The sequence below is a fragment of the Amphibalanus amphitrite genome, unplaced genomic scaffold (genome assembly GCF_019059575.1).
Source record: "Amphibalanus amphitrite isolate SeventyFive unplaced genomic scaffold, NRLGWU_Aamphi_draft 000207F_arrow, whole genome shotgun sequence".
NCBI classification, from domain to species: domain Eukaryota; kingdom Metazoa; phylum Arthropoda; class Thecostraca; order Balanomorpha; family Balanidae; genus Amphibalanus; species Amphibalanus amphitrite.
The window spans coordinates 193104-470139 of record NW_024881702.1 but is presented as its reverse complement, the minus strand read 5'-3'; the positions used below and the strand labels follow the sequence as shown (position 1 = coordinate 470139).

Genomic DNA, 277036 nt, shown 5'->3' with positions numbered 1-277036 from the left:
GAAAATCGGTATGTGATATCTCACGAGACCGTGTTGGGTCAAAATCGTGATTCGGCGTAAGTCAGCCCACATTATCCGCGCGTTTCCAGTCTTTTTGTGGTTGTACAGTCCACAGCAGAAGTAATGTGTGGTTTCAGTCATGGGTATGTTCTGCTTCTGAAGCCAAGGAACGATCAGCCAGACTGCAACGAGACTTTAAATGTAGCTTACATGTATCTTCACCCCTGCAGCTACAACTTTATCTATTGACGTCTTCTTTTCAATCAGTCCGCATTTAAAAATCGTCGGTCAAAGCCATCCGTTGAGATTGGTAAAACCACACATTTACTTTAGCGGTGGGCTGTATACGGGCTGTACGTTCGAACATGTGAAATGTTGTTGGTCCTATGCAATATGGTAGGTGTCAAGGTCACGTGAAGGGTAGGTCAAGGTCACTGGCCTTTGATGACCTTGGTTCACCCTAGGAAATAACCATAGGACATAAAGATAGGTCACAGGTGAAATTTCCCAATTAAGTTCGTCACGTTTCCCTGCCACCCGTGTCCCGTTATTTGAGTGCATTGTTACGGAGCGAGCGAAGCGAGCGTAGTCTTTACGGAGCGAGCGAAGCGAGCGTAGTCTTTCCTTAGATTAACGGAAATTTTTGAGTATGAGCGGCCGGCCGGCCGGCCGACCGTGGTCACGCTTTTGCGAGGCTTATATCTCAGCAACTAGGTACTTGACCGATTTACATGCGGTAATTTTTGTAGGGTAGCTTCATTCCTTCTACCAAGTATTGGACTATTCCCGATGCATGTGGGTGACCCCTTATGCACGTGCCACGTGCAAAACGAAGAGGTGTCACTTTTGTAATTGTTGCAATATCTCGGTAACTACTTGGCCGATTGCGCTGAAAGTTGGCATGTAGGTAAGCACCCACTAGGCAATGCATATCCATGTGCCAGAGTTGGGGTGTTGCTGCACGTGCGCACGTGCAGGGGTCGTTTCCAGATCTCGAGAACGGCTGGACCGATGGCGCTCAAATTTGGTACACGGTTAGGGACCAGTTAGTAGGGTGCCGTGCACAAGTCAGTTGGGACCCATTTTGCACGTGCGCACGTGCAGGGTGCCGCTTCCAGATCTCGAGAACGGCTGGGCCGATTGTGCTCAAATTTGGCACAGCGCGACCGGTTAGTAGGGTGCCATGCACAAGTCAGCTGGAGGTACCCCCTCGAAAGTTCGCACGTGCAAGGCCCACCCTCTCGCTCGCTCCGTTAGTCGCCCCAAAAGGCGTTACACTGGTTCCTTAGATTAACGGAAATTTCTGAGTATGAGCGGCCGGCCGTGGTCACGCTTTTGCGAGGCTTATATCTCAGCAACCACTTGACCGATTTACATGCGGTAATTTTTGTAGGGTAGCTTCATTCCTTCTACCAAGTATTGGACTATTCCCGATGCATGCGGGTGACCCCTTATGCACGTGCCACGTGCAAAACGAAGAGGTGTCACTTTTGTAATTGTTGCAATATCTCGGCAACTACTTGGCCGATTGCGCTGAAAGTTGGTATGTAGGTAGGCACCCACTAGGCAATGCATATCCATGTGCCAGAGTTGGGGTGCTGCTGCACGTCCGCACGTGCAGGGGTCGATTCCAGATCTTGAGAACGGCTGGACCGATGGCGCTCAAATTTGGTACATGGTTAGGGACCGGTTAGTAGGGAGCCGTGCAAAAGTCAGTTGGGACCCATTTTGCACGTGCGCACGTGCAGGGTGCCGCTTCCAGATCTCGAGAACGGTTGGGCCGATTGTGCTCAAATTTGGCACATCGCTAGAGACCGGTTAGTAGGGTGCCGTGCACAACTCAGTTGGAGGTACCCCCTCGCAATTTCGCACGTGCAAGGCTCACCCTCTCGCTCGCTCCGTTAGTCGCCCCAAAAGGCGTTAAACTGGTTTAGTATGTTTATATGAGTTTCGTGCACAAAAGCGCAGTTTAATTGTCTCCCATTGACTTAACTGTAATAGAAAAATCGCGAAATCAACAGAACCCTAGGTCAGTGATATTGAAGTTCCGAGATAGAGCTACTATACGTATATACTGTTGCTCTTATCAATCGCTGCGCGTTTTAACCCGATTGTTCAGTCTGTGTAGCTATGACGGGCACTATAACTTTTCTTAACCCTATTAGTGGCAGGCTCCTGGCTACCCCATATTAGTGGCAGGGGGGCTGTTTACGACCCCCCTTGATATCTCGAGATCTAACAGTCCGATTTTCAAAATTCAAACGGCATTCTATTTCAGTGGCGGCGGAAGGTATTCTAGGATAGGGGTGCAAACGATATTGAAGCGCCCCTTCCCGCTGGGCGCCCCTTGCCATATACACGGTTGTAGTAACACAAACAGTGAAGAGACGTTTGACAATGTGCTGTACCTGTTAACACGTTCAGAATTACAGTTTTTATGTAACGAGAAATAGTTAGGTACATTCCATAGCGTAAATGTAACCTTCAGAATGTTCGTTTAGAAACAACCTCATCACCATATCATAAGATTCTCCGAATAAGGCATATCGAAAAGAGTTCCACGGTTCCAATACCTTCGTGTGGACTAGTGAAAAACCCGCGCCCCAGTGGCGGTCTCAGCCAACTTCGCCCTAGTGGGGGGGGGGGGGAGCATATGTTACCACCCACCTCTAACTCAAAAACTAAGAGGGATAGAAAGACGCGGTAAAAAGCAGTCGATAGCTCTTAATGCGTACGTTTGAAAGTATTTCGATCATTTTTCATCTTAGAGCAATATTGGGGTCACTAGAGGTCATCAAAGGTCAAAATTTGCCAATGGTCATTATATTTTTCAGAAAACATGCCATTATCTCAGGAACTATGGTAGCTAGAAAAACGCATGGAAAAGCAACCGATAGCTTTTGAACTGTTCACACACACAGCTTTTGAACTGAACACACACAGGCGCCCCTCTTTCGCATGCAGGCGCCCCTCTTCCGCATGGCGCGCTTCTCGAGTGGCTGCGCCCTCCTAGCCTTTATCGCCTGGCAAGATTATATTCGACAGGGTCGGCAGCATCTGCCTTTGTTTCAGATAAGGATGCCCTCCACTCTTCAGCATATCAAAAGATACTTTTCCCACGTCATTGCCACCCTCTTCGTGTCACAAGTGCCTTTATCAGTTGCGGTGTCACACTGCTCAGCTTTATGGCTGCCGCACCTCTTAACTTCCTGCCTCCTCTACAGATTTTCGAGGCGCCCCTTTCCATAGCTTTAGGGTGCAGCTGCCCCCCTTGCCCCCCTGCTTCCGCCGCCACTGTTCTATTTGGCTCAACGAGATCTACATTTCTAAAAAAAAAATTAAAAAATGTCAATAGAGGGGGGTAAAAACGGGCAAATTGCAGATACATTTTAGACTGTTTATCACGGCCAGGTTTCTGAACCAATCTTAACGCAACTTTTGCCGATCGATAGAGAATGAACCAGGAATTCACATGGATCCTAAAAATATGCATTTTCAAAAATCATAGGCGGATACAGATCATTGAGATTGGGGGTACACAAAAAGTATAGTAAATAAGGTTTTTGTTGGTACTGTTTCTCAAAAGGGTGGCAATGGTCTTGTTATGTTACAATTTTCTTATGAGAGCACGACTAAAATTGTATTGGTCATGCATAGGCGGTGTCAGGGCACCTATGTTGGGAGGTAAAAAATAACCCCCCTTTTTGGACGCCTGGATCCGCCTATTATAGCAAACACGTGTCAAAAGAGGATGCACAATAACTTTGTATATGTTATCACATGATACCTTTCATTCACTGTTCGTAAAACCGGTGCAGCATCGTGATATTCGCCCAAATGACTCGCTTCACGAATAGGACCCCCCCAATTCCCAGTGCTCTGGAGCCGCCCCTGGTAAAGTTATGAACTTGAAATTTTCAGGGAATGTGCCCAATTTAGTTTTAGGAAAAGTCAGAAAATTTCAGCATCGTAGCTTCAGCGGTTTCGGAGATATTCCCGAAAAACCTGAGGGGTGGATAAAAACAACCCCCCCCCCTGCCACTAATAGGGTTAAGTTGAGGTCACTTGGACGTAACCTGATGACCTAACCTTGAGTGACCTAAGTCTGAATGTTACGCAGCATGTGTGAAAAAGATGTATGAAAAGGTGTGCCAAAAAACGGCGGCGCTACACAACGCCGTTTTCGAGATATTTATATAAATCAACATGGGGTGTCCAAGCATCCCCATCGTCCGGCGCGGACAATTTTTTGCACGTGCAGAGCGCACCTTTGGGGTCCACCAGGAGATGGATATGCTCAATGACTATGCTGGAATGCATTCTGGGTGGCCTGTGTAAATTTGGCACTTAAAGCTAACCAGCGCTACCCGCCCTACCCGCACCTATCACCTGACACGCTTGGGTGCCCGGGGGCGGGGTCGCGAACCTCCCTAACCGGTTTGGCGGGAGCACGTGCGAGATACGTGAATATGGACAGTGCGCAATCAATTTCCGGACACCCTGTACAATGGTGAAGTCTGTATTTCGCCACATATTATACTTTAACCCCTAGAGGCATTCAAAGTTTTTTTGAGGAGCAAGGGGACCCCTTTATATTAAAAAAAAACTGGTCAATGTGTACAGTTTTTGACGCTGTGTTGAGTCTTTCTACTTATTTGTGCCTTAAATTAATGTTTCAATTCAACTTCAGCTTGGTAAATTACGTTAATGTCATTTTTGCCCAATGTACTAGGTCATGCTGTGTCTAGCAACTCAAATTACTCAAATTAATATCGAAATCAAAGTCTACGATTCAACAATATCAGTTCTATTTTCTCTCTCTCCCCAGCTACTTTCCATTCTCAATTTCTTGTGACACACATTCTCTGCACGTACACTTTTGACAAACATACTCTTTTTTCTGTAGAGCTTAAATAAATGTGCACCTCCCGTTAGCAATCACAATCATCTTTGGATAATCTACATTCTCCCCCGGGGTGGAATTCATTCCTCAGGTGGAGAGGCCGCCTCCAGCAGGTACAGCTTCTGAATAGGACGCCGCACGTCCCCCCGGAGGGTGTGGACGGTCGCGGCCCGGGACCGCCCGGCCCGTCCCGGCCAGGGTGCAGGGTCTTCACTATGCCCGTGGTCCAGGCGAGCCGGTTGGATGACCTCTCCCCCTCGATCAGCACAACATCGCCCGGTGCCGGCTCGAGGTCCACTCTGGAGGAGTTGCGACGGAAGTCTCGCAGGTTCCGAAGGGACTCGCGCTGCCACAGAGTCCACAGGCTGGTGACGACCCTCTGCTGGTAGCGGCGCCTCCGCGTCAGCTGTTCCGATTGCCTCCCGGCAGCCTCGCTCCGTTCGAAGGCACAGTGCAGAAAGTCGGCGGGTCGCAGCGGTTGAACATCATCGGGATCATTGCTGACGGGCGTTAGGGGTCGTAAACCATCCTTGCAGTTGCGAGACTTCTTTCGACATGACTTCTGCCTGCTTCTTCCAAGCAGCCTCCTTCAGGTCAGGTCTTCTGTAGTGCGTGGCCTTCTTATTCCACAGCATTTCGTTCGCCTCCAGGAAGGTGACCATCAACTCCTCCTCCTCATCAGACAGCTTATAGTCCCCCTTTTGCCTCTTGTTTTTGACCATTGTCGACGACTGAGATGCCTGCGATGAAGTCGATTCTGTCCGTGAGTGCGTGGGGGAGCCCAGGGCACTAAAGAGTCCTTCCGCGAAGAGGGTGGTGAATGAGATGGGTCCACTTCCAGGCTGGGGAGCTTGTCTTTGAGCTGACGACCTGCACGACCACGGCCGCGGGCGCCAGGATCAGCAATTGCTTTACGTCCCTGTGCCTTGGGAGGCATCTTGACAGCAACTCAAGAGGACCAATGAGGATGTGCCCTCCTTTGCGTACAACGCGTCCAACTCTGATATGACAGCAGGCAAGACGGGCCACTGCGCCGCTGCCAATTGCCGCCAATTTTTGCGTTGCTGAGAAAAGGAATTTCGAATTTGTACTCGTTGTAATCTGTTACTAAGGTAAGATTTTAGCCAGTGGAGAAGTGTTCCTGAAATTCCGAATTTATTTTCGCATTTATATAGTAATCCTTTATGCCAGATCTTGTCAAAATATTTCGAGATGTCTAGGTATATTGCCGTGAAGTCTTGTCCGGTATCTAAAGCTTTATATAGGTTGTGTGTTAAAGGGACTATCCCACCTTTAGGTACATTAGGTTTGAGTTGAGGTAGCCAAGTTTGCGGCGAGGTCCAGAAACCACTATCTATCTTGGTTGCAACCCCCGCGGCCTCGTGGTGTTGAAGAAATTCGTTCCCTTCATTTGAAAATAAGCCCTGCGCAAGGCCAAATCTCTTAACCATTAACGGTAATCTGATGACGTCATTTGCCATTTGAACGCCTGTTCAAGTGAAGTATCACTTGATTTACGAATAAGCCAATCAGAGACACTTTTGTTATTGTATGAGCCGAGTCATATCTGAGAGCAAATACCTATATTTGCTGCCAAATTTCCCCCACACTGATATGAAGTAAATCCTTCATTACGTCACAGATCCGATCTAAATGACGTCACGATGAAATATAAAAGTCGCAATATCTCAAAAAGTATACGATGAAAACGCGTAAAAACTTGCAGAATTCGTCACAATATCATGAGTAACATTTCCGAATCCTAAACGGGACTTTTTTGAAGGTGGGATAGTCCCTTTAAGTAATGAAGTTGAAGTTCGGTGCCATGTTTTTTTTTGCGGTAGCCACATTGTTTATAGTCAAAAGGTCGTGTTCTGTAATGTGTCCGTAAATTCCTCTATACATTTTTTTTTTCGAAAATTTTAGAAATGGCCGATAATATACTTATGGCCGGTAGCAAGTTGGATCAGAAGGGGACCCTTTATTTTTGAAAATTGGTTTGATGTTCGCCTTTTTTAGCTCGTCTGGATAAATGCCTATTGATAATGATTTGTTAAATAGTTGAGACAGTGGTTTTGCAATTAGGAATGCTGTTAGTATTAAGAACTTTACGGGAAGGCCGTCTGGTCCGGTAGATTTGTTGGTGTCTAGAGAGTTAAGTATTTGAAGTACTTCATGTTCGGGGTATTCCATGTCAACCGGGACAGCCAAAATCGGCCGCCTCTGCGATTTTGTTCAAACTTGGTATACTTATTGGCTATTGGGTGAAACCTCTGAGGGTGAAAGGTGTTGTGTAATGTGTATGTGGTGGCCAAGGGTTGAAACGTTCTTAAGCTGTTAAGAGGGAAACAAATCAGAGGTATCTCGGACCGGTATTATTCGTGCTTATCTCTCGAGCTATTATTTTTCCGAATACGGGCTTGGGGGAACTGTGACAAAAGAAGAGACCGAAGAGACTAGACTGAAGGAATTTTGTGAAACGCCTGAAACGTGTACCTATGGACTTTCGAAAACGAATAAATAACTTTGGAAGTGACATATAATTTTGGAACTTATTTGGGAACATTTGGCGATCCTGCCAGGATACTAATGGAAGAATATCTGGAATTGGCGCAGAGATATGGACTGACGGGACCAGACGTGCTGAAATATGCAACGGAACAGAAGGAGAAGGCCGAGGAAAGAGCGGAAAGAGCTGCAGCGAGAGAAAGAGAAAGAGAAGCACTGGAAAGAGAAAGAGAAGCAAAGGAAAGGGAAAGAATAGAGAAAGAAAAAGAGCGAAATGAGAGAGAAAAGGAGAGACAACATGAACTTGAGCTCGAACGCCTCAGGGCAGACAGAGAACACTCGGCGGAACACTCGCCGACAGTGACGGCCAAGAAACCGAAGTTACCATCCTTCGTCGACGGCCGTGACGATTTGGATGCCTACTTAGCGCGCTTTGAGAGGACGGCTTCTGCTAATGGTTGGGCAAGAGAGGAATGGGCCACTAACTTGTGTGCCCTTCTGACGGGGCGGGCTCTAAATGTATATTCGCGTCTAAGTGAGCGCGACGCGAACGATTACGGCCGGCTAAAAGAAGCCCTACTGCAGCGCTACGGGCTGACGGCGGAGGGTTATCGCCGAAAGCTCCGAGAGAGCGGACCCGAGCCGGACGAAAGTCCCGCTCAGTACCTGGAGCGACTGGCTGGTTATTTACGCCACTGGGTCAAATTAGCGAGGACCGACGTCGAAGACCTGATTTTATACGAGCAGTTCATGACGGTGTGTCCAAAACCACTGGAAACTCACCTGAGGGAGCGAGTCGACTATGATTTGAAGGAGCTGGGTGAGCAAGCAGCGAAATTATTAGAAGCCCATGGCCGCTCGCTGTACAGTTGGGCCAGACGCTCTGGTCCCGGCGGTGATTCATCGCCATCGCGTGACAACCGATCTCACGCCTCTGCTTCAGCGCTGCCGGTAGCCATCCAAGAGGGATGTATGTTCTGTGGATTTCCTCATCCGTCTGAAGAGTGCAGAAAGGTGAGGGACCTCACACCAGCCGAGAGACGAGAGCGCGTGATGCGCCGGGGTGGATGTTTCTGGTGTCTGAAGCCGGCCTCCCACCGGGCAGCGGACTGCCGCCAGGGTAAGCCGCGCTGTTCGGTCTGTAGCGGCAGACATCACCCGCTGCTGTGTGACCCGTCGCCTGCCGGGACAGCCGCCAGCGGCAGCAGGTCAGATGATGGCGTGCCAACCCGCCAGTCTGTCGCGGTAACAGCCGCGAGCTGCGAAGCCAGCGAGCACCACAATGTGGTCCTCATGCAGACGGCAAGGGTGGAGGCATCAGGTCTGAACGGCACGCGCCGCGTGCGCGTCATGTGTGACTCAGGGAGCAACACGACCTTCATCCGTTCCGACACCGCGCAGAAGCTGGGTTGTCGAGTTCTTGCTGTGGAACCACTTAGGGTGAGCACGTTCGGAGGAGGCCAGTCAGTAGATCAAACGAGTGCAAAGGTACAGGTGGGGCTTAAGATACAGGACGGATCTTTGCTCCAAGTAACGGCATACAAAATCCCCAAAATCTGCAGTCCGCCTCCTGTCATCAGCCGTGACGAAGTGCAGCAGCACGAGCATCTCGGGGGCTTAACACTCGCTGAAGAACAGAGTGGTGCAGCAGTCGAAGGCGATGAAATAGAAATCCTTACCGGACAGGATTTATTGCGGGGTGTCTTTGACGGTGAGACGCGTCTGGGTCGGTCTGGACCAATGGCAATCAGTTCGAAGCTAGGGTGGATCTTGTGCGGCCGCTTGAGCGGAGCTTCTGGGACACAGCAGCCGATGATGACCAACTTCGTGCGCACGGAGTCGGTGAAGACGACGCTGGAGGGAATTGGCATAAGCAGTGTGGGTGCAGACGACGCTAACTCGAAGGAATTGCTGGAGATAGCGGCTGTGAAGCAGTTCAACGAGACTTGCACTCGTCTCCCTACCAAACAAGGCCACTATCAAAACCGCTGGCCGTGGCGGGACCTTCCCTCGAACGAGTCCACATCTCTCTCTCTCTCTCCTGAAGACCTGCGAAGTTGCCTCTGGTCGGGCGCATGCGCTTTCTCACCACGCGGTCTTCAAGAACGACTCAGTGTGTGACGAGGGCACCGGTGATGAGGAGGTGAAGGAGCACCACTCGGAGGGCGGCAGCAGCTGTCTGACCGTGCTCGTCCTTCTGGTCCTGCTGGCCGGCGTCGGTGTCCTTCTGGCGCTCTTCTACGTCCAGTCACAGGGCATCCCCCACGTGGACACGCCTGCCCCTCAACCGGCAGCAGCGCCGCGCGTGAAGACTATCGTGGTCGAAAGCGTCAACTCACCACCACCTGCCATCGACCGGGGAGAAGGCGCACCAGCCGGCCAGCAGGAGCAGGATTCCGATGAACCAACAATTGATCAGGCAGCTTTGAGCCGGACCAGCAGCAGGCTGAAGAGGTGACCCCGGTGGCGGACGCTGACGAGCGCGTGGACGTGACGGAACCGGCAGTCGAAGAGCCGCGCGAGGTCGCAGAGGAGGCAAAGACCGTGGAACACGCCGAAGTAGTAGAAGAAGTCGAAGTAGCGAAGGGAGCAGTAGTAGCGGAAGAAGTTGGGGTAGTTGATGAGGTGGAATTCGCGGTGGAGGACGATCATCAGGAGGAAGTGCCAGAGGTTGCGCTTGAAGCGGAGGAGACAGAGGAGGTGGTACCCAAGGTCGCCTTAGAGGAGCAGCAGGAAGAACAGGTAGCTACACCGTCCAAGGAGCCGGCCCTTAACACTTTTCCGTCCCCTGACAGTGCGCCAGCAGAAACTAATACACCGCCCATGCCAGTCCAGGGCCGCGGAGTCAGTAAAGCAGCCTGGGATAGAGACTCCCAAGGAAGCTGTGAGACAGAGAAGCCCGTTGGAAAGGCGGCAGAAAAGGTTTGAACCAAACCGACAAAATATCCTGTAGCAAAAGAAACGTGACTGACTTGAACATGATCCAAGAAGGGTGGGCTGAGCTCCACCCCGGGGGAGAATGTTGTGTAATGTGTATGTGGTGGCCAAGGGTTGAAACGTTCTTAAGCTGTTAAGAAGGAAACAAATCAGAGGTATCTCGGACCGGTATTATTCGTGCTTATCTCTCGAGCTATTATTTTTCCGAATACGGGCTTGGGGGAACTGTGACAAAAGAAGAGACCGAAGAGACTAGACTGAAGGAATTTTGTGAAACGCGTGAAACGTGTACCTATGGACTTTCGAAAACGAATAGATAACTTTGGAAGTGACATATAATTTTGGAACTTATTTGGGAACAAAAGGATTTTGTCATATGCCCTCGGGCTACAGAGATACAAGTCGCTAAACTTCTGCTTTTTTAGCAGAATTGGACGTGTATTGCAATCTTGAAAGATCTATAGCTTCAACATTTTTGAAGCTATTAATTTCAAACAAACTGAAACGTGTACATAAGGAGTTATGCTAGTACAATTTGACAATTTTACATTTTTTGGTGATTTTGAATTTATTTTATTTTGAATTTATTTCTTAAAATGTAATTTGTGAAAAATGGGTACCCTTCGATTTTGCTCAAATTTAGATATTGTCTTCCACTACACGTAAGGCACACGTGCTGAGAAAATTAGAGAGGGCCAACGATAACTTTGGATGATGTAGCAACAAGTAGTGCAACGTAGCACGGGCGGTGGAAGGGGCCGATTTCGCTAACTCCACCTGTTTATCGCCAATAACTCACGCCATAATCATTATATTAACGTCAAACTTTCAGTATCTGTCCAGAATCGAATTGCAAATCCTCCCGTGCAAGAAATAGGTAAATCGGTCCACACCTTTTCTAGTTATAGCGGTGTAAAGTCAAACATTCCTGCCGGAGCAGCTCGGCAGCCGGCGCCGGCCGTTGCCGCCTGAATGGTAGACTGTGCCGGCACGGGACGGTGCCATCTTTCCACCGCGCTTCTTACCGCTGATTATGGTGCAAACATAATATGTGACTATGACGTTTCCCGCGTCGGCCGATCCCCGCCTCTGCCGGCGACATCTTACTCTTAGCAAGCCACTAACTGCCAAATTTATGGTAGGATTAACTAGAGATTCTCATAACACCACAAATGTCGTATAAAGGAAGAAATAGGAAAATCGGCCAGTATCTCTTGGAGCTATGGGCGTATAAACGCAAAATAGTCACTATAGCAAATTTGATCACGTTTAACCTCATTTGATCTGGAATATATTGATCTAGGGCCATGAAATTCGCACACGATAAAGTTCCCACCTTTCTCATTAATAGAGTCGGTCAAATAGAGTCGTTCCACTGTGCTGTGCGATAGGGTGGTCAGGATAAATGTTTCCCGCGTTAAAGTCTCCCAATGAAATTATTGCCGTCGGTGTATGTGTTTGTGCCTTACATATAGTTTCAGAAAAATTGTCTAAGAAGGTTTGTAGTCGGTCGCTGGGAAGGTTAGGTGGGAGATAAATACTACTGACTATGAGTGTGAATTTGTGTGTTTTAATTTTGGCCCAGACCCATTCCTCGTTCCCAGACTCGATATTTGACAGCCGCCGACCGGCCGCTGCCGCCGTCTTGGACTGCTGCTGCTGCATTACCTACCGACTTGTACCCAACCAGACCAAGACCAGTCCTATCCTTACCAAATGTGCACACAACCAGACATGACCTACCTTGCCCTATTTTGACTAACTCACAGTGGTCACTACTCGGCTCCTACATGAACATACTAATGTTGCTCACCATGCACGGCATTGAACTCAATCCAGACCCTACCGAGACGAAACAGATCACGATTGCGCATATCAACATCAATAGCATTACCTCAGAAAACAAAATCGCTGAACTTGAACAATTCATACAAACAAATGACATACAGATTCTAGCACTAACAGAAACAAAACTTGACAATTCGGTGGCTGACAACCAGTATACACTAGATGACTTTCACCCGCCCATTACAAAACACAGAACGCGACATGGAGGAGGCGTAGCACTACATAAATGTACACAAATCTTTTCCGGCTCAAAAATTGTCAAATATCGAGCCCTGATTTGTGCTCGTCTTAGCTCAAGCTACAAAACTGCTATTCCAGTTCAAAAGCTCATCTTAAAAGTGGTATGTTTCCTTTAAACATGGAACAATCTCTTATCTCATATCATCGCCACGGCACGTCAATGAAAAACTTAAGTATGCAAAAATAGCTGCGCGAATCTCTACAGCGACGATAGATGATCGAGCTCTCAATCTTACCACAGATTGAAACCGGCTCAATCCAAACAGCGACACATCAAAGGCACCTGATTCAATCTGCACGCGGATCCACGATCATTTGATCCCAGAACACACTCGTACTGACAAGGCTGGATGGGGCACATAAGCACAGCAGATGGAGTCTCGTTTGGAGGCCAGACACGGGGCATAAAATGATCTGATCATTCCACGCCAGAAATGGCTTAGTAGCCACCTGCGGTTAGACAGAGCTATTAGTTTACAGATCAATCGATCGGTGTGTGAGAAAATCTTACTAATACGAGTATGTACGAGTATGTACATATAATGTCGTGCATCACGGCATGGCGGCACTCCGTACTGTCCGGAAAACGACGGAGACACACCAGTTGTTCGCCACAATCACAGTCGCAGCGGCACAAGTCACTGGACATTAGCAATTACAGTGGTTTGTGGATTATGGGCCTCTCGTCTTAACCAAGTCGAAGTCCATGTAGCGTCTTACCATAGCACCCTATGGACCGTTCGGGACCCTAGGATGCTATGGCCGGGACGCCACCTCGGTGGCCAGCTAGCGCCGGGTCAGAGCCGTGTTATCCAGGGTGGCCGAGGCGGCGCCGGCGCGCTGGCGGCGCCACGCGGGCGCATCGCTGAGCGCCAGCCAGCGCACCAGCTGCCTCAGGTGGTGGAGCGTGCCGCCCATGACGCGCACCATGTGTAGGTGGCGGCCATAGGAGCCGCTCCGCGGCCGCAGCTGCTCCCGGCGCGCCACCACCGCCTCGGACAGGTAGTCGCGCGCCGCGCGCAGCTCGCCCACGCTGCGGGCCTTTAAAAACGGTACCAGCGCGTCCAGCGTGTGTACGATCGGGCCGCCAGCGTAGCCGGCGCGATCAGACCACGTGCCGAACAGGTCACAGTAGCTGGTGCCGGGCGCGCAGCCGCGCACCAGCACGTGCGCGTTGGTGATGAGCGTGCGGCCGCCGCGCCGCGCCGAGACCAGAGGCCGGGTGCTGAAATGGAGCGGCAGCGCGCGCTCCAGCGCGGCGAAGAAGAGCCGCTCCAGCTCCCCAGAGGTGGGTGGCGGCGCGGCGCAGGGTGCCCAGGCCGACTCGGCCGCTGGCGGAGGTCCGCCGCCGGGGCAGGGGGAGAGAGCTAGGTCGGCGGATTGGTGGCGGATGGAGCTGTCCGGACGGGTATAAGGATGGCTGCGCCGGGACGACTGCGGTGGGTCGGCCCCGCCGGACTGGCTGACCACCGTCCGGGGCATGGAAAGGATAATAGGATATTCAGGATCGCAGAGCGCTACACTTCACGGAAACACTGAAACACAGAAGGAGGTCAGTGCTACCAACAACTCTGGTACAGGTCACCACTGAAGTAATGAGCGCATATACTGTAATCAGACGAAACCTAGCACCAATCATTAATGGAACTATACCACCTTCTAAAATGTTGTTAAAACCAGTTAAATTGTGCCCGACTTTATAGATTGGATGACCAGGAACACGGTTCTGGCATTTACTTTTCATTAAACATATTCCATATTCCATATTCCAAACACAAACTTTCAAATATGTGACGTCACAGCCCAAAGTTACCTCCTTCCCCAGGCCACATTACTGGCATAAAGCTGATTCTTTTTACTCTGTAGGCACCACAACAAAGTTCAGACCAAGTTTTAAGCGATTTTTCAACGAACAAACCCATTTAAATCAGAATGACTAAATGAGGTGACGTCACACTAACGGTCGCTCCATGTTGAAGATAGGGCCTTGCGCAAGGCCCATTTTCAAATGAAGGGAACGAATTTCTTCAACACCAAGAGGCCGCGGGGGTTGCAACCTAGATAGATAGTGGTTTCTGAACCTCGCCGCAAACTTGGCTATCTCAACTCAAACCCCATGTTGAAGGTGGGATAGTCCCTTTAAGGGTGAGGTCTATCATCAAAAGTGAGTATCGCACATATTCGTGTTCCAGTTGGACAACTTTCTCTAAAGCGTCACAGTTCCACCTGCCACGGAATGCTCGCTGTAATCGTAAACGGGAATATTTATTCCATTCGGGCACCCCGGAGTCCAATTTCTGTGACCGCCACTGAACAGAGAGTTGTAAACCTATGCACGTGCGTACTACGCCGTAGTAAAGTGCCATTGCTGGACCCCTGGACCCTCCAGTAGAGTGTAGCCATTGATGATCGCGGGACACCAGCATCGACCAATAGGGGCTCTCTCTGCCACAGGCGAGAAGCGGGAGGGTGGGGAGGGTCAGCGGTGGGGAGGGGGTGACCGCGGGGCTACTGGCCGGCGCAGTGAGAGACGACCCCCCTCCTACACATGCACCTTCCTTCACGCATTGGTGCGTTTGTGCGGGCTGCAGCCCGTCCGACCAACTGCCAAGGCGGGACGGAGCTCACGGGCCAAACGTCCCGGCCCGGGAGAGCTGGGGGATACCTCCGGCCGGGGAAATCTGGGTTGCATTGTTCACCCATTCACCCCTTGTGTTGCATTGTTCACGCTAACATATTGCTCATTCTTGTCAGTTCAACTATGAAAGCAGTTCAATGAGCAGCTCAAAGATTAAAGAATACACATGCGAATTAGAAATAATACGTACTGTAAAAAATGCTTATAATAGGGGAAGGTGGGGTAAGGCCCAGTGGAGCAAAACGGGCAGCCATTGCATCCCGGCTGAACCGCTGCTGTTATCTGCTGCTTTATGCACTTGTAGCGAGTTCGATATATTCGGAGACGGACAATAGCCGTTTTCACGGCGGCCATCTGGTACACATTTGATGCACATCTGGTGCAGATTAGGTGCAGATTTCAAATCTGCACCAGTGGTCAAATTGACCAGTGGTCAAATTAGTTTCAGTGTGTCTCTTAGTAGCTATCAGCTAGGGTTACGTACTAATTGCTTATATGGCTGCTTTGTCATATTATCAGAGAGCATCATCGATTAAAACACTGAAATAAATTCATAAAATAAAGATATTTGCTGTAAAAGAGATAAGGTGCAGATGTGGTCAAATTAGGTGCACGCGCCGGATAGCCCGTCGTGAAAACGGTTTATATGTAGGACGCGTGGACGGCATGTGAAAAATGAATGGAAAGAACGAGAGAAAATGACAGAAAAAGGGGGTTGTGGAAAAAATGCAGTGAACATTATGTGAAACATGGTTATATTTAAGTTTGAGATTAAGTATTAAAAGCGAACCTATTAAAGTGGTGGCAGCGGTGTGATTGTCAGAATGGCGGACCATCTGACAATTGAGCGATTCATTGTGGGTACGGTGCATAATTGGAAATTGTGGCTAGAAGATTACTGCATCTACGGCCAACTAAAGAAATGGAAATCAGATAAGCTGGTCGCCAACCTGCGTTTCTTTGTATCCGGTGACATCAAGAACTGCGTCAGACAGATATGTTCAGAGTCACCCACAGCAAAGTTTGAAACTGTGTCTGCAGCCGTCGTGAAGCTGCTCGGTGGGACGCCGGATCCGATCATTGCCATCCGACAGCTGGACTCCGTGTGCTACAACGGCAATGTCGGACAAACACTGCTGTCCATCGGTGACCTCATCCAGCTGGCGTACCCAACTAGTTATCACGGATAAGGTCCACAGGGATCAGATGACCTGGATCCACCTTCAGAAGCTTTTACCTGCCGAGTACCAGCGAGACCTCATCAGGGCAGGAGTAGACCAGCTAGACCCCGCGGTAGAGCGCATCCGGGTCTTTGAGCGAGCCGATGCCACTGTCCGGCTCCCACCCTCGGGCCTGAACAGGACCCAGAGCAGCACTTCCACCGCCCATCAACCGACGCAGCCGCAAACTACGGATGTAACGGAAGTTAGCCCACATTCAGCCCACATTCGGCCCAGCCCAGATTGGGGCTGCCAAATCTAGGGAAAAATCTAGAAATCTAGGGAAAAATCTAAAAACCGTTTTACGCCTAAACGGCTGGACGAAACTGAAAAATAAGACCACCATTTGAAAGATCTCTTCACCCCGGACCTAATGATATGGTTAAATACCGGATCAATTTAACCAAAAGCATGATTTAACCAGGATGAAAATTTTCGGTCAACGGGGCGGCCCCTACGATTTTCTTCAAAATCGGCATGGTGATACTACAGGCCGAGATGATCAATCTGGCTGAAGAAACCCCTATGGGCATTGAAATCTATGGGGTAAAAACGCCCTTGGAAAGTTTTACCCACGCATTTCTGGCAAGTGTATCGCACGCATCCCCCCAATATGGGTATCATATGAAAGCCCATGAAAACCCAAACAAAATGGTGGGGTAAAATTTACCCATTACCCCATCCAGGGTAAAGTTTACCTAAGATGAAAATTTTCGGTCAATGGGGCGGCCCCTACGATTTTCTTCAAAATCGGCATGGTGATACTACAGGCCGAGATGATCAATCTGGCTGAAGAAACCCTTATGGGCATTGAAATCTATGGGGTAAAAACGCCCTTGGAAAGTTTTACCCACGCATTTCTGGCAAGTGTATCGCACGCATCCCCCCAATATGGGTATCATATGAAAGCCCATGAAAACCCAAACAAAATGGTGGGGTAAAATTTACCATTACCCCATCCAGGGTAAAGTTTACCCAAGATGAAAATTTTCGGTCAATGGGGCGGCCCCTACGATTTTCTTCCAAATCGGCATGGTGATACTACAGGCCGAGCTGATCAATCTGGCTGAAGAAACTCCTATGGGCATTGAAATCTATGGGGTAAAAACGCCCTTGGAAATTTTTACCCACGCATTTCTGGCAAGTGTATCGCACGCATCCCCCCAATATGGGTATCATATGAAAGCCCATGAAGACCCAAACAAAATGGTGGGGTAAAATTTACCCATTACTCCATCCAGGGTAAAGTTTACCCAAGATGAAAATTTTTGGTCAATGGGGCGGCCCCTACGATTTTCTTCAAAATCGGCATGGTGATACTACAGGCCGAGATGATCAATCTGGCTGAAGAAACCCCTATGGGCATTGAAATCTATGGGGTAAAAACGCCCTTGGAAAGTTTTACCCACGCATTTCTGGCAAGTGTATCGCACGCATCCCCCCAATATGGGTATCATATGAAAGCCCATGAAACCCCAAACAAAATGGTGGGGTAAAATTTACCCATTACCCCATCCAGGGTAAAGTTTACCCAAAATGAGAATTTTCGGTCAATGGGGCGGCCCCTACGATTTTCTTCAAAATCGGCATGGTGATACTACAGGCCGAGATGATCAATCTGGCTGAAGAAACCCCCCTATGGGTATTGAAATCTATGGGGTAAAAACGCCCTTGGAATGTTTTGCCCACGCATTTCTGGCAAGTGTATCGCACGCATCTCCCCAATATAGGTATCATATGAAAGCCCATGAAAACCTAAACAAAATGGTGGGGTAAAATTTACCCATTACCCCATTCAAGGTGAAGTTTACCCAAGATGAAAATTTTCGGTCAATGGGCATTGAACGATTTTCTTCAAAATCGGCATGGTGATACTACAGGCCGAGATGATCAATCTGGCTGAAGAAACCCCTATGGGCATAGAAACCCCTATGGGCATTGAAATCTATGGGGACAAACGCCCTTGGAAAGTTTTACCCACGCATTTCTGGCAAGTGTATCGCACGCATCCCCCCAATATGGGTATCATATGAAAGCCCATGAAAACCCAAACAAAATGGAGGGGTTAAATTTACCCATTACCCCATCCAGGGTAAAGTTTACCCAAGATGAAAATTTTCGGTCAATGGGGCGGCCCCTACGATTTTCTTCAAAATCAGCATGGTGATACTACAGGCCAAGATGATCAATCTGGCTGAAGAAACCCCTATGGGCATTGAAATCTATGGGGTAAAAACGCCCTTGGAAAGTTTTACCCACGCATTTCTGGCAAGTGTATCGCACGCATCCCCCCAATATGGAAATCATATGAAAGCCCATGAAAACCCAAACAAAATGGTGGGGTAAAATTTACCCATTACCCCATCCAGGGTAAAGTTTACCCAAGATGAAAACTTTCGGTCAATGGGGCGGCCCCTACGATTTTATTCAAAATCGGCATGGTGATACTACAGGCCGAGATGATCAATCTGGCTGAAGAAACCCCTATGGGCATTGAAATCTATGGGGTAAAAACGCCCTTGGAAAGTTTTACCCACGCATTTCTGGCAAGTGTATCGCACGCATCCCCCCAATATGGGTATCATATGAAAGCCCATGAAAACCCAAACAAAATGGTGGGGTAAAATTTACCCATTACCCCATCCAGGGTGAAGTTTACCCAAGATGAAAATTTTCGGTCAATGGGGCGGCCCCTACGATTTTCTTCAAAATCGGCATGGTGATACTACAGGCCGAGGTGATCAATCTGGCTGAAGAAACCCCTATGGGCATTGAAATCTATGGGGTAAAAACGCCCTTGGAAAGTTTTACCCACGCATTTCTGGCAAGTGTATCGCACGCATCCCCCCAATATGGGTATCATATAAAAGCCCATGAAAACCCAAACAAAATGGTGGGGTAAAATTTACCCATTACCCCATCCAGGGTAAAGTTTACCCAAGATGAATCTCGGCCTGATATCACCATGCCGATTTTGAAGAAAATCGTAGGGCCGCCCCATTGACCGAAAATTTTCATCTTGGGTAAACTTTACCCTGGATGGGGTAATTTTCACCCCACCATTTTGTTTGGGTTTTCATGGGCTTTAATATGATACCCATATTGGGGGGATGCGTGCGATACACTTGCCAGAAATGCGTGGGTAAAACTTTCCAAGGGCGTTTTTACCCCATAGATTTCAATGCCCATAGGGGTTTCTTCAGCCAGATTGATCATCTCGGCCTGTAGTATCACCATGCCGATTTTGAAGAAAATCGCAGGGGCCTTGACCGAAAATTTTCATCCTGGGTAAACTTTACCCTGGATGGGGTAATGGGTAAATTTCACCCCACCATTTTGTTTGGGTTTTCATGGGCTTTCATATGATACCCATATTGGGGGAATGCGTGCGATACACTTGCTAGAAATGCGTGGGTAAAACTTTCCAAGGGCGTTTTTACCCCATAGATTTCAATGCCCATAGGGGTTTCTTCAGCCAGATTGATCATCTCGGCCTGTAGTATCACCATGCCGATTTTGAAGAAAATCGTAGGGGCCGCCCCATTGACCAAAAATTTTCATCTTGGGTAAACTTTACCCTCGATGGGGTAATGGGTAAATTTTATCCCACCATTTTGTTTGGGTTTTCATGGGCTTTCATATGATACCCATATTGGGGGGATGCGTGCGATACACTTGCCAGAAATGCGTGGGTAAAACTTTCCAAGGGCGTTTTTACCCCATAGATTTCAATGCCCATAGGGGTTTCTTCAGCCAGATTGATCATCTCGGCCTGTAGTATCACCATGCCGATTTTGAAGAAAATCGTAGGGGCCGCCCCATTGACCGAAAATTTTCATCCTGGTTAAATCATGCTTTTGGTTAAATTGATCCGGTATTTAACCATATCATTAGGTCCGGGGTGAAGAGATCTTTCAAATGGTGGTCTTATTTTTCAGTTTCGTCCAGCCGTTTAGGCGTAAAACGGTTTTTAGATTTTTCCCTAGATTTCTAGATTTTCCCTAGCTTTGGCAGCCCCAATCTGGGCTGGGCCGAATGTGGGCTGAATGTGGGCTAACTTCCGTTACATAAACTACGGCACCTTCAAGAGCCTTCTATGTCTGCGGCCTGCCCGATCACGTCCGAAGCACCTGTCCATTTCAAAACGACATATGTGCTCAGTGCAAAAACGGGGACACATCTATATTACTATTTGAGGTGACGTAGTTTCTGTCTGTTACAGAGGTCGCGACATGGTGCTACGTAGCGCGGGATACAGGTCACACCGTTGCACCCAGCACGCTAAAATTTGCGCAACTCATTGAGCAAGGATGGACAACGTGCCTTTGAGCGGTCTCGGCTCGATCGGATCGATAGCGAGCGCGTGGCGCGTGCCCGAAAAGTGCAAATTCGCGTCATAGACTTTACATGTATTAATCGGCTTGCAAAAACGGGCGAAAATGGCTAAATTTGCCCGACACGGGTCCGGTTTCTGTGCAATATCTCGGTAACCGTGGGCCCGATTGGCACGGGGAAAACACCATCGTGTAGAGAATCGAACGGGCTATCGAATGGTGTGCGGTGCGGAGGATGGCACGCGCCACGTGCATACGTGAGGGCAATTTTATTTCAAAAAGTGCCGTTTTAAATGGATTTTGGATTTGATTTTATTTTCACGTGACCGTCAGAATGAGTGAGTCTAAACAACGCCTATTTGCAGGAGAAATGTACCGCCTCTCATGATAAAATTGTGAAAAGCTAATTGATCAAAAACAAGGTGGAACAAATCGCTGGAGAAAATGGCATTTGCCCATATTGTGGCACTAAATAATTACACGGGGTTTGCTGCTTAACCTGATACGTTTGACAATTGAAAATGCTATCATTAGAAAGAGCATTCAATTCTCTCCAAGATCCAATCATCACGTTTGCATGACAAGCAACAGTATTCTTAAAAATATAAATGTTTCAAGCCTCTGCAAAACCATTTTTAGCGAAAATTATCTACGCCTTTCATTTGTCATTAAACTACGCACCTCAATTATAAAACACATTTGACAGGTTCACTGAACTTTAATGCAGTTTCTGAAGTAGAAAGCATGCTTATCAGACACGGGCACCTCGATGCGATGGATATTCTTTCCAAACCAAATCGTTTAGCCGCCAAAAAGCAATCGACCAAAATGGATAGATAACCCAACCGACACAAGAAAACCAAATACCCGCCGATCGAAAATACCCCTTTTCGCGTTGCGGAGCACGCGGGTCACCCTAGTCAGCACTATGTGTCGGGGAAGGCCTCGGCAGTCGCTTGGACGCGGATCGGTTCCAGAGAGAAGCTGGGGAAACGATCGACAGTCTGCCCCACGGGGCCCGAGGCAGACTGTCTTCAACGGCAGTGCAGTACCGTGGCCCCTCTGACGTGGACCGGAGAGGACCAACTGACGACACCAACACAGCACCAGCAGGAGCCGCTGTTGCAGTCAGCGATACCGTGGATACCACTGCAACAGCCTGAGCCGCCGCCTCCCGAGTCGCAGCACGGGCCGGGGCGCATATTCGCCAAGTGTATTACACGAATCGGCCGACCAATAGCGTGCCTCTTTAGTGACGTCAACGTGGCGTCATACGTTCGGTCCTCGCCCTTGGTGGCGTCTTTTGAAGCTAGGTTTTACCTTAACGATATTTGAGCTGCCTTAAATGTAGTGTCGCCGTGGGGGAGTGGTTAGAGTATTGAACTGGTGATACGGGGCTTGGTGGTTCGGATCCACTCGGCGACTTCAATTTTCGTGTCATCTGTCATTAGGCGTTTTTTTTATACATTTGCAACGGTGTGCACCTAAGAAATCAGAGGTAAGCATTCTTCTAATGAACATGTTGCGTAACGTAAGAGAAATATTTGCAGTCCAACCGATTGCTTCGGTTTCGGCATTTTCCAATGACTTTGGTTTGTATTTGGTTTGGTATCGGTGTTCTGATTTTCTGTGATTGACATCACTAATGCATAGTGCATACTATGCGAACGTAGCCAATGAAAAGACAAGTGGTGCTGGGCGATGGCCATTGATCAATATTTCTCACTGCCAATGGGTGATAGCACGCATCTCCTGCTGGATATGACAGGGGCGGCGCTGACCTTTTGAAAGTAGGTGGGCACTTGACAAGGTAAAGTACCTAAAAGCAGCGAAAACTAAGATGAAAAGTAAAAAAATCGCACGCTGGTTAGCAGGCTATTAGATAATTTTTCGTGAAAGAATCACCATGTACCAAAAAAAAAAAAACATTTCGGCATAGCTGTTAGCGTATCACGGGACGAAATTCTCAATTTCCAGCCGTCAATGAGCGTCATCTATAGGAGCAATGCTCTGACTATAGCTTCTGCTTTTACCCACCTGCCGCCAGGGAGATAAATCCCTTAGTTGGAATCTAGTTAAAGTAAAAAATATTTATATTAGACGTATATGAAGATAACTCGGGACCTGATTGTTAAGTTGCATGCTCACGGCGGGCTGTCATCGATTTATCTCTATACCTACATGTCTTATCTGATCGATGAAATAAAACAGGAATCCGTTGTCATTCGAGTGTGTTTCACAATAGCTCTTCCGACTGACGAATATCGACAGTGCCGTAACAAAATTGGTAGTTGGGGTACAGACTGCAATCAAACTGCACCCAGTTCTTTTGCAACTTATTCCTTAATCAGATGAATACTTGTCATAGATTTATTGGGCGTACGACATTGGCGTGCGAACGTAGGGGCCAAAAATGCGTGTCTACCACAGACTTCTTTTTAACCCGCGCGGGGCTGGGGTCTCCAGCCGAACGCGCGGGGCTGGGGGGGGGGGTAAATTTTACCCCCCCTGTTATCTCCCAAACTAATGGTCCGATTTGGAAAATTCAAACGCCAATCGAAAGCTCTCATCACGAACTACTATAAACATGTACTTAATTTAAAGTTTGAGGTCAAGGTCAAGGTCAGGTCAAGGGTACAAATTGCAAGTTTCTACAGTATCGGCCTTGCACCGTAGTTGCCGAAGAATGGAGTCATGGACTGAGACTGATCGCCCAAAACGTGTTCTTAGGCTACCAAGACAATATTCGTTGCATACAATATCATTCAGAGGTCAAGGTCAAGGTCAGGTCAGGTCAGGTCAGGTCACCAAAAAACAAAATATAGAAAAGGGCATGTGCGACACATGTTTTATGGGTCATTTTACTCATAGAATTCAATAGGCACACTCAATAAGTGATATGGACCACCTCTGGATGAATTTCAGGTCGAGGTCAGGTCAAGGTCAGGTCAAGTGAGGTCAAATTTTGAAGTTGGTTGTTAAGGCCTAAAAAGGTGTCTATCTGATGCAGTTTTTCACGGCGAATCGAATGGTGCTATTTTTGTTTCCGTACGAGGTCTAGAACTTCCAAAAAAGTCATTTTTCAAAAATTTTGTGTGTCGTGACGTCATAAAATTTTGAATAACTCCCACATTTTTGAACAGATTCTTCTAAAATTTGGTATGTGGGTGCACATAGACCACTTCTCTGACATATATTCCGGTTTTTTTTCGATAGACTCAAAATTTTGGATTTTATAATGATTTTCCCAAAAAAGTCAGTTTTTTGAAAAAATTTAGGCCAAAATCCAAAATTTTCAAAAAACCGAGATAGCCATTTGATAGACAAAGTAAAATTACGTATAACCTTTTTTGTTACGTCTTGATTCCTTTAAAAATGAAGATGTTAGCGGCGTTTGAACTTTTGCCGTTTTTGAGGCGAAAATGGCGAACATGACGTCACTAAAACGTCAATTTCTCAAAAATTTTCCGACGGATTTCGCTCAAATTTTCAGGGAACGTGTCAAATTGATGTAAGAAAAGGTACTGAAAGTTTGGCGGCGCTGCGCGCCGCCGTTTTTGAGATATCGCAAAAATTCGCGAGGGGGGGTAAAATTTACCCCCCCCAGCCCCGCGCGGGTTAAGAGAAAAGAACCGCTAAAGCAGGATCCGATCCACCGACCTTTTGTTTACCAGACCGAGACTCTAACCACTCGGCTACGACAGATAAAATGATAACTAGCCATATACATTTGAAAAAGTCTCAACTCAAATCTAGCCTCAATGCATGCATTGTCGCGTCGGATGGCTATGACGTCGCACTAGAGATGTCGCTAGTTGGTGGGCCGATTCGTGTAATACACTATGCGGCCGGGGCCGCTACAGCAGCAGACCGCGCAGTAAGGTTGTTAAAAAGAAAACGAATTTTGGAAAAGTATACGGGCTCATGGCTTATGTGGGGCGGTATTCTTTTCTAAGTCCAATAATGCCCTTTTTCTAGAAAGTATTAACTGTTAGGGGCTCCTCAAATGGTTTAAAGAGAACCATGTTACGCTGGCCGACCGCGCGGTGTCAATAAGGGCGAGAATTCGACGCCGCGCACGGGCGGCAGCGCCTTATCGGCACCGCGCGGCGCGCGCCACGACATTTGCCGGGCGGCCGGCCGGGCGGTTGAAAGTTATAAGTGCGTGGTCTTTATCACGCGATCGGGGTGCGCTATCCCATGTTTTCGGGGCGGAAAGTTTCAGTGCAGCATCGGTGCGTCTGCCGCGGTGATCTATGTTAATGGTACAGAAAATAAGGCAAACAGAGCAAAGAAAAGACTGAACGATTCCGGGTAGTTGCCTCGAAACAATCCGTTTTAAGAATACATATGCCTTCCTAACGTACCGTATCACTTTTCGATTCTTCAAAAAGCAAAATCTGAGCAATAACACCTCTTTGCATTACTGTTGACAATTTACGTTACTTTTGGACGGTGGCTCGTCGCCCCAATATGCTGCCGCGCAACTTTAATCTAACGGCGAATGGCAACTTTGCGAGAATCGAAAATTCCCGATTTACGTACCTACAGCAGGAGCTGGCAATGCTCAAGGACAGAATATGGAGACCCGACAGAAGGGTTGTTGAAAAAAGTTTTTTTTTGCATTACGGGCTCACAACTCATGTGGTGCGATTCTCTTTTCTGAATTCAATGATACCCAATTCAACGAAAACAAATAACCCTTAGGGGTTCCTCAACCGGCTTAAAGGGAAGCCTACAGCCCCCGGCTGTTGGCCGGTGTCAATAAGGGCGATAAGCAAACAACATAGGACAGACAAGCGATTTTATTGACATCGTGACGAGGCTGATTTTCACGCAGCAGGGTAGAGCGGTGGGAAGGGTGTGGAGGCGGCCACGGCCACCTCACAGACTGTCGAGGGCGCTCTTTTTGAAGGAAGGCAGGCGCTTCCGGTGGTCCTCTACAGCTTGGAGAAGCCACTGAAGCTGGTCTTCGTCGTGGGTGACCGTGTTGGCGAAGCTCTCTATCATAGCAGCACCTCTCTCGGCGACATCGTTCGTCACATTTAGCTCACGCACGAATGTTTTGAACCTTCGTGTAGCCGCTGTCGTCCTCCCATGCACATGCTGGCTGTCGCAGCCAGGATCGTGGGTCCAGCTTCAGAAGCTGGAACAGCTGCCAGCTGGCGTCGGTTACGAGGTCGGCCAGCTGCGTGTGTCTCTCAAGACACAGCGCGGCGTCCTCTGGGTCGGCGCTCTCCGGCTGGGTGAGCAGAGCCTCTGCCAGGGCCTGGCGCTCGCCCTCGCCGACGGCGTCTGACGCCAGGCTCAGCACCACCGTCTGCGGCTGGAGGTAGGCTGTGTGGCGTCGCAGCACCGCGGCAGCGCGGCTGATCAGCCGTCGGCTGGTTCACGTCCCGCAACCTCTGCAGGTCCCGGCAGAGCTGCAGGTCACGCACGGGCGCGTCAGCGGCCAGTGGAGCCGTCAGCCACGCCCGCGCGTAGATGAGGGCAATGAAGGTCACCATCCGGCGCAGCCGCTCCTGCTCTTGCGCATCGTAGCCGAGCTGTCCAGCGAACAGGTACATCTTGATGTAGTACAACACCTTTGCCATCCAGCGGGCGTGGTGACACGCGCCGGGGCGGCGAAACCGTGGTCGGGACGGTCCCACATCAAGCACCAGCAGCACGAGCCGCGCCAGCTCCCTGTAGTCCTCTCTCAAGAAGTGGTCCTTACCGGGGCGCGCCAGCATCGCCTGCAGCTGCTCTATAATGGCATCCCGTAGTTCCTGCAGCCACGAGTCTTCGATGAAAAGGAACCTCATTTCACTCGTATCCAGCTGCGGCCATCTGCGTTTCAAGTCTTGAAACTTGGTGTCCACGGGCCCGCTGGTGGGGCCAAACAACGCAGTAGAGACGGCTCCCAGCACGAGCTCGAGCACGTGGTGACGACATTCGAGCCGAAGCAGCTTTTTTCCAGCATCGCCTCCAGCTTCACCACTGCGCCCTTCAGCCGGCCGGTGTTGCTTGAGGTGGTGTCGTGTAACACAGGCCGACGACGCTGTCGCTGACGCCCCAGTCGTCCAGAGCTGTGGCAGTCGCCTCGGCCTGAGCGAGCCCGGTGCCATCGGCAATGGTCGGCACCGCCAGCAGCTTCCCGCCCGTGTGGTCGGGCCCACCGGAGACGAGGATGGCCAAACGATGTTCGCTGGTGCCCAGTGAATCCTTGATCATCTTGCCGTCCCAATGGACGACAGCGTGTTGCGGCGGAGTGAATGAAGCTCGGAGGGCTCCCGCTGCCTGGTGCCGGCGATGCAGCCACCGCTGGCGCCGTGACGTTGCCATTGACAAATTGAAGTCGCCGAGGTTGGCAGGGGGCTGCGCTGATTTTAAACGGCAGCCACTGTCGCCGTAATCTGAGAAAACTATAATGTTCGGTTACCATTTTGTACGTAAAAATGGTTATATGGTACTGAATGCACAGTGCGGTGACAAAGTGGTGCCTTAATGGGCTGGACCTCTGCTGGCATATGCTGGTACGGAGCACCCATTCCAGTGCGTTCTGCCAAATAGCATATACAGCATATGTAGGCATGCTGTATACGCGCCGCGCCTACATATGCTACATATGTAGCATATGTAGGTACTGTTGCTATGAATCGGCACCGGGTACCGACAAAAGCGTTGGTTCGGATACGAGTCAGACAATCATACGGACATACATATATAAAACATACAATATCCAAGACATCGTTTAATAAATCACAGATATTTGTAAAATGCAAAATTAGTTATACGATGTAATCGATAGACGCTGATACCTATATTGTACCTATATTATTGAAACTTACCTGGCATGTAGACAGACGGAATCGGTCAGCCACGTCCAGTATAGGCGCAGCCGGCATAATGCGCCGGGGAAACGTCAGCGTTACCTCGGTATCACGGCGAGATTTCTTCGCCGGTCCCGGGTGTAATTCTTGACCCGTGTCACTGTCGGCAGACTCGGCTTGGCTGTCGGACCCGATGCCGCTGCTGTTGAGGACCGACGGCCCCTCAGAGCCCGGCTCCATGCGCTTCCGCCGCTTCCTCTGCTCGATTCGCTCAGCATTTTTTTCAAATACCTTATCCTTTCCGGACATGCATCCTCTTCTTTCGTCCTTTTGGTCAGAGTAAAACTGTATGTCCAATTCCATCTCCTTCTTTTCTTAACATTCTATTTGTCCTTATTTGTTCGATGGCGTCGTCGGCAGCGATGTCCCAAAGAGAGTCGAGAGTCCTCTTGAACTGGGCCCTGCGGCCGCCGGGATCGCCTTCCCTTGCCTGGTTCTTTGCTACTGCATGCCATTCTTCGTAAAGAGTTTTCAACTTTCGCATACAGTTGCGCGGCAGCATTGTAGGGATTCCTGCCATCGTCCAAAAACGAAGCACGTTATCGACCACAATGCGAAAAACGGTGCTACTCTCCGGTGTCTGTTTCTTTAGGTGAAATACATTCTTCAACACTGATCTTGCAGTAGGCAATTTCGATCCAGAAATGTCAGGCTCAGGGCGACCCACCATAAAATAATAAGTGTCTTTGCGTAGTTCTTTCCGATTCATTTTATCATAGGTGTAGGAACAGGGGGGACGGGGGGCCGGTGGCCCCCCCACTTTTCATAGTGGGGGGGGGGCAGTAATGTTAACTAGTGATGTCATTTTCCAAAAAATGTCTGACCGATACCGACCGAAACCAAAATTTGGGAAAAACTTCCGACCGAATACCGACCGATAAATCCCAAGCCAAAATTTGACCGAAATTTGACCGAAATTCTATTTGCTATTACCCTACCCCAAAATTAAAATATTTGGTAAATTCTGATGGAAAATAATGGGAAATGGCATTTCAGTCCAAGTTCAGTCAATTCTTAGCCACTGCAAAATATATTTTGTGGTAGAAGTTACAACTGCTGAGGGTAGCAACACATGGACCTCAGCATTTCACAGATTTGGTTAATTAGAATTGTCAAGAATCTACTGTGGACTATGTAAGGAAGAATGCTCATTCATGTTGCAAAAGCACGATCAATTAGTAAGTCAAATGGTTGGTAATAGGTACCTATGTTCATGACAACATTCCCCAGGAGAAAAGGCGGAATCAACACACCACAAAACACATCAAAACTGCTTGGAAACTTGCGTTGAGTCTTGAGATGTAGTCTGAGATACTATACAAAGAACTTGACACTGAAAATCCAGCTGAAAAGGCAGGTATTAGGTAGCTCTGAGCTTGAATTTTGTCCCAAAAATGAAATGAAAATTCATTAAACAGGCACTTTGTCTTATCTCTTGTTTTTCTTATCTTTACAAGAAAACAAAATATGCAGACAAAATTAATACAAAGTGGCGCCAAAGTGGCGCAAAAAGTAATAGAAGAACCAAGGATTGACTTTTAAGATCCTCTCTTCCCTAACGAAAGGATGTATGATGATGACGTAATATGTATTTATATGCCCTTTTGGTCGAATTATTGGAGGGAAATTAATTTTCTTGTAGTGAATTACACTCACAATGTTGATTTCATTAGAATTAAATATCGTGTTGGATCATTTACATCAAAAAAATAATTCACGAGGCAGCATGTAACAATCCAAAACTTTTTTTGCAGCAACTTAATCAGCTGGTTTAAAATCTCTGTTATGGCGCATCTGTTTCGAAATCCTTCCTTGTGTTTGGAATGTGGAAGATTCCAGAAATCGGACATGGGCCGAATCTGTAGTTTTTGTCAAGATTCCTATGTTTTTATGTTGAAGTCATCTAGATTTCAAACATTTGGTTGGTACCTGCAATATTTAGGGAAAATGTGGAATAGTAGAACACCTGTGAAATGTAAATGTGATCACTGCTAAGTGCTAACTGCTAACTGTCCGATCTTCAGGAACACATTTCAGTAATTCAAGTTATTTTTGTCCTTGCATTTTTGTGACTGTATAATGATTTTTGTAGGCAATACTTCTTTGATTACAGGTGAAATTTAACAGCTAGACTGGAATAGAGTTTCAAAATTGTGTGTACTTGTGGGGCCAACTGAGTCAAAATCAGCCTGCTTGTAGTTGTGGTTGGACAATGGGTGGCTGCTGCCTGCTGGGTGGGATGGCTAATGAAGTTGCCAAAATGTGGCATTTTGCATTTGGGGGAAATTTTGCAACTCTATCATTAACATCCCAATAAATTTCATTTTAACTAGGCAAAAATGGAATACTTTCTCTTTTTGAAAATGGTTTCACTGGCAGGGTGACCGAAAGTGTCCGATTTTGGGGGGGGCCTGACCGACCGATTACCAAATCGGTCAGCATATATTTTCGGTAACCGAAATTCTCGGTAACCGATTGACACCACTAATGTTAACTGCCCCCCCCCCACACTTTTTGCCGAACTTTTTAATGTATTTGTAAGTCATCCCGACGAACAAACTTGACGGTTCTCCGGCCTGCCCTTCCATGAAGATTTCCATTTGTGCTTCATCGTTATTGAGTGCAATTTCCTCCACCCAATGAAAGGTAACTTTGTCAGAAGCAATAAGTGGCAGCTTAGGGGCAGCGCGCGCTGCAAAGAGAGACAATACTGGCTCAGCAGAATGCGTAAACGGTGTAAACTAACAATTTATGTTAGGCGGCCTTGCATTAGTTGATCGGTTACTGGCATAGGCGTAGGAACAGGGGGGCAGGGGGCAATGGTCCTCCACTTTCGAATGGGGGCCAGCAATGTTAACTGCCCCCCCCCCACACACACACCTTTTGCTGACTTTTCACTTCTCACGTTTCACGCTCGCTCGTAAAAAATGTTTTTGGATGCTTCTGGAATTCGCATGGGTGCCAACCAGTGGCGGATCCAAGGTGGGGTCACATGGGTCATGCCCCCTTGGGGCCCGGGGGCACCACAAGCCTACCAGGGGCACCACTGACCTATCAGGGGCACCACAGACCTGACAGGGGCACCACCGGCCTGTCGGGAGCACCATCGGCCTAGCAAGAGCACCACTGGTCTGCCAGGGGCACCAAAGGCCTTCCAGGGGCACCACCGGCCTCGCAGGGGCACCTTGGGCCTGTCAAGGGCACCACGGACCTGTCAGGGGCACATCAGGCTTGTCAGGGCCCAGGGGCACCACAGTCCTTTCAGGAGCACCACAGGCCTGTCAGGGGCACCAGAAGCCTAGCAGGGGCACCACAGGTCTGCCAGGGACACCACAGACCTGCCAGGGGCACCACAGGCTTGCCAGGGGCACTCTGGGACTGTCAGGGGCATCACGTGGCTGTCGGGGACACTTCAGGCTTGTCAGGAGCACCACAGTCCTGTCAGCGCGGCCTCTGCTGTGACTCGGGAGGGGACCTCCCGAGTCACAGCAGAGGCCGGGGCTGCAGACAACACCGCAGCAGACGCAGCGGCAACACTGAGCGCCCGCCAGACTGGACATCCGGCAGTAAGGACGACTACCCCAGGCCGGTAGGTACCGCTGATCAAGGCCCTAAATACAAGGTTGCACGGACTAATTTCTACTAAATCTACCAGAATATAATTTCACGGTTGGGTATTTTAATAACTATTCAATCAAAACTTCTTTATTATTTTCTCGTTATCATTTATAAGCAATTTTATAAATTGACTTTCAATTAGCATGCCTTTTACTGGCAAAATAACTTTCAAGTATTGGGTCAACATAGTTGTGTAGCAGTAGGAACCATATCTGGCAAAACCCCAATGCCTACATACAGCAGAAAAGCAGCCACCAGGTGTCGCCACAGTCGCCACTTGGTCGCCACACAGATGTCGCGCGCGTCGCCAATCGCCACACTACCGATTTCCATAAGGACGCATATGTACGGATATGTATTGGAAAGTCGCCCTTAAGGATTACGCTTACATCCTTTGCTTATGAGGTCGGTGGTTGGAAATTGGGAGGGGCTCAGCTATTTTCGACCACGGATATGGCTTTATCACATGATGAGGAACATGCTGATAAGCGTTTTATGTGTCATAACAGCACATAAGTATTTTTAATCATTTTTCAAAAATAGCCGTTCTGCCGTATCTTTCAGTGCAAGGTGCCGTCGGTCATCCCCGACGTGACGTCACGCCGGGGATTTCCAGATTTTCCTACTAGACTTCGACGCCCCCTGCCGCTGATCAATGATCAAGACCTTACCGTATCGTATCCAAACGCCGTAACTGGACTTGTCATAGCGCGTGAGGGAGAAGTCGTGGAAACCACAGCCCATCACACCCGTCTAAAACCCTGTCATTCAAATCTGACCAGTTCGCACACGCCTACACAGGGCCACCCCACCCGCATATGGCGACGCAGTAGGCCTCCTGTCAACAAGCGGAACCATCCAGTTCTTCCAGCTCCCCTCCATTCCACCTGCTCCAGTCGGGCTTCCCAGCCAGGGAACGGTGCACCCCCATTACAGGGGACCAGCTCTCCAGGCCAAACGGTGCCCCGTGAACCCTCTAGGCAGAAGCGGACGGCCTCCTCGAGAGGTGGTACTCGTACAAACGCGGTTAGGTCGTGCGGTTCGGCCGCCAGTTAGGTATAAGACAGATCATCAGGGCAAACTATCTTGTTTAAAGGTAGTGTGCCACCTTCCAATGATTTCCCATTTTATTTTTCCTAGGATAAGAAGCTTCTGATTATTGATATTACTGTTCATTGCTCTGGTAAAGATTAACAAAAAGACGTATATTGAGGCACAGAGCAGCATATTTTAATAAATCCAACCGGTTTCAAAGACCTCTCGTCTTCGTCATCAGGGATTGAAATATACAGAAAGGAGAAAGGTTACATATTTGAGCGCTGAAGAGAATAGCTATAATCATGCTTTTCTGTTAGAAAACGCGTGGAGAGCGTGCTTAAAAATAAAGGTCACTAAAGGTCGTCATTCACTATTTCTTGTTGACGTCTTTCTTGAGGCGGTCAATCCATCCCTGGTAAATTGTATATTTCCCAACGTTTCTGTTCATCTTTTCTTCGGTTGAAGCTTGGATATATATCGCTTCTTTTATTTCTCTTTGCTTCCTTTTAGCCTCAAATCCAATCACTGATGTGTTCTCCCATTTAATTGTATGTCCTGTGTCGTAGCTGTGTTCTGCCGTTGCTTCCGATGTTTGTGGGTCTATGTTGCCCGAATTTTTATTCGCCCGATTTTTAACACTTTTTTGGTGTTCTTGTTGTCTAACTTTCACATTTCTTTTGCTTTCTCCAATATATACTTTAGGACATCCGTCACATTGCATTTTGTAAATGGGTCCCGGTTTTTCTACAGCGTTGATGGTGTCTTTGGGTCTCACGAGCAGTTGTTTCAAAGTCTTGTGCGGTTTGAAGTATTAGAGGTCTTTGAAACCGGTTGGATTTATTAACCTTCGCCCCAGTGGGGGGGGGGGCATATGTTACCACCCTGTCGCGTTTTTTTGCGTATAAATAAAAAACCGCGGCGCGCATCGCCGCGACGCTTGGCATAGCTTTTTGTACATCAATTTTGGACAATGTGTGAAATTTTTGACCCCAGGTCATGTCAGGTCAGGTCACCAGGTCAAGTTAACTGACCAGGCCTAAAAAAGTTTGCAATCATGTCCAGCCTGCAGTGTTTGTCAGAAAGGTTTTAAACTTGGTGGATTGCATGATGTTATGGGCGCCTACAATTTGTTTATCTCGGATTTTTTATATCCGTGACCTAAGGTCATTTCAGTGGCGTGACCTTACCATTATAAGTCAATGGAGAAAAATGAAAATGCCTCTAGATACGTGTGTACGCTTGGGAACAGTCCAAATATTTCAGAATCACAATGATTTGGACCACCCGTGATGACCAAGGTGTCATTTTTGCTGATAGCCTCTACAAAGGTCATCCGAGGTCATTTGAGGCTACACACAGATTTTTGCCAATAACTCGCGATTGGAAAGAGATAGAACGCTGGGGATGGCTTCATTGTGTTTGTCTTGTTGAGACGCATCGAATGATATGCAATATGACCTTTTCCGGTCAGGTCATGACCTTGACCTGAGGTCAAATTTTCAAGTTGACCTTTCAAGGTCAAAATATAGTTCATTCGACGCGTCTCGTCGAGAGGAACACGATTCTGGCAATAGAAATGTCGTGGCTTTTTCTAGTCAAAAGTTATTGTCGAAAAACACTTTGCGAAAAAACAGCTATTTTTTAGTTTTTGCCCTCTGGAGGCTAAACCGTTGACCTGAGGTCAATTTTGATGTTGACCTTATCGAAAGAATAGTTCAAAAGCTATCGATTGCTTTTCAATGCGTTTTTCTAGCTATCATAGTTCCTGAGATATAAGCATGTTTTCTGAAAAAGATAATGACATTTGGCAAATTTTGACCTTTGATGACCTCCAGTGACCCCAATATTGCTCCAAGATGAAAAATGACCGAAATACTTTCAAACGTACGCATTGAGAGCTATCGACTGCTTTTTACCGCGTCTTTCTAGCCCTCTTAGTTTTTGAGTTAGAGGTGGGTGGTAACATATGCCCCCCCCCCACTAGGGCGAAGTTGGCTGAGACCGCCACTGGGGCGCGGGTTAAAATATGCTGCTCTGTGCCTCAATATACGTCTTTTTGTTAAGAAGCTTCTGTTTTTACAAAAATCAAAAATGGGCCTAAAATAGTGCTTTTTCACCTAAAAGTTTATCGGTTTTTCGATATGTATAACAACTGTAGTGGGGTGACCTGCAAACAGGCGTCGGCAACAATCGCGAATGCGGCGCACATGTGACAATAAGCAAAGGTCATTATAGAGTTACGACGTACGGGAATGAGTTATCAGCTGTCTAATCGTAGACAACACAATGTCGAATTTAAACTGTAAGCCTGTACCTATTGGTATTGTTTCTTTAATTTGGCTGTCGAACATTAATTAATGGTTTGAAATATTATTTTATGTAAAATAATTGATATGAAACAGCCGTCTCTAAAGTTATGACCCCATCTCACCACATGAAAGTGGCAGAAATGACAATGATCAGCTGACGCATTTTTCTTGGCCGAAGTCAGAGCGCGCGGCCCGACGCACCACCACCGCACCACAAAGTATGAGCAAAAGCCACCTGCGGCAAGGCCCTATATACCACCTGCGGTAGACCGCGCCCAAAGCCAGGGCCCCGGTAACGTGAGGTAGCCGAGTCGGGGCAGCGTGCGCTGACCCAAGCCGGGGCCGCGGCTTTGGGCGCGGTCTACCGCATCCCCGGGCAGCCCCGGGCTATCACATGACACCGGGAGGACGCGCGGCCCCGGCTTGGGTCAGCGCACGCTGCCCCGACTCGGCTACCTCACGTTACCGGGGCCCTGGCTTTGGGCGCGGTCTACCGCACCACCTAACAGGCGTGTTCGAAACCGCAGGAGATGATGATGAACGGGTTTATCGAAACTTGATTGGATGAGCCTATCGGTAATAGCGATTTCAGTGTGTGCATTTATTGTTCATAGTGGTGTAAAATGTGGTTGGGGTACGACCGACAACCCGTTGGGGCGAATTTCGCACTGGGGTACTCAAAATTTGAAGAATTTAAGACTTTTCCATGAGTTTTGAAGGTATGGATAAGTTCTAAAAATCCGGTTCTCCTTATCTGGGCCATTAACTCCATACGGTCCAGGAAAGCTGGCACACTACCTTTAACCCGGCCGGGCCCGGGGGGTAATCCCAACCATCGCAGCCCGGGGGGGGCGTTTTTCGCCCCCCCTGTCTAACTCCGTAAATAAGGGAGCTACGGAAACAAAAGCGATACCAAACGAAAGGTCCTTACGAGACGATTCTAAAGCACCTAAAATTTTTGACCTCAGGTCAATTTTCAAGGTCAGAGGTCAAGGTCAAAGGCAAAAACCGGCACATGTGTAGTGATCTCAAAGTAAGCCTTCTAGAGAACGGCAGGCTGCATCAAACCGGCAAAATTGGGTGTCAAACGAAAGAAGAGAATTTGAGGATTCCGAAACTGTGCTCAAAATCAAAGGTCAAGGTCAAGGTCACGCTCAAAATTGACCTCAAACTTGGCACTTTTTCGCACATCTTGCGTGCTAACTTCCAAGATGTTTTGAAATGTTTTGAGGCTTATCAGTTCCCTATTTGTGGTTCATCTTACGATACAAGGCTGCTCAAAGGTCAAGGTCACAGAAGAGTATCCCTGCTAGAGGCTATTTCACTAATTCATGTTAGTTATAATAAATAAGACAATTTTGCCATCCGGAAGCTCTAAATGAAGGCTGAGAGGAAAGTAGATGCCAGATTCGTGATCAGCGGATACAAATCCATCATAAACGACCTTTCATGTGTCAAGGTCAACCAGAGGTCATTCGAGGTCACATGAGGTCAACATAAAATTTGACCTTTTCCGAACAAAATATATATCATTCGACGCGGCTTGACAAGGCGAATGCGATGGTACCACTGCCGTAGCTCTAGGACCATTTTTGTCGAAGTTATTTGCGAAAAACTAAAACCACATTTCGGGGTCGTTGACCTGACCTCTGACCTCAGGTCACCAAAACTATTTTTCTATTTTTCTCTAGGTCAAACGCTACACAACCGTGTTCGTAATTTGTCTTTATCTCTAAAACTCTATTTTTAGTAGCTATTTGAAGTTTGCGTTTGTGACGCCGAAGTTTGCCGTGCAGGGGTCTAGAAAAATGGACCTTGTGACGTCATCGAGGGGGCTAGGTCCAAATTTTTTACTTCAGAAGATGTCAAATTGATGGGAAAAAAGGTACTGAAAGTTTCGCCTTCCTATCCCTAAGCGTTCAGGAGCTATCGCAAATATTCGCCAGGGGGGGGGGGGGGGGCGAAAAACGCCCCCCCCCCGGGCCCGCGAGGGTTAAAGTGTATTCTTCAATGTATATGGGAACGGCGTTATTGCATATGAAAGGTGTATCATATAGACTATGTTTTGGGTAGACATGCCCATGTGTAATGCGTATTGTTGTGGTGTTGGGATCGTAGTCAGAACCTTTCAGTTGTTAGGTTCCGGGGCGGAACCTCGGTCACGTGGGGTTGTATTATAAGCGATATTTAAATCCGTCTGTTTTTTTCGGTAACTCCCGGTACTACAACACTTCGAAAACTCGCATCCCGGCTATGACAGACATGGGACAAATTGGACCAATGGACCTGCCTCCCGGGTATGACAGATACGGGGCAGAATGGATCTATGTCCTGGGTATTGCAGACACGGACACAAAATGAACCAGTGTCCCTGGTATGGCAGACACGGGGCAGAATGTAAGTACATACCAGTGTCCCTGGTATGGCAGACACTGACTTAGAATATAGATCCTGTCTATGATCCTTATCATATCCAGAATCCAGAAAACAGAATGAACCCATGTCCCGGGTATGACAGACATGGACACAGAATGGACCCGTAGGCCGTATCCCGGGTATCCCAGACATGGACACAGCTCGTCACCAGCTCCCGGGCATAACAGACATGCACACAGAATGGAACCGTATCCTGGGTATCACAGACATGGACACAGAATGGAACCGTATCCTGGGTATCACAGACATGGACACAGAATGGACCCGTATCCCGGGTATCACAGACATGGACACGGAATGGACCCGTATCCCGGGTATCACAGACATGGACACAGAATGGACCCGTATCCCGGGTATCACAGACATGGACACGGAATGGACCCGTATCCCGGGTATCACAGACATGGACACGGAATGGACCCGTATCCCGGGTATCACAGACATGGACACAGAATGGACCCGTATCCCGGGTATCACAGACATGGACACGGAATGGACCCGTATCCCGGGTATCACAGACATGGACACGGAATGGACCCGTATCCCGGGTATCACAGACATGGACACGGAATGGACCCGTATCCCGGGTATCACAGACATGGACACGGAATGGACCCGTATCCCGGGTATCACAGACATGGACACAGAATGGACCCGTATCCCGGGTATCACAGACATGGACACAGAATGGACCCGTATCCCGGGTATCACAGACATGGACACAGAATGGACCCGTATCCCGGGTATCACAGACATGGACACAGAATGGACCCGTATCCCGGGTATCACAGACATGGACACAGAATGGACCCGTATCCCGGGTATCACAGACATGGACACAGAATGGACCCGTATCCCGGGTATCACAGACATGGACACGGAATGGACCCGTATCCCGGGTATCACAGACATGGACACGGAATGGACCCGTATCCCGGGTATCACAGACATGGACACAGAATGGACCCGTATCCCGGGTATCACAGACATGGACACAGAATGGACCCGTATCCCGGGTATCACAGACATGGACACAGAATGGACCCGTATCCCGGGTAGGTATCACAGACATGGACACAGAATGGACCCGTATCCCGGGTATCACAGACATTGACACGGAATGGACCCGTATCCCGGGTATCACAGACATGGACACAGAATGGACCCGTATCCCGGGTATCACAGACATGGACACAGAATGGACCCGTATCCCGGGTATCACAGACATGGACACAGAATGGACCCGTATCCCGGGTATCACAGACATGGACACGGAATGGACCCGTTTCCCGGGTATCACAGACATGGACACGGAATGGACCCGTATCCCAGGTATCACAGACATGGACACAGAATGGCCCCGTATCCCGGGTATCACAGACATGGACACAGAATGGACCCGTATCCCGGGTATCACAGACATGGACACAGAATGGACCCGTATCCCGGGTATCACAGACATGGACACAGAATGGACCCGTATCCCGGGTATCACAGACATGGACACGGAATGGACCCGTATCCCGGGTATCACAGACATGGACACGGAATGGACCCGTATCCCGGGTATCACAGACATGGACACAGAATGGACCCGTATCCCGGGTATCACAGACATGGACACAGAATGGACCCGTATCCCGGGTATCACAGACATGGACACAGAATGGACCCGTATCCCGGGTAGGTATCACAGACATGGACACAGAATGGACCCGTATCCCGGGTATCACAGACATGGACACGGAATGGACCCGTATCCCGGGTATCACAGACATGGACACAGAATGGACCCGTATCCCGGGTATCACAGACATGGACACAGAATGGACCCGTATCCCGGGTATCACAGACATGGACACAGAATGGACCCGTATCCCGGGTATCACAGACATGGACACAGAATGGACCCGTATCCCGGGTATCACAGACATGGACACGGAATGGACCCGTTTCCCGGGTATCACAGACATGGACACGGAATGGACCCGTATCCCGGGTATCACAGACATGGACACAGAATGGCCCCGTATCCCGGGTATCACAGACATGGACACAGAATGGACCCGTATCCCGGGTATCACAGACATGGACACAGAATGGACCCGTATCCCGGGTATCACAGACATGGACACGGAATGGACCCGTATCCCGGGTATCACAGACATGGACACAGAATGGACCCGTATCCCGGGTATCACAGACATGGACACGGAATGGACCCGTATCCCGGGTATCACAGACATGGACACAGAATGGCCCCGTATCCCGGGTATCACAGACATGGACACAGAATGGCCCCGTATCCCGGGTATCACAGACATGGACACAGAATGGCCCCGTATCCCGGGTATCACAGACATGGACACGGAATGGACCCGTATCCCGGGTATCACAGACATGGACACAGAATGGACCCGTATCCCGGGTATCACAGATATGGACACAGAATGGACCCGTATCCCGGGTATCACAGACATGGACACAGAATGGACCCGTATCCCGGGTATCACAGACATGGACACAGAATGGACCCGTATCCCGGGTATCACAGACATGGACACAGAATGGCCCCGTATCCCGGGTATCACAGACATGGACACAGAATGGCCCCGTATCCCGGGTATCACAGACATGGACACAGAATGGCCCCGTATCCCGGGTATCACAGACATGGACACAGAATGGCCCCGTATCCCGGGTATCACAGACATGGACACAGAATGGACCCGTATCCCGGGTATCACAGACATGGACACAGAATGGACCCGTATCCCGGGTATCACAGACATGGACACAGAATGGACCCGTATCCCGGGTATCACAGACATGGACACGGAATGGACCCGTTTCCCGGGTATCACAGACATGGACACGGAATGGACCCGTATCCCGGGTATCACAGACATGGACACAGAATGGCCCCGTATCCCGGGTATCACAGACATGGACACAGAATGGACCCGTATCCCGGGTATCACAGACATGGACACAGAATGGACCCGTATCCCGGGTATCACAGACATGGACACGGAATGGACCCGTATCCCGGGTATCACAGACATGGACACAGAATGGACCCGTATCCCGGGTATCACAGACATGGACACGGAATGGACCCGTATCCCGGGTATCACAGACATGGACACAGAATGGCCCCGTATCCCGGGTATCACAGACATGGACACAGAATGGCCCCGTATCCCGGGTATCACAGACATGGACACAGAATGGACCCGTATCCCGGGTATCACAGACATGGACACAGAATGGACCCGTATCCCGGGTATCACAGACATGGACACAGAATGGCCCCGTATCCCGGGTATCACAGACATGGACACAGAATGGACCCGTATCCCGGGTATCACAGACATGGACACAGAATGGCCCCGTATCCCGGGTATCACAGACATGGACACAGAATGGACCCGTATCCCGGGTATCACAGACATGGACACAGAATGGCCCCGTATCCCGGGTATCACAGACATGGACACAGAATGGCCCCGTATCCCGGGTATCACAGACATGGACACGGAATGGACCCGTATCCCGGGTATCACAGACATGGACACAGAATGGACCCGTATCCCGGGTATCACAGATATGGACACAGAATGGACCCGTATCCCGGGTATCACAGACATGGACACAGAATGGACCCGTATCCCGGGTATCACAGATATGGACACAGAATGGACCCGTATCCCGGGTATCACAGACATGGACACAGAATGGACCCGTATCCCGGGTATCACAGACATGGACACAGAATGGACCCGTATCCCGGGTATCACAGACATGGACACAGAATGGACCCGTATCCCGGGTATCACAGACATGGACACGGAATGGACCCGTATCCCGGGTATCACAGACATGGACACAGAATGGACCCGTATCCCGGGTATCACAGACATGGACACAGAATGGCCCCGTATCCCGGGTATCACAGACATGGACACGGAATGGACCCGTATCCCGGGTATCACAGACATGGACACGGAATGGACCCGTATCCCGGGTATCACAGACAGACTCACCGCGGGCGTGCTGCCTGCTCGACCTTCAGTGGCCAAAGCAGCCCCTTGCAGACCATCATTGGCATAAATAGGCGGCCCCCGCCGAGTTGTCATGCTCAATTCATGCTACGTGGCGTGTGCGCTGTGGCCACATCCAAACGGCATAATTTAGCCAGGACGCTCATGTGGCGTCTGTCTGGCGGCTAGCGCACAGTGGGCGATTCGGCCTGTGTAGACTCGCGAAACATATCGATGCTCCTATTTTGCATGTTTTCTAGGCTGGAACTCTAATATTTCATTGCAACAATCGTGAATATCTAATGGGCAAGTGTTGCAAGTAAGGATTATCCTTTTCAGCATGTGTGCCCTGGGGCAAGCTTGCGATTTGCTTCATTGCCTCTCGAAAAACGCTTCGATACCTTTGAAAGTGTGCCAAAATGTCTAACTGAATGAGCTGGGTGAAACATTGCAATGATATGTTGTACCCTCATAAAAAAGGTTTCAAAGCCAAGTTTGTGCCCAAGCCACCCACCCAAGTTCATACTCGCGCACATTAACTCGCGCCCCAGCGGCGTCTCAGACAACTTCGCCACAGTGGGGGGTGAGGGCATATGTTACCACCCACCTCTATCTAAAAAAACTAAGAGGGCTAGAAAGACACGGTAAAAGCAGTCGATAACTTTCAATACGTATGTTTGAAAGTATTTAAGTCATTTTTCATCTTAGAGCAATATTGGGGTCACCAGAGGTCATCAAAGGTCAAAATTTGCCAAATGTCATGATATTTTTCAGAAAACATGCCGTTATCTCAGGAACTATGATATAGCTAGAAAAACGCATGGAAAAGCAATCGATAGCTTTTGAACTCTTCTTTTGATAAGGCCATCATCAAAATTGACCTCAGGTCAACGGTTAAGCCTCCTCAGGTCAAACATTGTGAAAATAGCTGTTTTTGGATAACACTTTTTCACGAATAACTTTTGAACCAGCAAAGATACATAATTGGCAATAACACTATCGTGTTTCTTTCCTACAGTCGCTTCGAAAAATATATATTTTTACCTGGAAAGGTCAAGGTCAAACTTCAACCTCAGGTCAAAGTCACGTGGTGACCCAAATAAGTCATGTTGCATACCTATCATTTGATGCGTCTCGACAAGACAAACACAATGAAGCCATCCCCAGCGTTCCATCTCTTTCCAATCGAGAGTTATTGGCAAAAATCTGTTTGTAGCCTCACATGACCTCGGATGACCTTTCTAGTGGCTAGCAGCAAAAAGACACCTTGGTCGTCACGAGTGGTCCAAATCATTGTGATTCTGAAATATTTGGACTGTTCCTATTCGTACACACGGATCTAGAGGCATTTTCATTTTTCTCCATTGACTTGTAATGGAAAGGTCACGCCAATGGCCTGACCTTAGGTCACGGATATACAAAATCCGAGATATGCAAATTATAGATGCCCATAACATCAGGCAATCCACCAAGTTTAAAACCCGCTCTGATAAACACTGCAGGCTGGCCATGATTGCAAACTTTTAAGGCTTGGTCAGGTAACTTGACCTGATGACCTTTCTGACATGACCTGGGGTTAAAAATTTCACACATTGACCAAAATTGCTGTACAGCAAGCTGCTCCAAGCGGCGCGGCGCTACCCGCCGCGGTTTTTTATTCACACGCAAAAAGCGCGACAGGGTGTTTTTTTGTTTTTTTTTTTTTAGTGGCCTCAACTTTCGTTTTTCGCCTCGCGAGGAGGTGACCCCTATACCCGGCTCATGAAGTGAGACCGGTGGCCACTTTATTAATAGCAAAATAGGGAAACCCACGCACATGTAACTTTTCAAAAGGTAATGAGGGGCCAATTGCAAAATAACTCTGCTGATTTGGGGGGGATGCTTCGGATTACATGTGCGTGGGGAAAACCCTATTATTTACGTTAGGGTTTACCTGCTGGTTGTCCTCATCCCGAAGTTGGAGATGCTAAAGCAGCTGAGGAGGCCAGGAACGTTGCAGCGCCGCTTCGCAGCTCGAAGGCGTGTGTATGGGGCGAGGTGGACTCCGGTCGCCTTTTCAGGCAACTGTGTCGTGTCTGTTTGCGATCCCCGACCCGGCCACATCGCTCCCGATCGTTGAGCTCAGGGCCTGGGGTCAAGGATCTTTTGGAGTTTTCGGGCACAGTATCAACGACATACTCCCGTCTCTGAGTCCGGCCGCTGTTCCAGGCTCAGGGGGAGGTGCGGGTCTGCAAAAACCTTTAAGTCGTCATCGCGCTAGAGTTCTTCTACTACATAGTTTAGAGTTTATTATGAAGTCGAGTACCAAGTCTGTTAGTGTGGGGTCATCACCAAGAATGGTCGGCATGTCAAAATTTAGACGATGTAAAGCGAGGTACCTTGTGATGTGCCGGCGTTCGTTTCGGAATGATTGGCATCCGATTAGTAGATGTTCGACGGTCAGCCGTATGTTACAATTTTGACATACACTGTAAAAAAAGATTAGCACCCTTTGGGTCATAAGTCAGAGTTCAATTTTCAGTACCCTGTTGGTGCTTAATGTACCTATGCCCCAAATGGTGCTTACTCAAGAGCCCTAGATGCTAGCATTAGCACCATCTTGGTGCTCAACTTACACTCCAAAGAGTGCTCAGTTCAGAGCCATAGGTGCTAAATAGGTGCTAGCACTAGCACCGTTTTGGTGCTTTGGTGCTAAATTCACGCACCCAAAGGGTGCTTCATTAAGAGCTATAGGTGCTAAATAGGTGCTAGCACTAGCACCGTTTTGGTGCTTTGGTGCTAAATTCACGCACCCAAAGGGTGCTTCAGTAAGAGCCATAGGTGCTAAATAGGTGCTAGCACTAGCACCGTTTTGGTGCTTTGGTGCTAAATTCACGCACCCAAAGGGTGCTTCATTAAGAGCTCGGGTGCTAACATTGGCACCGAAGCACCCTAGCATGCGTCTAGCACCCAAAAATGTGCCGAGTTCAATTTTCAGCTCCTAGTGGGTGCTTACTGCCGTATGGTGCTACAGCGTAAGCACGTGCTAAGCACATGGGTACTTGACACCGACCTTCTCGAGCCTCTGGCGGAGGCCGGGACTTTTATTCGGAGCGGAGAAAACTTAGACGCATTTTGAAGAGTGGCGGCGAGGGACGTAGCCGCCGGCCGGGAGCCGAGCTAAATCGAAAGGAACATTGCGATTCTTAATGCCTACCTCATGCTGCAAACACGTTTAGTTGTTTAGTTGTTTGTCGTTTATTTATGGTAATGGACATGACGTATGACAGTTATTAGAGTTAGATTTAAGCACAAGCGTAAACTTCTTAATCACAAAGCACCTTTTTACAAATGAAAAAAACAACAACAGAATATCAGCACGTCCATGCGAACAGTGCCACAGGGCCGCTCCCCTGGCATTATAACATAAGCTGATAAATCACAACATATCGGCGCCGCTATACAGGCTGCGGCCGCCGCCCTAAACAGCCACGTCTGCCGTCAACCATGCCCGTAATAGATAAATGGAAAAATATGCCATCTGCATTCTGCAGTCTGCACTGTCTCTTTCACTGTAAAGATTATAATTCATTTCATTAGCCATCAGTTATCTGTCGCCTATCTGGTAAAATGTCGATAAAACTTTGCCTTATCAACCCTAAAAAGGTGTGGAATTACATCCATTATTATTCATAGCACGACAGCAGGTCAGTGCAAGCCCACCTTAGCACTCCGACAAGGCTGGAAAGTTCCCACGCAGCTCCTCCATTGATGCTCCGTTTCAGACTTCAGACTCGGTCTTGATTTCAGTTAAGACGACACCCACTTCAGTATTGTCACTCACGAATACCCGTATTCGCCTACAAACGACCAACACCATCACTGTTTCTATCACTGACCGCACGCACATGGACCAACCAACCCGGCCGAGCGCTCCCGCACAACTGACTTGACAAATGCAAATGGCGTCGCGAATCCCGCGCGCTTTCTGAATTCGCTGTTTTTTTTTCGTACGACGTAAGCACCCAGATGCTGAACAAGCAAACCAATTAGCACCGAACGGATGCGATGTTCCCGCCAAAATCGATGAAGCATATTTTGGGTGCTTTCATCAGAGGCCTCTTGCACCAAACTACCTAACTTATAGGTAAAATCGAAAAACCGGTTTCAGAATAAGCTAATCTAACGGTGGTATATTTGTTTGCAATAGCCCAATACATACTCCTACATGTGCTTGCTAAATTTTGCACGCAAATTGTTACAATTGAGGCTTGGACTGGGTATACGTTGCAAAATAATCCAAGCATTGGTGCAAGAGGATTTTGGTGCAAGAGGCCTCAGCTCTGAAGTTTGATCATGGTCCTTAAAACTGATGCTTAGATTAGCACCATCCGTGCGTTGGTGCTATTCCAAGCACCCTTGAAGCAGGGAAGTGCTTCAAGTGCTGGCAAATTGTCAATTTCGGAGCTTAGACAAGTACCTACCTAAGAGTCTTAGACTGCTAAATGTAGAACATTTTAAGTGCAGGTTAAGCACCCAGGGCTCTTGTTCCAGAACCGCAGCATCCGACTAGCACACCGGGGTGCTAATCTTTTTTTTTACAGTGTACAGGCGGGCCTGCTCTGTCAAAAAGGTGACTGTGGGTGAGGCGGGTGTGACCGCATCTCAGCCTAGTTAGGATAACTTCTCTTATCCTGTTCGGCTGATTGCAAGTGTGCCAAATTCCGAGCCTTGGTTTGATCGCGTAGATATGTGGCGCGTGAGTTTGATTCCATTTTCGTTGCAAATACTCCGCAAACTTAATTTTGACTATGTGCAATACATCTCCATGCGCCATAGGTTCTATTACCGACTCAGGGAGCAGTGTAGCTTCCTTCGCAAGGGCGTCCGCTCGTTCATTAGGGGAAGTTGGGGCAATGCCGGAGTTGGGGCAAAGCCGAAATTCGAGATATTTCGAAAACCGTACGACATGGATGCCACCTGTCAGTGATGCTCTGAATCTTAACTGACTACAGTTATCGCATGTTTGTTACGAGTCGTCATTCGGAATGCTTCGGCTGTGAGGGCGCCAAGAGCGTTTTCAAGGTACGTTTCCCTTGTACTACTTGCGCCTTTGAAGCTGCATTTCTCACTCATTATGCTACCGTTTGTCTGGCCAATTCGGTCAAATAATCTTCAGCATGTCTTTGCATAAGTGTGCTGCCTATTTGAAATTTATACAGCACGTTGGAAAGTAATAGGCCTGCAAATGAAAGTATGGCTGGCTGGGGTAACGCCGAAAACGTGCAATTACGCACGTTAATTAAAGCACGCTACGTGGACTTTACTGCTGTAGAATAGCCACGCGTATTCTTAGTCACACAAATTACACTTTCAACCGACACAACGGCCTGTTACCTATAAGGAATGATGTACCTGGCATTTTCTTATTTTATCACACAATTATAACTTCCAGTGTGCACCAAGCATCCTCAAGATCTTAAACGCGTGTAAACTTTGAGGAATTCTGGATAAAGTTTGAGATAAAATGGCAAAACATCAATGTCAGCATTCCCCGTAGATCCTTTCTCCCATTTTCGGCTTTCCCCGCAGTCCGGGGCAACGCCGAAAAAGTCACTTCTTTGATATTTTTAGTTTTTGCGCTTAACGGTATGCGAATTCATCGAATGCGCCTGGTATGTTTGAAAGGCAAAAGACTGGCCTCTCGAATGACGCCAACAAGAATAGCTTATGTTGTCTTCCTTGCGTGCTACGGGCGTCAGAAAAAAAAGTATTCGGCGTTCCCCCAACTTCCCCTACCAGCAATGCCGTGATGGCTGGGTATCCATAGGAAAGTAACATGCTGTGCTGCCGTCAGTTCCAGAAGTATTTCGTGGATATTATGGATGCCGTGATGGGTAACGTTTTCTCTCCGTTTGAGGGCCTGAAGCAGGCCCATGTCACTCCACTTTTGATGACATCATCTGGGGGCCTCAGGACAATTATGGCGCGGCGCGCCACAATCGCTTCAAAGCTACTTGCCAACAGTTGCCATTTTTGAAAATATTATTTTGAAATAAAGTTCCAAGTAATAAAAATATTGTAATAAAGTTGTTGTATAAATCGATACCATATCTAAAAACTTACTGAAAAATGATTTATTCATAGTAAAAATATAAGCTTGATGCGTTTTTACGTTGCTTTCCTGCAACTGCAGAGGGTTTTTAAATCGTCTATATCTTCAAAACCGGCCATTTCTTAGCATATTGCTGCTCTTTTTTATCGCTAGAAAATTAGTTGGACTTTCCAATGACATCAATGGTTGAGCGATATGTCTAGAGTGTCACCAACAATCTTGAAATGAAGTTAGTCATTTTTACGTTGTAAAGGAATGGAGTACCCCTTTTGAGCATCAGGGGTGACGTCACTCAGGATCTGTCTCTGATTGGTCGGCGGGGGAGTGACTGTACCTTCTATAGATGGCCTTGGCCTGAAGTGTCGATTTAGAGTCAGTGCATATCGTAGCACGTTCGATATTTTCCGATTTGATGTATGCGAGGACTTTTCTTATCGCATATACCTCTGCAGTAAAGATGGTGCTGTAATCAGGGAGGCGAGCTTTGAATTCGAATCCTTGTCCCACGGCTGCAGAACCAGCCTTATTGTCTGTGCACGAGCCATCGGTGTAGAAAAAGGCTGAATCGTCGTTTTGTTCCATGTAGCTTTGAAGAAGCATAACACTCTCTAATGGTGATATATACTCCTTGCAGTCGTCGAAAAGAAATTCTATTGTTGGGTTTCTACGGGAATGTAGGAGGGCTCCTCCTGTGCCGCCGCCTACTGTTCGGGCGGCTACATCAGTGATGCCATCCACATTTTTGCTCCATCCCAAGATCTCGACCAGAATTTCCCAAGATTCTCGTCTCGAATCCCAAGACTACCCATCGCATATCCTTAGGAGTACCCCAAGTAAATCCATAGCTTATTTTGGACATATTAGTGTGTTAAGTATTCAACTTTCTCTTCTTCAGGTCCACCCTTGTCCTTATTGGCGTCTTTACAGCAGCTAATGTACCTATAGAGGCCGCGGGGAGGGGAGGGGGAGGGGGTCGATCGGACTCCTACCTACAGTTGATCGGTACGTTACGCTTTGATTATTTTTGGTCCAGCAGAGCCCAGAGGTCAGGTGACCAGACACTTTTCCGAGGTCAAGGACAAATTGCCCTTATTTTGGTTCGTGGTCAACGGATAAACCTCCATAGAGCAAAACCGTAAAATTAAACGCTTTGTTCGGGAGCCGCTTTCTGAAATATTTTCTAGGCATAATGTTTGTAAAAGCTTTTCATAGCCATCCAACATCATGCCGCCAAACCACCCATCCCCGTTGATCGGTAGTTGAAAATTAAAACCCTCGCCCGCACATGCCATTTTCCCATCCTAGAACGCGCATGGGGGGGGGTGGTGGTGGTTGCCACCCCCCTCCCGCGCCATTTCGTTCCTGTTAGAGATAGAGCTTAGCAGTAAGGACCAAAAAGATTTTTTGGTAAGAGACGAATCCAATGATACCCAGTTTTACCTTCTCAGGTCAGTCATTGACCTTCCAGGTCAGGTCAAACTAAAAAATGTTGCTGTTTTGGGTCACCGTTGGATATCAAGTGCGCTGCTTATCAAATACCGATGACGATGCTGTTTTCTGGTGCCAAGCCAGCTAGAACCTCTTTGTCACACTATCCGACCAGAATTTTGCTGCTGAGGTCATTTCAGGTCAAATTAGGTCAAGGTCAATTATATGTGTTTGTATGTCTGTGTGTGTCTGTGTGTATACTGATGTGTGCACCGATTGTTTTTGGGTCCATATCACATGAAATCATGATCTGAGAAGCTTTTACCAAAAATGCAGTCAAAAAACTTCACAAAAAGTAAATTCAGCTTGCCTAAAACGCAATTATCTTAGATGACCTAGGTTGACCTTGACCCTGACCTTGACCCCTGTACATCGTCGAACAACATGTTCCATGATAGGTGGGAGGTAAGACTGGCAAAAAAGGCCGAAATCAGGGTGTCAAAAGCTCACAAGGCCCATGGCAAACGCAAGATGTTGAGAATTGGCCATTTGGGTCATGACATGACCTGAAAAACAAGGTCATATCTCCGAAACCAAAAATCACAGAAACTTGAAATTTTCAGTGGACATCAAGAAAGGATAGACGAGCAGCTATACGAAAAATCAGCCTTCTAGCTCTAAAAATGTTGAGTGCAGAGCAGAAAGACTGCCTGGGGGGTGGCAACCCCCCCCCATGTGCGGGCGAGGGTTAAACAAATGAGCGCCAGTTGCGAACAGCGACTGAAAGCTGCTACTATACCCATAACAAGTAATGGTACAAAAATAATCCTGCGACCTCGGGAAGATAATGCCTGCAGGAAACATCGCAAGCTTCGTCCGTTACTTCAATATGTTTGAATGCTATTAACCGTCCGTGAGGCAAATCCATCCTAAATCTATTATCGACCAAGGAAAAAGCATTCGACAGCATGAGAAGACAAAGTGAAATCAGCTTCTGCCAGATCACAAGAGATGCAGCGCAAATCACAAGATCCCAATGTTAATGTTCAAATCCCAAGATCTTGGAACAAATCCCAAGGAGTTTTTATTTTAGGCAAAATAAATATCTAAAACAGTAAAACAAGCTTTCGGCATTACGCCATCATCAAGTTTGAATAAATTAACATGTTTTTGATTTTCAAAAGCTAGAGCACAATCATATTGTTCCAGGCATCCTCATAGCAGCTCACCTCAAGCCTCGTTATATTAATAATAATCATGTCATCCATCCTCGCCCACATAAAAATCCCAAGGAATGGCATCGCTGGGCTACATGTTGGCGCTGGACTGCCGCTCCAAGACTTGAGTCGTACTCGGGACTCTGCCGCTGAGAGCGCCCGCGGCCGCAGGTCACGCGCCGTGGGCTATATGGCGAGCTTGCGGCAACTGCTGGTGTGCAGAGTGATGGCGGCTGCTGATTGGCTGGCGCTGCAACGCCAGGGCAGCCGCCGATTGGTTTCCCCTCGGGAACCTTCTGTGCTAAAGGTCGTCTCAAGGTCATGTTCGAGACGGGCAAGGCTATAGAACTCCAGGTAAGGACACCAGCCGTTTGACCTTGAACGCCGCCGGCCGGCCGATGACGTCATTGGAGGCAAGCCCGCTCGGCGGATACATAAGGCGAATGCATAACGGAGGGGCGTTGGAACGCTGCGGGAGCGGGAGAGATATTGTAATGTGGTTGCATACCACCATTGTTGTGTTGATTGATCTACAGACTGCATTCAACCCGGCATCGCCTGGGCTATTTCCGTACCCACGACAGCCTGGGGGGGGGGGGTCGGATCCGACCCCCCTGTTATCTCGAGAACCAATGGTCGTATCGAGCCCAACTATGGTGGCTGCTACGCTGCACTTCGGTGCCCCGGTGGGCAGCCTCTGCCGCTGTTTTTAAGCAGCCGTTCCGCTAGCCCATGCGCTGGCTCGACGGAGGTGTAGGGGAGAGTGGGGATAACTGGGACGCGGGAGAAGTGGGACACCTTCAATATCTTAGTGACCGATTGGACAAACAATTTTGTTTTTGCATATTTTCTCATGAATTTAGTCGGGGCACGTCACAGCCAAGCGGTTTCCTTTTCCGGTTGCCTGTCTCTGAGATATTGAGTTAGGGTCTAAAATGTGATTTTTTGGCATTTTACTCTAATTCAATTTGCCGCTTATTCAGCGATGTGAAATGTTCAGGCCGTTCACCTTTGGATATCAGTGAAGTCATCTTAATTGTGCAGAAACACTTTTTTATGTATCTGCATTATACTTTTTGTGTGGGAGAGCAGCTGAAATAAAAATGACGACTTGGGGAGAACTGGGACAACGTGCCTGAACCCTGTCCCAGTTCTCCCGCATGCAAATGCATGGGAATTTTTTCCAGGATACTCAGTGCTGTCAGTGTAATTCAAAAAAGATAATCGAGGTGATTTCTTTAGGTGTCAACTTTAAAAACACCTTCTTCGTGATGGGTCATCAATTTTTTATTGTATTCCATTTAAATCACATTTCTCGACCAGTCCCAGTTCTCCCCATCATCTGTCCCACTTCTCCTGGACGTGTCCCAGTTCACCCCATTGTCAGCCTTTCCTAAAATGTAAATTTGAGAAGTAACACGTGAACAAACACGCATACCAACAGTAAAGAATGAAGAAGAAATAAACCGTTTACCAGTAAATGCAATCAATTTACTTAAATCTTAAAATTCTTTTTTTTACGATTTTTCAAAGTTGACGTCAAAATAATGTCCCACTTCTCCCCAGTCTCCCTTACTGTTGAAGTGAGTGGCCAGCTGGTCCTCTTCAGTTTCGGTGTTAGTAGCGGGCAGTGGCTGGCTTGATCTGTTGCCGCCCACCTGCTGTCGACGCTGCAGATTCCTTCAAGATTTCAACTCTTCGTTCGTCGCCGCTGTCAGTCGTGGCGACCCGTGGCGACTCAAGTGACCGTTTCAAGTCGGTTGTCGCCGCCGTCAATCGTGGCGAACCTTGTGATGGCCATGGTCGCCTCCGAGTGCGTCCGCCGTTGCCGTCGCTCGTGGCGACTGCTGTCGCTCGCCAGACGGCTGGAGCGCGCCGCCCCACACACACCTGTTGGTCTGTTGGTCTATAGTGTAACAGCTCTGTTACGTGCGTCTCGGCTTCGTTTTGGGGTATCTAATGGACATTTTGGTCTTAAGGGGTCTTTAATCTAAATGTTGCCATGTTTCCCCTCCCTGCTGAATCCTCCGAGGCCCACCTGTGACACAGCACAGACACAGTGTGACACAGTACAGACACACAGTGTGACACAGTACAGGCGGGCGCGTCACCCGTGCCCGCGCCACGCCGGCGCGGCCGGGTGACGGGGTACGAGCGCGTCCGACCGACGGCGCCTTATTGCGTCTTCGTTCAAACGGGATCGAACCGGAACGGTCCGGTTAGACGTCGCTAAACTTAACGAAAAACAGCTGTCAGCCTGTGTATATCGTAAACGATAGAGAGGACAGTGAACTGACCATGACGGACACAGCACGTGCAGTCACCGTGACAACTGACAGCGATCTACCAATGGCCTTTTGAACTTCGAAACGTATTTTTTGATATACCTACGCATTCAGCGGCGACTTCAAAGTTGCCTCAGCTTCTCAAAGACTGTCATTCGACCACGATGATAACGAATACCGGTATTGTATAAACTCGCACCCCGCAGCATAGGCGGCGGAATGGAATGGAGGGGGGGGGGGGCGAGCCCCGCCCCCTTGATTCTTGAAATGGGGTAGGGGAAGTTGAGGCAATGCCGGAGTTAGGGCAAAGCCGAAATTCAAGATATTTCGAAAACTGTACGACATGGGTGCCACCTGTCAGTGATGTTCTGAAGCTTAACCCTCGCCGGCCGAGGGGGGGGGCGCGGGTGCCGCCCCCCCATAGGGTTTTTTCGCGATAGCTCCGAACACGCTGGCGATAGAGAGCTGAAAGTTAGCATACCTGACCTTTGATCCAAGCCGGATCTTTTGACACCAACCGCATTTTTGGGTCAGGTCCGGTCACTGACCTATGACGTCATAAGTGAACCTCTGCACGGTCTTCAGATGTCGCAACTTCGCAACGCCCTCACTGCCAGAGGAGATGTCACAGGGAAATGAAACTTGCAGGATCTAGTATCCATTATGAGTCCCACAACTTGTATATCTCGGATTTTTCCTAAAGGTCATACGAGGTCAGGTCATTTTCGTGACCTCACCATTATAAGTCAATGGGGAAAAATTCAAACTGCTATTCTGGCGCCGGGAACGATCTCCAACTATCTCAAGCACACAGAATCGTGATTTGATGCACTCCTTGCAAGGTAAGATGCGTCACTTTTGCAATGTTGACCTTGCGTGACGTCATTTATGACGTCATCAAGGTCAAATTAGTTTTTCGTCAATAACTCTTGATCAAATTGAGCTAGCGAGTCGGGAAAGGCACCAATGGACTCAGGAAGGCCTACCGAATCGAATGATATGCGACATGACCTCTTTCGACCAACTTCGTGACCTGGGGGTGCTGACCTGACCTTGACCTGAGGTCAACACCCCAAGTTGACCTGACCCGAACAAAAAGTATATCATTCGACGCGCCTGAGCGAGGCGAACACGATGCTGCCAAAATCGGCGCTCTGCGGCCGTTTTTTGCGAAGTTATTCACCAAAAACTGAACCGTACCCTGGGGCACTTGACCTGACCTCAGAGGTCACCGGTTGACCTAGGACCTTAAAATCGGGTACTAATCTCTGCGTCTCGTAACGGCGCACACGCTCGTTTTTTCCGCGACGCGCTAGCTCCACCAGGGGCGAAACGGCGAGGGGGGGGGGGGGTCGTACCCGCCCCCCCCCCCCCCCCCCCCTCAGCCGGCGCGTATGTAGAAAACCAATAGGTCCGGCGAGGGTTAAGTGACTACAATTATCGCATGTTTGTTACGAGTCGTCATTCGGAACACTTCGGCTGTGAGGGTGCCAAGAGCGTTTTCAAGGTACGTTTCCCTTGTACTACATGCGCCTTTGAAGCTGCATTTCTTACTCATTGTGCTACCGTTTGTCTGGCCAATTCGGTCAAGTAATCTTCAGCATGTCTTTGCATAAGTGTGCTGCCTATTTGAGATTTATACAGCACGTTTAAAAGTTATGGGCCTGCAAATGAAAGTATGGCTGGCTGGGGTAATGCCGAAAACGTGCAATTACGCACGTTAAAGCACGCTACATGGACTTAACTGCTGTAGAATAGCAACGCGTTATTTTAGTCACACAAATTACACTTTCAACCGACACAACGGCCTGCTACCTATAAGGAATGATTTACCTGGCATTTTCTTATTATATCACACAATTATAACTTCCAGTGTGCACCAAGCGTCCTCAAGCCCTTAAAACGCGTGTCAGTTTTGATGAATTCTGGATAAAGTTTGAGATAAAGTGGCAAAACATTAATGTCGGCATTCCCCGTAGATCATTTCTCCCATTTTCGGCTTTCCCCGCAGTCCGGGGCAACGCCGAAAAAGTCACTACTTTGATATTTTTAGTTTGCGCGCTTAACGGTATGCGAATTCATCAAATGCGCCTGGTATGTTTGAAAGGCAAAAGACTGGCCTCTCGAATGACGCCAACAAGAATATCTTATGTTGTCTACCTTGCGTGCTACGGGCGTCAGAAAAAAGTATTCGGCATTCCCCCAACTTCCCCTACCAATAGCGAGGTGCCCCCCCCCCTCCTCCCCTTAAATACTGTACAATAACAGCCAGTACAATAGCATCAAAAACTGACGATTCGGATTCAGAACCTCAAGAAACACCACCAAACACAGCTCCATATCACGGAGGTCTGTGTGTGAACATGCAAGGTTATTGACCTTGGTTGACCTTAGGAAGGTCAATATACAATGTAAAGATTCATGTCCTGTCAAAATCTGACATACTCGTAAATCGCACGAAATAGTTTCGTTCTTGTCAATGAGATCACGTCCAGTTACGCGGAATGTACGATTTTGTCAAAAACGGTCGGAGGCTGTACCATAGACCTCTGTATAGACCTCATAGACCTGGTATACAGAGGTCTGTGGCTGTACCTATTAAGACGTCATAGCTCGGTGACCTGACATGCCCCGAAAATAATTTCTAACCAAAAGTTGCACAAAGGATGTCCCAGAGGCTATAGGAAATATCAGCACGATCCGACTAATAGTTCGGTGCCCATCGAAAAAACCTCAAGGGGGGTGGCATCGACCCCCCTGTCAGGGCGAGGGTTAACCCGCGCCCCGCTGGGGTCTGCCGAGCAACGCGCCCTACTGGGGGGGGGGCAATTTGCCCCCTAAGATCTCGAGAACCACGAAACATAGGGACAAGCAGCAAACGGTGTTGTATAGCCCTACCAGGGAACTACCTTGTGACACAATTTCATTGAACTAGGTCAAACCGATGACGTCACAGGTCAGGTCAAAGGTCGAGTTTTCACCGTTTACAGGCATTTCAAGAAATGCGTGGTAAAATCGATTAAAATGCATTTCATTGAAAATCATCGGTGGGGGAATGTTCGTCAAACAAATATTCTGCTATTTGAGGTCACTGATACCAGGTCAGGACACAGAGGTCAGGTCACTGAGGGTCACAATATGAAAATATGTGATGCATGTTTTATGGTCCATTATATATGCCAAATACGATTATGTGGGTCAGACAGCCTTTGGGGTCAGTTTAAATTATGTTCTTTCTGGTGAAGGTCAGGTCAAGGTCAGGTCAAGGTCAGGTCAAATTAGGTTAAATTTCAATGCTGATATTTTTGCATAAAATGGGTATCGATTCGATGCATCTCGTCACGAGGAGTTCAATGGTGGTCTTTGTTTTGCGCTACGTGGTCTAGAATTGCCAAAAATTGAGTTAAAAAATTTGACGTCATCAGTTTCGAACAGTTTTTTTTCTATAACTTGGCCATAAAAGGAGGTATTATCGATCTACAATTTTGTATGTAGATAGAAGAGGGTGAAGACTATCACATATATTCCGGTTTTTCGAGATTCGGAATTTTTTTTTGGTATTTTTTGCGTTTTTCTAAAAAAAACATCATTAGTTAATTTTTGGGGGTCAAAATCCAAAAATTTTGAACGAGATAGCAGTTTTGTAGCGCCGCATTTTGTCTACATGACCATATCAAGAACTTTGAAATTGCTTGGTAACTGTAGCTTTTGTGAGCGTTTCAAGATTTCATGTTTTTTGCTCATTTTTGCTCGAACATGACCTCAGTTTGACCTCAATAACTCCTGACCTAAGGTGACCTAAGATTTTAAATTTTGTGTGAATGTGTCAAATTGATGCTCGGGAAGGTACCAAGCAAATTTTCTGACGACTTCACAAATCTTCACTGACCACGTCTGACGCCCTGTGGTCAGTGAAGTAGCCGTCTCGCTGCTCAGCGCGCCGCCCTGTCCCACGGCCGAGCGGAGCTGGCGCGGCGCTGTAGTCGGCGCACGGCACACCAGACCAGACCCGTGACCCTCGCCCGAGCTGCCGTCTGGCCGACCCAGCTGCGCACTCTGGCGCCCTGCCACGCCGGAGCGCTGTTGTGCGACCTTGGACACTGGCGAAAATAAACACCTCGTATCAGTGTACAATGTAGATGGCTCTTCACACTGCAGCGGGAACAGCTCCGGGGGCCCTAATTCAGCGCGAGGGCCGTATATAATGCATGGACAGCGCCTGCCATCTTCTAAGTGGTGTCGACCGGCCTGCGCGTGCCCCGGCCGCAGCGATACCGCAGCGGCGGCCCGAGCGCGTCTGTCGGCTGACCTGACTCCAAAGTCCAGCGGAGGGTGGTCTGCTGCGGCCTGCCACCTCGCCATCCGGCTCCCTGCACTCCCACACTACGCCAACTGACGACTGAGCCATGGAACGCCCCGGCAACGGACAACCGAATAAAAAGGTACGTGCAAAGAACGACCGGCGGCTCCGCACGTTGAGTTCACATATAGTCCAGCTAAATGAAAAATGTCGACAGGCATATGAGCGCTATTCGTTTGCTGTCACAGCGCCGCACATGGCGCGCAACTCGTCGGCTATGGCCTGGGAGGCTCCAGACGTATGGACAAGTCGCTATTCTAATGCTTGGTGACCATGCTCCATTACCAGTTCATTACGGAGCGAGCGAAGCGAGCGTAGTCTTTCCTTAGATTAACGGAAATTTCTGAGTATGAGCGGCCGGCCGGCCGGCCGGCCGGCCGGCCGGCCGTGGTCACGCTTTTGCGAGGCTTATATCTCAGCAACCACTTGACCGATTTACACGCGGTAATTTTTGTAGGGTAGCTTCATTCCTTCTACCAAGTATTGGACTATTCCCGATGCATGTGGGTGACCCCTTATGCACGTGCCACGTGCAAAACGAAGAGGTGTCACTTTTGTAATTGTTGCAATATCTCGGTAACTACTTGGCCGATTGCGCTGAAAGTTGGCATGTAGGTAGGCACCCACTAGGTAATGCATATCCATGTGCCAGAGTTGGGGTGCTGCTGCACGTGCGCACGTGCAGGGGTCGATTCCAGATCTCGAGAACGGCTGGACCGATGGCGCTCAAATTTGGCACATGGCTAGGGACCGGTTAGTAGGGTGCCGTGCAAAAGTCAGTTGGGACCCATTTTGCACGTGCGCACGTGCAGGGTGCCGCTTCCAGATCTCGAGAACGGCTGGGCCGATTGTGCTCAAATTTGGCACATCGCTAGAGACCGGTTAGTAGGGTGCCGTGCACAAGTCAGCTGGAGGTACCCCCTCGAAATTTCGCACGTGCAAGACTGACCCCCTCGCTCGCTCCGTTAGTCGCCCCAAAAGGCGTTATACTGGTTATTATGTTTTGCTGTTCTCCAGGGCTCTATATAGGGCTGTTCTTCTCCGCTGTTAAGTTGGCGGTGACGCCCTGAATGCATTCTATGGACGTCCTGTGTTGCTATCTCCGATGGATACTGGATAGGTATACGCATGCCCAAATGTTAGTTATTTTTCTTTGACCTGACCTATGACGTCATTAGTGACCTCGATGCCAGGAAACATATGTTTTGCTTGAGATTAGTCCTAAGTTATCAAACGTCACTTGAATTTTTAAAATCAGACTGACAGCCTGTAATATAGGTATAAGAACGCCCGCCTTCCACCGACTACCACCTTGCAAAATGCATAGGTATTAGGTATTCCCCAGTCATTGCTAAATTCACCGCTCCGCAGTAGGCGATCCGGGCGGCGGGCGTTCTAGCGCTTCAGGGACCCAGGATACCAAATTAAAAAATGTAGCCGAACGATGGTTTATTTTATAGACAAGATATCCTAGCAGGTGAAGAGCAATACTATTTTTGACATTACGTAAGGCACTTCCAAACCATACCCATCTGAACGCCACCTAAGCTCGATAGGCCTATTTGTCCTTGGCCCGTGACCCGACCCTTGTTGTTGCGTGCTCCTTTACTCATTGATCAGTTGGGGGAGGTTTGGTCAACCGTTGTCATTTTTATAGCACATGCCATTTTTGGCAACCATGTGCCAAAATGACAACGCTATCAGCTATTTTTGGCAACGATGAAGCCGATTTCACTCCTCAGCGAGGAAATCGCGATTTTGGAAATACAAGAACTAATTTTGGAAAAGAAGTGCTGCCACCTGGTGCAAGAAGAATGAACCTGCTTTAATATGGCCGTTGTTTGTATGGTAGTCCAACGTTGACGTATACCCTTTTTTGTGGCCTGAAGTTGGAACTTCAATTTGCAGCATCCGAAAATGATCAATATTGATCGAAAACATAATTTTGATGAAAAAAAGAATATGTTAAGTTGAAAGAGGAGGCGATTTCATCCACATGCGGTGGTTTACTTCTTGAAATTATTTTTGTTCATGACGACCGCCATGCAATGACGGATGATGCGCGGCCGTCAATTAGCAAAAATAATTTCAAGAAGTAAACCACCGCATCTGGATAAAATGACTTCCTCTGTCAACTTAACCAGCGCCTTGGTGGGGTCTGTTTATAACGCGACCTGGTGGGGGGGGGGGGGCTATTTTTTGCCCTCCCTCGTATCTCCGAAAGTACTGGACGGATCCGCAAAATTCAAACGGCGTTCGAAAGGCCTGTCAAATTTGTCGAAGGAAACCAAATTTCATTGACCTCGGGGTCACCGATGACGTCACAGGTCAGGTCAAAGATGAAATGTTTCACCGTTCACGGGTCCTCTAGGGAATGCGCTATAACACCGAGGAAAACGCATTTTGTCGAGAATCAGCAATAGGGCGTCAGTTGCCTAGTAGATATGTTGCTATTAGATGTCACTGACAATACTAGGTCAGGTCACAGGTCAGGTCACCAAGGGTCACAGGTCAGGTCACATGAGCCCAACTTTACTAAGGTTTTGTGATGCATGTTTTATGGCCAATTTTTCATTTCCAACTCAATGGTGTTGGTTATAAGACTATCAGGTACGGCTTAGGTCACTTTCTGGTGAAGTTCAGGTCAAGGTCAGGTCAAGGTCAGGCCAAAAAAGGTCAAATTTTAAAGTTAATAGTTTTGCATAAAATGGGTACTGATTCGATGCAGCTCGTCACGGGGAGTCTAATGGTGGTTTTTGTTTTGCGCTACGGGGTCTAGAATTGCCAAAAATTGAGTTTGAAAATTTGACGTCATCAATTTTGAACAGTTTTTTCGCTATAACTTCGCCAAAAAAAGAGGTATCAATCTCAAATTTGGTATGTGGATGGAAGGCGCTAAGGACTATCACATATATTCCGGTTTTTGCGAAATTCAAAAAACTTTTTGGATTTTTCGATTATTATATCCAAAAAAAATATGTTTTGATTTTTGGGGGTCAAAATCCAAAAATTTCAAAAATCCGAGATAGCAGTTTTGTAGCCCTGTCGATTCTACAGCTTTTATGTCCTTATCATTTTTCTGTATTTGCAAAGCTATAGGCCTGACAGCTCTTCCCGCGAAACCCTTTTTTGGGTCGAAAACGGCAGAACATGACGTCACTCTGACGTCATTTTCGGTCAACCTATCATAGCCTTTGGAAAAAATTTTTGGTCACAATGTGTAAAATTGATGTCCGGGAGGGTACTGAAAGTTTGGTGACGATCGGCGAAGCGGTTCTCGAGATATATCGAAAAGTCTGGAGGGGGGGGGGGGAAATAGCCCCCCCCACCAGGTCGCGGGTTAACATATCATTTTTTCATCAACATCATGTTTTCGATCAATATCGATCATTTTCAGATCCTTCAATTTTAAGTTCCAACTTCAGGCCACCAAACAAACTACCATACAAACGACGGGCTTATTAAAGCTGGCTTCTTCTTCTTGCACCAGATGGCAGCACTTTTTTTCGAAAATCAGTGCTTTTCTTTCCAAAATCGTGATTTCCTCGCTGAGGAGTGAAATCGGCTTGATCGTTGTCAAAAATAGCAGAATCGTTGCCATTTTTGGCACGTGTGACAAAAATAGCACGTGCTAAAAATGACAACGATTGACCAAACCTCCCCCGACTGAGATATCGCAAAAATGCGCTTGAATACAGTTCATGTTTGTACTTTATACCTTCCCATGCATCAGTCATGCCAAATAAGTTTGTTTTGAAATTGGGTATTTTTTTATAAATTTAGTCCGAACCTTTTGAATAAAAGGATTCACAAGGACAGAGCCCCCGCTAAGCGAAGCTTGTTGCGCTGACCCTGCCCCCTATACCCTCCGATCGCGCAATTCCAGTTCTATGGCAGAATTTGGAGCCTCGAAAGTTAAACGTGCGCACATAGCCGCGCACGGCCGGTCCCCTCACTGACTTCGTCTGGCTACGGCCTGCCACCAACCGCAACCATACCTGTCTGGAGGCCCATAAACGTCAAGCGCCCGTTGCGCTTCGAACCCGGACCGTTGTAACCGGGAACGCGTGCTCTCACCACGCGGAGCCCAACACTCTACCAATTGAGCTACGAGACCGGCTGGTATGCATTTGCATATCATTTGCATTACACCTTTTCAATTACATCGCTCCGATTCAGTAAATTAAGCTTTGGCAATGCGCAACTTTTTTCATTAGCGGGATCCGGCATTAAAAACCCCATTACCTTATAGCACAACTCTTGTTGTCATTATCCTGAAGAAATTAGCTGCCACTTATTGCGACTCGTCGAGTTGTTAAAGGGACCCTCCCACCTTCAAAAAAGTTTATGAATCGGCATGAAAGTGATGTCGCTCGGTTCAGAAAGAGCGAAAACGAATATCTACCAAATTTTACCGAAAAATATTCACCGGTTTTCAAGATATTAGACTTTTACTTTTGTTTACTTTTTTGGGGATCCCGCTGTTTCTAACGACTTTATTTTAGAAGTGCGGCGTTTGCGGCAGATGTTGCGCGCAAATAGCATATACCACCGCGTGCTACAAAACGTTTTAGTCAAACATTTAAAAATCGTTAGATATTTGCGCTGACGTCACACATTCAGAGGGGTATTCCTAAGCATTAGCCCCTCTGAATCAAAATGCTGCAATTTTGAAATTCAATATTTCCGATTTAAGGCATTTCTCGATGTTGTGAGTGCCGAAACCGGTAATTGTGAGCCAGGGACCCCATTTTGGCTATCTCAACTCAAATCTAATGTTAAGGTGGGAGGGTCCCTTTAAACTTTTTTGTAACACATTCCTGGTCTGTTTCTGGGGTACGTCAGCTGGCGAGTAGTAAGGGAAGGCTTGGTTACACCTTGATATCTCGAGAACCACCCACCGACTACAGTGGAACAAGCAGCATCCAATTCTTCAAATCAAAAGCAACATTATTCAACCAAAAAAGTTACAAAAATTGCAAGTTTTGGCGTACAGAAAGCCAAAAATAATTGTGCAAAAGTCGCTGAGTTTTCGTATTTGTTCTGAAGTCTAGAACGTTGTTGTTTCTTGGACAATATCAACCAAATTTTCAGGCTAGCTTTCTCATGAGCAATAGTGTCACTACGTTTCAAAAATTAGAGTTTTAGAAAATCATAGGCGTGTTCAGGTAGGCAAAAAGGGAGGGGAGTATTTCATATGCTGAACTTATATCCGTTATATATTATATCCGTTATATATCCGTTGTATATCGTATGAAATGTTTTGCGATGATATTTTAACCCTCGCCCTGGCAGGTGGGGGGGGGGGGGTCGATACGACCCCCCTAAGGTTTTTCGAAGATAGCGTAATAGCGGTGACGCGCAGCGTCGCCACATTTGGCACAGCCTATGGGGCAACCTGTTTACATATGACCTGAAAATTTCAGGTCCGGATGACCTTGGGTCAGGTCACCAGGTCAGAAAAACCGGTACAAGTTCATGGTCAAATTTCAATTTTCTTTTTGCACCTGTCCAACTCACAGTTTTTGACTGATTTCCTTCAAACTTTCGGGCTGTGCTAAGTTCACCGAGTTGTATTACATATACATAGTTCGGGTTTTTTGATGTCACTGACCTGAGGTCAGTTAGAGGTCATTACGTCGTAATGTTAAGCCTATGGGAAAATACTGGAGATATGCGCTTCGTTCTACCGCTTTTATGCTTTGAAACTACAGTACTTAACAGCAGGTCACTTGGTGCTTCTTTGTTTGGTGTACTTATCCATGGGTCAGGTCAAATGAGGTCAACTGAGGTCAAATGACGTTTTTGCCAATAACTTATCACATAATAATAATAAAGCTTTCAAAATGGTACATTCTGTTCCTCTTGAAGAGCCGAGTCGAATGATATGCAAAATTAAGCATTTCGGCCATTCTTAAGACTTAAGTTGTACTTAAGATGTGCTTATTTTTCCGTACACTTAAGCAAGCAAAAAAGTATATCACTCGACGCGCCTTGACGTGCTGAGTTCACTGATGCTTTTGTTTTTGCTCTGTGTTATTTTGATCAAAAGTTAAAGTTAACTTTTGACCTTTTTTTAGCGAAATTTTACATTTATACCCCAAAAACCCCCTGAATATTGACCTAGAGCAACCAAATTTGCTCAGGGGCGAGAATTCCAGGGGGTCCACCTACCTACCAAATTTGGTGTTTCTAGGTGCCATAGGATAGGAGCCAATCGCAAGAAGGGGGTTGCATTAACCTCCCCTTGCCAGGCCGTGTCATGAAAAATGCTCTGCCAGGGCGAGTGCTAGTTCTATTAGGAGCCGAACAAATAGGGTTTCAAAGACCCCCCAGTCTCTGTTCGCTAGCAGATGGCAAAACAGCAATGCCGGCGAGGGTTAATTAATTCACAACGTAATGTCCCTTGTAGAAAGTCACGGCAATCCTTGGCGCCTTGTTTTCATTTTGTTGAACATTTGTTTAAAATCTGTTTGAAATTTTAGATTCAAAATTTTGATTTAGTACAGTACCGTGTTTAATCTGCTTACATAACTTCGCCGGCGTGTTTGTTTGGTGCGACGGGCAGACCGGCCCAAGGCTATAGAACTCCGGCCGGCCGGTAGGATGTCATGACATGACACCACTGTCTCGCCACCGTCGGCAGAGACGTACATACACAACGCCACCGCACACAGCCGCTATCGGTGTTCAGAAGTGGCCATTACCATATTTTCCGACATTTTTAAAACCAGTTATTCTTTCCTTTCCGCGTCACAAATTGATCAGACCAAACGAAACATTATTTCAAAGAAATATTTGATATTCTTATATAGCTGGGAGGGCTTTCAAAGCTAGACAAGTTGTCATGTACTGCGAGGCCAAAACTGTGAGGCTGTAGCTGGGAGGGCTATCAAAGTTATAGTCTGTTTTTATTCAAAAGGACTCTGGCTCCAAGTTTATCATCGAAATTCTCACTTCAAGTTTAGCAGCTTCAGCGTCGGGCCAAAAATTTCTTACCGCAAGAATATTACAGTTCAAATTATGCTCGGTAAATGCCTGGGAACTGCAGAGCACACTTTGATGACGTCATTCGTGTCAGCTGGCACCCATGTCCACACAATGACACAAAGTGTCAACGAATTTGAGGAAAACTTCGTTTTTACTGTTACTGAGATAAGAATCGAGTAAGCGGTTGCATCCACCGTAATTACATATATGTACATTAGGGAAGAGTGGGGCACATTCGTGCAAAAAATAGATAGCTCCATATATCTGTTCTTTGGTTGGTGCAATGACAAAATTGTTGATTGTAGTATGGAAAGCAACTATTGCAGATATGTTTCCTTTTTAAAGGTTACCTCTAAAATTATCGCTTCTATTAGAGAAAATGACTTTTAACCCTCGCCCGCACATGGGGGGGGGGTGGTTGCCACCCCCCCCCCCCCAGGTAGTCTTTCTGCTCTGCACTCAACATTTTTAGAGCTAGAAGGCTGCTTTTCGTATAGCTGCTCCTCTATCCTTTCTTGATGTCCACTGAAAATTTCAAGTTTCTGTGGTTTTTGGTTTCGGAGATATGACCTTGTTTTTCAGGTCATGTCATGACCCAAATGGCCAATTCTCAACATCTTGCGTTGGCTATGGGCCTTGTGAGCTTTGAACACCTTGATTTCGGCCTTTTATGCCAATCCTACCTCCCACCTATCATGAAACATGTTGTTCGACGATGTACAGAGGTCAAGGTCAGGGTCAAGGTCAACCTAGGTCATCTAAAATAATTGCGTTTTAGGCAAGCTGAATTTACTTTTTTTGAAATTTTTTGACTACATTTTTGGTAAAAGCTTCTCAGATCATGATTTCATGTAATATGGACACATAAACAATCGGTGCACACATCAGTATACACACAGACACACACAGACATACAAACACATATTATTGACCTTGACCTAACTTGACCTGAGATGACCTCAGCAGCAAAAACCTGGTCGGGTAGTGTGACAAAGAGGTTCTAGCTGGCTTGGCACCAGAAAACGGCATCGTCATCGGTATATGACAAGCAGCGCGCTTGATATCCAACGGTGACCTAAAACAGCAACATTTTTTAGTTTGACCTGACCTGGAAGGTCAATGACTGACCTGAGAAGGTAAAACTGGGTATCATTGGATTCGTCTCTTCCCAAAGAATCTTTTTGGTCCTTACCGCTAAGCTCTATCTCCAACAGGAACGAAACGGCGCGGGGGGGTGTGGCAACCACCCCCCCCCCCATGTGCGTTCTAGGATGGGAAAATGGCATGTGCGGGCGAGGGTTAATAACTCTGAACGTTTGCACGAACCTGCCCCAGGCATGGGGCACATTCGTGCAAGGGTGGGGCACTTTCGTGCACCCTGCGAAATTCGAGGAATTACGGGGCATTACCAGAAATTTACCAAAAGAAATTGGCAGGGGGGCATTTCACTTGATTCCTTTCGAACATAATGCATTGCACAACATATGTAGAAAGAATGGGCTGGCCAACAAGAATGTGCCAACTGCCGGCCTCCGTGACCTCGCCAAGGTCGCGTGAATTACTTGTCACGACGTCGCAAGCAGCCGAGACTAAGTCAGGCGAGCGTCATAAGTGAAACCTACTACAGATTAAGTCATAAAGCGCAAAAACAAAAATATGCACGAATGTGCCCCTAGGCAGTGCGTGCACACAACCTGCCCCCCACGTTATTTGTAATCTATTTCAAAATTTATTGTTGAAAAAATGACACTTTTTCAACAAACAGGCTTGCAGCAGTTCCGTGAATAGAGTGAGCTTCATCGCCCCCAATTTTGAAAAGTTGAACCACATTTCCGAGTCATGATCACGAAAATGGATGTTTGGAGAAAAGTTTGGAAAGCGCACGAATATTAGGCGAAGCCGGGGTAACCCCGGGCGCGGGGAAGCCCGGCTACCCCGTTTCCGCCTACCCCGTGGCAGCTGAGGTAACTCCAGCGTAAAAGTTAACGCTAACAAAAAGTGTGACGGTGACGATGAGTGTGACGGTGAGTGTGACGGTGACGGTGGGTGACGGTAACGGTGAGTGTGACGGTGACGGTGACGGTGAGTGTGAGTGTGACGGTGGGTGACGGTAACGGTGAGTGTGACGGTGACGGTGGGTGAGTGTGACGGTGAGTGTGGCGGTGACGGTGAGTGAGTGTGACGGTGAGTGTGACGGCGACGATGAGTGTGACGGTGACGGTGACGGTGAGTGTGACGGTGACGGTGACGGTGGGTGTGGCGGTACGAGTGTGACGGTGAGTGTGACGATGAGTGTGACGGTGAGTGTGACGGTGAGTGTGACGGTGACGGTGACAGTGACGGTGAGTGTGACGGTGACGGTGTGACGGTGAGTGTGGCGGTGGGTGACGGTGAGTGTGACGATGAGTGTGACGGTGACGGTGACGGTGAGTGTGAGTGTGACGGTGAAACGGTGACGGTGAGTGTGACGGTGAGTGTGACGGTGAGTGTGACGGTAAGTGTGACGGTGACGGTGACGGTGACGGTGACAGTGACGGTGAGTGTGACGGTGACGGTGAGTGTGACGATGAGTGTGACGGTGACGGTGAGTGTGACGGTGAGTGTGACGGTGGGTGACGGTGAGTGTGACGGTGACGGTGACGGTGAGTGTGACGGTGAGTGTGACGGTGACGGTGACGGTGAGTGTGACGGTGACGGTGACGGTGAGTGTGACGGTGAGGCGGTGTCGCCAGGGCCTGCTGGAGCGTCTACGGGACGGCGATACGATTATCGGCGATGGCGGCATGATCTGCGAGATGGAGAAGCGCTGCTACGTGCAGACGGGCTTCTGGACGCCGGAGGTGTGCGTCACCCACCCTCAGGCAGGTGAGAGAGCTGCACCGGCCCCCCGACCAGGTCACAGCCCGGAGGTGTGCGTCACCCACCCTCAGGCAGGTGAGAGAGCTGCACCGGCCCCCCGACCAGGTCACAGCCCGGAGGTGTGCGTCACCCACCCTCAGGCAGGTGAGAGAGCCGCACCGGCCCCCCGACCAGGTCACAGCCCGGAGGTGTGCGTCACCCACCCTCAGGCAGGTGAGAGAGCTGCACCGGCCCCCCGACCAGGTCACAGCCCGGAGGTGTGCGTCACCCACCCTCAGGCAGGTGAGAGAGCTGCACCGCCCCCCCCCGACCAGGTCACAGCCCGGAGGTGTGCGTCACCCACCCTCAGGCAGGTGAGAGAGCTGCACCCCCCCCCCGACCAGGTCACAGCCCGGAGGTGTGCGTCACCCACCCTCAGGCAGGTGAGAGAGCTGCACCGGCCTCCCCCCCGACCAGGTCACAGGCCGGAGGTGTGCGTCACCCACCCTCAGGCAGGTGAGAGAGCTGCACCGGCCCCCCGACCAGGTCACAGGCCGGAGGTGTGCGTCACCCACCCTCAGGCAGGTGAGAGAGCTGCCCCCCCCCGACCAGGTCATAGGCCGGAGGTGTGCGTCACCCACCCTCAGGCAGGTGAGAGAGCTGCACCGGCCTCCCGACCAGGTCATAGGCCGGAGGTGTGCGTCACCCACCCTCAGGCAGGTGAGAGAGCTGCACCGGCCCCCCGACCAGGTCACAGCCCGGAGGTGTGCGTCACCCACCCTCAGGCAGGTGAGAGAGCTGCACCTGCCCCCCGACCAGGTCACAGGCCGGAGGTGTGCGTCACCCACCCTCAGGCAGGTGAGAGAGCTGCACCGCCCCCCCCCCCGACCAGGTCACAGCCCGGAGGTGTGCGTCACCCACCCTCAGGCAGGTGAGAGAGCTGCACCGGCCCCCCGACCAGGTCACAGCCCGGAGGTGTGCGTCACCCACCCTCAGGCAGGTGAGAGAGCTGCACCTGCCCCCCGACCAGGTCACAGGCCGGAGGTGTGCGTCACCCACCCTCAGGCAGGTGAGAGAGCTGCACCGCCCCCCCCCCGACCAGGTCACAGCCCGGAGGTGTGCGTCACCCACCCTCAGGCAGGTGAGAGAGCTGCACCTGCCCCCCGACCAGGTCACAGGCCGGAGGTGTGCGTCACCCACCCTCAGGCAGGTGAGAGAGCTGCACTGCCCCTCCCCCCGACCAGGTCACAGCCCGGAGGTGTGCGTCACCCACCCTCAGGCAGGTGAGAGAGCTGCACCGGCCCCCCGACCAGGTCACAGCCCGGAGGTGTGCGTCACCCACCCTCAGGCAGGTGAGAGAGCTGCACCGGCCCCCCCCCGACCAGGTCACAGCCCGGAGGTGTGCGTCACCCACCCTCAGGCAGGTGAGAGAGCTGCACCGGCCCCCCGACCAGGTCACAGCCCGGAGGTGTGCGTCACCCACCCTCAGGCAGGTGAGAGAGCTGCACCTGCCCCCCGACCAGGTCACAGCCCGGAGGTGTGCGTCACCCACCCTCAGGCAGGTGAGAGAGCTGCACCGGCCCCCCGACCAGGTCACAGCCCGGAGGTGTGCGTCACCCACCCTCAGGCAGGTGAGAGAGCTGCACCGGCCTCCCGACCAGGTCACAGCCCGGAGGTGTGCGTCACCCACCCTCAGGCAGGTGAGAGAGCTGCACCGGCCCCCCGACCAGGTCACAGGCCGGAGGTGTGCGTCACCCACCCTCAGGCAGGTGAGAGAGCTGCACCGGCCCCCCGACCAGGTCACAGCCCGGAGGTGTGCGTCACCCACCCTCAGGCAGGTGAGAGAGCTGCACCGGCCCCCCGACCAGGTCACAGCCCGGAGGTGTGCGTCACCCACCCTCAGGCAGGTGAGAGAGCTGCACCGGCCTCCCGACCAGGTCATAGGCCGGAGGTGTGCGTCACCCACCCTCAGGCAGGTGAGAGAGCTGCACCGGCCCCCCGACCAGGTCACAGGCCGGAGGTGTGCGTCACCCACCCTCAGGCAGGTGAGAGAGCTGCACCGCCCCCCCCCCCCCGACCAGGTCACAGCCCGGAGGTGTGCGTCACCCACCCTCAGGCAGGTGAGAGAGCTGCACCTGCCCCCCGACCAGGTCACAGGCCGGAGGTGTGCGTCACCCACCCTCAGGCAGGTGAGAGAGCTGCACCTGCCCCCCGACCAGGTCACAGGCCGGAGGTGTGCGTCACCCACCCTCAGGCAGGTGAGAGAGCTGCACCGGCCCCCCGACCAGGTCACAGGCCGGAGGTGTGCGTCACCCACCCTCAGGCAGGTGAGAGAGCTGCACCGGCCCCCCGACCAGGTCACAGCCCGGAGGTGTGCGTCACCCACCCTCAGGCAGGTGAGAGAGCTGCACCGGCCCCCCGACCAGGTCACAGCCCGGAGGTGTGCGTCACCCACCCTCAGGCAGGTGAGAGAAGCTACACCGGCCCCCCGACCGGACCGGCCAGCTCACAGGGGTCAGGGAGGGACGGCCGGGGTCAGAGGGGGATATGATTACACCTATCTATAGATGTGCTTTTATAACTCAGTGACGGTACGGTACTCGGCACCCCGTGTTTCAGTGACGGTACGCGGTACTCGGCACCCCGTGTTTCAGTGGCGGTACGGTACTCGGTACGGGGACCCGCAGTTGCTACTGTACAGCGACCCTGAGTAAATTGTACCAATACCCTTACAGGGAACAACGATAAGCTGCCAGAGGGCACGCACAGAAAACCTCAACTGCTCTTGCACAGGGACCGGCAGTCGATAGCAATGTTATCGGTTGTTACTGGACAGGACAGACGGCTAGAGTTGGGGCTCGTGTACAGTAGCAACTGCGGGTCCCCGTACCCGTGTTTCAGTGACGGTACGCGGTACTCGGCACCCCGTGTTTCAGTGACGGTACGGTACTCGGTACCCGTGTTTCAGTGACGGTACGGTACTCGGTACCCGTGTTTCAGTGACGGTACGGTACTCGGTACCCGTGTTTCAGTGACGGTACGGTACTCGGTACCCGTGTTTCAGTGACGGTACGGTACTCGGTACCCGTGTTTCAGTGACAGAGCTGCACCGCGAGTATGCGCGGGCCGGCGCCGATGTCCTTCAGGCGCTCAACTTTTTCGCGAACGAGTCGCTGATGCAGGAGCTGGGCATCCAGCAGTCGGTCGAGGAGGTGAACAGAGCCGCCTGCCGGTGAGTTTTCCAACTACAGCTACTAGTCCGCGCCGAGCCGGCGCCGAGGCGCCACCCTGCCGGGTCGGGGGAGGCGGTGTTTGAGCACCCCCTTCCCCGTCTAACTCGGCTCCTGGGCCACGTAACGACACGGGGTTAACACTCAACAGCGTTCGAAATAACGTCAAATATTATGACGAAAGTATGCCAGACAATTTCTTGGTCAGCTCGGATGTCAAGTCACTCGAGTTCATCGGGGGCGTTACACGACAAATCGACAAGTGCCCTGGGCCCAGTTCATATGGAGCCCCTTTGCTGCTAAGTGACACTTATCCTATTAATGCCGAAATTTTTATTTTTTTGATTCTAAAGTTGTCCGTAAGAAATGTTAGCCACATGGCTCCCAGTAAGAAAACTGTGCATTGTGTGCATTGCAACTCTGACAGGACTCCCCAGGCTGTGCCTGTACCCTCTGACGGGTCGGGTGGTCCCAGGCTGTGTTCGTATATATACCCTCTGACGGGTCTCCCCAGGCTGTGTCTGTACCCTCTGACGGGTCTCCCCAGGCTGTGTCTGTACCCTCTGACGGGTCTCCCCAGGCTGTGCCTGTACCCTCTGACGGGTCTCCCCAGGCTGTGCCTGTACCCTCTGACGGGTCTCCCCAGGCTGTGTCTGTACCCTCTGACGGGTCTCGCCAGGCTGTGTCTGTACCCTCTGACGGGTCTCCCCAGGCTGTGTCTGTACCCTCTGACGGGTCTCCCCAGGCTGTGTCTGTACCCTCTGACGGGTCTCCCCAGGCTGTGCCTGTACCCTCTGACGGGTCTCCCCAGGCTTTGTCTGTACCCTCTGACGGGTCTCCCCAGGCTGTGTCTGTACCCTCTGACGGGTCTCCCCAGGCTGTGTCTGTACCCTCTGACGGGTCTCCCCAGGCTGTGTCTGTACCCTCTGACGGGTCGGGTGGCCCCAGGCTGTGTCTGTACCCTCTGACGGGTCTCCCCAGGCTGTGTCTGTACCCTCTGACGGGTCTCCCCAGGCTGTGTCTGTACCCTCTGACGGGTCTCGCCAGGCTGTGTCTGTACCCTCTGACGGGTCTCGCCAGGCTGTGTCTGTACCCTCTGACGGGTCTCCCCAGGCTGTGTCTGTACCCTCTGACGGGTCTCCCCAGGCTGTGTCTGTACCCTCTGACGGGTCTCCCCAGGCTGTGTCTGTACCCTCTGACGGGTCTCCCCAGGCTGTGCCTGTACCCTCTGACGGGTCTCCCCAGGCTGTGTCTGTACCCTCTGACGGGTCTCCCCAGGCTGTGCCTGTACCCTCTGACGGGTCTCCCCAGGCTGTGTCTGTACCCTCTGACGGGTCTCCCCAGGCTGTGTCTGTACCCTCTGACGGGTCGGGTCTCCCCAGGCTGTGCCTGTACCCTCTGACGGGTCTCCCCAGGCTGTGTCTGTACCCTCTGACGGGTCGGGTCTCCCCAGGCTGTGCCTGTACCCTCTGACGGGTCTCCCCAGGCTGTGTCTGTACCCTCTGACGGGTCGGGTCTCCCCAGGCTGTGCCTGTACCCTCTGACGGGTCTCCCCAGGCTGTGTCTGTACCCTCTGACGGGTCGGGTCTCCCCAGGCTGTGCCTGTACCCTCTGACGGGTCTCCCCAGGCTGTGTCTGTACCCTCTGACGGGTCTCCCCAGGCTGTGCCTGTACCCTCTGACGGGTCTCCCCAGGCTGTGTCTGTACCCTCTGACGGGTCGGGTCTCCCCAGGCTGTGCCTGTACCCTCTGACGGGTCTCCCCAGGCTGTGTCTGTACCCTCTGACGGGTCTCCCCAGGCTGTGCCTGTACCCTCTGACGGGTCTCCCCAGGCTGTGTCTGTACCCTCTGACGGGTCTCCCCAGGCTGTGTCTGTACCCTCTGACGGGTCTCCCCAGGCTGTGCCTGTACCCTCTGACGGGTCTCCCCAGGCTGTGTCTGTACCCTCTGACGGGTCTCCCCAGGCTGTGTCTGTACCCTCTGACGAGTCGGGTCTCCCCAGGCTGTGCCTGTACCCTCTGACGGGTCTCCCCAGGCTGTGTCTGTACCCTCTGACGGGTCTCCCCAGGCTGTGTCTGTACCCTCTGACGGGTCTCCCCAGGCTGTGTCTGTACCCTCTGACGGGTCTCCCCAGGCTGTGTCTGTACCCTCTGACGAGTCGGGTGGTCCCAGGCTGTGTCTGTACCCTCTGACGGGTCTCCCCAGGCTGTGTCTGTACCCTCTGACGAGTCGGGTGGCCCCAGGCTGTGCCTGTACCCTCTGACGGGTCTCCCCAGGCTGTGCCTGTACCCTCTGACGGGTCGGGTCTCCCCAGGCTGTGCCTGTACCCTCTGACGGGTCTCCCCAGGCTGTGTCTGTACCCTCTGACGGGTCTCCCCAGGCTGTGTCTGTACCCTCTGACGGGTCTCCCCAGGCTGTGTCTGTACCCTCTGACGAGTCGGGTCTCCCCAGGCTGTGCCTGTACCCTCTGACGGGTCTCCCCAGGCTGTGCCTGTACCCTCTGACGGGTCGGGTCTCCCCAGGCTGTGCCTGTACCCTCTGACGGGTCTCCCCAGGCTGTGTCTGTACCCTCTGACGGGTCTCCCCAGGCTGTGCCTGTACCCTCTGACGGGTCTCCCCAGGCTGTGCCTGTACCCTCTGACGGGTCGGGTCTCCCCAGGCTGTGCCTGTACCCTCTGACGGGTCTCCCCAGGCTGTGTCTGTACCCTCTGACGGGTCTCCCCAGGCTGTGCCTGTACCCTCTGACGGGTCTCCCCAGGCTGTGTCTGTACCCTCTGACGGGTCTCCCCAGGCTGTGTCTGTACCCTCTGACGAGTCGGGTCTCCCCAGGCTGTGCCTGTACCCTCTGACGGGTCTCCCCAGGCTGTGCCTGTACCCTCTGACGGGTCGGGTCTCCCCAGGCTGTGCCTGTACCCTCTGACGGGTCTCCCCAGGCTGTGTCTGTACCCTCTGACGGGTCTCCCCAGGCTGTGCCTGTACCCTCTGACGGGTCTCCCCAGGCTGTGTCTGTACCCTCTGACGGGTCTCCCCAGGCTGTGTCTGTACCCTCTGACGGGTCTCCCCAGGCTGTGCCTGTACCCTCTGACGGGTCTCCCCAGGCTGTGTCTGTACCCTCTGACGGGTCGGGTCTCCCCAGGCTGTGCCTGTACCCTCTGACGGGTCTCCCCAGGCTGTGTCTGTACCCTCTGACGGGTCTCCCCAGGCTGTGCCTGTACCCTCTGACGGGTCTCCCCAGGCTGTGTCTGTACCCTCTGACGGGTCTCCCCAGGCTGTGTCTGTACCCTCTGACGGGTCTCCCCAGGCTGTGCCTGTACCCTCTGACGGGTCTCCCCAGGCTGTGTCTGTACCCTCTGACGGGTCTCCCCAGGCTGTGTCTGTACCCTCTGACGAGTCGGGTCTCCCCAGGCTGTGCCTGTACCCTCTGACGGGTCTCCCCAGGCTGTGTCTGTACCCTCTGACGGGTCTCCCCAGGCTGTGTCTGTACCCTCTGACGGGTCTCCCCAGGCTGTGTCTGTACCCTCTGACGGGTCTCCCCAGGCTGTGTCTGTACCCTCTGACGGGTCGGGTGGCCCCAGGCTGTGTCTGTACCCTCTGACGGGTCTCCCCAGGCTGTGTCTGTACCCTCTGACGAGTCGGGTGGCCCCAGGCTGTGTCTGTACCCTCTGACGGGTCTCCCCAGGCTGTGTCTGTACCCTCTGACGGGACTCCCCAGGCTGTGCCTGTACCCTCTGACGGGTCGGGTGGTCCCAGGCTGTGTTCGTATATATACCCTCTGACGGGTCTCCCCAGGCTGTGTCTGTACCCTCTGACGGGTCTCCCCAGGCTGTGCCTGTACCCTCTGACGGGTCTCCCCAGGCTGTGTCTGTACCCTCTGACGGGTCGGGTCTCCCCAGGCTGTGCCTGTACCCTCTGACGGGTCTCCCCAGGCTGTGTCTGTACCCTCTGACGGGTCGGGTCTCCCCAGGCTGTGCCTGTACCCTCTGACGGGTCTCCCCAGGCTGTGTCTGTACCCTCTGACGGGTCTCCCCAGGCTGTGCCTGTACCCTCTGACGGGTCTCCCCAGGCTGTGTCTGTACCCTCTGACGGGTCGGGTCTCCCCAGGCTGTGCCTGTACCCTCTGACGGGTCTCCCCAGGCTGTGTCTGTACCCTCTGACGGGTCTCCCCAGGCTGTGCCTGTACCCTCTGACGGGTCTCCCCAGGCTGTGTCTGTACCCTCTGACGGGTCTCCCCAGGCTGTGTCTGTACCCTCTGACGAGTCGGGTGGCCCCAGGCTGTGTCTGTACCCTCTGACGGGTCTCCCCAGGCTGTGCCTGTACCCTCTGACGGGACTCCCCAGGCTGTGCCTGTACCCTCTGACGGGTCGGGTGGTCCCAGGCTGTGTTCGTATATATACCCTCTGACGGGTCTCCCCAGGCTGTGTCTGTACCCTCTGACGGGTCTCCCCAGGCTGTGCCTGTACCCTCTGACGGGTCTCCCCAGGCTGTGCCTGTACCCTCTGACGGGTCTCCCCAGGCTGTGCCTGTACCCTCTGACGGGTCTCCCCAGGCTGTGCCTGTACCCTCTGACGGGTCTCCCCAGGCTGTGTCTGTACCCTCTGACGGGTCTCCCCAGGCTGTGCCTGTACCCTCTGACGAGTCGGGTGGCCCCAGGCTGTGTCTGTACCCTCTGACGGGTCTCCCCAGGCTGTGTCTGTACCCTCTGACGGGTCTCCCCAGGCTGTGTCTGTACCCTCTGACGGGTCTCCCCAGGCTGTGTCTGTACCCTATGACGGGTCTCCCCAGGCTGTGTCTGTACCCTCTGACGGGTCTCCCCAGGCTGTGTCTGTACCCTCTGACGGGTCTCCCCAGGCTGTGTCTGTACCCTCTGACGGGTCTCCCCAGGCTGTGTCTGTACCCTCTGACGGGTCTCCCCAGGCTGTGTCTGTACCCTATGACGGGTCTCCCCAGGCTGTGCCTGTACCCTCTGACGGGTCTCCCCAGGCTGTGTCTGTACCCTCTGACGGGTCTCCCCAGGCTGTGCCTGTACCCTCTGACGAGTCGGGTGGCCCCAGGCTGTGTCTGTACCCTCTGACGGGTCTCCCCAGGCTGTGTCTGTACCCTCTGACGGGTCTCCCCAGGCTGTGCCTGTACCCTCTGATGGGTCTCCCCAGGCTGTGCCTGTACCCTCTGACGGGTCTCCCCAGGCTGTGCCTGTACCCTCTGACGGGTCGGGTCTCCCCAGGCTGTGCCTGTACCCTCTGACGGGTCTCCCCAGGCTGTGTCTGTACCCTCTGACGGGTCTCCCCAGGCTGTGTCTGTACCCTCTGACGGGTCTCCCCAGGCTGTGTCTGTACCCTCTGACGGGTCTCCCCAGGCTGTGTCTGTACCCTCTGACGGGTCGGGTCTCCCCAGGCTGTGTCTGTACCCTATGACGGGTCTCCCCAGGCTGTGTCTGTACCCTATGACGGGTCTCCCCAGGCTGTGCCTGTACCCTCTGACGGGTCTCCCCAGGCTGTGCCTGTACCCTCTGACGGGTCGGGTCTCCCCAGGCTGTGCCTGTACCCTCTGACGGGTCTCCCCAGGCTGTGTCTGTACCCTCTGACGGGTCGGGTCTCCCCAGGCTGTGCCTGTACCCTCTGACGGGTCTCCCCAGGCTGTGTCTGTACCCTCTGACGGGTCTCCCCAGGCTGTGCCTGTACCCTCTGACGGGACTCCCCAGGCTGTGTCTGTACCCTCTGACGAGTCGGGTGGCCCCAGGCTGTGTCTGTACCCTCTGACGGGTCTCCCCAGGCTGTGTCTGTACCCTCTGACGGGTCTCCCCAGGCTGTGTCTGTACCCTCTGACGGGTCTCCCCAGGCTGTGCCTGTACCCTCTGACGGGTCTCCCCAGGCTGTGCCTGTACCCTCTGACGGGTCTCCCCAGGCTGTGCCTGTACCCTCTGACGGGTCTCCCCAGGCTGTGTCTGTACCCTCTGACGGGTCTCCCCAGGCTGTGCCTGTACCCTCTGACGGGTCTCCCCAGGCTGTGTCTGTACCCTCTGACGGGTCGGGTGGTCCCAGGCTGTGTCTGTACCCTCTGACGGGTCTCCCCAGGCTGTGTCTGTACCCTCTGACGGGTCTCCCCAGGCTGTGTCTGTACCCTCTGACGGGTCGGGTGGCCCCAGGCTGTGTCTGTACCCTCTGACGGGTCTCCCCAGGCTGTGTCTGTACCCTCTGACGGGTCTCCCCAGGCTGTGTCTGTACCCTCTGACGAGTCGGGTGGTCCCAGGCTGTGTCTGTACCCTCTGACGGGTCTCCCCAGGCTGTGTCTGTACCCTCTGACGAGTCGGGTGGTCCCAGGCTGTGTCTGTACCCTCTGACGGGTCTCCCCAGGCTGTGTCTGTACCCTCTGACGGGTCTCCCCAGGCTGTGTCTGTACCCTCTGACGGGTCGGGTGGTCCCAGGCTGTGTCGGGAGGTGGCCGAGGAGAAGGGACTCCTGTTCACCGCCTCGCTGACGGCCACACCGGTGTTTGAGAAGGGAGGCTCCCGAGAGGAGGTGGTCGACTCCTACCGGCAGCAGCTGAAGCCGATCGTCGAGGAGCGCGTCGACTTCATCATGTGCGAGGTAACAGTGCGCAAAACCTGCAGCTCATCTCTTTTTATGATGTTTGAGGAACATATTGATTTTTTAAAGAGGTTTTAAACATGCCAGCATTACAAACAATAGGTACAGATAAGTGCAGTTTAATACGTTCAGACCTTGAGCTTCTTTACTTACGGAATTAGATAGGGGGCGAAAACGCCCCCCGCCCTCTACCCATCCATCATCCCGGGCTGCGATGTTTAGGATTAGGGGAGAGTGGGGTAAGATGCCCAGGGTGGGAAAGACGCCCCACCCCCTCTAGGGGCGAAACAAAGAATCGAACCTGGAAATTAATGTTCTTAGCGTAAAGCGGAAGCCTGCCTTGTTAACTGCACAAAAATTTGCGAAGCTCAGTTGGGCAACGGCTGCCTGGTGATTGCATGTTTTTTATTTGCTGCTTTCAAAAAATATTTTGGCGTCAAAACATTGTAAATATCAAAGAAGGAAGATGATTTTTGCGTCCCTTGCTATAGTCGTGATACATTAACATGCGTGTACTGTGTCCCAAACAGTTTGTTTCAGGGTGTAGTTTTATGGCTAACAAATTGTGCTGATTTAATGTTACTTCGGTACCTTGGGGTAAGATGCCCCATGTCCTGATGGGGAAAGACGCCCCCCTAAATCCGTAGGCTGTCCTTCAAGCAGCCCGTCAAATCATTTATTACATACTTGTGAATGTGATGAGAGACAAAAGCCGATCTGGGACTATTGAGAGTCCGGTACGGTCGGGTGCTCCCCATGCCGGTCTCTCGGCCCACACAGCGACTTTTTGGGCGGCATCTGACTCTGAGAGCCCTCACGACGGCCTCTGTGGGCCCCATTATTGGTTCCAGGGCCCCTCACGACATCCTTTGAGGGCTCCCACGTTGGCTCCGCGCTGGCATCTGAAGGCTCGAGGGCCCTCAAGCATCATGAAGACATATAAGGGCCCCACGGTGGTCTCCGAACGCCACCACGGAGGCTTGTTTGGCCGCGCTGGACTATGACGGCCCTAACGATGACCTCTGAAGCCCCTTACGACTACTTTTGAGGGCCCTTACGATGACGTTTGGTGTCTTCTGCAGGCTCGAAGGGACTACTGATTCGCTCAGGTGATTCACGTGCCCATTTATGTCACTTATAATGCAGGGGGCATCTTACCCAACGCCAGGGGGCGTCTTTCCCACCCTGTGGGGTAAGATGCCCCCTTTCACTTCTTCAGGAAAATGCTTAATAGCAAAAAAAGCTATCATATTTCAGGCACGAAAGTGTGATATTTTTGGAGAAAAATGATGTCGGCTTCCGTTGAAACTCCAAGTTTTGGCTTTCCGCTCGTCATTTTCGAATAATATATGACATAGTCAAACCCTGGGCATCTTTTCCCACTCTCCCCTACCTGCGGGCCGGGTCGGGATAAGGACTGAAATCGTTGTCAAAGGATTTTTTTTTATTCAGGCCTCCCTCCAACGGGCACTTATGTCCCATTTACAGGAGGGCTCCTCCTCCTCCTGGCCCTTGTTCCCCACCCCCCAGGCTGCGGCTGAAGTGGGAGCCTACCCCACACCTGGGGACACAGCCGGGGACGACGCCCACGGAACGGGCGGAACCGGGAATCGAACCCGAAACCCGGCACCGCCCGCACCTCGGGTCGACGCCTTTAGGGCCTTGGACGCCTTAAAGGGACTATCCCACCTTTACATTAGGTTTGAGTTGAGGTCACGTGACCTCGAGGTCACGTGACCTAAGCTCAACTTTTGACCTTTCGACCTTTCGAGGTCAACATACATATGTTTCGATGCGGATCGACGAGAGGATCACGATGGTGATATTAAGTTGTTCCTAGCTGGGATACCTTGAAAGTTATTCGAGAAAAACTTCATATATATGTAGTGCCGCAATTTTGACTTCCTTTTTGCTCCTGTGACGTCATCTTTGACCTCACCTGAAAATGACCTCAGTAAAAATTATAGACCTTATCCATTTGTACCCTGCACCGTTTACCGCTTGTCGCTATCTTGCTTTATTCTCGAGCACTCGCTGTCGCTCCCGCTCGTAATAATGGGCAGGTCATAAAAATGACCTGACCTGAGGTCAACGCAGGGCGATATCCACTTTTTTATTTTCGCACATGAATGACAATTGATAAGGCTTTAATCGTCATCAGACAAAATTGCAACTTTCAGTGGGGAAAATATCAAGGTCACTCTTCGAAAAATAGGTCAAAAGGTCACGTGATCAAAATTTTCAAAAATTGAAAATCCGAGATAGCCATAATGTTTGTTGGCTGATTGTGAGTTGAACTATATAAAGTTTTTATCGTAGAAAACCAATAGTTTCTGAGTTATAGGCCGCCAAACATAGGGCTGCAGCGCGACCTGCTGGAATTGCCCGAGGCTATATCTCGGAAACCGTTGTTCGAAGAAAAAAAATCCTTGCCACAGCTGGCTTCCCCGCCCATCACAACCCATTAGACCAATTTTAAGCACAAAAAAAATAAAATAAAATATGAGGGTGCAGGGCAATTGTCGATTTGTCGTGGAACGCCCCTAATGCAACTAGTTTCATAGGCGATTTATCCGAGCATGGGTCATATCACCATAGGCAGACCCAGCGGCCGGGGTGCCAGGGGGAGGGACAGCCATCGAGCGAGACCAGCATGGGCCCTCCCCCGGGGCCTCGGGCTATGCGTGGCGCCCTTGGAGGTTGGCTAGGTGCCATCAAGGACGAGGCCCTCCGCTATTCTGAGGGGCACCTGCCGGTCTATGGGGCCCTCGATTGACCTGACAGAGAGAGCCCTCTGTTCAGCTAAGGGACCCTCTGTTGATCTGTTGGTTTCCGACTAATGGTCTGACCCTATGTCGGTTTGAGGGATCTCAGATCGGATCCACTATCGATCTGAGGGGCCCCTATCGGTTTGAGGAGGTCCTCAAATGAACTGAACGGGGCCATAGTTTGTCTGAGAGGGCCCTGCGTCGGTCCGACAGGGCCCTCTGCAAGTGCAAGGGGGCCTTTTGTCGGTCTGAGTGGCCCTTAGACGGCTTACATGACCCTCAGACGGCTTACGAGGCTCTCATGGGCTGTAGGGACCTTTGACGGTCTGAAGGACCCTCATCCGACCTACCGCCTTCAGAACCGGTTGAGCGACTCTGTGAAGCTATTCGTGGGCTTATCTAGCAGGGGCCCATGGACTGCTTGCCCCCTGGCAGTTCTAGTTCTAACACTTTTCCAATTTTTAAATAAATATTTTCCGACTGTAAAGTCATATTTAAACCCAGGTATATTAATGATAATAAATCGTTTAGCGGACTGACTCTGGGTGTAAAGAAGTAATTTTTTCCCTGTACCTTTATTGACAGGTCTTCAAAGGGACAATGCGATTAAAAAAACAAGTAATTTTTGAATCGCATTGCCCCTTTGAAGACCTGTCAATAAAGGTCGAAGTACCCGAAGTACCTACAGGGAAAAAATAACTTCTTTACACCCAGAGTCAGTCCACTAAACGATTTATTATCAAGGGATGTTCACAAAAACTGATATATTTTATTTCCCAATAACGATAGAACACTTGCCCTCAGCACGGTGATCATGGTATGGACAAATAGATTGGACTTCTAAGTTTTTATTGAGGTATTTTTGGGACTAACCATTTTCGTTTCTAAGGAGATACAGCGTATTTTGCAGATAAGTTTTTGGAACAGTGCACGACTCAGCCCGAAACAGGAAATAATCCCCCGTTTACGGGCACGTGCCTGGAGACGTGCGACACCTCCCACCGCACTCGTCAGGAGTTTTGAGGCCCTTTGGGCCGCTGATACAGACCATGTCACTCATGTGACCTCACAGGAAAATACCACGGTGTTGAGGTAGAGAGAAATAGCCGGCTATGGGTGAGAGGTGATGCGCGAGATAATACCCCTGTTCTCGTATGAGACCGATGATCGCGGTTACTGAACGTGGGGTGGCCCCGACGACCGACGTGCCAGAACCACGGAATGGTGTAGGTGTCGGCGCATTTCCGCTGCAGCAGCTAACGGGAGCCGTTAAAAGATGGCGCGGTAACACTCTGCAGCCACTGTCAGCCTGTGGCTATGGTTTATTCCAACAGCACTTCCACACCCACCAATCTTGGCGTTCCTTAGGAATTTTCCCACAATATGCCAAAAGTATAAAAAAAATAATCCCTCGAAGAATTAATCTGCCAAATTTTAGATGAATTCGTGGACTGGTTCAGTCTTGGTGGCAGATAGTCACCGCGAAAGCTTAATTATTTTTCCGCTAAATTTCGTCGCCAAGTCAAATGTCTCTATTCTAATGTTTTCTTATATGTTTGCAAACTCCTGGTATGCTACCTTAATGATTTATGCACATACAAAATTTTTTCAACAGGCTTTCGAATGGCATACAAATTAAGTCTCTATGAGCTCTCACTTGTTCACAAAGTCGTTTAAAAATGTGTCAGTTTTTCGTGAACATCCCTGTATTTTTCCATTAATTTGGGCCCCTCAAAAAATAGTGGATGAAATCTGATGTGTTTGGATTTAGAGGACGTCTACCTTGGGCCCCTGTAAGTTTGTCCCCCCCGCCCTGGAGGAAATCCTGGCTACGTGTTTGGATTTAGAGGGGGTCTACCTTGAGCCCCTGTAAGCTCCCCCCCCCCGCCCTGTAGGAAATCCTGGCTACGCCTCTGCTCGTATATGCGAAACTACTAGGCCGATTGTTAAAATTTGAACGGCGGCTGATAGCTTGGAGAAAATGTCGAGCGAAACCTAATTTCATTGACCTTGAGGTTACCGATGACGTCACAGGCCAGGTCAAAGTAAAAATTATCAACATTTTGGCTTATTCACAATTTAGGCTCTGGCCGCCGGATAACACGTCGGATGAGACTCATTTTTTGTTTACGCACTCGTTGATATATGCCATAGATACCCTGAGGGTAACAAACTTGTACTTTGAATTTTTTAGGTCAAGGCGAGGTCATCTTAGGTCACAAAAAATTATATCATGCATCGGTCACGTCTCACATGTTTTATGTTCTATTTTACTCAGAAATTTAGAAAACAGTGTCGTCTGTATCATTTGAGGCCACTTTCAGCTAAATTTAGGTGAGGTCAGGTCACTTTCTCGTTAAAAAAGGTCAAACTTAAAAAATTAATTGTACAACTAAAAAAGTTATCAAATTTGATTGATATTATCAATCAGATGCAGTCTGTGCTCCGGAATACGATGGTGCTATTTATGTTGCTGTAGGATGTAAAAAAACGCACTAGAAAATTGATTTGAAAAATTATAATTGGGAAATTTTGACCCTAATGAATGACTTGGCCATATTAAGATATTTAGCTATAACTTTTAAGAGTAGGTCATCGTTGGGTGTTCTGTTACATAAATTCCGTTTTCTTTCGAAAAGTCATTCTTTAAAAAAAGAAAAATAAAGATTTTTTTTGGAATTGTAGGTAGGTATATGTATATTTTTCGAAATTCTCAAAATTGAGAAAATCCGAGATGACATGTTGATAGCCGCATTTAATTTAAGCCCACTCATGCAAAGAAATTAGACCTAGCTCAAAAACGGCTCTTGAGAGCGATTGCCGTAGTTCAATGTTTTGCATAAAAATCGGTTGACATGACGTCACTCTGACGTCATTTTTGGCCGGACTATGGTAGCTAGAGAGTCTAAATTTGAACACCAGGTGTCAAATTGATGCCGCTGTGCAGGCGCTGAAAGTTTCGTGTTGATACGTCAAGCGGTCTAGATTTTAGAAGACATTGCCGAAAAACGGAGGGGGCTCGGTAGAGGCCCCCCCCCAGTCATGCGCGGGTCAATCCCACTCCCAGCGTATGAGAGTGGCATGTGTTTTCTGTAATAATGAAACCTCAATCCTAATTAACAAGGAGGGTACTGCCATATCTCTTTTCACGGAACTAAGCCGTTGATTATTTTTTCTTTTGTTTGACGGTTGAAAAAGAAGCGACATGAAACCGGTGATTTGTCTGGATTTAAGGGATTTGACATAGGGTCAGACCTAGGATGATGCAAGTTCCGGGGTGCCCCCCTAAAGGTCAAATAACTCCGCCCCCCCCTCCCGACAGGAGATAGTTCCCGCGCTACTAGAGCCACGTCCTTTCTATGCAGTTCGGCTATGATGAATAAATCAGTATTGCTTGTGGTAATAAGCATGGGCTACACGTGTCGCCCAGCCGATGGTTGTTGCCCTGCGCGGTCAGCTCCACTGACCCGGCGGCCGGCGCCCCGCCACTGACCCGGCGGCCGGCGCCCCGCCACTGAACAGTGAGCGGTCAGCGCTACTGACCCGGCGGCCGGCGCCCCGCCACTGACCCGGCGCCCTGCCCGCAGTGGCTGTTCGACATTCGCGAGATGGAGCTGGCGATCGGAGCGGCCCGCGAGACCGGCCTGCCGGTGGTGGCCTGTATGACCATCGGTCCGCTCGGAGACCGGTGCGGCGTGTCGCCCGAGCAGTGCGCCCTGCGCATGGCGCGCGCAGGAGCCGACGTCGGTAAGGCCGCCATGCACCGGTCGGGACCAGACACTTAACCCGCGCCCCACTGGGGTCTGCGTATAACACGCCCTACTGGGGGGGGGCTATTCATAGCCCCCCCTCCTAACTCCGAAACTACTGGGTCGATCGTCAAAATTCAAACGGCGTCTGATAGCCCCGGAAAAACTGTCGAGCGAAACCTAATTTCATTGACCTCAAGGTCACCGATGACGTCACAGGTCAGGTCAAAGTAAAAATTATTAGCATTTTGGTTTGTTCACGTTTTGGGCTCTGGCCGCCGTCCTACAAGTCAGATCAGGCTCATTTTTGGTTCACACACTCGTGAACAGATGCTCTAGATACCCTGAGGGTGCCAAACTTGTACTTTGATTTTCAGGTCAAGGTCAGGTCATCACAGGTCACGAAAATATTATATCATGCGTCGGTCACGTGACACATGTTTTATGGTCCATTTAGGCCAAAGATTTCGAATTTGATGTCGTCTGTGTCATTCGAGGTCATTTTGAGTCAAATTTAGCTTAGGTCAGGTCACTTTCAGGTCAAAAAAGGTCAAATTTTGAAGTTATAATTTTTCAACAGAAAAGGTGTCTATTGGATGCAGTTTGAGCTCAGGAACACGATGGTGCTATTTATATTGGCGTACGATGTCAAATACGTGGTGAAAAATTGATTTGAAAAATTAATAATTGTGAATTTTTTTGCAATAATGCGTATAACTTGGCCATTTTTGAAGATATTTAGCTGAAACTTGCTAGAGTTAGTCATAATAACGCGTTCTATCACATATATTCCGGTTTTTTCGAAAAGTCAAAAACTTTTTGAAAAAAATGTAAAAATGTAAATTTTGAATTTTATTATATAAAATTTTCGAAATTTTCAAAATTTCGAAAATCCGAGATGGCAGTTTGATAGCGCAGTCAATTCTGAGTCCTCTCATGCAAAGAAATTGGATCTAGCTTAAAAACTGAGCCCTTGGGAGCGATTGCCGTGGTTCGATGTTTTGCGTCGAAATCGGCCGAACATGACGTCACTCTGACGTCATTTCCGGCCGACCTATGGTAGCTACGAAGTTCAAATTTTGACACAAGGTGTCAAATTGATGCAGCCGAAGGTACTGAAAGTTTGGCGTCGATACGTCAAGCGGTTTAGAAGTTATTGCAGAAAAACGGGAGGGGGGGCTATAAATAGCCCCCCCCCCCCAGTGGGGCGCGGGTTAAGGGACAGTATCATCGAAAAATATCAATGCATGGCGCTGCAATTTGTTTTACTAGCATTTCTCCTTTTTTACGAGCGAGCGAGCGCAGCGAGCGAAGTGAGTCTTTTTCAATATAAACGGAAAAATCCCAGTATGAGCGGCCCGGCCCGGCCCGGCCCGGCCCGGCCCGGCCCGGCCTGTAACGCTTTTGATAGGCTTATATCTCAGCAACCGCTGGACCGATTGGCCTGCGGTCTTTGTTGTTGGGTAGCCCCATCCCTTCTACCCCGTAATTGACTACTTTTGATACATCTCAGTGACCGTCGTGGCACGTGCCACGTGAAAAGTCAAGGGTGTTCAAGCTGTTTTGCAAACGTAGTGATTTTGAGAGGCTCATATCTCAGCAGCCGCTTGGGCGATTGAGTTGCGGTAAATTTTATAGGGTAGCTGCATCCCTTCTACCAAAGGTCGCATACTCTTGATCTATGTGAGTGACCCCCTGTGCACGTGCAAAATACAACAATAAGAGGTGCCAAATTTGTTCCCATTTCAGTAACTCGGTAATTACTAGGGCGATTTCGCTGAAACTTGGCATACAGGTAGGCAGCCACCAGGCAATGCATTCCCATGTGTTACGGTTAGGGTGCTACTGCACGTGCGCACGTGCAGGGGGCGTTTCCAGATCTCGAGAACGGCTGGGCCGATTGCGCTCAAATTTGGTGCACGGTTGGGGACCAGTTAGAAGGGTGCCGTGCAAAAGTCATCTTGGATCCCGTTTGCACGTGCGCACGTGCAGAATGCCGCTTCCAGATCTCAGGAACGGCTGGGCCGATTGCGTTCAAATTTGGCACACCGCTAGCGACCAGTTAGAAGGGTGCTTTACGCAAGCCCGTTGGAAGCACCCTCTCGCCCTTCTGCACGTGCAGGGCTCACTATCTCGCTCGCTCGTTCTTCGCCCAAAAGGCGTTTTACTGGTAAATAAGAAAAACACAGTTTGAGGACCGAACTCGGTGAAAAATATTGCGAACCACAATTCATTATCATGATTCATTTTCATGACCGAACCACCACTATAAAAGCACAGCACGGCCGCCAGTTTGGAGGCCTGCGAAATTACTAGGTACTGAACTGGCGCAGATATACGCATCATTGACGCTACGCTTACACGGTCGTTCTTCTGATTTTGTTGTCGTTAGGGAGAGGCAACTTTAGGTATTTCCTATGAAAATATCACGTGGCAATTGGAGGGAGTGACAATTGGACGTAACAATTGACAATTGCAGAAAACATCACGTGACAACAACGTGACAAACGTCATACATTGGACGGAGATTGTGATTCAAGTTGGAGGAATTAGGATAAATGATAACAATAACAAGTCAAATGTATATTTAGACACAAAGCTTTCGGCATGAAAATACCTTGATCACCGCGTTAAACAGAAATGAGGACAGAAATCAGAAATGGTCACCGGCAGCTTGTACACAAATATATAATAGCACTCGAAAAATAGATCAAAATCACGAGATTATCTATCGGGAGGAATTCCTTTGTTGAGCTTCTAGAATCCTAAGGGAAAGCGGGAAATGCCTATGACTATTAAATAAAGGTACCGGTGATGATAAAGTACGAAAAACATTTTGACTTTATAAAATTTGATGAAATGACCTGGGAAAAATATTTTATTACTGGCGGTCAATTCAAAACGTCGCAAAGATTTTAACAGTGAGAACAGTGGTGCGCGATTCAAAGTGCACACATTTCGCTCCTTGAGCGGCGATGACAGGAGAACAGCGTGGAGCTTCGAGGATCGGTCTTCAGTTCCTATACCAGAAAGGTGGGGCCTTTGCAACATCAAACTTCATCAAAATCATGATACTGTCCCTTTAACACTCAATTTGGTTATGGTGTCGTGCTATGCCTGCGAAATGAGCACTTTGAATGTATGTACGTACTACGTACATACCTATAGGGGAGGACCGTCCAGTCCAAGACGTCCCGGATAGTTACAACGCCCCATGCCCTTATTTATGAAACAATCGGTTATTGGATTTTCTGAATCTTACGGGTGAAACAGAACATGCTAAAGCAAATATTGACGAAGCGCCTTATCATTGGGGGAATCTATTGCCAAAAATATGGTTAAAAATATGGTTATAGTATAAGTATATAACCATTGGTTATACATACTTATATGCGATTCCTTAAATATACGTCTGTCATAGAATTACACTGAATCGCTGCTCAGTTATCACTTGGTTCTGAGTCGAGATGTTTCGGTAAACAATACTAGCTCATCAGTCATTTCTCACCAAAAGTACTGCAAAGTCAGTGCTTTTTGTTTGTCAATTGATCAGAATTCAGATATTCCGCTGTTACTACATAAAAGCACGGTAAAATTCCAAAGACATGACAAGATAAGACGGCGCCTGGTTTTTAAGATTCCAATGCCACCTTACATGCCTTACCTAAATGGCCTTAAATACATGCCTTACATTAAGAAATGGTTTTATTGAGATTGAACCATAAACTGTCGTTTGAAATTCTTAAATCATCGATGCCTCGGATAATCGAGTAGCGACCATATCTATTTTCGAAATGCCGCAACGCCAAATCTTTCTGTGATCCATCTTGTCTTGGCACCAAACAGACACGTTCGAAGCATTGGAACGCTGCACAAGCTCATTTCACATGCCTATCAGTTATCAGACCTGTTCGAAATTTAAGATAATAAGGCACGAGCATACATAGTTTGAGACGCCCTCACTACCCCCCCTCGCTGTGTGTGACGTCCCCCCCCCCCCCCCCCGGCCACCGCCGCAGTGGGCACCAACTGTGCCGTGGGGCCGCGCGTCTGTCTGCAAACGCTGCACCGCATGCGGCTAGCGCTGCAGCGGGAGGGCCTGCAGCCGTTCCTGATCGGCCAGCCGATCGGTCTGAGGACGCCCGGCGACGGGCGGACCATGATCGGCCGGCCGTACTGGCCGCTCGGTGAGGGCCGCCGGACAGCCAACGGCTAACCAACACAACCAGCTCCAACACCGGAACCTGCTTACAACTACCAATACCTGAACTCAGTTCATATGTGCTGCATGCTATAGGAGTAACCATCTGAGGGTTGGTGCATATGATTACCTTGTGCTTTGTTGTAATAATTGAATGAGGACTTTACTCCACAAGAAATCGTTCGGGTCGGAGCTTTCGAATTGTATTACAAAGCTTCGTCAGCGTATCGTAATCGGGTTCGGGACCGATACCCCCGAACCCGATTACGATACGCTGACGAAGCTTTGTAATACAATTCGAAAGCTCCGACCCGAACGATTTCTTGTGGAGTAAAGTCCTCATTCAATTATTACATTAGCAAATTCCACATCATGTCCCTTTGTGCTTTGTTGTTGTTGTTTGCTGTTGTTGCTGTTGCCGTTGTTGATTTGCCGGCTGATCGTGACACGGTGACTATGTTTCCAGCCTGTGAGCCGGTAACAATAACGCGATTCGAAGCCAACCTGTTCGCTCGCGAGGCGTACGAGGAGGGCATCCGGTACATCGGCGGCTGCTGCCACTTCCGCTCCTATCACATCAGGCAAGTACTCAGTGTGTCTGTGCCTCGGACAGCGGCCGAGGCGCGGCCGGCTTAGTCGGTCTCTGGTCCGGCCGTCCAGAGTACCTACATGTGGACGAGATATCTATGGGCAGAGCGTGGTAGCACATCAGCGGCGATCACACTTATCACACTTCTTGCGAGTTGTTGAGGGCAATGAAGAAGAGATGTCAGCACAAAAGTAGCGGAGGAAACGACCAAATCATGAAATGAACCAAACATGTAGGACGAAAGCGAAATTCGGGTATGATAAAGCTTTACTTTTTCATTGGCCCGGTGCCATTTGGGGCAAATGCTCGCTGAAAATCGATGAGAGTCTGACGGTTTTCCCAAAGAAAACTTCTTTTATGGGGAAAAGGTTGATTTAAACTGCTCGGCTGGGGATGTGGATTAAAAATCCGAGGAGTTTTTTTTTGGGGGGGAGGGGGAATTTGGAGAAAGATGTCTTAGGCTTCGCCTGCGGTGTCCGAGACTATCTTTCTCGATCCGCCTATGGCTTCTCTCAACCGATTTGTAGACTGGAAACTAACTGTAAAATGCTTTAATTTGTTTTTGCCCTGCTCTTTCCATTGATATGAGTAGTTAACCATAAATTGTCATCATTAACCCGCGCCGGGCCGGTGCTTCGAGACTTCCGCACCGGGCCGGGGGGGGGCTGAACCCCCCTTCTAACTCGGCTTCTGGGCCACGTAGCGACACGTGGTAAGCGGCAATCGAAAGAACGTCCAAAATAAGGACGAAAACACATCGGTAATTTTTTGGGTCAGGTCAAAGGTCAGGTCACCAGAGGTCACCAAAGGTAAAATGTTGGATATTTCAACATTTTGGAATAGGGGAGAGTGGGGTAAGATGCCCAGGGTGGGAAAGACGCCCCACCCCCTCTAGCGGCGAAACAAAGAATTGAACCCGGAAATTAATGTTCTTAGCGTAAAGCGGAAGCCTGCCTTGTTAACTGCACAAAAATTTGCGAAGCTCAGTTGGGCAACGGCTGGCTGGTGAATGCATGTTTTTTATTTGCTGCTTTCGAAAAATATTTTGGTGTCAAAACATTGTAAATATCAAAGAAGGTAGATAATTTTTGCGTCCCTTGCTATAGTCGTGATACATTAACATGCGAGTACTGTGTCCCAAACAGTTTGTTTCAGGGTGTAGTTTTATGGCTAACAAATTGTACTGATTTAATGTTACTTCGGTACCTTGGGGTAAGATGCCCCCTGTCCTGATGAGGAAAGACGCCCCCCCTAAATCCGTAGGCTGTCCTTCAAGCAGCCCGTCAAATCATTTATTACATGCTTGTGATGAAAGACAAAAGCCGTTCTGGGACTATTGGGAGTCCAATACGGTCGGCTGCTCCCCATGCCGGTCTCTCTGCCCACACAGCGACTTTTTGGGCGGCATCTGACTCTGAGAGCCCTCACGACGGCCTCGGTGGGCCCCATTATTGGTTCCAGGGCCCCTCACGACATCCTTTGAGGGCTCCCACGTTGGCTCCACGGGCCGCTCTGGCATCTGAGGTCCCCACGATGGGCTCGAGGGCCCTCAAGCATCATGAAGACCTATAAGGGCTCCACAGTGGTCTCCGAACGCCACCACGGAAGCTTGTTTGGCCGCGCTGGACTATGATGACCCTAACGATGACCTCTGAAGCCCCTTACGACCACTTTTGAGGGCCCTTACGATGACGTTTGGTGTCTACTGCAGGCTCGAAGGGACTACTGATTCGTTCAGGCGATTCACGTGCCCATTTATGTCACTTATAGTGCAGGGGGCATCTTCCCCAACGCCAGGGGGCGTCTTTCCCACCCTGTGGGGTAAGATGCCCCCTTTGACTTCTTCAGGAAAATGCTTAATAGCAAAAACAGTTATCATATTTCAGGCACGAAAGTGTGATATTTTTGGAGAAAAATGATGTCGGCTTCCGTTGAAACTCCAAGTTTTTGCTTTCCGATCGTCATTTTCGAATAATATATGACATAGTAAAACCATGGGCATCTTTCCCCACTCTCCCCTATGCCAACGGCTATCTCAAGAACCGATAGAGCTACAACGCCGCGGGAAAGCGCATTCGATAGCTCTTTTGACGTTCTCTCGCTACATGTCCTCAGATTTGACCTCAGGTCAACGGTTTAGCCTCCAGAGGGCACAAGCTCCAAAATAGCAGTTTTTACGAAAAGTGTTTTCTCGGCAACAACTTTTGACTCAAAAGAGCCATGACATTACTTTTGCCAGCATCGTTTACCTCTCGTCGAGACGCGTCGAATGAACTAAAATTTGACCTTGAAAGGTCAACTTGAAAATTTGACCTCAGGTCAAGGTCATGACCTGACCCGATCCGCAACGACCAACGTCGAGCCAAACACATGTAAGGCGTTTTCATCGCTCTATAGTCCGTTCCATATCAAGCTTGCTGTCGGAGTTTCTTCGGCAGATCGCTCCTCCGCTCAAGAATTTGCGTCGTAAAATGTAAGAGCTGTATGGAGTTCTATAGCCTTGAGCTGTATATACAGAAATCACGCACTGCCTTCAGCAGGGCACTTCCACTGCAAACTTGAAACGGAACAGAGTATAGCGCGCCTCTATCAGAAGTTATTAGCGAAAAAAACTGTTAGATTATGTTCGTGGCCCGAGATGACCTCGGGGACATAACGAGGGGGTCACAGTTGCCATTTTCTGGTTCAGTGTGTCAATTTTACCTGCATCTGGATGTTTGAGAGTGTCTAGAATGGCGTTCGTGCAAAAAAAGACGCTTTTCAATTTTCTCCCATTGATTTATAATGGAGAGGCCGCAAAATTGACCTGACCTTAGGTCACCGATATCAAAATTCTGAGATATGCATTTTATAGATAGGTACTGTTACTTTTATCAATCGCTGAAAGTTTAAAGGCAATCGTTCAGTCGGTGTAGCTATGACGAGCATTCTTATTTTTTTCTGACATGAGGTCACTTGGCGTAACTTGGTGACCTGACCTTAGGCACCCTGGGTCTGAAATTTTCACAATATGTGCGGAAAAGATGCACGAACAGGTGTGCGCCGCCTTTTTTTAGATATCTGCGAAAAACCGCAGGGGGAGGGTGTTCAAACAACCCCCCGGCCCGGCGCGGGTTAAGTTTGTTGATTTCGTCGTTAAAAGCTATTTAGGTATTGTCCAATCCAGCCGCCAGTGACCCGGCTTCCCGTCTCCGCTGACTCGGCCCCGGCAGATGACGGCGGGCGCTACAAAATTCGCTCTCGATACATATTGTTTCCCTGCAATGTCCATCCACCTACATTAGCCCTCGCCCTGGCAGGGCATTTTTCTTAACACGGCCTGGCAGGAGGGGGGGGGTTAATGTGACCCCCCCTCGCGGTTGGCTCCTATGACACCTAGAAACACCAAATTTGGTAGGTAGGTGGGCCCCCTAGAATTTTCGCTAAATATTCGGTCAATATTTAGGGAGATTTTTGGGGAGCTCGACTCGGCTCTTCAAGAGGAACAGAATGATACCAGTTTGAAAGCTTTATCTTTATTACGTGACAAGTTTGGCACAAACGTTATTTGACATCAGTTGACCTCATTGGACCTGACCTTATGGATAAGTACACCAAACAAAAAAGCACCAAGTGACATACTGTTAAATACCTACTAATTATGGCTTCAAAGCACAAAAGTGATAGAACGAAGCTGATATCTCCAGTATTTTCCGAATTGAATATTTTCCTGTAGGCGATTACGACGTAATGACCTCTACCTAACTGACCTCAGGTTAGTGACATAAAAAACGAACTATATGTTATACACTATACAGCTCGGTGAACTTAGCACATCCTGCAAGTTTGAAGGAAATCAGTCCACTCCAAAACAACTGTGAGTTGGACAGGTGCAAAAAGAAAATTGAAATTTGACCATGATCTTGTACCGGTTTCTCTGACCTGGTGACCTGAACCAAGGTCACCCGGACCTGATTTTTTTTGGTCATATGTAAAAAGGTTGCTCCATAGGCTGGGCCAAATTTGGCGGCGCTGCGCACCCCCGTTTTTACGCTGTTTTTGAAAAACCTTAGGGGGAGGTTGAGTCTGCCAGGGCGAGGGTTAACTAGGTGGTGTGTTCAGTGACGGTGCTCTGGACCGGCAGTGTGCTCACTGACTGTGTTCTGGACCGGCAGTGTGTTCAGTGACGGTGCTCTGGACCGGCAGTGTGTTCAGTGACGGTGCTCTGGACCGGCAGTGTGCTCAGTGACACCGGCAGTGTGCTCAATGACGGTGCTCTGGACCGGCAGGGCGATGGCCGAGGAGCTGGCGAAGGAGCGCGGCGGCCGGCAGCCGGAGGCGGCCTCCCGCCTGGGCTGCTGGGGCGGCGGCCTGGACCGTTTCTCGGAGCCGGAGGTGCAGAGCCGCGTGGGCCGCCAGCACTGGGCGCACGTGGCACCCGACCTGCACACGCTCGGCGACCAGTCGCCCGCCCAGCACTTTGCCGACTGGAAGAGCGCGCTCAAGCGCAGCGTCAGCGTGGACTACTGAGGGAGGGTGCGCCGCCGTGCCGCCGCCGTCCGGCCTGCTGCAGCGCGGCGCGGACGGACGTCAGCCGCCGCTGGCGGGCTGTGAGCCTTGGCGTGGGCACCAGGCTCGGGCATGAGCCAGCGGGCACACGCTGGGTGCATAGTTAGACGCATATGGTGCTCGGACGGGGTTCCTTCATTGCTGTGTGATTATCACGGAGGGTTTCAGACGGCAATCATAGCTGATCTTCTGTTTGTCGCCGTGCGACCTGGCTGCCGGATGGTTCAATTTTGAACGCTGTTGGCCTGCAGGCCACCCTGATATATTGTTGCTATGCAATTAGGTAGGTACCTACCCATGGTCGTCGTTCCCTGGAATAGTGGTTTATCGTTCTATGTTGCGTCTAGGTCCGCCCTGGTAACGTGTTAAGCTCAAGTACCTAGTATACGATTGTTGGTAATGAATCATATTACGCACAGATTGTGTCCGCCCCCCCCCCCCTTCCCCACGCCAACAATACACCGGCGAGGAGGAAAGGGAGCGACTTTATCGCCGCTGACGCTTATGCCGGCGGAAACGGAGACACTTCATCGTCCTCGTGTGCCGGGGGGCAGGGAGTGGCGCGACACGGCGGTGCTGGTTGGACGCCCCCTCCCGCCACCGGTGCACTCCCGGGGAGGTGTCGGCTGCACTCCCGGGGAGGTGTCAGTGCGTGGCTGGGTCCATTGCGGCGTGCCCCTGTGCAGGTTCCGCTCGCTGCAGTGACGGGTCACAGATGTCCCCACTGTTGCCGTGTGAACGAGTGGCTGACGCTCCGGGTCCAGTGTCCCCCAGCACCCCAGTCCGGATCCTCCCTACTGCCCAAGGCCCACGCAGGGTGAACCCACCAGTCTGACAAGCAGAGCGCAGTGGAGTCGATCCGAGCTTTTGTGCAGCTGTCCCAGCCGGCAGAAGGAGCTCTGCCAGCCTCTGACATACCGGTCTGTCCGGACCGCCTCTCACGAGTCTCATTTCGGGCGACAGCCGGGCGGTCAAGGTGGTGGGCTGTGAGCGGCACGTGAGCGGCGAGCGGTGAGCTGAGCTGTGGGCGGTGAGCGGTGAGCGGCAGGCTTGGCGTGTGAGCGAATCTGATCCGCCGTTTATTTCCGCCGTCACGCCGCACGAGCACGGAGAGCGCCGCGCGTACCACAAATGCCGCGTCACGACCAGCCGACCACGCACACAGAGGAGCGGCGCCGCCCTTGACGACAAGGCTGTGAGGGTGGGCGCAGCACCGGGGACCGATCATCTAGGCAATAGCCCCCCCCCCCCTACTGCCGCGCAATGCCAACGCAGCCGGGCGGCCCCGCGGTCCAGGCCTTTATAAAAGAGCATGGAAGGGAAATGTCGCAGCGGATAGAACGATCAAAATGAATGGGGAACAATACTGGCTGGGCACTGGTCAACCAAGGTATGGACGAATACGGATGTGACCGCTCCGGCCCCCGTACGTCACAATTGTGCTATGAGCGCGCACCATGAGGGGGGGGGGGCATTGCAGCCGTCCGGGACGGCGTGCCGTGTGCGCGTCTGACCTAGAGGCTCGTGCACAACATCCACAGGGGCGCGGCCGCGGCTTTTGTCATCGGCTGCGGCGCTGGGCCGCACTCTGTGTATGGATTACAGGGAAACGCGCCGGATGGTCATATTACAACTGCACAGCTGGCACGACACCCCACTGAAGTACCTGAAAAGTCACGGTCGCTACGTACAGGTACATTCGTTACGTGTGGCTTACACGCAATGTTAGAAAATACGACCGACGTGCGGGCCCAGGCGGCGGCGCCCGGGGCTCACCGGCCGACGGAAGGGCGGGCACACTTGACGAGACGGCACACCGGGTCACACACGGGCGTCGGAGCTATACCGGGTGCGTTCCACCAGCGGCCGGTAGCGCGGCCGGTCATCACAGCTGGGCTACATCTACACACCGCGGGGTCAGTAGCCAACCACGGCGACGTCCGCTGGGTGCTACACCTACCCCACAGCGGACAATACTGAAACGGACACCGGAACGGCACCCCAACCACAGCAGCGGGAGCGGAACCATCCAGTAGATAATGTTCACTAACACTAGCCCCAGCCGTATCTATTGCCAAGTGAGAGCCTGCTGAGAGTGGCCGGGCCGGGCCGTACGACGCCTGCGTCGACCGTGCCAGCGAGTCTGTCAGGACTCTGGTGGCCTGATGGACTGGCCGAGCCGCCCGCGGGTCGGGTCGGTTAGAGCTCTGATAGACTGGCGGAGCCGCCCGCGCTACAACCGCTCGGAGACTGCCGGCCATAGTTAACCACTAACGACGCCATCGAGCACGCGCCGCCGACAGCAGCGTTCATGGGCACTCATAAACGTCGGATCGGGCCGCCGGAGCGGCGCCATTTCCGCCCAAATTGGACCAGAGTGTGGAACTATTTGTAACACTGCGCGCCGCTCGCGAGAATAACAATAGGCACACTCGCTCTACACAAATAATACATCCAGTTTGAGTATTGGTACCAATGTTCTAACACTACACGGACGCGTGCCGTAGGACGAGTGTCCCTGTAATCTGCATTGATATGGGACTCCCACAACTGAGTCGCTACGGCTCGTAACTCCGCTCAGATCCTGATACCAGCGGCCAGTGAGTGGCGGCCACGACGCGACGCCAACTACAGACCTAATGCGTCCAACTCTGTCGGCCTGGCGCCGCACACAACTCCCTGCCGGCGGCGCAGCCCGGGGCGCACAGTGCAGCAGCCCGGGGCGCACAGTGCAGTCCGGGGCACACAGTGCAGTCCGGGGCACACAGTGCAGCCCCGGGCACACAGTGCAGCCCGGACAAACAGCGCAGCGTGGGCGCACGGCGCAGCGCGGGCAGGTTTTGGCCGCGGCATCAGCTCCGTTCACCGCCCGCCCGCGGTGACCGGTTGTCTGGCCGGACGGTATACCGGCCGCTCACATCTGCGTGGCCTCGATGCCGTTTTCCACCTTGATGACGTCGCCGTCGTGGGCGCCCATCTTCTCGAGCTCGCGCTTGCTCAGGTGGTTGACGATGCCCGCGCCCAGTGAGTCGCCCAGCACGTTGATGGTGGTCCGGAATCGGTCCCTGCCGGAGGACGGTGTCCCAGCCGTCAGACCCAGGCACACGGTCCGAACAGCAGCCAGACAACTCACAGTCTGTCCCCTTCTGCATCACACCATTAACTGTTGTCACTGAACACTACTATTTCATGCATGAAACGTAAAGCGAGCTCCGTTTGATAACTGCAATCGTGACATGATTCATCCTCGAAGCCGCGCACGAACATTAGTAGAACATTGGACGACTATCGAGACAGGCGGCGTCCGTCCCAACCCCCATGTGGGTCCTATACGGATATAGCGCTGAGTTAACCGTCAATGCGCTGCAAATATTGGCGTAGGAATATACCTAGTATATGCGTATATATATACCTACCTGATATAAATGGGAAAGGCAATGGGAACGTGTTGTTTTTATATTAAAATTGGTAACCAATTTTAATATAAAAACAACACGTTCCCATTGCCTTTCCCATTTATATCAATACGTCTATGTAATAATAATATACCTACCTACTTCCACAAAATGGCAGAATTATTTGAATAGCCAAGGTGTGTGCCCAAATGCATAGTTTTGCATCTTACAGGACATTGTCTAGATAGATGGCCTAAAACCGCCCTGAGACATTATGCAAATGGCTATCATTTTTCCGTCTCACTGGCGAAATATGGCGTCTTTGGCAGTGATCTGTGCGCTGGGTCGGGAGAAATCGAGGCTCGGCTCTAAAACTGATACATGGCCGCCCGGTGTCATTGTGGTCGATCGCTCATCGCGGTTCCTGGCGCCCGGCGCCCACCGCCCTCCCCCGGCGCCCACCGCCCTCCTCCCCCCCCCCAGAAAAGCGCATTCGATAGCCCTTTTACAGACGTTTCTGAATAATAGTCTCAGATTTGACCTCAGGTCAACGGTTTGGCCTCCAGAGGGAAAAACTGTAAAAATAGCAATTTCCACGAGAAATGTTTTTCGGCCATAACTTTTTATTCAAAAGAGCCACGATATTACTTTTGGCGGCATCATGTTCCTCTCGTCGGGAAGCGTCAAATGAATTATTTGTTGACCTTGAAAGGTCATTTTGAAAATTTGACCTCGGGTCAAGGTCATGACCTGACCGGAAAGTGGTATGTTGCATATCAGTCGATCCGTAACGTCAAGCTGAACACAGCTGACGTGTTTTCACCGCTCTAGCACGTCTCTATCAAAAGCTGTAGCAAAAAAAAAAAAAACTGCTGCTGACCGTTCATGACCTGAGATGACCTCCGGGGCATATGTACAGAGGGGTCACAGGTGCATTTCTTCGATTCAGTATGTCATTTTACCAATGAAACAATGTTTGAGAACGTTCTGAACGACATTTGTCCAAAAGAGGCGGATTTCAATTTTCTCCCATGGACTAATGGAGAGGTCTCAAAATTGACCTGACCTTAGGTGACAGATAAAAAAAAATTGACATAAACAGTTTATACATATTGTTACTCCTATCAATCGCTGAAAGTTTCAAAGTGATCGTTCAGTCAGTTTAGCTATAGCGGACCTTCAAACTTTTTTCTGAGGTAAGGTCACTTGACGTGACCTGGTGACTTGACCTTGAACGATCCAAGTCTGAAATTTTCACATGAGTGGAAAGGATGTATGAATAGGTGTGCCGCGCCGCCGTTTTTTTAATATTCGCGAAAAACCTTAGGGAGAGGGCGTAAAAACGCCCCCCCCCCCAGCACGGCGCGGGTTACAGTTAGGTACCCCCTTTCTCGCCGACACGCAGCCCGCCATCAGCCATCATCAGCTCGCCTGAGTATGTGTTGGAGAGCACCAACCACTCCCTGACTTGTTGGGCAGGCTGCAAAGGCTGGCCCATTTTCAGCTCTGCCAGGGATTTCCGCTGTTTCCTTGTTATCTCTGTCATGGCGACGTCCACAAACCAGTAGTCTAGGCAGGGCAGATCAGGGGATTTCGATACCCTGCTGACCCTGGTGGCGAGTCTGATTCGCTGCTTTTTTCTCCCTGGAGACTGCCTCTTCAGTGGACTGCATCCAAGCTTGATATGGGCCGGGCCGTTTGAAGGTTATGTATGGCGTTAAACTTCTTGGAGCTACATTTTACGTCTTTCTAATGTTTCTCCTCACGATCGTCATGTTTCGAACTGCCCCATACTCAGGCATCGGAAGGATTGTGATTGCAGGATTGCAAAATCCTGATTGCATTCCTTTTTGGTGGATTGCACCTGGATTTGAAATCCATTCCAAAAAACAGGATTTGATTGCGGATTGGATTGCATCATACTTCCAATTTTTGCAATCCAATCCGTATTGTGTTTGATTAGTGCTTTGAAATGGTTTGTTGCGATTGAAAATTATGAGATCGGCTTCATCGGCTTAATGTACTTTGCTATCAAGGGCTTTACATCGAAACTTGAAATAATTTAAACGCTTTTAATTTAAACGCTCAAAATAATATAGGTACGCTGATGAACTACATAGGAAGGGCAAAATTACGTATTTGAGGGCGAGTTTTAAAAATATAAAACACTGGTTGGTAGAGGTTTAAATGTGGGGGTGTTTGAGGCAAAAAATATTTCCCATAAAATACCTGTGCTTTAGATAGGAATTACTCGCAAGACTAGGTACTAGAAATGGGTGATTTGGGGATGGAGGCACGGCCCTATGCCCCCCTCCCTCCCCCAGATCCACTAGTGCACATAATAATACAACAGGATTGCAAAAAAGGATTGCGGATTTGATCACAATCCAAGTGAAAAAAGGGGATTGCGGGTAGGAATGCAATCCACTTCGGCACTAGGAATGTGGATTGGGAATGCAATCCTTTCATAAAGGATTTTACCGATGCCTGCCCATACTCCATTATCACCCACTCGTATTGTTCTTTATTGAACGGCAATGGACTGGGCGAGCCCGTTTGGTTGGGCATTTTCAGACCCCCCGTGGGGTCAAGACCGTCGGTAAAAACGGACCAGTCATGATACCATACAAAATGTTCCAGATGCATTCGACACGTGCATTGTTTTTGTCCACGCGTTTTTCGATTTTAAGACCACCATTGATGTTTACTTTTTACCAGTTGAAAAACTCACCCTGTATAGTAAGCAGATTTGGAAAACTGATTTTTGCCAGAACGATCCAAATTTAATTACAAATCAAATGGCGATGCAAAATCCTTAACATGACCGTTATTCTTCCATTTCTTTGCAGCTAAAACAATATAAAATAGCTCCACCCTAGGGGACTATTTTATAAAGGCTTCTCCTAACAAACTAACTTTCATCACTGTCACTAGCTGCACCAAAATGCGCCTACCTGAAAGGTGTTATTGCAAACAACGTTTTTGCGATTTAGGTATATGCTATAAGAAATATGAACCATTTTTGAACCCCCTTTTTTAAATAGAACTCATCAGCCATCCCTTTAACGTCTCTTCTGGACCGCAATGGACAACAAATCCTACCTAGCTGCTAGGTAGGCACATGTAAGAGAAATAAATAAAACTCAATTTCCAATGCCAGTAAGATCAGGTAGGTGAAACTCGGTTAACCTATGATGATTTTTAGAGACCTGACCTTTGACGTGGTAAAACAGGCACATTCTCACATAGTATTATCCGCATCTGTGTTGACTGATTATGCATCCTGAGCTCGGCAACACAGTTAGCAATAACGTGTTCCGATAGCTGCCAATGGCGCAGCGGCAGGGGGGGGGGGGACACGTCTGCCACCATTAGGTACTAGGCCGGATCACTGGCCGCTCGTAATCCCTGGAACACGCACCGGCAAACAGCGCGTCTCTGTCCAGCCGCTGGTCAATGCCCGATCGGCTCCGCGTCTCTGTCCAGCCGCTGGTCAATGCCCGATCGGCTCCACGTCTCTGTCCAGCCGCTGGTCAATGCCCGATCGGCTAATCAGACATTTCTCAAAATAAGGGTATTCCGCCCTCCGGTCTCTAGCCGTGGTTTCCATGGCAACACGCACAGTCACCGCCATCGAGAACGTCAAACCTTGTGGCCAGGGGCTCGGGAATTACGTTCAGACTGGGGGGGGGGGGGGGCACACCATAATAGAGATCAACCTAGGGTACCCCCAAATCTAGTTTTCTCACCGGTTTTAGGCCACTTATTTTTCATTCCTTGGCTTTTTCAACAAAAAGAAAAAAAGCAAAAAAGTGTGGCATTCCGTCTCAAAGCTGTGGGGGCATCGCCCCCACGGCCCCAGAGTTGGGTTGGGGGGGCAAGCTGCCCCCACTGCCCCCCCCCGGCTCCCGCGCCTATGCTTGTGGCGGTGCCAGCCGCGAGACAGATGCTGATTGGCGCCGCGCCGGCCGGCACGGTCCGTCCTCACCGAGACCATACATCGCTCGCCGTGTCACCGGAACACGGAGAGTCCATAGGCGCGGCTGACGGCGCCATTCACCACCCGTGCCCACCCAGCTGGCCGGTGGCGCTGGCCGCGCTGCCGGCCGACTCACAGCAGCCAGTCGACGGCCAGGATGAGCGACACGTCGCCGGCGGGCAGTCCGACCGTGTCCAGGACCATCACCATGGTGACCAGACCCGCCTGCGGGATGCCGGCCGCGCCGATACTGGCCGCCGTCGCCGTGATGCTGCAACAGAGGCACGCGTCAGCCGCCGACACACAACACCGGCACACAGTGTACGGCACACAACACCGGCACATGGTGTACGGCTCACAACACCGGCACACAGTGTACGGCTCACAACACCGGCACACAGTGTACGGCACACAACATCGGCACATGGTGTAAGGCTCACAACACCGGCACACAGTGTACGGCACACAACACCGGCACATGGTGTAAGGCTCACGTGTGTGTAAGACCAACTGTGTGTGTGGATGTCAGACAGGAAGCATTTCCAAATCGTTATAAGTTGTAATGGTCGAGTGTGCAAATCATAACTAGAGAAACTGCGGTCCAATAGATGATGGATAGAAGAGCCAAGGTAGCATAAATGATAGCTAAGCAAGGCTGCAGCTGCAGACAAATTTATAAATAATGTTAATGTAGGATGGATGGCCCGAGTGAAGGTATGCATGAAAACAACCATAAGGAGCAGTATCATGAGCAGTATCCGATGTGAGCAGTGTCTCTTGAGCATCAATGCCCAATGGAGTGTGGAGTATTGGTTACAAGTATCGATATGTAGTAACACATCGATCACAATAGGTACTGCAAAAGGGCGTCACTCCCACACCGAGTCGAGCCCCCTCTTCCCGGCGTCAGGACCTAGCAGTAGCCAGCCCGCGTGTCAGCGCCGTCACCCTCACCTGATGGCAGTAGCCAGCCCGCGTGTCAGCGCCGTCACTCTCACCTGATGGCGATGATCTGGCCGAGCCCGAGCGTGACGCCGCGCACCTGGGCGATGAAGATGGCCGCCACGGCCTCGTACAGCGCCGTGCCGTCCATGTTGATGGTGGCGCCGATGGGCAGCACGAACCGGGCGATGCGCGGGTCGACGCCGTTCTTCTCCTCCAGCGCGGCGATTGTCAGTGGCAGCGTGGCCGAGCTGGGGAGCGGGCGGGACACTATCAGAGCTGGGGAGCGGGCGGGGCACAGGTCAGGTCACAGAGCTAGGGAGCGGGCGGGACACAGGTCAGGTCACAGAGCTGGGGAGCGGGCGGGACACAGGTCAGGTCACAGAGCTGGGGAGCGGGCGGGACGCAGGTCAGGTCACAGAGCTGGGGAGCGGGTGGGACACAGGTCAGGTCACAGAGCTGGGGAGCGGGCGGGACACAGGTCAGGTCACAGAGCTGGGGAGCGGGCGGGACACAGATCAGGTCACAGAGCTGAGGAGCGGGCGGGACACAGGTCAGGTCACAGAGCTGGGGAGCGGGCGGGACACAGGTCAGGTCACAGAGCTGGGGAGCGGGCGGGACGCAAGTCAGGTCACAGAGCTGGGGAGCGGGCGGGACACAGGTCAGGTCACAGAGCTGGGGAGCGGGCGGGACGCAAGTCAGGTCACAGAGCTGGGGAGCGGGCGGGGCACAGGTCAGGTCACAGACCTGGGGAGCGGGCGGGACACAGGTCAGGTCACAGAGCTGGGGAGCGGGCGGGACACGGGTCAGGTCACAGAGCTGGGGAGCGGGCGGGACACAGGTCAGGTCACAGAGCTGGGGAGCGGGCGGGGCACAGGTCAGGTCACAGAGCTAGGGAGCGGGCGGGACACAGGTCAGGTCACAGAGCTGGGGAGCGGGCGGGACACAGGTCAGGTCACAGAGCTGGGGAGCGGGCGGGACGCAAGTCAGGTCACAGAGCTGGGGAGCGGGCGGGACACAGGTCAGGTCACAGTGCTGGGGAGCGGGCGGGACACAGGTCAGGTCACAGAGCTAGGGAGTGGGCGGGACGCAGGTCAGGTCACAGAGCTGGGGAGCGGGCGGGACGCAGGTCAGGTCACAGAGCCGGGGAGCCGTGCACAGTATAGGCCAGGTCACAGAGCTGGGGAGCCGTGCAGGGCACAGGCCAGGTCACAGAGCTGGGGAGCCGTGCAGGGCACAGGCCAGGTCACGGAGCTGGGCACAGGTCAGGCCACTGACCTGGAGGAGGTGCCGAAGGCGGTGGCCAGCGGCTGGACGATGTTGGCCACGAATCCGAACGGCAGCTTGCGCACCACGAGCGTGTAGAGCAGCAGCAGCACGACAAAGCCGTGCACGGTCAGCCCGATGAGCACGGTCAGAAAGTACATTCCCAGCTGGCCGAGCAGCACCGAGAACGACTCCAGCTCCAGAATCTTGGCCGCGATCAGGAAGCACACGCCGACAGGGGAGAGCCTGCGGCAGACGGTGGCCACAGGTCAGCAGCAGCCACAGGTCAGCAGCGGCCCGGAACAGCAGCAGCCAGAGGTCAGCAGCGGCCCGGGTCAGCAGCGGCCAGAGGTCAGCGGTCAGACGGGGTCGGGTCAGAGGTCAGACGGGGTCGGCTCAGCGGTCAGACGGGGTCGGGTCAGCGGTCAGACGGGGTCGGGGTGCGGCCTCTACAGGACATCCTTTCGACGCTACAAGAATGATCCCCGGGGATATAATGTCAATCAGACGGTTTGAGTCGCGGTCAAGCAAATTTGTCGCGGTCGCGGTCAAGCAGATTTTTGCCCCTGCAGGCTTACCCAACCTGACCTAACCTGACCTAATCTAACCCAAATTCACCTAACCTAGCCCATGAGATTATTATTATTATTATTATTATTATTATTATTTCATATTCCCACTAACCACCATTCGGTGGGCATTACAGAGGGAAACACATTGACACACATAAACAATATACATACAATACAGGCAGCGCAGTGCCCTGTCATTCATAAGCACGTACAACGAAATCAAAATGCAGAACAAAAGCGATTTTCTATAACAAAAAGTTTGATGAGACAGCGAAGCCTCATGAGTAACCGGCAATTATTACAACGAACAATGTGATATCACCGGAACAACACAACATACATATGCATAATTTTACCGCGTGATTTTCCAAAATATATTTCACAAAATCAGCTTTCGAATAGTTTCGGACATGAATGGGCAAGCTATTCCATAGTTTTGCACCACTGTAAGAGAAGGACGCTTTCTTCATTTCAGTCCTAGGTATAACTAGGTCAAGATTGCCTGATTGTCTTGTTTGTCGGTCTGACCGTCTCTCTTTAAAGGTAGTGTGCCAGCTTTCCTGGACCGTATGGAGTTAATGGCCCAGATAAGGAGAACCGGATTTTTAGAACTTATCCATTCCTTAAAAACTCATGGAAACGTCTTAAATTCTTCAAATTTTGAGTACCCCAGTGCGAAATTCGCCCCGACGGGTTGTCGGTCGTACCCCAACCACATTTCACACCACTATGAACAATAAATGCACACACTGAAATCGCTATTACCGACACGGGCGTATAGGAACGTCATGAAAAGTGGGTGGGCCACCCTGTCAAGGGGCCTCCTTTTCCAGGGGGCCTCCTATTTTCAGGGGCCTCCAACTTTTGCCTCGTCCTGCTGGCTTTCAAGTATGACCTCCAAATCTAGCTTCTGAGATCGGGCAGATGTACCCAGGGGCGTAACCGCTTAAGCGAACAGTGCAGAAAGTCCGCACCATTTTTAAAACTTATTCCCCCTCCGATTTTTTTTAGAATGTATTTGCCGCAAACGGCGCATGAACCCTGAAAACCCTTACACAAATGTCTTCCTCGTTTCCCAGGTGCCCCCATTAGCTTCATAGGCGCCCTCTTTGGCATATAAGCGCCCTATGTATAGTCATCAGAGACATCCCTATATGTCCCACAGTCGCCCCATTGTCGCATACAATGTGCGCTGATCATAGGTGTCTCTCTTTTATGGACACTTGAAGGCACCTCTCTTTGCCATGCCGGCGCCCCTGTTTCTTATGAATGCACCCCCATTGGCATTGATCAATTGCATTTTGCAGACCTCTATTGCATGTGGACGCCCATATATGTAGGCCTCAGAGGCGCCCCTCTTTCGCATTGAGGCGCCCCTATGGGCTTCATAGGCGCCCCTCTATTGCACGTAGGTGCCCTACTGTCTCAGAACCGCTCCCCTTTGGCATGGAGACGCCCATCTTTCGTACGGAGGAGCCGCTGTGGTTCTTAGAGACGGCATGGTGCTCCCAGACGCAGATGGGGCTCTCGGAGTCGACAGTGTGGGACCTTCAGTCGCTGATGGGTGCCCGCCAGATGTGGACCCTCGGAGACGCCGGTATGGGGCCCTCAGAGATGCCGATATGGGCCCTCAGAGATGCCGGTATGTGGCCCTTAGAGACACCGGTGTGGAACCCTCAGATACTTCAGTGTGAAGCCCTTACAATTGCTGGTGTGGAGCTATGAATGCGCTGGCTTAAATCCCTCAGAGGCCGGTACATGGACATAAGAGCTCAGTGAGAGCTTGTGTGGTGCCTTCAGTGGCCTTGTGGAGCCGTTAGACATCAACATGGTGCTCTCAGGAGCCGGTGAGTCCTCAGAGTCACCGGTGTGGGGCCTTCCGAGCTCCAAGATACTGGTCTGGGGCCCTCAGAGGTGTCGGGGTGGGTCCTTCAGATGTACCTATAGAGCCTTGAGATGCACAGGTGTGGTGGCCCACAGAGGCGCCGGTGTGGGGCCCCCAGAGCAACCGATATAGGGCCCTAAGAGACACTAGTATGACCCTCAAAGGCGCCGCTGTGTGGCGCTCATAAACACTGGTGTGGAGCCATCACAGGCGGGTGGAGCCGCTAGAGGCCGGAAAGGGCCCTTAGATGCCTACAAGGAGCCTTCAGAAGCCGGCGTGGCACGTGGGGATAAGCGTGTCTACTTAGGAGCCCTTGAGGTGCTCTCGTGAGCTCTGTGGGGCCCTACCGAGCCGAAATATGGCCACGGCCAGTTGCCGCCGCATGGCTCTTCGGACTATCATTCTCAGGGGCCTCATCTGCCTAGTTTGAATAGAAGGGCCTCTCAGACCATCAGCCTCATGGGCCTCCTCTGGCTAGTATAAATAGAAGGGCCTGTTAGATCATCAATCCTAGGGGCCTCCTCTGGTTAGTATAAATAGAAGAGCCTCTCAGACCATTAATCTCAGGGGGCTCCTGTGGACAGTATAAATAAAAGGGCCTCTCAGACCATCAGTCTCGGGGGCCTCCCTAGAAAAGTGTAAATGTGGATAGAGGGCCCCCTCAGATTCATTAGGAGTGGACCTCTCTGACCTCCCAGGGCTGAGGGCCCTCCCAGATCACCGGTTTCAGGGGCCACCAGTGGCCAGTTATATGAACAGAAGGGCCTCACAGCCATCAGCCTCGGGGGCCTCTTCTGACTGGTGTGAATATGAGGGCCTCTCATACCATCAGTCTCAGGGGCCTCCTCTGCCTAGTGTGATTATAAGGGCTTTCCAGGCCATCAGTCTCAGGGGACTCTTCTGACTGGTGCCGGATTGAGGGACCTCCCGGACCGAAAGTTTTGGGTGTCTCCTGTGGCCAGTATAAATAGAAGGGCCTCTCAGTCCATCAGTATCATGTGCCTCTTCTGCCTGGTGTGATTATAAGGGCCCCTCAGGTCATCAGTTTCAGGGGCCTCCTGGCTGACTACTGTGTAGATGGATAGGCCTCCCAGACCATCAGTCTCAGGGGCTTCTTATAACTATTGAGGATAGAGGGGCCTCCTCTGACTAGTGAGCAGTGGCGGCGGAATAGAGGGTGCAGGGGGTGCAGCTGCACCCCCATCGAAAAGCATGGGGGTGCAAACATATCTTTTTGCACCCCCAAAATCCGTTCAAGGAGCCCGTCGCACCATCCTATACATTTCTCCTGAAAACCAGTGATCGGGAAACGAACACTGATGTGGAATCATCCGGGATGTCCAATTATGGTCAGGAACGCCCCATGCTAGTCTTTGGGGCCCCCACACCGGCTAGAAGTGTCCCGACTCCGAGCCGCGTTTGGTGCTCCACGCGGCATCTGAGGCCCATGATGGCCTCAGAGGGCCCTTTTATGACGATCTCTGAGGGCTCCCACTTGAGGGCTTTGTCCCCTTGGGCCCTATAACGGTCACTAAGGGCCCTCATGACGACCGCTGAGGGTCCCACAGAGACTCCAGGGCCCCAAGGAGACTCCAGGGGCCACACTGGCCTCTGAGGGCCCCTATGACGGCCTCTGAGGGCCCTTACGATGATCTCTGAGGGCTCTCACGACGAACTCTGTCCCCTGGGGCCCTATAACGACCACTAAGGGCCCTCAGGACGACCGCTGAGGGTCCTACAGGACTCCAGGGGCCCCACTGGCCTCTGAGGGCCTCTACGACGGTCTCTGAGGGCCCTTGTGACGGCCCTAGACCCAAATCAAGTCTGACGGCCCATTTGACTTCAGAAGACCCATAAAGACCCTCAATATGGCCAAGGACCCTCATGACGACCTCTGGTGATCCTCTCGAAGGCATCTAAAGGCCCTCACAACAACTTCTGAGAACCCCAGGACGGTCCCTGAGGGGCTGAGGGCTCTGACGACGACCTCTCTGGGCCCTCACGATGGTCTCTAAGACCCAGCGCAAGCTCCAAAGGCCCACACTGCCTGGCGTCTGAGGGCCCCACGACGGCCTCTGAGGGCCTCGACGCAGGCAGGCTCCAGGGGCCATGCTGACCTCTGAGGGCCCTCTTGACGGCTTCTAGGGCCTAACGAAGGTTTCAAGGGCCAACGCTGGCCTCTGAAGAACCCTACGACGGCCTCGGAGGGTCTCAACTCAACGCAGGCAGGTGCCAGGAGACATACTGGCTTCTGAGGAACCCGCAGAGTTCAGATTCAGATGATCCAACGACCTTTGTGGACCTTACGAAATACGAAGGTCTCCGAGAGCTCACGCAGGCTCCTGGAATTCCACACTGATTCTCAGGCCCCATGTCGGCTTGTTGAGGCACTTTATCTGCTCTTGGTGCCCCGTCGCCGACCTCTGAGAGTCTCAATGTCAGAACTTATGGGGCCATGGGCCCTACACCGGCTTTTATGGCCCCTACATCGACTCTTGGGACTCATGACCCATGAAATGTGGGTCTAAGCGGCTTCTAAGAAGTAAGAATCCCCATGCTGGTTCTAGTGGCTGCCAGCCGAATATTAGGTTAGGGCTCACACGCGAGCTCCTGGGACCCCGTGCATACCCCAGGGGTTACCTGCCTCTAAGACCCCACACATACTTTTGGGGCTCAAACGCTTGCCCCTGAAGGCCCCACTGAGACCCCCTTCCTCTATTCAGTCCTCCATACCAGCTCTTTAGGCTAAACATCGGCTCCTGTGGCCTCCATCCAGGCTTTGGAGGGCCTCCATATACAGGCTTTTTGGGGGTCCGATGCCGGTTTCTGAGAGCCCTCAAAAGACTTTCGAGCCTATACTGCCTTCTGAAACCTTTCAGCAACTTTCAAGGGACTGACCCTGATCGGAGGGCTCATTCAGTCTGGGCCCTGGGGAGTCATGTAGTTCTCTGAAGGAGTTTCTATGTGGTCGGTTTCCAAGGGGCTTCTAAACACGGTCTTCTTGGAACGGTCTCGTAGGGCCCTCAATGGTCCACTGCGGATCCAGAAAAAGTGGTATGAGACGCTGCGGGTGGTGGCTAGACTAAAAGATTAGCCGATAAAAACTAGCTGCATTTGCTTCTTTTTGCTTTCATTATTTGAGACAGGTAGGTACACTGCAATTTCAAACCTTTTACAGAACTTGTGTGTATGTGGAGTTTTCCAAACTCTTCGTTTTTCATAAAGAGTCAATAAAAATCACTAAAAAAAACTGAAGGGGGCCCAAAACTTCCAGAGGGGCCCCTTGAGAAAACTTTGCACCCCCATCCAAAATTACCTTCCGCCGCCACTGCTAGTGAGGGTAGGGGGCCTCGGCTAGACCGCCAGTGTCAGGGGCCTAAATTTATTCTGACTAGTGTGGATGGAGGGGTCTCCCAGACCACCAGTCTCAGACCTCTGACTAGTGTGGATAGAGGGGCCTCCCCAGACCAGTGTGGATATTGGGGCCTCCTCAGATCCACTAGGGCCTCTCAGGCCATCAGTCTCAGGGGCTTCGACTGACAAGTATGAACAGAGGGCCTCCTTGGGGCTTGGATCCATCACGCCCCCTTGGAGTCCGTGCGTAGGGATTCGTGGAACTTATTTTTACCGAGTTTGTTTATTCTGGAAGGTGACGACGTCCTCTCAAATCGAGAAGAGGGGCCTCGAGTAAAAAGTGGGTGGGCCAAAACACATGGTTGGCCCCCCCCCCACCTCGAAAAGTGGGTGGGCACTTGCCCACCTGCCCCCCCCCCCTGTTCCTACAACTATGTATGCTCATCCAATCAAGTTTCGATAAACCCGTTCATCATCATCTCCTGCGGTTTCGAACACGCCTGTTAGGTGGTGCGGTAGACCGCGCCCAAAGCCAGGTCCCCGGTAACGTGAGGTAGCCGAGTCGGGGCAGCGTGCGCTGACCCAAGCCGGGGCCGCGCGTCCTCCCGGTGTCATGTGATAGCCCGGGGCTGCCCGCGGGGATGCGGTAGACCGCGCCCAAAGCTGCGGCCCCGGCTTGGGTCAGCGCACGCTGCCCCGACTCGGCTACCTCACGTTACCGGGGCCCTGGCTTTGGGCGCGGCTTCTGCTCATACTTTGTGGTGCGGTGGTGGTGCGTCGGGCCGCGCGCTCTGACTTCGGCCAAGAAAAATGCGTTAGCTGATCATTGTCATTTCTGCCACTTGTGTGTGGTGAAATGGGGTCATAACTTAACCCGCGCCCCGCTGGGCTATTCAGCCATACGCGCCCTGCTGGGAGGGGGGGGGGGGCAGATTCTGCCCCCCCCCCTGTCTAACTTCCGAACCGATGGTCGTAGAAAGACGGGGAAAACGGCAATCGAAAGCTCTCAACAAGGCGGATCTTAAGAGCCCATTTTTTTGCTTAAGTAGGTCAGAGGTCAGGTCAAGGTCAGGTCAAGTGTACAAAATGCAAGTTTCTACAGTATCGGCCTTGCACCGTAGTTGCCGAAGAATGGACTGAGACTGATTGCCCAAAACGTGTTCTTAGACTACCAAGACAATATTCGTTGCATACAATGTCATTCAAAGGTCAAGGTCAAGGTCAAGGTCAAGGTCAGGTCAGGTCAGGTCAGGTCACCAAAAACAAAATATAGTAAAGGGCATGTGCGACACATGTTTTATGGGTCATTTTACTCATAGAATTCAATAGGCACACTCAATAAGTGATATGGACCACCTCTGGATGAATTTCAGGTCGAGGTCAGGTTAAGGTCAGGTCAAGTGAGGTCAAATTTTGAAGTTGGTTTTTAAGGCCTAAAAAGGTGTCTATCTGATGCAGTTTTTCACGGCGAATCGAATGGTGCTATTTTTGTTTCCGTACGAGGTCTAGAACTTCCAAAAAAATCATTTTTCAAAATTTTTGTGTGTCGTGACGTCATAAAATTTTGAATAACTCCCACATTTTTGAACCGATTCTTCTAAAAATTGGTATGTAGGTGCACATAGACCACTTCTCTGACATATATTCCGGTTTTTTCGATACACTCAAAATTTTGAATTTTATTATTATTTTCCAAAAAAACTCAGTTTAAAAAAAAAATTGTGCCAAAATCCAAAATTTTCAAAAAACCGAGATAGCCATTTGATAGACAAAGTGGAATCACGCATAACCTTTTTTGTTACGTCTTGATTCCTTTAAAAATGAAGATGTTAGCGGCGTTTGAAATTTTGCCGTTTTTGAGGCGAAAATGGCGAACATGACGTCACTAAAACGTCAATTTCTCAAAAAATTTCCGACGGATTTCGCTCAAATTTTCAGGGAACGTGTCAAATTGATGTATGATAAGGTACCGAAAGTTTGACGTCGCTGGCGTAACGCGTTTAGAAGTTATTGGCGAAAAACGGGAGGGGGGCAGATTCTGCCTCCCCCCCCCCCCAGCGGGGCGCGGGTTAAGACTTAAGAGACGGTTTTTTCATATCAATTATTTTACATAAAATCATATTTCAAACCACAAATAATGTTCGACAGCCAAATAAAAGAAACAATACCAATACAGGCTTACAGTTTAAGGCTCGACATTATGTTGTCTACGATTAGACAGCTGATAACTCATTCCCGTACGTCGTAACTCTATAATGACCTTTGCTTATTGTCACATGTGCGCCACATTCGCGATTGTTGCCGACGCCTGTTTGCAGGTCAGCCCACTACAGTTGTTATACATATCGAAAAACCGATAAACTTTTAGGCGAAAAAGGCACTATTCCAGGCCCATTTTTGATTTTTTTGCGATATTAGGTAAAAACAGAAGCTTCTTATCCTAGGAAAAATAAAATGGGAAATCTTTCAAAGGTGGCACACTACCTTTAAAGAGAGACACAATTAGTGGCGGCATACATTCAGGGATAAGTAGACATTGACGAACTGTTTTTAACACCGCGATTTTATGCTGTAAGGCAAGATCTCCACGCTAAGCCAGTCTGTGAGCTTCGCGACCTGCGTTACGCTGTGCAAATTTAACTATTTTTCCTATTCTCTTCCCTTGTGTCACATTACAATTTCCCCAGAGAGCCATGCAAAAGCGAATATGAGGAAGAACAAGGGCATTGACTAGGTGGACAATTACTTTTAAAGGGACACTCCCACCTTAACATTAGTTTTGAGTTGAGATAGCCAAATTGGTGGCCATGGCCTGCAAATACCGGTTTGGGCACTCACAACATCAAAAAATGCTTTAATTCGAAGATATGGAATTTCAAACTTGCAGTTTTGGGATTCTAAGGGGCTAATGCATTGGAATGCCCCCTTAGAATTTGTGACGTCAGCGGAGATCTAACGATTTTTAAATCTAGACTAAAACCATCGTTAACATGTGGTGGTATACGCTGCTTTGCGCGCAACGTCTGCCGCACTTTAAGGCTGCCAAATTATTGCTTCCAAATAAAGTCGCTAGTAACAGGGGAGATCCCAAAAAGTAAACAAAAGTAAAAGCCTAATATCTTGAAAACCAGTGAATATTTTTCGGTGAAATTTGGTAGATATTCGTTTTCGCTCTTTCTGAACCAAGGGACATCACTTTCATGCCAATTCATTAACTTTTTTGAAGGTGGGAGGGTCCCTTTAAGGGCATCACGCGACGAAGTTGGCCCAATCGAAAGATCTGAAAATCACTCTGAAAGACGGCTAACATGGCCTCAAGTTCGCTTTTCTGCGGCGGTGTAGCTCTATTCACTGTCGAGTTCTACGGAGATTTGTCAAAAACGTTGAAATAGCTGAACTTTGACCTTTAATGATCCCTGGTTACCTAACATTTGATCTAACCTAAAAAATGACCGGTATAATATCGTCATTATTTTTCACGCTTTTTCGAACGCCGCCTACCGCTTGTCACTTCGTGGTCCAGGAGTCAAGTTAGAATGGGGTGTTCATTGTGCCCCCCCCCCTTCCTTCCGACAGGGCGTGAAAATCCAGTAGCCCCAGCAGGGCGCGGGTTAAAAATGCATTTTGGAAGCCGCTCGAATTTTCGTTTGATGAAGTCAAAATTTGCCGTGTCGGCTAGTAAACCGAGCTTGTAACGTCATCAGGGGGCTCGATCTTTTTTTACTACAGATGATGCCAAATTAATGATTGGGTTGCGATTGGGGTGACATTGATCATTGGTGACTGATATAATTGGTACTGAATATTTCGCGCTTCTATCTCTAAGTGCTTAAAGTGCGCCAAGTGTTCTTTTGTAATAGGTTTAACTTTTAAGGAAGCTATCACAAATAGCTATTGGTTAGAGCGTGCGAGCTAGTCTAAAATAGGTATTAGTCTTGCCGGCGCAGGGGAAGGGTAGTGTTTTTGCGATTGCTCCGAACACTCTGGCGATAGAGGACTAAAAGCTGGCACGCATGACGTTTGATTCAAGCCAGATCTTGGAACACCAACTGATTTTTCAGGTCAGGTCAGGTCACTGTCCTAGGTATGAAGTGTGAAGTCATAAGTGAACATGATTCTAAAATGTCGCAACTTTGCAACGCCCACAGACCACAATGCCAGAATAGCTTTCACAGAGAGATGAAACTTACAAGACCTAACCCGCGCCCCACTGGGGTCTGTGTATAACACGCCCCACTGGGGGGCGGGGGGGGGGGGCTATTCATAGCCCCCTCCTAGCTCCGAAACTACTGGGCCGATCGCAAAATTCAAACGGCATCTGATAGTCCCGGAAAAACTGTCGAGCGAAACCTAATTTCATTGACCTCGAGCTCACCGATGACGTCACAGGTAGGTCAGGTCAAAGTAAAAATTATCGATATTTGGCTTGTTCACTTTTGGGGCTCTGGCTGCAGTCTTACAAGTCAGATCAGGCTGATTTTTGGTTTACACACTCGTGAACAGATGCTTTAGATACCCTGAGGGAACCAAACTTGTACTTTGATTTTCAGGTCAGGGTCAGGTCATCATAGGTCACGGAAATCTTATGTCATAGGTCGGTCACGTGACACATGTTTTATGGTCCATTTAGGCCATAGATGTTGAATTCGGTGTCACCTGTGTCATTTGAGGCCATTTTCATCTGAATATAGCTAAGGTCAGGTCACTTTCAGGTCAAAAAAAGGTCAAATTTCAAAGTTGAAATTTTTCAACAAAAAACATGTCTATCGGATGCAGTTGGAGCTCAGGAACACGATGGTGCTATTTATATTGGTGGACGATGTCAAAAACGTACCGAAAATTGATTTGAAAAACTTATAATTGTGATTTTTTGCAATAATGCGTAGGTATAGGTAACTTGGCCATTTTTTAAGATACTTAACTAAAACTTGCTAGAATAAGTCATAACCATGTGTACTATCACATACATTCCGGTTTTTCGAAAAGTCAAAAAAATGAAAATATATTTTTTTTAAATTATATAATATATATGATTTTTAAAATTTCCAAAATTCTAAAATCCGAGAAAAAGTTTGATAGCGCAGTCTATTCTGAGCCCTCTCATGCAAAGAAATTGGATCTAGCTTAAAAACTGAGCTCTTGGGAGCGATTGCCGTGTTTTAATGTTTTGCGTCGAAATCGGCCGAACATGACGTCACTCTGACGTCATTTCCGACCGACCTATGGTAGTTACGAAGTTCGTATTTTGACACACGGTGTCAAATCGATGCAGCCGAAGGTACTAAAATTTTGGCGTCGATACGTCAAGCGGTTTGGAAGTTATTGCAGAAAAACGGGAGGAGGGCTATGAATAGCCCCCCCCCCCTCCAGTGGGGCGCGGGTTAAGCATCCTCCAAAGGTTCGGCGAGGGTTAAAGACTAAAATCATCAGCGCAGGCATGAGGACTGGAGACAAGAAAAAGTAGATAAATAGCAATACCTATGTCATCGCCTACATGACTATAGGCATGCAAGCTCAGGCTTAGGCAGCGATCCCAAAGATGTCAGCACATGCGGGGACGCGTTGTTCGGGCCGGGCATCAGTCGAGCCTTTTCATCATAAGACGAGCAGCAATGACGCGTATGCGAAAAAAACAATACAGCGAACACTTCCCGGTAACGGACGCCGATTTTACCGGCGATTTTATCACTTGGAATTGCGAATCTCATTCTTCACATAAAAAATATATCAGCACACCCACCCGGGCACAGAGACTGAAGTGTCGTGTATTGTCAATCGCAGAAGGAGTAGAAGGAGGATAATATTCCCCATTCGACTCACAGGGTACCTTGAGCATTCAGCATGCCCTGACGCAGTCTTTGCACGTGGGCATAAAGACTGAAATATTGCGGATTGACAATCGCAGAAGCAATACAAGAAGGATAATATAACTACCTCATTCTACCAACAGGGCAGGTAACTTGAGCATACATTCGGAATAACCTGACGCCATTCCAACGACGAGGGCGGCTGTCGGCCGGATGTGCGCGCATCGGCCCCTTACCAGATGACGATGCGGGTCAGGTACATCATCGCCTCCGACATGGCCGTGAAGAACTGCAGCAGGATCTCGCCCTGCTTCTTCATCATGCTGATGACGATGCCGAACACGATGGCGAACACCACCAGTCCGATGATGTTGGAGCCCTCGCGGTAGTTGCCTGAGATCTTGAACATCTCCTTGGGCATCTCTGAACGGGAGCATTTCGGAGCCCGGTTAATCATATACAGGAAGTTTAAAATACTGCAATTTTTAACATCTCCCGTTCCTTAATTATATGACCCTACGTCATATAAATTCATCAGATATAGTGTCAATGTGATGCTATTTTATGCTTCGGAAGTACAAGTTTCTAAGCTGAATATGTTTTTAAATCAGAAAAAAATCAAAAACTCATTTTTGTCATTTAACAATATGGTACGTAACACTCTGCTGACAACTTCACTAGGAGTTCCCTTTTTTCCGTGTTGCACCCAGCAACATGTTCAGCGATGGCATACCGCAGCTATTACAGAGATCAAAAACACCATATAGAACGGACCAAGGCCCAAAAACATAAGGTTGGTCGAAGTTTTCTACCAACAAAAATCCAAAAGGTTATCCCCAACAACAGTTTCCGCTCAATTCTACACCAACGTGCTCAAAAATGACAAGAAAATATCGAATGGTTCTCATTTTATATCGATTTAGCTAGATCGGCGCACACCGTATCAAATCGCCCCATTCGTACCTATTGGTATTTTCTAAACACTGTACATAGGTAGATATAAATGAAATAACCACACTTAGGCTTTCGAATCGATTGATCAAGTGTGCGCGAATTGTTGTCATGTGCGCGTGTCATCATTTTGAAAAAGAGCATCATCATGTCATTAATTTCGTATGCCGTGCTCTCGTTGCCTGCATTTTCTTCAAAGCTTTGATAAGGGATAGAGATAATCCGAAACTGTCAGCTTTTACAAGCGAATGCATAACGATCGATCAACTCCGAGGTGTGGCTTCAGGCTTGTGATAATTATTCAATGATTCAGGCCATTGGCACATTTTTTTATTTAACTATGTAAAACTTTTGATGAAAAACGCAAATACATAGACATTGAAAGCAAAGGGACAAAGGTTTTGAGAATAGGTCTGAAAATAACTACCAGTCAAGCTAAGCATCGGCGCTTTATTACAGGAATATCAAACAGCGAGAGCAGAGACTAAGAGGAGAACAAGAGAGTGGGAGAGAACAGGAGCAAAACCGAGTGCAAATAAAAACAAACGTAAAGCGAGGCAACGTACCAGCGGAGTCATTGCCGACCTTTTCACGGTAGGCGGCCAGCTCCTCGTCGGTGGGTCGGGTCAGCAGCGTCTGGTACTGGAACACAACGAGCGACAGTCAGCAGCGTCTGGTACACAACGAGCGACAGTCAGCAGCGTCTGGTACAACGAGCGACAGTCAGCAGCGTCTGGTACAACGAGCGACAGTCAGCAGCGTCTGGTACAACGAGCGACAGTCAGCAGCGTCTGGTACAACGAGCCAGTCAGGTGTAACGAGCATAGCAGCGTCTGGTACAACGAGCGACAGTCAGCAGCGTCTGGTACAACGAGAGACAGTCAGCAGCGTCTGGTACAACGAGCGACAGTCAGCAGCGTCTGGTACACAACGAGCGACAGTCAGCAGCGTCTGGTACAACGAGCGACAGTCAGCAGCGTCTGGTACAACGAGCGACAGTCAGCAGCGTCTGGTACAACGAGCGACAGTCAGCAGCGTCTGGTACAACGAGCCATAGTCAGCAGCGTCTGGTACAACGAGCGACAGTCAGCAGCGTCTGGTACAACGAGCGGCAGTCAGCAGCGTCTGGTACAACGAGCGACAGTCAGCAGCGTCTGGTACAACGAGCGACAGTCAGCAGCGTCTGGTACACAACGAGCGACAGTCAGCAGCGTCTGGTACAACGAGCGACAGTCAGCAGCGTCTGGTACAACGAGCGACAGTCAGCAGCGTCTGGTACAACGAGCGACAGTCAGCAGCGTCTGGTACAACAGCGACAGTCAGCAGTTTTGAGGATGGAGATGCTAGTACTGAGCATTGTGTTACATATGATGATGAAGATGATTAGCCAGATGCTCATTATTTAGGATCAAAATTGATAGAATAGTTGTATTACGTTTCACCCACGGGGCTTCTTCGGATACATATAGGTAAATTCAACAAATAGAACACAGAGATGCAGGCCAAGCTCAGACACAAATCATGCGCATGCAATAAATCGTGAAAGGATTAACAGATATCTTGAGATTTAGACGAATAATAATTTTAAGATCGACCCCTAAGTGCGTACTGCGCGCTATTATTTGTCTTTGTTAATAAATACGTATACCTATTTAACAGTCGACAACACAATACGTACTACGCGAATTACGCTATCATTCCATCTCAGAATTCGTACTACGCGCACACTAATACATACACATCATTCTAAATCACAGCTAACAATGACCTATAATACCCAATCATAATCAGTGTTCGGCGGTACAGCATATCTACAGGCGCTGCCTACTGGAGCCATCTGTTAGACACGAAAGGAACTACTGCTACTATGTAGGTATCGGTGTCATATAACGCTACCAACAGAACAAGCCAAGGAACAAGCGCTAATGTGCATATGATGATGTGTAGGGAACTGGATGGAGTAAGCGCCATGATGATGTGTTTTTGTTAAGTGCTGGTTTTTTGTTTCTTATCTCAATTGATTCAGTTATTAAAAGGTTCGCTTCGTCCTTGCATCTATGAAGAATAGAAATTTCGAAGTCAGTGTTCATCGGTTGTGCTGTGGGGTGTGCTGTCAGTATATGATCACCTAGGTCAGTACCTTTCCTTTTGTTCCTAGCGTCTCCCAAGTGTTCCATAAATCTAGTCCTCACCATGCGTTTAGTTTTACCAATGTATGTATCTCCACACATTTTACATTTAATCTCATACACAACGTTTTTGGTATGGCATCTACCTTTGAGGCCACCCTCACACGTACTGCAAGTCTTACGACACCCCCTGGGACAATCAGGGGGTTGCAGTGCAGACGAGGTCAGTTGATTTGAGAGTGTAGGTCCGCTTTTCCACGCAACTCGAATATCCAAATCTGAGGACTTCACTGCTGCGTTGACTTTACGTGTGAGGGTTTCGTCAATGTAAGGTAGAGATATGTAGGTAATATTGGGAGAAGACTTTTTCTTTTGAGATTGTTTGTTTTTATATCTGATTGCGTTTTGTATGTTACGAATCAGTTTAATCGGATAGCCGCTGGAAATGAATATGTCCGTTATTTTTTGTAGACCCCGGTCCTGTGCTGCTTTATCAGACCCCAAACGAACAGCTCTAAGCGACTGAGAGTGTATGAGGCTCCTTTTGGTCTGCATAGGGTGGCTGGAGTCAAAATGTAATATGATAGGGGCTGCTGATGGCTTAACATAAAGTTCTGTGGTGTATGCTCCTGAGGGTTCTACAGTGATTAGTGTATCAAGGAAGGGAATTTGTCTTTGTGACGAGAGATCGGTGCGTTCGAAGCTGAATTTTAGACAAGGATGGAAGCTATTAATGAACTGTATGTATTCATCTAAGTTTTGCGAGCCATGGGTCCAAATACCAAAAATATCGTCGATGTATCTAAGGTAAAGTGCAGGTTGTAGTCTATCCGATGCTAGTATGCGTGTTTCTACTGCGTTCATGAAGAGGATAGCCAGGGGAGGGGCTATACGGCTTCCCATAGCTTCCCATAGCATAAATGCAAGGGATTAGTCCTTTTGGAGAAATCAGAGTACGTACACAAGACTGAAACTATAGTGAATGATTATCAGCCCATTGACAAAAATCCAACCAAAAAACTAGACGTCGAGACTTCTGACCTCATCACCGAGACTTTGGCAGGTAAACTACCCGACAAAATCATACACGCTCTAAAACCTAACGAGTCACGCACGGCAGAACTTTATGGACTTCCGAAAACACACAAACCAGGCAACCCGATGAGACCCATAGTATCAGCATGTGGGGACCCAGTTGACAAGCTCTCGTGGTTCCTAGAGAGAATAATCACCCAGCTTCTGATCCTAGTACCAGCCCACTTAACTAACACCTATGACTATTTGCAACACCTGAGCACTCGATTCCCTTCTGGCCTCCCACCCGGTGCCATCGCATTCACAGTAGACGTGAACAATCTCTACGGTAACATCCCCACAGCAGAAGCGATAGAGGCGACTATAGCTATGCTACGTACCCACTCGTCAAAGGTGAACTTATATGGTCTCACCATCCCTGATGTGAAAAAATTACTTGAGCACTGTCTGGAAAACAACTATGTACGCTTCGGTACAAAATATTACAAGCAAACCCAGGGGATAGCTATGGGAAGCCGTATAGCCCCTCCCCTGGCTATCCTCTTCATGAACGCAGTAGAAACACGCATACTAGCATCGGATAGACTACAACCTGCACTTTACCTTAGATACATCGACGATATTTTTGGTATTTGGACCCATGGCTCGCAAAACTTAGATGAATACATACAGTTCATTAATAGCTTCCATCCTTGTCTAAAATTCAGCTTCGAACGCACCGATCTCTCGTCACAAAGACAAATTCCCTTCCTTGATACACTAATCACTGTAGAACCCTCAGGAGCATACACCACAGAACTTTATGTTAAGCCATCAGCAGCCCCTATCATATTACATTTTGACTCCAGCCACCCTATGCAGACCAAAAGGAGCCTCATACACTCTCAGTCGCTTAGAGCTGTTCGTTTGGGGTCTGATAAAGCAGCACAGGACCGGGGTCTACAAAAAATAACGGACATATTCATTTCCAGCGGCTATCCGATTAAACTGATTCGTAACATACAAAACGCAATCAGATATAAAAACAAACAATCTCAAAAGAAAAAGTCTTCTCCCAATATTACCTACATATCTCTACCTTACATTGACGAAACCCTCACACGTAAAGTCAACGCAGCAGTGAAGTCCTCAGATTTGGATATTCGAGTTGCGTGGAAAAGCGGACCTACACTCTCAAATCAACTGACCTCGTCTGCACTGCAACCCCCTGATTGTCCCAGGGGGTGTCGTAAGACTTGCAGTACGTGTGAGGGTGGCCTCAAAGGTAGATGCCATACCAAAAACGTTGTGTATGAGATTAAATGTAAAATGTGTGGAGATACATACATTGGTAAAACTAAACGCATGGTGAGGACTAGATTTATGGAACACTTGGGAGACGCTAGGAACAAAAGGAAAGGTACTGACCTAGGTGATCATATACTGACAGCACACCCCACAGCACAACCGATGAACACTGACTTCGAAATTTCTATTCTTCATAGATGCAAGGACGAAGCGAACCTTTTAATAACTGAATCAATTGAGATAAGAAACAAAAAACCAGCACTTAACAAAAACACATCATCATGGCGCTTACTCCATCCAGTTCCCTACACATCATCATATGCACATTAGCGCTTGTTCCTTGGCTTGTTCTGTTGGTAGCGTTATATGACACCGATACCTACATAGTAGCAGTAGTTCCTTTCGTGTCTAACAGATGGCTCCAGTAGGCAGCGCCTGTAGATATGCTGTACCGCCGAACACTGATTATGATTGGGTATTATAGGTCATTGTTAGCTGTGATTTAGAATGATGTGTATGTATTAGTGTGCGCGTAGTACGAATTCTGAGATGGAATGATAGCGTAATTCGCGTAGTACGTATTGTGTTGTCGACTGTTAAATAGGTATACGTATTTATTAACAAAGACAAATAATAGCGCGCAGTACGCACTTAGGGGTCGATCTTAAAATTATTATTCGTCTAAATCTCAAGATATCTGTTAATCCTTTCACGATATTTATTGCATGCGCATGATTTGTGTCTGAGCTTGGCCTGCATCTCTGTGTTCTATTTGTTGAATTTACCTATATGTATCCGAAGAAGCCCCGTGGGTGAAACGTAAGACAGTCAGCAGCGTCTGGTACTGGAACACAACGAGCGACAGTCAGCAGCGTCTGGTACAACGAGCGACAGTCAGCAGCGTCTGGTACAACGAGCGGCAGTCAGCAGCGTCTGGTACAACGAGCGACAGTCAGCAACGTCTGGTACACAACGAGCGACAGTCAGCAGCGTCTGGTACAACGAGCGACAGTCAGCAGCGTCTGGTACAACGAGCGACAGTCAGCGCGTCTGGTGCAACGAGCGACAGTCAGCGCGTCTGGTACTGGAACACAACGAGCGACAGTCAGCAGCGTCTGGTACAACGAGCGGCAGTCAGCGCGTCTGGTGCAACGAGCGACAGTCAGCAGCGTCTGGTACAACGAGCGACAGTCAGCAGCGTCTGGTACAACGAGCGACAGTCAGCAGCGTCTGGTACAACGAGCGACAGTCAGCAGCGTCTGGTACAACGAGCGACAGTCAGCAGCGTCTGGTACACAACGAGCGACAGTCAGCAACGTCTGGTACAACGAGCGGCAGTCAGCAGCGTCTGGTACAACGAGCCATAGTCAGCAGCGTCTGGTACAACGAGCCATAGTCAGCAGCGTCTGGTACAACGAGCGACAGTCAGCAGCGTCTGGTACAACGAGCGACAGTCAGCAGCGTCTGGTACACAACGAGCGACAGTCAGCAGCGTCTGGTACAACGCGCGACAGTCAGCAGCGTCTGGTACAACGAGCGACAGTCAGCAGCGTCTGGTACAACGAGCGACAGTCAGCAGCGTCTGGTACAACGAGCGACAGTCAGCAGCGTCTGGTACAACGAGCGACAGTCAGCAACGTCTGGTACACAACGAGCGACAGTCAGCAGCGTCTGGTACAACGAGCGACAGTCAGCAACGTCTGGTACAACGAGCCATAGTCAGCAGCGTCTGGTACAACGAGCCATAGTCAGCAGCGTCTGGTACAACGAGCGACAGTCAGCAGCGTCTGGTACAACGAGCGACAGTCAGCAGCGTCTGGTACAACGAGCGACAGTCAGCAGCGTCTGGTACAACGAGCGACAGTCAGCAGCGTCTGGTACAACGAGCGACAGTCAGCAGCGTCTGGTACACAACGAGCGACAGTCAGCAACGTCTGGTACAACGAGCGGCAGTCAGCAGCGTCTGGTACAACGAGCCATAGTCAGCAGCGTCTGGTACAACGAGCCATAGTCAGCAGCGTCTGGTACAACGAGCGACAGTCAGCAGCGTCTGGTACAACGAGCGACAGTCAGCAGCGTCTGGTACAACGAGCGACAGTCAGCAGCGTCTGGTACACAACGAGCGACAGTCAGCAACGTCTGGTACAACGAGCGGCAGTCAGCAGCGTCTGGTACAACGAGCCATAGTCAGCAGCGTCTGGTACAACGAGCCATAGTCAGCAGCGTCTGGTACAACGCGCGACAGTCAGCAGCGTCTGGTACAACGAGCGACAGTCAGCAGCGTCTGGTACACAACGAGCGACAGTCAGCAACGTCTGGTACAACGAGCGGCAGTCAGCAGCGTCTGGTACAACGAGCCATAGTCAGCAGCGTCTGGTACAACGAGCCATAGTCAGCAGCGTCTGGTACAACGCGCGACAGTCAGCAGCGTCTGGTACAACGAGCGACAGTCAGCAGCGTCTGGTACACAACGAGCGACAGTCAGCAACGTCTGGTACAACGAGCGGCAGTCAGCAGCGTCTGGTACAACGAGCCATAGTCAGCAGCGTCTGGTACAACGAGCCATAGTCAGCAGCGTCTGGTACAACGAGCGACAGTCAGCAGCGTCTGGTACAACGAGCGACAGTCAGCAGCGTCTGGTACAACGAGCGGCAGTCAGCAGCGTCTGGTACAACGAGCCATAGTCAGCAGCGTCTGGTACAACGAGCGACAGTCAGTAGCGTCTGGTACAACGAGCGACAGTCAGCAGCGTCTGGTACAACGAGCGACAGTCAGCAGCGTCTGGTACAACGAGCGGCAGTCAGCAGCGTCTGGTACAACGAGCCATAGTCAGCAGCGTCTGGTACAACGAGCGACAGTCAGCAGCGTCTGGTACAACGAGCGACAGTCAGCAGCGTCTGGTACAACGAGCGGCAGTCAGCAGCGTCTGGTACAACGAGCCATAGTCAGCAGCGTCTGGTACAACGAGCGACAGTCAGCAGCGTCTGGTACAACGAGCGACAGTCAGCAGCGTCTGGTACAACGAGCGACAGTCAGCAGCGTCTGGTACAACGAGCGACAGTCAGCAGCGTCTGGTACAACGAGCGACAGTCAGCAGCGTCTGGTACAACGAGCGACAGTCAGCAGCGTCTGGTACAACGAGCGACAGTCAGCAGCGTCTGGTACAACGAGCGACAGTCAGCAGCGTCTGGTACAACGAGCGACAGTCAGCAGCGTCTGGTACAACGAGCGACAGTTCAAAGGGACCCTCGGGTCTGAGAGGCCCTGCGGTGCCATTTGACCGCTGAGGGTTAACGATGGTCATATTTCGACTCAGAAGGGCCCCATGGGGCTCTAAGAACCCCACAAGAATTCTTCTGCCAGCCTAAGGGCCCCTTGCCGGTCACTGAGAACCCCCTGCCGGCTTGTAGAGGGTTCGCGTCAGCAGCTCTAAAGGCCCCACACCCAGCTCCACACCAGCGTCTATGAGAGGGCCAACAGCAACGCCTGTAAGGACCCTCACCGGCGCCTCTGAGAGAATCACACTAGTATCTCTGAGCGCCCACACCGGCACATGCATGGCGGCCCCACACCAGTGCCTCTAAAGGCCCCTTACCGGCGGCTCTGAGGGCCATACACCAGTGATTCTGAGGTGCTACCGATAACCGAAGGCACCACACAAGCCCTTAGTGTCGCTGAGCTTTAATCCCATGCGGGCCTTCCGCGAGAGGGCCACGTCAGTGCACCCATAGCTCCACACCCTCCCTCACACCCGGAGCGGGTAAACTGTGTTATACCTATAGCAACGATTTTACCACCGTTGTACGTTATGTATTTTTCAAAGTTGACTCAAAATGATCCAGTATAAAATCTGGTCTGCCAAACTTATGGCCAAGGTCAGGCCCAAACCAAAGCGGGATGACAACAGCAGATGTTGTAAGATCGATATTGTATCAGCAGAAACCATTCAGATGGCAAGGAAAATGCCGTCTGCTCATGCTGATGTTTAGATGTACAGGTCACCGCTAAAGTAATGTGGGGTTCTACTGTGATCGAACAAAACATAGCGCCATTCCTTGACGGTAAGATATATCGTCAAAAGCGAGGATCGCACAGCTTCGTATCGTATTTCAAATTGACAACTTTCTCTAATGTGTCGCCATTCTACCTGCCACAGCATGCTCGTTATCATCGAAAAGCTGAAATATCGAGCCCCTTGGAGCACCCCGGAGTCATGTTTCTGTGACCGCCACTGAACACAGAGTTGTAAACCTACGCGCGTGCGTACTACGCAATAGTAAGGAGTCATTGCTGGACCCTCCAGTAGAGAGTAGCCCTGCCATTGATGATCCGGACACCAGCATCGGCCGATAGGAGCTGCGCTCTGACAGGCGAGGAGGGGGAGGGTCTGAGGTGGGGAGGGGTTGACCGCGAGGCTACCGGCCGGTGCAGTGGGAGGGGTGGGTGGAGGTAGGGTGACAGGGACACCAGCCTCAGGGCAACAGTGAGCTTTGACCCGAGGCGTGCGAGAGCGATGCCCGGGCCCTGTTTCACCGGTGATAGCAGCAAGCTGCTATCACGTTTCGCGAGCTGACGTCATGTCGTGACGCCATACTGTTGTCGTAATGGGTAGTTCCGGCGCACGATTGCCGCGACCTTGGCCGCGGCATTAAGTGACGTATGAGCCTCTAAAAGTAAGAGTTTACGCAGTCATGATAGTATATTTATTTTTAATATATATTTTTTAATATAATGAATTTAAAATAAGTTGGGTTTAAGGAAAATTTGGACGTTAACTTCGAACATTTAGTTGATGACGTAAAACAATATTGCGGCAATCGTGCGCCAGAATTGCCCCTTACGTCAGCAGTATGACGTCATCACATTACGTCAGCTCGCGCAATTTGATAGTAGCTTGCTGCTATCACCGGTGAAACAGGGCCCGGATGCCATTTTGTGAAGCAGCCAGCGTGTCACGGATTCACGGGGGAGCTTTGACTGAAATAACTATCAAGGCTACAGTTTTGAAGATAGAAAAAACAGCATTTGAGAGAAGATGTTCGTAATGAGCAGTTGTAACTTACTACAATATCAGATTTACCATTTATTTTATTTAAAATATTTGAATGAATTGATGTTTTGCATAACAATAGCCGATTAGAATACGTTAAATTTTAACCACCTGTATAGTCTAATTCTGTAAAATATTTGTGCATTGGCTTCGGTTGTCCGCCGAACTTTTTTGTTCATTGAGGGCCTCATCGACATGACCTGTATTACAAGATTTACGCTGTAGCAAAATCCTACGCTAGCTGTATGAGTAGAAATGCTATATGACAAAGGCACGGGCGCCCGACAACTGGGTCGAGGCAGGTGGATGCCGGCCAGAGGTCATGCTCGTATCAATCACCCTTGACCCCGTCCACCGCCCCCGGCGGATACTCAACAGTGCGCTCATTGGCTCATTGGTTTGTCTCAGTGAGCGCCAATCACAGTCAGTTCAGTGTGCATGCTGCGTGAGAGATCACAGCGAAGCACGATACCGCCATAACCCTATACTTGGAAGAGGCCTTCTGGACGGCGTTGCCAGTTAATGGGGTGGGGGAGAAATTCGACATACAAATACCTAAGTTTCTAAAATAGAATGGTCAGTGGATGAATAGCGTAACATTTCTTTCAACGTTCACTCGTTTTCATAAAAAAAGACGAAGAGAGGAAATAACGTTGAAGCATATGACTATTAAGCGAGCCAATACTTTTTTTAAATTTATATTTATGGAAGGGTGCAATGTAATTGCAGTCACACTTGTATTTTTTTAGCGATTGCAATTTGAATTGGTGATCATTCCGTACACGGTCTGAAGCTATCGGGATAAATATTGAAATACCTGGGTAAATTGCGCCACCCATGTGCCGATGAGTTTGAATTTTTCCGCTTTGCGATAAAAAACAACTGTTTTGCAAGTAGAACGGCTTCCGTTGACCAAACGTTCATTGTCATCTCAAAGGGCGGCGACCACCTCCCCGTCTCTCCTCGACCCCTCCCCTTTATTTACACGACGGAGTCCCGTCCCTCACCGCCGACTGGTCACGTGATTGGCCTCGCCCGAGGCCCAGCCGACTGACCCGGAGCGCGGTAGGCGTCATGCCATGCTGCTTTAATCACTCACCACATCGCGGCTACTGTTCAGAGAGCCGTGACACCAGAAACGTCGTGGCGGAGCGGTTAAGCGTTAGGCTATGGATCGCGTGGTCGCGGGTTCCGTCCGCGCCGGGGTTGTCCGTTTTCCACAGACTGGTTCTGGCCGGCTCAGGCGAGATGGATATATCTTTTGAGGTTATGACCTCACGAGCACTATATGAATACAATCGACATTCGTTGACTCTTGTTCGGTCATAAGATATTAGCCGATTATATGTTTGTGTATGGAAATATCTCTTTTCTAATTCGCAAAAAGTAGCCGACTCACTTTATCATCATATAACTCACTTGACGACACTGCACTGGCGAGTGAGTTGCTAGAAATGTGACCTCGTCAGAACCATTTTGCAGGTTGTTAACCCTATTAGTGGCAGGGGGGTTGTTTTTATCCACCCCTCAGGTTTTTCGGGAATATCTCCGAAACCGCTGAAGCTACGATGCTGAAATTTTCTGACTTTTCCTAAAACTAAATTGGGCACATTCCCTGAAAATTTCAAGTTCATAACTTTACCAGGGGCGGCTCCAGAGCACTGGGAATTGGGGGGTCCTATTCGTGAAGCGAGTCATTTGGGCGAAGATCACGATGCTGCACCAGTTTTACGAACAGTGAATGAAAGGTATCATGTGATAACATATACAGTTATTGTGCATCCTCTTTTGACACGTTTTTGCTATAATAGGCGGATCCAGGCGTCCAAAAAGGGGGGTTATGTTTTACCTCCCAACATAGGTGCCCTGACACCGCCTATGCATGACCAATACAATTGTAGTCGTTCTCTCATAAGAAAATTGTAACATAACAAGACCATTACCAGCCCTTTTTAGAAACGGTACCAACAAAAACCTTATTTACTATACTTTTTGTGTACCCCCAATCTCAATGATCTGTATCCGCCTATGATTTTTGAAAATGCATATTTTTAGGATCCATGTGAATTCCTGGTTCATTCTCTATCGATCGGCAAAAGTTGCGTTAAGATTGGTTCAGAAACCTGGCCGTGATAAACAGTCTAAAATGCGTCTGCAATTTGCCCGTTTTTACCCCCTCTACCCCCCCCCCTATTGACATTTTTTAATTTTTATTTTTTAGAAATGTAGATCACGTTGAGCGAAATCGAATGCCGTTTGAATTTTGAAAATCGGCCCGTTAGATCTCGAGATATCAAGGGGGGTCGTAAACAGCCCCCCCCCCTGCCACTAATAGGGGTAGCCAGGAGCCTGCCACTAATAGGGTTAAAAGGACAGACAAGTCCATTGGCTGCGGTGACTTTGCAACCTGCCCTGATCATGTAAACGGCATTGTGACTAGTTCAGCCACGAACACATTCCGCATTTTCCTAGAAAGAACTATCGGCACGCTCGGTGCCGCGGAGGGTATGCCAACCTTACAGACCCGCACTGCCCAGCGCTCCGCTAGCCCGGAGGCGGTTGGCGAGGCTGACCCCACTGACCTCGCTCCGCGACCCGACTCTCGGTCACGCCAAAACCGAGAGGCGCCAGCCTCGACGCAGGGGCATCTGGCGCCATTCATGCTGCCTCCGAACACGGTGATTGGTTTGCTGCAGAGTCACGTGGTTGGGGCATCAGTGGCGTAATCAGGAATTTAGTTACCAATCTCACCAACAGATGGCTCTGACCGACGATTTTTAAATACGGAGTGATCTAAAGGTAGGTGACATAATACGAGCTTACAGCTGCAATGATGATGGCACATGTAGGCTACATTCCAAGTTTCATGATAATCTGACAAATGGTTCCCAATATACAGATGCAAACTCTAACCACTAGGTACGGATACCCCACATTACTTCAGCGGTGACCTGTACCTATAAAGGAAACAAGAAGGAAAGAAGTTCAGAAAAGAGAGGGAAGATCCTTTCTCGCTGCCTCAATGTTGATGCGGCGCCGCCCCCTCGGCTCTCAAGTTGGGGGGGGGGGGCAAGCGCTTCCGCTGCCCCCTGTTCCCGGGTCTATGAGCCGCCGTCACAGGCAATCTTGCAGGCGGGCCCGGAGCCGAGACTGTCCTGCAGGCGGGGGCCAGTCACGGGCAGGAGCCGGGGCCGGGACAGTCCTGCAGGCGGGGCCGGGCCGGCCCGCGGCAGTGCCGGCCCGGCCGCCGCCGCCAGCAATACGCGCCGATTACGACCGCTGATCTGGCTCTGGCACGCGCCGGCCTCCGGCCATATTGCGGCGATGGGCGCCGCGCCGCTGGCCGGAGACGGTGGCACCCACCGCACCCGGCCCGCACAGAGCCCATTGATTGACTGCGCGCAGGCATTCAGGGGCTTTGGCTGCATGCTTTGTGGCGCGCCTTACTAGCATCAATAATGAAAAGAGCGCCTATGCTCGTATTTTCTGTCAATAAATGCATGTCTTTTATACCACTCTGGCCACCTTTTTGGACGTTGGAAAAGACAGTTTATCGAAAACCTGCCATGAATACCGCGGATAATGCGATATCGGCGCTCGGCCCTCCCTGAGCAAAATTAACGATAAGGCGTGGACAAGCGCCCAAAGATGCATGCTCGACTAACCAGTGTAGATAGTGATTAACCCTCGCCGGCACAGGGGGGGGGGGGGGGTTGATGCAACCCCCCTAAGGTTTTTCGCGAATAACTCGCGTAAAAAGCGGCCGATCGCGACGAAACTTTCAGTACCCTCGATTTGATCAATTTTACACGTACCCTGAAAATTTCATGACCCTGACTCCAATGACCTTTGACCTGTGACCTCTTTTCCGTGACCATGTTTGGCCGAAATCGCGATTCGGCGTACATATTCGGCTCGCATTAGCCGCGCGTTTGCAAGCTTTTCGTGGTTTCAAACGTTCAAACATGTGATTTGATGTTGCTCCCATGCATTAGGGTGGGTGTTAAGGTCACCTGAAGGTCAGGTCAGGTCATTGACCTTTGGTGACCTCGGTTCACTTTGTCCGAGTTTTACATGTATCTAGGTTAGTTTTTGGAGCTGAATTCGAATTTAGCAACCATTTGAACATTTACGAAGTATTTTGGTGCCTTCGTAACATGTTACGAAGCTGTCAGAGGCGGTTGACACGTATTACAAATACCCGTCACGACCCCTACAAGATGACCTGACCTGACCTGACCTGACCCAACCTGGTCTAAACGCGCTTAACGACATCATCTGTGATCAAAACTAACACGATATTCGTGATCAGCACCCCGGAAAACCCCTTATCAGCTACGCTTTACGACTTTCTAGCAGGTCCCGGTATTCCCGATTTTTTGTCATTGACCTGACCTGGAAGGTCAACCGATGACCTAGGACCTTAAAATTGGGTATCATTGGCTTCCTCTCGTGGCGGGCAACACGCTCGTTTTTTCCGCGAAGCTCTAGCTCCATCAGGGGCCAAACGCGAGGGGGGTCGTACCCCCCCCCCTTGTGCCGTCGAAGGACTCAAAATGGCCTGTGCCGGCGAGGGTTAATACGACCGCCGGCAGAAAAGACAAAAAGGGCCGAGTGCGGGACCAGAAGGAGGTCCACTAAAGGCCTGTAAAGATGGATTATCGAGAGGTCAGAATGCTGAAAAATAGGCTGAGAATTGTCACAAGAGCCAAAACAGTGCGTGAACAGCTAGAGTAATCAATGTAACCGAATGGATCACAGAGCGTGTGAACAGCTAGAGTAATCGGCAGGGGAAACTTCGGCGATTTGAGACAGCACCTTAAAATTGGAACATTTCTTTCTTATCCATAAAAGTTAACCCGCGCAGTTAATCCTGGATTTCCACTCCCCGCTGAGGGGTGTGTGAACACCCCTCTAAAAGGTATGGTTGCGGGCTTCCTGAGTCCTGACAGGTATTGACAAGGCGAATGCGATGGTACCACTGCCGTAGCTCTAGGGCCATTTTTGTCGAAGTTATTTGCAAAAAACTAAAACTACATTTCAGGGTCGTTGACCTGACCTCTGACCTCAGGTCACCAAATATAGTTTTCTCTTTTTCTGTAGCTCAAACGCTACACAACCGTGCTCGCAAAATTTGTCTTTATCTCTAAAACTCTATTTTTAGCAGCTAACTATTTGAAGTTTGCGTCTGTGGCGCCGAAGCTTGCCGTACAGGGGTCAAGAAAAATCGACCCTGTGACGTCATCAAGGGGGCTAGGTCCAATTTTTTTTACTTCAGAATATTTCAAGTTGATGGGAGAAAAGGTACTGAAAGTTTCGCTTTCTTATCCCTAAGCGTTCGGGAGCTATCGCAAATATTTGCTAGGGGGCGAGAACCCCCCCCCCACCCCACCCCCGGCCCGCGAGGGTTAACGAGCACTCAGCATCTCCACAGGCAAGATGGCGCTATATCCAGTTGATAACTGCGAGCACAAGTTAGAATTTTTGTTGATCAATAGTCACACACGTCATTGAATTGCCGAGCGTTCTCTCCCCCTCCCCCTCCCCGCCTTCCGACCAATGACAGGCCTCTGCATCCTGTGTCTCCGCAGGCCTGTGTCTGTGTCTCCGCCGGCCTGTGTCTGTGTCTCCGCCGGCCTGTGTCTGTCTCCGCCGGCCTGTCTCCGCCGGTCTGTCTTCGCCGGCCTGTCTCCGCCGGCCTGTGCCTGTGGATCGTATTGGTGCCTGTGGCTCGTAGTGGTGCCGGGTCGGGGCGCCGTGCGCAGCCGCCGGCCTCGCTGACAGATCTGTTTGCCGGCGGCGAAAGTCGAGCCGGTATGGCCGCGGCAAACAGCGGCTGATCGGCTGCAAACAGCTGCGGCGATTGCCGATTAGTGGGACGGCTCCGTGCGACAGCGGACCGAGGCGCCCGGCGCCGCCGCGCGGCCGCCAGCAGCCCGCCGGATGGCGCCGGCTGGGCACAGACATCAATGGCCGGATTACGAACTCGATCGCTATTCCGTGTAAGTTCTCGTAAAAATCTGAATGGGGGGAGGGGTGAGCTCTATTTCGCCTCGTCCAGGTTTTTCCTGTAACTGGCCCCAAACAGACGGTCAGCGGCCTCTGTGGGACAGAGTCCCGACCGCGGCGGGTGCGGGCGCTGGCTGTACCGGTTTCAGGAGCTGCGAGCTCGTGAACGGCTGGCGCCCCGGCCCCGGCCCCGGCCCCGGCCCCGCCAGGCCGCCACAGGCAGGCGACGGCGCGGAAAATGTGTCCCGGCTCGTCGGGCCGCCGGCCGCCACGCTGTCCGCCGACGAGAGGAATTCGCACAGCTCTGTTGACGACCCCGGCGGCGGCCCGGCCGGGGCGCCTGCCTCCGTCCTTCCGGGTCGGGACGGAAGCGGCGCGGCACCGCTGGCAGTCACCCCCACTGCGGCGCTCCGAGCCGGACCAGGCCGTCCGACGGCGGCAATATCACACTCGTGGAGGGATATTGGAGCACTTGTGCGTTAACCCGCGCCCCGCTGGACTATTCAGCCATACGCGCCCTGCTGGGGGGGGGGGGGAGGGCAGATTCTGCCCCCCCCCCTCCCGTCTAACTTCCGACCCGATGGTCGTAGAATGACGGGGAAAACGGCAATCGAAAGTTAGCAACAAGGCGGATCTTAAGAGCCCAATTTTTTTTGCTTAAGTAGGTCAGAGGTCAGGTCAAGGTCAGGTCAACGGTGCAAAATGCAAGTTTCTATACAATTTCTGCCTTGCACCGTAGTTGCCGAAGAATGGACGGAGACTGATTGCCCAAAATGTGTTCTTGTAGGACGTGTGCATTTCTTTGCATTTCTTTTACCTGGATATGAGAGGTACGTTGTGTTAAATGTAGCTCATGCTTTAGGTATCACAAGATCTAGAAAATGTGAAATTAGGTCGTGACGGGGAGATGCGAACCAAGGCCTGCGAACGAACTTTTGTACCTACTACGAACATCTTTTTACGCTATCCTGATTTTAACTCATTCTTTAATACAGTTTTAGTTGTCTAGCATTTTATTCATTTTAACGTTTAAGTTTCCTGACACTTGGCCATGTCTACATTTGGTGGCAGCGGTCGCATCCCGTTTATTTTTATTTGACAATGAAAACATTAAGGATAATTTGAAATTGAAGAATGGGAGATTGCATGAAAGTTTACTTATGCTGGATATCAGAAAGAGAAGCTGAAGGCCCCTGTCGAGTTTCGAATGGGGGGGCTTTAGCCCCTGCCGCCCCCCCCCCAGATCCGCCAGTGTATGTCTATGTCTACGTGCAGGGACCGATGGCATGAGCTCGTATGAGCGAAAACAGGCCGATCGCAGAGATCTCAGACCCACGCATACCTACAAATGTTCATACATGGTTGTACCCTACGTACCTGGAAGCCAGCAGCCTGCACCAGGTTCGGTGGGAACATGTTTCTGAAACAAGCAAAAATGCCGTTTGTTACTGACGAACATATTTTTAATGGTATGTACATTGTACACTGCTCAAGGGTCTGTTAATTGATAAATCAAGCTATAAAGCATCACTGTCAAATACAGATTCTGTGTTTCAACTGCTATACGAGCGCCGATCCAAATTAGAACATCCAACTCGCTGAGACTGCATGACCATCGACAATCGAAGAATATTGAATATTCGTCGTCACTGTCAAATACATAAATACCCATAAATATACGATAAGCAAAATGCCTCTTTCCTGCCATCGATGATAAAAAAAAATAAGCGTAGGTGCTACGTAATGTGTATATGTTCTGGTTTGGCGAGCTACAGCGCGGTGGGAGCTTGTTTATATTAGGTGGAGACTGGAGGCCAATCATACGGCTAACATGATCCACGTCGCCACACGGACACCTCAGTGACGGAACAGAGCGGCCGCCGGTGCGGCGGCGACCGCTCAGCACCCAGCCGGTGCCCCCGGCGGCGTCCCCGCCCGGACCACGTACGCCGCCGCCGTGGCCGACCGGGTATATAGGGCCTTTTCCGCCCCGCACGTGGCTCGGTATTGGATTCTGGGCGGCAGCTCAGCAGTTGTGTTCCCAGGATTCTGCAGCGTGGCGCATAGGGCACATCTGACCGTGAAGTCGGATCGTGTGGTCCGCGACGGCACGACCAGACCACGCGGCCAGACCACACAGCCAGACCAGGCGGCCAGACTAGGCGGCCAGACCACGCAGCCAGACCACGCAGCCAGACCCTGCGACCGTGGACCAGACCACAATGCCACGTGATCGGATAATCGGACCACACGGCCATATCGGCACGGTCTCGACGAGCCGGTCCATGCGCGGTCACACAGCTCAGCCGGTCCATGCGCGGTCACCCAGGCCGGCCGGTCCACGCGCGGTCACACAGGCCGGCCGGTCCATGCGCGGTCACACAGGCCGGCCGCCGCGGGGCGCGGTGGGGAGGGGGCCGGGTCTAGACGGGGGGGGGGGGAGGGCTGCAGTGATGCGCTGCCACGGCAAGCCCCGCCCCGCGCCGGCACAACCGGACACGCACCGCTCCGGTCCGAGCTGCCTACAAACCTTGTCAAAACTTTCTCAGGCCGGTAATGCGTTGTTCAATTATACTGTGCAATGTCAAGTGTGTGTAGCAGAAATAGGTACCTACAAGTGCAAAAATACACACTTTAGCGTGTCATAAGGTTTGCTACTGTTAGCTGACCTAGCCTTGGGCGGCTCAGTTTCAGAAGGCGTGTACAAATTAAATCTGTTCTCATGAACCAAAACATACCTACAGAAAAATGTTTTCGACTGTCACTATTGAAAATGAATCTGCGAACACACTGAGGTTTTTTTTTTAATTCGAGAGATGATGCGTCGACGGATATGAGGAACTTTAAAGACAATTTACTGTTCATTGAGTATAGGTACAGTTTTCGTAAACTCACAGACAGTCACAGTTAAGTGTCATACCTGCATGAGGACTATTTACACGATACGACAGGAAGGTAGAGTGTTCAGACTCGTGCATATGCCGTGCAGCGCAGCAATGCCATCTTAAAGGGACCCTCCCACCTTCAAAAAAGTTAATGAATTGGCATAAAAGTGATGTAGCGTGAATCACAAAGAGCGAAAATGAACATCTACCAAATTTTACCGGAAAATATTCACCCGTTTTCGAGATATAAGACTTTTATTTTTGTTTACTTTTTGGGAACTCCGCTGTTTCTATGACGTCACATAAAGGTTTTCTTTACGTCGGCATTTGGAAGCAATAGTTTGGTATCAAAGTGCGACAAATATTGCGCGAATGATGCGTTTATCTTATCAAGGTCAATATATGATGGCCAATAAAGGATTCCAGGACAATTCTTCTTATGGCATTTCTTCGTATCGCAATTCTTCGTCTGCAAATCTTCGTCAGGGCATTTATTCGTATCGCATTACTTTGTCTCGCATCAGGGTATATGAAAATCGGCTCGCATTTCTTCTTCAACGCAAATATATGCAAAAGTAAGCATTGAGGGACAAATAAATGCACCGACGAAGATTTGTAGACGAAGAAATGCGGACGAAAAATTGTGCTACGAAGAAATGTCATGCGAGGATTCGTTCGGGTACCATGACATTTATGTGATTTCAAAGTCAAGGTTCACAGCTGATCTGCTAAATCAAGCCAAGAATCCAAACTATCAAAAAACTATAAATATTTGTTTGTCTGTCACAGAGGTCTCAAGCAATATAAGGTTGACATATGTTGAATCAAAAATCTACTGCCACAACTCACATCTCCTGCCTTAGTTTATCATTGTTGTTTTAACTTGCTTTCAAGAGAAACAGAAGCCAGTATCTGATATCACTTCAGATGATTGTTTCAAGATGAGTTCAAATGGAAATAAAAGCAAGATCAAGATGAAACAGGGATTATTGCTGTTAAAGTAGTTTGGCCATGATACAACAAGCACATAAATCATTAGCCAAATCAAATAGGTACTGGTTGGTTTGTCAAGATGTTTGTTGTCTGTCGTCTGTCGAGCTGCTATGAACACTGAACGCTCTCACTCTTACTTTAAAGAGAGTAGTTAAAGTTGAATGGTAGTGAGCTGTAATTAGACAAAGCAGCTTTTCAGTGCTCACATCAAGCCAGGCTAGGAAATGGCATCAACTGCACTGTAAACCAAATTGACAAGTCTTGTGTAATATAACCAATCATCTCTTGGTATGTTTACCAACTGATACTTTTCAAACAAGCCGTTGTCTGGTGCATTGCTTGTCAGATGACAACTACGAGTCAATAGTTACTATGCACACCAACTTCTCAGTATCCAGACCAACTCTACATTTGTTTCAACGTTTGTTTCTTAACCAGTTTTGGAAACTTGTTGCCGCATGGTTATTTAACCGGCGCCTAACTTGTACTGGTCAGCTGGTCAGCATACACATGGTCAGCTGCGCCCGTGACGTCAGACTTGGCGGACCAATCAGCGGTCGCCGTCCGGCCCCGGCGCGGCGGTTTCAAACCGTTCAAACCAGCAGTTGTCGCGCGGCCGCCGTGCAGCATGGATCAGCGACGAGGGTTGTTCCAGCATTTGTGCAGTAAAAAGTGAAATCTGTGAACTGTGGTGTTCGTGCTGTGAGTGAGGCCCGCTCTGGCCTGCGGGACGCACTAATTGTGCCTATACCCGCGGTCGAGACGCCTCCCTTCCCCTGCGCGCGCAATGTAAGTGGGCCAGACCTTTGCATGCACATGTGAGCAGATGTTTTGCGGTCGGTGTTTTTTATATATAAATACATTTATTTGCCTTTAATTCAACTCTTTGTATTTTTAACTTAACTGATGGACATATATGGGCTGTAAAAGCTAATCTGGTTGGCGATCATGCTTTATTCGAATTATCTGCGTGATCGTGCAACTGCCATGATTGTTATGGTCAATGTGGAAATATTCGTCATACGGGCATGTTATACTTCTGGCTTGATGCGATGCACAAAACCATGTTCTTCCACATACGCAGCAGTTCTTGCTTCAAAGACTTATATGCTGACGGTGCACGATAGGTATACCTTATACCTCATGCATTTACCACATCCATTCGAAAATATGCACTTGGAATTGTCTCCAGTCAATAGTAATAATTACATACTACGTGACGTAGGTACGTGACCGTAATAAATACTAATGATTCCAGAAACTTCCGAATGGATGTGGTGTATGCATTCATCGATTATATAACCCATCAGTATTTCGTTTCTTGTCAGCGCAAGCCTTTGAGCAATAACTGATGCCAGTCATGATTTTGTGCACCACTTCCAGCCAAAAAATGACCTGTCCGTATAAAAAATATTTCCTGAATCAGTATCGTGGCAATTGAAAACGAACGCGAATCGTAAGTTCTTAAGGTTATCAACGCAAACAAAGCGATTGTAAGGAAGAACAAGTTCGAACTGAGCGTTAGTACACTTACTTGTTGACAATTTGTAAACTAGCAATGCCCAGTCAAAGGCTAGTTCATCAACAAACCAGGGGTTGTTGAACCGACAAGGAAACGGCTATGCCTATCCAGAAGTTGGTAGGTTCACAAGGCCCAGACTAGTACTCAACAAGGTGACGCCTATGCGAATTGGAACCAAACTTGTAGACAAACTGTTAGTTTGTTGGCCAACACGCCTGGGGTTGGTGAATCGACAAGGTGACGCCTATGCGAATTGGAACCAAACTTGTAGACAAACTGTTAGTTTGTTGGCCAACTAGCCTGGGGCTGGTGAATCGACAAGGTGACGCCTATGCGAATTGGAACCAAACTTGTAGACAAACTGTTAGTTTGTTAGCCAACAAGCCTGGGGCTGGTGAATCGACAAGGTGACGCCTATGCGAATTGGAACCAAACTTGTAACAAGGAGCCAACTTGTAGATTTGGTTTACAGTGTGTGGTGCAGGAGGAAGCAGGGTTCGGCAGCCCTATGTTGTAAACTTCTGTTGTGTCTTGTGTTTGATCAACTGATGTTTTCTGCTCTGTTTTGTGCAGTGATAGTAGCAGGTAACTGCATGCTTGTCAAATTATGTGAATAAACGAATTCATAACATTGCATTTTTCTCTCCATGCATTATGCAAGGAACAAGTAAGATGTTGTAGAAAATCATGTAATAGAGGGCTGCATTGCTGATTTTTCACTTTATCATAGCTTTATTTAGAATTGCTTTCCTGAAAGCTACACGCAGGCCACAGCACTGAAATTCACAATGTCATAGCTTTTGGCAGATAAAAAGAAAAGACTTACCTAGGTAAAATTGGCTGAAAGTATGGCAGAGCAGGTCTTGATGCGTATGCCCATCCGTGTGCTTGCTGAAGCCGAACTGACTGCAACACATTAACTCTGACCCACCATAGTGGCTGGCATATCCTGAACTTTCACCACTCTAAACAAGACAACTTTCAGCCCTCAGCATTGTATTAAAACACTGTACATGACACTCAAAATTTGTTTCAGTGCCATCCACGGACAACATCAGTCGCCATTCACCAGGCCAGTAAAAACAGAAGAGATAATAGCTTCAAACCCATGTAGTCAGAGTTACTAGGTCTGCACCTCAAAACAAAATCCAGGTGACATTCACCACGCCAGTAAAAAACAGGAACTTACGTAACAGCTTCAAATCTGGTAACATGTTGGTCGGACGTTACACTACCATATTTACATGGAATAATATGATACCAAAGAATAGTGCAACCATTCTGGACAACAAAAGTGTATGATAAAATTAATTTAGAATACTTTGGCAGCATGATTTACGAGCACAGGCAGGTGTTACCTACCAGCCTTCTCAATGCTCGTAAAACCAACATTGTAGTTTTGATTTTACCTTAAATGATAACACACTTGGCTGCAATGGCACATTTAATTTAATACTGTGAAAAGACCAGTTATAACCACTTCACAAGCACAATTGCACCTCATGCCGACATCCTTTTCCAAAGACAATCAGCAGCGTCTTTCGTCAAAACTGGAAGATCAATCCCCTTTCAACTGTTAACATCAAAAATATTTCTTCATGGTGTGATCTCCATATGGAAACCTTGCAGGAAAAGAATTAATGTCAATTGTCAGCTCTTCAAATTTCTTTGGACTTTAACTTGCAGTACCATATCCAGTTTGCTTTGATATTTTGTTTTTTATTCCATGTTGAAGTTGAACACCAAGCTCCAGATATAGCAGGCAGCTTGATCATCTTCGGCCTTGGTATAATATCAGTCCAAGTTCCAGTGGTGGGTATCTTCTAATATTCAAATTAAAATGAAAAGCAATAGGCTTTCTCAGCGCCGACGACGGATTTCACGTTGATAAAAAAGGGAGCTCAAGGTCAGCAAAACTCGGGTTCAAGGAATGGCGGGCGTTGAAATGACTGCTGACGTCATCCAAAAAACCGCTAATGGTTAAGAGATAGGGACTAAGCTGGTCCCACCCTGCAAGTAAAGGGAAGAAATTTCTTGAACACCATAATGCTGCGGGGGTTGCGACCAGAATACCTAAATGGTGGTTTCTGAGCCTGGCCGCAAACTTGGCTATCTCAACTCAAAACTAATGTTAAGGTGGGATGGTCCCTTTAATTTCATGTAACCAAGGGCCCGTAATTGCGCACTGTTTCTGGGCAGCCGGCAGTGCGCAATTACGGCAGCGCACATACTCGTAGCAGCCTTCTGGAGAAACCTATCACACTCGACCAGCAAGTCCGTCAGTCCGTCAGTCCATTAGTTTATCAGTCTGTCAGTCTGCAGTCCGTCAGTACGTCAGTCCGTCAGTCCGTCAGTCTGTCAGTCTGTCAGTCCGTCAGCCCATCAGTGACACTCAGTTGTACGGCGGACAGACAGTCCAACACACTCAGTACGGGTGACAGGCAGTCCAACAAACTCAGTACGGCTGACAGGCAGTTCAACACACTCAGTATGGAGGACAGACAGTCCAACACACTCAGTATGGCGGACAGACAGTCTAACACACTCAGTACGGCTGACAGGCAGTCCAACACACTCAATACGGCGGACAGACAGTCCAACACACCCAGTAAAGAGGACAGACAGCCTAACACACTCAGTACGGCAACACACTCCATTGTACGGCGGACAGACAATCCAACACACTCAATTGTACGGCGGACAGACAGTCCCATTTGGCAGATGTGTGACAGTTGGCGGGGACAGACAGTCCCATTTGGCAGCTGTGTGACAGCTCGCGGGGACAGACGCGGCTGCACACAGCCGTCCCGCGTCACGGGCCAAATCAAAGGCGGCTGGCCGCTGCAGTTGTATAGTGCGGACGCTGGCGGAGCGCCGCCGCCACACACGCAGCCGTGAATGACCGTTCCGCGCCTCAATGGCCGGCCGGTAAACGAGCGCCCGGCGGCCAGACTGGCCTGTCGGTAGTGACACCCTCAGACCGGCCCGTCGGCGCCGACACCCTCAGGTGCCACTCGGCGGCGTGCGCTCCAAAGGCACAGACCGGCCGACGAGCGACACAAAGCGGCGCACATGGCCCGCGGCCAAAGGAGACATCACGGACAGACGGAGCGCCGCCCATTCAGGACACGTCAAATCGGCCTGCAACTCCGGTACAGTGGTAATTCTTTGGGACGGTTCCATCCAACGCTCCCATGCTTACGGCGTAAATGCATGGCCATGCCGCTCGGAGCACGTATTCGTGCCTACATTGTGTTGTGACGGGGCACTGAGTGCATCTGAGTGTGCAGTGAGCGGCGTATATACGCACAGGGCCGTGAGGCTGTCTGCTGCAGTTACACCGCGCCGCCGCTGCTCAAGGTCACGGGCGTGGCGCGGCGCGACCGACACGCGAGGCCCAGCGCCGGGTACAACGTGAACAGTGAGCGGAAGCGCTGCCGGCGACCGGGTGGCACCGGCTAGGGTAGGGTAGGCGACTGGGTGGGAACGGCTAGGGTAGGGTAGGCGACTGGGTGGGACCGGTTAGGGTAGGGTAGGCGACTGGGTGGGACCGGTTAGGGTAGGGTAGGCGACTGGGTGGGACCGGTTAGGGTAGGGTAGGCGATCGGCAGGGACCGGCTAGGGAAGAATAGGCGCTCGGGTGCAGGACGGGCTAGAGTGTGCGTCCGGGGCCTGGGCGTTATCGGCGTTAGGAGGGGGGGGGGGGGGCGCCACTACGCTCCCAATTGCCGTTAGCACTTTTCACGACGGAACATCACGGACACCAATTGATGACTGAATTTAAGACCTAAGAAACAAAGGCCTAAGCAATCGACAATTCATTCAAAAGGTGGAAGCCCTACTAGAAAACTATTTAAATTTGTCCGAGACCAAACGGATCAAACGGACGGGATAGGTGCCCCATGCTCCGTGGTGGAAAGGGCTGATGTCGCCCCGGCCCACCCCACGCTGCGCATGTCGCTACCCATTCAGCGTTAGAGCCCCGAGCTGTGAACTTGGTGGGTATGATCAATAGCCAGCTAGCTACTCAAACAGTCCTCAGGGCGAGAAGTGTTCACCAGCGAGTTGCCGCGGCTGGGACCCGTTTGGTTGGCTGGGGTGGCTCACTCAGGCTGGGACCCGTTTGGTTGACTGGGGTAGCTGGGACCCGTCTGGTTGGCTGCGGTGGCTAGGACCCGTCCGGGTGGCTGGGGTGGTGGCTGGGAACTGTCTGTTGGCTGGGTTGGTGGCTGGGACCCGTCTGGGTGGCTGGGGTGGCTGGGACCCGTCCGGGTGGCTGGGACCCGTCCGGGTGGCTGGGACCCGTCTGGGTGGCTGCGGTGGTGGCTGGGAACTCTAGTCTGGTTGGCTGGGACCCGTCTGGGTGGCTGCGGTGGTGGCTGGGAACTCTGTCTGGTTGGCTGGGACCCGTCCGGGTGGCTGGGGTGGTTGGCTGGAACTGTCTGGTTGGCTGGAATGCTGGATCAGTGGAGAGCCTCCGCGTCTGACCGGGCGCGCCGGGTCGGTGTCTGTTCAGGCTGTTCAGGGACTGTTCAGGGGCTGTTCAGGGACTGTTCAGTGGCTGTTCAGTGGCTGTTCAGTGGCTGTTCAGTGGCTGTTCAGTGGCTGTTCAGTGGCTGTTCAGTGGCTGCTCACGTTCAGTGACTGTTCACTGTTCAGGGGCTGTTCAGTGACTGCTCAGTGGCTGCTCACGGTCAGTGGCTGTTCACTGTTCAGGGGCTGTTCACTGTTCAGGGGCTGTTCAGTGATCAGTGACTGATCAGTGATCAGTGGCTGTTCAGTGGCTGTTCAGCGGCTGTTCAGTGGCTGTTCAGTGGCTGTTCAGCGGCTGTTCAGCGGCTCTACAAAGGCTGTTCAGTGGCTGTTCAGGGGCTGCTCAGTGGCTGTTCAGCGGCTGTTCAGTGGCTGTTCAGGGGCTGTTCAGGAGCTGTTCAGTGGCTGTTCAGCGGCTGTTCAGCGGCTCTACAATGGCTGTTCAGCGGCTGTTCAGTGGCTGCTCAGTGGCTGTTCAGCGGCTGTTCAGTGGCTGTTCAGGGGCTGTTCAGGAGCTGTTCAGTGGCTGTTCAGCGGCTGTTCAGCGGCTCTACAATGGCTGTTCAGCGGCTGTTCAGCGGCTCTACAATGGCTGTTCAGTGGCTGTTCAGGGGCTGCTCAGCGGCTGTTCAGCGGCTGTTCAGTGTCTGTTCAGCGGCTGTTCAGTGTCTGTTCAGTGGCTGCTCAGTGGCTGTTCAGTGGCTGTTCAGGGGCTGTTCAGGAGCTGTTCAGTGGCTGTTCAGGAGCTGTTCAGTGGCTGTTCAGGAGCTGTTCAGTGGCTGTTCAGCGGCTCTACAATGGCTGTTCAGTGGCTGTTCAGGAGCTGTTCACTGGCCCGCCGTCATCAGGCAGCTTGAAATATAGGTAAGACGAATGGATTTACCCAAGATTCTGTATTTGCCAGTTACCCACACAGGGACTGTGTGTTCAGTTTGGGTGTAGGGCGAGGTGCGGTGTAGGGCGGGCCTCCGGGATAGGACGCGGTGGCTGGGACCCAGACAGGGTGTGTGCTCAGCTCGGGCACAACCGGTCGATGTCGGTCAGCCCACAGCACTGGCCGTAGTAGTTCCCATAAGCAGAAAGGTGAATTGCCGGCGTTTAAATAGACGTCGCGTGCTGACGTTTATAGTTGATAGGTGCCCTGGAGCTCTTTATCAACAGCGGGCACGGAAATCCGCTGTTGACCTGAGCGTGACACGCGGCGACTGTCGGCTGCGGCAGCGCGAGCGGTCCGCGGCGGCGCCCGGCCGCCGGCTACCAACGACTTCAGCCTCTCAGAGAGCGACACACGCGCCGGCTACCAACGACTTCAGCCTCTCAGAGAGCGACACACGCGCCGGCGGGCCGGCCGGGGGAGGGCTTCCAGCGGACTGTCCGACCAGGGAGGAGGACTTCCAGCGGACTGTCCGACCAGGGAGGACTTCCAGCGGACTGTCCGACCAGGGAGGAGGACTTCCAGTGGACTGGTCGACCTGTACACAGTCAGCCGGGTTCCTCGGTCAGCTCCCTGGCGGCGTTACCAGGCAGTGACTGTCTGCGTCAGCCGTCACCCACCCGCAGCGCCCAGACGGGCGGCGCACCGTGCACACTGCGGCCAGGCCGCCGCAATAGTAGCGCGCACGGCACACACTGCGGCACCAGGGCCGTCAGACGGGCGGCCACAGGCGCGCCGGCGGCCTGCAACTGAACATGCCCACGCGTCACTTCCCCTATCAGCTACCTCGAGGAAGCGCTTCAGCTGACCTAGCCGACAGCAACACGGATCATGTAAGGATACCGGGTGTCCTATACTTCCTAATTTGTATCCACAATGTGACGCTGCCGAAAAAGGTGACCTTTTGAAGTATTGAAAATCATTCATGTCCAGTAATACCTCTCACCCCCCCCCCATCCCCCACAGGTTATGCATTTCATCAAATAGATAGCAGTGACGTGGGAGATGAGATCAAAGCCCCTCGCTGAGTCGAGGCGCCCCTGCCCGTGTCGGCGCCCCTGCCCGTGTCGGCGCCCGTGTCGGTGTCGGCGCCCGTGTCGGTGTCGGCGCCCGTGTCGGTGTGGTCCGGCCCGTCACAGACCACCGCTGAGCTCATCTGTATACGCCCAGTCGGTGCGTCCCGGCACCTCTGGACGCGTGACCACCCGGCCACGGCCACGGCCACGGCAGCTGGCACCGGGGGGGGGGGGGGGGGCAACATACCAACTATTCAGTACATACAGTCACTCGCAGCGCGTCCAGACACACACGTACTGATCAGGGATCACGTCCCCGGCGCTCCGCTCCGCCCCCCACTGAAACCGCGACCGACATAGTGACACCGACACCGAGACTGACACTGACACTGACACTGACACCAAGACCGACATCCTGACACAGACACCGAGACCGCCACAGACACTGACCATGACACTGACCCTGACACAGATACTGACACAAACACCGCGACCAACATACTGACACTGATACTGACACTGACACTGACACCAAGACCGACATCCTGACACAGACACCGAGACCGCCACCGACACTGACCATGACACTGACCCTGACACAGACACTGACACAAACACCGCGACCAGCATACTGACACTGACACTGACACTGACACAAACACCGCGACCAACATACTGACACTGACACTGACACTGACACAAACACCGCGACCGAGACATACTGACACAAAAACCGCGACCAACATACTGACACCGACACCGACACTGACACAGACACATACACCGAGAGCCATATACTGACACTGACACCGAGACCGGCATACTGACACTGACACTGACACAGACACCGGCATACTGACACAGACACCGAGAGCCATATACTGACACGGACACCGAGACCGGCATACTGACACTGACACTGACACAGACACCGGCATACTGACAAAGACACCGAGACCGGCATACTGACACGGACACTGACGTGGAGCAATGGGGCCACGCACGGACCCCGGCCCTGTAGGACCACGCACGGACCACTGCAGGACCACGCACGGACCACTGGGGGGACCACACACGGACCCCTGTAGGACCACGCACGGACCCCTGTAGGACCACGCACGGACCACTGCAGGACCACGCACGGACCACTAGGACCACGCACGGACCCCTGTAGGACCACGCACGGACCATCACTTGCACTCACCTCACGCACTCAAACATACACGTGCGGAGGACAAGTCAGATGGCGCAGGGGCTGATCAGATGTAGGTAATTGTACACTGCGTAATGGCTACAGGTATGTGAGAGAGGGTATAATCGTGTTAGGCAAGACCACGTCGCTTTTACATACATAAAATCCGTGCATATCCACACCCTAGCTCTTCTCTCCCATGGATGCCACCGCGGGAGACATTGCAATTGCTATTATGGAACTTCGAAGTTTTGCTATGATAGATTTAAATTTATTAGTATTTAGTTCACGGCATCATTAAAGAGGAATTCATATTCAAGGAACCACAATTATGAACTACTGCCGCACCATGGTTCACAATTCACACCCGTATATGCCGGCGACGCGCTGATCAGCATTCAGCACCAATAAGAGGCGTTCGGGTGCGGTGCTCCACGGCTGGGGGGTGATGGTGTAGGCCTGTAGGGTGAGCGCCGAGGAATGGTGAAGGGCCTAACAAAACCCTGCGTCCTGCAGTCGGCATAACAATTAACAACCAAACAAAGAGGATGGGAACTTTGGGTCTCAAAAAGCTGTCAGCGCTCTCATCCATGGGTGTCGATTTGTATACTTTTGGGGGTGCTGCAGCACCCCCAATGCTCAAATGAGCACCCCCAATGGTTTTCCGGGCACCCCCAAATGTTCCAGTTAGCAACCCCAATCATTTTGTCCCTCAATAACTCCCACTAACTCTGCTTGAGGAAAATAATTCGTTCCGCAGTCTTTCACTACTAAAAATAAAACAACTACGCAATTTACAATGCATGAAATAAGATGTAAAGAAAAGAAAAGTTAGTCTTAAGAACAAGGGCGAAAAAAGACGTTCAGTTGCAAAGACACTGGTGTGGGTCCGTCGTACACGAGTGTCTGATCCTTAGAGGTGATAACGCGTACCCTTTACAAGCCGGCAGGGGGCTCCAGAGACCGGCGACGGGCCCTCAGAGGCCGGCAAAGGCCATCAGAGGCCGGTGGTACCTTCAGAAACCCTGTGGGGTCGTCTTTAGAGACCGGCACGGACTCGGACGCCGATGGGGCCCTCAGAGTCGCCGGTGTGGGGCCTTCAAATGTCACCGGTGGGTGGCCGTCATGTGCACTTGTGGGGCCCTCAGAAGCGACGGTGTTGGGCCCTCAGAGCCGCCGATATAGGGCCTTAACCCTCGCCCGCACATGGGGGGGGGGTGGTTGCCACCCCCCAGGTAGTCTTTCTGCTCTGCACTCAACATTTTTAGAGCTAGAAGACTGATTTTTCGTATAGCTGCTCCTCTATCCTTTCTTGATGTCCACTGAAAATTTCAAGTTTCTGTGATTTTTGGTTTCGGAGATATGACGTTGTTTTTCAGGTCATGTCATGACCCAAATGGCCAATTCTCAACATCTTGCGTTTGCCATGGGCCTTATGAGCTTTTGACACCCTAATTTCGGCCTTTTTTGCCAGTCTTACCTCCTACCTATCATGGAACATGTTGTTCGATGATGTACAGGGGTCAAGGTCAGGGTCAAGGTCAACCTAGGTCACCTAAGATAATTGCGTTTTAGGCAAGCTGAATTTACTTTTTTTTGAAGTTTTTTGACTGCATTTTTGGTAAAAGCTTCTCAGATCATGATTTCATGTAATATGGACCCCAAAAACAATCGGTGCACACATCAGTATACACACAGACACACACAGACATACAAACACATATAATTGACCTTGACCTAACTTGACCTGAAATGACCTCAGCAGCAAAATTCTGGTCGGGTAGTGTGACAAAGAGGTTCTAGCTGGCTTGGCACCAGAAAACAGCATCGTCATCGGTATTTGATAAGCAGCACACTTGATATCCAACGGTGACCCAAAACAGCAACATTTTTTAGTTTGACCTGACCTGGAAGGTCAATGACTGACCTGAGAAGGTAAAACTGGGTATCATTGGATTCGTCTCTTCCCAAAGAATCTTTTTGGTCTTTACTGCTAAGCTCTATCTCCAACAGGAACGAAATGGCGCGGGGGGGGGTGGCAACCCCCCCCCCATGTGCGTTCTAGGATGGGAAAATGGCATGTGCGGGCGAGGGTTAAGAGGCACTAGTGCGGGGCCCTCAGATATGGCAATGTATGGCCCTCCGAGGCGCCGGTGTAGGGGCCTCACAGTTGCCGGTGATGGCCCTCACAGGCGCCGTTGTGGGGACTCTCAGAGACACTGGTTTAGGGCCATCACAGGCGCGCGTGTGGCCCTCAGAACTTCTGTTACGGAACGGACCCTTCATAGGCCGACAAGAAGATATCAAGAGGTCACCGGTGCCTTCAGGAGCCTTGTGGGGTTCTCAGAGACCGGCATGGTGCTCTCAGACGCCGCTGAGACCCTCCAAGCCACTTGTTTGGGACCGTCAGGGTCGCTGGTACCTGACGAGGGCCCTCAGAACCGCCCATGTAGGGGTTTTAAAGGCATTGGTGTAGGGCCTCAGAGACGCCGGTGTGGCGCTCAGGGGCGTCGGTGAGGGCCCTCACAGTCGCCGTTATAGGGGCCCTCAGAGAAATGGGTGTGGGGCCATTACAGGCGGGTGCGGAGCTCCTAGAGCTGGCGCCCTTACCCAGCCAGCAATTTGGTTCGGCGCAAGTCCGTTTTGCCCCGGCAACTGCGACATGCCAGACTTGGGCCGGTATAAACGGAACGCCGTCAAATCCGGGGTTTGGGTCGATACGACTCTATTCCGGCTAGCCAGTATTTGCTGTAGCGCTCCCGGGTTGGTATGGTTCCGGACCGCCAAGTCTGGCTCAAGTCAGGCTCCCTGCCATGGCTCAAGTCCGGCTCCCTACGACCAGGTCCGGCTGCACCCCATAGCTGCTCTGGCTTACTGTGGCTGAAGTACGGTGGAGGTACGGCGCGGCTGATGCGGCATAAGTCTGGCTGTGATGCGGGCGAGCTCCGGTATCGTGTGTCAGCTCCAGTAGAGCCCCAGACCTTGCCCGTACTTAAGCCGGAGCAAATGCCGGAGCTAGCCAGAGTAAAACCAGCTACGGCCAAGACCAAATTAGCTGGCTGGGAATAAGCTGGTTAAGACCCCCAGAGTCCGACATGTGGCCCTCCGAAGCCGGTAAGGGGTCCTCAGAGGCCGCCAAAGGGCCCTCAGAGACTGGCTTGGGGCCCTTATGGAGATCTTAGTGTTGATACTTGTGGGCCCATGAGGGTTTTTTACGGGCCCCGTGGATCCTTCTTTGTCCAAATATGGCCAACATTGACTCTTAGCGGCCAATGGCGCCTCAGGGCCCCTCAAGCCCGAATAACCCGAGGGGACCCTGGGCCCGAACCTGATGGGGGGGGGGGCACGTGCCTCACGGCCCACCTGGCTACGCCACTGAGGAAAATCGTAAACCCGTAAATATCCAAATGCGATCACCTGTCATTTTTCAGCGATCATTATTGGGATCGTCTGATTACCGCCAGAGCCTCGTAGCCACCGTTGCCTCCGCGCAATGTCCGCCCCTGCGGACCGCAGCGGCTGCTGCACCGGTGCTAATCGCCGTCATTGGTTTCTGTCACCTTATTACAGAGGTGTCGGGGCTGCTGCCATGCTGCCGGCAAATATACGACTTTTTTCGGAAAGATGTTTATGTACCTAATAAGGTAGCCAAGTACTAGGACGAGCAGAATGATTTTCAAGAAGAACGTTCTGCCCTTGGGAAATGTTAGTGGAAATCCCGGCATTATCAGTACCTTATGGGGATAACCAGCCCTGCCTTGTACGGTTGTGCCCCATGACAAAGCTGCAATCTTTCACCCGGTGCAGGGGTTGAGCACCCCCAACCATTTTGAAAAATCGACACCCCTGCTCTCATCGGAAGGTGGCCGGGGCACACTGTAGCAGCCACCGGCGCACTCCAGGTCGAGACTCCGAGAGGAACTGACACGCATCTGGCGACCAGCGGTGAGCGGGGCTTCCGCGCTCCGTAGCGCGGGACGCGGGACTCCCGGTCTCTGTGGCGCGGGACTCCCGGTCTCCGTGGCGCGGGACTCCCGGCGGGCTCTGTGGAGCGGGGCTCCTCAGAGACACCGCGGTCCGTTTGCGTCACACCACGACATGGTTCGATGTCCCTGCGGCGCCGCGGCCACCGGGCCGGCCGTCAAACCAGGGCCGCCACTGACCGGCAAAGAATGCTGGTGTTTGTTCCAGCATTTGCAATTGAATGGGAAATAGACACCTATCCAAGAGTCAAACAACTTCGTCCGAATAGGTATGTGTATGGGAAAAACGGCACATAAGCACCTAAACAATACTTTTGGTTGAGTTCTCCCCAGTTACATACCGACCGCCAGTTAGCCGGAGAGCATCTGGCGGACAGCTCCGATCCGCTACTGCTGGTGGATCACCAGCGGTGCGTACATTGCCGAGGACGGAGTGCAGGTCCCCGCGGCGGAGCGCTGAGGAGAGTGTATGCAGTCACGCCATCGGGTGGTGACGCGTCGCCGCGGCTGCACGCCGTGCCTCCAGAGACGGCGCACCGATGACACAGCTGACAGTGGCGTAACATCGCGACATACGAGCCCGCTGAGAACGCACCACCCACGGTTCTGGCGCAGTTAGTTCAGCTGCCGCCGAGACGCACCAGCCGCCGTCCTGCACAGCAGTTAGTTCAGCTGCCGCCGAGACGCACCAGCCGCCGGCTAAAGGCCGAGCGTTGATCGTGTCCTCCGCACGGGGACCGTCGGTCCGTGCTCCCCACACGGGGCGTGGGGTCAGTCCGTGTCCTCCGCACGGGGACCGTCGGTCCGTGCTCCCCACACGGGGCGTGGGGTCAGTCCGTGCCCTCCGCACGGGGACGGCCGGTCCGTGCTCCCCACACGGGGCGTGGGGTCAGTCCGTGTCCTCCGCACGGGGACCGTCGGTCCGTGCTCCCCACACGGGACGTGGGGTCAGTCCGTGTCCTCCGCACGGGGACCGCCGGTCCGTGCTCCCCACACGGGGCGTGGGGTCAGTCCGTGTCCTCCGCACGGGGACCGTCGGTCCGTGCTCCCCACACGGGGAGTGGGGTCAGTCCGTGTCCTCCGCACGGGGACCGCCGCGCCGGTCCGTGCTCCCCACACGGGGAGTGGGGTCAGTCCGTGTCCTCCGCACGGGGACGGCCGTTCGATGCCGGCCAGCATGGTACCTGGCCGGCGGATTAGACGGCGCGCTTCTGAGAGCGTGTCCCGTAGGAAAACCCGATCGGATCGATCGCGGACGGAAGGGATAGCCGAACAGTGCTGAGCTAGTCGGCGGCTCAGACTTGGGAGATGGCACCGGCTATCAATAATTCCTTATACTCAGAATTGGTGATTATCAGGCCCGTTGAAGAAACATGTGAAGAATAGGTAACAACTTCAAAATGATAGATGATGACTGCTTTATAAATTGGTGGCTTTGAAGAAGTTGACAACATCCAACGTTAATCAAATGCATTAATTATTGCAGGTCGTGTAGGTGACGATTTTGGATTGACATCATCAAGTTGAACGGACCAGAAACATTCTCTCTAGTGACCCCATTCACCTCTCAGATCGGTGACCAGCGCCCCCAGCTCTGGGTGTCATCCGCTGCCGGTCAGGGCAGCCACTGTCCAGACGGCAATGTGTGCAACACTTCACAGTCACATACTGTTTAGAAGTGCGGCCGGAGAGGAATGGCCCGCCGCCGCCGTCAGACGGCTTAATGAGCGTGCCCTGCTGCAGGCACCCCGCGCGGGGGCTCTCCGCGACTTGCCGAGCTGTGACAGACGGTGCAATCGGCCGTGTGTTGACATCTGAGCTCGGCCCGGCTGCAGCGGCGTGACGGAGTTGTCCAACTCGGCGGCACCCGGGTGACACCGCCGATACTCCTGAACTCCGCCGCCGGATGTTTGCAGCACAAGACGCGGCAGTATAAACATGCCATTAGCTGCTCGGCCGGCGGGCCCGTCACCGGCTGATTACGGGGTCGGGGTCACGTGCAGAGGGTGCACGGCGCAGCGCGGCGCGACCGTCGTGAGTCAGCGGCACCGCGCTGTGCAGCGACAGACGAGACCACGCCAGGCCGCTAAATCAGACGCAGTACTGCGATATTATTGAATGCGTACATTGTCCCAAACGGAGAAAACGCATTTAATATTCACATAGTTATTCATCAAATGGTTATATCATCAATGGCACTTAGATGATTTATGTGTATCACACCAAGCAGCTTCACAATATCCTGAAAATGAGCAAAAGTAAAAAACAATGCCAGTTTGTTTATCATGGTCACACTTAGGGGAAGCGGGGGGAACACCGCCACTGTGGGAAACACCGCCACCCCATCTGGCGGCGAAAGTATGAAATGGAAAGTGTAAAAATCCGTTATTTCCTATTAACCGAACGAAGGTAAGCGTCTTCTGATTTGTGTTCCGATGTTTCAGTGTAATGGAGGCTCAATGTGGGCATTTAAAGAAAAATACACATTCTCTTATAAAAATTCGATGAGTTGGGAGCACTTTTGAATGTCTTTAAGTAGAGACTCATTTTGATTTACTTGATTACATCGAAAAATGACTGATCGGCTTTGTCCAGGAAGATAGATTTGCTTGAACCTTCTAGTACATTCTTGCCGCTGTCGATTTTTGCTTGTGATCACTTATTGGGGGAACACCGCCACCCCGTGGCGGTGTTCCCCCAATTGAGGTTGCGGTGTTTTCTGTTCGCAGCGTGATAAGTGATGAAACTCCAAAGACACACGTTTATTTATGTTCGTAGATGTTCCCAATCCGGGAATAAGCAGCTTATTTGATTTTTTACTTTATATTTTTCATGGATCCCGACCAAGCACTGCTAGCTGTATAAAACTGGCAAACAGCTGGTGAACCTATACCTATTTAGGTGCCCATCACCGATTGTTTACGAAATTCGCCACTTACCGACAGGAAACTTATCGCACGCGATCTCTGAGCAATGAAAAGCTTTCATAGGGATGGGTTGGGTTAACATCAGCACCGGTGGCGGGGTTACCCACACAATTTGAAGGCGGCAAATATGCAAGGTATTTTTAAAAGTCGTGATGCATAAAAACGCTTTAGCAGCATGCAAAATAAGTACCTAAAACACGTGAGAAAATGTTGAAATATTGTAACCAAGACAAAAACTACCAAGAGACTTCACACATATTCTCTCATTTTGGCGAAAACCTTAGGGGGGCGGTGTTACCCCCGCTTCCCCTAAGTTCGCTAGCTGTAAATTTGATAAACTTCATGTTGATGAATTAATGTCGTCAAATGTCAAAACTGATGACGATAAATCATTAGCAAAAATGTATGCTTTCGCGCCATCACGAGCCGTTCGATGCTTTGAGCCCCAAACACGATAGTTTACGCAGGTGTCAGTGAGACAATGTGGCGTTCGTAGTCAGCAAGCCGAGTCTTTAGGGTACATATAAACACAGAGCTGCCTTAAAATGAGAAGCCTACAAGCCCAAGGAGATCTCGTTGGCTTGCATGGGATGATATTTGAATTGTGGATGACATAGCAAAACTGTTCAAGCCACCAAGGTCTCGGTAGGTATTCAGAGAGCAGACGCAGGGACATTTTTCACCGGCCTCAAATCCTCGGCAGCCATCTTTCATTTCTGTGGCCGTATAATGTTTATATGGCGACACATCGCACATAATTAATAGATACTTATGTACTATGTAGAAGAAAGTGGGGCAAAGCGGCCACCCGGGGCAAAGCGGCCAACCATCGTTTTAGCCCTCCACAGCTAGCGTCAGTTCCAATTTATGGTTGCCAATTATACTTCTCTTCACGGTCGTTCGAATGAGCCAGACAGGGGTTTCCGTCCCATCGCCATTGCTCTGTGAAACACGGAAAAACATTTCTTGCCAGGTTACTTACTATTTTTACGATCTTTAGGTAATTTTTGTTGTATTCCATAACCGTTTAGAATTTCAGTTAAGCGTTCTTGTTCGTGCACTGTGTGGTTATCGTTCATGCCTTCTACCAATTTCAATACTTTTTGCCTCACTTATAGCTGAGCTGGAATGTTTTTGTCTTTGCCGGTATGCGCGGGCAAAATGGACGGGGCAAAGTGGCCAGCCCCTAATTGGCCATAAGTTGTTTCCCCCTGGACAGCAAACGTTGCTGATATTGAAATGTGTCGTCTTGCATTCATTTCGGCCACTTTTCCGTTACATGAGTTACCAAATAATGCAATTAAATGTTTTTCGATGAATATCCTGTCTTTGTTTACCTACAGGTGGGAAGATGACAGATTAAACATTCATCCTCGATTAAACCTTGTCAATATCAAATACATACCCTCGACGTTAATGAGGAAACTATTCTGTTTCTCATATTGGGACTTTAGAAGTCGCCGGTGGCCGCTTTGCCACAGGGTATGGGGCAAAGTGGCCAAAATGCATAGTTTTAAAGTTTTATCAATATCTCTCATATGTGAATGCATTTGGAAATGAAACGCAGTTGAAATAAAAGGCAATCTAATTGGGATCACATTGGTATAAAACAGTGGCGGATCCAGGGGGGGGGGCAAAATGGGCATTTGCCCCTCCCAAACGGCATAATTTTAACATTACGCCTATGGACGAGGCATGGAAAGAATCGATAAATTGTTATGGTTTGCCCCCCCCCCCTAAAAAAAACTCTGAGCTGGATCCGCCTTTGGTATAAAAAGATTCTTTCCGAGGCTAACCCTCGCCCCGTTGGGGGGGGCCATTTTGGCCCCCCCCTGTGGTTTTTCCTGAATAGCAAGAAAACGGCGGCGCGCAGCGCCGCCAAATTTTCAGTACCTTCCCGGGCATCAATTTCACACCTTCACACCAAATTTCAAGTCTTAGGTCACCTTAGGTCAGGAGTTATTGAGGTCAAACTGAGGTCATGTTCGAGCAAAAATGAGCAAAAAACATGCAATCTTGAAACGCTCACCAAATCTACAGTTATCAAGCAATTTCAAAGTTCTTTATATGGTCTAGTAGACGAAAAGTGGCGCTACAAAACTGCTATCTCGGATTTTCAAAATTTTGGGTTTTTGACCCAAAAAAATTCAAAAAACTGATTTTTTTAGAAAAACTAAAAAAAAATCCGAAATTTTTCCGAATTTCGAAAAAACCGGAATATATGTGATAGTCCCTGCGCTTTTCTATATACATACCAAATTCTAGTTCGATATCTCGTTTTTTGGCCAAGTTATAGCGAAAAAACTGTTCAAAAATGATGACGTCAAATTTTTGAACTCAATTTTTAGCGATTCTAGACCTCGTACGGCAAAACAAAGACCACCATTGAACTCCCCGTGACGAGCTGCATCGATTCGATACCCATTTTATGCAAAAATATCAACTTTGAAATTTGACCTAATTTGACCTGACCTTGACCTGACCTTGACCTGACCTTGACCAAAACGTGACCTAAGCTGGCCCCAAAGGCTGTCTGACCCACATAATCGCATTTGTCATGTAAAATGGACCATAAAACATGTATCACACGACACTTTCATATTGTGACCCCCCAGTGACCTGACCTCTGTGACCTGACCTGGTATCAGTGACCTCAACTAGCAAAATATGTGTTTGAAGAACATTTCCCCATCGATGATTTTCAATGAAATGCATTTTACTCGATTTTACAGCGCATTTCTTGAAATGCCTGTAAACGGTGAAAATTGGACCTTTGACCTGACCTGTGACGTCATCGGTTTGACCTAGGTCAATAAAATTGGGTCACAAGGTAGTTCCCTGATAGGGCTATCCAACACCGTTTGCCGCTTGTCGCTACGTTGCGTGGTTCTCGAGATCTTAGGGGGGGGGCAAAATGCCCCCCCCCCCCCAACGGGGCGCGTTGCTCGGCAGAGCCCAACGGGGCGCGGGTTAAAAATCAAGCGTCAGCATCGTAAAAAGTGTTAGGGTGGCCGCTTTCCCCACTCTCCCCTGCGTTTTCTTTGGCGTCTCGATATTTTTTCCTTGGAATTTGGACACACCCACCAAAGTGTGATTCGTAAAAATCATACCAACCACCATGGATGAAAATTTTTAAAGTTGATTGCAAGGTGAAGGCTCTGGAATGATCGCAAATGTTGAATAAGGCAAGACAAAATCCGATCATATCTATTCAGCACATACGCACTTAAAAAAAAAACTAAAATTCAAATATTTCAATTACGCCCAGTCCTATCACCTACGACAAGATCGAGGACTGGGTCAGCAGCATCCAGTTGGCATTCGGGACTCGGCACTCACCTGACGAAGTCCATGCGCGTGTCGACACTCACCTGACGAAGTCAATGAGAGTGTCGGCACTCACCTGAACGAAGTCTATGAGAGTGTCGGCACTCACCTGACGAGGTCCATGAGAGTGTCGGCACTCACCTGACGAAGTCTATGAGAGTGTCGGCACTCACCTGACGAGGTCCATGAGAGTGTCGGCACTCACCTGACGAAGTCTATGAGAGTGTCGGCACTCACCTGACGAGGTCCATGAGAGTGTCGGCGGTGGTGGTGTCTCGCGAGGACGCCTCGTCCTTGTGGATGCCCTCGTCGTTGCCCTGGCCCGGGTGGATGCTCACCACCAGGATGATGCCGATGATGACCGCTATCACCGTGGTCACCATGTAGTAGGCGATGGCCCGCGCGCCGATCTTGCCCGACAGGCTGAGGTCGAGGTTTCCGACGGCCGAGATCAGGCTGGAGACGATGAGCGGCAGGATGAGCGCCTTCAGCATGCGCAGGAACAGCTCGCCCAGGAAGCCGACGTACATGGCGTCGCGCTGCGCCCACTTCTCCGAGCCCGGCGGGCGCAGCGCGATCCCCAGGATGACGCCGCCGAACACGCCGGCCAGCGTCAGCAGCGTCAGCACGTTCGTCTTCAGGCAGCCCTTGATGTTGGTCACCACGCGGCCCGACATCCTGGCGGGCGACTCTGCGGGCGGGAGGCGCCGTCAGACGGCCGCGTCTCGGCAACTGGGGGGGGGGGGCTGAGCCCCAGTGACTGGGGCGGGGGGAAGGGGCTGTCAGAGGCCGCGTCCCGGCAAGTGAGGGGGCTGAGCCCCAGTGACTGGGGCGGGGGGGGGGGCTGTCAGAGGCCGCGTCCCGGTAACTGAGCGGGCCGCGTCCCGGCAGCTGGGGGGGGGGGGGGGGGAGGCGCTGTCGTGGCCCGCGACTCTCAACTGATGGCCGCGAATAATGCTCAGTCATGAACAATTGGCAAAAGCCTGGTTTGTTCTGAGAGGGCAGTGGTTGTGCATTGCATCAGCTGATAAGCTCCATTCTAATAAATCAACTAAAACTACGCTATTTATAGAACGCGATTCAGAAACTCAGAAAAGTTGAAATCTGATGTCATGTTCTACATTACAGACGACAGAGCCAGCGTGACATTTACAGATTGAATACAATTTCTCTACCCCACAAGCATCCTCACAATGTCGTGTAGGGTAGACCGGGCAAGTCGCCCCGCCGAGGTAAACGCCCCACCGATGTTTCTCGAAACAGGCTAGGTTCTGAAGAAACATCCTCTGTTCAATAAGAAGTACACTGTATGATCATTATCCCACGCCCCACTGGGGGGGGGGGGCTATTCATAGCACCCCTCTTGTTTTTCTGCAATAACGTCTAAACCGCTTGACGCATCGACGCAAAACTTTCAGTACCTTCGGCTGCATTAATTTGACACCTTCACTGAAAACAAATCTACTCTCCTCTCGTGAGTAAACTCACGGAAGAGCGGTTATATGGACACCACCTATTTGACGGCCCCAGCGACCGGTTAATCAACTCACCACTTGCCGGTCAACTTTCCGATGAAACGTGCGTTTACTCATGCATATTTACCCACGCTCGATGAGTTAACTCATTGTGAAAACTCATGTATCGTTGGTTACTGGTTTCCGTTACTCTCATACTGTGAGTTAATTTACTCATGGATGGGCGGTTTTATGGACACCACCTATTTGACTGCGCCAGCGACCGGTCAATCTACTCACCTTACTCATTGTGAAAACTCATGTATCGCTGGTTATTCACTTCCGTTACTCTCATTCTGTGAGTTAATTTACTAATGGATGGGCGGTTTTATGGACACCACCTATTTGACTGCGCCAGCGACCGGTCAATCTACTCACCTCTTACCAGTCAACCTACTCATCAGTCGTAGGTAAGGTTGACCGGCAGGAGATGAGTGGATTTTCCGCTGTTAATATTACGGATAACGCGACTTATCAGATTTTCATTCCCATCTTGCGTGTTATTTCGTGTGCGAAATAGCATGCAAGACAAGGAAGAACATCCAACAAGACCATATACTATCCGTAATACTAACACCGAGCAATGACACCGAACACAGAAACGTGGTCGTGTTATAGGAACAATCAACAAGATATCGATTGTTCTGTTCAACAAGTGCGTGGATACCTATTGTCATGCCATGGGCGACATAAAATTAACAAAATGATAACCCTGCGCTCATTTTGTACTGTTTAAATTTCAAAACGAATGACAAGTCAAGAGAACAGCAAAGTTAACCTGTATTTCATGCACATAAGAACAAGCACTGGACAACCTATTACGGGCGTAACGCTCAATGATCACAGCTGGTTGCAAGACCAGACCTGCTATAGGAACCCATCATAAGGAGCAGACGGACCTATTGTACAAGCAGCTTTCTATTTCACAGCTTTGTGTGCGATTATATTATTTCGTATCCTATCTCGTATCTCATTCATTAGCGTCCAACGTTTCACGTCTCTTTACGGTTAAGGGCGGGACACCCTGCAACAAAATATAAACGAACTGCAACAAGCTACTTAAACTGCAACTAGTTATAATGACAAAAACTTGCGGAACAGAAAACAGAAACAAACAGAGAAAAGTATGAGGCACCAACAGAACTCTGCCGGTCAGTCTCTGTCCCGGCAGCTGGTCACTTAAGTCGACCGCCGAGGTTAGCTCTTTGAACTCGACAACCGCCTCATTCTCCACGTAGAGCAGCTCCGTGCTCGCCAGCGCGGTGCAGCAGGTGGTCGACTGCATTGTCTGCAACGAGAACAAATATTTCCGATATTATTAATGGTTATATCCCGAGCAAGCTGCCTCGGGTCGATTAACGCATATTTTTCTCTCGAGTGATGTAACGGTTTTATCCCGAGCCGTCAGGTGAAAAAAAAAAAAACAGGAACTTGCAGCAAAGAAAATATACATACCCGGGGCTGGGACAATTTAATTATGTCACTGAGTTTTTGCCAAAGTTCCGAGGGTCATTAGACCCGAGGTATTTCGATAAAATACGAGGTTTGCTAATTAAATTGTCAGCCCTAGGGCAAGTTTATTTCCAAACATGCAACGCTCACAAATGGTCACAAAGTCCACAAATGCTGCTAAATAAATTAAATTTAGCAGAGGGCCGGACAACGTCCTTGACGACGGGCAGGGCAACATATTATTCAGACGGAGGCTGAGCGGAGCGAGGCCGTAGTCATTCAAATGAACATTCACTCTCTATACTCACCGATAACGAGCCAGCTCTCCTCAATGTCCATCGCCGGCGGCCCGCTCGCGCTGGTGCCCTCGCCGGGGTCGACGGTGGCGGCCGTGACCTCCGCATCGACAGAGGTGCTGGGACCCTGAATAACAAACCAATGGATGTTATTAATGTACGCCACAACAATACACAGTTACGGTCAGCCAGTCTATTTTGAACAGAGTTTCCTAGACACAGAGGGGATGCTAAAGATAGTGGCTCGTGACCAGGAATTGGTCCTGAGGAAGTGAGCAAAGGGAGAGCAATGTCATGAGCAGCAACAGTGGGGATTTCAGGTAGTTACTAAGATGCATGAGAAAAGTGGAGCTGATCTTGTAGCTGTGAAAACTTCAAAAGTACAGGTAGCTCAGGAAGGGGTGTGGAAACACGTAGGAGGGTGTCTGTTTTGGCAACTCAACACCACTGCTGTCTCGGTAAATACAGAGGAAAGGGATGATGGATTTTGGGTGATTAGCATGGTAGGATCTGGAGGAGAAGGACTGTAGGAAACCAGAGACTGGGGGCGTGGAAAACGCATGGTGGTATTAGACAGAACGGCACTGCAGGTGGTATGATATGACATGTTTATTTCTATTTGTTCTTCACTATTAACACCTTAACAATCACCTTAACAGCATAACGTCATGGGAAACTGCAGTGTGGCATGGACACTGCCTGGCCAGCCTGTGAGTCATGTGCACAAGGAATATTTGTGGTAAAGTTTCATCTGAGAACAGCTCAAAGCAGTTTCAAAATCATTTTTCACCAGACACCAAGCACAGCATTCCAACCTACCCACCTTCGACCTAAATCAATTTTTTATTATAGCTGGGCACCTGTGAACTTGCATATGCTGCCATTTGTTTGCATTTACATTTTGGTATTCCTCTGATAGGCATGTCACAGGTAGCTTTTGGATGGTACTGGTATTTTTTTTTTTTGTCTTCAGCAGTGCTCAGCAAAATAGGTCAACATTTTTTTTTAACCCTGAACTTTAAGGGAACGAAAACCTGATGCATTTTCGAACTCACCGCATGTGATGTTACGCTGGACATGCACTGAAGCTTTTGGCATGCAATTTTGCCACTACAAGCATGATCCTGGATATGTGCATATTAAAAATATAAGCTATTCTGCCTGTTACCCTGGATCTGGATGTACAGAGGTCTATAAATTCATTGTACGCTGCTTGAAAGGCAGTCTGATACCTAAACTGCAGTATGACGTGGACGCGGGGTCACACATGTGAACTTCCTGGCCCCTTTACTGTATATTAATGTCCCAGGCATGCATGTAGGCTAGCAAAGAGAGCTGTCGTTTAATTCTCCGGTATTTTCCACGCACAATACACTTAATCAAGCAAAATATCTGGTATTTTACTCACCTTATTAGCAGCACGCGACTCCCCCTGCACACACGGATCCGGCCGGAACGAAAATGGCGGCGAGGCGGCCTATGATCCATCGGTAAAGAAACACGTCAAAAACGAGTTTGATAACCGGTCGGCTGTGAGTACGCTTTTTACGCACGATTTGTGATTTTACTTACTCATAACTCACTTCCAGAACTCGCTTTCTACAGATTTAGTGAATGCATAATTCGTGAGTACGATAATTACGCGCAATACATGAGTCAAGGAACTCTTATTTCATGCGTTCGGGGCCGCCTTACTCATGGATGGCAGGTCATTGATTTCTTTGCATGAGTTTTTGTAATGAGTAAACCAGAACTCAGGGCTTGGAATGCTTCATACACGAGTAAACCAGCGATTGAAACTCATTAGCGACTGGTAAAATGACCTTTACTCTCCATATACGAGTAGATTTGTTTTCAGTGTTGTGTCAAAACATGAACTTCGTAGCTATCATAGGTCGGCCGGAAATGACGTCAGAAGGACGTCATGTTCAGCCGATTTCCACGTAAAACATTGAGCTACGTCATACTACGGCAATCGCTTTCAACAGCTCAGTTTTAAGCTAGATCCAATTCCTTTGCATGAGAGGATTCAGAATAGACTGCGATATCAAACTACTACCTCGGATTTTCAAAATTTTGAGGAAAATTTAGGTATATCTAATATATATATATATATATATATATATATATATATATATATATATATATATATATATATATATATATGTTACAGGGAGTTTGAGAAATCCGTGAGTTTGCAAACTCCCTAGTGAGTTTGCAAACTCCCTGACCCATCAGTGACTTTGCAAACTCACTAGGGAGTTTGCAAATTCACTAGGGAGTTTGCAAACTCACTGACCGGTCAGGGAGTTTGAGAAATTCCAGAGCGATTGGGCCAAATAAAATCAAATGTGTAAGATGAGGGTGGCATACGTGCCGTCCGTGATGTTAAAACAAAAGCGACTAGTGGTACGGCCTATATAACCGTCGCACGCTGACAAAAAGCTCACAGATCCTTCATTCTTTTACCGAAAAAAATGCTACTCGCGGCTATGTTAAGGGGAGGTTCGGATCAACGTGCTCCTCCGTTCCGTCGTTTCCATCCTCAGGAATCAGGATACTTAAATCCTTCTCGTCCACGCCGAAACCCCCACTCCGGGCTGGACAGGCACCTTTATCTCATGCGGGCTGCTCCCTTGGAGCGGCACCGCTGCTCCCGAGGGAGCGCACCCCGTAGCCGGGTGCAAAGAGTGCTTGGGGGGCTGGTCGGTCTGTCAATTCGGACGGGCTCAGCCCCGGCGACTCTGCATATAGGGTGTCTGCCCAGACCAATGTCTCCCCTATAAGTCCTATCATTCGTCCGACTCTGAAATGGTCTTGTCAGACCGAAAGGGCCTAACCCAACAAAACAAAAACAAACAAGCAGCGTGCGCCAGTCGCAGCTGGGCTGGCTGCCAGCAGCGCCGGGTCTCGATGACACATCTATGGCGGAGTGGGAATGGGCGTGAATTGATGCGTGTGCCTGTACTTTAGCATAAGTGACCAACAGTCAGCTGTTTCTACTTTGATATATTTAGCCTGACTCTGGAATAGCCGCACTTGAGTGGAACGGGTCTACTTGGGACGTGAGCTAAATAAATGTATAACTAAATAAAGCGGCGGTACATGCATGGGTAAGTCACTGAACAGATTCAAATAAAAAAGGTATTTATGGTGTGCATATGATCTATAAGCTTTTTGTCAGCGTGCGAGGCCTTAGAGCTAGCCTCCTTTGTTTTAACATCACGGACGGCACGTATGTCACCCACATGCTGCACACTTGTTTTTATTTGGCCCAATCACTCTGAAATTTCTCAAACTCCCTGACCGGTCAGTCAGTTTGCAAACTCCCTAGTGAATTTGTAAACTCCCTAGTGAGTTTGCAAACTCACTGATGGGTCAGGGAGTTTGCAAACTCACTAGGGAGTTTGCAAACTCACGGATTTCTCAAACTCCCTGTAACATATATATATATATATATATATATATATATATATATATATATATATATATATATATATATATATATATATATATATATATATATATATATATATATATTTATATATATCAGGGTATCTAAAGCATCTGTTCAGGAGCGTGTAAACCAAAAATGAGCCTGATCTGACTTGTAAGACGGCGGCTGGAGCCCAAAATGTGAACAAACCAAACATCGATAACTTTTATTTTGACTTGATCTTTGACGTCATCGGTGACCCCGAGGTCATTGAAATTAGGTTTCGTTCGACAGTTTTTAAGGAGCTATCAGACACCGTTTGAAATTTGTCGATCGGCCCATGAGTATAGTTTCGGAGTTAGGAGGGGGGCTATGAATAGCTCCCCTCCCCCTCCCCCTATTAAGGCGCGTTATACCCAGATCCCAGTGGGGCGCGGGTTATAGGTATGAGCAGACTGGAAAGAAATTGTGACAGCTCTTTATGGAGATATAGCCGAAGGTGTGTTTTGGGGAGGATTTGTATGCTTTGTTGTCAAAGTATGCATCATGACGTTCTTTTATGGGGCATATCGGGCTAACAACTTTGTGTTTTGAGCAATTATTGTCTAAAGCTATTAATGCCGGGTTGATTCATGAACGCCCCAGTAGGTCGACTCGAGGGACAAAAAGCCAAATGGGTCGTTTTACCACATGTGTTGTTCGGACCACCCACTAACCACTTCCTAATATTCGGCAGCTGGCGATCAGTAATTTTCTATGCAATATGTATTTCTATCAGTAGGTAACTGGATGGCAATTGAAGTATTTTGTTCACATTTGCATTTATATAATTCATTATTTGGCCTTATAAGGCAGGTGAAAAACCTGGTCATACAATAGTGTCACAGCTAAACACCGGATAGGATAGAAGGTGCTAACTTCAGCGACGTGCCTCCAGAGGTCTAATGGACCTCTCATATAAGATTTAGCCAAGTACCATGCTCAATTTTTAATCTAGAGTATGGGGCTTCTTGCCCCAGGCCGTGGGGTGTTTTGCCCTGGGGTTGGGGCAAAATGCCCCATTTGCAGTTGCTTCACAAATCACTCCCTAGCTGGAACTCCGATCAGAAGTGAAGGAATTTGAGGGAGGGAATTTAAAGTAAGATGTCCAAAGAACGCACCGAGCACAAATTTGTGCTCATTTAGGTTCATATTCCACATTCAGGTGATGTGGGATAAAAGTTATTTATCAAAATAAATTATCTGAGGAGTCTTGCCCCAGGCTATCCTACTTATGTAACCTATGTACCTATGTAGTTATATGTAGGGTGGTATGGGTGTTTATGTTTGTCAGTGTCAGTTGGTGTAATGTCAGTAAATGCCTGTAGGATACATTGGACGTTATTCTACATATATAAGACAGTAGCAGCAACCCCAACGTCAGCTCAAAGCTCAGCGCCTCGCAGAACCAACACCGGTGCTGTGACCTCGCAGTATGACACCCGCTGATCACAAATGTAGCGCCAGCAGTTTCCAGCGGAGCGGAGCGCACTGCTGATAGAGGCTGACGACGCACCATTCACATGCATGGTGATTAGTGATTGGAACTCAAGAGACCATCCACAGAGGCCTTCATCAACAAACAATGACGAAATGGCCATGCCACTGGCCGTCTCCGGGTGCGCTGACGGGTATCATTTTGCGCCAACTCATTGTACATTTGCCGCCTCGCAGCCTACGCCATCCAGTGACGAGGACATGGCCGCATTCAGTTGTGCGTCACGCACCATCGGCCGTTCAGCGCTGACAGCGGGCCGCCTGTAATAGGTACCTGACGGCACAAAGAAGACGCGCGTCGCAGCTGTTTGCTGAAGGCGCCGCGCCGCCATTGGACACCGTGACGCGGCTCTTCCTCCCAGGGTTCTTCACGCGGACGTGTTTCCCGGTCGGGGAGCGAGACTCTGACAGCCGCCAGATCTCCGGTGAGCTGCACTTTTCAATGAAGGCCAAAGAGATGCCCACATTAAGGTAGTGAGTCTGGCATTTTGACTTTGACTTAAAGCGACGATGTACCATTTTTTTGTGATATGACGACCTGACTTGGGCCAATGAGATCTGAAAGTTGCAGGAAGTGCTTATGGCTTATGGAAATGCAAACTCAATTTTGGAGTAGTTTTTGTAGTTACGTAGTGGGGCAGTTTGGTAGTTTACCCCAAATTGAGTTTACCGCACTTGGTGAAATTGGGTCCTGGGTCAAGATTAGCTGAAGCAGCTATACACCAACGATTATTCGCGAAAGATGTAAGGAAGAAAATGCAACACATACCGACAGCAAATTTGGCATACCCAATGGCACCATTTCCATAAGCCATAAGCACTTCCTGCAACTTTCAGATCTCGTTGGCCCAAGTCAGGTCGTCATATCACAAAAAATGGTACATCGTCGCTTTAACCCTATTAGTGGCAGGGGGGGGTTGTTTTTATCCACCCCTCAGGTTTTTCGGGAATATCTCCGAAACCGCTGAAGCTACGATGCTGAAATTTTCTGACTTTTCCTAAAACTAAATTGGGCACATTCCCTGAAAATTTCAAGTTCATAACTTTACCAGGGGCGGCTCCAGAGCACTGGGAATTGGGGGGTCCTATTCGTGAAGCGAGTCATTTGGGCGAAGATCACGATGCTGCACCTGTTTTACGAACAGTGAATAAAAGGTATCATGTGATAACATATACAGTTATTGTGCATCCTCTTTTGACACGTTTTTGCTATAATAGGCGGATCCAGGCGTCCAAAAAGGGGGGTTATGTTTTACCTCCCAACATAGGTGCCCTGACACCGCCTATGCATTACCAATACAATTTTAGTCGTTCTCTCATAAGAAAATTATAACATAACAAGACCATTACCACCCTTTTTAGAAACAGTACCAACAAAAACCTTATTTACTATATTTTTTGTGTACCCCCAATCTCAATGATCTGTATCCGCCTATGATTTTTGAAAATGCATATTTTTAGGATCCATGTGAATTCCTGGTTCATTCTCTATCGATCGGCAAAAGTTGCGTTAAGATTGGTTCAGAAACCTGGCCGTGATAAACAGTCTAAAATGTATCTGCAATTTGCCCGTTTTTACCCCCCTCTACCCCCCCTGTTGACATTTTTTAATTTTTATTTTTTAGAAATGTAGATCACGTTGAGCGAAATCGAATGCCGTTTGAATTTTGAAAATCGGCCCGTTAGATCTCGAGATATCAAGGGGGGGTCGTAAACAGCCCCCCCTGCCACTAATAGGGGGTAGCCAGGAGCCTGCCACTAATAGGGTTAAGTCAAAGTCAACTTTAATTTTGCGCACTGCAATATGTTTCGCCCTTTCCCATCGTTACGCTGGGGACGCGATGCATCTATTTTTCGATTTTTTTTTCTCTTAATCCTGCAGCGCATACCGATTTCCGTCACCAAAGGTGTGCAGCGAGAGTCCGAAGGACCGTCCGACGGTCCCCGCCACAGTTGTCGGACTGCGACAGTTCGTCGGTCACGTTTGACGCCCAGACCCTGTCAGACTCACGCCTCAATTTATATTTCCACACCGACGACTCGGCTTCCGAACACCTCGATGGGAATTGCTTTTCGAATCTCTCGCCTTCAGCTGGGGGAGGGGTGCTGAGTCGCCGCCCGGCGCCGGCCCCGTCGGACGGCGATTACATTTAGCGGGAGCAGCGGCGGCGCTGCGGCGCCGGCTCCAGCTCAGCTCGGGGGTCGGTCACCCGGCACTGGACACTGGAGGGTCGGACTGAGCCCGGGGCACCCGGCACTGGACACTGGAGGGTCGGACTGTGCCCGGGACACCCGGCACTGGACACTGGAGGGTCGGACTGAGCCCTGGACACCCGGCGCTGGGCTCTGGAGGGTCGGACTGAGCCCGCACATTGGAATGGACGGGGGAACTGGGCCCGGGCCCGGAGTGAGGACGGGAGCCGGCGTCCACGGGACGGGACCGAGCCGTCTCGGCGGCGGACCCGGGGTTTCCCCCGCAGTCCCTGCTGTCCGGCCGGCCGGCCGCTGAATCATATACAGCTGCACAGGCGGCCAAACCGGTCTCAGGCACCGAGTCTCCGGCTGATGGCGCGATGCGGCCGTACCTACCTAGTTACGCACGTGATGACAGACATCACAGGGATTACGGCCGGCAACAAGGGATTAGCTGACCACATTAAAGCCATTTAATGGCTGTTAACTGCCAGGAATGACATAATAAAGCCAACAGCCAAATATCAACTACCAACGGAATTAGGCCGTAAGGTGAAGGAACCAGCATAAATGGTGTGAAAACTGCGTCACACATAACCAGATACAGTCGTTCGAATCAATAACCCGCAAACAACAGTTATTGAGTATGCTATCATTATCGGTGCAATTCATACGGCACGTGCAACTTGCAATAATTAAAGTGACCATCCCACCTTAACCCTAAGTGGCAGGGGGTGGGGGTTGTTTTCATCCACCCCTCAGGTTTTTCGGGAATATCTCCGAAACCGCTGAAGCTACGATGCTGAAATTTTCTGACTTGTCCTAAAACTCAATTGGGCACATTCCCTGAAAAATTCAAGTTCATAACTTTACCAGAGGCGGCTCCAGAGCACTGGGAATTGGGGGGTCCTATTCGTGAAGCGAGTCATTTGGGCGAAGATCACGATGCTGATGTATTATCCCTCGCATGTGTGCGGCGTTTTCCAGCTTCTAATGTGTAGGGGGGGGGGTCGGTTGGACCCCCCCCCCCTTGCCGTTTGGCCCCTGATCGAGCTAGAGCTTCGCGGAAAAAACGAGCGTGTTGCCCGTGACGAGAGGAAGCCGATGATACCCAATTTTAAGGTCCTAGGTCATTGGTTGACCTTCCAGGTCAGGTCAATGACCCAAAGTCGGGAAAATCGGGACCTGTTAGAAAGTCGTAAAGTGTGGCTGCTAAGGGGTTTTTCGGGGTGCTGATCACGAATATCGTGTTAGTTTTGATCACAGATGATGTCTTGAAGCATTTAGACCAGGTCGGGTCAGGTCAGGTCAGGTCAACCAGTAGGCGTCGTGACGGGTATTCGTAGTACGTGTCAACCGCCTCTGACAGCTTCGTAACATGTTACGAAGTCACCAAAACTACTTCGTAAATGTTCAAATGGTTGCTAAATTCGAATTCAGCTCCAAAAACTAGCCTAGAAACATGTAAAACTCGAAAAAGTGACCCGAGGTCACCCGAGGTCACCAAAGGTCAATGACCTGACCTGACCTTCAGGTGACCTTGACACACACGGGAGTAACATCAAATCATATGTTTGAACGTTTGAAACCACGAAAAGCTTGCAAACACGCGGCTAGTGCGAGCCGACATACGCGAAATCGCGATTACGGCCAAACATGGTCTCGGTAAAGAGGTCACAGGTCAAAGGTCATTTGGGTCAGGGTCATGAAATTTTCAGGGTAGGTGTAAAATTGATCAATGCGAGGGTACTGAAAGTTTCGTCGCGATCGGCCGCTTTTTACGCGAGTTATTCGCGAAAAACCATGGGGGGGGGTCCATCCGACCCCCCCCCCTACACATGCGAGGGTTATAACTGTATGCACCAGTTTTACGAACAGTGAATGAAAGGTATCATGTGATAACATATACACAGTGGCGCAGCCAGAACTCTGGCGACGGGGGTGAGAGACGTTCGCGTTGGGCCCCCCAGCAAAGTGGGCCCCCCTCAACCGGGCCCCTTACCAACAACGAAAGGTCAGATCATTGTCCTGATCTCGAGTGTCGAAATAGGCGAAACTTTTCCTTGGATGAACATGATGACGTGGGCTTTGGTCTGAACTGCAACATGACTGAAGTAATTTCCCCATAATTTTCGACGCTCTTTAGAAAGCCGCCTACCGCCGCACTTGTCGCTACGTGACCCTGGAGCCAGGTTAGAAGGGAATATTCAAACACCCCTCAGGGGCGTAAAACTGGAAAGCCTGGGGCTCTGCTCTGCGGGGCGCGGTCGAGCTAGGCTAGAGCCAGTTCGGGATGTTTACAAGCCCACGTAAAGCCCTCAAGAAACTGCATAGAGCACAGGCCTTCCAAGACTTGGGGGTTTAGATATCAACAATCGACATGGTCTTTTGAGACCTGCGTGGTGGCTATATCGTACTGCGGGGCATCCATGAGCCTCAAAAACCTCTATGAGCCCCCTCACGCTTGGGGTAGGCTTCCTGAAGCATAAAATCTCTGAGTCTTGAGATGGGCCCATTAGACATGAACTGGGCCATCAATATACATGTGGTGAGTTGACCTCTATATCAAACATGATATCGGCTCAATCAGGATTGGGATAGGCCCTCTCAGACCCAGACCAGGCACGGATTACGGACCCTCCCACACATAGGATGATCCTTTCATTCCTGGGATGAGTCTTCTCAGGCCTGAACTGGGCCCTCTCAGACCTGAAATGGGCCCCTCTCAGGCCTGAAGTGGACCCTCCCAGGCCTCAAATAGGTCCTCTAGGGCCTGAAATGGGCCCTCTCAGGCCTGACATTAGTCCTTTCAGACCTGAAATGGGCCCCTCTCAGGCCTCAAATAGGACCTCAAGGGCCTGAAATGGGCCCTCTCAGGCCTGAAATGGGCCCTCTTAGACCTGAAATGGGCCCCCTCAGCCCGGAAATGGTCCCTATCATGTCAAAAAGGGCCCCCTCATACCGTAACTGGACCCTCTCAGGTCTGAAATGGTGCCTCTTATGCCTGAAATGGGCCCCTCTCAGGCCTCAAATCGGCCCTCTCTGGCCTCAAACGGGCCCTCTTTGGCCTCAAACGGACCCTCTCTGGCCTCAAACAGGCCCTCTAGGGCATGAAATGGGCCCTGTCAAGCTTGAAATGGGCCCCCTCAGGCCTGAAATGGGCCCCTCTCAGGCCTGAAATGGGCCCTATCAGGCCTCAAGCATGCCCTCTAGGGCCTGAAATGGACCCCTTCAGGCCTGAAATGGACCCCTTCAGGCCTGAAATGGGCCCTCACAGGCATCAAATGGGCCCTCTCAGGCCTGAAATGGGCCCCTCTCAAGCCTCAAACAGGCCCTCTAGGGCCTGAAATGGGCCCTCTCAAGCTTCAGCTGGGCCCCTTCAGGCCTGAAATGGGCCATCACAGACCTGAAATGGACCCTCTCAGGCCTGAAATGGCCCTCTCATGCCATGGAACGGGCCCTCCTAGGCCTTGGATTAGTTCAATCGGGCCTTGGATGTACCCCCTTAAATCATAAAATGGGACTATAAATCCTAAAGGGCCTGAAAACTGTTTTTCAGTCCTATGACGGACCTTGACATTAGTGACAAAAAAAAATTGTCAGGCTGAATAACGTTACAGTTCGAATCGACGGTGGGCCCCTAGGATAAGAGACGGGGGTGAGATCTCACCCCTTTCACCCCCCCTGGCTGCGCCACTGCATATACAAAGTTATTGTGCATCCTCTTTTGACACGTTTTTGCTATAATAGGCGGATCCCGGCGTCCAAAAAGGGGGGGTTTCATACTGCAATGTACAGTACCATTTGATGAGCGGTTTCGTAGTAGTTACATTGCCAGAAAGCGATCAAATGCACCATACCATGTATTTATGAACACTTACAAGCGATGTTTTCCCCTAAAATCATAGGCACGTCCAGGTGCTGAATATTGGGGAATAATTAGTAATTACATCTGTATCCGCCTATGATTTTTGAAAATGCATATTTTTAGGATACATGTGAATTCCTGGTTCATTCTCTATCGATCGGCAAAAGTTGTGTTAAGATTGGTTCAGAAACCTGGCCGTGATAAACAGTCTAAAATGTATCTGCAATTTGCCCGTTTTTACCCCCCTCTACCCCCCTATTGACACTTTTTAATTTTTATTTTTTAGAAATGTAGATCACGTTGAGCGAAATCGAATGCCGTTTGAATTTTGAAAATCGGCCCGTTAGATCTCGAGATATCAGGGGGGGGTCGTAAACAGCCCCCCCCCCTGCCACTAAAAGGGGTAGCCAGGAGCCTGCCACTAATAGGGTTAACATTAGTTTTAAGTTTAGATAGCCAAATTGGTGGCCATGGCCTGCAAATACCGGTTTGGGCACTCACAACATCGGAAAATGCTTTAATTCGGAGATATGAAACTTCAAACTTGCAGTTTTCGGATTCTAATGGGCTAATGCATTGGAATGCCCTCTTAGAATTTGTGACGTCAGCGGAGATCTAACAATTTTCAAATCTTAGACTAAAACCATCGTTAACACGAAGTGGTATACACTGCTTTGTGCGCAACGTCTGCCGCACTTCGAGGCTGCCAAATTATTGCTTCCAAAGAAGTCGCTAGGAACAGCGGAGATCCCGAAAAGTAAACAAAAGTAAAAGCCTAATATATTGAAAACCAGTGAATATTTTTCGGTGAAATTTGGTAGATATTCATTTTTGATCTTTCCGAAGCAAGGGACATCACTTTTATGCCAATTCAATAACTTTTTTTAAAGGTGGGAGGGTCCCTTTAACCCACGCCCTGATGGGGTCTGCCGAGCAACGCGGTCTGATGGGGGGCATTTTGCCCCCCCCCTAAGATCTCGAGAACCACGCAACATAGCGACAAGCGGCAAATGGCGTTGGATAGCCCCAACGGGGAACTACCTTGTGACCCAATTTCATAGACCTCGGTCAAACCGATGACGTCACAGGTCAGGTCAAAGGTCAAATTTTCACCGTTTACAGGCATTTCAAGAAATGCGTTGTAAAATCGAGTAAAATGCATTTCATTGAAAATCATTGATGGGTAAATGTTCGCCAAACACATATTTTGCTATTTGAGGTCACTGATACCAGGTCAGGTCACAGAGGTCAGGTCACTAAGGGTCACAATATAAAAATATCATGTGATGCATGTTTTATGGTCCATTTTATATGCTAAATGCGAGTATGTGGGACAGGCAGCCCTTGGGGTCAGTTGAAATTATGTTTTGGTGAAGTTCAGGTCAAGGTCAGGTCAACGTCAGGTCAAATGAGGTCAAATTTCAAAGTTGATATTTTTGCATAAAATGGGTATCGTTTCGATGCAGCTCGTCACGGGGAGTTCAATGGTGGTCTTTGTTTTGCGCTACGTGGTCTAGAATTGCTAAAAAAAAATTGAGTTAAAAATTTGACGTCATCAATTTTGAAGTTTTTTCGCTATAACTTGGCCAAAAAAGGAAGTATCCATCTAAAATTTGGTATGTATATCGAAAATCGCAGGGACTATCACATATATTCCGGTTTTTTCGAAATTCGATTATTTTGGAAACTTCGAGTTTTTCTTTAAAAAAAAATCTTTTTTTGGGGGGGGGTCAAAAACCCAAAATGTTGAAAATCCGAGATAGCAGTTTTGTAGCGCCGTCTTTTCTCTACACAACCACATGAAGAACTTTAAAATTGCTTGTAAACTGTAGATTTGGTGAGCGTTTCAAGATGTCATGTTTTTTGCTCATTTTTACTCGAACATGACCTAAGTTTGGCCTCAATAACGCCTGATCCAAGGTGACCTGTGACTTAAAATTTTGTGTGAAGGTGTCAAATTGATGCCCGGGAAGGTACCCAAAATTTGGCGGCGCTGCGGCCGTTTTTTCACCATTAAAAAAAAACAACAGGGGGGTCAAAATGGCCCCCCTTCAGGGCGCGGGTTAACCTGCGATCAGAGCTGTGTTGCAGAGCTGGGCGGTCACCGCTGGGTGTGCGTCCGCCGTCGGCGGCCGTCGCCGGCCGGCCGCAGGCCCTGTGTGACGGACGCCGGCCCTGTGTGACGGCCGGACGCCGGCCCTGTGTGACGGCCGGACGCCGGTCCTGTGTGACGGCCGCAGGCCCTGTGTGACGGCCGCCGGCCCTGTGTGACGGCCGCCGGCCCTGTGTGACGGCTGCAGGCCCTGTGTGACGGACGCCGGCCCTGTGTGACGGCCGGACGCCGGCCCTGTGTGACGGCTGGACGCCGGCCCTGTGTGACGGATGCCGGCCCCGTGTGACGGCCGGACGCCGGCCCTGTGTGACGGCCGAACGCCGGCCCTGTGTGACGGCTGCAGGCCCTGTGTGACGGCTGCAGGCCCTGTGTGACGGACGCCGGCCCTGTGTGACGGACGCCGGCCCTGTGTGACGGACGCCGGCCCTGTGTGACGGCCGGACGCAGGCCCTGTGTGACGGACGCCGGCCCTGTGTGACGGCTGCAGGCCCTGTGTGACGGCCGGACGCCGGCCCTGTGTGACGGACGCCGGCCCTGTGTGACGGACGCCGGCCCTGTGTGACGGACGCCGGCCCTGTGTGACGGCCGGACGCCGACCCTGTGTGACGGACGCAGGCCCTGTGACAGCGCGGGGTCACCACAGCCGGCACCCGGCCCGATGCGGCTGCCCTGTTTTACAGCTGACTGCGTGTTCACCCCCCCCCCCCCCCCGAGCACGCCACCCCCGTCCCATCGCCGGAGGCAGAGGGAGACGTCAGCCCAGCTCGGCGACAGGCCAAACAAACCGATCATCCCACGCGGGTCGTTTTCAGCGGAAAGGCCCGTCGGCGACAGGCGCGGCGGCCGCGGTCGGCCCGTTTTTTCGGCGGCCGTGAGCCGCTCTGTCAGACAGGCTGCGGCTGAGCGCCGGCTGTGATATGGGGCGGGCCAGTGGACGCCTCCGGCCCCGGTCAGCGGCCGTGCGTCCGACACCTCGAGAGCTGCCGACCGGCCGACAGGACCGCGCGTCAGCCGCGCCACCGAACCGCAGCACAGGACCGCGCGTCAGCCGCACCACCGAACCGCACGTCAGCCGCACCACCGAACCAGCCGCGCCACAGGACCGCGCGTCAGCCGCGCCACCAAACCACAGCACAGGACCGCGCGTCAGCCGCGCCACCGAACCGCACCACAGGACCGCGCGTCAGCCGCACCACCGACCCGGCCGCGGCACAGGACCGCGCGTCAGCCGCAGCACAGGACCGCGCGTCAGCCGCAGCACAGGACCGCGCGTCAGCCGCGCCACCGAACCGCGGCACAGGACCGCGCGTCAGCCGCACGGTCGCACCAACGAACCGCAGTGAGAACTAACAGCCGAGCTGACCTTGAATGATCTGACAACAGAAATGACCTGACCTGGTAGCAGTGACCTTATTTAGCAAAATATGTATTAGGAAAAACGATGTTTTGTCAATGATTTTTATAACATGCCTCCTACTTGATGAAGTCACATTTCATAAGTCTGTAAACGGTAAATACCTAATGCGATATTTGACCTGATCTGATCGGTTGCACCAAGGTCAATGAAATTGTGTCATATGCTTGTTGTTATGTGGGGCTATCGAGCGTCGCTTGAATTTTGAAAAGCAGTCGGTAGCATTCCGAGATCTTGGGGGAGAAATGTCCCTCCTCCCCCTACGGGTGGCAGCCGGCAGGGTCCGGGAATAGCCCAATGGAGCGCGGTTTAAGAACATATGCGAACGACCAGGGACTCAAAAATTATGACGGCTACATGACGGCGCGCTGTCAGCGCGCTGTCCTCAGGGCGCTGTCCTCAGGGCGCTGTCCTCAGAGCGCTGTCCTCAGAGCGCTGTCCTCAGGGCGCCGCTGTCAGGGCGCCGTCCTCAGAGCGCTGTCCTCAGGGCGCCGCTGTCAGGGCGCCGTCCTCAGAGCGCTGTCCTCAGGGCGCTGTCCTCAGGGCGCTGTCCTCAGGGCGCTGTCCTCAGGGCGCTGTCCTCAGGGCGCTGTCCTCAGGGCGCTGTCCTCAGGGCGCTGTCCTCATGAGGGCGCCGCTGTCGGGAGCTGTCCTCAGGGCGCCCTCCTCAGGGCGCTGTCCTCAGGGCGCCGCTGTCGGGAGCTGTCCTCAGGGCGCCGTCCTCAGGGCGCTATGCTCAGGGCGCCGTCCTAAGGGCGCCGTCCTCAGGGCGCCTCGCCTCCCGGTCATCCATCGGCTCTCCACGCAGTCTGGCTCGACTGAAAGGGCGTCGGTTCGCTTTGGCCGCCTCAAAACCAGGGAATGAGCGACTCTGTGCATCCGTGAGTGGGTGTATGCATCCATGAGTGTCTATGATGAGTGTATGCGTGTGCATTATTGACAGTACGTGTAACCGGAATCGATGGGCCGTCACCCGTCCAGTGCCCAATACGACAAGAGTCTAATAACACGCACGGTGACACGGGGCACTCGGGGTCAGTCGACGGACGGACTACAGTGACATGGGACAGCAGACAGTGACAGTAGACAGTGACTGCAGTGACATAGGACAGTAGACAGTGACTGCAGTGATATGGGACAGTAGACAGTGACTGCAGTGACATGGGACAGTAGACAGTGACAGTTGACAGTGACTGCAGTGACATGGGACAGTAGACAGTGACAGTTGACAGTGACTGCAGTGACATGGGACAGTAGACAGTGACTGCAGTGACATGGGACAGTAGACAGTGACAGTAGACAGTGACAGTAGACAGTGACAGTAGACAGTGACAGTAGACAGTGACTGCAGTGACATAGGACAGTAGACAGTGACAGTAGACAGTGACTGCAGTAACATAGGACAGTAGACAGTGACAGTAGACAGTGACAGTAGACAGTGACAGTAGACAGTGACAGTAGACAGTGACAGTAGACAGTGACTGCAGTGACATAGGACAGTAGACAGTGACATGGGACAGTAGACAGTGACAGTAGACAGTGACAGTAGACAGTGACTGCAATGACATGGGACAGCAGACAGTGACTGCAGTGACATGGGACAGAAGACAGTGACACTAGACAGTGACTGCAGTGACATGGGACAGTAGACAGTGACTGCAGTGACATGGGACAGTAGACAGTGACAGTAGACAGTGACTGCAGTCACATGGGACAGAAGACAGTGACAGTAGACAGTGACTGCAGTGCCATGGGACAGCAGACAGTGACTGCAGTGACATAGGACAGTAGACAGTCGACGGACGTATTGCAGTGACATGGGACAGTAGACAGTAGACAGTGACTGCAGTGACATGGGACAGTAGACACTAGACAGTGACTACAGTGACATGGGACAGAAGACAGCCGAAGGAAGGTAGCCTGGTGTAGATCCCTACAACCTACCCAAAGACCTTGTAGATGCCTTACACTATAGATACCTAGATACCTGAATCCTGGTTATAAGATACCTACTTAAAAGCGTCCTCCCGTACGCACATTCCAGATCCATCCAGTAGTGCAGAGACCAGGGGCACCCAGCGCTATTTCAGATCCATCCAGCGGCAAGGAGACCAGAGGCACCCAGCGCCAGTGCTGTGGTAGAAACCGGACTGGTGCCACTCAATAAACAGTTCCGTCACGGAGCAAAAACGCCCGATCGGGCTCTGCTGAATGAATACACTGTCCGGGAATGACAGCTGAATGGTAAAGATATCGCTTTAGAAGAGTCGAGATGGCGACTCAATTGGATCGTCCTCCTTCGATATGCTCGCACAGCCGTTGCCACGGGCACAACGTTCTACGACACGATGCTGACCTCGGCAATGGAGCCGTAAGGCACCGACGGGCGACGGGCGCGGCGAAACGCCGGCTCAGCGGCGGCGGGCTCCAGTTCGCAGCACGGGTACCTGAGCACACCACCTGACTGAAAACACAGCCACCCGCATGGCGAACAAGTCTTTGCAATATGCTTAAAAAGATTATGCCTTAACCGACTGATCTTGAATGCAGCGCATGCCGCATAAGACACCTAGCGACAGTGAATTCTAGTACACCTTTGCCACAAATAGGTAGCCTGCAGTAAAATTAGCATCCAAGCTAAACTAGCTTGACCTTAGTCAACAACACGTAAGATGGAGCGCATCTTATAAGCAGGTAATGCTGACAGGCGAGGTCATTGGTTTTTAGGGTCGAGGTCATTTGTTCCATTAATCGCTGAGGGTCAATAGCATTGGTAAGGACCAATAGCCGATTTCTATGATCGCGGGAAACTATGCGACGCCCCACATTTTAAGATAGAACAAGCGGGAACATCAGAACACACAAGTAAAGTCATCAAAATGTGATGTTGACTTCACCAAAGCTTGACAGCTTCCAAATGCATTGTAGTATACGTAGTCAGTTGCGACTTGTGCCATTAGGAATAAAGATGGTGCAAAAGATGCAAACGTGCATTTGCGCACATATTCTACGCAATTACATGTACAGTCCACAGCAGAAGTAATGTGGGGTTTCAGTCATGGGTATGTTCTGCTTCTGAAGCCTAGGAACGATTAGCCAGACTGCAACGAGACTTTGAATGTAGCTTATATGTATCGTCACCCTTGCAGCTGCAACTTTAGCTATTTACATCTTCTTTTCGATCACTCCGCATTAAACAATCGCCAGTCAAACCCAACCGTTGAGATTGGTAAAACCCTACATTACTTTAGCGGTGGGCTGTACATATGTACAAGCAATTGCGCCAATTACAGAGGCTCACCAGGAGAGCCAGCACCTGCCCTACCCGGCCCTGTCCAGTGTCCAGTCTGGTCCTACCCTGCAGCCTACCCTGCCCTGCCATGCCCTGGTCCGGACTCCGGAGCGCCGCGGCGGCCCGGACCGGCCCTACCCTATATATGCCCGGCCTGGTCCTACCCTCCCCGGCCCGGCGGTGCCGTGCAGGACGGTCCAGACAGAGTGTCGGCAAAGTGATCTCCAGAGTGGCGGCGTGCGACCGCATTGATCACCGACTCGTGTTCCACAGGCCCTACCTGCCTGCGGCCGGCGCGCAGCACCAGCCCCGGAGAGGGCCAGCTCCGCACCCCTGGCTATAGGTGCCGCGCCCTCCGGCTGCACCGGCATCTCCTGCAGGGCCGAGCCGGGAGCTGCCTGCCAGGCTCCGGCCCGCAGACCGACTTTGTGAGAGTCTCCCCTGGGATCACAGCGGCAACAGAGCACCGATCGTCAGCAGCGGACCGGCCGCACAAGCTCGGCAGTACACCGAGCGGACCGGACCCGAGCGGACCAGCGGTATAGTCGACTACAGAACGATGTTCCACTCCTCAGAAGCTATCAGTTGACCCGAGCGCTAAGTTGTGCCGTTTATCACGCAATCAAGCGTGTCGATTGTGAGCATTGGCCATTGGGACAAAGCTATCATTTGTGAACTCAGCACGTGTGATGCGGCACAGCCTACCACTCCAGGCAAATACTTGCCTGTGAAAAGTGGAACATCATTCTGTAGTCGACTATACACCAGGAGGACCGGCGCGACACGGGGGGGGGGGGACTCAAGCAGCGGCGGCCAAAAACCGAAAACGAGCGGCGCCTGAACTGTGCGCGGTCATACACCGGACCCGAGCAGCATTTCAGCTGAGTGTGGCCACCTCGACGCGCCGCCCGCTGCCCGCTGACACCGCCCGCTGACCGCTGATACCGCCGTCCACCCGCTGATGTCGCCGCCCGCTGACCGCTGACACCGCCGCCGCCCGCTGACACCGCCGCCGCCCGCTGATGCCGCCGCCCGCTGACCGCTGATGCCGCCGCCCGCTGCCCGCTGACGCCGCCCGCTGATGTCGCCGCCCGCTGACCGCTGACGCCGGCGGCGGCTGTCCTGTCGCCGCCGCCGGCCGCTGACGCTGCTCGGAGCCGCGGGCGCCGTGACGCGGCGCCGGCCGCTGACGCTGCTCGGAGCTGCACGGGCGCCGTGACGCGGCGCCGGCCGGCCGGCCGGTGAGAGTTGGGCTGGCTGCCAGTTGTGGCGCAGGTGTCCCGTGCGGCGAGCAGCGGCGCAGAGTCACCGCGTCCCCGCCGCGCGCCGGTCAGCTGCGGCCCGTCACCAGCGAACGGCGGAGAGTCGGCAGCCATGCAGCCCATCTCCGCGACTCCTAGCATTCAGTTCACACGTCCTGCTTACGATTCCAAACCAAAAACTGCCCTCCGTCGCGCCAGCCCCTTTGGCGATTAAATATGCCCCATCGCAGTGCCGTACCAGCACCTCTGACCGGCTGCTTATTAATCCGTCGTTATGGCACCGAACGCCTCGGCATGTCCGCATGGTGCCGGCCGAAACGCCTGCAGAGAATGACCATCACATGCAGGGCGCACCGCGTCGGGCGCGGTGCAATATAGCAAACAGGTCCGTGACTGGACTGGCAGAGGGCAGCGCCAGAGGCCCACAGAGTGGCAGAGGGGCTGCGGCAGAGGCCCACAGAGTGGCAGAGGGGCTGCGGCACAGGCCCAGAGGGTGGCAGAGGGCTGCGGCAGAGACACACAGAGGGGCAGAGGGACAGCGCCAGAGGCCCACAGAGTGACAGAGGGGCTGTGGCAGAGACACAGAGAGTGGTAAGGTCGCACAGCGCACCAGCGGAGGCAAAGAGCGGCAAATATAGCTGTACCCTGCCGACGCACCCGAACAGTAAAGTGTTTGATTAGGCAGCGATAATGCCATGAGCCGAACCGTCAAAGTTCCCGAGAAAACGTGTCGGCGTTGTTTCAGCCGACTGAATATGATTAATGTTAGGTCGACTTGGCCCGTCAATGTCGGCTGCAGAGCTCCAACTCGACGAGACTGATAGGCCGCAAGTTACATGGTCGAAATCACGGTTGTCTCGCATTGCTAATAGGCTTACTCTATGCATATTGCATCGGTAATGATGCAATTACTGCAGTCAATGTAAAAGGAAACAATAAAAACATTGGTATGGAAAAGTAGAGTACGATATTTCAGAAAGCAGACGTGCGTATTGCATGCTGGGACTGCGCGCTGCCGTAGCCGCGCTGGTCGGCTACGGCAGCGCGGCACCTCAGTCGAAGCCAGTTGGAAGTCAAGCTCATTGCTGCTCCAGTTCTCATACCTGTAGAAACTCCTTATAATTATCGTCATCCCCCTCCATGAAATGACTGCATAAGTCTTCTTAACACTTGCAGAGAAAACCAAGCATTAGGTACGAAACCTAATTTAATATGCCCTGGTACGAAATACCTACCAATGATGGATGCGGTATATCTATAAGGATATTTTGTTTAATTGTAGATAACTTAACCTACTTTTATTGCAGCAATGGCTGCGTTTAATTGTACCTAATGCATTTAATTCGCCCTAGATTATGGACTGATCTTGAGAGGTGAATAATACAACGTGGTTCGTTCGCACAAGTTATATCTGATGAGGTATCGTTATCAGCACAGCAGCTATGCAGTGGTTTGGCCATAATTTGCTCCACAAAGTTTTGCCCAGCCACTCGGCCTGTTGAGGCATATACAGCGGTGAGGGACGGGTGTGTCTCAACTCTCAATGGTTTCGCTCACAGTCAACACTGAGGTCTTTTTCGAATGCAATCTCTAGTCGGTCTGAGGCATCCAAATCAGGACTTGGTTCCTGGTGCACCATAATCAGAACAGCCAAGCAGGAGTTAGGCCTTCGTAAATGGTCGTTCGCGTTGAACATAAGTGGTTTGTTGAATACGCTTATCACTCAATTAGTTTTGACAGTCTGAGATTTGTTTCACAGTAATATTGCGAAACAAAAATCACGGATTGATTACGAATTTTTACCTATAGCAAGAAAATTTGACATTTTTATCTCCTCGAGGAATGAGGTTCTGTTTAGCATTTTGCGGAGTTTCAGCCTGCAGCGGAATTCTGCGGGGGTGAGAGGTCCGGACTCCGGATCCCGGCGGGGTTTGAGAGGTCCGGACTCCGGATCCCGGCGCGCCTGCTAAAGGCCTGGCTACACTATGCGTTTTCTGCGTGCGTTTTTTGCGTGTTTGCGGGTTTTGCGTAATATCGTTCTAGAAAAAAAGGTTATTATTAATTAAACTTCTTTAATATTTATATAATAGTTAATAAAACGTTTATGTTAATTAAAAGTTTATATGAAAAACATATAACAAAAACGTAATAACGTTTCTTTCTAGAAAGATATTCCGCAAATCACGCAAACTCGCAAAAAACGCACGCAGAAAACGCATAGTGTAGCCAGGCCTTAAGGCAGGATTCTATGAGGCCCACTTAAAAGTGGCCATCCCGCCCAAGGCTATACAAGGCTTTTGAACTCCATCCCACCTTAACGTTAGTTTTGAGTTGAGATAGCCAAATTTGGGTCACTGGCTTGCACTTACCGGTCTGAGCACTCACAACATCGAAAAATGCTTTAATTCCGAGATATTTAATTTCAAAGTCTGCAGTTTTCGGATTCTCAAGGGGCTAATGCATTTGAATGCCCCCTTAGAATTTGTGAGGTGAGCGCAAATCTAACGATTTTTAAATCCATAGATAACATGAATCTATCGATTCATGTTATCTATGTTAAATCGTATACTAAACCCTTTGGTAAAACGTGGTGGTATATGCTGCTTTGCGCGCAACATCTGCCGCACTTTTAGGATGTCAAATTATTGCTTTCAAATGACGTCACAGGAACAGCGTAGGTCCAAACAAGTAAACAAATGTTAAATGTAATATCTTGAAAACCAGTGAATATGTTTCAGTGAAATTTGGTAGATATTCGTTATTGCTCATGCTGAACCGAGAGATATCATTTGAATGCCAGTTCATTAACTTTTCTGAAGGTGGGAGTCGGGAGGGTCCCTTTAATCCGCGCCCCGGAGGGCTATTGGCGGAGCCTGTCATACGTAAAGGGGGGGAGCATCTCGGAAAGTTACCGACCGATTTTCAAAATTCAGACGGCGTTGGATAGCCCCACCAAGGAACTACCAGGATGTGACCTAGGTTTGAAACGGGAAGAGCGGAACGCAAAACTTTTTCTGGTCGCAAATGGCAGAACATGACGTCATTCTGACGTCATTTGTGGCCAACCGATCATAGCCTCTGGAAAGTTTTTGGCCCTAAGGTGTAAAATTGATGCCCAGAGCGGTCCTGCGAGTTTGGTGACGATACCCGCTGCACTTAAGGAGATATCGACAGAAAAGGAGAGGGGGCGCCCCCCCCCCCCGGAGCGCGGGCCGGGACGACCGAGTCCTCCAAACGAAAGACCGAAACAGGCCAAGACTTCCACCGAGTCGGGACGAGACGGCGGCCTTACGTCGATTCCGCTGTGCCACCACACTCGCCGTCAAATGGCCCATTCGATTCACAGAATAACGAAATGAATGTCAAGCCAATGCGAGTTTCAATAGAGTGTTCATAATTCATATACATAGATATCAAAATACGTATAGGTATACCACAAGCACGTATCAGTGACCAATCACCTTTTCCATTTGGGGAACATGGATCGCGAGAGCTTCCACAATCTGGAAGGCTCTGTAATTAAGTCGGCATGGTGCGGGCGGGGCCGGTGAAGGGGCAGGGCGGGGCCGGTGAAGGGGCAGGGCGGGTCGCCGACTGCCATCCGACACAGAGCGCGGCCACAGCCAGCCTCTGATGAGGTCCGGCCGAGGCTGGCGGCCGCGGCCGCGCTCCTTAGCACAGACATCGGCCTCATCTGAACCCTACACAGAGATCGGCCTCAGCTGAACCCTACACAGGGATCGGCCTCAGCTGAACCCTACACAGACATCGGCCTCAGCTGAACCCTACACGGAGATCGGAATTATCTGAACCCTACACAGACATCGGCCTCAGCTGAACCCTACACAGACATCGGCCTTAGCTGAACCCTACACAGACATCGGCCTCATCTGAACCCTACACAGACATCGGCCTCATCTGAACCCTACACAGAGATCGGCCTCAGCTGAACCCTACACAGACATCGGCCTCAGCTGAACCCTACACAGAGATCGGCCTCATCTGAACCCTACACAGAGATCGGAATTATCTGAACCCTACACAGAGATCGGCCTCATCTGAACCCTACACAGAGATCGGCCTCAGCTGAACCCTACACAGACATCGGCCTCATCTGAACCCTACACAGAGATCGGCCTCATCTGAACCCTACACAGAGATTGGCCTCAGCTGAACCCTACACAGACATCGGCCTCAGCTGAACCCTACACAGAGATCGGCCTCATCTGAACCCTACACAGAGATCGGAATTATCTGAACCCTACTCAGAGATCGGCCTCATCTGAACCCTACACAGAGATCGGCCTCATCTGAACCCTACACAGAGATCGGAATTATCTGAACCCTACACAGAGATCGGAATTATCTGAACCCTACACCGCCGGCGGCCACTCACCGCAGCGCCGCCGGCGAGCGGGCGGCAGGGGTCGATCCCTGCAGGGCGGCAGGGGTCGACCCCTGCAGGGCGGCAAAGGTCGACCCCCCAGGGCGCTGGGGGCCCACCCCTGCAGGGCGGCACCAGTCGACCCCTATAGGGCGGCTGCAAAGGTCACATTCCCAACCACAGGTCGGCTGAGGAAATGGAGTACACTCCAAGATACAGGTCGGTATGTCCGTTATAATTTCACTCTCAGTGCACTCGGTAGAAAGCAAAACAATAATAATTTAAACTTTTAGCTCAATTATCCATTCCTTCTCAAGTCTGTATCTATGAAACCATCGAAATCAGGCGTCATCTAATTTATCAGATATCTATTGGCTTATTTATCGAACGTGATCCTTCTCGAAATCTTTTTCAGCTGGCGGACAGCCGCATCGATCTGAGCCCCTGTGCCTCGGGAAGAGTCCCCATCGAATTTCAGGGACCATCGCAGAGATCCTGTCGCTCGCGGCGGCCACTGCCGTCCCCTCTACCGACGGCTCGCTCCGAGCGCGATCCAGGCAGCGGTCCGCGAGCAGCCGACGGTCGCCCACACCGCTCACCGCGACAACACGGCGACCTTTCCCCAGCAGCTGGACGAGCCGTCAGGGCGCGGCCCGCTCCCAGCTCCGCCGCTCCGCGACCCGCCGCCGACTGGTCGGCCAGTCGCCGTCGACGGGCGAGCCCCATCGGCCGCGACGCGACGCTGCTCGGGGCGATTAGGACGGGACGCGAGGGGATCGGTCGGACTCGACTCGGCCGGCCCGGAGCGCCGTGGAGCCGAGCGACCGGCAGCCGCAGCGGGCCGCCGACACTCCCAGCCACTGCACGCAGGCCGCCCGGGCACTGTGTGCAGCCCCCAGCACACTCACACACACAAACACAGGGAGAAAATCACGGGCTCTCTGAGAAAATCCATCAGTGAGGGGAGCCATGTTTGAAAGGGAAAACGAAGGCGCGTGAACGATACAGCAGTCACAAAAGGGATTCTTCACGGCGTCAGTTTCATCATGCCCGATCAGAACGATGCCTTCTATTTTTGTTGTGTTTTGTAGGGACACGCTCTTTTCGTCTAATGCAGAACCATGTCATGATAGGATGGGGTGTAGACATTGGAGTGTGAGAGTCCCCGACGGTGCGCCGCGGCGCCAGAGACCGCTCCGGTGGGACTGGACCATCCCGTTGGGGCACTGGCAGCCCGCCCTGTCAGCTGCCACTCAAACGGTTACCCCAGAGAGGGCGTGGAGCAATCAAAATCTTGTCCTCACCAACGGTTATCAGAGGCAGACATGTGTATGGATCCGAGTGATGGATCTATCTCAGTGGATCTCACGGCAAACGACAAACTAGGATCTATGATCCCGTTGGAACCCAAATAGAACATACAGGGTGAGCCATAAAGATTTACCCATCGATAAATTTACTTTATTTTCAAACGGGTTGGCGTAGGTATGCCATCTTTTGCATATATGTCGCAAATTTGTCTCCAATCCTGACAGTGTAGCTCATTTTGTATATGCTCGTCCAATGTCTCTGCTACGCTCCTGAAATGCGAGGTCGTCTTAACGCACATCCGCCGCTCCTGAAATTCAGGAATCACCACTGGGTGTTGGCTGCTGAACACTCCTTGGTCTAAAGAATGCTGGGCACAATTTATCGCCGACTTCAGCCCCACGGGCTTCACAAACTGAAATATCCTGAAAACCCGACTCTACCGAGTCCCTGAAACACCGCAAATGACATACGGTGCAGCATTGTTATAACATGGGTGATCGAGGAAAATCAGTGAAAAGACGGTGCGTCGGCCGCGTGCCATAGTGCTCTCGCGTCTCGGGCGCGTAACAAAAGAAGAATGCAAGCATACAGAAAACAGAGTACATTTATTAGTAAGGAGATGACGTTGTTATATGTATGTAAAAGATGACATAGCTATGTCAGCGCGCCTGGAAACAAAGTTAAATTTTCGATGGGTAAATCTTTATGGCTCACCCTGTACAGTCTGTCTTGAAAGTACCGCAGCATGGCGGGGTGGCGCTGGTGAGCCGGCGCAGCGGAGGGCGGTCAGGTTTGAGGGCCACTGGATCGCCTGACCCTGGGGGGGGGGGGAGGAGGGAGGAGAGGGATGGGCGCGAGTGAGCGGGCTCTCGGTGCTGCCGGCGGCAGACAAGGCGCTGTTTTATGAATACTTATACAGAGACACCAGCTAAGCGTAGTAATTCTTTTCCTGACATGAAACTTTTGATAAATGGAAATTGATGTTTCCCTTTCGAGCCTCGCCACACATTTACGTGTTACACATGTTATCCGCCAAGAGGGTAGTGGGTGCGGCCTCCGTCGTTTGGCTCAGATTAAGCAAAAAATTGTGTGCGTGGTTACGAGACACAGTGACTGGTAATTACTTTTAACATTCCCAGTATTGGCCGCTTTATGTATAGCGTCTACTGATGGAAATGGTCCGTATGACCCGCCTTACAGCCGTTCGGCTCCTGATCGGCCATGTAAAATGATCAGGTCGGCCCTGATCATTTCACCTGCTGGGACCTGATGTTTTCAATCACAAAATGCCTGGAAACGCGTAGATAATATGCGCTGACATGCATGGAATCGGCATCTTGGCCTGACATAGTATCGAGAAAGAGGTTACAGGTCAAAGGCCATTGGGTTCAGGGTCATATTTTTAGGGAAGATATAACATTGATCAATTCGAAGATATTGAAAGTTTTGTCGTGGTCGGTCGGTCGGTCGCTTTTTACGCGAATTATTCGTGAAAAAGCCGTGAGGGACGCATCGGTTTGAACTCCTCCTGTAAGTGTGAAGTTTAAGATCTCGGGTCGATCGCTGATCTCTCGAGCATTATTCAGTGCCGGCGAGCATTATAACTTTTCCTGAGGCTAGGACACTATAACGTAACCTGAGTGACCCGACCTTGGAAGATCTGGGTCTGATTCATTCCGCCATCACAACTGTTAAGAAAAGATTTAAAATCACTTATCAGGTATGGGTGGAGTAGGGTGGCACTAAAACGGGGCTAAAATTTCGTTTTGCGATTTTTCAACGGGACGGGCAGTCAATCTGTTCTACCACCCGAGAAAACGTTGTGTGTAAAATATTTTTGGAAAATATGTTTATTTAGAGGTAGCTCAACCAGGTCAAAGTTCACATTTTTGTGAAAAACAAAACTTTGCCGAAATTTTAATTTCCACGTGTATTTCTGATGTTCACAATGACATTGGACGCTGCCAAGACTTTATAGAAACGTTTCAGCACCTAAAGCTCAGATATATAGGTACATATGAGGCACATAATTCTTTTGAAGGTATGCATAACTTACTGCATAACTCCATGAAAAGAGAAAGCGGTATCATCCGTAATGAGCCAACACTTGTACACATCATTCGTCGGCTAGTCTTGCCTACTTAGAAGTTATGATCGCCTTGCGTATGTCAGAATGCTTGCGTCTTTGCTCCTCGACGACCTACAAGAGGAGCTGCTGTTAGTCTTTATCCTTCCTGGGGGTCAGATCGATTTCCTGGCCATCAAAAAAATGCCTCGTTCCGCGAAGTCGTAGAGGCGTGAAGAGACCTCATGTAGCACGTGGCGGCGTTGTAGAATGGCTTGACACCCCAAGGAATCAGATCCTTCAAGAGGAAGTCGGTATCCATACCGAGGATGCTGAAGAAGCTTGTGAAGCCAGTTGTGATATGACGAAGTCTGCCGTGGACTTGCTAGAGACTGAAGCTATAGTAAGTTCAACGTGGGCTCGACGGGGAGGGGGGGGGGGGGGGTTACTCGGCCCTCTCCTCTCGTAACGATGCAGCCATCTCACGTTTAGTAGCAGCGATCGTTATCTCCTTCACTAGAAGTTGAGGGCGACCAGCCTCTCATTTAGAGTGACGGCTGAAGGCAATGGTGGAAGCCAACACTATCGTCTCGGACACCAATTCGAACACCAATTCGTCCAATTCGTACTCCAGGAGGGACTTGAGGAAGTCGAGATCTTGCGCTGGTGCAGACGCCAGAAGCGGTGCATTGAATCGAGCCGAAAACTACGTTGTTACCACAAAGGTCACGATTTGTTGGAGGCTCTTCTTCTTAGACGTAGTGAGCCGGGATTGTGCTCGGAAGAGGTAAAACTTCATAGCGTAAATGGCATTGGTCAACCAGCACACAAGGGGCATATCAGGGCGAGCGAACTTCATACCTCGTTTCGGAGCACCACCGAGGACAGTGATGGCCAGCTCCAGCATCTCACGGTTGTCGCGTGAGTGCTGGCGGTCAAGGATATGCGACCGAACTGTGCAAGAGCATCACGCGGGTTGTGGAGGTGGGACATGTCACAGTTTTTGAAGGTTTATGGCTTCGTTCTATCTAGACGCCCACTTTTTATGGAAGCGCTTAAACAAAACAACGTCCGGGCCGCTGGACGGGCCGAGGCAGGCTGAAAGTGTTTTTATAGAACAAACTCGTAAATGTCGTGGCAAGTCAGGTGGAGCAAGTCCTGCTCAAGCCGCTGCTCAATGATCGTGCAGGCTCCTGCATTGAGGCCGGTGTTCGATGCACTTGTGTCAAAGCTGAGCGCTTTCACTCAATCCTTCAACTCTCACTCATCGAGGGATTCTAGAACAGCGTTTACTGCGGCCTGTCAATTTGAGCCTGGCTAGTGAAAAATGTTCTGAAAAGGCTAAGCAAAACAGTCAAATTATCTTTTTCACGTGCACATCTTCTCCCTGACATCACGAAGACACGGAGACCTGCCCTGTGGCCGTACACTGGCAGTGTCCCCCTGCGCATCAGTGACCGGGGATACATGAGCAAAGTAAATGCGTATTACAAACGGATCACAATACTTAGCGAAGAAAAACCATTCCTGATACGTATTTATTTGCTCATGTAACTCCACTAAGTGCCAGCAGTCTCGTGACCCTTCCCAACCATCGTAAGAGGAGAGAAGAGCTGAAGTTGCACGCCTGGCAGCGGGCTACCGTCACCGAACAAAATAAGCTAAACTACGCTGAACGGCCATTGGTTGAATCACGCATTGCGTCACAGCGCGTTTGCGGCGAGAAACACTGGGGTTATGAAACAAATAGGAAGGCATCTATCATTCATTTAAACGTGTTACAGCTCAAATATGACAATGATTGGAAAGGCGCGACACACATCTGAATCCCCGTTCACAATATACGTTTTCTCAATATGTACCAAGTATGACCCCATTGAGCTACCTCTAAATATAATTATTTTTTGATAAAATTTCATACAGATCATTTCTTCGTGAGGTAGAACAATATGGCTACCCGTCCCGGTCGAAATTAAAAAAGTCGAAATTAAGTGCCACCCTAGGGTGGAGGGATGTCGCAGCCCCGCCCCCCTCCAACGCAGCAGTGTGCAGAGAGCCTGCTTTGTTAAGTAATAAATCTAGCCAGCTACCTTGAAGCCGAAAATATAAAGAAAAGGGGTTCTGAGTCGCGACGGCGCTGTTCCGACTGCAACTCTAAATCTGACTTCGGCCGCACGGCTCCGACTCCGACTCTGACTCCGGACCAATGCACTGCCATAAGCTAAACGTATCACTTGCCGGTATAGGGATGGACGCAACTCTCCCGACTCTCGGACTGCTTTGGTAGCTAGACTCTGCAACATTTGTTGGAGTCTGCTAAAATTTTCAGCATCTTATGGAGGGAGAGGGAGAGAGAGAGGGAGAGAGAGAGAGAGAGAGAGAGAGAGAGAGAGAGAGAGAGAGAGAGACAGACAGACAGACAGAGAGACAGAGCGACAGAGCGACAGAGCGACAGAGCGACAGATAGACAGGGAGACAGGGAGACGGAGAGAGAGGGAGGGAGACGGAGAGAGAGGGAGGGAGAGAGACAGAGAGGGAGGGAGAGAGACAGAGAGGGAGGGAGAGAGAGGGAGGGAAAGAGAGGGAGGAAGAGAGGAGTTTTGATAGATCGTTAAACGAATAAAATTCACACTATACAGTCCTGTATGATCTCAACTCTCATCCTGAGCTGAACAGTGAACAGTGAGCACTCAGGAACTGAAAGATTAACCCTCGCCGGCACAGGCCATTTTGCGTCCTTCGACGGCACAAGGGGGATTGGTACGACCCCCCCCCCGTGTTTGGCCCCTGATCGAGCTGGAGCTTCGCAGAAAAAAACGAGCGTGTTGCCCGTCACGAGAGGAGGCCGATGATACCCAATTTTAAGGTCCTGGGTCATCGGGTGACCTTCCAGGTCAGGTCAATGACCCGAAAACCGGGAAAATCGGGACCTGTTAGAAAGTCTTAAAGTGTGGCTGCTATGTGGTTTTCCGGGGTGCTGATCACGAATATCTTGTTAGTTTTGATCAGAGATGATGTCTTTAAGCATTTAGACCAGGTCAGGTCAGGTCAACCGGTAGGGGTTGTGACGGGTATTCGTTATACGTGTCAACCGCCTCTGACAGCTTCGTAACATGTTACGAAGGCACCAAAACTACTTCGTAAATGTTCAAATGGTTGCTAATTCGAATTCAGCTCCAAAAACTAGCCTAGAAACATGTAAAACTCGAAAAAGTGAACCGAGGTAACCCGAGGTCACCAAAGGTCAACGACCTGACCTGACCTTCAGGTGACCTTGACACCCACCCTTATGTATGAGAGCAACATCAAATCACATGTTTGAACGTTTGAAACCACGAAAAGCTTGCAAACGCGCGGCTAATGCGAGCCGACATACGCCGAATCGCGATTCCGGCCAAACATGGTCTCGGAAAAGAGGTCACAGGTCAAAGGTCATTTGGGTCAGGGTCATGAAATTTTCAGGGTAGGTGTAAAATTGATCAATACGAGGATACTGAAAGTTTTGTCGCGATCGGCCGCTTTTTACGCGAGTTATTCGAGAAAAACCTTAGGGGGTGCATCAACCCCCCTGTGCCGGCGAGGGTTAATATGCCGCTACCTGTTAATACCCATTATCTCAGTGACCTCCCGCATAAATCCGCATAATTCGTGTTTGGTATACAATTATCAGTGATCGTATCCTCTACCTGGAAGTAGGCGCTACGGACAATTGCTTGGCCATTCGATCGTAAAAAGAAAATATTTGCCTGCAAGTTTTATGGATAGGAAACAATGGAGTATAATGGGCTAGTTATTTTGTGATGTTTTTATGTAGCAGCCACTGGTGGTCTATAGTTTGAATGTTCGAAACTTTTTTTTGGCATGATAGTGATTATACTTGTAACCAAGATTACTTTACTACTCCTTGTAATGAGATGGAAGAAAAGAAGACGAAAAACACCCTAGTGTAGGATTTGCTTTGGCTTCCTTTAGTTATGAGCAAAAGCCGCAAAAGGTTTCCATTCCATCTTACTTCCATTGGCTTTCGCTTTTCGTGTTTCAATCTCAACAAGGGTGGTGAGAATAGGATTTCTTTTTTATCTCGCATTAATAAATCCGAAACAAATTACCTTATCCTAAGTTACTGGATCAATCGATCAGCTTTTAACCCATAGTTCTGAGATTTTCACATTTATTCTGTTCCGTTCCATGATCGTAACTTGTTGTTCAATATGTGTCATGTTCTGATAACAATGCAAGCAGTCGCGCTCATCCTTTAGATTGGCTACGTCTGTCTTTTCGTCGAGAATAAAACGGTTCCAAGGGTGAACCGGCCACCGGGGGATCGGCCGGTCCGGTCAAGTTCTCCACTCGTGCTCGCGGACGGCCCGTGCCCCCCGGGCGACAGGCGCCGCAGCGGGGTGGAAAGAGTAAGGGAGAGCGGCACCCCACGCGACCTGCCCGGTCACTCTCTCCTGGCTCACTGCCGTCACGTGCTCTGGGGCTCTCAAACCACCGAGCTCCCGACCTTTAGTTCGCCGGGCCGCCGCAGCCCATGCTGCGGTACTTTCAAGACAGACTGTACACCCTGGATCTATGATCTCATAGGGTCTGACGACAAACTGAGAATAGCGATCCCGTTCCCGCACGGACATCCGAGTGGATCACACCATATGCGACCTGTTAAACCAGGTTTCCATGTGATTTTATGTCAATAAGTGCCACAAAACTATGAATTGTGGTGTGAATTCACGTAATATTCCTGAAAAGTGAAAGACAGCCTCTGCAAATTGACGACACATTTCTGCATATTCTCAACGCTGGCAGGTGTCGCATTCATTTTACTTTACTGGACAGTGAACTTGAAATGATAGAGTAATTACTTATATTGAAATTGTGACGCATTACACAGGTCTGCAAGGCGGCCAAATTGCCCCACTAGCAGGGTTATTTGGCCGGGGTGTGGGGCAATTTGGCCGGTGTTAGTTTGCGGTCGGGATTTTCTGTTATATTGCGAGTCAGCTTCAGATTCAGCAATGACGTGCATCCTATGACGCATTTGCCGCATTTTGGAGGTTGACTCAGGGGTCACAGGGGTCAAAATAGCCAAATTAGCGGCTCTAGATGCGAAGATAGTTTTTTACGAATAACTTTTGAAGTAATCAAGCTAGGCCAAAACTTCGAGTACCATCGTAATTCTCTCGTCAGTCCGCATCGAAACATATATGAGTTGACCTCGAGAAGTCAAGGTCGAAGGTTGGCCTCAGGTCGCTTGACCTCAAGGTCACGTGATTTCAAGGTCATCATGCATATCATTCGATGCGCCTTGGCGAGCTGAACAGAATGAGACCATTTGTGCGGCTGTACCATTTTTATGTAAGGATTTATTAGCAAAAAACGTTTGGTAATCTTTGATGACGTCACATGCTCTTACAGTTGACCAATCAGAAGTAAGGCATCAAAGTAGTCAAAGTTGATCATGAATCATGTCATTTATGGTACGATTGACCATGAAAACTCGGCCGTCCAAGTATAGTGACCATGAGTGCACCGGCCAAGTTGCCCCGCCAGTCCCGGCCAAATTACCCCATATTGCCATTCTGAAAATTATTGTCTATACCTAAAGTCATCACGGCTATAGGGGCATTCCATGTCAACCGGGACAGCCAAAATCGGCCACCTCTGCGATTTTGTTCAAACTTGGTATACTTATTGGCTATTGGGTGAAACCTCTGAGGGTGAAAGGATTTTGTCATATGCCCTCGGGCTACAGAGATACAAGTCGCTAAACTTCTGCTTTTTTAGCAGAATTGGACGTGTATTGCAATCTTGAAAGATCTATAGCTTCAACATTTTTGAAGCTATTAATGTCAAACAAACTGAAACGTGTACATAAGGAGTTATGCTAGTAACATTTGACAATTTTTACATTTTTTGGTGATTTTGAATTTATTTTATTTTGAATTAATTTCTTAAAATGTAATTTGTGAAAAATGGGTACCCTTCGATTTTGCTCAAATTTAGATATTGTCTTCCACTAGACGTAAGGCACACGTGCTGAGAAAATTAGAGTGGGCCAACGGTAACTTTGGATGGTATAGCAACAAGTAGTGCAACGTAGCACGGGCGGTGGAAGGGGCCGATTTCGCTAACTCCACCTGTTTATCGCCAATAACTCACGCCATAATTATCATATTAACGTCAAACTTTAAGTATCTGTCCAGAATCGAATTGCAAATCCTCCCGTGCAAGAAATAGGTAAATCGGTCCACAATTTTTCTAGTAATAGCGGTGTAAAGTCAAACATTCCTGCCGGAGCGGCTCGGCGGCCGGCGCCGGCCGTTGCCGCCTGAATGGTAGACTGTGCCGGCGCGGGACGGTTCAATCTTTGCACCGCGCTTCTTACCGCTGATTATGATCGATTCGTGTCAAATTTTGTGTGAAGGCTTAAAAATGTACAGGCAATCAAATGTTCAAATAAATACGAAAATCAACTGGTAAAATTAAATTTTTAGGGTGCAAACACAATATGTGACTATGACGTTTCCCGCGTCGGCCGATCCCCGCCTCTGCAGGCGACATCTTACTCTTAGCAAGCCACTAACTGCCAAATTTATGGTAAGATTAACTAGAGATTCTCATAACACTACAAATGTCGTATAAAGGAAGAAATAGGAAAATCGGCCAGTATCTCTTAGAGCTATGGGCGTATAAACGCAAGATAGTCACTATAGCAAATTTGATCACGTTTAACCTCATTTGATCTTGAATATAGGTATTGATCTAGGGCCATGAAATTGGCACACGATAAAGTTCCCCACCGCCCCAACTACAATGGGGTTGGGAACTCGATTTTTTAAGAATGCATGAAAATGATCAAACCATTTTCACAGAATTTATGGTGCATACCATTGCCTCATAAAATCAATATCCTGAGAGAAATGGGGGAAGAAAGATAGGAAACTTGTTTTGAAAAGTTCTTGAAAAAAGATGCTCTTGATGCTGTTACGTCACATGTCACCTTCTGCGGTTGACAATTAATGGCGCATCTGGCGCACCACAGATTACATGTTATATCAATGGGCGAAAGATGTTGTTTCTTTCACTTTGCCATTCGCGCTGTTTTTAACTTTAAATTATGCTAAAACATTTACGGATGAAATGTTCGGTGTCAAAAATTGATGTGTCTGCCGTGTACTATATTCCCACTTCCCACTTAACATTGAGCGCGTGATAAACATTTTATGTACCTCGAATTTTCAAATGATAAAGATGATGAATCGGAGGATGCTGAAAAGCAAAAGCTCATTCCAATATTTGGACTACTTTACGATTAAAATGTTTACATTCCTGTCATCTTAGGCCTGTTTCACTAACAAATAAAGTGTGTAATTACAAAGAAAAAACTTGAGTTTAAAAGAAATAATTACCAACATTTGAAATTTGGATTTCACGAAACCTTCGGGCATGAATTTTGAGTTTAAAATTTGCAAACTTTTTTACAAGAAAAAGTTTGCTAGAAAACACGGGAATCGCAAACTTTCTGTTTCACGAAGACCAGAAACTTGAAAGAAAACATCGTAATTACAAACCTGAAATTCCAGTGGTCCTGACATTCGGAATTTTGATACTTTTTGTGCAATGATGCAAAGCAATCAATTATCTAAAACAAATATGATATGCTGAGTCATTATATGCTCTTTTTCACTTAGCACATTCCCTACGAACCAGCTACGAGCAATAAATAAATATCGTCATGTTTTGTCATTCGCGCGCCATAATTGCATTCAACAGTCTTCTGCTGTCAAATGTTTTTTACGTGTTATCTCCATTCAATAATAAGATATTGTGAACTATCATTTATATCACTCAGAAACAGCATCATTATTTTTAATTTATTCCTGTAATTTCTGACATGAAAACTAGACATAGTTTGATAAAAAGAAGCAATATCTGTAACATGGTAAAGTTCTTGATTAAAAACAATTTTATTGTTTACAAGTTTATTTACCAACTCTTTTTATCGGAGGTGCCGCTGGTGATGAAGTTTAGTGAAACCCGATTTTACATAGTTTGCAAAAATACTTATGAATTGTAAAGTTCAAACACTTGTAATCGCAAGTTTTTAGTGAAACAGGCCTCATATTGATCATTTATTTGTTCTTTTTTTATGAAAATAACTTCAGGCGTTGAGAGCCGAGGTAATTTCTATCTACCGTGCCTTTAACTTACCAGCAACAGCAATCTATCTACGCCCTACGGTGGCAAGGGAGACTGTGAAAGAAGCGCAAGATGGATTCTAAACAATTCTTTTGTGATATACTGAAGGGCAAAGTGCAGAGAAGAGCGTACAAGTCCTGTTTTGTGCCAGGCTGTTGCAGTAGCACTTATGAAACTCCGAAAACGATCTTCGTTCATGTCCCGAACAACATTACCCTGAGGAGATGATCGTCTGCAATAGCAGGAAGAGCTGATGCAAGTACTTTGAAATCCACTATCAAGTCGGTGCTATTGTTGTAATGATCACTGTGAGGTGAGATATTTTGTGTAAGGGCTGAGTGTAATGCCCAGGAGATGACCTCCATTCGCCCCCTGACCGGTCAGGGTTATAAAATTTGAGTGGATGCCGGTTCGTTTGGGGTTCAGATGTCAATTGTATTTTGTTACTGTCAAACAATACATGTTATGCTGGCAGCGAATGTGTGTAACGTCGGTTTTCGAAACAGAAGTTAGAACTGTAACGGCAGAGTGCTTGCTGGTCTCATCGTAAGTATTGTAAGTGTTGTAAGGCGCAAAAGCATTGTCAATATTGTAAGTATTGTGAGCATTGATGTATGGTAGATATCACCTCACATGATCTCGGCTCAGATAACCCTCTCCGGTGTCCCTGTCAGTAAATGGCACCTGGATCATTACAGATCAGATAATTTGTCATTATTCTTAAAGAATTGGGTGGTTTTGACTCGTTTACTCGAGGTGCAGGTCGCATTTCAATACTTTTCCATAGGCTTGCAATGTAAAGGTCACGACTCTGACCTAACCTCAGGTCACAGATAAAAAATTCTGAGATATACAAACGACACATACTGCAGGTACTGTTTTGAAGACTTGATGAGAGGAAATAACTTCGTGAAAAACTCAAGCTCTGACGTGTTTGCAAACTTTTCTGAGGTGGGGTCAACAAACCCGCTCTGGTTACCTGACCTGACCTGACCCGGCATTTTTTTTTTTGCTGAGATGTGCGCAATGAGCATTAAGGAAAAGTCACCAAATATGAGCTTAATGTCTCGCGGCGTTTGGCAATTGTACAAGAAAATCCTGAAAGGTCTCCCCGTCCGAAATAGGGTTAATGTGTATATGAAGAGTTGCAGATGCCAAACATACCCAGATCTAAGACTGCAGTTCCCAGCGCCGCTGCAACGTTTTTAAAACAAACATACATAGGACATACAAACATGTTTATTTGCATCTGTTTTGGATAATAGCAACTCATGGCACCATCACTCGCGATAACTGTTAGGATTTGAGATATATTTTTATTTAGGCCATTAGTTTGGCTGTAATGTTCATTAATATTAGTTGGGCGGAGTTTGGTAGTTTTTTATTTAACTTGTGGTATGTTGTGCTGATTGCGGGTTGTTCAAACCTTTCAAATGTAAGGACCTTATTGAACCCAACCCTACCCCTACACTACCCTACATACGACTGGACGCTTTCCAAGCCCACAAGCATCACGACGCCGAGATGGAATGTAGCCGAGAAATCACCCTCGCCATCTGCTCTAGAGCTAATCGTGTGGGGCGGCGTGTGGGGCGCCGCTTAGCCTATGGGGGTGCACTTCTAGTGGTTGGGGGACGGGGGTGCACCTGCACCCCTTTCATATGGAAAGTTACTTCCCTGATTACAGCTCCCCGTATTGCACCTAGTCAGGGAACGGCCAGCAAACGAAGGAACTATTTCTGGATGACAGGCGAATAACCGTCCAAAGTGGCCAACAAAGCAGAGACAGAGGCAGCATCACATCTTCCATCAAAGAACTGGTTTCTGGCTTGGAAGATGAGCTCCATCTTTGCATCCGAGTCGGTGCTGTCAGGAATCAGCTGGTCTAATGGAGTGAGAGTAGTGAGACGACTAGCTATTGTATCAGAGCTGCCTGGTCTTCGTAGCATTTGCACCGATTCTTCTCGATCGGACTCTGAATTCTGTCCCTCCTGCGTATTACTTGAGGCATTGCTATATGTAGCTAAGTCTTTGGCAGAGTTTCATTATCCATGCTTTGCAAACAGTGCCATAACAACACAGTTAATTAATCACCAAGCTTCTTTGCAAGTTCCAATACAGTTGAATCGCACGCGATTTGAGTGCAAAAATCAAGAAAAGTGCCAACTTGTTCCCGTAAAATATTTTGAATATTGACCTAAAAAAAATGAGTAATTTCCAGATAAAATAACAGCGAAATCAGTTTTCGCTTGCCAATAAAACTCACAGATATTGAAGCTCCATTATTAAAGGAACATTTTAGTATATGCCATTCTTGATAAAACTTCTTAGCCACGCAATACCAGCGCAAAATAAAGAGACACTGAAAACACGACCAATCACTCCGATTTACCATAGGAAAATACATAGAAAATGTATGTCTCAACTGCGCCAAATATACAGACAGTTATATACCTACATGTGACGTCATGATTAGCCTGACCAATCAGAAGCAAGTTGTTTTCAGCCACAAATAATTAATTTCTGAACTAACTAGGCATTTTTATAACAAAGTGATTTTAAATTAAATCATTAAAAATTCTGAGCTTTTTTATTTTACCAAAACATACAGAGCATGCAGATAGGTCCCAACCCTATTCAAATTCCGTTTTTTATACCTTTTTTGGCTAAACTGGGCTTTTCTCCTCTAGCGCTGGGAGAGTCAGGTCAGGCGTATTTTCTTTTTGCAACCAAAGAGAGGCGCTGCCCGGAGAATGTCCTATTTCATCATTAAAGGGACACTCCCACCTTCAAAAAAGTTAATGAATTGGCACGAAAGTGATGTCGCTCGGATCAGAAAGAGCGAAAACGAATATCTACCAAATTTCATCGAAAAATATTCACCGGTTTTCAAGATATTAGACTTTTACTTTTGTTTACTTTTGGGATCTTCGCTGTTCCTAGCGACTTTATTTGAAAGTGCGGCATTTGTTGCGCGCAAAGCAGCATATACCACCGCGTGCTACCAAACGTTTTAGTAAAAGATTTAAAAATCGTTAGATCTCCGCTGACGTCACAAATTCTAAGGGGGCATACCAATGCACTAGCCCCTTAGAATCCGAAAACTGCAAGTTTGAAATTCCATATCTCCGAATTAAAGCATTTGTCGATGTTGTGAGTGCCCAAACCGGTATTTGCAGGCCATGGCCACCAATTTGGCTATCTCAACTCAAAACTAATGTTAAGGTGGGAGTGTCCCTTTAAAAAACTGGCTTACGATGACCAGCTATCTTCGTGGCTTAGTAGTAAGTGTGCCGAGTGTATCCACCTCGAAATCTAAAGGTCGCTGGCTCGCAGCGGGTCAGCCTGAAGTGTTTAATACGCATTTGTTTTTTCAAGTAGCATCTGGCCAGCCGGCAACTGTCGTGAGGGCTAAAATTCGTATCTAGGTAGCATTTGGCCAGTCGGCAACTGCCGTGAGGGCTGTACATATTTACGCGTGTTAGATTAGGTCAGGTCACGTCAGGTCAGGTTAGGTTTGCTTTGTTTTGGGGTAGAAAGAAGCATCTCCGGGTAGCGCCTCTCCTTGGTTGCTAAAACGAAACACGCGAGTGCCAGACATTACGAAGTCCAAAAGACAGTTACGTAGTCGTCGGCCCATTCTGAATTTTTTATATGATGTAGCTAATGTATAGGAGAATAAAATATGTAAAAATTAACAAAATCGAAGGGTACCCATTTTTCAGAAAATCAAAATTTATTTTTTTTGAATTTTAATTAAGTTCACTAATTAGTTAATTACGTCAATATTGTTATCCTCAAATTAAAGCCTGACCTATTCCCTCCATTTCACACTTTGTCTCGTGGTGATATGTCTAAAACTTCTATGGTTATGAGGCTTTAAAGATGATAATGTGCCTTGCCTAAGTCAATGTTTGATGACGTGTATCTCGGAAACGTGACGTCATATCTTGACAAAAATATGTCTCCTTTCTTTTCACATATAGATGAGCAGGTTCACAAAGTTTCGCAAAAATCGGAGGAAGTGAGGTTCAAAATGATCATTTTTTGTCCCACTTGACGTGGAATGCCCCTATACGGAATTAGATGAAATTGCTCTTGGAACTGCCGAACACCCCCAAGAATTGCGCTATAATGTCTGAATTCGTTTTTAGCCCAAAAACTACATGTTATACAACTTTGTAAATAGAAGCAAAAGTTACCATTTTCTAATAAAGTTAACGTTTTATTAATTTTGAATAAAACTACGAGGGGCAGAGTTTTGACATTTTTCCTCCAGTTATTTCTACCCATAACAAATGAATAGAGACTAGAGTTATTTCACTCACTTTTTATTAGACATCGTACAGGTGGGGGCGGCCAATTTACACCACCGGCCAAATTACCCCACTCTCCCCTAGCAGTCTAGGTAAATACCATCATTTAATATAACATTTGTCAATTTAACAAATACATAGGCATTTATAGCTGCATGAATCCTGGGTAGTCACAGGACGCGGTACGAGGCGATAAAAGTAAACAGTGGCCGCCCGGCGGCCAGGTACGATTGTATCTGTCATGGTGAGCTCACCCGAGCACGCAAGCCTGACGAATCGAGGCCAGCAGACGGGCGAAACAGACAAAGCCCGAGTCGGTGTCGATCGCTTCGACGGGCAAAAACAAGAGTCTACCCGGACATCGTAGTAGTTTCTACAGGACATAGTGCAGTCCCACATTGACATAGCTCGATTATGAGTTGAGTCGCTGTTATGAGACGTCGTTCTGCAACCAGCAGACTGTCGGGCGATAGAGGGCCTTCTCAGATGCGGTGGCGCGGCTCGACGTGACGGCGCACTGTGTGAATCGGCACCGAACGCGGCCGGCGGGCCGCGAGCGCGACCCCGATCCGACCCGCCGCGGCTGGACCCGGTACCAACCTGAACCGGCCTGCCTGATCTCAAACAGGCCCTACGTCCCTATTCATGGCATAAAGTAGCATGTATGATGACACATGTTAGCAAATAAGCATAAGAATCAACGAAAAGATTCCAGGGTAGGTACGTCAATATACGATGGACGGAAATACGCAATATCACTCTTTAGAATTTGATAGCTCCGTTTTATGTAACTGAATTCGGCCAGTGCTGCTGAATCCTATTAACGACATTTAAAACATTGTGCCTGCAGGTGCCGCCCGACTCTGCCCCGGCCCCGCTCCCACCTGATCCCTCGGTGGACGCGCTGCTCTCGGCTGCTCCGGTCGGTGCCGTTCCGGGACCGTCCCGCCGCGCTCCACACCGGCCACCACCGAGCACTGCGCCGCCGGCGGCGGACCGCGCCGCCCAGCGCTGCTAGAGGCCGAGGCCGCGGCGGCACCTGCTCGGCAGAGGGCACCACCGCCGGCCGACACAGGCAGACGGGACCAAACGCACCCCTGGCGCCGCGCCCGGGCCGCGCGGCGACCTGTCCCGCGCCGCGCCGAGCCGTGCGCTCCGGCGGCGACACGCCCAGCCGACAGGGCGGGGGGCTGCGTGCCATTTTGGTCGGCTGGCCGCACGGACCGGCGGGCCGAATGTCGGACGCTGTTGCGCCCGGTCAGCGACTATCGACTGTCGCGCCGGCCGATTACAGGTCAGCAGCTGGAGCTGCTCGGAGACTGCGGCGTGTGCCAGGAAGCTAGAGCGGACGACACACCTCAGGGGCTCTGTGGTCGGCTGGCTGCCTTCACGGGTGCCAGTGGCGAAAAGAAAACTTCCGGTCTCAGCAGCCCAACCGTCCCCCTTATGAACTTCTCTGAACCCACGTCCCCCCTGCGAGCCTTCCCGATTCCACGGTTTCCCTGCGGACCTTCTTGTCCCATTGGTCTGTCCTATACGGACCTTCCTGCCACGGCCGTAGCTTCTTGCCCCCTTGGTCTGCCCTGTACGGTGGAAATCTTCTCTTCTTCTCGGGACTCCCGATGACTGACCGGGAGCTGCGCTGCACAGCCACTCAGAGGCGACATTTCTGTGGCGCCGATGACGGCGAGGCCGGCGGCTATGGCCCCCCTCTGCGGCCACTTCCTATTGGCGCGCGGGCGCCGGGCCGGCCGGCGCCGCGCTGATCCCACCCCGTCTTGATTGGCATAGTTAGGAGAGCCGGGCTCAGGCGGCCGCTGAAGTGGTTCGTCGCCCGGTCCCGTGACCCGTAATGGTATGCGCCGCCGACGCGTCGGCAGTCTGTCGGACGGTGTCCCGACGCCGGCGCACTGTAGGTGTTCGGGCCAGTCTAGACTATCAGACCCCCCCCCCCCCAAAAAAAGTTATTCGCTGTTATGAAAACAAAAAGCATACCAATCGACTACAAAATTCCTTACATTACATACATGACAAGTACTTGGTCATGCATGATGCAACCTATTGGTATAGGAATAAAAGGGCCTCAAACACAAAGTTTTATTTGGGCCGTGGACTAATAAGTGGGTGTTTTAACCCGCGCCCCGTAGGGGGGGGACCGAAACGGCCCCCCTGTCCTTTTCGGTCGATATCTCCTAAACGGCTGGAGATATCGCCACCAAACTTTCAGGACCCCTCCGGGTATCGATTTTACACATTGTGACCAAAAATTTTTCCAGAGGCTATGATAGGTTGGCCACAAATAACGTCAGAATGACGTCATGTTCTGTCATTTTCGACCGAAAAAAGACCTTCGGGAGAAGACCTGTCAGACCTACAGCTTTGAAGATACAGAAAAATGATCAAGACACAAAAGGTGTAAAATTGACAGGGCTACAAAACTGCTATCTCGGATTTTTGACATTTTTGAGTTTTGACCCCCAAAAATCAAAAATGCATTTTTTTGGATATATAAGCCGAAAAATCCAAAAAGTTTTTTGATTTTTGAAAAAACGGAATATATGTGATAGTACCTACCGTCTTCTATCTACATACCAAATTTCAGATCGATACCTCGTTTTTTGGCCAAGTTATAGCGAAAAAACTGTTCAAAAATGATGACGTCAAATTTTCAAACTCAATTTTTGGCAATTCTAGACCTCGTGGAGCAAAACAAAGACCACCATTGGACTCCCCGTGACGAGCTGCATCGAATCGATACCCATTTTATGCAAAAATATCAACTTTGAAATTTGACCTAATTTGACCTGACCTTGACCTGACCTTCACCAAAACGTGACCTAGGCTGGCCCCAAAGGCAGTACCTAACCCACATAATCGCATTTGTCATGTAAAATAGACCATAAAACATGTATCACACGACACTTTCATAATGTGACCCCCGGTGACCTGACCTCGCTGTGACCTGACCTGGTATCAGTGACCTCAGATAGCAAAGTATGTGTTTGGAGAACAATGTACCATCGATGGTTTTCAATAAATTACCAATTTACTCGATTTCACAACACATTTCTTGAAATGCCTGTGAACGGTGAAAATCTGACCTTTGACCTGACCTGTGACGTCATCGGTTTGACCTAGGTCAATGAAATTTGGTCACAAGGTAGTTCCCGGGTGGGGCTATCGAACGCCGTTTAAATTTTGAAAATCGGCCGGTAACTTTCCGAGATCTTAGGGGGGGCCGAAACGGCCCCCCCCCCCCCCCTTACGGGTGGTAGGGTCCGCCGGTAGCCCTACGGGGCGCGGGTTAACAGTCAAAGTATATGCCATGTGAATCCTATATGCGTGAGTTTTCCAGGTCTTTGTTTTTATAAGTTGTTCTGTGACATATGACGATCGATTCAGCGTAAAGAGAAATGAAATAGGGTTGGTCATTAAGCATCATGAGAGATCAACATATCATTACATCGTCTCAAATTTTAAAAACTACGTTTGCAGTCTATTCGTGGTTTCAAGCGTTCAAACATGTGATTTGATGTTGCTTCCATGCATTAGGGTGTATATCAAGGTCAGGTCGGGTCATTTTCGAGTTTTATATGTTTCAAGCTAGCTTTTGGAGCTGAATTCAAATTTAGCAACCAATTGAACACGTACGAAGTGGTTTTGGTGCCTTCGTAGCATGTTACGAAGCTGTCAGAGGCGGTTGACACGTACTACGAATACCCGGCAGGACCCCTACAGGTTGAGCTGACCTGACCCGACACGGCCTAAATCCATAAAGACATCATCTGTGATCAAAAGTAACATGATATTCATGATCAGCACCCCGAAAAAAACCCTTCGCAGCCACACTTTACGACGTTCTAACAGGTCCCCATTTTCCCGACTTTTGGATCTTGACCTGACCTGGAAGGTCAACCGAGGACCCAGGACCTTAGAATTGGGTAGCATCGGCTTCCTCTCGTCACGGGCAAGCAACACGCTCGTTTTTACCGCGAAGCTCTAGCTCGATCAGGGGCCAAACGAGAGGGGGGTCGTAACCCCCCCCCCCCCCCCCGCTTGTGCCGTCGAAGGACGCGAAATGGCCTGTGCCGGCGAGAAGAGATCCGGTAAAGCCTTCAACTTTCAGGTAGAAAATGGTAGACTTTATTAAAAAACTTTATTTGAAATTATTAAATTGGGCAACCCAGAACCTAAATCTTTTTTTTTTTTACTTTACCGAATCAGTCACAATGGTCAATGACAATAATGAATCATCTCAATATTACAATTATGTAGCTAAACTCATTACCATATTGACGATCAACAATAGTGATGGTCTCTCTCAGGTAGCGAAAAGTTGGCATCAAATGTAACTTTGATAGTTGATTTCACGCTACAGGAACTGAATTGAAAAAAATTGACTAGACAGTGGTGTTGGGGTGGGGTTAATCTTGTGAAAACCGTTTTGAGGCCAAGAGGTGGCAGTCTACCTTTAAGGTGGGATGGTTATTGGTCACTTTAACAGGGGCGACTTGCCCATCATACCCTCCACTAACATCGAGACCCAGACAAGTTCTCCGCCCCCATTGAGAGACCATTTTCTCTATCTAATTGTACGCACTGGAAATTGGAATGCTATTGAACTGGCCAAGCAATAAAAAAGTGCGCAAACTTGCGCCATTTATATATCTATAATTCAATTATAGTTATAGTATACAGTTCGCCATTATAGTATGTAGTTCGCCATTATAGTCAGACGGTATAAATGTGCGCAAGCGTGCACCTCGGCAACTATGCAAGATTTTACAATGCACTGTTCGCCAATATCCCGCGCCCCTTTATGGAGCTGCTATTCATAGCCACTTCTAACTCCGAAACTACTGAACTGGGTTCGATTGTCATTCAGAGACCGTAGTGAGGTCCCCTGTCCCCAGACGCCAGTTGGGGCCCCTGAGGCCGGTTTATGACCCTCAAAGGCCAGTGAAGGGCCCTCAGAGGTCGACGTGGGCTCTTAGCGGTCAATGTGGACGCTTGACCGCCAATGAAGGGCCCTCAAAGAGTACGCTTGAAGACCGGTGTGGGAGCTATTAACCCTCGCCCCGCTGGGGGGGGCAATTTGGCCCCCTGTGGTTTTTCTTGAATAACAAGAAAACGGCGGCGCGCAGCGCCGCTTAAGTTTCAGTACCTTACTGGGCATCAATTTGACACCTTCACACAAAATTTCAAGTCTTAGGTCACCTTAGGTCAGGAGTTATTAAGGTCAAACTGAGGTCATGTTCGAGCAAAAATGAGCAAAAACATGAAATCTTGAAACGCTCACAAAAGCTACAGTTACTAAGCAATTTCAAAGTTCTTTATATGGTGATGTAGGGAAAGGACAGTGCTACAAAATTGCTATCTCGGATTTTGAAAACTTTGGGATTTTGACTCCCAAAAATTATTATTTTTTTAGAAAAACACATGAAATCCCAAAAGTTTTTTGAGTTTTGAAAAAAAAAACGGAATATATGTGATATACCCTGCGCTCTTCTATCTACATACCAATTTTTAGATCGATTTCTCTTTTTGACCAAGTTATAGCGAAAAAAAAACTGTTCAAAATTGATAACGTCAAATTTTTAACTCAATTTTTGGCAATTCCAGAGCACGTAGCGTAAAACAAAGACCACCATTGAACCCCCCGTGACAAGTTGCATCGAATAGATACCCATTTTATTCAAAATATCAACTTAAAAATTTGAACTAATTTTACCTGACCTTGACCTGACCTTGACCTGACCCTGGCCAGTACATAATCTAAACTGACTCCAAAGGCTGCCTGACCCACACAATCGCATTTGGAATATAAAATGGACCATAAAAAATGCATCACATGTTATTTCCATTTTGTGACCCTCAGTGACCTGACCTCTGTGACCTGACCTGGTATCAGTGACCTCAAATAGCAAAATATATGTTTGACGAAAAAATACCCCATCAATAATTTTCAATGAAATGAAACGCCCCCCTTAAGCGCGAAACCTTTTGACACTCAACCCAACACAGATTATCTTTGGGCACCATCATATAGCTCATTCTTTTTACTACGCTTTGAGACCAAGAAAAGACACCTGCGTGTGGTATTTAACTCCCCAAAAAGGTTTTTGCATACCCTTACAAAAGGGCGTTTTGCCCCATACCCTGGGTAATACGCCCACACCCATGTGCAAAACGCCCCCATCCCCATCCATCAACAGAAAATGATGAACATGGCAGAACTTGACGTCATTCTGACGTCATTTGTGGTCAACCTATCATAGCCTTTGGAATACAATTTTGTTGCAATGTATAAAATGGATGCCCGGAGGAGTCCTGAAAGTTTGGTGACGATATCTACAGTCGTTTAGGATATATCAGCAAAAAAGGACAGGGAGAGGCCTTTTCGGCCCCGACCTACAGGGCGCTACCCTGCGCTCTCACCACCGCACAGTGGGCGATCCGGCTGGTCTAGCCTCGCGAAACCTATCAATGCCCATAACTGGCATGTTTTCTTCGCTAGAACGCCCAAATTTTAATACAATATTGCTGAATATCTAGTGAGCAATTGCTGTAAATGAGGAAAGGCCTTTTAAAATTGTGTGCCCTGGAGCGAGCTTGCAACTTGCATTATTGCGGCTCGAATAAACCATAAATGATTTTAAGAATACGGCGAAATTTTCGACGGTTTTGGCCACGTAAGGCATTATTAACTATTAAGGTGCTGTTATCACTACAGAATACTACCAAATCAGTTTTGCAATGTTTTCATGAATAGATGCGATAAGTTATTTCAGTCGAACGTTCATTCAGGCTCTCCAAGTGCCCACTTTCAGCGTGTCGCATAGTTCATATATTCACGCCTACGTACAATACACGAATAGCCAGACTCATTTCCTTGCTCAACATCCTTCGATACAGCTTTACACCGCACTTGATACTCATGTATTTAACATAAAAGCCGTGGCGCTTATTCAATGCGTAAGCTGTAAGGTAACGATTTTCAGACGTCACCACATGACATAACAATGACAATCGGTGCACTGCATAGTGCACGTGGCCTGACTAGAACCATCTGACAGCAGTGATCACTGAGTGTACTACCTTAACTCGCCGTCACTGTCTGAGCTGCTCTCATGCTGCGCTGTCTGCAGCAGGTCCTGCACCTCTGGAAGGAGGGGACCACGACGTTTTGTTTGACGGGCGCGTCTGTCCTCTTGACGGATGCTGCTGACGAGAGGATCGCTTGTGATGAGGAGGCGACCGAAGAGATCGGACATCGTGTGGAGTCTCCCATCTTTCCGCGTGTGTCTCAGCCGGAAAAGACGCAGGTCCTTGTGCCTCGCTTCGGCCGCCTCCTCGCTCAACATTCCCACCGGCAACAGGTTCTGCTCCACTACCTTTGCTGAGTGGATTAGCAGGCGGTGCAGGGTTGGCGGCATCGGGTACCAGCTGTAGAGGCCGGTGTACAGCTTGGCGGTCTCCAGACAGTAGGCCTTTAAAGCTGGTGCCGACAGAGGCTCGCAGCATGTTACCGCCTCCAGTATCACGTGATGGCGGTGCAGTAGTTCCGCGTTGAATCCCGTGGCAGCAGCGAACTCGGCAGTCGATTTGAACGCCCGACGGGCAGTATTCCCGTCATTGGAATTTCCGCTGCCACCGCAGCGCGGCTCGTCCACTCTCAGTCCAAGAGACTCGCGAAGCTTCTGCTGGATCTGCTCTTTGCATTTTTGACCTCCTCCTTGTTCTCGCCCCTGACCTGCCATTTGGGCTGTTGCAGGCAAAGGCGGTAACTGACGTGTAGGACCGCCTCAAATATCCGTATCCAACTGTGCAGCGTGCTAAGTCCGTACTCTGTGTTGGTGACTGGTCGAGCGACGACTTCGTCGATGTTGTTCATTGCAGACGGTGCTGCACCACACATGGTGCATCGCTGTGACGCCGTGCTGGTTAAGGCGCCGACGACCTTCGAGTCAACCATCGTCATGTGCGCCTCGAAGGACACAGCGCCGAACTCGGTGGTCAGAGGCTCGAGGAGACGAACCTGGTCTTGTATCCGATTCCTCTCGGAACACAGCACCTCTGTTGTCTCCTTGGTGAACTGTAACGAGAGAGGGCGGCATAGTCTCGGCGAGCTGGGAGTCGTATTATTCCACAGAATCTGCCCATCTCCGTACGTCAGACGCAGCGGCACGAGAGATGTCAGCAGTATCTGGCTGTCATCTTCCGTGTCTGCCATCTTATACTGGCTATGGCCCGTGCTGCCATCCATGCCCCACTTGAAATGAAGCGTCAGCTGTCGACTCGGCTGGGGGAGGGCATCTTCTGTGGCTGCGGCACCACGCACGCTCTCGAGCTGCAGAAGTCGCAGCGTCGTGTGCTCCAGGAGGGCCCGTAGGTGTACATCGGCTCTGCCAGGTGCGACTGTGATGGAAGAAAGTGGCGGCATGCATTCTGACTTGGCCTCACGCACCTTATCGTAACACGGGTAGATGCTCGCTCCGTGTTGTTTAGCCCGTTGTTGCATTACGACGTACTGAGCCTTGGTGAGACCCAGATCAACAACCAGAGCCAATGCCTCGATCGAGGTGTATGGTCGCGGCTGATTCTGCTTCTCCGATAAAGCTGCCGCCATGCATGAACCTCGAGCTGGAGAGCCGGCAGCCTCCGCCAGCTGGCTGACAGCTCGGCGACCTTCCTGGTAGACAGCAGATGCAGCGGCGAACACCAGCTCCCTGCTGTCTCGCTGGCGTAGGTCACTGGTGGCATGGAGCTTTCTGCTGCGACTCAGCTGACTAAACTGGGTTCGGGGACGGTCGCCCCCCGAAGTCGGCCGACAAGTCAGCTGCGGCAGGCAGATGACATGGCTCAGCCAGATTTTGTTGCTTGAAAGAAAACAACGCTTCACTCGATGCGACAACTTCCATCTCCTCCGAAGTTCACCATGCAGACGCTTGGCAATGCAGCGGAGGTTTGCTGATGAGCCCTGGCTGTAATTCCTCTGCAGGAATATCACGATCTTGTCCACGGTGAGTGCAGCTACACCAGTCTTGAAAGCAAAGTCGGCCAGGACCTGATTCCTGACACACATGATCTGAAAAGATTAAGTAAAGGTTAAAAAACTAAATAATCGTAAAACTTCGTTTTTTTGTGTTGCATGTAAATTCATCAAAAACTGCTCAGGTACTGCGTTCATTTTCAATCGGCCATTCGTGTATGTATATTGTATACTTTAATGTGTCATAGAGACACCGATGATCATGACAGTAATATCATTACAATGCATTGCTAAAAAGTCGCAATCAGTCAGCCCATCAATCAAGAAGTCCCATGCTATCTCAGTGATTATACATCATACGCACCTTGTCTGAGAAGCGCAGCGCCAGAAATGGTGACATCTCGGTCGGGTCAGGCCAAGGGTCACCTCGCGGTCCAACGCCCCAGGCCATTCCGGTCACGTGGGTTTCGACCTACCAACCAATCAAATGCTTCTGTATTCGCACCATGTCGTTGGCACCCATACTTTCCCGCTAAACTTATGTGATTGCTGATTGTCTGTTGAGCATAAAATCAATCAAACTGTCAATCAATCAAAGCTTCGTAACATATTACGAAGGCACCAAAACTACTTCGTAAATGTTCAAATGGTTGGTATTCGAAAACAGCTGCAAAAACTAGCCTAAAACATGTAAAACTTAAAAAAGTAAACCAAGGTCATCAAAGGTCAATAACCTGACCTGACCTTCATGTGAACTTGACACCCACCATAATGCATCTGACCAACATCATTTCGCATGTCTGAACGTTTAAAACCACAAAAAAACTGCAAACGCGCGGGTAATGTGAGCCGACATACGCCAAATCGCGATTCCGGCCGAACATGGTCTCGAGATATAGGTCACAAGTCAAATGTCATTTGGGTCAGGGTCATGAAATTTTCATGATAGGTGTACAATTGATCAATTCGAGGGTACTGAAAGTTTCGTGACGATCAGCCCCTTTTTGCGCGAGTTATTCGCGAAAAACCGAGGGGGGTCCATTCGACCATTCCTACCCCCCCCCCTCCCCGCCCCTATAAGTTTGAGGGTCAAAATGTGATTTTAGTCACAGCTCCTTATGACAATAACGAAAAAGGTCACTTGTTCGCAAAGATCTAGCTTGATGAAGCGCGAAATGGTAAGGAAAGTCTCGCATTCTATTTTCCCCTGCGCTCAAGCGCACAAAGCCACGTCCAACCCCAAGAACAAAAAAGGTGTCTGGATGCAAAGGCTGCAAGTGGCTGCAAGTTTTCACTGTCTCCCCTTACAGAAAAAGTCTTAATGCATGTGATGCACCCTTACTTTTAGTTCATCCTTGTAAAACTTTTTTTGCCGGGCTCGGTGAACTCAGTGAATATTTTGCTCATTGGCATAACAAAATATATCAAAAATATCCAAATTTTAAGCCATTTCAAAATGATATAGCCTATTATTTTTTACGACGTCATGAGCTAAACGTCTACATTTCACTTTCCAGGCAAAATATATGTTCAAAACATTGCAATTTTATCGCTCTGCAAATTCTTTCAAGACCCTAAAAATCGGCTGTGATGATCACCCTTACGAACTGCCACGGAACGCTGACTTCAACGGCACTTTTGACCACGAAAAAATATCGTGTAGCCCATACAAATAAACTTTTCGTATTCTCTGACGAATTTGCTGTTCACTAATGTGCACTGCTTTCAAATTTTGGTAAAAAAGTGTTTTTGAGGTTTCGCGAGGCTAGACCGGCCGGATCGCCCACGGTGCACCGTGCAAAATGCCCCCCTTTCAGAAAACTGGGGGCGTCTTGCCCTATGCATCGAGTAGGCGTCTTGCCCCATCCACTCCATTTCCGGTCAACAAAATATTGACAAAAAACGCGCCACCAACGCCGCAGCATAATACATTCAACAGAATGACAATAAAACGCAGTTTTGAGTGATGTGCACAATAGCAAGTTTTGTGATATAAAGAGGGCATCAAAATCTTAGGAATCTTCTGTAAAAACAACAAAAACAACACCCAAAACCAACATCAGCACCTACCCACGCTGCTCCTCAAGACGCAGAACCGGAAATACAGACCTACGTAAACAAGCAGCTGACTGTTCTGAAAGACAGGATAAAACACCTATCCGTCGATAAGAAATACGATTTTTTAGGGAGGCGTTTAACCCAGGGGTGCGTTTTCCCCACAGTTACCCTACCTCGATTTTACAACGCATTTCCTGAAGTGCCTGTAAACGGTGAAAATTCGACATTTGACCTGACCTGTGACGTCATTGGTTTGACCTAGGTCAATGAAATTGGGTCACAAGGTAGTTCTCTTTTGGGGCTATCCAACGCCGTTTGCTGCTTGTCGCTATGTTGCTTGGTTCTCGAGATCTTGGGAGGGGGCAAATTGCCCCCCCCCCCCCAAACGGGACGCGTTGCTCGGCAGACCCCAACGGGGCGCGGGTTAATAGCTGGGCGTGGGTTTCTTGAGTCTCGCGACAATCGAAAAAGGGCCAGAGCCCCATAGCCCATGGGGCCTATCGGTTGTTTGGGGGGTCCAAATGATATGATGGCTCCCTTATTTGCCTTTGGGGGGCCATGACCCTGATGCCCCCCCCCCCTCCCCGCGACCACCAATGTGTACACATTACACAGGCCTCCGAGATCACATACTAGCTCATGCGAGCTCTACGCAGACCCCGGAGGTCCCACGCTAATCTTTAAGGAACCAAGCCGGCATACGGGGTCACCACTGGGCTTCTGAGCTGCACAGCACCAACCCATGAGGTCGTACTTTAGTGTCGTAGAGCCACGCTCATTTGGCAGGGTCCACTCCCCACTGCCGAAGAGGGTCTCATTCCAGCCAATGCTGGGCCTACGAGAGCTTCAAGAAAACCCACACTGATGTTCCATATAAGTTAGAGTATATCTCACATCCGGCCATACTCGTAAACCGGTGCCAACGGCGCTGGCCGCCAAATTGACAGAATGCGAAACTGAGCCCACTCATGAGTGAAATTTAATTCCTTTGATGGCGAAAGAAAGACCTTTTTAAATAAGAAAATGAAAAATACAAAAAGTTGTTGTAGGACTTTTGTTCGATCTGAAAAGGTGGGGCTAAAAGATAGTACCTATAGCCCCACCTTTCAAAACCAAAGGAGGCCGTTGCTCCCCCCCCCCCCCCCTGGGACCGCCTATGCGGCCACTGAGGTCACGCTCACGCTCCCAAAGTGCCACCCTTGTCCCAATGTTATCAAATGCCGTGAATGCGTATTCACGGCATTTGGTAACATTCATTGTCTCATTAGTCATTCAACATTCATTCATTCATTCATTCATTCATTCATTCATTCATTCATTCATTCATTCATTCATTCATTCATTCATTCATTCATTCATTCATTCATTCATGCAGTATTCATAATCATTCACGTTATTAAACATATTCTGCAAGATTATAGCTGGACGTAGATGAAAATAATACATTTCATATTGCTGCCCGTAACTCCGGCCAGTGCTGCCAAATCCTATTCGCATAGTAGGTTTTGCACCATGAATCATCAGATGGATACAGACTCGTGTCCCCCCACCCCCCACCCGCTTGCTTCCGCCACCATGGTAAGTCGTGACTTCGGAATCATGTCAGTTCATCAGTAGGTATCCTGTCAGTTCATCCCCACTGCTTTAGCTTCTGCAGAACATTCAAACGCCAGGAATTCAGAAAGCGTCCAGTGCAGTTTGTTTCGATTGATATACATATTCTGGCTGTCAGTTGGAATGGGGCACCGGGCAGGGGGTATAAGCGGCAGTGGCTGCAGTGGCCACTGGCCACGGAGCCAGCTGGGCGGCTGACCGGCTGTCGCCGCGGTCAGACCGCGCGCCGGTCGCTCTCCGAGGTCTGAGTATCGAGCGACCGACCGCCGCCCCCGATCGGGCAAACATCCAGCCCGAACGGAACCTCTTCCAATTCAATTACCGCCCCGGACTTCAGCCGAGAAAAGGACCGGCCCAAGAAAACGTCGTCCGCAAATGATGGAATGGAAACTACAAACCGCCATAGGCGGCAGAACGATTTGAGACAAGGCGGGGACCGCCGACCGGCTCGAGGGGTCAAACCTAGAGTACCCCCAAATTCTGTTTTCTCCTCGGATTAACGCTATATATTTTTCGCCACAGCCCTGAAACACTGATTTTTTTTCTTCTCAAAAATAAGAAATAATAAATCAAAATGGTTAGCCCACCCAAACCATGTTTTTGTACCTACCTATTAGGTAGTTTGTAGCCACTCACTTTGTCTCACCAGACGTTAAAACTTTCGAAAAAACAAACACCCAATTTTAATGGTATCCAGCTCAAAATTTTGCGCTGAATCCTTTTAAGCATGAGCGAGTGAAAACTCGCTTCCAACATCTAAGTATGCAGACTGCAGTGCACAAGGCGTCGAGATGCGAAAATGAACATGAAATGATGGTTTGGAATGACGGCCGTACCAAACCAGCATCTCACATCAACGATCATAAACGAAACGCACCCAAAGACTAAAATCGCTTAGCAATGAACAATACAATCGTGACTTTGCTCGAGACCTGGCCATTAAATGTACCTACCTATTATCAGTTTTTTTCCCAGAATTTCGGAGTTATGCAGTGAAACGTGTAGAAGAAGGTGGCTGAAGGTACCTACAGGCGAGCAGAGATCTGCAGGGCGGTGCTACTTACCGTCCGGCTCGTCTGGCTGGGCGGGGCAGTCCGACTCTGAGCGGCCCGGGCCGTGCCCGCCGGACGGCCGGCAGCCACCCCCAATGTCAGGCAGCACCGGTCTGCAGAGGGCACCGGCGCCGGCGCGGCCGTCCACTCTCGGCGCGACCCTGTGCGCTCGGGCTGCCGGTCGGCATACCAGCGCACGGCGCCACATCACCGCGGCGGTGACGGCCTCGTCCCCCACTGAGCGCGTCAGGTCACCGGTCCCGGCGGCACGCCGCCCTCAATCAATGGCGGCTCGACGCAGCAAGTGCGACACACGGCGCCAGGACCGCCGTGCAAAACTCGGATCAAAGTGTAATGAGTGGAGGTGGCAGAATGCGGACCCGGGGAGCCGGTCCATGGAACCAGTCTGACCCCAGATGGGTCCAGACCGGTTCCTGGAAATATTTTGACGGGTCCAACCGGGACCAACCACTTACCCATACTTCTTACATTCTGAGCGGATTGAAAAATATGAAAATGTGAATGAAAGTGGAGCTAACCTTTGTCAATGCCATGATGGGCACTGGGAACTTTGCACCTCATAAACAGGATAATCCCAATTGGATAAGGATGCTTATTTTACCATTGATTTTTGGGGAACGGGGCCAGCCGGTTCCCAGCTCTAGCATAAACCGGGTCTTGCCGGTTCTAGAAATTATTCAGTCTGGTCTGGTTCCAAGAATGTTCACCTTTTGCCAACTCTAGTAATGAGAGACGCTTGCAGCTCAGCCCAGTCGTCTGCCTCATTCATAGACAAATACATTCGTGACATGTCTATGACTCGTCTAACATCTAACTGTGGGGGAAATTGCTTGCTAAGAGGTTTTTCGGGGTGCTGATCACGAATATCGTGTTAGTTTTTATCACAGATGATGTTTTTAAGCATTTAGACCAGGTCGGGTCAGGTCAGGTCAGGTCAACCAGTCGGGGTCGTGACGGGTAGGTAGGTATTCGTAGTACGTGTCAACCGCCTCTGACAGCTTCGTAACATGTTACTAAGGCACCAAAACTAGGGGAGAGTGGGATAAAGCGGACCACTGGGGCAAAGCGAACCACCCCCTCTGAAGCTCGACAATAATGGCCCCTTTCAAAAACAAAGATAGCCTTTAACAATGCCTTATGTTGGCGCATTTCTTGTCACAGTGACTCGGCTCTAGGAATAAACGGTTTCAACCCAGGGCCAGAAATGTGTTATTTTCAATTCCCTTGCTAATTTTAGCTTGGAATGTATACCAAAATTAAGCTTAGATGCGAAGGTAAGTCAACATCCGCTACCGTCACAGAAGCCGCATTTCGGTTTGGCACGAGCCCGAAATGGCTCAGCACACTGTGTTGTCGGCAATTGGTCGGCAATGCCTACTCAAATGCAAAATTTGGGAGTGGGGTAAAGTGGACCATTAATAAACACACTCGCCCCTTTATCGAAAAATTCAGAAAAATGCGATAGGCTAAAATTGAATTCGTTGTAGCTAGCAGATGAATTAGGTAAGGACGTTAAAAATGTTCTTCGAAGTAAATGGCTCTTGAGGAAGTAAGAAAAAAATGAGGTGGTCCACTTTGCCCCACTAGTTTTTCGAACCCAAAAGTGGTAATTTTCCACGAAGAATTAAACCACTTTCCAAAGTAGCTAAACAAATCTCGCCTACATGGAAGTTTGGGCTGAAAAATTAAGCTAACACGTAGGCTGGTTTAAACTAACATTTTCACTGCCACTTAGCACCTATCTGACGCTGTTTCTTAGTTAGTCCGCTTTACCCCACTCTCCCCTACTTCGTAAATGTTCAAATGGTTCTAAATTCGAATTCAGCTCCAAAAACTAGTCTAGCAACATGTAAAACTCGAAAAAGTGAGCCGAAGTCACCGAAGGTCAATGACCTGTTTTGACCTTCAGGTGACCTTGACATCCACCTTAATGCATGGGAGCCACATCAAATCATATGTTTGAACGTTTGAAACCACGGAAAGCTTGCAAACGCGCGGCTAAGCGAGCCAACGTACACCGAATAGCGATTCCGGCCAAACATGGCCTCGAGAAATAGGTCACAGGTCGAAGGTCACTTCGGTCAGGGTCATGAAATATTCAGAGTAGGTGTAAAATTGATCATACTACTGAAAGTTTCGTCGCGATCGGCCGCTTTTTGCGCGAGTTATTTGCGAAAAACCATGGGGGGGTTCATCCGACCCCCCCCCCCTACACATGCGAGGGCTAAAACCATGTAGGTAAAACTCGAAAAAGTGAACCAATGTCATCAAAGGCCAATGACCTTGACCTGACCTTCACTTGACCTTGACACTCACCATATTTTTACCAAAAGCATGCATGGGATGCACAGCAATGCATGGGACCAAAAGCATTCCACATGTTTGAGCGTTTTACAGTCACAAAAAGACTGGAAACGCGCGGACATTGCGAGTTGACACGCAGAATCGCGATTCCGGACGAACATGGTCTCGAGCAATAGGTCACAGGTCAAAGGCCATTTTGGTTTTGCTATTAGTCAAAAAGTGTTGTTTAACTCTAGTGATATTGAAAAGTCGTGGTTGTCTCTATTCAGGTTGTCTCAATTCATGGTTGTCTTCATTGTCTCCAAATATACCACAGTTACATGCAGTTTGATACCTACTTGCACTCCATACTTAACCATGACAGCGGAACATCGGGTACTAATTTCTTATTTCACTGAAATATTTTAACGACGTATAATTATTTTGTAATTATGCACCACGTTGAGTTGTAAGAGTGTATCGTACTACGCAAACGTACTACGCATCGTACTACGATTTTGAGAGTGAAAAGAAATCAGGAAGAAGCGAAGAATCGTCTCCAGATACTGTAGATGGCATAGCTCTGTACGAACGCGGTTCCTTGTTTCTCTCCTAGGTTTCCTTTACGTTTATTTGTACGATATGCATTGATGCCAACTGACTGCAATATTCTTTTTCACGGCAGACGACGAGCTGCTATGCTCTACTTGCCTATGGTTGTGGAACAACCATTGGCACCTTGTCGGACCCGAGAAACGGGGTTCGTCAGGCAGGTGAGGAACTATCGGTGGACGGTGTGGTGGTCTGCCAACTGCCGGCCACCAGGTTGGAGACCGTGGCCCTAATGACGGCCGCCCACGCTGTCTTCTACACAAAGTTCAAGGGGCCCTGCAGGGCCCTGTTCGAGATTCTTTACCGGAGTGTGGGATTCGATGTAAACCTACCTGGCTTTAAGGTGTGGGAGGTTACCCAGGTAGTGTAGAACCAGCATCGGAGATGCCCACTTCGAATGACTGGCGACCTGTGGCTCACCTGTGGTTCAAGTGACTCGTGACTTGTGGCCCACCTGTGGCTCAAGTGACTCGCAACGTGTGGCTCACACTACTGGAGCCTCTGTATTATGACTAATTCAGCTGCGGCGGTCTCAGTACGCCAATGAGTCTCAGTACGTCTTTCATAGCCCAGAACACGCTCGTTTTATATGCCATCCGTGGCGGTAGTTCTGTGCGCAGATGTTATTCGTTAGCCTCAGTGTTAACCATACACGCTCGTTTTATCTTCCATCCGTGGCGGTGGTTCTGTGCGCAGATGTTAGTTAGCCTCAGTGTTAACCATACACGCTCGTTTTATCTGCCATCCGTGGCGGTGGTTCTGTGCGCAGATGTTATTCGTTAGCCTCAGTGTTAACTGTTAACCATAAGGCCCTTGTGTGAGTTGTGAGTTGTGACCTTGAACGTCCTTCCAGTGATTTCGCATTGCGGCCGGCAGAGACAAAGTTTTGCCTTGCAGTTGAGACGCCGCTTCTCAACTAGGAAGCAAAATTACGTCCCTGTCGGCCGCAATGCGCCATCACTGGAAGTGCGTCCAAATTAAGATGTACCTGCTGATGCTCAGGTACCATTCGTTAATCAATTGTTGGTGTTTCAATACATTGTTTAAATGCATTCCTTAGTGTACACTTGGTCATAATATTATCACATCACCCCGCATTATCAGGGGTGGTACTTTTACACCGGGGCTTGATTTTACCGGGGAGTTACTCCGGGGTAAAATTATCGAAAAAAGGAGTGCTTTTTGGCATGGCAATATTATTCCCCGAATGGGAGTAATTTTAGTATTAAGTTAATAAAATTATCAGCTGGTGTAATTTCATCCAAAGATAGCATACTTTTATCCTCCGTCATAAAATGACTCCCTAGCATGCGAATAATATAAGCGTTCGGATACTAAATATATTCTATATGCTAGTTTTATTCCCCAAAACTCCCCATTTTAGGCGCTTATGCCATGAGGTCATAAAATTATTCGATTGCAGGAGTGCTTTTTGACATTCTAAAATTAGAAAATGGGGAGTAAGTTTTTTCAGTGCTTAACCAGCGACCGCCTGGGGGGGGTCGGATTCGACCCCCTCCCCCTCCGTTTTTCTCGATTAACTCATGAACCGCTTACACTATCAACTTGAAACTTGGCATACCTTCTCCCCCATCAATTTGACGTCTCCTGTGTAATTTTTAAGAATTTTTTTTCCAAAACTTTTTAGATATATCGATTTTGGTGATGTAACTACATGGCGTTTTCAGTCAAAAAGTGGTAAATGTTTAAAAAATCGCCAAAAATCAAAGTTTAAAGCAAATTGCAAATTAAGGGCATGAATAGACGCATCTTAACGAGTTCTTTAAAATGGCAATCTCGGATTTTCCATAAATTACGTTTTTCACCCCTAAAAATAAAAAAACTATATTTTTGGAAAACAACTAATAAAATCAAAAATTTTGAGAATTTCAAAAAACGGAATATATGTTATAGAGCTATATTAGAACATTAGATGTCCCAAATTTCAACTTTCTATCTTGATTTTTGACCCCAAAATTGTAAAAAATAGTTCCAACATGCATAGGGCATGGTGACGTCATAAGCATTTTCGTGAATTAGAGGCACTTCTGAACATCGCATGTGAAAACAAATTGCACCATTAGATTCCTGGGACAAAGTTCGTCTAGAAAAATGGAATTTTGTCAAAAATAAAAAGTTGAAAAATTGACTTTCTTAGCCATCGTCTAGTTATGTATGGTATAAACGATCATTCATGCTTTCAATGCACACTTATCACCAGCACAGTGACTTGGGGTCACATATGGGGCATTCCACGATAGATCGTACCAGGCCCGTCACCCTCATCTCTCAGATTTTAATGAAAATCGGTCCTAGGGGTAATCATAGGCCCCAAAGACGCCTGGCAAAATATCAGACTTCTCAGATCAAAACTTTTTGAGTTATATTGCATTACATTTTTTTAACTTCGGTATGTAACGGTGAGTTTGATGGCCTATAACTCAAGAACGGGTTAAGCAACCAACAAAAAGTAAACAACACTAAGCTTGCGATGAATCAAAAATTAATATTACTATTTAAAAATTCCAAAGAAAAAATTTCATTATTGAGCAAAAACCTTAATCTTTTTTCATTTGCCTCTAATGACTTTTGGGACCAAATTTTTTTACATTTTTATTTTTTCAAAATAATCTTCATGTCATTGCAAATCGACATGCAAAAAATTAGAAAGGTGTTCTTTCTGTAAGTTCCTCATTTTCCCGCAAACAAAATGGGTTTCGGAGGGGTTGATACGACCCCAGCACGCCGTTTCGCTTCTAATAGAGCTAGAGCCTCGCGGAAAAAACGGGCGTGTGTGCCATTACAAGTCGCAGCGATTGACACCCAATTTTAAGGTCTCAGGTTAACCGGTAGCGTCTGAGGCCAGGTCACGTGACTGAAGTTACGGGTTCGGTTTTTAGTAAATAACTTCGCAAAAAATGGCCGCAGAGCCGCGATTTTGGCATCATTGTGTTTGCCTAGCTCAGGTGCATCGAATGGTATACTTTTTGCTAGGGTGAGGTCAACTTAAGTAGTTGACCTCGGGTCAAGGTCAGGTCAGAGCCCCTCAGGTCACGAAGCTGGGCAAAGGGTATCATATGGGATATCATTCGATTCGGAAGGTCTTCCCGAGTCCATTGGTGGCTTTCCCGACTCCCTAGCTCTATTTGATCGGGAGTTATTGACGAAAAACTCGTACGACCCTAGTGACTTCATAAATGACGTCACGCAAGGTTAACAATGCAAAAGTAAAGCATTTGACTTTGCAAGGAGTGCATGAAATCACGATACCATGTACGTGGGATAGTTTTAGATCATTCTCGGCGCCAAAATAACAGTTTTTATATTTCCCCATTGATTTATAACAGTGATGTCACGTGACCGACCTGATCTCATATAACCTTGAAAAATTCCCAGATATACAAGTTGTGAGACCTCTGGAGGACACCATGTATGCGTCCTGTAACTTTCATCTCGGACAGCTATATGGTCATTGGCGTCCAAAACAATGTCAGAACCAAACAGCCTTTTTCACCCTCGCGCTTATAGGAAAGAGGGTTGAATGAACCCTCTTTTCACTTTTTTTCAGATGACTCAGACTTGAATTGAAATTTCAGTAACCCGTGATGTCACTAGGCAGCTTTACCACACCATTTGTAAGCTCCCCTCCCGAAATCACTATTCGAAACCGTTATCGTGACGTAAAATAAATACATTTATAGAAAGAACACCTTCCTAATTTTTCGCATACTTATTAACCCGCGCCCTGGTGGGGTCTGTTTATAACGCGACCTGGTGGGGGGGGGCTATTTTTTGCCCCCCCCCCTCGTATCTCCGAAACTACTGGACGGATCCGCAAAATTCAAACGGCGTTCGAAAGGCCTGTCAAATTTGTCGAAGAAAACCCAATTTCATTGACCTCGGGGTCACCGATGACGTCACAGGTCAGGTCAAAGATGAAATGTTTCACCGTTCACGGGTCTTCTAGGGAATGCGCTATAACACCGAGGAAAACGCATTTTGTCGAGAATTAGCGGTAGGGCGTCAGTTGCCTAGTAGATATGTTGCTATTAGATGTCACTGGCAATACCAGGTCAGGTCACAGGTCAGGTCACCAAGGGTCACAGGTCAGGTCACATGAGCCCAACTTTACTAAGGTTGTGTGATACATGTTTTATGGCCAATTTTTCATTTCCAACTCAATGGTGTTGGTTATAAGACTATCAGGTACGGCTTAGGTCACTTTTTGGTGAAGTTCAGGTCAAGGTCAGGTCAAGGTCAGGCCAAAAAAGGTCAAATTTTAAAGTTGATAGTTTTGCATAAAATGGGTATTGATTCGATGCAGCTCGTCACGGGGAGTCTAATGGTGGTCTTTGTTTTGCGCTACGGGGTCTAGAATTGCTAAAAATTAAGTTTGAAAATTTGACGTCATCAATTTTGAACAGTTTTGTCGCTATAACTTCGCCAAAAAAAGAGGTATCAATCTCAAATTTGGTATGTGGATGAAAGGCGGTAAGGACTATCACATATATTCCGGTTTTTTGCGAAATTCAAAAAACTTTTTGGATTTTTCGATTATTATATCCAAAAAATCTATTTTTGATTTTTGGGGGTCAAAATCCAAAAAAAATTCAAAAATCCGAGATAGCAGTTTTGTAGCCCTGTCCAATCTACAGCTTTTATGTATTTATCATTTTTCTGTATTTGCAAAGCTGTAGGCCTGACAGCTCTTCCCGCGAAACCCTTTTTTGGGTCGAAAACGGCAGAACATGACGTCACTCTGACGTCATTTCCGGCCAATCTATCATAGCCTTTGGAAAAATTTTTGGTCACAATGTGTAAAATTGATGTCCGGGAGGGTACTGAAAGTTTGGTGACGATCGGCGCAGCGGTTCTGGAGATATATCGAAAAGTCTGGAGGGGGGGGGGGGGCAAAAAATAGCCCCCCCCACCAGGTCGCGGGTTAACAATGAGCCAAATATTTTTCTAAAGAAATAAAAATTCAAAAAAATTTGGTCCCAAAGTCCAAAAAATACAAATGAAAGAAAACTCGATATGTCATATATCAAAAATAGCGTATTTTTCGAAATTTCAAAAATACATATTAATCTCTGTTTCATTGCAAGTTCAATGTTATATAACATTTGGCATTTGAATAATCCGTCTTAGAGTTACAGCCCGCCAAACTTAGCGCTGCAAAGCAAGATCCAAAAAATGTTATACACCATAACTCAAAAAATACTTATCTGATAAGCCTGAAATTGTTACAGGTGGATTCAGAGCCCCTGATTACCCCTGAGACCAATTCTCGTCAAATTCCGAGAGATGAGGGTGTCAAATTGGAAAAAAGTGGTACGATCTATCGTGGAATGCCCCATATAACCATTACCATCGGATTCGGCGTGAAAAATAAGCCATAAAACATGTGTCGCACGTCCATGTAGCAGAAAGTGAAAACCGTGACCTTTCGTGACCTGACCCAAGGCCCTATATACCAGGTAGGGTCGTCCGGCGATTCTACCTGATCGTGACGTCAGCTCGTCTGGGGGCGTCTATGCAAATGGGCGATTTTTGAAGCGCTGTAGAACAAACTCTGCTAAAGCTAGCACAAAACTCTGCCGTCCAAAGGCAAAACCGCATATGTCGGGTCAAGTCATGACCCGGCATATGCGTTTTTGCCTTTGGACGGCAGAACTAAGTGCATCATCGGAAAGCCGAGACATTTTTCTTCGAATTATCTAAGAAGCGTTTTTCACTAAACCCATTAGTTTTTCCAAAAATGCGTAAAAAAGCCCCCATGACTTCGCAGCCTCCCTTCCCCCGACCGCCACGCCGCCGCGATAGGGTAGTGGTTAGGATGCTTGCGCCCTAATCCAGAGATCGTGCGTTCGAATCTAAGCGCGGGTCGTACTTAAATCGAAATTGCAAGCAGAATATGTGTTTTTTTCTTGATAAATCACTTATATTACAGCTAACCGTTCATAAAACTATCGATAACAATTGACTGAAACCCAAAATATAGAGTACATTCTAATAAAACAAATTCAAATATGGCGGCCGTTGCGCCAGGCTCCGCCCCCGACTCCGCCCCTTCATGTGACGTCATCTGTGCACTTGGACACACAGGGAGATAGGGGACGACATGGGCCTGACCTGACCTTGACCCGTACTTAGTATGACCCCTATACGCACAGTCGCACATGGTACCTTCACTAGGTCTTTGCGGTCATTTTTGGTGAGTTTCGAGCAGCAGCTATCGATTCCGCTGTCCGTAAGCCTAATTATGCAAAACCCCAGAATTTGACCTTTGACCTGATCTTGACCCGAAAGCTGGCATCAATCTTAAAATCTTGAGAGTGCTTTGGGAAGGTCTCGTAGAGACCTTTCGAACGCCGACTCGCGGGGCTCGATACGACCATTGGTTCTCGAGATAACAGGGGGGGGGGTCGGATCCGATCCCCCCCAGGCTGTCGTGGGTACGGAAATAGCCCAGGCGGTGCCGGGTTAATCCCCGTTGTGAAGCTGGCCGAGACCCAGCCGGGCGCGGGGAATGATGGATACAGCCAGAGTGGAGCGATCGCACCCCACCCAAGGCACACAGGTGGCGCCGACCCCGTGCAGTCCGAATCTCGGGTGCAGTGACGGGACTCTGCCCGCCGATGGCTGCACTGTGACGGGAGCCCTCCCCTTCCACACGGCCGGGCCCTGCAGGAGCGGTGCGCCGACGCAGCTCTGCCGGGCCGCCAGGACGGGCAGTCCGGCAGTCCCACCGCGGAGCGCCGGCAACAGGACAGCCTGGAGGCGATTTCACTTTATTGGCCGCAACAAACGAGCACTACACAAGTCAGAAGAGAATACCACCCAGAGGGTCAGGAACCCAGACAACATGTTCAGGTCTCAGCACAACGATTTCCGCCTAAAACCGCAGACACGCCTCTTTTTCAAGTCCGTAGTTACATCCGGGAGAGCCGGCCGGGCTCTCCACTGACCCGTCCCCGTCCGCTGCCGGCGGCACACTACAATCACTTTATCACGGTTGGCCGAAACACGTCCCTGGTCGCAAACAGCCCCGGCCCGTCGGCCAAAGAGAGCTCGGCGGGTCCGTTTCGTTAGATACCGCACGGCCGTCCGGCAGGGACCCCTGAGCCCCACAGCAGCCAGACACCCGTCCCCCCTCCCGTTACAATTTGGAGGCGGTCGAGCCGCCGTCACTGGTGTCGCGTCCCGTCACTGGCCGAGAGGTGTTACACGCCCGCCCGATTTGGCCCCGGCCCGGCCCGGAGCGGACGCCGGACCGTCTTTGTACGCTGGAGCCGCCGCAGCTCCGACCTTGATCACAGCACTGAGGGCCTGCCGCGCGCGCTCCTGGTCCCTCGCCGCGCACCACTCGGTCACCACTGGCGGCAGACGCGCGCGCCGGCAGACGGCCGCGCGCGCGCGCACAACACACACACGCCACACCTCACACCGCACTCGCGGCACATACACATGTCGCACACTCGCGCCTCACTCACCAACTGACACCCGCGCCTCACTCACCAACTCACTCGCGTCCCATACGTCCCATACGTCTCACACTCGCGTCCCATACGTCTTACACTCGCGTCCCATAAGTCTCGCACCTGTGTCCCATATCACTTCTAAACTCGGACATGTCTGTTCATGTGGCCGCCAACAGAGCGCAGCTGGCGCCGTCCGAAACCGCACAGCCCCACCGGCCAGGGCGCCGCGCAATGAGCCAACAAAGAGCGCCCCTCACTTCTCAGAGAGCAACTGTTACAATGGTAGCCGGCTCCAAATGGGACGTCAACCACGCCAAATAACGCAAAATAATCGCTCTTCCGGTTAAAGGACGCAATGCTGCAATATAGTTACCGGCCAGGGACAGTGCCTTCTCAAATAACCACGGGAGCACTGGATGTGTACAGATAAGCTTAAATAATGAGTCGAGCGCCTCGTGGGAGCGCGCTCACGGTCACTCGCTGACCTGCTTCAGAGTCGCGCGGCTGCAAACACTTCCCTTGACAGACGTGACGGTTCGCGTGTTCCTTCTGACGCCGCCTGGCACCCGGAGGTGCGCCTCATAGTCTTCTGTATTGCGAGCGGCGACTCGCCACTAGGAGGGGGCGCCGCGGTAGCTGCGCCGGCCGATATGTTGCCCTGTCCGCGGCCGGGTCGAGCAGCGACGAATTTCGAGGGGAGACAGCGGAGAGTGAGATGGCTGGTGCCGGCCAATTCGCCGCGCGTCGGCGCAGTCTTATCGCTAGAAAAACGGAGTCAGAAACGGTTGTGGCCGGCGCCGGCGCGCCGCCTATGTACAGTGGGTGGTGGCGGCGCCTACTGGCGCGCCTGCGCCGCCTCCAGCTCCGGATCGGCCTCCTGGTGGCACTCGGCCACGTACAGGGCCGGGTCGATCACCTTGGGGATGGGCTTTATCTCGGTGCCGAGCTCACTCTCTATGCGGTGCAGGCTGAACCGGTCCTCGTAGGTGATGAGGTTGATGGCGATTCCCAGGTGGCCGAACCGACCCGAGCGGCCGATCCGGTGCAGGTACGTCTCCGCCATGCGCGGAAAGTCGAAGTTGATGACCACGTTGACCGCTTGAATGTCGATACCGCGCGTGAAGAGATCTGCCGGGGAGACGGGCCGGGTCAGCACGGAAGGCGGGCCAGGTCAGCACGGGAGGCGGGCCGGCTCAGCACGGGAGGCGGGCCGGCTCAGCACGGGAGGCGGGCCGGGTCAGCACGGGAGGCGGGCCGGGTCAGCACGGGACAACAGTCTGCTGACTGTGGCAGGCAGCCCAGTCGTAGACTTGTACACTATAGTAGTCGCATTCCGTCCACCGCAACTAGACGCTGTGTTATACTGAAGGTAGCAATGGCAATACAAAATAAAGGCCGGGAATAACATCACCATTAGAGGAAACTAGAATACCCTTGCGGTCAGGAACGATCAGGAACGAGTACTCGTTTGTTGGCTTGTTTATTTGGCTTTAGGAAACATCGGAGGGTGGCCAGGGAAATAGCGATAAAGTAGCCTTTGCACAATGATTCAGTGTGAAAGGTGCGGCTGGCCGACCGTGCAGTCAACGCAAGAAAACAAAACAACCCAACCCGACGAACTTTCAGGACACCCCTAGTTCTTGCCAATACAGCTTTCATGTACTGAGCCGACCGTTGGCTATCGGGAAGAATGGACAGAGCTCGGGGTGGCGAATGGCACGAAGCTGTCGGCGTGTCCCGCCGTCCCGCACACGTACCAGGACTGTCGGCGTGTCCCGCCGTCCCGCACACGTACCAGGACTGTCGGCGTGTCCCGCCGTCCCGCACACGTACCAGGACTGTCGGCGTGTCCCGCCGTCCCGCACACGTACCAGGACTGTCGGCGTGTCCCGCCGTCCCGCACACGTACCAGGACTGTCGGCGTGTCCCGCCGTCCCGCACACCGGTACCAGGACTGTCGGCGTGTCCCGCCGTCCCGCACACGTACCAGGACTGTCAGCGTGTCCCGCCGTCCCGCACACGTACCAGGACTGTCGGCGTGTCCCGCCGTCCCGCACACGTACCAGGACTGTCGGCGTGTCCCGCCGTCCCGCACACGTACCAGGACTGTCAGCGTGTCCCGCCGTTCCGCACACGTACCAGGACTGTCAGCGTGTCCCGCCGTCCCGCACACGTACCAGGACTGTCGGCGTGTCCCGCCGTCCCGCACACGTACAGGGACCCGCAGTTGCTTCTGTACACACTAGTAATTCAGCGTATTCTTTGCCTGTGACACCGTTGGAGGCGAATTGGGAAATGATTGTGTGCTTATTAAAACCACCATCTGAAGGGCTTTAAACTGATGTGCTGCTCTCCTAATTCAGTGAACTTTTTATGGCTATATCAGCAAAACATTGTTTTCAGCGCTTTTTCCTGCCCCATTCCTTCTGAAACCTGGAACCGCTTATTCCATTTACTCCTGCCATCTGACGATGGTCGTGCTGACTACTAGTTCCGGCGCTAGTTACTGCTCCAGTTTTGCACTCGGCACAAACTCAGGCGGCCGTGGCTCGACAGGGGAGGGTCGGACCGAGCCGACTGCCTGGGGCGCGGTTAGATCGGACGCCCTGCTGGGGAAGGGGACGGGGGTGAGGGGGAGGGGAGGAGGTGGTCACGTGGTCCGTCCAAGCTCGCAGACGGCCTGTCCTGCGCCCAGCCATGTTCCGTGATCCAAAATGGCACGAGAGCTGTGGAATGCTTGGAGGACACGCTTCGAAAGCGAACTTCAGCAGCACTAATTTACCATATTCTGTGAAGATAAATGAATATTATCTTAATGCAGAAAAAAATTGTATGCCTAAGCTGTATAGGCTGTATTTTTTTTAAAAGTTGTAAATAGGATTATTTTTAGGGACAATTATAGGTTTCGTATACACAGTGAATTGTGTTACATTGAGCCGTTTCGCTGTTATGGTTACTAACTGAAGAGTTATCCTTTTTTCTCACAGGGAATGACAATACAATAACAATACGAATAAAACCAGACGTTTTGCACAAAAAAGTGCCTCCGTCAGTGGCAAGAAATAAGTAATTAGGCATACATGTTTTCTTTCGCTAAAATCGATGAAGTAGTTATCTTATTTTTTTAAAGATATATTTTCAGCAGTCTTTTAAGCACATCACGGAAGCTTATAAACATTTGTGTATTCTATCGGCAACCCGGCTGGCCAGACCGAGACGGTGCCGCATATAGTTCTCATCGATGTTAAACCTATACACTTATTTTTCTCCACTGACGAAGGCACGTTGTTGTCCGAAACGTTTGGTTTTATTCGCATTGTTTTTATATTGTCATTGTCCGTGAGCAAAACATACTCTTATGGACTGGTCTCAGTTCATGTAGAAATTGTTGCATATTCATCAACACAGATAAAATGAATATTAGCCCTCACCACACATATAAGTAGAGGTAAGTAGACCGCGCCCCCTGTTTTTCACCAATATATCGCGGCAAAGCGAAGGATTGCGACGATTCTTTGGTGCCCTGGAGTTAATCAATTTTACAACTTCCCGGAAAATTAAATAGCCCTTATCATTTTTCCATCTTGTCTGAGAATTTTAAATCTCTGAACCAAATTACCTTTAACCTGTGATTATTTTTCTCAAGATCATGTCAGGCCAGAATAGCAATTGAAAGTCAGCGCACGTCTTCTGTGTGTTTCCATAGTCGTTTCGTGATTTAGCAACGTGACAACATGTGAAATATACTATCTAATGTTTGTTTGTCTCATTGATTGTTGTGGGTGCCAAGGTCACGTGAAACTCAGGTTAAGGTCATTTACTTGAAATGATTTCGGTTAACTTCCTTAAATTTACACCTTTTTACTGTGGTTTTTAGGAAGTGTTGGTTTGAAATTTAGCACTCATTTTAGCACTTGAAAACTAGGCATACTTAGGTATCAGTTACAGTGCCTATGCAATATGTTGCAAGGCTGTAAGTGCTGGTTAACATTCTATAATCTATGGATAGCCGGCAGAACGCCTAATGGGTGATCTGGCGTGACCCGTCCTACCCCAAATGCTTTGATACATCATCTTTGATCAAAGCAAGTGCAAATTCGGAGTCAGAAACAAGCCAAGTCCCAGCAAACTTCACTTGTAGAAATTCTAGCGGGACCCAATTTTCTGTGCTTTTGGGTTATTATCCTGATCTGGGAGGTCAACCAGTAACCTAGGATCTCAGCATTGACCAGGACATAAAAATAATTGGCTTTCTCTCGTCAGCGATGACCAGGACCCTCAAATCATCGGATTTCTCTCGTCACGAGCAGCTCGCTCTTTTTTATTTTTCAGCGAAGCTCTGGCTATTTTTATCAAGGGCCGAATGACTGAGGGTTTCTACGCCCCTCCGCTACATGTAAGACGCTGAAAAGACATGCCTAAGTGGGTGAGGGTTAAATATCGATTGGTTTTTAAGTGCCGAAGCACTTTAATTTACTTCGATAGCAGTTTTTAAGACCAACGAGCTCGAATACTATAACTTCTTGAACAATGTAAGCACCACATAAAATGAATCGTAAGAGAAGCGGCTCAAGATTAAGGAGCTATGAGACACTTAATAAAAAACGGCATAGATTAGAAACTACACCTAACTTGCACTGGTTTTTAAACCTTTTCGTTGCAGACTGGTAGATTAAATTTTAGGATTGATTTCAGCTGATGCTCAAATGGAGCCATTCATTCGTTAATTCATGCGACCATCCAATTCCATTCATAAAAGAAGCCAGTGACAAAATTGTTCATTTTAGCATCAGCATCATAAGTGTGAAATACAAACTCAATAAAAGCTTAATGATACGGCAAATTTGACATCTTTTATAATGAACAGACAAAAAACTTAAACAAATCAAAGTTGAGAGCCCCAAATAGGGGAGAGTGAGGTAAGATGAGCCAAGGGGCAAGTTTAGCCACCCCATGTTTCTCAGCTCCTATGGCGCTAATTGACTTGAGCTTCCATGTGCCGTTCGCTTACGATGCTGCAGTCTTTCACGTGAGACGGCAACGTTCTCACACTCAGCACCCGGTAACATGTGGTATCGCCCCTGATAACTAAGACATGTTTTGCCTTTGAAATGAGAAAATGAGATGGTTGTTATCTGCGGTGCATGGTTATTTTCCTTAGCGGGTGTCATTAATCGAAAATGGCCACGGGTGGGGCAAGATGAGCCATTTTCACCTGGGGAAAATGAGCCGGGTAAGCCATTGTTGTCTCCGCTGTCGAAAACCAAACTGAGCTGCGCTTGTTTCTGCTGAATAAAAATGGTAGGAAATTGTTTTTCTTTGTTGATTACACAAGTTGTAAGTGATTTGCAGATTATCTGAAGGATAAAATGATTTCTTCCGTGATAGAAAACTTGACGAGCTATTGGAAGGCTTAAAACAGTCACTTTTTGATGGAGGAAAAAAAACTTTGCCATAAGTATTCTATGCCATGGAGTAAATAAAAGAGCCCACTCTTCGCCGCGCCCGCGAAAAGAAAAGGTTCGCTTTTCTATCCATGCTCAACTTTCCCCACGACGTGTCTCAACTTACCCCGCCCATGGGGTAAGATGAGCAACGTGCAAGATGATTTTTGACGTAGCCTTTTCAGTACAAAAATAAGCGGTATGAAACATTTCTGGCCACCATTACATGCGCAAATCACCACTCTGTCCGTCCAACCCGTAAACGCAGAAAAATGATCAGTAAGTTAGCCTGTAGCTTATGAAAAACAAAAAGCGGCTCAACTTACCTCATTCTCCCCTACGTAACATAATTGAGGGCATTTTTTAGGCCATCACAGTATTTGTCAACAATTGTTGTTTGGGGGACTGGGGAGGGTGGTTACTGGCTCATAATCTGTCCCCCCCCCAAAAAAAAAAGAAAACGAAACCGATCATCCGCGAAAAGAACTATTGAGCTCGAACCAAGGTGACGAATCGATTTATAGGTATGCAGGATGACTAACGATGCCACTTTTTGACTTCTTGTGTCAAATAAATTCCATCATCTAGATAGCACGTCAACATTCTATTTGACATTTTGCAACAAACGTATACTATTTGGCGCGACTAGCCTCATAAATGATCTGAAACTAAAACCGTTTCTTCGCAATTAACTTGAACCACGTCATCCCAGCTTATGCACGACAAAAATAAAATAATGCTTCAGGATCACTGGCCTGAATTCCAATGCTTAAAGTTTACTCAAAACCGGTGTGGCTGAGGCACTCTTCGCTACATCTCGTGACGGCCACCATTGTGTTGCATTTTTCGGTAAGCTATAAGTTAATAAGGAAAGGATTGGTGAGTGGGATGAAAACAGCCCTCACCCTCCACCTTCAACTCCCTCCCTTCTTCAACATAAGTAACCGAAAGATCTGGCGATGGTTTATCCACCTCCTCTTCCGCCGCGCTGCGAGACCTCGATTCGTTCGGTATGTGGCTTCCTGAGCGGTCCTCCCCGGAGGCAAGGTGAAAGGTCATGGCCTGTATCAGAAATTTATACGTTGCTGAATATGTTTTTTAGTTCTTCCAAGGTCTTGGACACCGTTTTATCATATCGGATAAGCATTGCACGTTCTTGTCAATCAATACATCTAAAGAAAACTTGATCATAATCTTATACTGCGGCAATTGTAGTTCTGCTTACGGTTGCCTCTTTATGATACGGGCCACCACCACCTCCACTGCGCTGGAGCTCTGGCGCTCTACCCCTCCCCGCTACGGACCGGCCCTCGGGCTAGGTGTGTTAGTACTGAGCGCAAACCTGTAGTAGTCACGTGACTTTCATTCACGTAGCGGGAACGGAAGCTATAGGCGATACCAAGGACGGGCTCTGGGGAGGCAACCGGCGCGGGAAAATAGCACGATTGTAGTTTTGGAAGAATATCTGTTGCGGTAAGAGGAATTATACAAAACATACGTCCTAGGAGCAAACATGTGTTATTCCTCCATACTTTGCACTACATTTCCTTTCTCCAATGGCCAGCACTTAGCAAATAATAGCGCAATTCTAAATCGGTAATATATGTGTACAGTAGCAACTGCGGGTCCCTGTACCAGGACTGTCAGCGCTCTCATGTACCCGATCAGACGAGGCTGTCTAACGTACCAGAGCAGACTGCAGCCTAACGTACCGGAGCAGACTGCGGCCTAACGCACCGGAACAGACTGCAGCCTGACGTACTGGAATAGACTGCAAACTAACGAGCCGGAGCAGACTGCGGTCTACCGGAGCAGACTGCACGCCACTATAATGTACCGGAGCAGACTGCGGTCTACCGGAACAGACTGCAGTCTACCGGAACAGACTGCAGTCTACCGAAGCAGACTGCAGTCTACCGAAGCAGACTGCACGCCACTATAACGTACCGGAGCAGACTGCGGTCTACCGGAGCAGACTGCACGCCACTATGACGTACCGGAGCAGACGAGGTTGCGGCAGAGGCCGGCGCGGAAGTCGTGGAAGACCCGGTTGCGGTGCGACTGCTGCATGCGCGCGTGGATGTAGTAGCACGAGTAGCCCAGCTCGGTGATTTTCTTGGCCAGCAGCTCGACGCGCTGTGTGCTGTTGCAGAAGATGATGCTCTGGTTGATTTGAAGCTGAAACACAGAACGCCGACCGGTTAGTAATCACCTCCCAATTTCATTTACTGTAGGTAGCCGATAAGCGGGCACAGACACCATACCATCTATCCAATAACGTGTCGCTGAGTAAAATCAATTTTCACATTATCAGCAACACGCCTAGAAAGGCCAGCGCCAAACGAGTCGTTGTGAAGTGACCATCTATCATGCACCAACCATAAGTGGTGTCAATCAGAACTTGAATCTTCGGAATTCCGATTTTGTCCAATGTCAAATTCGGAATTTGGTTGTACAATGACAGCAGGCTTTGGACAACTTTAGGCAATCAATTGCTACACCTCAGCCTTTTTATGAAGTAATCGTATTGAACATTGGTTGGCGAATAGAAAGCTTTTGAGCTGGTAATAGTGCATTAAAAGCATATTAAATAACAGTATTAACCCTCGCCCGCACATGGGGGGGGGGGGGTGGTTGCCACCCCCCCCCCCAGGCAGTCTTTCTGCTCTGCACTCAACATTTTTAGAGCTAGAAGACTGATTTTTCGTATAGCTGCTCGTCTATCCTTTCTTGATGTCCACTGAAAATTTCAAGTTTCTGTGATTTTTGGTTTCGGAGATATGACCTTGTTTTTCAGGTCATGTCATGACCCAAATGGCCAATTCTCAACATCTTGCGTCTGCCATGGGCCTTGTGAGCTTTTGACACCCTGATTTCGGCCTTTTTTGCCAGTCTTACCTCCCACCTATCATGGAACATGTTGTTCGACGATGTACAGGGGTCAAGGTCAGGGTCAAGGTCAACCTAGGTCATCTAAGATAATTGCGTTTTAGGCAAGCTGAATTTACTTTTTGTGAAGTTTTTTGACTGCATTTTTGGTAAAAGCTTCTCAGATCATGATTTCATGTGATATGGACCCAAAAACAATCGGTGCACACATCAGTATACACACAGACACACACAGACATACAAACACATATAATTGACCTTGACCTAACTTGACCTGAAATGACCTCAGCAGCAAAATTCTGGTCGGATAGTGTGACAAAGAGGTTCTAGCTGGCTTGGCACCAGAAAACAGCATCGTCATCGGTATTTGATAAGCAGCGCACTTGATATCCAACGGTGACCCAAAACAGCAACATTTTTTAGTTTGACCTGACCTGGAAGGTCAATGACTGACCTGAGAAGGTAAAACTGGGTATCATTGGATTCGTCTCTTCCCAAAGAATCTTTTTGGTCTTTACTGCTAAGCTCTATCTCCAACAGGAACGAAATGGCGCGGGGGGGGGGGTGGCAACCACCCCCCCCCCCCCCATGTGCGTTCTAGGATGGGAAAATGGCATGTGCGGGCGAGGGTTAAGTTTTGACTATTGCGTAGGTTTCGGACATCTTTGGACAAATGGCTGGCTTGGACATTTTTGGACGAACAGTCGACGCAAGTATTGGACATTGGAAGGACATTGGACATACATTTTCTGAAACTGACACCTCACTACCAGTCATCTGTCAAGGCGCGATACAGTCGTCACCTGAGTCACTGCTATCTATCAGCCACCTCCGTCAGCCACCTCGGCCACAGAGCGAACACAGCGACACCGCCGAGTCGGTCCCACCCGGCCACACGATACACAGCGACACCGGCCCGCCGAGTCGGTGCCACCTCGGCCACACGGGCGAACACAGTCACCGCCCCCCCGCCGAGTCGGTGCCACCTCGGCCACCCGGGCGAACACAGCGACACCTAGTCGGCGCTACCCGAACCACCGAGGATAGCCCGGGAACGGACCGGGCGGCGGCCTCCCTACCTTGGAGAAGAGCGTGTTGAGGCAGTGCACCTTCTGCTTCTCCTGGACGAAGGCGTAGTACTGTGTGACACCCTTCAGCGTCAGCTCGTCCATCAGGTTGATCTCGTACGGCTCCCGCAGGTGTTTCCGCTGACGGGGGAGGTCGGGGGAGGTCAGACGGCGTCCCTCCGGCAGGTCAGGTCGGTCAGACGGCGTCCCCCCGGCAGGTCAGGTCGGTCCGAGGGCGTCCCCCGGGCAGGTCAAGTCGGTCCGACGGCGTCCCCCGGGCCCCGGGGGAGGTCAGAGTCCGTCAGACGGCGTTCCCCTGCTCCCCTTCCGTTATCCGGGAGGAGTATAGGCTCGGAGCGCGCAACCAATGTCACCCACCCCAATGTCCCTACAGCCCGCACGTAGTCGCCCTCGCACATACGGACAGTGGATCAGTACAGTCACGCGACGGCCGAGACCATCTCAGGGATATATTTCTGGATATGCACCGAGTGGACTAGAGCACCATTTCAGTCAGATGAGATAGCTTTGCCAGCGATCCGCCGTCATTCTGCCTGTTCTGGACTGGGACCGCCGTCGCCCCACAAATACATCGCAACACTCGGCGAACACCAGGTGGGTGGCCACTCAAAATTAATTGGCGACTGTGAGCGGGATGGTGGGGATTTAGACCCGTGCACTACTTACCATGAACTGTTCAGACTGTGAGCGGAAGGTGGGGGTTTGGACCCGTGCACTACTCACCATGAACTGTTCGACTGTGACCGGGAAGGTGGGGATTTAGACCCATGAACTCACCATGAACTGTTCGACTGTGAGCGGGAAGGTGGGGGTTTGGACCCGTGCACTACTTACCATGAACTGTTCAGACTGTGAGCGGAAGGTGGGGGTTTAGACCCGTGCACTACTCACCATGAACTGTTCGACTGTGAGCGGGAAGGTGGGGGTTTGGACCCGTGCACTACTCACCATGAACTGTTCGACTGTGAGCGGGAAGGTGGGGGTTTGGACCCGTGCACTACTCACCATGAACTGTTCGACTGTGAGCGGGAAGGTGGGGGTTTGGACCCGTGCACTACTCACTATGAACTGTTCGACTGTGAGCGGGAAGGTGGGGGTTTGGACCCGTGCACTACTCACTATGAACTGTTCGACTGTGAGCGGGAAGGTGGGGGTTTGGACCCGTGCACTACTCACTATGAACTGTTCGACTGTGAGCGGGAAGGTGGGGGTTTGGACCCGTGCACTACTCACCATGAACTGTTCGACTGTGAGCGGGAAGGTGGCCGAGAAGAGCAGCACCTGCCGCGACGCCGGCAGGAACGAGATCAGACGGTCCAGCATGCCCTTAAAGTCCTGCGAGAGCAGCTTGTCCGCCTCGTCGAGCACGAGCGTCTTGCAGTGGTCCATCTTGCACACCTGCTTCTCCATCAGGTCCAGGATGCGGCCCGGCGTGGCCACGATCATGTGCACCTTCTGGTAGATGCGCATGATGTCGTCCTTGAGCACTGTGCCGCCCGTGGTTACCATCACCTTGGTGCCCACGTGTTTGGCCAGCTCGATGCATATCTGACTAGTCTGCAGAGCCAGCTCGCGGGTTGGCACCATGATTAACGCTGCCGAACAGAGCACCGGTCAGCAGCGGCGCGACACCGGCCGGGGGCGGCGGCCGGGACCGGGGCGAGCGGGACACTCAGCAAGTGGTCCGCAGAGCGATACTGGGCGGCCGGGACCGGGGCGAGTGGGACACTCAGCAAGTGGTTCGCAGAGCGATACTGGGCGGCCGGGACCGGGGCGAGCGGGACACTCAGCGAGTGGTCCGCAGAGCAGAGCGATAGGTACTAGGCGGCCGGGACCGGGGCGAGCAGGACACTCAGCGAGTGGTCCGCAGAGCGATACTGGGCGCCACAATAGTACCTACACGGAACTCCAAACATTAACAGACACCTAACAAACTGATGGAGAAATGTGAAACGACGATTCTTACTTCCTAATGCACTTAATCTTCCTACACCACTGCTGTTGATGCAAATAGAGACTAAAAATAGAATAGTTGTACTACGGCCCCTTCCCCTCCCCCCCCCCCACACACAGACTAACCCAGCGTAACGAACGACTGGGCGCCGCCCTGCAGCGCCACCTACCCTGGATGGCGTCGATTTTCGGGTCCACCTGGCTGAGCACGGGGATGCAGTAGGCGCCCGTTTTGCCCGTGCCGTTCTTGGCCCGCGCGATCACGTCTCGGCCGCTGAGTGCCTGCGGGATGCTCGCCTCCTGGATCGGCGACGGCTTCTCCCAGCCCTTCTCGAAGATACCCATCAGCAGTTCGCGCGACAGACAAAAGTCCTCGAACTCGTTGCCCTTGGTGGCGGTGACGTCGCTGGTTCTCACCCGCCGGTCCCGCTCCGGCAGGTTCAGCTGCGCCTTCCATCCGCCGTCCGCCTCCTTACCCCTGCGGGCAGACAGACAGAGTCAGAGGACGGCCCACTCCGCCTCCTTACCCCTGCGGGCAGACACAGTGTCAGAGGCCGGCCCACTGCGCCTCCTTACCCCTGCGCAGATAGTGTCAGAAATTGTATCCTTTTATCCCCATGCCCACTTGTGAGGTCGGCACCCATGCCCTTTCGTGAGGCACATGTAACATGGTCGAAAGAAGTCATTCGAGGGCCAATTAATTTCAGTTGTGTGACACGCAGCAATGGCCGACAAAATGCACGCTTTTCATTATTAACCCTCGCCCTGGCAGGGCATTTTCATAACACGGCCTGACAGGGGGGGGGGGGGTTGATGCGACCCCCCCTTCGCGATTGGCTCCTATGGCACCTACATAGAAACACCAAATTTGGTAGGTAGGTGGGCCCCCTGGAGTTCTCGCCCCTGTGCAAATTTGGTTGCTCTAGGTCAATATTTAGGGGGGTTTTGGGGGGTATAAATGTAAAAATTTCGCTAAAAACAGGTCAAAAGTTTTTCGCTTATAGCTTTTGATCTAATTAAGATAGAGAAAAAAGAAAGGCATCAGTGAACTCAGCACGTCAAGGCGCGTCGAATGATATAGTTGTTTGCTTGCTTGAGTGTGCTTAAAGTTTTTCTTAATTTTTAAGTAAACTTTAAATAATAAGTTCAAGTTAAGCAAATTGCATCATATCGCATATAATTTGATTCGGCTGATCAACAGGAACACAATGACACCATTTTTAAGCTCTAGCGTCATTATGTGCCAAGTGATTGGCAAAAACGTCATTTGACCTCAGTTGACCTCATTTGACCTGACCCATGGATAAGTACACCAAACAAAGAAGCACCAAGTGACCTGCTGTTAATTACTATGGTTTCAAAGCACAAAAGTGATGAAACAAAGCGAATATCTCCAGTATTTTCCGAATTTAGTATTTTCCCATAGGCTAACATTACGACGTAATGACCTCTAACTGACCTCAGGTCATTGACCTCAAAAAACCCGAACTATATGTTATACAACTCGGTAAACTTAGCATATCCTGAAAGTTTGAAGGAAATCGGTCCAAAACTGTGGTTTGGACAGGTGCAAAAAGAAAATTGAAATTTGACCATGACCTTGTACCGGTTTTTCTGACCTGGTGACCTGACCCACGGTCACCCGGACCTGAAATTTTCAGGTCATATGTAAAAAGGTTGCCCCATAGGCTGTGCCAAATTGCGCCGCCGTTTTTACGCTATCTTCGAAAAACCTTAGGGGGGGGGGTTGCATCAACCCCCGCCCCTGCCAGGGCGAGGGTTAAAGGATCCCACCTTTAACATGGGGTTTGAGTTGAGATAGCCAAGTTTGCGGCGAGGTTCAGAAACCACTATCTATCTAGGTTGCAACCCCCGCGGCCTCTTGGTGTTGAAGAAATTCGTTCCCTTCATTTGAAAATGGGCCTTGCGCAAGGTCCTATCTTCAACATGGAGCGACCGTTAGTGTGACGTCACCTCGTTTAGTCATTCTGATTTAAATGGGTTTGTTCGTTGAAAAATCACTTAAAACTTGGTCTGAACTTTGTTGTGGTGCCTACAGAGTAAAAAGAATCAGCTTTATGACAGTAATGTGGCCTGGGGCAGGAGGTAATTTTGGACTGTGACGTCACATATTTGAAAGTTTGTGTTTGGAATATGGGAAGCCTAAGATGTTTAATGAAAAATAAATGCCAGAACCGTGTTCCTGGTCATCCAATCTATAAAGTCGTGCACAATTTAACTGGTTTTAACAACATTTTAGAAGGTGGGATAGTTCCTTTAACGGATACAATCACTCGATCGTCTAAACCGAGTACACGGCTACGGCTGCCACAGACCGCTGATTGAGCCGCGCCTTGCGGAGAGCAGAGAGCAGGCCGATAGCGCCCCCCCCCCCCCCCTCAACTCCAACTCCCTCCCCGGCGCGGCGGGTGGAGCCCAGGCCAATACCAGCTAATCGCAACTCAAGATGTAGTCCGTCCCATGTGCATGTTGCAAAACGCCAGGTGGGCGTAGCGGAATGCTGGTCCGCTACTCCGTGTTCACAGACAACCTGTTTGGTTGCAGAGTTGCGGAGTAGCGGAAACTACTCCCCAATCAGAAGTAGTGAGTAGCGGAGTCACATTTTTATAGTTCGAAAAGCAGATTGCGGCAGAGAAAAGATAACTTCTATATTATCGGAGGCTGTTCAAGAGTACCCGTGGAGCAGCTGGCTAGAAAGTCAACAGTTGAATACAGATTTGCTGCACATATCCAAGGTTTATTCCGGCAAGCAGTTCAAACCGAGGTTTAAACAGACATCGAATGCATACAAAAGCAGCGGTGAAGTAAATGTTACACGGTATTTAGTATTACACAGAATACCTTATGTAACTTATCAAGACACCAAAACTTCCAGGACGTGTTTTCTCAACTCGGTGACGCAGTGAGAAAGCAATGTTGGCCACCCTTCATCCCGGCTAGCAACAAACGGCTTATAAAAAAAACTAATGTGCAACCGAAACTCATCAAAGCTGTTCGCCGCATCCCCCAATACATGATCAGTCTGCAATCGCTGGCGGCTGGAATAACAATAAATATTCGGTACAGGTGCGATATGCGTGTATATGTGGGCAGGTAGCTTCGGCTACATGAATGGAAACCCATAAAAATGCCGGATTACGAACTCCCGAATTATAAGCGATAGGCTGCTAGGATAGGAAGTCATTAAAGCTTACCACTACCGTCTGTGTTTCCACCAAATAATCTAGCGAAAAGGTATGCCAGCGTTGAGCGGAAAATACTGATTCGGTCGCCGCTGGGCAGCGTCCGTCTCGGTCGCAGTCTCCGCAGACAGTTCGGCTGTCTCTCGGCTCCGCGCCCTACTCGTGCGGGTAGCCGTGCGCGCCGGCTGCCAGCGCGCCCGACATCACGTCCGAGAGCCGCTCGAGGGTGCGGTGCAGCCTCATGGCCGGCGCGCCCGGCTGGCTGCGGTGCAGCAGCTCCAGCACGGCCGCGTACTCGGCCTCCGTGAAGGCGGCGCCGCGCTCGCGCACCGCCGCCAGCACCTCGTCGCTGTCCTTGAGCAGGAGCTCGTAGTAGGCGCGCGCCTGGTCCAGCGCCACCTCGCGCGCCATCGTCAGGCTCGTCATGCTCTGCTGCAGACTCAGCACGTCGCGCACCATCTTCTTGACGCCGTTCTCGTTGACGCGCTGGATGTGCGGCAGGTCGGCGATCAGCAGGTTCGACACCAGCGGCGCCAGGCCCTCGAAGATGTAGCGCAGTTTGCGCTTGCGCAGCGCCGTCTGCAGCACGTCCATGATGGAGGAGAGGTCGCGGTTCAGCCGACTCACCTCCGGGTCCGGCTCAGAGCTGTCCAGGTTGGGCGCGAACTGGCCCTGGCGCGTCAAAGGCAGCAGGTGGAAGAAGCAGTGGACGCGCACCTCCAGGTGCAGCACGAGCAGGCCACTGTCGGCCAGCTCCTCCAGGTCGCGGCCGAGCTGCGTCAGCGTCTGCGCAGACGACTCGGGCACGGCGCCGGACTCGGAGAGGTCGGCCGCCATGTTCTGCACGTAGCCGCCCAGCCACTCCAGGCTCTCGTGCAGCCAGGCTAGCTGGCGCAGCAGCTGCACGTCCGCGATCACCTCGCCTGGCCCGATGTCGCCGTCACCCAGGTTGCCGGAGAGGATCTCGGTCTCGCGCCGGTTGCGCTCGCGCACCTCTTCTGGTGACTCCTCCACGGATAGGTCTTCGGCACCGGCGGCGGCCGCCGCCGCCGCGCCGCCCTGCTTCTGGTTCAGCCAGTTGGGCAGCTCGCGCAGGAAGCGGCTGATGTCCTCGTCGTGCGCCCACTGGGCAGAGACGACGGCGCGTCCGTGCTCTGCCTGGGTGAGGCCGCGGTACTGCTGGCCGCACGCCTCCTTGTACTGCACCAGCACGCCGCAGATGATGGACAGGAAGTGGTTGCAGTAGTCGGGCAGCGACGTCATCAAGGTGCGCAGCGAGGCCACGAAGCGGCGCACCTGGACGGCCGACTGCAGCAGCGGCTTGGCGGCGCCCAGTGCCACCAGCTCGGCCGGCTCCTGGACCGTCTTCCAGCCGTCCATGCGCGTCTCGGCGAGCAGGGCGCCCTCGGCGCGCAGCTGGCCCAGCAGCTCCTCGCTGATGTAGTCGTTGATGAAGCTGTGCAGCGGACAGTGCGAGGTCTGGCCCAGCTTCTCCTCGATCTCGGCCGCCAGCCGCATCAGCGGCGGGTAGAGCAGCGTGATGTTGAGCGGGTCGGCCGGCACCAGGCGGCGCCGCTCGCCCGGAGACGCCAGCAGCGCCGCGCCCTCGCCGCGCTGCCGCGACAGACGCGCCTTCTCCTGCAGGTACGCGCCCATGTTCAGACTCGTCGACGACGCGTCAAAATTGAACAGCTGCCGCGTGCGGACGCGGGGCGGCCGTTTGCGCATAAAGTGGCTGGAGAGCTCGGCGGCAGTCTCTGTGCGCGGCGTCAGAGGCGTGTCGGCGGCGGCCGCGCCGCCCGCGCTCGGCACATCCAGGTACTCGGATGTAACCAACTTCAGCACGTCCTGGATGCGCGCCCAGACGTCGTCCATGCTGTACAGCGCAATGGTGTCCAGGCCGCGGGAGGCGGCTGAGCGCCGGAACGCCACCAGTACCCGCTCGTGAGTGGCGGCCACGGCGCGGAACTGGTCGGCCACGGCGTCCACCAGCTGAGAGAGCAGCGCCTGGCCGTCGGCCGGCTGCACCAGCGCCGGCCCGATGGCGGGCGCCACCACCTGCACCGACCGCTGCTCCTGCAGCGTGCGCGACGTGCGGGCCACCACCGACAGCAGCTCAGACTCCATGCGCGACAGCACCGCCTCCACCGTGTCGGGCAGCTTCTGCAGCCGCGTCAGGCACTCGACCAGCACGGCCGGGTGGCTGGCGCCGTCGCCGCCGTCCAGCGCCTCCAGCTCCTCCTCGCCGCCGGCCGGGCCGCCCAGCAGGCCGGAGATGTCCACCAGCGGACGGCGCTCGCGCTCCCGCGCCGACGAGCGGCCAGAGCTGCGCTGCTCGTCGCCGCGCTCGGAGCCGGCGCGGCCCGAGCAGCGTCCGCTGCCGTGCCGCTGCAGCGCCGCCAGCGCCGGCTGCGTGCTCTGCTCGTACAGGTGTCGCTGCAGCTCGTCGGCCAGCCGCTCGTGCAGTTCGTCGGCCAGCGCCTCTAGCTCGGCGCGGACCTCCTGCAGCGCCTGCACCCCGACCAGCTGGCCGTCCAGCAGCGCCAGACCGTCCGTCAGACGGCGCGTGGCCCGGTAAAACTCGCGCCGCTGCATGTGCGACGACACGGCGTCGGGCAGCCCGCGCAGCTCCTCCACCTTCTCCAGCAGCGACAACATGTGCTTGTGCTCGACGCCCTCCTGCCAGAGCTTCTTCAGCTCGTCGCGTTTGCAGTGCAGCAGCATCTTGCAGTTGACCAGGTTCTCGCGCACGGTACGCATCCGGGTCCGCGTGGCCGAGATGCGTCCGGAGACGTTCTCGTAGAGCTGCATGGCGCGCCGGAGCTCGGCCTCGTGGTGCGACACCAGCTCCTGCAGCTGCTGCTCGCTGCGCTGGTACTTGTGCTTCAGCGCGCCCAGCCGCTCGCGGAACTCGTCCGGGTGCGTCAGCGACAGGTGGTCCAGCTCTCGCAGCAGCGTCTGGCCGCGCTGCGTCGTTCTGCAACACGGGAGCGGGCCAGCGTCACTGCTTGCCTCGGCCGCGCACCGACCCGCTCCCGTGTCACCGGCCGCCGGCCGCCGGCCGACGCGCCGCGCCGCCGATGCTGCCCGGGCGCTGTTTCACGGCCCCACGCTACAGTACGCTGCAGCGCGCTGCTGTATTGGTGCGGCGTTCGGAATTCAGCTCGACCCTTTAGCATTGCGAGCTTCCAAATTTGTTTGTTTCCATGGAAACCCAACGCGCCGCTACGCGCAGCGCGCTGCAGCGCAATGCCGTGAAACACTAACCAGTTATCACTCAGCAATGCCAAACGACAAGGTACAGCGACAACTGAAAACCATCGTAACGTTACTGGTGACATGTAATTTCAGAGCAATTGGGAAACCAAAACCAAACTGACAGCAGATATCAAAAACCTTGGTTGAAATGTAAAAACGAGCAGTAGGTATTGTTCAGGGAGGGCATATTCGAATAGATGCCACAGTCGAGAAACATCATCCATCTATAAAATGTTTCAAACTGCTATGGTCGCTGGACTACTGAGGCATCCGTCCACCACCCCTACATGAGTCGGGGCATTACGAGCGATGACTGGCCGTCGCGTCCCGGGCCAGCCGCCCGGTGTGCTGACGTCACGCGACCCTGAATTGGAGCGCCGCCGGCGGCAGTCCGCTACCGGCCTCGTACCCAGCGAGGGGGTAACCCGGACACAGTCACTCATATTCGGAGCACAGTTCCCCCACATGAGCCGCCGAGCTATCAGATCGCTGATGCTCTACTACCAGCCATAAAAATTGCTGTTTAGTTTGCGGTTGATGGTTTTATATGGTACAACGTTTCTTTGAGTATGATTGTAATCAATAAAAATGGTAAAATTGACCTTATGCTCATAATATCAGATAAATTAATTGAAAAAAGGTCCAGAATATATTTCCGAACTTGGTTCTTCTTCGGTGGAATAAAAAAAAAAACAAGTTCGGAAATATATTCTGGACCTTTTTTCCATTAATTTATCTGATATGAGTTAGGTTAGGCAGTTGCGCAGATACCAGGCAGCCAAAAAAGCAGTTGCGATAATACCAGGCAGCCAATTTTTCTTGAGCGTCTCTTTCGCGTGATTGGTGCAGCCTGTGGCCTGTGGGCGACTGTAAGGTTTAACCCTCGCCCATGTAGGGGGGGGGGGTTGGTGCAACCCCCCCCCTGAGGTTTTTCTTAGCTACACGCCGAACCGTTTCAGATAGCCTGCTCAAATTTTCAGTACCCTTTGGGGCATCCTTTGCGCAACTTTTGGTATTTTTTTTCAAGGTCATGTCAGGTCACGGAGTTATGACGTCATAAAGGGAACAACCTCCGGCCAGATTTACTTGTTTGTTTGTTAATTGGGGCTTTAGGGCGCGCCGACTACTTAGGTCATTTTGCGCCTATGGCCAGATTTACGCTAATATAAAATGAAGATTGCTTCACATTTGTATAAATGCCGACTGACCTGACACACTGATGGGTTGTTTTAGAATCACAACTGGCTGATTTGACATTGGCACAATGTCCGTTGACCTTTTGAAGGTTACTAAAGGTCAAGGTAAGGTCAGTGACCTCGGTTGACCTGTAATGACTTCTTGCACTTTTATGCCTTTTCGGGGTATTATGATGCCCTGAATGCGAATTTGCTATCCATTTTAGGCATCGTCGGTTGTTTCTTGTAGTTCATTTTGGGTCAGGGTCAGGTCAGTGACGTCACACGCCTGACGTGACCCAATGCACAAATGACCTTGTAGACTTCCGATGCTCCCAACGCATCATTTTTAGAGTTATGACATCGAAACACACACCAAACGATAGACAATTGATCAAGGATCACGATAGTGAAGGTTTCAAGTCGATATCTCTTACCGTTTTTCCGCAATCGGCGCGGAAATCTGAAAAAGTTAGATTTTTCCGAAAATTTGACCTTTACCGGTCATAAGTAGGTCAAATGTTGACCTAGGACCAAAAAATATACCCCCAATCGCGAGATCTCGTTGAGAGCAATCCGTTGGTCTTTTCCGCTAAGCTCTACGACGCTCCGTTTTCAAACGCCAGGGGGGTCGCACCAACCCCCCCCCCCCTGCATGGGCGAAGGTGGCAAAACACCGTTTACGGGCGAGGGTTAACCCGCGCCGGGCCAGGGGGTGTTTGAACCCCCCCCCCCCCCCCAACTGCGGTTTTTCGCGGATATCTAAAAAACGGCGCCGCTTTTTTGGCAAACCTGTTCGTGCATCTTTTCCGCACATGTTGTGAAAATTTCAGACCCATGTCGATTAAGGTCAGGTCACCAGGTCACACCGAGTGACCTTAACTAAAAAAAAAAATAAGAATGCTCATCATAGCTACCCCGACTGAACGATTGCCTTGAAACTTGCAGCGATTGATAAGAGTAACATTATCTATAAAATGTATATCTCAGAATTTTGATATCGGCGACCTAAGGTCAGGTCAATTTTGCGGCCTCTGCTTTATTATAAGTCAATGGGAGAAAATTGAAAAGCGTCTGTTTTGCACGAAAGCCATTCTAGACACTCTCAAACATCGAGACGCAGGTAAAATTGACACACTGAACCGGAAAATGGCAACTGTGACCCCTCGTTATGTCATCGAGGTCATCTCAGGTCACGAAAAGAATCTAACAGTTTTTCGTTAATAACTTCTGATAGCGGCATGCCAGAGCGATGAAAACGCCTTCGATGTGTTCGGCTCGACGTTGCGGATCGACTGATATGCAACATAACCTTTTCCGGTCAGGTCATGACCTTGACCCGAGGTCAATTTTTCAAGTTGAATTTTCATGGTCAACTTATAGTTCATTCGACGCGTCTTGACGAGAGGAACACGATGCTGGCAAAAGTAATGTCATGACTCTTTTGAGTCAAAAGTTTGCCGAAAAACACTTCGTAAAAACGGTTATTTTTGGAGTTTTTGCCCTCTGGAGGCAAAATCGTTAACCTGAGGTCAAATCTGAGAACATGTTTTCGAAAGCGCGTCAAAAGAGCTATCGAATGCGCTTTTCCGCGGCGCTGTAGCTCTATCGGTTCCCGAGATAGCCGTTGGCAGTTTCCAAAATGTTGAAATAGCCAACATTTTACCTTTGGTGACCTCTGGTGACCTGACCTTTGACCTGACCCAGAAAATGATCGAAGCGTTTTCGTCCTTATTTTGGACGTTCTTTCGACTGCCGCTTACCGCGTGTCGCTTCGTGGCCCAGGAGCCGAGTTAGAAGGGGTGGAGGTGTTCAGACCCCCCCCCCCCCAGCCCGGCGCGGAAGTCTCGGAGCACCGGCCCGGTTTGGAATTTCTTTTTGGTCACAATGTGTTAAAGCTATTTACGGGAGGGTACTGAAAGTTTGGTGATGTTCGGCGCAGCGGTTCTGGAGCTACATCAAAAAACTAAAGGGGGCAAAAAATGCCCCCCCCCCCCCCCACTGCATGGAAGGTTAGATCATCGATATCAAAATTCAGAGATATACAAATTATAGCTTCCTCATTACATGGCCTCATTACATCCTGTGACTTTCAAAGGCCTCCATCATCTACTGTAGCTCTGACACCGTGACAAAGCTGCAAAAAAGTGATTTGAGGTTGGGTCATTCGAAGTGACCTGGATGACCTTGAATTTGAAATGTAGGAGGTTCAAATTTGCACACCAAGTGTTAAATAGATGAGGGAAAAGTCATGCGAACTTTCGTTGCGCCGCGGTTTTCGCGTTATTCACGAAAAACCTCAGCTCTCATAAACAGCATGTACATTTTGATTCAACAACAGCAAATATATTCAATTTACATCCTCCAGATCTAAAAAAAAGCACTGAAACAGCTTGTTTATTACTTTATAATATATTAGCTTGAGGAAAATAATCACATCCATTGAGTCATCTTACAGTCTTACTGCTCAATGCATCCATCACCTTTGAAAGGTAAGGTGTCATGCAGGTATTAAGTAAGCACTAAGTAGGTGTTGATTACCTAGATATTAAGCTAGGCCGATTGGATCAGGTGGCACTTAATCACCTTGATCCTATAACCTTTAATTCAGCCATCAGGCACAAATAACTTTTGAGCTTGAGCTGGTATTATGCAGGCCTTGGGTCACATGTTTGGTAAGATGTGGTTGTTTCTTTTTGCAGGAAGTTCAAAATTGAAATGGCATGTCTTTGACAACTGTGGCATATAGTTCAATGTTTCATTGAGATAGGACCTTAAAGGACCAAAAAGTTCATGCAAGACCACCTAAGAAGCTCAGTAATCAAATGCAAATCAAATCCTGAACAAACCCAAAAGGTATATGGGACCGAGACCAGAACTCTGTTACCAATTGAAAAATTGTCTGCCATTGTTTCCTGTATCAATTCAAGCATCTCACAATATTCACCATCCAAACTGAACAATAACCATTAAATTGAAAACATGGGCATTAGGCTAACTGAATCACTTTTCAGTAGGTAGGTAGTAATAACTGGTAAAGCAGGCGTCTCACTTGTTTTATGCAACCAAGAGACGCACAGTAGGTTAGGTTGTAGGTTTAAGGTGGTAGGTTTTAGGTAGGTAGTAGGTTTTGGAAAGGTGAAGTCAGGCTTGGTTAGGTTTGGTTTGGTCTGGTTTGATTAGAAAGTAGCTCAGGGTATAGCACCTCTCCTTGGTTGCAAAATTAAGTGTGATACCTGCTTTAAGACTACCCGCTTTTCGTTTTTGCTTATGCCTAGCAAATTTTGGGGGTGACTTTTGGCATATATATCTGGAGCCAATGGTTTCTTTTGGTTGTTTGTTTGTTTATTGGAGCTTCACCTCGCGTTTGATGTCTCTCGGACGACGAAGATTCGGTATTAGTATACGTGAGGTCCGAGTGGCGAACCGATTATGAAAAGCACACTGTACGATGTATTTTGACCTCCTGATTTCATATCTGATAGTTATTTATTCTGGAACCAAGTATCAAAGCAACTATGGAATACTTACAATTACCGCAAACCGCTACCGCACTCCACGCTAGCGCAATGTGCCGGACGGCGATTACTTACGCAAAGCTGGCCAAGGTCGAGTAAATCAAGGATGATATATATAACAGTTGCTATTCAACTGTGAATAATGACGTCATAATATTTCTCGCGGCGAAGCAGCGCAGTGCCGAAGGCAATGCCTTAGGAGAGATTACAGGCAAGAGTAAATCAAATATTTTTAGGTTAAGTGGTTATGTATCTGGCTTCAGGCCGAAGGCCTGAAGCCTGATGCATGACCACTTAACCTAAAAATATTTGATTTACTCTTGCCTGCAATCTATTCCTGCAAATAACTTTTTCCTTATCTCCGGTAGGCAAACATCAGTAGGTTAGGTTAGGTTAGGTTAGGTTAGGCTAGGTTAGGTTAGGTTAGGTTAGGTTCTTGTTTTTTGTTATTATTACGTCACTTTCATAACACCATTTGTATCGTTTTCTTTTTCCCCACCCAAAAACCCCGGTTCCCAAAATTTCCCCTGAAATGGCAGCAATCTAAATATGGCAGCGCTAGAAACGCCCACGCTTTCATTCGTCGCGTGGTTTTTTGCCGCCGGGTGGTATTGTGGTGTAGTAATGGGTTGGTGCGATTGGTGATTTGGTGTTTTTTCCACGTCTCCAGGACATGTAAGCATCATTTTTGGATTCAGGATGTCAAATAATGTAAGAATGTGAAAACTTTATCTTTTAACAGGCACTCGGACCTAATGTATACTTTTACCGAAGATTCTAAGTCGTCCAGCAAACCACGTTCCATAACTGCAGCCGAGCCCCCGCTAACCTTGAACGGGATTGGCCGGACGGCGCAGAACCATCATCCGAAAGACATTGAGCGCAGGGTTACGGTGCGTCGACTGATCAGGTCATTTTGCATCTTTTCTTTTGGTTGTACTGGCCTCAGAGTAAGACAATTTCAAAGCTTGCAGGATCATCTCAAGCATGTGTAGGTATTGGTAGGTACTTACTTTAAACTTGACATGGAGCTGGAGCTCATGTTGTGGTTCATTGCAGCTGGGCTTGGCCGCACATCAGTCATCTTACTTCACACCAGAATGCTTGCAAAACCTTACAGCATCAATGCCTGGCGTGTATTCTGATTCAGGCTTAATTTCTCAACAAAGCAGATGTTCGTTCTGCGCCGATAACGGTCACCGGAAAACTCCTCTCTGGAAAAGAAAAGGGTGTCAAAAGCAATTCATCCACTTGCTTGGGTACACAGGGCTACTTGTAAACGCTTCAAGCGATGCTTAGTAATATTTCGCAATTACCTTTTACTTTTCGCCGCTTACTTTCTAGCATCAAATTCCGGCAAACAACCGGCGGCAGCCCCTCGTTTCACAACTGGAACAACTGGCAAAGATTATTCCAAACAATCATAGTATACTTAAATATTGTTGAACTAGCAATTATTATTGGACTCACTTATATTCAAAAGATACAACGTAAGGGTGTATGAACAGAGCAAAAAACATTTATGATGAATAAAAATGTGCATTTAAAACAAAAAGGCGCAAATTTCAGAATCTCACTACTAGTTGTCTTGGTAGGAAAGAAGTGTGCTAGTACAAAACTATAAAAATGGCCGACGGAACAACAGAGGTTGGGCCGTGGACCGAGCCGCGTTTACTGATAGCTTGCGGGTAACTAGACCATCAAACGAATTGAGTTTACGATGCACCTTCCTTACATTATTACCAAAGTTGCCCCCAAACAAGAATCATGATTTTTATAAGCGGCATCTTGCGTAGTACCTTTAGAGACGCAACCACTAAATAGGTGTCACAATACTAAACAGCTTTAGATTGATCATAATTCATATTGTAGTTACAGGCGTAATGAAATAATGTCTTATTCTTATGCACGACCAACAAAACGTTCCCTGATTAAAACATTTGACTCACCTTAACAAACTAACTTCCCCCGCCACTACTCGATTCTCAACTAAACCAGCCTCTCCGTTCTGTTGGCCGGCGGTCAATGTGGACCGGCCAGTCAGAAACATCACGTGACCCAATGGTGCCTGCGGCAGTCTGCGGATCAGCGGCCAACGGGCCTGCATACCTCAAAGGGGCAAACTCCACCGACCAAGCAAAGCACAGCTCCGCGCTGGTGACGCGAGAGGGGGGGGGAGGGGGTGGTAACTGCGCGCCATTTCCACTCGTGCCACGTCGGGTTTGGCAAACGTGCTCTTTTTAAACATAAAGCTGCAATGATCCGTGGGCCAAATGGCCTCCTTCAGATGTGATTTGCCTAAAAGCTGATAGCCGATAGGCTTCCACGCAGGAGTGCCCCTGGGCCCATACGCAAACGTGAAATACTAGAAAACGACTCATCAGACCACAACATTGAAATCGAGAAAAGGCACGTCACTACTTCACAGCAAACAGTTGATAGGAAAGGGGTTTCTTGATGAATCCCGGGCACATTTATTGAATTAGGCTAGGTGCATCTCTACAGCGACCCGAGGGATTCGGGAGCTCCCAGGAGCCAGGAGGGCGCGCGCTATTGTGTGCATTGTGCACCCACAGCGGACCCCGGAGCAGTGTTTGCCAGGCAGTGGGCACAGCACGGGACACAACCGCCATCGGGTGCCGGCCGACTCGGCTATGGTATGATTGGCCTGTATGTTTGTATGCCAGCTAGACACGGGCTGGGCTGTGGTGGCTATCCGTTTCTCTATTGGCGAGTTTCGGACGGTTGTTTGGGATTTTGCGCAGGACCGTGGGCGGACCGCGGAGGCGCCCGTCAAACACGACCTCGACGTTGGCATACACTGACGAAACCAGTGGCCGACGGTAACACTGTGACTGAACAGCGCCTGACGGTAACACTGACTGAACAGCGCCTGACTGTAACACCGGCGACTAAACAGCGCCTGACGGTAACACCGGCGACTGAACAGCGCCTGACGGTAACACCGGCGACTGAACAGCGCCTGACGGTAACACCGGCGACTGAACAGCGCCCGACGGTAACACTGTGACTGAACAGCGCCTGACGGTAACACCGGCGACTGAACAGCGCCCGACGGTAACACTGTGACTGAACAGCGCCTGACGGTAACACCGGCGACTGAACAGCGCCTGACGGTAACACCGGCGACTGAACAGCTCCCTCTGTCTCTGTCTCTGTCTCTGTCTCTGTCTCTGTCTCTGTCTCTGTCTCTGTCTCTGTCTCTGTCTCTGTCTCTGTCTGTCTCTCTCTCTCTCTCTCTCTCTCTCTCTCTCTCTCTCTCTCTCTCTCTCTCTCTCCCTCTCTCCATCCCCGTGCCCCGACACCAGCGTCCATCTATCGCCATGTATTATCAGTTGAGGTCGGGCACGGTGCGGGCCAGCAGGCCGTTCATATACAGTGCCAGCAGTCGGGCGAACACCTCTGCGTTGTAGCCGGCCAGCAGCGGCCGTCCGTCCGTGTAGGCGCAGCGCTCGTACAGCGGCGCGGCCGGTTCGGTCCACAGCAGGTTCTTCAGCTGGTGCCGGGTGCTGACCTCGCCGCTGGTCGGGTCCGGCACCGCCTGCGTGTTCAGCTGCAGCACCGACCGCTTGAAGAGCCGGCCGTCGGTGGCCACACACTGCACCACGGCCGGCCGGCCGGGCCCCGCCTGTGGGCAGCAGCGGCGCCGTCAGAGCCGGCACCAGGGGAACGGCGGCACACTGCACCACCGGCACCAGTCCCAGGGGGACGGCGGCACACTGCACCACCGGCACCAGTCGGCGGCACACTGCACCACCGGCACCAGTCGGCGGCACACTGCACCACCGGCACCAGTCGGCGGCACACTGCACCACCGGCACCAGTCGGCGGCACACTGCACCACCGGCACCAGTCGGCGACACACTGCACCACCGGCACCAGTCGGCGGCACACTGCACCACCGGCACCAGACGGCGGCACACGGCACCACCGGCACCAGTCGGCGACACACTGCACCACCGGCACCAGTCCCAGGGGGACGGCGGCACACTGCACCACCGGCACCAGTCCCAGGGGGACGGCGGCACACTGCACCACCGGCACCAGTCGGCGGCGAACACAACAAATAAGGCCTAAAACTATACGCCTTGTGTCCTTATCCGCATAAGGCTAAAGGCTATAACTCCAGCATTTCAGGCTGGAACACAGCTTTTGAACTTTAACTTAACTAAACTTGAACTTGAACTAAACTAAACTTGAAGTTGAACTAATATTAAACTTAAAAATTGCTCTTGATAATTCGTTCAATGATGTAAATTCTTTAATGAGACTGAATTTGTCCCGTAATCGATTGTTTATTGTTTGCGAAGTTAGATAAACTACTTTATAAGACAATATATGCGATATTTTATCATTGATAGCAACGGCGACTGATCCAGTTGATATCAGAAGGCTCTGCCGGCGGAGTCAGCCGTTGGAGCGCGGCACTGCCCGGTGTCAGGGACCGGGTGGGCTGGGCTGGGCTGGACTGGGGCTGCCGGCGCCCCGCCGACCGGGAGGGTCAGACCGCCGGCGCCCCGCGAACGCCACCGACCTGCTGTCGCGCCATGTTGACCGCCGCCGCGTGCATGCTCATCACAGAGAGCGCGCCCAGCTGGTCGTCGTCGACCCACTTCTTGATGCGGCCGTTCCAGGCCAGGAACAGGGTGTGCACGTACCGGTGTCGGCAGCCGGCAGACACCGCTGTCGGGGGGGGGGGGCAGAGGGGTCAGACACCGCTGTCAGGGGGGGCAGAGGGGTCAGACACCGCTATCAGGTCAGGGGGGAGATCAGACAACGCTGCCAGAGGAGTTTTCTGCGGATCATTCTTAACGATATCCTACTATTAATTTTATCCCGCGCCACGTATTGGGGTTTGCCGAGAACCACGCAACATAGCGACAAGCAGCAAACGGCGTTAAATAGCCCCAACAGGGAACTACCTTGTGACCCAATTTCATTGACCTAGGTCAAACAAATGACGTCACAGGTCAGGTCAAATTTCGAATTTTCACCGTTTACAGGCATTTCAAGAAATGCGCTGTAAAATCGAGTAAAATGCAATCCATTGAAAATCATCGATTGGGAATTGTTTGTCAAACACATATTCTGCTATTTGAGGTCACTGATACCAGGTCAGGTCACAGAGGTCAGGTCACTGAGGGTCACAATATGAAAATATCATGTGATGCATGTTTTATGGTCCATTTCATATGCCAAATGCGATTATGTGGATCAGGCAGCCTTTGGGGCCAGTTTAGATTATGTTCTGGTGAAGGTCAGGTCAAGGTCAGGTCAAATCAGGTCAAATATCAAAGTTAATATTTTTGCATAAAATGGGTATCCATTCGATGCTGCTCGTCACGGGGAGTTCAATGGTGGTCTTTGTTTTGCGCTACGTGGTCTAGAATTGCTAAAAAAATTGAGCTAAAAAATTTGACGTCATCAATTTTGAACAGTGCTTTTCGCTATAACTTGGCCAAAAAAGGAGGTATCGATCTAAGATTTGGTATGTATGTAGAAGAGCCAAGGACTATCACATATATTACGTTTTTTTTCGAAATTCTAAAAACTTTTGGGTTTTTTGACAATTTTCTTAAAAATCAACTTTTTTAATTTTGGGGGTCAAAATTCCAAATTTTGAAAATCCGAGGAAACAGTTTTGTAGCGCCATTTTTTCTCTCAATGACCATGTGAAGAACTTTGAAATTCCTTGGTAACTGTAGCTTTTGTGAGCGTTTCAAGATTTCATATGTTTTGCTCATTTTTGCCCGAACCGATGACCTCAGTTTGACCTCAATAACTCCTGACCTAAGGTGACTTAAGACTTGAAATTTCGTGTTAAGGTGTCAAATTGATGCCCGGGATGGTACTGAAAATTTGGCGGCGCTGCGCGCCACCGTTTTCTTCCTATTCAGGAAAAACCACAGGGGGGGGGGGGCAAAATTGCCGCCCAGCGGGGCGAGGGTTATAATAAAGTGAATAAAGGTATGATTTCTAACGATGGTATGCAAATAGAAATGCTCATACGATACCACAAATCATTTGCCGGAGCTGCAATTTAAACCTGGTTCATTATACCATGTTCATTATACCTGGTTCATTATATCAGGTGGTACTATTGTGATTGCCACCCGTTACCAGATACCCCCGGACTCCCCCTACCATGGTATTACCCCCTCCTCTGACCTCGTCCACGCTCTACGATATCGGAATCTGAGGAGCATCTGTAATTTGGGGACACGTTTTGTGGGTATATCCCCGGCAGCGTCGGCGCCCTCCTGTCTGGATCGGCCTGTGAGAGTCTGTGTCCGCGGCTGTGCCGACTCGCGCGCCGCGTCCCGCCCGACTCACGCGCCACGTCCCGCCACTGGTAGTCGTGCACGCTGTGCAGGTGCACGAACGGACTGACGGGCTCCAGCTGGGGCGCGGCCGCGGCGCGACTGGCCTCCACGGCCTGGGCGGGCGCCGGCGCCGGCAGCGGCCTGTCGGCCATCAGTGCCAGCTCGGGCCGACGGCTCACCAGCAGACGGTGGCCGTCCGAGCTGGAGCGGCGGCACAGAGCGACACAGGTCAGCGACACAGGGCGACACAGGTCAGCGACACAGAGCGATACAGGTCAGCGGCGCAGAGCGACACAGGTCAGCGGCACAGAGCGACACAGAGCGATACAGGTCAGCGGCACAGAGCGATACAGGTCAGCGGCACAGAGCGACACAGAGCGATACAGGTCAGCGGCACAGAGCGACACCGGTCAGCGGCACAGAGCGACACAGACACACACAGGTCAGCGGCACAGAGCGACACAGGTCAGCGGCACAGAGCGACACAGGTCAGCAGCACAGGTCAGCGGCACAGGTCAGCGGCACAGAGCGACACCGGTCAGCGGCACAGAGCGACACAGACACACACAGAACAGCGACACAGGGCGACACAGGTCAGCGACACAGAGCGATACAGGTCAGCGGCACAGACACATACAGGTCAGCGACACAGAGCGACACAGGTCAGCGACACAGACACATACAGGTCAGCGGCACAGAGCGATACAGGTCAGCGGCACAGGTCAGCGACACAGTTCAGCGGCACAGAGCGACACAGGTCAGCGACACAGAGCGATACAGGTCAGCGGCACAGAGCGATACAGGTCAGCGGCACACACACAGGTCAGCGGCACAGAGCGATACAAGTCAGCGGCACACACACAGAACAGCGACACAGAGCGACACAGGTCAGCGGCACAGAGCGATACAGGTCAGCGGCACAGAGCGATACAGGTCAGCGGCACAGGTCAGCGGCACAGAGCGATACAGGCCAGCGGCACACACACAGAACAGCGACACAGAGCGACACAGGTCAGCGGCACAGAGCGATACAGCTCAGCGACACAGAGCGACACAGGTCAACGGTACGGAGCGATACAGGTCAGCGGCACAGAGCGATACAGGTCAGCGGCACACACAGAACGGCGACACAGAGCGATACAGGTCAGCGGCACAGAGCGATACAGCTCAGCGGCACAGACACGCAGGTCAGCGGCACAGACACGCACGCACGCACCAAGTATTTTACTATTTCATTGATCAATGCAGTAACGATTACATGGCGGATCGGCTCAAAAGCTAACGCTTACAAGTTACATGGAAGCGCCTTTACAAAACAACCAAACAAAACGCGTCAGGGGCTACACAGGCTAGCGGCAGTCCGGGTCAATCCGTATGTGCGGGTCAGCCCGGGTCAGTCGGTCAGTCCGGGTCAGTCCGGTGGCAGCCGTTCAATCGAAGATGACAGGAACAACTTACAACTATATATATGGGCGGACCACGCGGCGGGACACAAATGGTTTAGCAGTGCAGACAGCGTTGGTAACTAGTTTATGAAGCGCGGCACAGGTGCGCCGGCAGTGGGCACGCGGTTCGCCCGCGCGACTGTGGCACTGGTGCCGCCGCCGGCCAGCACTCAGTGGCGGGACTCACGTGACGTGGGTGGCGCTGAGCAGCGGCCGGTAGAGCGTCAGCCGCGACTGGAACCCGTCCAGCCGCACTGCCAGCCGCTCACACAGACTCAGCAGGCCAGACAGCAGCGAGCGGCTGCGGCCGCACCGACACCGGTCAGCGATACGCAAAACAACCGCACTTCAAAAGATTATTAACCTTATTTTAGGAAATACGCCCATATACTGAATTAAGCACAATCACACTGATATACATAACACGCGATAACGGAAGATAACGAGAGGCATGACAATGGCGCAGAGACGAAATAGTCAGCGCGCTGGATAGGTACCGCAGCCGACTGGCGGCCGGCGGCCGGGCCCGTCGGCAGCGACAACTCACTTGGAGCGGAGCTCCGGCACGCCGTACTGCACCGGCTGCGGCAGGCCCAGCCGCGTCACGTCGATCACTTTGGACAGCTTCTCCTGGGTGGCGTCGAACATGAGCGACGTCTTGATGACGCTGCCAGCACGGCGGGTCAGAGGGAGGACGGTCAGAGGGAGGACGGTCCGGTCAGAGGGAGGACGGTCGGTCAGAAGGAGGACGGTCAGAGGGAGGACGGTCCGGCCAGAAGGAGGACGGTCAGAGGGAGGACGGTCCGGTCAGAGGGAGGACGGTCAGAGGGAGGACGGTCAGAGGGAGGACGGTCAGTGGGAGGACGGTCAGAGGGGGGACGGTCAGATGGGGGGACGGTCAGAGGGAGGACGGTCAGAGGGAGCAGAGTCAGAGGCAAGGCTATATAAACCAGGTAGAACGCTCCCGACGAAAAAGTGGTGACAAGCGATAATCAGTTGCCGCGACCCTCACTTGTTCAAGACTATATCCGCAAGCAGCATTTACAAGCTAGCGAAAATCGACCAATCGGCGTTCGGCAATACTCAACGCTGATTGGCCCGATGCTCGTGACGAAATTGCGGGGGACTGCAGCTATTCCCCTATGGCGTTTCATTGACTTATGACTTTTGAAGGGGATTTATATCAGTTTTTGTTGGGTTTGAGGCCATTTTTGAGCTTGGATTTTCTTTCCGTGACTTTTGACTATGTAATAACGACATTTAATCATGACATTTTTATATACTACCGGTGTCACATCGGCCAAAAAGACTTTGGGTACATGGAATAGACGGCCACTGCTGATGATGGGGCCACATATGCCGGCGTATGGTCATCAAGGCCCATGAGGGCTCAACATAGGCCCTTTATGAGTCGGTATAGGCAGGGTTACTTTTAAAGGGGGGGAAGAGGGGAATTTCCCCCCTTCGAAAATTCCGCTCCCCCTTTCAAATCGTGTCTGAACGGCTAGGGAGGGAAAGGGGAATTTCCCCCTTTCAAATTTATTTTGGAGCCCATTTTCAATCAATTCGCTATTCAGATTCTATAGCCATCGTTAATCAGATTCTCGTCATCAATCAACGTTGCTGGCGTTAAGATAATTATTAATTTTCAATTTTCGGTTCCATCCAACCATTTTACGTTCAGTGCAGCAGGAACTCCAGATTTGACCCGATACCGATCGGATAGTCGGTGGGACCGTCTCTTGTCTTGTCTCTTCCGTCTTTTCGCAATCACTGACATATCGGTACAGGCGTCGGCGTAGAAACCGGCGGGGGACGGGATTACCTCTCCGAACCAAGGGTGGATACAGGGGGAGGGGGGCAATGGGCCATGGCCCCTCCTTTGACGCAAAAAGAAGGTGACCCCCTTTTGGACCCCCTTTTATATTCTGTGTTCTTTCTCAGAAACGACCCATTTATTCACGATTATTTTCACTTTTTCATCGACGCCAAGGCCAGACATCTAAAATTTTTGTCCCAATATGACAATGGCCGTGTTTAACCATCCTCCAAACCGGAATCATTGAAGGAAAAACAACGTTATTTTTGTCCCATAGGCATTAAAGCTTTGAGTAATAAATGACTTTTCTCTTTATGCAGCATTCACGTTCATCTGCTTTGCATGCAGAGCAGGGCGCAAAAAAAAATGTACCTCATCACAGCCGGCTTTCCCAATGGAACTTTCACTGCTCACTAATACTAATAGTAATAATTCAAGTTTTGTGCTTCATTAGTTTTTGTTCGGATATCACTGCCCACCTTGTAGTTGAAGAGGTTGCAGTTTTGTAGCGCCGTCGTTTCTCTACATACACGACCACACAAAGAACTTTGGAATTGCTCGTTAACTGTAGCTTTTGTGAGCGTTTAAGAATTTCATGTTTTTTGCTCATTTTTGCTCGAACAGTTTGACATCAATTACTCCTGACCTAAGGTGACCTAAGACTTGAAATTTTGTGCGAAGGTTTCAAATTGATGCCCGGTAAGGTACTAAAAATTTGGCGGCGCTGCGCGCCGCCGTTTTTCGCTTTTCAAGAAAACCCACATGGGGGCCAAAATGACCTCCAATCAGGGCGCGGATTAACCTCTCTCTTAAGAAAGGCGTTACTTAATGTTTGGCCGGGGTATACCTACTAGTTATTGATACCACTGATAGGTTGATACTACTGATTGGCATTTGCAAGGGCGCAGTCAAGTTGGGACCTCCCCCGCCCCTTACAGCCAAGGTAGGTGCGTATATTTTTTAGCAAAATTATTTTTTGGCAACCTTCCAAAATAAAGTGGCTGAAACCCGAGGAAAGAATAGGATTTGGGGGTAGGTAAGGTTCTGCGGGCTCCATCCTAACGAAAAACCTAATGGTATTGCCGCCCACCCCCCTTTCAGATGCCCCTGGATCCGCCTTTGCCCCGAACTTTATTCCCCCTCTCAACTTTTCCTGTAAAAGTAACCCTGGGTATAGGTCCGGCGGGTCCAGTGCAGGCCGATCAGGGGCCGGTGCTGACCCAACAGGGCCCAGTGGCATATAATATAAGGCTGTCTAGGGACGTTGAGGGCTCATGGGGGCCATATAGGGCCATTAGGGACCACATAAGCCAATCAGGGGTCCATTTAGGCCAATAAAGGCACTTCAGGGGACTTGAAGAGGCCATTCAAGAGCCGTGGTGGAGCCATGAGGGGACGGCATTGGTCCATCAGGTGCAGTCAGGGGATGTTGTACGGGTATCTCAGTGGCCCATTTGGGCATATCAGTGACCAATTTAGACCCGGCAGGGGGCTTTGTAGACCTATCAGGGGCTGGTGATGGTTCATCAGGGGCCAGCGTTAGTCCATCGGGGCACGGCATATGCCCATCGGAGGTAATTGCGGGCCCACGCTGAACAATGATGGCCCTTCAACGGCCCCTAATGGATCTACATTGACCCATGTTCAATGATGTGTCATGTATGCCCCTATGGCAGGCCTACTCAGTCCCCTGATAAAAGTTCCCGGCCTCTGATGACCCTATACTGAATCCTGGTGGGGCTCTAAGAGTTTCCAATAACCCTTCGTCAACCCATTATTACCATACGCTGGCACAGGGGCCCCACATCAGCCGCACGGCAGTCCGTGCCATGACAGCATGTCTTTTCGGCCGATATTACATCGCTAATATTAATCAAAATCATGATTTTATGGTGCCATTATATAGCTAACAGTCATGAGAAATATATTTCAACTCGAAAACAGCTCGAAACAGCATATAACCTTAAAGAAACCCCTCCAAAATCCAAAAACCTATTCAGATCCATAGAGAATAGCTGCGGTCCCCCGCAATTTCGTCACGAGCGTCAGACCAATCAGCGCCGAGTACTGCCGAGCGCTGATTGGTGGATTTTCCGCTAGCGCGTAAGTACTGCTCGCGGAACAAGAGTTCGTCGACAATCCTCCACAAACGTCAGTCACCACTTTTCGTAATGCTAAACAGCCGGAGCGTACCCCCCTGGTCAGAGGGAGGACGGTCAGACGGAGGACGGTCAAAGGGGGACGGTCAGAGGGAGGACGGTCCGGTCAGCGGGAGGACGATCAGAGGGGGACGGTCAGAGGGAGGACGGTCAGAGGGACGACGGTCAGAGGGACGACGGTCAGAGGGAGGACGGTCAGAGGGAGGACGGTCAGAGGGAGGACGGTCAGAGGGGGGACGGTCAGAGGGAGGACGGTCAGAGGGAGGACGGTCAGAGGGAGAACGGTCAGAGGGAGGACGGTCAGATGAGGACGGTCAGTGAGAGGACGGTCAGAGGGAGCAGAGTCAGAGGCAAGGCTATATAAACCAGGTAGAACGCTCCCGACGAAAAAGTGGTGACAAGCGATAATCAGTTGCCGCGACCCTCACTTGTTCAAGACTATATCCGCAAGCAGCATTTACAAGCTAGCGAAAATCGACCAATCGGCGTTCGGCAATACTCAACGCTGATTGGCCCGATGCTCGTGACGAAATTGCGGGGGACTGCAGCTATTCCCCTATGGCGTTTCATTGACTTATGACTTTTGAAGGGGATTTATATCAGTTTTTGTTGGGTTTGAGGCCATTTTTGAGCTTGGATTTTCTTTCCGTGACTTTTGACTATGTAATAACGACATTTAATCATGACATTTTTATATACTACCGGTGTCACATCGGCCAAAAAGACTTTGGGTACATGGAATAGACGGCCACTGCTGATGATGGGGCCACACATGCCGGCGTATGGTCATCAAGGCCCATGAGGGCTCAACATAGGCCCTTTATGAGTCGGTATAGGTCCGGCGGGTCCAGTGCAGGCCTATCAGGGGCCGGTGCTGACCCAACAGGGCCCAGTGGCATATAATATAAGGCTGTCTAGGGACGTTGAGGGCTCATGGGGGCCATATAGGGCCATTAGGGACCACATAAGCCAATCAGGGGTCCATTTAGGCCAATAAAGGCACTTCAGGGGACTTGAAGAGGCCATTCAAGAGCCGTGGTGGAGCCATGAGGGGACGGCATTGGTCCATCAGGTGCAGTCAGGGGATGTTGTACGGGTATCTCAGTGGCCCATTTGGGCATATCAGTGACCAATTTAGACCCGGCAGGGGGCTTTGTAGACCTATCAGGGGCTGGTGATGGTTCATCAGGGGCCAGCGTTAGTCCATCGGGGCACGGCATATGCCCATCGGAGGTAATTGCGGGCCCACACTGAACAATGATGGCCCTTCAACGGCCCCTAATGGATCTACATTGACCCATGTTCAATGATGTGTCATGTATGCCCCTATGGCAGGCCTACTCAGTCCCCTGATAAAAGTTCCCGGCCTCTGATGACCCTATACTGAATCCTGGTGGGGCTCTAAGAGTTTCCAATAACCCTTCGTCAACCCATTATTACCATACGCTGGCACAGGGGCCCCACATCAGCCGCACGGCAGTCCGTGCCATGACAGCATGTCTTTTCGGCCGATATTACATCGCTAATATTAATCAAAATCATGATTTTATGGTACCATTATATAGCTAACAGTCATGAGAAATATATTTCAACTCGAAAACAGCTCGAAACAGCATATAACCTTAAAGAAACCCCTCCGAAATCCAAAAACCTATTCAGATCCATAGAGAATAGCTGCGGTCCCCCGCAATTTCGTCACGAGCGTCAGACCAATCAGCGCCGAGTACTGCCGAGCGCTGATTGGTGGATTTTCCGCTAGCGCGTAAGTACTGCTCGCGGAACAAGAGTTCGTCGACAATCCTCCACAAACGTCAGTCACCACTTTTCGTAATGCTAAACAGCCGGAGCGTACCCCCCTGGTCAGAGGGAGGACGGTCAGACGGAGGACGGTCAGAGGGAGGACGGTCAGAGGGAGGACGGTCAGAGGGAGGACGGTCAGAGGGGGGACGGTCAGAGGGAGAACGGTCAGAGGGAGGACGGTCAGATGAGGACGGTCAGTGAGAGGACGGTCAGTGGGAGGACGGTCAGTGGGAGGACGGTCAGAGGGAGGACGGTCAGAGGGAGGAGAGTCAGAGGGAGGACGGGCCCAGTCAGAGGGAGGTCGGTCAGAGGGAGGACGGTCAGAGGGAGGACGGTCAGAGGGAGGACGGTCAGAGGGAGGATGATCAGAGGGAGGACGGTCAGAGGGAGGAGAGTCAGAGGGAGGACGGTCAGAGGGAGGACGGTCAGAGGGAGAACGGTCCGGTCAGAGGGAGAACGGTCCGGTCAGAGGGAGGACGGTCAGAGGGAGGACGGGCCTAGTCAGAGGGAGGACGGTCAGACGGAGGACGGTCAGAGGGGGACGGTCAGAGGGAGGACGGTCCGGTCAGCGGGAGGACGATCAGAGGGGGACGGTCAGAGGGAGGACGGTCAGAGGGACGACGGTCAGAGGGACGACGGTCAGAGGGAGGACGGTCAGAGGGAGGACGGTCAGAGGGAGGACGGTCAGAGGGGGGACGGTCAGAGGGAGAACGGTCAGAGGGAGGACGGTCAGATGAGGACGGTCAGTGAGAGGACGGTCAGTGGGAGGACGGTCAGTGGGAGGACGGTCAGAGGGAGGACGGTCAGAGGGAGGAGAGTCAGAGGGAGGACGGGCCCAGTCAGAGGGAGGTCGGTCAGAGGGAGGACGGTCAGAGGGAGGACGGTCAGAGGGAGGACGGTCAGAGGGAGGATGATCAGAGGGAGGACGGTCAGAGGGAGGAGTCAGAGGGAGGACGGTCAGAGGGAGGACGGTCAGAGGGAGAACGGTCCGGTCAGAGGGAGAACGGTCCGGTCAGAGGGAGGACGGTCAGAGGGAGGACGGTCAGAGGGAGGACGGTCCGGTCAGAGGGAGGACGGTCAGTGGGAGGACGGTCCCGGTCAGAGGGAGGACGGTCAGAGGGAGGACGGTCCGGTCAGAGGGAGGACGGTCAGTGGGAGGACGGTCCCGGTCAGAGGGAGGACGGTCAGAGGGAGGACGGTCGGAGGGAGGACGGTCAGAGGGAAAACGGTCCGGTCAGAGGGAACACGGTCAGAGGGAGGACGGTCCGGTCAGAGGGAGGACGGTCAGAGGGAGGAGAGTCAGAGGAGGACGGGCCCAGTCAGAGGGAGGACGGTCAGAGGGAGGACGGTCAGAGGGGACGGTCAGAGGGAGGACGGTCAGAGGGAGGACGGTCAGAGGGAGGACGGTCAGAGGGAGGAGAGTCAGAGGGAGGACGGTCAGAGGGAGGACGGTCAGAGGGAGGACGGTCAGAGGGAGGACGGTCAGAGGGAGGACGGTCAGAGGGAGAACGGTCCGGTCAGAGGGAGAACGGTCCGGTCAGAGGGAGGACGGTCAGAGGGAGGACGGTCCGGTCAGAGGGAGGACGGTCAGTGGGAGGACGGTCCCGGTCAGAGGGAGGACGGTCAGAGGGAGGACGGTCAGAGGGAGAACGGTCCGGTCAGAGGGAGAACGGTCCGGTCAGAGGGAGAACGGTCCGGTCAGAGGGAGGACGGTCAGAGGGAGGACGGTCAGAGGGAGGACGGTCAGAGGGGACGGTCAGAGGGAGGACGGTCAGAGGGAGGACGGTCAGAGGGAGGACGGTCAGAGGGAGGACGGTCAGAGGGAGGACGGTCAGAGGGAGGACGGTCAGAGGGAGGACGGTCAGAGGGAGGACGGTCAGAGGGAGGACGGTCAGAGGGAGAACGGTCCGGTCAGAGGGAGAACGGTCCGGTCAGAGGGAGGACGGTCAGAGGGAGGACGGTCCGGTCAGAGGGAGGAGAGTCAGAGGGAGGACGGGCCCAGTCAGAGGGAGGACGGTCAGAGGGAGGATGATCAGAGGGAGGACGGTCAGTGAGAGGACGGTCAGTGGGAGGACGGTCAGTGAGAGGACGGTCAGTGGGAGGACGGTCAGTGGGAGGACGGTCAGAGGGAGGACGATCAGAGGGGGACGGTCAGAGGGAGGACGGTCAGAGGGACGACGGTCAGAGGGACGACGGTCAGAGGGAGGACGGTCAGAGGGAGGACGGTCAGAGGGAGGACGGTCAGAGGGGGGACGGTCAGAGGGAGAACGGTCAGAGGGAGGACGGTCAGATGAGGACGGTCAGTGAGAGGACGGTCAGTGGGAGGACGGTCAGTGGGAGGACGGTCAGAGGGAGGACGGTCAGAGGGAGGAGAGTCAGAGGGAGGACGGGCCCAGTCAGAGGGAGGTCGGTCAGAGGGAGGACGGTCAGAGGGAGGACGGTCAGAGGGAGGACGGTCAGAGGGAGGACGGTCAGAGGGAGGACGGTCAGAGGGAGGACGGTCAGAGGGAGGACGGTCAGAGGGAGGACGGTCAGAGGGAGGACGGTCAGAGGGAGGACGGTCAGAGGGAGGACGGTCAGAGGGAGGACGGTCAGAGGGAGGACGGTCAGAGGGAGGACGGTCAGAGGGAGGACGGTCAGAGGGAGAACGGTCAGAGGGAGGACGGTCAGAGGGAGAACGGTCCGGTCAGAGGGAGAACGGTCCGGTCAGAGGGAGGACGGTCAGAGGGAGGACGGTCCGGTCAGAGGGAGGACGGTCAGAGGGAGGAGAGTCAGAGGAGGACGGGCCCAGTCAGAGGGAGGACGGTCAGAGGGAGGACGGTCAGAGGGGACGGTCAGAGGGAGGACGGTCAGAGGGAGGACGGTCAGAGGGAGGAGAGTCAGAGGGAGGACGGTCAGAGGGAGGACGGTCAGAGGGAGGACGGTCAGAGGGAGGACGGTCAGAGGGAGGACGGTCAGAGGGAGAACGGTCCGGTCAGAGGGAGGACGGTCAGAGGGAGGACGGTCCGGTCAGAGGGAGGACGGTCAGTGGGAGGACGGTCCCGGTCAGAGGGAGGACGGTCAGAGGGAGGACGGTCAGAGGGAGGACGGTCAGAGGGAGGACGGTCAGAGGGAGGACGGTCAGAGGGAGAACGGTCCGGTCAGAGGGAGAACGGTCCGGTCAGAGGGAGAACGGTCCGGTCAGAGGGAGGACGGTCAGAGGGAGGACGGTCCGGTCAGAGGGAGGACGGTCAGAGGGAGGAGAGTCAGAGGAGGACGGGCCCAGTCAGAGGGAGGACGGTCAGAGGGAGGACGGTCAGAGGGGACGGTCAGAGGGAGGACGGTCAGAGGGAGGACGGTCAGAGGGAGGACGGTCAGAGGGAGGACGGTCAGAGGGAGGACGGTCAGAGGGAGAACGGTCAGAGGGAGGACGGTCAGAGGGAGGACGGTCAGAGGGAGGACGGTCAGAGGGAGGACGGTCCGGTCAGAGGGAGGACGGTCAGAGGGAGGACGGTCCGGTCAGAGGGAGGACGGTCCGGTCAGAGGGAGGACGGTCAGAGGGAGGACGGTCAGAGGGAGGACGGTCAGAGGGAGGACGGTCAGAGGGAGGAGAGTCAGAGGGAGGACGGTCAGAGGGAGGACGGTCAGAGGGAGGAGAGTCAGAGGGAGGACGGTCAGAGGGAGGACGGTCAGAGGGAGGACGGTCAGAGGGAGGACGGTCAGAGGGAGGACGGTCAGAGGGAGGACGGTCAGAGGGAGGACGGTCCGGTCAGAGGGAGGACGGTCAGAGGGAGGACGGTCCGGTCAGAGGGAGGACGGTCAGAGGGAGGACGGTCAGAGGGAGGACGGTCAGAGGGAGGACGGTCAGAGGGAGAACGGTCCGGTCAGAGGGAGGACGGTCAGAGGGAGGACGGTTAGTGGGAGGACGGTCAGAGGGAGAACGGTCCGGTCAGAGGGAGAACGGTCCGGTCAGAGGGAGGACGGTCAGAGGGAGGACGGTCAGAAGGAGGACGGTCAGAGGGAGGACGGTCAGAGGGAGGACGGTCAGAGGGAGGACGGTCAGAGGGAGGAGAGTCAGAGGAGGACGGGCCCAGTCAGAGGGAGGACGGTCAGAGGGAGGACGGTCAGAGGGGACGGTCAGAGGGAGGACGGTCAGAGGGAGGACGGTCAGAGGGAGGAGTCAGAGGGAGGACGGTCAGAGGGAGGACGGTCAGAGGGAGGACGGTCAGAGGGAGAACGGTCAGAGGGAGGACGGTCAGAGGGAGGACGGTCAGAGGGAGGACGGTCCGGTCAGAGGGAGGACGGTCAGAGGGACGACGGTCAGAGGGAGGACGGTCAGAGGGAGGACGGTCAGAGGGAGGACGGTCAGAGGGAGGACGGTCAGAGGGAGGACGGTCAGAGGGAGGACGGTCAGAGGGAGGACGGTCAGAGGGAGGACGGTCAGAGGGAGGACGGTCAGAGGGAGGACGGTCAGAGGGAGGATGGTCAGAGGGAGGACGGTCAGAGGGAGGACGGTCAGAGGGAGGATGATCAGAGGGAGGACGGTCAGAGGGAGGACGGTCAGAGGGAGGACGGTCCCGGTCAGAGGGAGGACGGTCAGAGGGAGGACGGTCAGAGGGAGGACGGTCCGGTCAGTGGGAGGACGGTCAGAGGGAGGACGGTCCGGTCAGTGGGAGGACGGTCAGTGGGAGGACGGTCAGAGGGAGGACGGTCAGAGGGAGGACGGTCAGAGGGAGGACGGTCAGAGGGAGGACGGTCAGAGGGAGGACGGTCCGGTCAGTGGGAGGACGGTCAGAGGGAGGACGGTCCGGTCAGTGGGAGGACGGTCAGTGGGAGGACGGTCAGAGGGAGGACGGTCAGAGGGAGGACGGTCAGAGGGAGGACGGTCGCTGGTTCCGGCCAGACGGGGTACGTGACAGATCCTTGACTAAGAACAGGAAGCGAAACAACGAGCAAAGTTGAATCAAGCAGCTACACTTACTGTTAAAGTAGGGTAGTGTGGGGTAATTTGAACATATTTTTACGTCTTCTCCGTTGTACCAAATTCCAGCTCAACCCTGGACGAAGAAAAACTGCTTCAGTAGCGCAAGGGTCACTTGCTCTCACCATGCAAGCCTCATTTTTGGACGAGCCGAGCATACCTTGAAAAGCATAGCCTCACTTCTCCACCAAGTCACGGTGTGTTCAAATTGCCCCACCGTGGGGTAATTTGAACATACTGCCTTTACCTGTCATAAAAACGATAGTCTCGCCAGCACCGATGTTGTTTGACCCATAAACAAATAGGCAGAACAATTCTTAACATACCTTCACTTGAAAAATCAACACTACAACAAAAATAACAGTTGCAAGGTATCAATATCTGCACGCTGCACACCGGTCAGTTGACAGAATTCGCCTCTCTTCAATTAACAGAACGTCTATCATTTTTGTTCGATAAAAACTCTCCCAACCCTACTGCATCTGTTATAGTGGTGCCAATCGAAACCTGGACATTTGGAGTTCTGATTTTGTCCAATCTCCAATTCGGAATTGGCTGGACAAAGGTAGCAGACTGGACAACATTGGACGATGGCTTGCTACACTTCAGCGCTTTTTATAAAGTAATCGTGCATAGCATTGATTGGCGAATGGAAAGCCTATTAAGCTCTCAATATAATGAACACTTTTTGGGTGGTAAAATTACATTATAAGCAATTTAAATGACAGTTTTGAGTGTTGATTAATGCGTAATTTTCGGACATATTTGGAGAAATGGCTGACTTAAACATTTTTGAACGGAAATCAACGAAAATGCCGGACATTAGACGGATATTAGACGTAAATTTTTATAAAACTGGCATCACTAATCTGCTACTGCTTTGGGTCGAAAATATTGGCAAAAAAAAAAAACTGGGAGCGTTGTTTTTTCGGAGCTATCCCTGTCTTCACTGAAATTCTCACACTATGTTCAAATTACCCCACGCTAAAAGTTATTTTGGCATATTTAAAAACAGGTTTCAGAAGCAAATTTCTTGGATTGAAGGCACTGATTAGGTCATTGTACAACAAAAGCTGTTGCGAATTAGGCGCTAGCAATGCAAGATTTTGCGCTGCAATGAAGTTGCAATGACGTGTTTTTAGGCGTTTTTACTTGCGAAATTGATTTTTTACAGTGTGCGTCAACATCTTCATTCCCTGAAACTTTAAACCCCATTCATATGATAGCCCTTTTAGTTACGATAATTTCCCTCATTGGTCTTATTGTCATGTCACTTATGGATTTTCCGTAATTTTCTGTTTTTCACACTATGTTCAAATTGCCCCACATGTTCAAATTACCCCACCCTACCCTATATAAAAAGCCGGTTCATTGACATACGACAGGTCCCGCGGTCCAGCGCCGAGCACCAGAATGGAATTAGACTCAGAACATCAGGAAATATCACTTGAAGCATCTGAAGTGTTTAGTAAGTACCCGACAGAGTGGCAAGAGTTCTTACTCTGTGACTAGCTCATCTTGATTTCTGATTCGCTCGAGACCTTCAAGAGCAGTGACTTGTTCAGGGAGTCCTTCGCCGACCTGAATTGTGTTGGTAAGGGCCTGTGGGCGCATCCAGTTACCATTAATGGTCAATAAATATAACAGCACGGCCGCTCTATGCGCAAAAAAAAAAAACACTGGAAAAACAGCAAATGATGGAAACAACAGTAATATCATAACGATTTAGTAGCAGGTCAATGAGGAGGCATGTCAACACCAATACGACCGAGGCCAGCAACTATAGGTGTCCGTGTGTCACAGGGCTGCCACCGCTGGAACAGGTGGCCCGCCAGCAACTACAGGTGTCCGTGTGTCAAAGGGCTGCCACCGCTGGGACAGGTGGCCCGCCAGCAACTACAGGTGTCCGTGTGTCACAGGGCTGCCACCGCTGGGACAGGTGGCCCGCCAGCAACTATAGGTGTCCGTGTGTCACAGGGCTGCCACCGCTGGAACAGGTGGCCCGCCAGCAACTACAGGTGTCCGTGTGTCACAGGGCTGCCACCGCTGGGACAGGTGGCCCGCCAGCAACTACAGGTGTCCGTGTGTCACAGGGCTGCCACCGCTGGGACAGGTGGCCCGCCAGCAACTATAGGTGTCCGTGTGTCACAGGGCTGCCACCGCTGGAACAGGTGGCCCGCGCTGGCCGCGGCCGCCGCCCGGCCGGCACGCACCTGCGCCTGCCGCTGGCCCAGCAGCAGGTTCCTGCCCTGGTAGACGAAGGCGGCCGTCTGGTGGTGCTCCGGCCGCCGCGCCGGCTCCACGAGCGCCGCCTCGGCGCCCACGGCCGTCTCCATCACACTGGGAACGGCCGGCCGGCGGCGGTCAGACCCCACTGCACTGCCGGGCGCCGCCCCGCCGAGACGCAGCGCCCCACGCCGGCATGGCAATTCGTCTGCGGCTTAATATATCACAGAATAGGTGCACACTGCACAATGCACAATTATGCAATATAACACCGATTACAATTACTGGCGCAAAGCATTAACCCGCACCTCACTGAGGTCTGCGAATAAAGCGCCCTGCAGGGGGGAGGCTATTCATAGCCCCCCCCCCCTCCTAACTCCGAAACTACTGGGCCGATTGTCAAAATTCAAACGGGGTCTGATAGCCCCAGAAAAACTGCTGACCGAAACCTAATTTCATTAACCTCGATGTCACCGACGATGTCACAGGTCAGGTCAAAATAAAAATTATCAATATTTGGCTAGTTTAGAAGTTGGACTCTGGCCGCCGCTTTACAAATCAGATCAGGCTCATTTTTGGTTTACACACTCTTGAATAGTGCTTTAGATACCCTGAGGGTGTCAAACTTGTACTTTGATTTTCAGGGCAAGGCCAGCCGCCAGGTCATCCCTGGTCACGGATATCTTATATCATGCATCGGTCACGTGACACATGCTTTATGGTCTATTTCGCCATATATTTTAAAGTCAGTGTCGTCTGTGTCTTTCGAGGTCATTTTCAGCTGAATAAAGCTGAGGTCAGGTCACTTTCAGGTAAAAAAAATTCAAATTTCAAAGTTAAAATCTTTCAACTTTTGTCTATCGGATGCAGTCTAAGCTCAGAAACACGGCGGTCCTCTTTATATTGATGCACGATGTCAAAAACGTACTGAAAAAAAAGATTTAAAAAAGATTATAATTGTGAAATTTTGACTATAATGCGTATAACTAAGCTATTTTTTGAAGATATTGGGCTAAACAGACAGCTCAAGAGCTAAATAGACTGGATCCCCGGTTGTGCTCTATCGCATCAATTCCTTTTTTGAGATATCAAAAACTTTAAGAAAAAATACCTAAATGTAAATCTTAAGATTAAATATATATTATTTTCAAAATTCTAAATCCGAGATAGCAGTTTGATAGCCATGTATATTCTGAGTCCTCTCACGCAAAGAAATCGGATCTAATGGCCGGTCCCGTAGCTCAGTTGGTAGAGCGTTGGACTCCGCGTGGTGAGAGCACGCGTTCCCGGTTACAACAGTCCGGGTTCGAAGCGCGACGGGCGCTTGACATTTATGGGCCTCCTGACAGGTATGGTTGCGGTTGGTGGCAGGCCGTAGCCAGGGCCCAGGCGAAGTCAGTGAGGGGACCGGCCGTGCGCGACTATGTGCGCACGTTCAACTTTGGACTCTAAATTCTGTCATAGAACTGGAATTGCGCGATCGGAGGGTAGAGGGCAGGGTCACCGCAACAAGCTTCGCTTAGCGGTGGTTCTGTCCTTGGGAATCCTTCCAATCAAAAGGTTTGGATTAAATTTATAAAAAAGCTAAAAACTTAGCTCTTGAGGGCAATTGCTGTAGTTCAATGTTTCGCATCAAAATCGGCCGAACATGACGTCATTTCGATGTCATTTCCGGCCGACCTATGGTACCAACGAAGTTCTGGTTTTGTCAAAAGGTGTCAAATTGATGCAGCCGAAGGTACTGAAAGTTTTACGTCGATACGCCAAGCGTTTTAGAAGTTTTTGCAGAAAAACAAGAAGGGGAGAAAAGCGGCACCCCCCCCCCCCTCAGTGGTGCGCGGGTTAACACCATTCCAAAAAACGAGACGTCATTTCAAAATAAAGGTTCGGGCGATTTCACCAGTGTCATATGAGTTTATACTGTACCGTGGCTCCCGGTCCTCCCATTGTACACCGAATAGCTTCGCAGCATCATATACGGTTTTCCCGTTGGCTTCCAGGGCCTGTTTCAGTTTGCGATTGTCGACGGTCACCCTTTTCTTCTGCTTCCACATGTCGTTGTACCATCGTCCCAGCAGGTGCTTGTGCAACACTGGTGTGAACCTCATCCTGAAAATCAGAAGCTTTGATAAAATACAGCTGAATAATTTTCAACCACTTAAACTGAGTTTACAACAGTAGTTCGGTACCTATATTCACTCACGTTCCACGCGGTCGTCCGCCCCGACACCAAAAGTCAACAATATTAGGTACCTCGGGACCGTCCGCGTCTTCGCTTGCATTTGTCAGCATCTGGTGTCGAAACTTATGAAAGTTCATAACCAGGCAAAAATTATTATACTTGACCTCAAACTAAAAAAAAAAATGCTTTATTTTCCTTAAAATTACATGCTAAATGTCGTATAACCCATAGTTACACCATTCTGTCATTTAAAAAAAAAAATCATTAAAATACCATTCCACGGTCAATTTCCTTGTTCAACGGTCAGATTAAAGATAACTTTATGGAGATTTAGTAGATACTTTAATTAGCATGCACTTTTTTGAGACGTGATGCACAAATGAGTTTTAGTGAGCGAACGGCCGAAAAATTGCCTTCCGTTTTCATAAATGGGAACGGAGTTCCCATAATTGGGAACTCCGTTCCCAAAAATGGGAACGTTCCTATATTTGGGTACTCCCATAGTTCCGCCTACCGCTCTGAGTTGTGTGTGTGGGTCATGGGGTCCTCATAGACGTCGGTGTGGGCTCTTAGAGACGCCGGTGAGGGCCCTCACAGTCTCCGTTATGGGGCCCTCGGAGAAACTGATGTCAGATGTGAGGCCATCACTGGGAGGTGTGGGGTCCTTTGAACTGCTGGCTCCTAACTGGCTGGCAAGTGGCAAGAGTCCTCAGAGTCCGGTAAGGGGCCCTCAAAAGCCGGCGCGGTCCTTCTGGAGATAAGCTGGCTACTTAGGACCCTAAAGATGCTCTTGCGAGCTCTGTGAGGCCCTTCTGAGGTGAAAGATGACCAGCGTGGACCCTCAGCGGCGAATTGGCGTCGCAGGGCATCTTGAGCCCTGGGACCTCCGAACTTGACGAGGGAACGTTCCCCCTGGTCCCCTGACTACGCCACTGCCCGCTTTCACATGAAAGCGCCCCTCTTTTGCACCCTCTTTCGCACCTTATAGGCGATTGCGCCCTCTCGAAGAATGGCGTCCCCTGGAAGGATGGCTTCCCCTATGACTTTGTCTGCACCATTTTTTTTCTAGCGTGGTTACGCCCCTGGCTAAGCCTTCCTTCTGCAATGAGTCTCGACATCCCATTTGCACAGAGAGACTCCTACTGGTACAGAGATTCTCTGAATTGCCCATATAGGGCCTCCTGTTGGTACAGGGGGCCTCCAATATGAACAGAGATCCTGATAATGGGACAGAGGACCTCAGATTTATCCAGAGGCCTTCTGGCTTCTGTTGGCCCCGGGGGCCTCCGATTTGTACAGGGGCCCTCTGTTAGCACAGGGAGATTCTTATATGTAAAACAGACCTCTCGTAAGTACAGACAGAGGGCCCCTTATTTGTCCAGAGGGTCTCCAATTGTACAGGAGACTATTGTTGGTACAAGGGGCTTCCTATGTGTACATGAGGATGCTCTTTGCACAGAGAGCCTGTGTACAGGGTGCCTCCTCTTTGCACACTGCACAGAGAGCTTCCAGTTTGTTCAGTGGGTCTCCTATTTGTCTAGGGGGCCTCTGACTTATCCCAGAGGCTTCCTATTTCTCCAGTCCATAGGGCCTCCTTTTTGTCAAGGAGGCCAAATGGACTATTTCTACAGAGAGCCTCCTATTTGTCCAGGGGGCCTCCTATTTGTCAAAAAGGCCTCCTGATTGCTGAGGGTGCCTTCTATTTGTCTAGGGGCCTCCTCTTTGTCCAGGGGGGGGGGGCTCCTGTTTGTCAAGACTCGAGAGGGCCTCCTTTTTGTTCAGGATCAGGGGGCCTCCTATTTGTACAGAGGGCTTATTTTTTGTCCAGGAGGCCTGTTGTTTGTCTAGGGGGCCTGCTAGGCTTCCTTTTTGTTCAAGATCATTCTAATTGTCCAGGGACTATCTTTTTGGACAGGAAACCTCCTATTTTGACAGGGGGCTTCCTATTTGCCAATGGTGCATCCAAATTTCCAATTGCCTGGGGTTGTTTGTCTTCTGCCCACCAGGAAGCTCTCTAACCAGTGCAGCAACCTCACCAGGTTGACTCACCTCTCCTATTCCAACCTCCAACCTCTCTCCTATTCTAAGGGATCTAAGCTTGCACAAGAGTCGACGGTGAGGCACTGTATCGAAGGCCTTTGAGAAGTCTAGGTAGATCGCATCAACAGACTCTCCTCGATCCAGTGCCTTCGTCCAGTCTTCGATCGTGACCAGCAGCTGGGTTGCACAGGAGCGCCTTGGGCAGACCATGCTCTGCATTGTTTGGTTGTGTCCATGTGCTCAACAATGTGATCTCAAACAATCGACTCAAGGACCTTACACGGGATTGCAGTCAGACTCACTGGCCTGTAGTTGGCAGGAGATTGCTTGTTGCCTTTCTTGAATATTGGGACAATATTCAATGTATTATTGGTATATTGGGACAATATTAACATGTTCAAACGAAGATTAGACCAACACAGGGCTGCCAAACCTGCATCCTCACGCCACAACTGACCTTATGGCTCATTTCCTAGTCCGGCTCGATGTGAGCATTGAATAGACCTCTGACCTAGTCTACTACAGCTCACTAATGCTCAACTTCAACTTCAAGTTCAACTTCAACCCCCTGACTTTCAGTCCAGGGGTAGTTCTGCTGTCTGCAACAACTCATTGAACAGCTGTGTCGGTGATGGAGCTATGATATGAGCAGTCTCGGTAAGTATCAACTATCATCAATAAAATATCAACTATCAACAATAAAAGAAATCCAGAAACCCAATTGTTGTTGTTGAAGATGAAGAGTTACGGCACGCAGCAGCTCAGAAATTGAAATCCAAACTATAGGAAGCATAGGTAGTATAGGTATCAGGGATGCGGAGCCGGAGCCGGAGCCGCCGGAGCCGGCATATTTTGCCCGGAGCCGGAGCCGGAGCCATGAAACAATATAGCCCGGAACCGGAGCCGTCAAAAAAGGGGCGACTCCGGCTCCTTTTCTTAAGAGGAAACAATTATTTACCTAGTTCGGTTTGACAGTACAAGGCGTAAAACAATGTGGTATTCAAAATAGCCTTGTTATACAAATACAGAAGCAACGTGCAGTGTGCACCAATCCCATCACCTTTTTTCTTCCACCCGTATTTAATTGATCGTATAGGGGATGTACTGAGTAGAAGCCGGAGCCGGAGCCGCTGGAGCCGGATCATTTTACTCGGAGCCGGAGCCGGAGCCGCCATGACATTTCACCCGGAGCCGGAGCCGGAGCCGGAGCCGATTTTTTCTCCGGAGCCGGAGCCGGAGCCGGAGCCGTCTGAAATTTCCACGGCTCCGCATCCCTGATAGGTATATATCTAAAATCAACACATTACCTTTTCCCCTCTCTTCCTCCTAGAGCGTTTCTTCCAGCAAATTCACTTCCAAGGGAATTGCAAGGCTATAGAACTCCGGGGAATTGCTTTATTTCAATTTGTCTTGGTATGCTTGTTAAATTGAAATGCAAGGTTAAATGCTAATACTCGAAGCCCCTCGGCATATTGTGTTCTACATGAACCTGGTAATGCTTCAATCCCAAGTAGCGTAGCAACTTCGTAGCAGCTAACAATGTAAAGTGCATGTAAAGATGATGTAAAAGATGCTTTTCCTGCTGCTGCTGATGCTGTGATGAATAGCACTATATGTCGCAGAAGCGCATTGTTTGTAAACAATGATTTCGCCCTGTGAAATTTGGGCGGCGTTCGATGTCTCCCGGACGGCAAAGATTCTTTGCTGTCCGGCCAACCACGTCCAAGGTCAGCGGGGGCTCGGCTGCGGTTATGAAACGTGATTGGCCGAACGGCGTAGAATCTTCGCCGTCCGAGAGACATCGAACGCGGGGTTGTTCACTGATATCAATGCATGTAAATCATATAACAAATAACGGTATCAGCATGGATGAAGTAGTACCTGGATCGGCAACTCCTCGATGTTTGTGACCACCGCTAGGTGGCAGTGGTGTCGAGCGCTAAGGACGCGGGGGAGCGGGTGCTATTCAAAACAATGGTCGGCGTCGCGTCGTAGGATCGTTTGCCTTGTTTTTTGAAAAGTTAAGCCCCTTTGGAGCAGATTGGAAGGTTTCAGAAGATGGAGGAAGATGGCAAGGTAAGATTGGTAAGGTTTTCTTGTGGTTGGAGGGTCTGAGTGGCCTAAAATATTACTGTAAAGAGCGGCTGTTGACGATACTGGCGCACATTGCTTCTCGCCGTATGTCGTTAAAAATCGTATAATTTCCGTAATTGGAATGGTTAATCACTTATTTATATGTTAATTTTATGTTTGTATATGTTTGTTATATGTTTGACACATCATATCTCAAGCTTTTACATGCCGCTAATATAGCCATGGTTTTGCTTGCGATACAATTTCGGTCTTGGCAGCGCATGATAGGTGGTGGATGATGCATTGTTAGTTGTGAATTGCTTAAGTTTTTGTTAAGTTTTTAGGTTAGCAAAATCAGTTAGTGTGCCATTATTTTTTAACTCAATATTTGTTCAACTCTTGAAAATAGTTTCTGTTTTATATTGTGTAGTGCCAATACCTATAAATTGGTCCACTGCTCACTGCTCAGTACTCACTGCTCACCCATATCAGTTTCCTACGTATTTCTCTGAACGGCTGACTAGAGTGCAACACACTTCAGGACTCAGGAGCAGTTAACTGGCATCATGTCATTTCAGCTAATTTTTATAACCTGCTTGCCAATGCCTTGATTTCATAAATAGTTGAATGATATTGAATAAAAAAAACACATTTGAATAAATCATATTATCAGCATGAAAAACTGAACCATTTGACTGTAAAAAGAAAGCCTAATGGCAGCCAGTGTCAACCACAAATGACAAAAGAGTGCCGACCCTGGTCCCTGACATCAGCTTCCTTCTTTTCTCAAAGTCAAAAGGTCCAGAGTTGTACGAAGAAGTTTGTGAGTTTCCCTCCATTGACTGATATATAACAAATCACTTTTTCAGAACGTGTGCTAGCCAAACTGTGTGTAGATATCAGATAGATTTAAGCAAGATCAAAACCATTTTAAACTATGTAAGCCTACCATATGAGGTGTTAAGCTTTTAGGTACTTTTGTTTGGTAGTATCTTGTCAAGGTATTATTATTATTTTTTTTTTTTGCCAACATCATCGCAATGTAAAACACTTTTTTGTGATGTTGTGGGGAAACAGTTTGCCTTGGAATGCCCTCACTCTCCCTTTCATTATGGTATGCTCAGGTATCTAATTTCCCTCTCTCACTCTTTGTTTCAGATCAATGAGATGGGTTCAGTTTCCACGGTGTGCTGACTTGAATTGGCATCCTGTGATTTGTGATGTGAATTATGATGCACGCACACGCAGGTGCACGCCCACTGCGGACACGTGTGACGTAACGGCAGCAGGCGGACGGGGTGTGAACTGGCTCGACCGAAAATGTTTAAGGTATCACAGCGTTTGTAACTGACTAACATACCCACTACGCCCTACGGGCATACCCATTGAGCGGATAATGCGTTCGTGTGCATCGTGTTTGCATTTATTCCCGATATACTCTGGTGGGAGATGTGAATTGGAAACCAACTTGGTGCTACGACACCGTTTAAGGCATGTGGCACGTCGTTTCTCGAAACCTACCTATCAGTTTATGCAATAATATGCATTGTATACATTGTGTGTCATCTTTCACCTTAGTTGTCATTGAACCTGTGTTAAATTCTGAACTTCAGGCCGAGACAGACTATTTCCACAGTCAGGAAATCGCAAACGAGAGCCTATTCAAATCCATTAAGTTGCAATAGCATCAATCGCACGCAAGGAGGTGCGTGTTATGGATGCGAGTGCGACCGGGGTTTATTTGAATAGGCTCTCAGTCTCGCACATGATTTCTGACTGCGGAAAGAGTCGGTTTCAGCCTGTACTCAGTAGGCAATTCGCTCATGCGACGGCAAATATAAGTTCAATATAGAAACAGCTTTTTTTAACGAAACGGCATATGATGAGCTTATAATCCTGGAATGCTTCTTGATAGAAATTGTAAGTGATGCAGATGTTCGTTAATCGATATGACAGCATTTGTCTTGATCTTTATAAGTCAGTCAAAATGGCTGTGGCAATGATTTGGATGTTTCACGGCGGACGGCACATTCCCTCTGCAGACGACTGAGTCGGAATGCTCATTGCTCATTGCTCAAGCTGATCAGGGGCAACCCGAGTGATAGACAAAGTCGTTTGATCGAAGGTATTTTCAGGCAGCTGGCAGAAGGCGCCTGGCCTGGCCATGAGAGCTAACAATACGACGTGCTGAGGTAAAATCGGCCAGTCGCGCTCGGTAAACGACCCACCACACCATTCTTTCCAAAACGATACATAGTCTACGGAACCGCCCTGGACCGCTCTTCCGGAACCCGACACTGTTGGCCTATGCCAAACTTAGCCGGGGCTGGTTCAGGCCATGTAACTTGCCGGTCATTTTCGGACTTTGCTGGTATCGGCCGCTGTCTGACTGGGCGGCGGCGGCGGGCTGTCCTTAGCAGGGATCAGTCTGCTCGATAGGTGGCAGCACTTTCGGGCGGTCGCGCAATACAATGGGAATTCCGCGGAGTTGCCGATCCAGGTAGTAGGTAATCCATGGTATCAGTCAAGCATAGATATAAAAACTTTATTTGTATCGTCTATTGCAGACTATTGACTATCACTATCGCATAGTCTTTTCTTTATTTCTATGCAGCCAAGGCTATGTAAACCAAAACCAAATGTAAACCAAGGCCAAGGTCAAGGTGTATCAGCTCAGCTGTATTGGCGAGAAGGTTTTGGTGCAGAGATGTATATGATATGCCCTGAGGGCCCTTAGATGAATCACGATAATTGTAATAAAAAGACGACAGGCCTTCACTTAATATATAGGCCTTAATATACCCTGGACAGGCCAAGGCCCGACAGGCGCTATTTTCATTTTGAGATACCGAATGTCCAGGGTACCAGGGTCCTCTGGATTTAGCATCTACAGAGCTTTTTACATCATCTTAATTCTTGTGAGCCCTCAGGATTTTTCTGCACTCTTAATACAGGATGGCTGGAAACTATTATTTTGCCATAGTGGGTGACAAAGATAACCCAATTTTTGAAATGGAAATATCTCCACCAAGCAAAGAAGCCAAGGTTTGTACTTACTGTTTGATATTTGAATAAAACTTTGAAGGTGCTGACAGTTAGCTTGTATTTATGTATATATGTATGTATGTATGTATGTATTTGTGTATTATGTATTTTCTTTCCCTCCCCCTCCCCCTCCCTCTGTGTTGTTTCCTGTTATTGCCAATGTAACTTATGGCAATCCTCATACCGTTTCAGAAAGAAGATCACAGACATCTGAGCCAGTTTATTGCCCATGCGGCTCTAGATTTGGTGGACGAACAGATGTGGAGCACCTCAGCGATGTACCTCAAGGTGGGCGCTTGACCACAGACATATTCACTGCCCACTGGCACCTTGCTTGGGCTCTGGACCTCTCAGGTCTAGGTCTGTCTGGAAAATGGTAGGTAGCAGTTGTTCATCCCTTCTCACCTGGCTCCTCATGATGATTATGATTTAGTTTGAAAGGGTGCACCAGCACAGACTGGGAAAAAGATACAAGCTATGCTGAATATGTTTGGTGTAGTGGCAGGACTATGCCAAACATTTTGGCGTACGTCCTTTGTAACTTCACATGCGCCGAATTCAGCGCATGGTGGCGGCTGAATTTTTCGGCGAATGGCGGTCACCGTTTTTTTTTCGCCACACTGGTCAATAAAGCAGCACAATCGCCCTGCAGGCGGCTCTGGAAAGGGCTCAGGACGAGACGTCCCCCGCCCCGGTCGTCGCTGCTCCGACTTGCGAGCCGACCTCCACCCTCGGTGCGGAGATATGGAAGATCTTGCTGAATATTGCTGAGCGCCATGAAATAGGTAATCTTGCAGTGGGCTTCTGCCCACTGCGGGATCGGGGGTGGTCGCCCACTCGCTGACCCGGGCGGTTCATCGTGCGCCCTCCCATCTGGTGGGCCGAATCTGGTTTTACTCTGGCTGGCTTCGTCATTTACTCCGGCCGAAGTACGGTCAAGGTCTGGAGCTCTACTGGAGCTGAGTGCTGACCCACGATCCCAGAGCTCGCCCGCACCACAGCCGGACTTATGCCGTATCAGCCGTGTCGTACCTCAACCGTACTTCAGCCACAGTAAGCCAGAGCATCTACGAAGCAACCGGATCTGGCTGTAGCACGCCGTGGCAGGGAACCGGACTTGAGCCGGACTTGGTGGTCCGAAACCATACCAACTCAGGAGCGCTACGGCAAAGACTGGCCAACCGGACTTGAGCCACATCGACCCAAACCCCCTGTTCCGACGGCGTTCCGTTTGCACCGGCCCAAATCTGGCACGTCGGAGTTGCCGGGACAAAACGGGCTTGGGCCTTGGGCCAAATCAAATTGCTGGCTGGGCTTGCGTCAGTGGCGCGATAATGGGCCCGAGGCCGAGTCATTATTCAAGCCACCTTTCGGAAGCACGCCTGACGCTCCCACCCCCGGAGAGGGCCAAGAGGCCGCATTTTCGGTGTATCAGATGAGGGCGGGCCACCGGGGCCGCACGCTCCAGTAAAAGCACCAAATCGGCCGTCTCCCCTCCGTGGCGTGCCAGCAGTGCCCGGACAAACAGTGCCCCGCGGCGCTCTGCGCCGTGTGCCGAGAAGAGGCTGATGTCCCGGAGCACGTGCCGTCCGGCGAGTGCGGCGTATGTCAGCTCACACTACCCGTGCGTTTCCAGTCTTTTTGTGTTTGTAGACGTTCAAACATGTGAAAGAAGAGCCTCTCAGACCATTAATCTCAGGGGGCTTTTGTGGCCAGTATAAATAAAAGGGCCTCTCAGACCATCAGTCTCGGGGGCCTACTTAGAACAGTGTGGATAGAGGGGCCTCCTCAGATTCACTATAGGACCTCTATGACCACCAGTCTCAGGGACCTGTGGCCAGTATGAATATAAGAGCCTCTCTGACCATCAGACTCAGGGGCCTCTTCTGACTAGTGTGGATAGAGGGCCCTCCCAGACCACCGGTTTCATGGGCCTCCTGTGGCCAGTATGAACAGAAGGGCCTCACAGTCCATCAGTCTCAGGGGCCTCTTCTGCCTGGTGTGAATATGAGGGCCTCTAGACCATCAGTCTCGGGGCCTCCTCTGCCTAGTGTGAATATAAGGGCTTCACAGGCCATCGGTCTCAGGTGACTCTTCTTAGTGTGGATAGAGGGACCTCCCAGACCACAAGCCTCAGGGGTCTCCTGTGGTCAGTATGAATAGAAGGGCCTCTCAGTTTATCAGTCTCATGGGCTTCCTCTGCCTGGTGTGATTATAAGGGCCTCTCAGACCATTAGTCTCAGCCTCAGGGGCCTCCTCTGATTACAGTGTATATGGAGGGGTCTCCCAGACCATCAGTCTCAGGGGCCTCTTCTGACTATTGAGGATGTAGGGGCCTCCTCTGACTAGTGAGGGTAGGGACTAGGGGGCCTCCCAGACCGCCAGTGTCAGGGGCCTATTCTGACTAGTATGGATAGAGGGGCCTCCCAGACCGCCAGTGTCAGGGGCCTCCCCAGACCAGTGTGGATATTGGGGCCTCCTCAGATCCACTAGGGCCCTTCAGGCCATAAGTCTCAGAGGCCTCCGCTGACAAGTATGGATAGAGGGCCTCCTTGGACCCACTAGGGTCCCTTGGAGTCCGTGCGTGGGGATTCGTGGAACTTATTTTTACCGAGTTTGTTTATTCTGGAAGGTGACGACGTCCTCTCAACTCGAGACGGGAGGGCCTCGAGTAAAAAGTGTGTGGGGGGGGCAAAACACATGGTTGCCCCCCCCCCCCCCACCTCAAAAAGTAGGTGGGCACTTGCCCACCTGCCCCCCCCCCCCCCCCCCCCCGGTTCCTACGCCTATGCCAGTGACGGTTCGTAATAGAAAATTATTTTAATATGCCTTCTGATTTCATATATTGGTTAGGTTGCCTATCATGTTAATGTAATGTGTATGTGGTATGGTTTTAAACATTGGGCTGGGACCAAAAGGGCATTCATTTCTCGTGTTTGCTTCTATTCAGGTGGTGGACAAGTTCAACGAATGGTTTGTCTCGGCTTTTGTTACGGCGTCTCGAATGCGCTTCGTTCTGCTCCATGACGTTAAGAACGAGGATGGGATCAAAAACTTCTTCATGGAATTGTATGAAACCTACATCAAGGTATGTGGTAATGGTAGCTTACTGATCACTAAGCAATATTATCTTCGCCGTTGCTTTGCTGGTTTCTATTGATGGCAATGCAAAGCATTTATACAAATGGCAAATCATTTCAATTCTTACAAATGCATGCTGACTATTAATTGTCTTCCAACTCTGGACAATGCTTGTTTCAGCACTCGATGAATCCATTCTACGAGAATAATTCCCCGATCAAGAGTTCTGCATTCGACAAAAAGGCGCAAATGTACGGTCGAAAGTACTTAACCAGCTGATGAGGCTATTCGATCACGTACAGTACCAAAGGTCTGGACTGGAAGGTGTGACAGGTGTCAGCGATGGTCGTTATCTCGTGTCCCGCGCAGACCGGACAGCTGGAACACGGCCTGTGGCGACCGGCCGCACCGGCCTCCGACAGCAGCGCGCGCCAGCAGGGCCCCTGCAGCCAGTGCAGCCGCCGGAGCGGGCTGGGACCGCGGCGGCCGCACCGGCCTCCGACAGCAGCGCGCGCCAGCAGGGCCCCTGCAGCCAGTGCAGCCGCCGGAGCGGGCCGGGACCGCGGCGGCCGGGGCGACCTCCCACACAGTGACTGGGACCGCTGGGACTGCTGGCGGCCTGGGACCGGGACTGGGACCGCTGGGACTGCCGGCGGCCTGGGACCGGGACTGGGACCGCTGGGACTGCCGGCGGCCTGGGACCGGGACTGGGACCGCTGGGACTGCCGGCGGCCGGAGGGGTAGGGCGGGGTGTGCGGCGGTATAGGGCGGGGTCTGTGGCAGTATAGGGCGGGGTCTGCAGCAGTATAGGACGGGGTCTGCGGCAGTAGGGCGGGGTCTGCGGCAGTATAGGGCGGGGTCTGTGGCAGTAGGGCGGGGTCTGCAGCAGTATAGGGCGGGGTCTGCGGCAGTAGGGCGGGGTCTGCAGCAGTATAGGACGGGGTCTGTGGCAGTAGGGCGGGGTCTGCGGCAGTATAGGGCGGGGTCTGCAGCAGTATAGGACGGGGTCTGCGGCAGTATAGGGCGGGGTCCGCGGCAGTATAGGGCGGGGTCTGCGGCAGTAGGGCGGGGTCTGCGGCAGTATAGGGCGGGGTCTGCGCCGTTATGTCGGCGACGTCCAGAGTGCTCCGACTTTTTTGTTATCGCGTGGTCGGTTTGACCGCTTTGAAATGCATTATTCGTCTTTATTTGATATACCTATATTGTTTTAGTGTCTGGTTGGAGCATGTTTTCCTTTTGACCGCGTGTTCACTTCTGAAGTTTGTAACCCAAAGTGGCATCGGGCTTCCGGAAGTGTTACAGACTTACAGAGCCATCTGTTCAGCTTCAGGTCAATAACCATCATTATGTTTAACCCGCGCGGGGCTGGGGGGGTAAATTTTACCCCCCCCCCCTCGCGAATTTTTGCGATATCTCAAAAACGGCGGCGCGCAGCGCCGCCAAACTTTCAGTACCTTTTCTCACATCAATTTGACACGTTCCCTGAAAATTTGAGCGATCTCCGTCGGAAAATTTTCGAGAAATTGACGTTTTAGTGACGTCATGTTCGTCATTTTCGCCTCAAAAACGGCAAAAGTTCAAACGCCGCTAACATCTTCATTTTTAAAGGAATCAAGACGTAACAAAAAAGGTTATACGTAATTTTACTTTGTCTATCAAATGGCTATCTCGTTTTTTTCGAAAATTTTGGATTTTGGCCTAAAATTTTTCGAAAAACTGACTTTTTTGGGAAAATCATTATAAAATCCAAAATTTTGAGTCTATCGAAAAAAC

The 277036-nt window shown here is 50.4% G+C and overlaps 6 protein-coding genes across 12 annotated transcripts; 2 read left to right on the top strand and 4 right to left on the bottom strand.

Moving 5' to 3' along the window:
* The first annotated feature begins 56110 nt into the window (after window positions 1-56110).
* On the top strand, window positions 56111-92300 carry LOC122385076 (betaine--homocysteine S-methyltransferase 1-like). The gene is made up of 9 exons (XM_043373071.1): window positions 56111-56274; window positions 56333-56410; window positions 66051-66183; window positions 69253-69388; window positions 75807-75969; window positions 82325-82484; window positions 86506-86673; window positions 87154-87268; window positions 91545-92300. The coding sequence occupies exons 2-9, from the start codon at window positions 56375-56377 to the stop codon at window positions 91783-91785; spliced, it is 1152 nt and encodes a 383-aa protein (XP_043229006.1). The 5' UTR covers window positions 56111-56274; window positions 56333-56374; the 3' UTR covers window positions 91786-92300.
* A 1204-nt stretch (window positions 92301-93504) lies between these two features.
* On the bottom strand, window positions 93505-196605 carry LOC122385075 (excitatory amino acid transporter 1-like). Its single transcript, XM_043373070.1, has 9 exons — window positions 196333-196605; window positions 153035-153488; window positions 130863-130905; window positions 114542-114617; window positions 113261-113447; window positions 101419-101652; window positions 100197-100391; window positions 99335-99469; window positions 93505-94889 (listed from the first exon to the last, which is right to left on the bottom strand). Exons 2-9 carry the CDS (start codon window positions 153472-153474, stop codon window positions 94739-94741), a joined length of 1461 nt encoding a protein of 486 aa, XP_043229005.1. The 5' UTR covers window positions 153475-153488; window positions 196333-196605; the 3' UTR covers window positions 93505-94738.
* Window positions 196606-218855: 22250 nt separating this feature from the next.
* On the bottom strand, window positions 218856-231280 carry LOC122385068 (ATP-dependent RNA helicase me31b-like). Its single transcript, XM_043373057.1, has 6 exons — window positions 231106-231280; window positions 230216-230577; window positions 229760-229831; window positions 228974-229102; window positions 227003-227183; window positions 218856-220689 (listed from the first exon to the last, which is right to left on the bottom strand). Exons 1-6 carry the CDS (start codon window positions 231278-231280, stop codon window positions 220397-220399), a joined length of 1212 nt encoding a protein of 403 aa, XP_043228992.1. The 3' UTR covers window positions 218856-220396.
* Window positions 231281-231436: 156 nt separating this feature from the next.
* LOC122385074 (exocyst complex component 4-like) lies at window positions 231437-244199 on the bottom strand. Of its 5 annotated transcripts, none has more exons than XR_006257146.1 (3): window positions 244039-244199; window positions 243103-243303; window positions 231437-231464 (listed from the first exon to the last, which is right to left on the bottom strand). XR_006257146.1 is itself a non-coding variant. In XM_043373066.1 (3 exons), exons 2-3 carry the CDS (start codon window positions 243171-243173, stop codon window positions 234295-234297), a joined length of 2892 nt encoding a protein of 963 aa, XP_043229001.1. In that variant the 5' UTR covers window positions 243174-243303; window positions 244039-244199; the 3' UTR covers window positions 233678-234294. The 5 variants fall into 5 exon arrangements, 3 of the variants coding, with proteins under 3 accessions (XP_043229001.1, XP_043229002.1, XP_043229003.1); XR_006257145.1 differs by lacking the exon at window positions 231437-231464 and adding an exon at window positions 231493-231513; XM_043373066.1 differs by lacking the exon at window positions 231437-231464 and adding an exon at window positions 233678-237115.
* A 1223-nt stretch (window positions 244200-245422) lies between these two features.
* Window positions 245423-267406, bottom strand: LOC122385073 (39S ribosomal protein L37, mitochondrial-like). The gene is made up of 9 exons (XM_043373065.1): window positions 267367-267406; window positions 264769-264951; window positions 262830-262956; window positions 262118-262218; window positions 250426-250545; window positions 250066-250179; window positions 248444-248634; window positions 246645-246793; window positions 245423-245738 (listed from the first exon to the last, which is right to left on the bottom strand). The coding sequence occupies exons 2-9, from the start codon at window positions 264948-264950 to the stop codon at window positions 245442-245444; spliced, it is 1281 nt and encodes a 426-aa protein (XP_043229000.1). The 5' UTR covers window position 264951; window positions 267367-267406; the 3' UTR covers window positions 245423-245441.
* A 1371-nt stretch (window positions 267407-268777) lies between these two features.
* Window positions 268778-275938, top strand: LOC122385072 (trafficking protein particle complex subunit 2-like). Of its 3 annotated transcripts, none has more exons than XM_043373064.1 (5): window positions 268778-268791; window positions 272068-272182; window positions 272375-272470; window positions 275133-275270; window positions 275444-275938. In XM_043373064.1, the coding sequence occupies exons 2-5, from the start codon at window positions 272093-272095 to the stop codon at window positions 275540-275542; spliced, it is 423 nt and encodes a 140-aa protein (XP_043228999.1). In that variant the 5' UTR covers window positions 268778-268791; window positions 272068-272092; the 3' UTR covers window positions 275543-275938. The 3 variants fall into 3 exon arrangements, with proteins under 3 accessions (XP_043228999.1, XP_043228998.1, XP_043228997.1); XM_043373063.1 differs by lacking the exon at window positions 268778-268791 and adding an exon at window positions 271627-271637; XM_043373062.1 differs by lacking the exon at window positions 268778-268791 and adding an exon at window positions 271828-271846.
* The last annotated feature ends 1098 nt before the right edge of the window (window positions 275939-277036 follow it).

What these genes read in the sequence shown, in the direction of transcription:
- LOC122385076 (XM_043373071.1), top strand. Translation starts at nt 56,375, where the DNA reads ATGGAACGCCCCGGCAACGGACAACCGAATAAAAAG. An exon ending in CGTCACCCACCCTCAGGCAG is followed by an intron (nt 66,184 to 69,252) that starts GTGAGAGAGCTG and finishes CCCGTGTTTCAG; the next exon opens with TGACAGAGCTGCACCGCGAG. An exon ending in GTGAACAGAGCCGCCTGCCG is followed by an intron (nt 69,389 to 75,806) that starts GTGAGTTTTCCA and finishes GGGTGGTCCCAG; the next exon opens with GCTGTGTCGGGAGGTGGCCG.
- LOC122385075 (XM_043373070.1), bottom strand. Translation starts at nt 153,474, where the DNA reads ATGTCGGGCCGCGTGGTGACCAACATCAAGGGCTGCCTGAAGACGAAC. An exon ending in TGCAGGCTGCTGGCTTCCAG is followed by an intron (nt 114,618 to 130,862) that starts GTACGTAGGGTA and finishes GTTGTGTTCCAG; the next exon opens with TACCAGACGCTGCTGACCCG. An exon ending in GGTCGGCAATGACTCCGCTG is followed by an intron (nt 113,448 to 114,541) that starts GTACGTTGCCTC and finishes GCTCCCGTTCAG; the next exon opens with AGATGCCCAAGGAGATGTTC.
- LOC122385068 (XM_043373057.1), bottom strand. Translation starts at nt 231,280, where the DNA reads ATGGGTATCTTCGAGAAGGGCTGGGAGAAGCCGTCGCCGATCCAGGAG. An exon ending in TCACAGTCGAACAGTTCATG is followed by an intron (nt 229,832 to 230,215) that starts GTGAGTAGTGCA and finishes TTCCGCTCACAG; the next exon opens with TCTGAACAGTTCATGGTAAG. An exon ending in TCAACACGCTCTTCTCCAAG is followed by an intron (nt 227,184 to 228,973) that starts GTAGGGAGGCCG and finishes TCTGTGTTTCAG; the next exon opens with CTTCAAATCAACCAGAGCAT.
- LOC122385074 (XM_043373066.1), bottom strand. Translation starts at nt 243,173, where the DNA reads ATGACTGATGTGCGGCCAAGCCCAGCTGCAATGAACCACAACATGAGC. An exon ending in AGCTCCATGTCAAGTTTAAA is followed by an intron (nt 237,116 to 243,102) that starts GTAAGTACCTAC and finishes CCCGTGTTGCAG; the next exon opens with AACGACGCAGCGCGGCCAGA.
- LOC122385073 (XM_043373065.1), bottom strand. Translation starts at nt 264,950, where the DNA reads ATGAGGTTCACACCAGTGTTGCACAAGCACCTGCTGGGACGATGGTAC. An exon ending in CAAGATGAGCTAGTCACAGA is followed by an intron (nt 250,546 to 262,117) that starts GTAAGAACTCTT and finishes CCGTGCTGGCAG; the next exon opens with CGTCATCAAGACGTCGCTCA. An exon ending in TCAACATGGCGCGACAGCAG is followed by an intron (nt 245,739 to 246,644) that starts GTCGGTGGCGTT and finishes TGCTGCCCACAG; the next exon opens with GCGGGGCCCGGCCGGCCGGC.
- LOC122385072 (XM_043373064.1), top strand. Translation starts at nt 272,093, where the DNA reads ATGGCTGGAAACTATTATTTTGCCATAGTGGGTGACAAAGATAACCCA. An exon ending in CACCAAGCAAAGAAGCCAAG is followed by an intron (nt 272,183 to 272,374) that starts GTTTGTACTTAC and finishes ATACCGTTTCAG; the next exon opens with AAAGAAGATCACAGACATCT. An exon ending in CCTCAGCGATGTACCTCAAG is followed by an intron (nt 272,471 to 275,132) that starts GTGGGCGCTTGA and finishes GCTTCTATTCAG; the next exon opens with GTGGTGGACAAGTTCAACGA.